Genomic DNA, 244,676 nt, shown 5'->3' on the forward strand with positions numbered 1-244,676 from the left:
CAGGGGGTGAGGCGCTGGGTGTGATAGAGGAGTGGACCAGGGTGACCCAGAGAGAGCGGCCCCTCTGACGGGGGGGGCGGGGGGGTGAGGGGAGGATGTGTTGAGTGGTGGCATCATGCTGGAGTTGGAGGTATGATCCGCCAGAGGATGATCCGTTGAACGATGGGGCAAAAAGTGAGGACAAGGGGGATCCTATCCTGATTCTGGGAGGGAGGTGGTGGGGAGGTGAGAGCAAAGGTCCAGCGGATGGTTGGACACAGTCGAGAGCCCTGTTAGCCACAGTGAATGGAAGGCATCGATTGAGGAGGGAAGAAGATATATCGGCTGTGCTGTTTTGGAAAGTGAGATCATCAGAACAGATGTGGTGGAGATGAAGGAACTGAGAGAATGGGATGGGGTCCGTACAGGATGCGGAGTGTGAAGAGCTGTAGTCAAAGTAATTGTGGGAGTTGGTGGACTTGTAATAAGTACTAATGGGCAGTCAATCACCAGAAATAGAGACAGGGAGATATAAGTTTATTTATTAGTGTCTCAAATAGGCTTACATTAACACTGCAATGAAGTTATTGTGAAACTCCCCTAGTCCCCACATTCTAGTGCCTGTTCGGGTATACTGAGGGAGAATTTAGCATGGCCAGTGCACCTTACCAGCATGTCTTTCAGACTGTGGGAGGAAACCCAGGCAGACATGGGGAGAATGTGCAAACTTCACACAGACCCAATCTGGGAATCGAACCCGGGTCCCTGGCACTGTGCCACCGTGCTGCCCTGTTGAGATCAAGATTGGAAAGAGGTGTGTCAGAGATGGGTCATGTGAAGTTGATAGAGGGGTGGAAATTAGAAGCAAACATTTTTCCAGGTCCAGGCGAGGGCACGAAGTGGCAGTGAAATAGTTGTGGATGTACTGATAATGGAGCTGTGGGAAGGGGCTGGAATAAGACTGGAACAAGGAATGCTCCAATAATCCATCAAGAGACAGGTATAACTGGAGCCCATGTGGGTGCCATCGCCATACCTTTTATTTGGAGAAAGTGAGACGAGTTACAGAAATTGTTGACTGAGAGAAGCGGTTCAGGAAGGCAGAGGAGAGTGGTGGTGGATGGGGATTGTTCAGACCTCTGTCTGAGAAAGAAGCAAAGAGTTTTGAGGCCATCCTGGTGGGGAATGGAGATGTAGAGGGATTGGTCATCCATGGTGAGGAGGAGGCGGTTTGGTCCGGGGAACTGGAAGTCATTGACATGGCGTAGGGCATCGGAGGAATCGTGGATGTAGGTGGGAAGAGACTGGATAAGAGGAGAGAGAATGGAGTCAAGAAGGGAGGAAATGAGTTCAGTGGGGCAGGAGCAGGCTGACACGGTGCGCCTGCAGAGACAGTCCTGTTTGTGGATTTTGGGAAGGAGGTAGAAGCAGGCTGGCTGGGATTGGGAGACAGAGAATGGAGGTTGTGGAGGGAAGATCTCCAGAGGAGATGAGGTCACTGACAGTCCTGGAAACAGTGGCTTGATGTTGGGTGGTCAGATCGTGGTCCAGGGGGAGATAGGGGGAAGCTTTTGAGAGTTGGCACTCAGCCTCCCTGAGCTGGAGGTCCGTACGCCAAAGAACAACAGCATTGCCCTTGCTGGTGGGTTTGACAACAAGGTCAGGGTTGGACCTAAGAGGGCAAAGTGCAGCAAGTTCAGAAGGAGACAAGTTAGAGTGGGTGAGAGAAACTGAGACGGTCAATGTCACGCTGACAGTTCTTCTTGAAAAGATCAAGTGCAGGTAAGAGGCCAGAGGGAGGAGTCCGGGTGGAGGGGGAGAGCTGGAGGTGGGTGAAAGGATCTGCTGAACTGGGGAGAGGACTCCTGCCTGATGAAGTTAGCACGGAGACGAAGGCAGTGGAAGAAGAGCTCAGCATGATGTCAAGCCCGGAATTCGTTGAGGTGGGGATGTAAGGGTGTAAAGCTGAGTACGGCACACTCTGCCGCAGAGAGGGGAAGGTCAGAGGGTATGATGAATACACGGCAAGGGCTGGGGTTAGGAGAGATGGGATCTGAGGGATGGGAGGAGATGGAGGGTCCTGGGTGGATGTTGGTAATGATGAGTTGTTGGAGCTTGTATCCTTTAACACCTAAAAGGAAGAGAGAAAGTTTCTTGTTGATGTGTCGGATGAGACAAAAAAATGAAGTGAAACTGGGGACCGGGACAGTTTTGAGAAAGAGAGAGTGGATGCTGATGGTGAGAGATATCGAGGGCCTGCACATGGAGATAGATGGCACTGAGTGTGGATCTCAGAACACAGCGAGAACAGCAGTCTGAGGAGTGTTGTATATCCTGTAGATGTCTGTAATCCTGGGTGGATTCGAAAGATATTAAGAAGTCTCACAACACCAGGTTAAAGTCGAATAAATTTATTTGATAGTAAATTCACAAGCTTTTGGGGTTTGCCCCTTTGTCAGGTGAGTGGAGAGTTCTGGTCTGTTTGAGACCAGAACTCTCCACTCACCTGTGGGTTTACTATCAAATAAACTTGTTGGACTTTAACCTGGTGTTGTGAGACTTCTTCTTGTGTTTACCCCAGTCCAACACCGGCATCTCCACATCATGGATTCAAAAGATACAGGGGGAACTTCGTTTGGAATCCATGTGGGGTGAGGCAGAGAAGGAGACAGTCGCTGAGGAGGTGAATAGGAGAGCATGGTGAGAGCACTCACTCGGAGGTTGGGTTGGACATAGTGGAGAAGCCATTTCTCTCACCCATCCCTCCCTCCCAGAACCAGGATAGGGTCCAACTTGTCCTCACTTTTCACATTGGAGAGACCAAACACAGACTGGGTGACCGCTTTACTGAACACCTTCAGACTGTCCACAAGCAGGACCCAGACCTTCCTGTCGCTTGCCACTTCAACACACCACCCTGTTCTCCTGTCCACATGTCCGTTCTTAGCCTTTTGCAATGTTCTAGTGAACCCCAACGCAAACTGGAGATACAGCACCTCATCTTCCAATTGGACACTCTACAGCTTTCCAGACTGAACATTGAGTTCAACAACTTCAGAACATGAACTCTCCCCTCCACTTTCACTCCATTTCCATTGATTTTATTTCATTCTATTTCATCTCATTCATCCATTTTATCATCATGTTATTTTTTGACTTCTCCATTCCAGCTTTCCTTCAAAGTAGGACTATTTCTATGGGTGGGAGTTAAGCAGAGTTGGTTTGATTGGACCCTGACAGTGGACACTCACTGCCAAACGTGTACATTTTTAAATTAGTCTTAACTGATTTGCTCATTGTTGCTATTAAATCAAGAGTTTTTAATCCGTGTATAAGAGTGGCACAGTGGTTAGCACTGCTGCTTCACAGCTTCAGGGACCCAGGTTTGATTCTGGCTTGATTTTGATTTGACTTATTATTATCACATGTATTAGTATACAGTGAAAAGTATTGTTCCTTGCATGCTATACATACAAAATGTACTGTTCATAGAGAAGGAAATGAGTGAGTGCAGAATGTAGTGTTACAGTCATAGCTAGGGTGTAGAGAAAGATCAACTTAATGCAAGGTAGGTCCAATCAAAAGTCTGATGGCAACAGGGAAGAAGCTGTTCTTCTGTTGGTTGGTATGTGACCTCAGACTTTTATATATTTTTCCCGATGGAAGAAGGTGGAAGAGAGAATGTCCAGGGTGCCTGGGATCCTTAATTATGCTGGCTGTTTTTCTGAGGCAGCGGGAAGTGTAGACAGAGTCAATGGATGGGAGGATGGTTTGCGTGATGGTTTGGGCTACGTTCAAACTTTGTAGTTCCTTGCGATCTTGGGCAGATGAGGAGTCCAACCAAACTATAATACAACCAGAAAGAATACTTTCTATGGTGCATCTGTAAAAGTTGGTGAAACATGCCAAATTTCCTTTACAGTCTGTGTGGAGTTTGCACATTCTCCCCATGCCTGCGTGGGTTTCCTTAGGGTGCTCCGGTTTTCTCTCACAGACATGCTGGTTAGGTGCATTGGCCATGCTAAATTCTCCCTCAGTGTACCTGAACAGACGTTGGTGTGGTGACTAGGGGATTTTCACAATAACTTCATTGCAGTCTTAATGAAAAATAGATCACACTAGCAATGGTAAGGAACGTAGGATATGGGACAAAGTACAGTTAAGTCTGCACAAACCTCAGCAGCTCTTGTTGCTATTGTTCCAGAGTGATAGTGTTGTACTTTTAGGATTTGGGGACAGTAACAGAATTGAAATCAGATGTCTCAGATTCCTCAGAGAGCTGCCAGTAAATGTTTGTTTTTGGAAATAGTTTTGGGTTGTGTGTGATTTTTGTTGAAGGAATGTATTCATGCTGGGACTTTTCGTTGGGAGGTGGTTTCATGAACTGATCTGTGATTAATTCATGGGTTACTTGGTAATGGACTCAATCTGAGACAGCCACTGGCCGGAAAGAAGAATTTCTATTCTGCAAGGAGAAATATCAGGGAAAGAATATGATGAAAGGAACGGAGCTTTGGTTTTTAATTCCAATCAACTAAAATGGTTCCCCAGCACTTGCAATGGGTTCACGCTTAAAGGGCCTGAGTTGTCTGATACTCTTCCTATCAGTGAGGGAAATGGAAACCTTGATTTCGATATGCTCGAGAATAGACGGCAGAAGATAACCTCACACGTACTTTGGTAACATCTTTTTTGAAAATTATTTCGCTTCTGCACAATTTGTCACGGAATTATTTCTCACTCAGCACCAACCTGGCCAAAAGGGTGCATTCTCTTTATGACTCTGTGTCAACCCTTCTATTAAGCTACCTGCGAAAGAGGTAACTGTGGCTGCTATGGGGTGGCTACTCCACTCAATTTCTCTTCCTGTACATAGAAATATCTGTTTGCTGCGTAATTCCCTGATGAGCAGCTTTGAGATTGGGAAGTCACATCTGGTTTCACATTTCTAGCCTCAAGTGGGGCACAAACCTCTGAAGTAGGCAAACAAAGATCCAATTGGTAAATTTTTCATATCTGTTTTGCTGAGTTCTTGAGTACTCCAGAGAACTCTTTGAAAGTAATGTTAGAAACCTAGAATGGAACTGGGGAAGGTGTGGGACAGTAATCCACAGAATTCAGTAGAAATGAGTAACATTTCTGAGTGCTGAGACACACAAGGCACTGCAGTTATGAAATGATTGTATTAGACTAGTAAGGCTGTGAAATATACTTCCTGGGTTAGTGGTGGAAGCAGAAACAAATGTCGCATTCTGGATTAGATTGGACAGGTAGATGAAGGGAAGTTGAATAGGGCAGGTCGATGTGATTATAACCATTGGCTCAAATAAAGGAGAAACTCCAACTCTGACTGGTTGGGTTGAACATCTATTTCCCAAATTGTAACTTTTCCATCTGTCATCTGTTAGGTCAACTTGTCTACTCATTGAATTCAACAGTCTGAGGTCCCCTTTGCAACTTCAGGGTAGATCCAGGGTTCTTCACCATCTGCTTCTGAGTTAATATTACAGTAAGATATCTCACAACATCAGGTTAAAGTCCAACAGGTTTATTTGCAATCACGAGCTTTTGGAGCACTGCTCCGAGTGATTCACCTGATGAAGGAGAAGTGCTCCAAAGACTCGTGATTCCAAATAAACCTGTTGGACTTTAACCTGGTGTTGTGAGATATCTCACTGCACCCACCCCAATCCAACGCCAGCATCTCCACCTCAGGGTTAATATTAGATTGCATTAACCATAAATTTAAGATCGAGTGAGCCATCTTGTATTACAAATTAGCTTGCTGGTAACTCATTCCATGTGTTTCTTTTATTTAGAGTATACATTGTGTGGTTTCTAGGTAGATTTACAAATTAATTAATTGTATATTCAATATCAGCATTGAGTTAAACAACTTATAAAAGGGCAGTAAGATCACAGATTAATAGAGGTTAATATTTGTTTATTTTCATTTATTCATGTCATAAGTAGGCTTATATTAACTTCATTGCAATGAAGTTACTGTGAAAATCTCCTAGTCGCCAGTGTTCAGGCACACTGAGGGAGAATTTAGCATGGCCAATGTACCCTAACCAGCACGTCTTTCGGACTGTGGGAGGAAACCAGAGCACCTGGAGCAAACCCACACAGACACGGGGAGAATGTGCAAACTCCACACAGACAGTCACCTAAGCCGTGAATCAAACTTGGGTCCCTGATGCTGTGAGGCAGCAGTACTAACCACCCCTAACTTTAAGCTACACTTCAAACTTATCTAGATCGGGTGAAGCTGTTCTCTTACTTGCTTCTTGCCAACAGACTGGGGCTCAATTGAAATTTGAACAGAACATGTGTGAGGAATTGAATGGTCTCCTCCTGTATGTGATATCATGCTCACTGAATGTGTGAGCTATTCATGACTTCCAACACGGATGACATTCAGTATATCATTGTCTTTTATTTAAAAATGGAAACTAATAAGGTTGTTTAGATGGCTGCCAATGGCCAGGAAACTTTTATAATTTCTGCACAGGCTCCCACAAGTCTCTGGAAAGTTTCTCAGTAAATGACCTTGGGCAGGAGTCCCCGTTGAACAGACATTCCTGGACAAAACCTAACAGTAAAACTTATTCCTGTTATTGTTGGTGAAGTCACTCGAGACTCAAAATATACAGGCCAGAAATTTACTGCAACACCCAGCTCGGAATCGGAGTGGGCGTGCCTTGCAGAGTGGAATTCTCCGTTGGCCCTGGGTGGGATTTTACGAGCCTCGCCCACGCGAGTTTACTCCGAGTTTCAATGCACCTGGCAGGCAGACTCAGTGGGGGAACTCAGTTGAACGTATCTCTGAGGAGAGAGTTTCTGTACTGTTCCCTGGCACTGCCACCTGGTAAAGCTGGGACAGAGCCAGAGGGCAGTTACTAGATGGAAACAGGGAGCTTGCGGAGTGGTGTTACATTCGGACAATGTTCTACTTTTACTTCTGTGTACAAGGGAGGCCTTGAAAAATGGCATCCAATCTTTAAAGAACAGAGTTGCTGGTAGGGGAGACTCGATCAGAGCCCAACCCACCAGCGTGATGTCATGGGACCCATCGCTTACCATTCTTTTCTACATAGTCAGTAATATGATGGAGTAAGCCATCAGTGGAACTAACAGCCTTATTGCTGCTTTCCCCACCCTCTGTGACATGGAAAAATTCTGCCCATGTCTTTTCCTGTTATGGATGAACTTCAGCTGTTTTTTCTTTGTGGACTCATCAGTTTCCCTCTGGTTTATAGCAATGAGACTTCCTGCTGACATATAACGTAATTTGGGCATTGTGAAATTTTGTGGTCTCATTGTCATTCACACCCAGTGTGAAAGGGAGAGTAAAATCCCAGCCTGGAACAGCCATACCTTCTAAAGTTTGGAGAAGGTCACAGTTTACAGGTCTCCCAGATGTTCTTTTTCAAAGTCCACTCGTGCAGAAACTTAACCCACTGATAAGGAGACTGTAAGTGACTCATTTGATGTCCTGCTGAACATCCTCTCTTTAAGGGAATCCTGTAATAATTATGACATAACGCACTAACTGTTGAAACCAACCAGCCTACACTTTCAGAGCAAAAACTGCCATCTTCAATCAGCTGGCAATGACTGTTTCTTTTTAGAATAATAAAACTTATGGATTAAGAAGTGTTCTGTGGCTTTTAATTGGTAGAAGTGTACTGTCTTCTTGAACTGTATCTTTTTCAAGCCTGTGTGTGATTGATGTAGTTTTAGACTTCCAGGGTGAAGGCGTGATTAAATAATCCTCTTTATCTAAGCCTACGAAAGCTTGCTGCTGATTATTCAAAATTAGCCACACACTCAGGGGTTGAGAAACACACACAAGCAGAAGGTTTACGGGCAGTAGGAAAGGGGAGAAGGTTTCAGTTTCTCTCTCATTTCTGTCTGTAACACTGGGCATAAATATTCATAGCAGTGGATCATGATAAGAAGGTGAGACAGAGATAAAGTATGATGGAACAAAAACATAACACAGGTCCCTTGGGCTGAATGGTCTCTTTCTGCACCGTGAATTCTATATACTCTTACCTGAAGATGCTTCTATAGTTGCTTTCGACCAGAACACAACCTGTGATGGCCCCCACTGCTTTGCTGGCAGGTTGTTGCAGACAGTACTGAACAGCTTGATAAAAATGGATGAAACATGACAGGGCAGGTCAGCAGTAACACAAAATAACATGTAATTCAATTTTGAAACCTGACTAATGTAAGATACCTGGATAATTTTCCACATGTCACCAGTACTGTGAAATGTGTTCTATCAGAGAACCATTCACATGTTGCGAAGTGAGACTTCACTGATCCAAGACTAAATGGCACTTCATACTTCCCCTATTCCACCGCTAAAAATATTTTTTGTTAGTCATTTATTCGATGTGACATTTTCAGACTGATGGTTTCTAAATATGAATCCCTTTCTCGTGTCGACATTTCGGATTCCTGGTCATACAACGAAGCTTTGAAAATGTCTAAAATATTTTGATTTGTTTTTTTTTAACTAATCAGCAGCTGAGGGTTTTAATTTCTTTTATATACAGTTTATCAATGATCAAATTCCGTTTTTAACAATCTCACTCGAGTCAAAGGATAGTTTTCAGAAACCACGTAAGAATCAGTTTTTTATTCTGCACCCTTCCAATTCAAATTACTGAACCAATTTTCAAAGGTCTTCTTTATTAATGTGCACTCTCTCAAATCAATATGAATGTACAATAAGATGTTGGTATCATAACCTAAGCTCTTAATAATTTAACTACAATGTGCTCGACCACAAACACATTTATGAAACCAAGGCTTTTTTCCCTCTCTCCCTAAATTACATTCTCATGTCTGTGTTTCAGTGAGACCTGAGTGTACATTCTGAATGAAATACAAGACAGCAAAGTGCCATGCTAGAATGGGTAATTTGGTACATTGACAAAAATTGGAATGTATAGAAACTGCTGACATTGAGAAAAATGAGGGCTGATAATGCTGGCTTAGTGATTTATTGTGACCAAATTAGTGGCACCATCCTGTGGAACTAAGCATGAAGCATGACCTTAACGCTATCTCAGTGACAAAGAGGAAACAGGATAAAAATTTCTATTGATCTGCTGATGGGTGCAAGCTGCAGAGTACGAAAGCAATGACTTCACTGAAGTTAGGTGATGAAAGAAGCACAGTAAGTGAATTGCCTTTGTGTTTTTTTAAAAAAAACTCCAAGGTCCAAAGAAAGCTTTGTTCCATTTTGTGAAGATTAGAAAGTTTTACAAGTATCTGAAAGATTCTAGTTCAAGCCCTGTATGTACTATCCCTGAATCTTTACTGGCAACACCAGGACCACATACATTGATACAGAGATTGCTGGAGACAAAATTTCAGTCTTTCAACAAGATTTTCCCATTTCGATGACTGCCTGTGACACTCACCCAGCTTTTGCTAGTTCAGTTGTTCCAAATTAAAATGCTACGTTTAAATGATGCTAATTAATTCCTTATGCTAGATGTGGAGAAAGAGAAGCAGAATTCATAACACCAATATTCCAGTAGTACTGTTTGCATTAGTGCAGAGAGAGAACTGCTGATAACTTTCAAGACTTTGGCATCAAGTGGAAGACCCAGGATAATACAGTTTTGCACAATGATGTCTTCACTTTACAAACAAGTTAAAGTGGTTTGCCTCTTCGAAAATGATATCAATCTCAGTCTAACAAACAAGTTCAGAAAGTCATTAAAAATGTAAAAACATTAGAAATAGGAGCAAAAGTAGGCCATTTGGCCCATCAAACCATCTTCATCATTCAATAAAATCATGAATGATCTGTTTGTGACTTTTAACTCCACTTTTCTTCTCAGAGAGAAGATCATCCTTCTCATCTCCATCTTAAATGGAAGGTCCCTTATTCAGAAACTGTGTCCCCTAATGTTAGATATTCCTAGCAGGAAAATCTTCCTCCCAGCATTGATCTTGTTTAGTCCCCTTAAAATTGGATATGGTTCAAGATGAAGATACAACAGGAAGTAGTCTTTGTGTCAATTAATTTTTTCTGCAGTGAGTTTCCAATCCAGGTGCTCAATGGGTGAGCTACAGCCCCACTGAGGGGGAAAGAATATTGGCAATTCACCTGTGCAATAGTGGCATAGTCTCGGTGTGAAGACTGTGGATCCAGTTAAAAGACAAGAAGATCATAAAATCCTACTGTGCAGAAGGAGGCCATTTGGCCCGTCGAGTCTGCATTGACCAAAATCCCATCCAGGCCCTATTCCCATAATCCCATGCATTTACCCTAGCTAGTCCCCCTGACACCAAGGGGCAATCTATCATGGTCAATCAACCTAACCCGCACATCTTTGCAGAGTGGGAGGAAAATGGAGCACCCGGAGGAAACCCACGCAGGGATGGGGAGAATGTGCAAACTCCACACAGACGGTGACCCGAGCCAGGAATTGAACTCAGGTCCCTGGTGCTGTGCGGCAACAGTGGAAGATGCATATCATAAAGAGAGAAACAGTAGAATTTAATGGTCCCCCTCTAGCCCCCAAAGTTAGTTTGGAAATGGAGGTCTTTTAATTGGGCGGGAGGGTGCCAGATGGGGATCCCACTGCCCTTCTGCCTCTGCCCAAATATTTCTGGGGTGGAGGATATGACTAACCTTCCTGCTCCAGCGTATATTCATATTCACATAAGGTGCTCTTCCCACAGCCACTGATATTCAGTCATCAGACAGGAAGCCAGAAAAGCCTATGCTGGTGTGTTTGCTTTGCAGACTCCTTGCGTTTGGGTTATCTCATTAAAATGTACTCAGGACCTGACCAAGGGATTAGCATCGGGGATGGAAAGGGGGGTACCAGGGGAGGAGGTTGCTGTAAGCCATTCCCTGCCCTTGTTACCAATCTCCCTCCCTCTGCGATCCTACCTCATGATCCACATCCCATCCTTCTCATCCAGGGCCTGGGGTCCCTTGGCAATCCCACGCCTCTCCCTGGGTGCATTACCTGTAGCTGCTGCAACGGACATCTGCTGGTTGGCAGCTCTGCCTTCAGGAGCCTCAATCTTAGGGAAGGTTAGCCTCTGTCCAAAAAGGAGGCAACACGGGACTCTCACCTGGTTTCCAGTCAGCTGACAATATCCCCATTCCCGTGTCAAATAGCAGCTATAGAATCACGGAATAGTTACTGCACAGGGGACCATTTAGCCTGTCATATCCTTGCTGTCAATTCTGTAAGAACTACTCAGCTTGTCCTACTCCCTGGCCTTTCACCAGCAGCTCTGCAAATCTTTCCTCTTCAGATCATCATTCAATTCCCTTTTGAAAGCCATAATTGAATCTGCTCTCACCGCACACTCAGGCAGTACATTCCAGATCTTAACCACTCACTGAATAAAAAAAGTTTTCAACATGTCACCGTTGTTTCTTTTGTCAGTGACCTTCAATCAGTTCTCAGGGGGTGAACCGATGGCACTGTGATTAGCACTGCTGCCTCATAGCGCCAGGGAGCTGGGTTTGATTCCCGGCTTGGGTCACTGTCTGTGCAGAGTTCTCTCCATGGCTGCATGCGTTTCCTCTGGGTGCTCCAGTTTCCTCCCACAATCTGAGAAATGTGTTGGTTAGGTTCATTGACCCTGCTAAATTCTCCCTCAGTGTAACCATACGGGCGGCAGAGTGTGGCAACTAGGAGATTTTCACAGTGACTTCATTGCAGTGTTAATGTAAGCTTACTTGTGACACTAATAAATAAATTAAAAATCTCTGCCAAAGGGTACAGTTTCTCTCTATCTACTTTGTTCAAATGCCTCATCATTTTAAAGACTTCTATTCAAATCTTCGCTAAACCTTCCTTTCTCCTGGGAGAGCAGTCCCATCTTCTCCAATCTATCCTTGTAACCAAAGTTCCTTACACCTGGAAACATTCTAGTGAATCTACACCCTGTCTAGAGCCTTCATATCCTTGCTCATGTACAGCCCAGAATTGGAAGCAATACTCCAACTGAGCCTGAGCCAGTGTCTTATAAAGGTTCATTGTAATGTCCATTTTTTCTGTACTCTGTGCCTCTATCTATAAATCCCATGATACGGAATACCTGATCAAGCATTTTCTCAACCTGTGCTGACACCTTCAATGATTTGTGCACACACACTGCAGGTCTCTGTGTTCTTACACCCCATTCCACTTTGGCAGAAGTAATAGTAGGAGGGATTACTATTTAAAGGGCGAAAAGCTGCAGCATGCTACGGTGCAGAGGGACCTGGGGGTCCTTGTGCATGAGTCGCAAAAACCCAGTTTGCAGGTGCAGCAGGTGATCAAGAAGACGAATGGGATGCTGGCCTTTATAGCGAGGGGGATTGAAAATAAAAGCAGGGAGGTCTTGCTGCAACTGTACAGGGCACAGGTGGGGCTGCAGCTGGAGTACTGTGTGCAGTTTTGGTCGCCGCACTTGCGCAAGGATATTTTGGCCTTGGAGGGAGTGCAGAGGAGGTTCACTAGGCTGATACCAGAGATGAGGGGGTTGGACTGTGAAGAGAGACTACATAGACTGGGTCTGTACTCGTTGGAGTTTAGAAGGATGAGGGGGGATCTTATAGAGACATATAAGATAATGAAAGGGATGGATAGGGTAGAGGTAGAGAGATTCTTCCCACTTAGAAAGGATAGCAGGACAAGAGGGCACAGCCTCAAGATAAGGGGGGTCAGCTTAGATTGGAGTTGAGGAGGAACTTCTTCACTCAAAGGGTGGTGAATCTCTGGAATTCTCTGCCCTTTGAAGTGGTGGAGGCTGCCTCGCTAAATATATTTAAGTCACGGGTAGATAGGTTTTTGACAGACAAGGGAATTAAGGGTTATGGGGAGAGAGCGGGAAAGTGGAACTGAGCCACTTCAGATCAGCCATGATCTTATTGAATGGCGGGGCAGGCTCGAAGGGCTAGGTGGCATACTCCTGCTCCTATTTCTTATGTTCTTATTTGGAATTGTACCCTTTATCTAGTGACTTCCCATGTTTTTCCTAACTTTCCACTTCTCTGCATTAAATTTCTTCTGCCACGTTTGCCTATTACACCTAACCTATACCTGTTGAAGTCTATCATCCCCTCCTCACAGTTTACAATACTTCCAGATTTTGAAATCGTGCTCTGAACATTCAAGTCATTCATTATTAACCCTAACGCATTACTCATTAATATAGATCAATAAAAGCAGGGGTCCTAATATTGACTCATGACAATTCCACAACATACCTTCCTCCAGTCCAGAAAACAACTGTTCACCACTATTGTGATTGGCTTCATTAATTTCTTATCCACTGTCACTGTCTCTTTTGTTCGTGGGCTAAATTGTTATCTGACGCCTATCGAAGCCCATGTACTCCATGACATCAAATGGATACTCTGATCAACTTTGTCCATTCTTAAGTTAGTTAAATATGATTTGCCCATAACAAATCCATTTCCTTAATCTACATTTGTCCAAGTGACTGTTGATTTTGCCATGGATTATCATTTCTAGAAGCTTTCCCACCGTTGAGGTGAAACTGGCTAGCCTGTAGTTGCTGGGGCTATCCTTACATCCTTTTTTGAACATGAGAATAACACTCGCAATTCTCCAGTCCTCTGGCACCACCTAGTATTTGAGGATTGAAAGATTGCAGCCAGTAACTCTGCAGTTGCTAACCTCTATATTCGTGGGTGCATCTCATCCAGTCCTGGAGATTTATCAATTTTAAATTCACCCTTTCTAATCCCTCCTCTTAATCAATTTTTAGCCAATCCCCTGTCTCAACTACCTTCTCCCTCATTATGAAGATGCAGGTAAAGGTTCGGGAATAGATTTGCCTTTTTGACTTTCCTTACATCAGAATGATGAATAGCAAATTTCAAAAAGATGGCAATGGAGATGGAAGTGTTTACGTTTAAACTAATTTTCTACCAGTTTATTAGCATAACCTCTGGTTGATGTTCTGAAGGGCTTAATAAGCAGTCAAGTGGTAGGGCAGGAAGATTGTGTATAACTCAAAATTAAAGGAATTTGGACAATGAACAGAGAGTATAAAAAAGATGGAAACTATCAGAATAATCAAATATTTAATAATCAAGGTCAATAATTTAGATTCCATACAAATATAGACATCATTTTAGATTTCAATCTGTACACACTGATGCTCCAACACACTAATAAAACCACAGCTCCACCTATTAGACCACCTTAAATCTGTAGCCTCAATAATGTACTGTACATGACAGGGAAAAAAAACATAATCTCAGCTCATCACTGACAATATGGCGGGATTTGTTAGTAAGCCTGTGTATTAATATATAATGTGTCACAGATATAAAACAACCTTAAACCAACTGTGATGTTCTTTTACCCCAAAGCCTTAAATTAGCATTTTCCAATCACTGTAGCAACGACATGCTAACATTTTATTTTTTGTACAAAGTTTCATTGATCTTACATTTAATATGCTAATTTCAGCAAGAGTTTTAAACTGGATAGAGTCTTGGTTTAATATTAACCAGCCAACTTGCCAATGGGTTGTCCTTTCTGAACTTACAGATCAGAGCAGAAGGTGAATACTTGACAACGAATTCCTAAAATTTCTATCCCTTTTAATACACGTCGGCTGAAAAATCTGCAAGGGAAGCATACCTTGGCTAAAGCACCGATTGTACATCGATTGAAGCCATTACTGACCCCACCAAATTTAAGAGCTTGGGGAGAGGTCCCCTGACTCGTGTCACACTACATCAACTTCGCCAAACTGCCCCTGTGAAGGGCAGCTGATGGGTTGTGCTTTGACTTCCCTGCAGATTCGAACCTGCAACTTTCTGCTTCTGTTGTCTGACCACCTCTTAGTCACATCTTCTTTCAGCCTTCGGAGAGTTTGCTGATAGGTTAAGGTGTCTTCTAGTACTTTCTGGAAACATTCTAAACATTCACTTTTTCATTGTGACACTCCCCTTAAATTTGATTTGTTCACAATTGTCTCCTAACAGCCTGATGAATTTCTATCTGAAGTTCAGGATAACTTTGCGAATAAAAAGGCTGGAAAATGGAGTGTTATTTGCACAAGAGCTGCAGGAAGGTCTTAAAACAATGCAGACCAATTTAAAACTAGTTTCCACTTGAAGACAGAATTGCTGCCACAAATTTCCTGCTGAAATATGAATTTGATCATGACTAAACTGCCTTGATACCCCACTCAAAATGACAGGTTGGGTTGAGATGGTAATGTGGCAGTACCACTGTGGTCCATTTTGGATTCATTTGTTGAATAATACTGGTACTCAAGAATGTGTAAAAATGACAACTCTGCACAGTTATCAGCACCAGAAAACCAAGCTGGAAAGCTACAACCTGAACCTAGGCAAATGGTAGAGTTATCACAGCTTCAGATCAATAAAACCTCCATTACATTGAAAAGATGCATGCTACTGTCTGTATAAAAATTCGTTTACACAAATAAAACACACTTAACCGTTTTACATTTTAACCATTAGTGATGATAGCAAAGAAAAATACAATTACATATTTACAAAGGAGAGCAACTAAAGCAATCACTGACATAAAAAGTGAGGTTATGTGCCAACCTCAAATCAGAGGCACCTTAAGGAGAATTTTTAGTTTTCAATACAGTTAGAAATTCAGAAATACATATAACTGAATATTAATAGTCATTGATTTAGGTGATAACACTTACATTTTGTTACTTTCCACTTTCTAGAATTGAATATTGAACTGAAATGTAAACCTAAAGTAATTGTGCATTGGCACACTTGTTAATTTACCATTTGTGGTTCAATTTCAGATTTGCTTTCTGTTTTTCCCAAATTTGATTTATTATTGTCACATGTATTACCATACAGTGAAAAGTATTGTTTCTTGCGTGCTGTAGACAAAGCATATCCTTCATCGAGAAGAAAAGGAGAGAGTGCAGAGTGTGGTGTTACAGTCATAGCTAGGGTGTAGAGAAAGATCAACTTAATGCAAGGCAAGTCCGTTCTAAAGTCTGACAGCAACAGAAAGGAGCTGTTCTTGAGTTGGTATGTGACCTCAGACTTTTGTATCTTTTTCCTGAAAGAAGAAGGTGGAAGAGAGAATGTCTGGGGTGCGTGGGGGGTCCTTAATTGTGCTGCCTGCTTTGCCGAGGCAACGGGAAGTGTAGACAGAGTCAACGGATGGGAGGCTGGTTTGCGTAATGGACTGGGCTACATTCACAACGTTTTTTTAGCTCCTTGTGGTCTTGGGCAGAGCAGGAGCCCATACCAAGCTGTGATACAACCAGAAAGAATGCTTTCTATGGTGCATCTGTAAAAATTGTTGAGAGTCATAGCTGACATGCCAAATTTTCTTAGTCTTCTGAGAAAGAAATTGTGCCAGCACTTTGTATGTCTCTGCTGGCTTCTAAACTCCATTCCTGAGGTTTCGGTGTACACTGCTCGGTTACTTAGCCACATCATCAGAATCAAGTGAGGGGGCTCTCAGACTGATTTGCTGTTCATCAATCTAGAGTGAAGGAATGGGGCTTTTCTTGCTAGCAGGAAGGTGAAAAACCATAGAATCCCTACAGTGCAGAAGGTGGCCAATCAGCCCATCGTGTTAGCACTGACTCTCCAAGAGATTGCCTTACCTAGGCCCATCCCTGCCTCAGCCCTTTCCGCATAATCCCTCATGGTAAAAGATGTTTAGATATTCTCCAGCCATCCAGCAGCCCTGGTAAACATGATGTGGGAAACACCACTCATTTAGAATGGAATTATAGAATCCCTACAATGCAGAAGGAGGCCATTCGGCCCATCAAGTCTGCACTGACTCTCTGACAGAGCATCGTATACAGGCTCAGTCCCTGCCCTATCCCCATAACTTCACATATTTACCTCACTAATCCCCCTGAACTGCACACCTTGGGACAGCAAGGGGCAATTTAGCACGGCCAATCCACCCAACCTGCACATCTTTGGACTCCTACCAATTAATGATGCTCTTGTGGTCCTAATTTCATAAATCACTTAAATATATATCTGAAACTTTTCATTCTATTTACCATCCCATTTTGTAGCACGTGTCCCTAGCTTGAGTTGTATGGAGATTGGCATCAAAATATTCAGAGATTACTGCAGGTGGCCGCTAAAACTGAGCAGTTGTTTGAACTGTAATCTTATTGAAAAACTGTTCACTTTGACTGCTCCCCTTGTGAAAAATTGTGTCCAAACTCTGTTGTCACCATTTCTGTGAATTGAAAAGGGCAATAAAGAGACAATGGAAATATATTTCGCAACAGGAAAGGCAGTTAGGAATGTAAAACTACTTTCTTGTTGAATATTCTTAATGTACAGCTGCTGCTGCTATGATGATTGTATGTTTTTTAGTTGCAGAGTGAAACATCTTGTGTGAAATACTTCCCACGTTTCAATAACTTAATAAGGAATTTTGCATTGTTCCAGGCAATGAGCAGAAATTTATAGAAAAATGGTCTTTCTGAAACCAAAATCTAATTTAAATTTGATACCTTCCCTTGACTGAAAATCAGCACAATATTCCCAACTGCTTAAAGAGTTTGTAAACAATTTTAGAAAAATCTTACAAATTACTCCTTGAAGTCAATGAAATAATTCTTGCATCTAAGGGGTTAAAAACTGTAACCAATAGCAAATAATTCACTGGGATCAAATACTGATGACTGACTGAAAATCAGTTCATAAATTGCAGGCACCTAAAAACTTGTCAAAGATGTTGCTGGAACCCGCCTTGTGGTTAGCACTCAGCTCCTTCCTGCCTGACCTATTATTTGATATTTGACCAGTTGGTTGTGAGACACTTGCTCTTTCCAGCTGAAATGTCACAGGGGCTTCATGTCAACTCCCTGACATATTGGCCTGACGTGAGCCTTTTACTTGTGTGCTACAAAGCAGAAAATGCAGGGCAACAGCTATGGTTCCGATACGGCACCATTTTCTCTGCGGGTGGGGGCGGACTGGATTAGGGGTTAATCAACCATGAGATTCCAAGATGAAATTACATTCTTGTTTTTATTTTTGTCATCTCGATTTAATCTACCCACATTCTCGTTTGCTCCCATCTCTACCTTCATATTCCAACACATTTCCCTTCAGATAAGGAACAGGGATGAGGTGGAAATGAGGAGGTATACGCTATCACTTTAATAAAAAAGGAATGGGAATCTGTTACGTGCTTGCTACGAGGCAGGGTGAACCCAATTGCACTGTTATAAAAACTTCACATCTGGCACTGAAGTGCCTAAATTCAGCATCAGCGTTCTGCAGTGCCAGTCAGCATCTGGTTTGTGACTCGGAGGGTCAGTGTGATTAGCTTAACTGCAATGTTTCCAGGCTACTTCTGGCAGCTTTTCTCTGCCACGAAGGCCAAAGTAGCAATTACTTCAAAAAGTCTTTGAGAACATATTAAATGGATTAGTTGCAATCGTGACACTCATTCAGGAACTGACCTTGCACAGTACATAAACATGTCATCCCCATTTCTCTCAGTACAGTTGTTTCACCTTTTCTTATCAGACAATAACTGATAAGAGGATGAGGTTGAGAGCCTTCGGGGACCAGATCCAACAGTTAACTCAGTACGTTCAACTGAGCAATGCTATCATCATGTAGTTCGGTGAGAGGCAATCTGACCTTCTCACATTGACCAGGAGTGACATTATTGTGCAGAGAAGAACCAGTCACATCATTTCTGCTCTGCACAACCTGTTTAAAGTTTGCAACTAAATGCTTGTCTTCAGTTCAGTTGACAAGAGAGAAGAGGGGGCTCAGTGAACCATGGCAGGGCTGCCATGAAATGACAGGAATCATTGGTATACATTTCAAATAGCTTTAGCGATCCTATTAAAGTGCTGCATCCCACTTTAAAACAGACATGTATAAAAAATCTTTGATAGATAGAGACTAAAATGGCTTATTGATTTTAAGCCTATGCAAAATTACTTAAATGTGTCACTCTTTTGCACTTAAAGTATAACTATTCAATAAAAATGAAGATCAAACATAAATAAGTAACAGATGATCTGTTTAACCAAAACACACTCAAAAGAGATTTTCAACTGAAGATCACAACTCAAATACAAGGTTTTTTATAATTGCCCTCATTTCAAGAGAAGTGATGTTTACTTAATACAGCCAACTGCAAAATAAAATAGACTTTACAAAGGTAATCTAAATGTTCTACGGAAGCCATTATGTTCTGGTCTCAAGGATCCAGTGGATGAACTAACGCGGAGAGAGTGGGATGAGGAGTGGGAACGCGGCCTGCTGTTCCCTGGAGTGTCTCTCAGGAAGCTGTATGAGGTATCCACTTCTGGCTGTAAGGGTGCAAAGTCCTGGCTGCCTGTCTTCTCGTGTGGTAAGACTATTTGAGACTGGCTTGGATATGGTTGATCTAAATGGGTCCCAATGGACTGCAGGAAGAGGAGAATTGGGGGGTTGTGGGGGGAGGGGGAAGGTGGTTAGAGGGTGGAGAAGAGGAGAAAACACACAAAAAATTAAATAATAATTGAATTCAGTAGCACAATTCAATACAATGAGAATGAATCTAAAAGCTTGCTGTCTGCTATGTAAATCTATCTTTCCCACTGCAGAAATTGAGAACAATACTGGCATATAAAGGTAAAATGACAAATCTAGTAAACAGGGAATTGATAGGAAATTTGATTTGATTTATTATTGTCACATATATTAACATACAGTGAAAAGTATTGTTTCTTGCGTGCTATACAGACAAAACATTCCATTCATAGAGAAGGAAAGGAGGGAGTGCAGAATGTTACAGTCTGGATGTATAGGATGTAGAGAAAGATCAACTTAATGCAAGGTAGGTCCATTCTAAAGTCTGACAGCAGCAGGGATGAAGCTGTTCTTGAGTTGGTTGGTATGTAACGTCAGACTTTTGCATCTTTTTCCCAAAGAAAGAAAGTGGAAGAGAGAATGTCTGGGGTGCGTGGGGTCCTTAATTATGCTGGCTGCTTTGCCGAGGCAGCAGGAAGTGTAGACAGCGTCAGCGGATGGGAGGCTGGTTTGTGTTATGGATTGGGCTACATTCACGACCCTTTTGTAGTTCCTTGTGGTCTTGGGTAGAGTAGAAACCATACCATGCTGTGATACAACCAGAAAGAATGCCCTCTATGATACATCTGTAAAAGTTGGTGAGAGTCATAGCTGACGTGTCAAATTTCCTTAGTCTTTTGAGAAAGTAGAGGCATTGGTGGGCTTTCTTAACTATAGTGTCAGCATGCGGAGACGAGGACAGGTCGTTGGTGATCTGGACACCTAAAAACTTGAAGATCTCAACCCTTCCAAGCAGAGCAAATTTCTAGAATGCTAAATAAGCTAATAACCCCTTATGATAAACACTACAATTTTCCAACACAAGTGGCGGAGTGCTACCGCTACTGGATTGGCGATCCAGAGACTAATGTTCTGGGTACATGGGTTCAAGTCCTGCAAAAGCAGTTGGTGGAAATGGAGTCTGTTCTGACCAGGTGAGAAGGGATGAATGCTACTCCACCAGGAAGGTTTTAAGTTTATTTTTCACAAAAATATGCCTTTTTCAAATCAGACTGTATTTAACTATTTAAGATGTGAGCGATCAGGAAACAAAGAGCAAATTTAGTAATCACTAAACCAGAGAAAAGTAATAAATGCGATATCATGCATTCAGCCCTCCTCAAGTAATTCAGACCCCCTCCTCACACAGGCATGCACGCATTTCATCAGCCTTTGAAAGGAGGCTGGGTTATTTTGAAGTCCAAATGATATGACTCGACACTGCAGCCGCAATAGCGGAGATTTCCACAGGGAAGCTGTCTGCCAGTATCCCTTGAGTAAATCTCTCTCTGTTATGCAGACTGTATTGCCTACCCTATCTATGCAGTCTCCCACATACGGAATTGGGTAGGAGACAGCTCTGGTCACTGCATTAACCTCGCAGTAGTCAATGCAGAGCCTTGTGGAGCTATTCATCTTGTGCATGACCAGAACTGGGGAACTCGTTACTGTTGCAAGGCTCCATTTATGGGTGCTCCAACCTTCCCTCATCTACATCATGTGGAGCTAAGGAGATGCCACTTGATTTATCTCTGCAGATATTTTTAAATGCAGTGAGCAACCGCATCACATCTCCTCGCCGTTGTGCATTTAGGTAGGTGAATATGGTGCCCAATTTTGCTTGAATTTCTGTGTTTGCGAGCCAATCCCCACAGCTCCATAATATTTCACCCACATCTCCCTCTACCTCATCCTCATCATTCCTCTCACTGTGGTTTTTTATGGTATTGAGCATCAATTAGATAATTTAGCTCCCCAGGCTTCTTTGCTACTCTGTACCGGTCTTTTAGGGGTTCATCCAATATTAGCAGGAGCACAAGCACATAGTCTCCTGGCTGAGAAGCTCAGATCCTGGCATTTGTATCTCTCTGTCAAAGCTCTTTGGGAAATTCTCCAGTGTTCTGAGCCACATCACAGGATCTTGTAAGATACTCACAAAACACTTATGTAGTCTAACATGGGTTTTTAAAATTTTATTAATGTCACAGGTAAGTTTACATTAACACTGCAATGAAATCACTGTGAAAATCCCCGAATTGCTACACGCCGGCACCTGCTCAGGTACACTGAGGGAGAATTTAATATGGCTAATGCACCCTAACCAGCCCGTCTTTCAGACTGTGGGAGGAGACCCATGTAGACACAGGAGAACATGTAGACTCCATGCAGACAGAGACCTGAGCCAGGAATTGAACCTGGGTCCCTGGTGCTGTGAGACTGCAGTGCTAACCACTGTGCCACCCCTCCTCCTGTCTGAGCTGGTACTGCTTCTCTCACCAGGACTGCCTTCAATGGACACAGTGGGATTTTTCTTTCTCAGCTTGAGCCATTTTGATTTAAACTCCCTTTGCTATTCCCTTTCCTGGAATTCTCTCTCCACTTTCTCTTTTAGCCTCCCTCTCTTTCTCCCGTTCCTCCAATTCCAGTTCCAATTTCTGCTGATTCAATCTTTATTTGCCTACTGCTAATTTGTCTGTTTCAGTTCCCTCAATTTCCACCTCTAAATGTTTCACTACCTGTGTAAAATTTCTGCTTTTCTGCCTCTCCAGGGAAAGTCTACACCTAAGTATCTAATTTTAATTCTTCCAAGGACACTGACCATAACTTCTTACTAGCTAGGGCACACAGACATTAATTCCAGTGGGTTCAATTCCAGCCTTGGGTGACTGTGTGGATTTCCTCCGCGTGCTTCGGTTTCTTCCCACATTCCAAAGATGTGCAGGTTAGGTGGTTTGGCCATGATTAAAATGCCCCTTGGCATCCCAAAACATAATCAGCAGGATTAGTGGGGTAAATAGGTGGGGCAGGGGTTTGGGGATAGAGCGGGGGAGTGGATGTAGACTTGTTGGGCCGAATGACCTTATTCTGCTCTGCAGGGATTCTAGGATCTTACCCTGTTCAATGAAAGCATTGATATTGAATGTGGACATTTTAGCACTTAGACCCAAGAAAACTTTTTGCTGTTTTTAAATTGTTTTTGAAAGAACAATTTTGTTTTCCCCATTCCAATCTTTTATCAGTCTGTGGGAACAATTCCGGGCAGGGTGTTAGGTATGAATTTCTTTGCAATCCTCTCATTACACCACCCTAACTGCAATATAAACAATGCCAAATTTCCACCAAAGTTATGCTGGTGCAGCAGGAAAATCTCTGAGCAAATGCACCATCCTATCCAATCAAAGGATTGGATAGGGTGGACAGTGAGAGCCTTTTTCCTCGGATGGTGACGGCTAACACGAGGGGACATAGCTTTAAATTAAGGGGTGGTAATTATAGGGCGGATGTCAGAGGTAGGTTCTTTACTCAGAGGATAGTAAGGTCGTGGAATGCCCTGCCTCCAGCAGTTGTGGACTCGCCACCTTTAGGGGCATTCAAATGGTCAGTGGATAGGCATATGGATAACATTGGAATAGTTTAGGTTAGAGGGTCATTAGATTGGTTCCACTGGTCGGCGCAACATCGAGGGCCGAAGGGCCTGTACTGCGCTGTTATGTTCTATGCACTGCAGTTTCAGGTTGTCCTTCATATTATTAAAGGTGTCTTTTTAAATAACACTTTGAATGGATACCTAAACCAGGTTTGTTCTGGGTTTTGCCAGTGAATGAAACAGCACCATTAGCAACAGTTAAAATAAAAATACTGGGCCTTAACCTGTATTGAACCATTTAAAAATGGATATAGAATTCCTGTATGCGAAAAATGAACCTTCCCACAACAGGAGACATCAAGGTAAAATGCTGGGAGGCATAATTCAGGGTAAAAAAGGAATGTTTCTCCATCTGTGGGAAGCATATATCCAAGGAGCATAATTTCTATTAACTTTGCAGGGAGGCATTCAGTACACATTACTGTTTCACAGCAAATTTGTGTTCAGACCACTGCGTCTGGGCAGACTGCCTTCAGTGTAATTGAAAATATTTTAATACAAGATTAATAAATAAAAAGGGTTTTAATTATATTTTCAGTATCATCTCTTTACATCTGTAAAATTATACCAAAGCCTCTTTACAAAGTTTGTTTCTCCTTACCAAAAGAATTATCTCCATTCCATTTGTAGGAGTTCAATACTTATTAGATTACAAAAATATTCCCTGGTCCTTTTCCAAGTCCTACAATTTGGTCTCTACAGAAACATTTTCTGTGGGCTCTGGAAAAATAAGTTCCACGACTTTTCTCCCACTACCCGAAATGAAAGATGGTAAGCCGAACAAAGGAAGTACAAACTTCAGAACATTGTCAAAGCTCCATATGTTGCAGCAGATATGCCTCACTATACATTTTTAGCTCTTTTGGCACGATTTCTTATTCTGACAAGATAGATGAGCTTGAAGTTGACATTATTATGTGTACTGAAAATCTGCCAGATTTGAACTAGAGAAAAAAAAGTTTTTCATGTAAATATGAGAGCAAATAATTCAAAAAATAAGTCACTTCTACACATACCTTATTTTCTTTTAGGCTCGTTTCTTGAATTGATTTAAATGGGACAACCATTCTAAATAATTCATTTCCCCACACTCTGGCACTAAAGTTAAAAAGTTCTTCAAAACTTCACTTTGCTTTCTTGAACATGTTCTCGAATGTTTTTTTTTATTAAACATTCTTTTTCACATCAAGAAAGAGAGGAGAAATTGGACCACTCACCATCACTGAAAAGGCATTCTTTGCATTAGTAAAAGGGTTGATTATATGCACATCCTAGCTCAAGTTAACTATTGTCAATTGTATTTTAATTGTCTTTTGAGACAGTTTTGCCCAGGTGCCTTCTGTTTAAAAGCACATTATTCCATACAATAATGAAATGCATGTTTTGTACATTTGTAGTAGACTGTATGAGCCTTCAGGACTGTATTACAAGTCAGACTTATCTATTCACTTCACCATGATAAATCCACACAGATGTTTAAAGCTAAATCATTTGATGATTCAGCCCAGCAGAATTCTTTATAATCATATATGCAACGTGATCCTTTCTGCCCCTCTGGGATTGTGACATGCTAAGTGGAGAGGCCATAACGATTTCTACAGACTGTACTGTCTACAATTGCTGGCAGTAATTATTCAGAGCAGCCATTCCTTCTTTCCACAAGCATTTCCACTGTCAGACACAACAATGTTACAGAATACCAGTTAACAATTCCCATCATGTCAGAGTGAGCAAGAGATGATTAAGATTTCATTTTAAACTTTATCAGCTACTAATTGCTGAACCTGATTTTTCACTAGGAACAAGATTGAAAACAAGTTTAAACTCCTTTGCACAGTTGACATGAACCAGAACCGTTGATTTAGTCTCCCTGCTTCTGAACATTTTCGCCATTTCTTGCATTGTAAGAAGTTAAAATAAAACTAGAGAGGTACAACTTGCAAAGTTCAAATAAAATTACAAGCTAACTAGGTGGAATTTACCTTGAAATGGTAAACATCCATACAAGGTTTCAAATCCTAAAATCTTGAACTTTTTATTTACTTCTTTTCTATAATTACTGATATACTTATGAGATACTTATCAGTCATTTTCAATATTTATATTGTCTGCTGCTCCTACACCCTTTTCACCAGAATTGGTGTAAAAATAGTTTATCTGTATAATTCGCTAAACTGGGCAGCTCTGGCTATGGGTTTAAAAGTCAATGATTACAAGTTTTGATGTAGAATGATAAAACATCCCAAATTACTAATAAGCAATTAAAAAAAGGCTATATATTTTAAAATTTTATGTTATAGCCACCTGTAATTTGTAATATTTAAACTATGTGAATTTCTTGAGATTGGCCTGTTTTATAGTTTTGATTTTAATCATAAATTGTGTTGTTATCTGACTAATTGCCACATCAACTTTGTGCTACATCACAGCAAAAAATTCTGTTACTCCAATTAGTCTAAATCAAAGTATTATGTCATTAAGCAACATTCTCATGTCAACTGATTATTGATACTACATGATATTCTGCTGACACAAATTAAAAACAATCCTTTAAAATCAAAAATACAACTGAGCTTTGCAACACTTTTAACAGTAATTATTTTAGGAGTGGATCACAAAAATGCAATTGTACAAAACATGAAAAAATATAGAATACTTTGTCTTTCATGCACTAATGTATTATAATTTGTCAATCTGATCATAGATTCAATAACAAAACCTGATATTTGCAAAAACTCCTGAGGTCACTTTTATAAAGCTTCTTCAAACGAATTTTTTTTCAGTTAATAAATAAATGATTTTAAGCTTTGACAAGAACTGACCTCGACTGACTATACAAATACTGTGACTACAAGAGCAGGTCAGAGGCTAGGAATTCTGCAGCGAATAATTCACTGCCTGGCTTCCCGAAGACTGCCCACCATCTTACAAGACAAGAGTCAGGAGTGTATTGGAATCTTTCCACTTGTCTGAATGATTGCCACTCCAGCAACACTCAACAAGTTTAACACCATCCAGGATAAAGTAGCCCCACTTGATTTGCACCCCATTCACAAACATTCATTCCCTTCACCACAGACACATTGTAGCAGCAATGCATACCATCTACAAAATGCACAGCAAGAATTCACCAAGGTTCCCTAGGTAGTACCTTCCAAACCCACAATCATTACCATCTAGAAGGACGGCAACAGATACCTGGGAACTGGAGGTTTTCCTCCTAGTTGCACACTATCCTAACTTGGAAATATATCATGGTTCTCTCACTGATGCCAGGTCTAAATCCTGGAACTCCCTCTCAAGCTGCACTGTGGAAGTACTTACACCACATGGGCTGCAGTGGCTCTAGAAGGCAACTCACCATCACCTTCTCAAGGGCAATGATGGATGGGCAACAAATGCTGGCCTCGCCAGTGACATCCACATCTCATGAAATACGGAAAAAAGATGATTGTAATAGAAATATAAACTATAAGACTTTAATCAATGCATGAACTAATTTAAAAGACATGTGATCTAACTAAATAATAATTTTGAAAAATACTGTACTTCATTCTTTGTTTCAAAACAAAGCAGAGTGTTACAAGTACAATTTACCAGATAGTAAGACTTATTTATTTGCTAAGTGGGGCAAAAGCATTGTAGTACCGAACAGAACATTATCTACTTTGCAGCAATGGATATTATCAAAGACCTCTAGGTCAGATATGACAAATAATCCTTCTGATTCCCTTTATATTACCCTAAACAGAAACTAAAATCAGGCTCTTAAAATATTCATTAAACACACTACTCCAAATTTTCACTTTTCAAATTACCAAGCAGAAAGATTACATTGAGAATGTACTGACACAATTTATTTAGGAATTGATACTAAAACTCCCTCAAGAACCCTAAATAATCATCAGAAGAGATTTTGGAGGCAAAATTCATCCTTGACATTGGCATGAAATCTGGCAATTTTCCATTTCACTTTACATGCGAGTCCATGTCCAAATGCAGCAAGATCTGAACAATATCCAGGCTTGGGCTGACAAGTGGCAAGTAACATTTGTGCCACACAAGTGTCAGGCAACGACCATCTCCAACAAGAGAGGATCTAACCAATCCTCCTTGATATTCAATGGCATTACCATCACTGTATCCCCACTATCAATGTCCTGGAGTGTTACCATTGACCAGAAACTGAATTGGGCTGGCCATATAAATACTGTGACTACGAATCCTATGGAGAGTAACTCACCTCCTGACTCCCTAAAGTCTGTTCACCACATACAAGGCACAAGTCAAGAATGCAATGGAATACTCTCCACTTGCCTGGATGAATGCAGTTCCAATAACACTCAAAAAGTTCAACACCATCCAGGACAAAGCAGTGTACTTGATTGCTACTCCATCCACAAACATTCACTCCCTCCACCACCAACAAACAGTGGCAGAAGTGTGTACCATCTACAAGATGCACGGCGGGAATTCACTAAGACTCCCATGGCATCACCTTCCAAATCCATGACTACTACCATCTAGAAGGACAAGAGTAACAGATACCTGGCAGTTCCCCTCCAAGTCACTCACCATCCTGATTTGGAAATATATTGCTGTTCCCTCACTGTCGCTGGTTCAAATTCATGGAACTCCACCCCCCCCCCCCCAACAGCACTGTGGCTATACCTATACGATGTGGAGATGGCGTTGGACTGGGGTAAACACAATAAGAAGTCTCACAACACTTTAAAGTCCAACAGGTAGCAAATGCCACTAGCTTTCAGAGTAGTGCTTTCTTACTGCTATACCTACACCTCAGGGACTACAACGATTCCAGAGGGCGGCTCACCACTACCATCGCAAGGACGTCTAGGGATGAGCAATAAATGCTTGTCTTGCCAGCGACACTCCACATTCCAAATGAAGCTTTAAAAAGTTACACCTGAATTTATTTCTTTTTCATTGTCTTAATTTAAAACAGACTGCAAAGACTGATCACCCATGTTCATCCTACTGGATCAACTTCATTTGTCTGGCTGAACTATGGTAGTCCCCAAACAAACCTCGTGCAGGCACATGAGATGGAAGTCTGTTTTAGTGTTCCCACACAGGAAAGACTTCTTAACGTTTGGGCATATAGTTCAGTTTTAGGTTTAGAAAAAAATTAACTTAATTAAAACACACACTAAGACACATTCAATGACATTTCACAGTGAACTAATGCAAATATATAACAGTAAGATTGTGTCAAATAGGAAGCTGAAATGAAAGATTTATTTAAAATCATATTTTGAATCAGTGAATCTTTGTGGGGAACTGCAGTGCAGCTTAGCTCTTACTATTTCTTTGTAAAACAGAAATTCTCTTTACATTATTAACCTTAGTGAAATACTGACTTAGCATGTTACTACCCAGGTCATTAAAATGTTATTAGATTTGTAAATCTTTTAAAAAGTCCTTTTCATGTAGATTTTAATATTCTGCTTTTTTATAGCTCATAGCTATCTGCAATTCACAGAACTACAAAATTCAAACAATCTTTTTAAAGCTCTGTGCCTTATTATTTTGAGTACTATAACATGAGCTCAGAGAAACTTGCTGTATTTTAAAATCTAAACTAACAAAAGAGAAATGCCTTTATTTACATAGGCTTCTAACTGTGTGGAATAAACCATCATTCCATTTTGTACCATAAATCTCTGTCCATAAATTTGCATTTCTGACACCTAATCTTTTTATTTAATGGCAAATTTTATAAAATTAAAATTATTAGTCAAATATTTAATTGAATTAAGGGAGTGGTTGAGCTATTTATCTTGCATAATAGAGCATTAGGCTGTGTCATGTAGGAAAGATACGTCTCCATTTGGTCCTGTTTAATTCTTAGATCATGTGCATTTTCTTTCACCGAAATATTTTTACTACTGCTTACTGAATAGACTTGATTCTGGGAGAAATTAATTTATTTCTAAAAGTTTGTATCATTTGGAATTGGTAATTATAATATCTATAGATTGGGACCCAGACAATCAGTCTAAATTGTTGAGTGGGTAATGCAAGTTTTGTACGTTACATAAACCCACAATTTGTTAAGTATGTCAATCTTTCTGATCTAACTCAATTATCTTGTTACTTAACAATGTGGTTTTATGATGCTTCTCATCGTGCCATTGGTTTAAAATTTCATTGTACACCTTACATATGCAAAATTATACCATTGCAATAGCTGTGTAAATCAAAGTTGTCTTTTTGACCAAACCTAAAGGCAGAATTGTGCAATTAAATAATTCAGTTACTGGGATATGTTTAACTCTATTCCATTATGAATGGCAGTACAATAATGTACAATATAAAGAATGTTGAGAATTTATTCATAGATTGTGTCATTTTAAGGATTGATAACTGATGTCCAAGTTTTAAAAAGTAAAAGAATGGAGAAATTGTTTACTTCTCACAGAAGCATATCTGTACTCTACTGAATATCACGTGATCATTTACCTCTGATATACGGAACATTGAAATGCTTTGTCCAATCATTTGGATGCAGGAACTTTGAAGAAAAGAAATAAGAGTAACAATAGTTGACATATACAGCGTGAAAACTGAGGTGTCTGCATGCAATAAGGCTGGATTCTGACACATCAGCTCTCTAACAGTGCTGTAGTCCACATGAACTTTGTGACAGGCCTCTGTCTCCTCAGCCACACTTGACTGGCTCTTACTGACACTCAGCTGTCAGCTAGCAACCCTTTACCATGGCCCTAACATGCTCTACAGCTTCACCCAATTAACTTGCTTTCACATGACATTGCAGCAAAGAGCTTCATAATAGGTGGTCAAGGTGCAAGGCGCCTGTCTGGCCTCTGACTGTTCACGCAGAGCAAGAAGTTTAACTACCTGACTTCTGCTTGCTAGTGACGAATAGTAAAGTATCGGCTGTATACAAATCACATCCTTTTTGTCCTCAGAAAGTCCAAGATGTTAGAGGACACTCTTATCTAATAAAGTACAATACCGAACAGTGGAACTGTCAAGTAAATCACATCACAATCGAGCTACATTTAAAATGTTTTAGGTGAATGTTACAAATATTTAGGAAAAACAAACTATTTTCCAGAATTCCAGATATTTTGTATCATCAATAAACTAACAGGGGGATTGATCACCTTAATCCTTTCATTAAGATCAGCATTAATTCATAAGCAATTAAATCTCTACCTCAAAATGATAATCAAGCTCATTCTCATCTCACTTTGGGCACCCGCCCACCCTGCTTAGTTGGGACTCACAAAGTGGCCCTTAGACCTGCAAAATCATTCACTGGACCCAGTGGGGTGTATTTGTAAACATTCTATAGCAACAGCTCAACTGCACTTGTATTAGTAAAGTATCTGAAGATCAGTTGTGGTTAAATGCTAATCAACTATTTGATTTGGTTTTTGAAGCCCAGTTGTTGATTAGAAATCAGAAGCACTGGACAATTATGAAGAAAATATTTATATAGTCACAATATCAGAAAGGATAATGTCTTGCAGCATTTATTTCCCCTTCTTGCAAAATATTCTTCCCTGCAGTACTGGAGCTGGTGTGAGAGACTGGGATTTCATGGATATTACCAAACTCACCAAGTATTCGTTCTTATTGGGTGACTCTAGGTGGTGAATATCAGTTGACTACTTGACTGTGACAAGCATCATTTTCCACTCCCATTTTCATCAGGTGGGATTAGCAACAGGAGTGGAAAATCCTGACACAGCCCCAAATTGTACTTCATGCTGATTACAGAATCCTACAGTGCAGAAAGAGGCCTTTCAGCCCATCAAGACTGCACCAGCAACAATCTCCCACAGACCCCATCTCTGTAACCCCACATATTTACCCTGCACGTTCTCCTGAAGCTAAGGGTTAATTTAGCATGGCCAATCAACCTTACCTGCACATCTTTGGACTGTGGGAGGAAACCCACACAGAAATGGGAAGAACATGCAAACTCCACACAGACAGTGACCCAAGGTCAGAATTGAATCCAGGCCCCTGGCACTGTGAGGCACCTTGTGCCACTGTACGGCCCATGTAACGATGTAAAGCAATTGACCGCACCCCACTCGTGACATAATAGGATTCCCAATGTTCAACATCAGGAACCCTGTTATAGTTAATCTGCATCTGATTATCAAGTCTCTAGTCCTGATAATCAATCCATAGCCTCCCTCCATTACATCATCCATTCACTCTGACATGATTCACCACAGGTCCTCCATAGCAAACACCTGGTGGGCAGAACACACCATAGGAGCTCAAGTGAGTACATCGCTAGGGGGTTAAGATCTTATCGGGCAGTGTCAGGGAGGGCAGTGCTGCACTGGGGGAGGGGTGGGGTGGAATTTCGGTTTTTATTTCTTTTTTGGGGGGTGGGATGAGGGGGCCTCTACAAGTACTTTACAAATGGTGGCCCGATCTTCATAAAAAGGAAGGACACGATCTCACCTGCTATTCACAACATGTTCCTATTGCAGTATTGTCAGAGCATTTGGTGGCCACCCAAATCTCCATTTGGTGCAGTGAGATGGGAAAATCCCACTGGAGTGAACAATGATGATTCTGATCTAAGTTGCTAGTGGGATGGGTGTAATGAGAGCCTGTCTTGCCAGCGTAACATTGTGGGACCTGCCCCTTTGGGGGATTTTTTTCTATCAGGCTAACAATATGGTGGACAAAGCCATTGTTGGGGTTGACGGCTTCAATGCTGCTTTTCCCACCCACTGCCACACTGCAGGTTATGGTCTCTTAGCTCAGTCGAAATTTAGATGTACACTTTTTAACTGTGGTCTTTGGATAGTGATCAGACATCAAAACTCTCCCTAGATAAGGCAATACTGAGGTTAATTGTACTGCTGTATCATTATGAAGCTCAGGTTATCCAATTCAGTCTAGACCAGCATCCAACCTTGGAAGCCCAATGTGCAAGATCCTATACAGTACCAGGCAATGCCTACATACAGAATGATTGGGGGATTTTTCTTTAAGACACTCATACATGTTTAAAAAAAACTTGCTTTAGAACATAGTCACTGAGAAGTAAGTTTGAAACTTCTGTAACATTTTTGGAGTTTTGGCTACAGCTGTAAACACAGTTTAAAGGAAGAGGCCATGAAGTTAAAAACTTGCAAAATTCTTCATCTCATGTAGAGATAACTGCATTGATATAAAATTTATTGTAATATAATTTGCATTTTTTAATAAATTTTTGCACTAATTAAGGGTTTTAATGGTAGCAATTGGATCACTTTTTTGTCTTGGGCACTGGTTGCCAGATTTAAGTAGTCCCAGGTTTGGGATATCACAGCTTAGGTGAAGCTTAAAACTGTCTCTGCTTTCCCTGGCAATGTGGCTTAAACCCAAACTCAGTTCAAAATTTCCCATCTTTAGGGTGCTGCTGTTAACTCGCACGGACCCACAAGCTCTAGATTCAAGAAGCTCAAATCAACATTGTTTTCACAGCTGTAACTGAGTCGCCTAATCAGCAGCACATTCGACAGGACAGGTTTTAGAAACTAGATACTAAAATTGCTTGTTGTCCACACAAGCGGAATCGTCCAGGTAAATGTAAATGAGCTGACGGAAATAGCTGGAATTAAGCAGTTCTCCCTTACCCCAAGTTAATATCCTAGCGACAAGAACCAGCAGCCTCATTTCCTGCCCTTTTGCAGAGTCACCATTTCCCCAGTGACAGCTTTCCACAGAGGGAGGTTGGGACGGGCCAAAGTCAATAGATGAGCTGCTCTGAACTGGCTGTGTGTGTGTTCCAATTGTGAACTGTGTGAGTGACGAGTGATTGGAACTAGCACAGGATGTCGACAACGATACCCAGAAGTTTTATTAAAAATAAGAAGTCCTTTTTTTGGTTGCCTTCTTTTGGCAAATATTCCATTTTTAAAGTAATGAACTGCAACAGAACATTTTGCAACGAGAGACCTTATTTTCTAAAGGCTTTAAGCTGATTACAACTTGGAAGTAAAATTTTCCAATTTCACCCCATGACCATCTGAAAATGGACTGCATCGCACTGCCGTCCAACTCGCAGTAATTTCTGAATTGCAAGTACTTGTTTACACTCTAGTTTCATGCAGCACTAATGCAATGGTACTGTGCCCTGTTAATATCAGAGAGGCACATGGCTTTATCCTCCCCCTCTTACTTTGATTAATTTGCAGTTTATCAGACTGAGACACTGTGCTCACAAAGATGAGATTGCTGTTTCTTTTTAGAAAGGAAGGGAGGAATAGGAGAGGTTTAGTGACCTGCCTGGAACAGAGTGTCACTACTGCAGGTTTGGCAGGCAGCCCATCTCTTCCTCCAGCTTTCACAGGAATGCTCAGCTTGATTTAATCAAGAACGGGCAAGAGACCAAGCGACCAAGACTGGGGCAGGTTCAACCCTGCGAATGCCACGGCAAAAAAAAACACAGCAGAGTGGAACAGAACCATGTTGTCGCAATTTGAATACCTTTAAGATGGATTGTAAAAATAAAAATGTGCCCATTACCGAAGAGAATATTTCCTTCTCTGGTTAGTCTCCCACTGAGCTATTCAAGCTTTAAAACCCACATTTAATTCTTGTTGACAAGCTCCTGAGGGAAAGTATTTGCATTTTGTCTACCTACATTCTGAGGCACTGTGTTTGCTTAGGACTTTTGCTTCTATATTTGCAAAATATTTACAAATGGGCACGAGCAACATTTACTTCCCAAGGGCATACCCCATTGCATTGTCATATACATATTCTGCATTTAGTCAAAAACCTGTGGAGTGGTACTGGTCACCAGTATTAAACACGTGAGTCAACATGGGAGTGAACATTACATTTTCCATAATTATTCAATTACATGCCCAGCGACATTCCCCTTTTATTCCAAATTAGTATTCCATGGTGGTGAACATCCTTCTGTGGATTGCTGATATTAAATATTGTCATCTGATGGAAAGTTATTTGTTTCATCGTACGCTCTGGGTGACTTCTGGACAATTACGTGCAGCACCATATTGCTCATGATTAACTTAAATGCCATATTAAACTAACCCTGATGCAGGGACAACACAAGGTGTCTTTGAAACTGTATCTCTTTAACCTCATTAGCTCTCGTACAAGATATGATCTTGTCCTTCTAGTAGTGAAACCTGTGGATTGTGGCCACCCATGGGACTTGTGCAACTGACTGTAATTTACAGATGGTTAATTTATTAAGCAACTCAGCTGCAGCACTAAGATTAACTTTCTAGAATCGAGACTCTTTAACATTATAAACATTTACTATTTTACTTGCATGTTGAGCTATATGGAACTGAACTAATGAGGATAAATGCTGGAACTCTGAGACCAACTCCAGATCAGTGGCTACCAATCCCCTCAAATACCATCCCTGCCTCCATTTGATGGGCTGCAGCAACACAGAGAAATAACTGGTAACATCGCAACAGGGACCTCCCCATTCTTATAGAACTTTAAGCTACCCCGCCCCCTGCAACTCACCATATGGCTCTACGAAATCCCCACTGAACATGAACCAAACTGCGTAACACCGATGAAATCTGAAGGAAAGCTTAGACAGAAATCCCTCCCTCCCAAATAAACTCATTGGGCTGATTATCCAGCTCGTCCTGCCAGCAGCCTCTTTTGGTCCTGTTGTCTGTGTATCCCTGTTGTGGGTTTCCCAGTGGGGGAAGGTGGGGGGGGGGGGGGGGGGGTGGTGGTGTGGTGGTGGTGGAATCAATGGGAAATCCGAATGACAATGGCAGGACCAGATGATTCCACTGCTGGGCAACGGCGGGCCACAGGTGGCTCAGAAAATCCCCCCAATATCCCTGACCCAGTATCCCAATGACAAGGCTTCAATCTTCCCTGGACAATAGAATACAGACTGGACACCTGATGTGCAAATTATACCTCAAAAACACCTCATCTGGCTATGACTATGGAAAGCCTGACCAAATAAGGAAGCACCTTTTCTGGGTAGCATCCTAGAGTTCGATTTGCTCACCAGCAGGTCATTGAACTGGTTAAGGAACTTGACATTAAATCTCTGATGATAGCTTCTGCTCCTAAATCCACACTAGAGAAGAAGTCTTCAAGAACCTCTTGTGGTAGCGAGGTCCACTTTCTAACTAGAAGATTCTAAAATTGATTCTTCTAGTAACTTCTGCCACTTATGGGCAGCATCCTGCTGTCACTCGTATTTACAGATGCAGGGAAAACTCTGGTAGACAGGCCTGGAATCTGGAATCGATACCCCTTACTCACTTGCCGTGTCTTCCCTGTCTGGTCTTGGCAAACTGTCAGCTCACAGAGGCAGACTGTCTGCTCCACACCAGGATTTCCAGGAGCAGAGTGTCCTGGCATGAAGGTCCCGTTTGGAATTGAATTCCATTGAGCCTTCCAGAAATGGATGTGATAGGCTTCTCCAGGCTGTGGACAGGCCCTTCATCACTGTCATTAACTTCCATTCAATAAGTTCCAAATTCTGAGAATCTAATTGCACTGGCAGAATGGAGGCAGTTATGGACTTCAGCCCACCATGAGACCTCACTGAAAAGTGCCTGATCAGCTCAGTGAACTTTGCATTGTTACTGAGCCAGTCTAAAGACAATTTGAAAGTCTTGGAAGAAGAAAGGAAATATCTGGCAGAGGTAAAAGTTGGAGTTTAATTAGACCCAAGAGGGTGGAGGGCTGACAACTATCAGCAGCAGATTACAAGCCTTTCATTTACTACTTAAATCTTCTGCCACCATAGAGACCAGGCTAGGCTCATGAAAGTGGATGCTGGAAGGAGATATTGTGAATATCATGCTACCGTTTAGGCTACAGTGCAAGGTCCTCTATTACTCTGCACTGAGTTCTGCTTGCTAGTCAAGATTGGTTGGGCACCCAAACTGATGGGAAATCTGCAATCAATGAGACCCTTATGTCCAATGAGAAGACAATCTTTACTCTGTTCCTGAGGGAAACTGTGAAAAGCACTGAAGACCCCAAATTTGGAGGGATATTTTATATTTCAGTGGCTATACTTAGAGGAATTGGAGCAAAAGGAAGAGTATCTCGCTACTCCAAACCCAAAGTGAAATGTCTGCTATGAAACACAGGCTATTCTAGCCAATTGTGTCATCCTCTTTTATAACATGAAAAGTCATCTGCATAATGTGAGTGTAATTTAACTACAAATCACAATGAATGTTGTAGTTTTGCAAAAATATCTCAGGTTTATTGCATTGCCTTTCATCCCATGGTTTTAATTGCCTCTAAGTTTCCTGCAGAATGTTGGTACAAGAATGTACTATCAGATCAAAAAAACTATATTACAGTTCATTATAGTTGTATATTTAACATCAAACGCAAAAAGAAACTAACATTGTGGCAACTCACTTAAAATTGCGATTTATTTTTTCAGATGACTAAACAGTTGCATCTCTTCTAAATTTAGATTTTAAAAAAATTAACCAAAATTTTGTGTTATTCACTTATTTGATGTGAGGTTGAGAGCATATGAAATTTAGTTCTCAATAGTCCTTTATAGAAAAAAAATCCACAATAAATATCAGGTTTTAACAGCCTATTCAGATCAGACTTGGTAAATTTGGCCCATAATCAAATACTTGTTTAATAGACATGTCATATTTTAGATTATTATATCCCATTTTGTTGTTTCAGCAATGTGGCAGATTACTCGCCTGAGCACAGGATACTTCATTTTTCAAATACACTGTAGACATTGTGGTACGGTGTGCATATTTTAAGGAGAGTGATCAGAAACTACTTACTGAGCGCAATTCACCCAAAAAATGACAAAGTGTCAGGTTCAGTCAGAAAACTGGCTGTTTCTCCCCAGACAAACAGGCAGGTTTTCTGACAGAATTTTCCCACACCTTGCCATTTTTTGAAGGGGTGTGTTTTGTGCTGTAATTGAGAGGGGCATGGCCTAAACACACCTACAAGCCTTGCTTCATAGCGGTCAGGAGGCTGTTTTAAAGGGCAGCCCAAACTGCCCTTGAATTTAAAGCCCGTCCTGTCCCCACCCCATGGACAGTAGTTAAGGCCTCACAGCGCCAGGGACCCGGGTTCAATTCTGGCCTTGGGTCACTGTCTCTGTGGAGTTTGCACATTCTCCCATTGTCTGCATGGGTTTCCTCTAGGTGATCTGGTTTCCTCCCAGAGTCCAAAAATAGACAGGGTTAGGTTGCTAAATTAACCTTTAGTGTCAGGGGGATTAGCAGGGTAAATATGTGGGATTACAGGGATGGGACCTGGGTGGTATTGTTGTCAGTGCAGGCTTGATTAGCTGAATGGCCTCCTTCTGCACTGTAGGGATTCTAATGGTGCTATGGACATTGAACCACCAATGTTCTCCACTATAACCTCCCCCCCACCTCCCACTTTCAATACTCATCATCAACCTGAACTCTCCAGGTTAAGTAGGATGCCTGGCCAGGTGAGGAATGTGACAGCTTGGAAGACAGCTGATCATTTTAATAGTATTCTTCCATCTTTTGGCGACTACGTGTTGACCTATATGATGCACTTCTTGTGAGTCTCGAAAGGAGTTGAACTCAGTCAGGCGAATTTGTCTCTATCTCTTCAGTGGAGGTCACTGCTGTAAGTCCTAGATTAGCTTCCATGCTTCTTTTCACTGGGTCCTGCTGCAGGCTTTACAGGGCAGTAATTTGATCATTTTTCAGCATGAAACTTCCAAAGATTTTAAACTGAATTTCTGGGATTATCCAGGATTTCCAAGTCGGACCAGCTGATCTCATACCCAATGATGGAAGTCACAAGATTTTCTTCCCTTCTTAGAAATGTTAGTAAAATAGAGATTGTACAATGTTGTACAAAGTACTGACCACAGTAAACTACCACACAGAATGTTTTACTCCCGGGGTTCATCAACTATACTTCCAGAATTAAATATGTCAATGTCAAAATGCACTTTGGTCAAAAGAAATCTCACCAGAAATGGTAACTGGCCCAGACAAGAATCGTATTGCAGTTGAGTAACGGTTTAAGATAGTCCCATGAGGAACATTATTTATACTATGAGAGCGCAGGGGGCCATAAAGTTCCAACTAGAAATATGTTAAAGGAACAAGTGCTCCCTGTGACAATGCCTGCTAATATGGTGATCTCATCAAGGTTCATCAAAGGATAATAAAGGAAGAATATTTGCATATCCTCAAAGTTATAAATGATATTTTTGCTTCAAATCCCAATGTTGCAATCACATCACCACAGTGAGGAAGGTTACTTATCCATCTTAGTTCATTTATCTATTAGATTATAAAGCTGCAATATATACAGGTTCTGAGGTCTGCACCTACACAGATGGACTTTAAAATTCTCATCGCTGTTTTCAAATCTCTCCTTGTCCTCGCCCCTCTCATAGTGTACATTATAATGCTTGGAGATGTGTTCCTCCAATTCTCTACATCCCCAATCACAATGTTCCAGCATTCAGACATGTCTTCAGCTGTTTATCCCCTAAGGTTTGGAATTCCCTCCCTAAACCACTACACTCTTTATCTTCTTTAAAACACTCCTTAAAACCAATCCAATATCACATTGTGGCTTGGTGCCAAATTTTGTTAATTTTTAAAATTTATTTCTTCATGGTACATGGGCGTCGTTGGCAGGGCAGCATTTATTGCCCTTCCCTAGTTGCCCCTGAACTGAGTATTTGCTAGGCCATTTCAGAGGGCAGTTGAGAGTCAACCACATTGCTGTGGGACTGGAATCACTTGTAGGCCAGACCAGGTAAGGATGGCAGCTTTCTTTCTCTAAAGGACATTACCGAACATGGGTTTTTCAACAATCGTCAATGGTTAAATGGTCATCAGTAGATTCTTATATTTTTTAATATTAAATTCAAATTCCACATCTGTTGTGGCTGGAATTGGACAGGCAATCTTGTAAAGGTGCTTTACATGTTCAGGGTGCTATAGGAATGAATCTTTAGTTGCTGTACATTGCAGAAATCTACCTTGTGTATTTATCACTCTGTATGAGGAACTTCATGGTGCCTATCCCAAGTTTGGTTTTTAGTAGTTTCAACCTCTGTCCTTTTGTAACATTTTCCCCTTTCTTTGATCAAGATCATAAAATAGAATAAATTTGTAAAAGCCTATAGCTACAAACAGAAAGCCGCTATGAAGCACAGCACAGCACATTTGGAAGTATTGGATATGAACAGCATGCTTCAAATTAATTTTCACACCATTAAATATTTATTATTTGCAGACTAATAGTATGAAATAGAATTTTCAATATACAAAAACGTTACATTGAAGTTGCCTCACAAGGCACAATTTTTACAAACATTCCTAATTCCCATTCAAATTCTAGTAGCTGTTTTCCTTTTATCTCCATACCTCCGTAAAGTTTACCCCAAGGAATTGTTTTAGCAACCATACTGACACCAGTGAACTGAAGACCTAAACTAACCAATTAAATTGTCCTGTTTTTACAACCAAGATAACAAAATCAGCTATTTCCTTCATCTAAAAATGCTAGTTTATCTATCGTTACAGTCTTCACACCTTAATTTTAATCCAATTAATATTTAATCTGCAACCAATCAACCTTGTTTTTATTTTCTGACTAATTTTAGGTTCGAAAATGTATACCTTGAACTTATTTCTAGGATTTATTGTGGAAACTTGCCCCGGTATGTCCTATCCACAAAAAAAAACAGAACATAGGTTTACGGTGAGAGAGGAGAGATACAAGAGTATTCAGAAGGGCAGTTTTTTCACACAGAGGGTGGTGAGTGTCTGGAACAAGCTGCCAGAGGCAGTAGTAGAGGTGGGTACAATTGTGTCTTTTAAAAAGCATTTAGACAGTTACATGGGTAAGATGGATATAGAGGGATATAGGCCAAATGTGGACAATTGGGACTAGCTTCTGGGTTTAAAAAAAGGCAACATGGACAAGTTGGGCCGAAGGGCCTGTTTCCATGCTGTAAACCTCTGACTCTATCAGTAATTATCGTAATTTCCCAAAGGAACTGTCAGTAATTTCTAGAGTCCACAGATGCGCAGAATAATGAGGAAGTCTGGATGTATCGTCAATAATTTTACACTTCTCCAGAAGATGAACTATTCGGGCACCCCAAATGGAAATCAATTGAATTGATGAGAATTTCTACTCCTTTTGCCAGTTTCACTCCAAACCTCTTTAAAAATTTACACCTTATTGAATGTGGTGCAATGGATTTTTAATGCTGTTCTAACTTCATATTTACTACTAAATACCTCACCAGCCCCGAAAAGTTGCTTTTATATTTGGGAAATGTCAAATTTCTTCATCATAATGAAAGATTGCTTGCTTAAAAAATTAACCTTTTATCTTTTTCAAAAGTTTATTTGTATTTTGTTTTGTCTTCTACTGTGTTAACCCAATCATAATCATTTGATTCAAATTTTCAGATAACGCAATAAAAAGGGAAGGGTATTAACTTGCTAGTTTGGTGTGTGAGAATACTTCAAGGTGACTGACTGCTCACCCTGCTTGATGCCATTACTGCTTCTACACACCTGGAGATGTCTTTGGCTTGACGATAGATTCAAACTGTTGTTAGACAAAGTGAAATCCACACTGCAGCGATTGCTAGACCTCTGTAGCACAGCTTTCTTTGAGATCAGTGGTGAGTATCGTTGCTTTGTCACTGAGTGCAAAATCTGGGCCAACGTTTACCCATCAGGTGTAAATTGTTATGGTTTGTACTGGACTGGTTAGGTTGGCATTAACAATAACCTGTAGAATCTCACTTCAGGTCAAAGCCAAAAATCACATTCCTGGTTACCCGGATGCAGAAATTTAAAAGCTCCAATTAAATGATCTTTAAAGTGGAAGACCATCTTACCGATACACAAATATATTTTTCCACTATTAGCATTAAAAAAGCCCAGCAGCAGGCCAAGTGCAAGCAATGTCACACTAGACCTGCTAATTCAATATGGTTTACTGATCTTACACTTAAAGTGTATTTAAGATTATTAGTTACAAGTAGGCTTACATTAACACTGCAATGAAGTTACTGTGAAAATTCCATAGTCACTACACTCTGGCACCTGTTCGGATTCACTGAAGGAGAATTTAACATGGCCAGTCCACCTAACCAGCACATCTTTCAGACTGTGGGAGGAAACTGGAGCACCTGGGGAAAACCCACACTGACATGGGGAGAATGTGCAGTCTCCACACAGCCAGTGAGCCAAGCTGAAAATCGAAATCGGGCCCTGGTACTATGAAGCAGTGCTTAAGATGCGCAATAAAAATTTTTACAACTTTTCACAACTGATTGTATTGTACCAGGATCTGCAGAAATTTTATGAAGCATTATCCAAACAGGCCCAATGCATGATGGCCAGATTACAAAAGGGTCCATAAATAAACAAACAATGTATCTGGTAATGGTAGCTGGGAGATAGTTGTCAAGCTTTCTGTTTGATCTGCAAACTACAATCTAGAAATGTAATTGTGGCTATTTTCCAGCACACAAGATGGAAGTTGAATAATGAGAACCAAACCCCGCATCCCCTCAATAGTGAGCCTTAATTCCATTGAACCCACAAGCTCTGGAGATTGGCAGGAAGTTGGTCTATTCATGATCGAGCAGTTGAGGGTAACGCGATCCTGAAGTGGATTCCTTAAACAAACATTTGGTGACTCATTTGCATGTGTAAAGGACTGGGGCTCCGTTTCAGGCGTAGGCATTATACATCTAATTTTTGTGCCTTTCACGAATATGGTGATCATCCGACTATGGGCTCATAAAAACATGTGCTTCCTGTCTGCTATACTGAAAGATTAAAAGGCCAGGAAACACTAGCTGTATGACTGAGTTTCATGCTGGTATATTTATTAACACACTACAGAACATTTAATTTTCTACAGAACATTTTTTGATAAGCAGGTACACTGCAATAGAAAATGACCACTCATACATGACATACGAAAATTAACATTTTTGTTTAACTTATCATAGCAGATATATTAGTGACAACCCATAAAAATATCTTGTTGAATGCCAAGTGTCAGCTATAAATACAAATACTTGCTTAGATTATGGCAAGCAATAGGCATTGTGCAGCTGCAGCTGATAACTTAGGGGTGACCTACCTGTAAAGCATTATGTGTGAAAACAGACACTTACTGGAACTAAGCCATTATTTTCACGCAGGCACGCAGTCTGAAGTTCTGATTTGAGAGCTGCAATGTGTTTTTGATGTGAAGTGATCTCTGTTTCCAGAGCAGTAACCCTGGAGCTAGCCAGCTGGTAAATGTCCATGAAAGTCTGGGTTAAATTCTAGCAAAACAGAGCAAACATAAAAGACAAAAGGTAATTATCAACAATGACTAAGCTTATACAGAAATATTTCACAAAGCATTTGATACAGCACATTTTTACTTTTTCATTGAAATGACAGGTTTGGAAAAACAATTCTATCGCTGGTCACAAGTCTTAAACAATACTGCTTCGCTAATACACTTCATATTGATTATATCACAGTTCTTATAAGCAAAATACTCTGTTTATTGAGGTGTGTGCTTATGGTGTTCAACACATAATGTAGCATAAAGTGTAGAAATGTCAAGTGTCAAGATCCTGTAACCTTTTGACAGAGCAACTGTTACAACCGACAACCTTATAATGAGACTGAAGTGCATAGTCTGTCCAACCATTTTAATATAGTGCCTTATCCTATCTGTGAGCCACATATCAAAATAATTTTTCCCAACATCACTTATGAAGCTTGGTAAATTATTAGTTTTAAAGTGGCATACAACTCTCAGAGCGAGTCTGACTGTACCACATCAGAAAAACAGGAAATAAAATTCTGTTTATGTGTATTATGGAGAAGTGCTGTCCCAACTGTATACTATTGATCAGGCAAGATAATAAAGTTAACTGCAGAAGCGAGTCGAAATGGTACTGTAGCGCTGGTAACTTTATATCCACTCATTACTATAATACAGCTGGGATTAATGGAGTTCTTCATAACAGGTAAACTATATTTCGCTCTTCTAAGAATTGTTTTCCCTTTGGAACTTATCTACTTCCCAAAGTGTAACAGCAAAAATTATTTTCCAAAGCTTGCTAAGTACAGAAGAGACTTTAACATACCCCCTGACTGTGCTAATTAGAGGTTGCTCCATGTTTGGTGCTTCTGCAATTGAAATCATGTACTATCACCCGAGGTAAAATTAATTCATAGTAAGTGTATGTTGAATAACCACACATTCGGCATACTTTTGGTATATACAGTTACAGTCATTAAAAGAGAGAATGTTTGTACAACTTTAAGCTGAGAACACAAGTGGATATAATGATTAAACCAGGGAACAGAAATTTCTCGAGTGCGAAATGTTATTTTGTCCAATATTAGTATAAGATTTGTACATTAAACCGTGAATGATGGAAAATGAAGCACTGCATTCAATCACAGAAAGGCAGTCTTTACAGCTGTTTTTGAAAGACAAAGAGGGGGAATTTTCCCCTCCCGCCCATCACAGGAATCACAGTGGGTTTGGGAGGGGGAGGGGTGGGGCGCGTCAGCAACCATGCAAAGATCTATTAACCTCGAGCACGATGTTGTGGTTTTGAGGCAAGCGTGGCCGGAGAATCCCGCCCAGAATGTATGACCAAATTAACAAATAGCTTGTGTCCAAGAACAAATTGTTTAACAGAATGATACGTCTAAACAATTTTGCATTCACTGATCAAATAGATTATAAATGCATGTAATAGAAAGTAATACTGTCCAAATGCAGATCTTAGTAAATAAACTAAGCAATGCCATAGTTGTTCCTCTACCACCTGCATTTTCCATAGTGCCCCCCACCTCCCCACTCCCTGTAATAGCTGCTTGGATGGTAACTGCAACCTTCCATGGCTTGCTTCTCACAGTAAAAAGTCTGACAACACCAGGTTTTAGTCCAACCTATTTATTTGATAATATACTCACAAGCTTTCGGGGTTAGCCCCTTCGTCAGGGGAATGGAGAGTTCTGGCCAGTCCAACGCCGGCATACCCACATCATTGCTTCTCACATGCATACATCATCAGTACTCAGTGACCAGACCAAACAATGTACCATCGTAGATTGAGACTCTCTCTGGAGTAAGTTACAGGACACTGAAAGAGTCCTGTAACTTACTCTGAAACAGTCCTGTCACTTACACTTGGCTCTGAAAGAGCCAAGCACTGAAACTCTTGTTGGAGCTTACCAACAAAATAAATTACAGAATGAAGAAGCTCAGAAGATCATTTGAGCCCTTGTGCCTGTTCTATCTCTTTCGTAAAATTATTGAAATAGTCCCTCTCCCAGCTTTGTGCCAGAGCCCTATAATTTCTTCCCCGTTCAAGTACTTATCCAATTCTCATGTGTTGCTACAGCTACCCTTACAGGCTGTGCATTCCAGAGCAAAACAACTCGCTGTGTAAGAATGCTCCCATCACATTACCCTTGCTTCTTTTGTCAATCAACTTCATTCTGCATCTTTAGATTACCAACCCTTCTGCCTCTGAAAACAGTGTCACCTAAACTCTCAAATTGTTTAATGATTTTGAACACCTCTTTTAAATCTCTCCCTAATCTCTCTACTCCAAGCATCAATTCTATTCTAGTAACATGCTTTTGCACCCTCCCTAAGGTGTTGGCATCCTTTCTAAAAAGCGATGCCCAGAATTTAATGTAATACTTCAGCTGGGGCCAAACGAGTATTTAATAACATAACTTAATTGTTTTTGTACTCTGTTCCTCCATTAACAAAGTCCAAAATTTCCACCATACTTTATAAGGAGGTGAGATGAGGTGAACTGGCCCTCCCCTTTCTACTTCCTTGGTTATTCAAAACAAAAGCTTAAGTTTCTTTTTCACAAGGATTTGCCTTTTCCAAATCTATTTAAATTTATTTAGCAATAAGAGAGAATCAAACAACGTTTTCTTGAATTAAAGAAAGAGCATATTTATTATTCACTAAACCCAAGAGACAAAATCACGAAGTCGCACACAAACACACACCGCACACAAACACACACCACACACATACACACACGCGTGTTAGAAATAAGAGATGTGGGCTTTGCTGGCAAGGCAATGAATCATTGTCCATCCCTAATTGCCCTTGAGAAGGTGATGGTGAGCTGTCTTCTTGAACCGCCATAGAACATGTAGTGTAGGTACACCCACCATGCTCTTAGGAATGGATTTCCAAGAATTTAACATAGTATCAGTGAAAGAACAGCCATAGATTTTCAAGTCAGAAATGGTAATTGACTTAGAGGAGAACCTCCAGGTGGTGATGTTTCCAAGTATCTGCTGCTCTTGTCCTTCTAAATGGTAGTGGTCATGGGTTTGGAAGGTGCTGTCTGAGGAGCCTTGGTGAGTTCCTGCAGTGCAGCTTGTAGATGATACACATTGCTGTTATTGCAGTAATGGTGGAAAGAGTGAATGTTTGTGGAAGGGCTATCAATCAAGTGAGGCTGCTTTGTTCTAGATGGTGTTGAGCTTTTTGTGTGTTGTTGGAGCTGCACTCATCCAGGCAAGAGGGAATTATTCCATCATACTCCAATTTGTGCCTTTGTGAACAGACTTTGGGAAGTGAAAGTGAGTTACTCTCCACAGAATTCCTAGCCCATGACCTGCTGTTGTAGCCCCAGTATTTACATGGCTAGCCCAGTTCAGTTTCTGGTCAATGGTAACTCCCAGGACATTGTTTGTAAGGGATTCAGCAACGGCAATGCCATTGAATGTCAAGGGGTGATGAGTCAATTCTCTCTTGTTGGAGATGGTGATTACCTGGCACTTGTGTTATGCAAATATTACTCCGTACTCTTGTTTGCTTTTTCACCTTCAGTTTAGAAGGTGTCTTTGCGTTTTTAAGTTGCTTATTCTGTCTCAGACCAAATTACAAAATTTCCAGTCAGTTAAAAGTTGAAAACTCATATTTTCAAGTATAAAAGGGCATAGCCTCATGACAATTCTTCCTTTTCAACTTGTTCTGTCACCTTCAGAGATTTCTGTACATAGACTCCCATGTCTCTCTGTTCTTGCATTGCTTTAACATCATACCATTCAGTTTACATTGCCACTCCCTGTTCTTCCTATCAAAAATATATCACTTTACACTTTTCTACGTTAAATTCTACTTGGCTGTCTTTGCCCATGTCCCCAGCCTGTTTATGTCTCCAAGTCTGTTCCAAAGCTTCTACTTATTTCCTGAGTTTTGTGTCATTTGTGGACTTTAAAATTATGCCAGTGTATCCAATCCAGGCCACAAACACCTCAAAAGCAATGCTGACCCCTGAGAAACACCACCATATACTTCCATCCAGACTCAAAATAGAATTGTTCACTGCTAGTCTCTGCTTTTTGTCCCCTAGTCAATTTTGTATCTATGCTATTGCTGTCCCTTTAATCCCACGAGCTTTAACATGTGTACATAGAAGCTCTAGCTTGCTCCGCTGCTGGAGGAGGGTTCATGCAATTATGCTGACAACTTAGGTTGGACCACATAGCTCAGAGGGTCAGTCATCAATCCCTCATTCTCAAGCAGCTGTGTCATATTTGATTGCTTCATAATGAAAACATAATTCACACTCCCCCACCATGCCAAAAGTCTTGCACAGAAAAGCCTGATTTACGTATGCAAGAGTGGACTCTTGTTTGTATGCTCACAGAGTAATTGACCTTCTTGTTTAGATTTGCCAAAGTCTGCTGTTGATAGGCACACAGATTGTTCACTGCGGTTGATTCTCTACACCATCTCATGGAAAACAGCAATGTGGAACTGCTACTACACAGATAACCATTGCTGCTGAATATTGCTGCACTGCCACTTAAATAGCGGTGAGTCAGGACATAAGGCATCACTCACTTCTTTAGCAGAGTTCTACAGGAAAGCAAATAATTCCCATAGATGATTTGAGATCTATGTAATCTAAAGATTGGGAGCAACAGTGACCTTCAGTGTCTCTGGTAGGTGAATTTTGATGGTCATCTACTCCTGCAGGTCTTTTTAGACCTCACTACACTCCTCACCACAGCTTTATTTCAAACTGGCTATGTAACTGATAATGAGAGAATGGAACCCATGTCTTGTTTAGTGTTCACAGTTTTCAAATCCCTCTGACCTCTCAGTCTACACTCTGCTCAAGGATACAGATAAAGCTGTATGTCCCTGTTTCGCAATTCAGTAATTTGGCTGGCAAGCATATGTTCGTTTCTTTGGCTACATAAATGGCAAAGAACTTGAGAGAGTGGGAGACAAACAAATATTGATACCAGATGATATGCACAAGGCACAGTTAGCTTGTACTGTAGAAGTTTCAAGCTCAAAGGAAGTCGCGCAAACGATTCCTGGGTGGTATCTGATGCGTGGTGGCTACTAATGGCTGTGGCTGTCTGGATATGAATACGGACTGGCTGGCTGATGAGGCCCCTCTATTGCTAGCTTGGTAGCTTAATTCAGCTGTTAACTGGATAAAGTCAATGCAGCAGCAAGGGTGTGCTTTGTACACTTTAATTTTACAGTGTGTTTTTGCACACCACGGAGCTGTAAATATTTCATAAAATATTCCTGTAAATACAAATAATATAATTGTAATTTGGCATCAGTAATCAATCGTTTGTGTTTGCTCTCATGTATTAAAAATAATTTTCTGTGTGAAGTAGAGTACCTTCTAAAATGAACCATTACTGGTAGACCACTAGCCAATGGCCACTGCACTCTGGTTCTCCAGTGGAAAACTTCAGTACAGTAGTTATCTTGTTCAAGGTTGCAATCATACTTCAAAATTTTTCCCTTATTTGTGATCAAAGACACTAGTTCTCACCTCGAGTAAAATGTACTCACTTTTTGATTGTCATTCCCAGATGAATAATTTTGCATGAGCTTTTTTATGATTGACCTTTAACAAGAATTTAACAAGATAAATTGGCCTTTTGACTTGTGCTGTTTAATTCATTTTTGGAAAGGAAGTGCATTCAGAGTCGAGATGACCATGGAAATTAGTGCTTTCCATTGACATTTCACCACTTTGTACTGGTTTTTGCTAAAATTATTGAAGGCAGTAATCTTTGGTCCACTAACTGTAAAAATGACATTTACAGCAAAATAATGTTATTTAAATCTGCTGTAATTGTTCTAATTCGCAATTGTTCAAATTAATTCATTTTTGAAACCTGATTACATTCACCTGTAGGTCCATTTTTTTGTAATACAATAAAGAGAATTATCAACATCAAAACCAGATAAGAAAAAAAAACTGTTAAAAGAAAGTAGAGGTTTTATTTATATTTGTTACAATGGTTTGCTCAGAGGTCAACATATTCACAGTTCCTCCTGGCTCCAGAGGGATGTTTTAAAGTAAGAAACATAGAAAGTGAGAAATTCAAGGAAGCACACATGCTGTCCTTTGAAACATTTGAAATTATTTCACAATTCAGAACAATAGATTTCTCTTTCAATTGTTACTCAATGCCACTTACGCAGTGCAGATGGGTAGACATTTTTACTTGCTAGGAATACTGTTTGACACAAGCATCAACTCTGTAACCAGGGACAAGGAATGGAGAGGAAAGGTGAACTAGTTTACATTCAATACAGATGGTAGCGAATATATGGAAGTAACTCCGTGGGGAGCGAGATGATATTCAAGAGCGAAAGGTAGAGTTTCCTTTCATGGAAGAAATGATATAAAAAGCATGTGTGCGGGCTGCGGTTAGGCATTATGCGGGCAACCAGTTGGGTTTGTGCGGGCAACCATTACAGTTTGAAAGGGCAATGATGAGTAAATTCATATTTGAAAAATTTCATCTAGTATGTCAAAATGTTCTGGAGGGGAGTGGGCATCTTAGTCATTCCACAAAACCAAGGCCTGCCTGATAGGAGTCTGTAAGTGGGTGTGAGGCCAGTCTGATGTGGATCTGTAAATGGGTGTGAGGCCAGTCTGATGCGGATCTGTAGATGGGTGTGAGGCCAGTCTGATGTGGATCTGCAAATGGGTGTGAGGCCAGTCTGACGTGGATCTGTTAATTGGTGAGCAGCATACTATCCTAAGACAGGTAGGAGAATGCAATTCTGGACCAATGCCCAGATGCAATTTTCAGACTCGAGTGCTCAAACATCACATCCTCTCCATTCATATCAGGCAGCAAGCAGGCTAATCAGTGGGTCTTAGAAACACAACTGGAAGCTGCTGGAAAAAAAAACTTAGGAATCTTCCTTGTTGCTTTATTGTGGGGGCCCAAGGGGAGCAGGCCCCAAAAAAAATTCCACTTCTTAGAATTAGCCTGCTGGCATGTGGTCACGTACTCAAGAACCCAGCAGCATCTTGACTTCAGAACGGTTAGGCATAATGCCAACAAATGGACGGCAGTGCCTCTCACCCTACTCCCCCACCCCGCAATGGTATACTTCAAATCAGCCACGTCATTCACAATAGTCTTTTCATTCCTATGCCTAGAAATACTGATGAGATGTTCAACAAATACTTTTGTTACTGAGTGGTGTTTATCTAATACGATCTGTGACTTGATAATAATACTATGTTCATTACAATGCAAAACAAGCTTTGACATTAAGAAGTTTTGATAAAAAGGAAGACCAGTGGCTATGAATGCAATCCTATAATTCCCAGATTATTAATTTTACAAGTGGCAATATGATTAAACAAAGTAGATATTTCGTACCCTTGATTATGTGATGGTTAAGGCAATTTCATGTCATTATTTAACACATTTTTGTGATTACCTATCTCTCCACTGGGATTATAGTTTTACGGTTGATTTTAAATGTTTTCAAATGTTCAACCAGTACTTTATTGAGATTTGGCTTTAATAGTAGTTGATCCTAATTGAAAATTGTTAATAGTTGATTAAACATACACAATTCAAATGTAGTGATCCTTGAGTAGTATGTTTTGTTAAACCAAGCACCCTGGTGTAATTGGTACAAGTTTGCAGGATATCATCATTTTTCAAACTAACATTAACTAACTTATACAGCTGTGTAAATTTCCTGTCTCAATGGACAATCAGAGAATTCTCAAAAAGCAAATAACCTGTTCATTAACTATTTAAAACATGCAGCATGTGATACGGTAATAATATGTATATCTTATTTTTTCTCTCCCAATATTTTTCTTGCCAATTTGGTGTTATAAAATTATATGGAATACACTATGTGCCACAGACACATTTATATTAAGGACCTTTGTTTCAGCATTCAGAAATATTATATTCCAGCTTGATAACAGTGGTAGTTTTCATATTCATGGCAGCATTTCCAGTAACTGCTTTTGCTTAAATTACCATGCAGAATAGGGCAAATCAGGGTCAGTTTATGTCAGCTACTTCAATCTGGGGAACTTCATCAGCCTTTGTTTCAAGGCATTATGCAAAGAAAACTGACATTAAGGGAGGTTTAACTGACAGCAAATGAAATCAATCAGCGAATCACTAAGCCATAATAAACAATCAACTCCCGAGTTTGAGATTAACTCTGTGCACTGTGGCGGACTCTAACCTGGAATGAAACAACCTCCAGCCCATCCTTCAGTCCCTTCGCTTCAAAGGTCTCCAGGTGCAACTTGGGTAGCTGCAGGGTGAAGTCATTTTTTGCTGTCACAGACCATGACAGTGAGATCTGATCTCTGACCTGAGGAAGAGAAAACAGCATCAATGGTAATTCCCCTTCAGACACATTAACTAGGATGAACTGGGTCCCCTTGAGCCTGCTGAGTGGACTTGCATTGATCGCTAGGCCTGAAATCCATGAATAAATTTAAGACTAATTGATTTTTTGTTGCAAATAAATCAGTAATTCAGAACAGCCACTGAGAATTTTAAAAAGATAGTGGAGTATTATCTGATTGAATTTTTTTTAAAGTTGCCAGGAGTCCTTCGCAAGTCACTAGAATACTTTCCTTAAAGCCTTGAGCAGTTAAATTCTTATGTCCAAGTCTACAACAAGCTTTTCAAAGCACTGTGGTTAAGCAGTCTCTAGGCTATGTCCTTGCATTTAAAAATCTTGCACAGTAAAACATTAAAAGACAAGTGCAAGTTATATACATGTAGTAGCTGGTTTTGATCTTGAAGCATAAAAGAAAGGAGCTGTTTGTATCACACTGCCACCCTGTGGAAAAGGACACTTTTTCTCTAAGTTATGGTATTAGACAAAGCAATGCTGGAGAAGTCTTACTAATGTTAAAACATTTTAGAAAGAGGCAGTAATATTAACTGTAAATGCACTGAAGTCACCATTTGTTGCTTTTCCCATTTCAAAACATAAATATGCAGACTAGAAATTGGATATAAATGAGACCTGGCTAATCTGTATGCAAAGTAATTGATTTAATAAAAACATCGTAATTTGCAGTTCAGAATTAGTCCAACATGGAAAGCAAGTACCTCTAAACAGGGGTAACAATTATTATTTTGAAAAAAGATTGAAACATACACTTTCCTGTGTATTTTACTGGAGATATTCAATAGCAGTGGGTGTTTTCTACTAAAATACAGATGAAAAATAGTCAATGGAAATCTAGTACTGTTGATGTTAGTGGCCAGTGAATAAGCTGGCATGAATTAGTGATGTTCACAGCTATTGCAGCACTTAGCTTTAACTCACATCAAAATTAATTTTGCTGTGTATTATTCAACAGATTCACAGACTTTTTATTCATCACTGTTTTTTAACAAAAATTCTTTAATGTTGCACTTCTAAGAACACATTTGTATTTTTCTTCTGCACTAAAAGCTTTAGGTACATTCAAGCTAATAAGATCCTTTCAAAAGAATTACCATTGCATTACACCATTATGTAGGATTATTAATTCTACTGTTAAATGTCAGCAGTAAAAAAAAGCAGAAAATCAGAAAAACGTGATAGATTATAATAGTTGTATGATTCCAGAGAAAGTGAGCGGTATTACAGACATCTTAGAGAAAGTGGACACCATTATATATTACAAATATGAGCATCTCAAATGTACAATTATCTTTGCATCATTTGAAAACGCAGTGTGAATGTGTACACAAAATGCAAGAATCTGTTAAAGGGAATTTTTCCAGCCAGAATTTACTGCTGAAAAAGCAATTTGAATCCAAGAAAATGCTGTGAGCTGTAGTATAAGAATATCAAGAATTCTGGTTGACCGTAAATTAGATGAACAAATTCACACAGTGCAGAACATATGCTGTGAGGTCTTACTATTCTTGCAGCATCAAAAAAATGGTAAGGATCTGTGAAGAAATGCAACTTTGCAGCGTATAATCGAGGTACTACAGATCTCACTATGCTCATTAACATATTATTATGTTTTGTGCTATGTGGGAGCATTGTCAGTGTGGTCCCTAGTTTTATTTTTATTTTTAAATCGGTGCATGTAGCTTATTCTGCACAACACTAATACTTTGGCGCAGTATAAAACCATGCCTCTTGGCAGTTATTGAAAACCTAAATTAAAACCGGATTGGTGAACTGATGGGTCAAAGACTTCCAATCGTCCTCTGAGTTCTTTCTTGTGTTCCTCACTTACATTACACATATGTAATTCTGGCATGACCAAAGAGAGATGTATTTAAATAAAAAGACAAACTAACAGTGTGTCACATGTGAACATGTTTTTTCCAAAACACGACACGAAATGTTGCTTCTAGCCTAATACCCGACACCAATAAATTTCAACAGCTGTTAACTTCTCTGTCCAACTGCTGATTTTAGGTACGTGAAAATTAGTATTCAATCTATTTCACTATCATATCATACTTCCTACCAAAAAAAAGCTTAAAATAATTCTACACTAAATATTTACATCCGAATAACAAAGCATAATGCTTTCTAGGTCACAAAAACATACAAATATGTGCTTATATGCTAGACTGTCTTAGAACATTCCACAAACCATCAAACCTGTTCCTTTAATTGTGACACCAGGTCATTTCACCATTGCCAAAAATGAAAAGTTTGCAATATTCCAGCATTCCTTTATTCCAAATAGCCATAAAATAGAGAATAACTTGTGTGTAATATTGGACATGATGCTTGTTCAAAAACTCTTGTTATCAAAAAATAACGCTTCTCAATAACAATGCAATAATATGAGAGAGTCAATGGAAAGCTCATAAATAATGACAAAATGGTTAGCTGCTGAAATTATATTTATTATTCAGCATTATACTTAATTTTAAAAAGTTATTTTGTAGAATTGTTTTTTAAATAATAAAATGTACAGGCATAAGTACATACTCAAATACTTGAATGAATAATTATTAATAAAAAACAGACGCAGTCAAAGGTTGGAAATTTTATTCGAAGTACCCCCCAGATTTTGTACAAAGAAATAACACTTTAAAAGAAGCATTGATTCTCTCGGATGCTGGAAGGTATGGAGGCTTGAGGTTTCTTTCCTTGCCAGGCTGTTCCCTGCACACAAATACATTTTCTGTAATCTAAAGTAATGGAGCAAGAACCTAAAGTGTCAATGTGGACCTTAAACTCAGTGTGGATTCCCAATCTTAAAGTAGCCCGAGTTTGAAGATGCAGGTTTTTATTGGGATTGTGATTCATTTAGCCTCAAGACAATGTGTTTTAATATACTTTCAAAATACGATGAACTAATTTAGGAGTTAATATTATACTAAACATTATATGGTAGAATTTTGATTTTGTTTCTCATTTTCTCCAGCTGTGATCAATTTTTAAATTACCAAGAGGAAGACATAGAAATTATATTCTAATAAAGAGGCTCCATTTTAAATATAATGTGCTAGTTAATTCAGATATCCGCACTGCAGAAACTGCTAGCACAAAAAATGAGCAGGAGTTCTTGAAATCTAACACAATGTGACTTCTCACAAGTTTTGTTCTCTAGCCCAGACTTTACAAAACTAGTTTACTAACAACCACCGATACTGAAACCTGTTTCACTTCTATTTCAAGTGTCTCATTTTCTGGTACAAAGGATGCCAGCTTGCAGATGTATCCCGTTGGGTCAGAATGGAAGAAAGGCTGCCAGCTAGATTGTGACAAATCTGAAATGTCAAATCAGAATTGAATAGGGTTCTCGTGATGCCCATTAGCCTCCTTGTTTTAATTATTGTAACTTTGGAGGCAATTTTGAATTTAACAGTGAAGGAGAATACTTTGGAAAGAGCACACTATATGTGTTACCTTCCTTTACCCTGATCATCTCTCTCTGTGCTTGTCTCATTGTAGGTTAGTATGCTATGCCCATTTTACACCTAAATAATAGGGGAGCACATATCAGTTTTTAATCCTTTCCTGTGACATCTGTGCAAATGGAAATTTTTCATGACAGTTTATATAAGAAAATATTGTAAACAGAATTAGAGTTGCTTTGGCGCCAGAGCTGGTGAATTTGTTATTGTGTTCCACAGCCCCTTTCAAATGCTTTCCTTCTGCTTTACCCAATGCACTGCTGGTAAAGATGTATTAAGGCGCTTCGTACTACAGGGCAATGAGGGCAGATGGTGGGGGTGGAAAAGATAGTTATTGCAATTTGCTGCTGCTGCTGACCATTACTTAACTGTGCAATTCTAAAATCCAATTTTGGAAAGTAAAGGAATCGTTGTCTAAAAAATAATTTCTGAGAAAATATTACAAAAAAGTCAGCATTTGCTTTTTTTCCATCATGCCTCCTTCTTATTCCAGAGCTTTAACTTTAGGAATCGGGATTTCATATTTCCCCTGTTATTCGAGTACCAGCAATTATCTTGGCTGAACAACTGTGTACAAGATAGAAATACTGTGATGCAATTTTTATGGAAATGGTTAGGTCTTAAGTGAACTAATTTTCCAGGCTTTGGGCTGGACACGAGGCGCTTGTGGATGTAGGAGAGCACATCCCTTAGGAGGCTTTCGGACCTGCATGCATACAAATTTTTTGCTGGTAACAATTATCACAAAAACGAACGTGTTCAACAAGGGTCTACTCATCTCTAGCTCTGTAGTAAATGTGTAATTAAATATTAAAATACTTCTGAAAAATCTTTCTTTAGCCTTTTTACAGAAATTCAGGCTGATAAAAGGAAAAACTCAAGTGAATTAAAGTGCTCAGATTTTATCAACATCAAACCACAAGTGATTTCTTTTGCCGTCTCCATCTCACAGCTACAGTCAATAGATCTAAATATTTTACTGCACCCTGGCCAATTTATTGTTTGATGTTTAAAAACTCACCAAAAATCAAAGAAAATTCATTAAATCAGAGCCCTCCAATGAGTTGCTATCATCTTTGAAAGTTGAGTTTAACTGCAATATTGATAATTCTCTTTTTTCTGTGACAACAGCCACTAGGGAAATGTTTGGTGTCAGAATACAAAAGAAGATTGCCAATAACAGCGGGGAACAATGTACATATGACACCAAAGACCAAACAGTGTGGTATTCTACACTGTCTTTCTGTCAATAATATCTGATTTACTACTCCTCTCTTGCTCTGCTTGCTGACCTCCTCCAAGCAAAGTAGATGTTATCCTTTTTCTCCTTTTCTACATTAAAGGATATATATTTGAACAGGCTTTGCATTAAAATGCATTTACTGGACAAAGTTGAGCTTTGCTGGGAAAAAAAAAGCATTCACAAAACTTACTAAAGACTTCACTTCTGCTAGCCTGAATAATTGTATTTATTTAGCATGTTAATGTAACTAATGCTATCAATAATGAACTGATGTGACTGGATATTTCAGTCACAAAATCCTTTTCGGGTCAGTGAATATTTACATTTCAAATCCAGAGAAAATGCCAGTCCGTACAATAGAAGCTGTTGCCAATGTCAGCAATTACAGCAAATACATTTCACTGCAGGATCTTCAATCAACAATTTTGAAGTACTTTTAAAGTCATTAAGTGAAAAGGTTGTTTTCTGAGTTTGAACTATTTTAGGTCAAAAATAAATATCGTCGGCATGATTGTATAATTTTACTAAATTTATATTAAGTATTTCGAATGATGTGACAATTCTGAAGGGACTGAAGCCACCTTCATATCATCACGACTATTAGAACACATTCTGTGCTTATACTATTGTGGGCTGAAGTCATTGGTTGGAATTCTCCAGTCTCAAATGCCACTCTGCCAGCAAGAATGGAGAATTCGGCGTTTGGCCAAATCTCCATTCACAGCAGCAGGACTGGAGAATTCCAGCCATAGAGTGGTCAGAGAATCTGACTCATTATATTCTTTAAAGCTGCTACTGTGAACAGGCCACACTGTGTAGAACCATGGAATATCATCGCAAGTGCAAGGAAAACCTTGGAACTCATTTGCAATTTTGTCATTTCTGTGTTATACACACTTTCTTCTTCACTGAAAAGATGAAAATGTTATCTTATGCCTAACTACATCTCTAGATTGATCACAAATTAACGAAAACCTTTACAACTGTTATGATGCATTATTTACTCTATTACAGGGCAACTATAAAAAAATTTACTTGATCAATTAACTTCAATTTGCAATAACATACATTAAAGTAAGAAAAGCATAGAAAATCGTGGAACATTTCTTAATTATAGCATTTTCCGACTATTATAAAAAGTGAATATTTTAATAATTCTGCAGTTTAGCCACTAAAGCCTTTTAAATGGTTTAGAGGCTGAAAATATTTTATTTTACAAACTAAACAGAACCTTTAACTGTAATAGAAGAACGTTGCTGAATATTCTAGGGTTAAATATAAAACTGCAAAACCTGTAACAGATAAATCCTATTGTGGAATATGATAAAAATAGGGATTATTTTAGGTGGTTGTTAATTGTCTGAGATGCTGTGATCTTTGCGCAATGTTAGTTTTAGCTTGGAAATCTCTGGATTGTGACCCGGTGATGATGAAGGAACAATACTCTAATATCCAAGTCAGGGTAGTGTGTGACTTGCAGTCAAACCAAAGGTGATCATGTTCCCATGATATTGCTATCCTTGGTGGTAAGGGTCATGGAACAGCAAAATGCTGATGGAATAAACTTGATATATAATCAAAACCAAAATCTAAAAAACTTTACATTTGCAAACAGGAGACTGATATCCCATTTACCACACTGGTTTTCCTGAAAACCAGGTCTAGGTGGACTAACCAGTGGTCCTTGAATTCAAAATGGCCACTGCAGGATGGCACTGGGAGATACAGAAGTGCACTTTACCAGTCCACAAATAACCTATGGCTCACAACTAACCATTCTTTCCTCCCATCATCTCTCCATCCTGATTGCTGCTTCCTTCCAGGATTGTATTTGCTGGAGATCAGAAGAATGAGGGGATCTCATAGAAATCTAAAAAATTCTAACAGGAGTAGACAGGTGTAGATGCAAGGAGAATGTTCCCGCTGGCAGGGCTGTTCAGAACAAGGGGTCACAGTCTGAGGATACAGGGTAGACCATTTAGGACAGAGAGGAGGAAACATTTCTTCACCCAGAGAGTGTTCGGTCTATGGAATTCACTACCACAGTAAGTAGTTGAGGCTATAACATTGTATGTTTTCAAGAAACAGTTAGAGGTAATGCTTGAGGCAAAGGGAATCAAAGGATATTTGAGGAAGGTGGGATCAGGCTATTGAATGATCAGCCATGATCATAATGAATGATGGAGCGGGCTCGAAAGGCCAAAAGGCCTTTACCTGCTCCTATTTTCTACACTCCTGTGCTTCAATCAGCTCCTCTTCCAATTATCAAGACACAGCAGCCCACAATTCAAATGGGTTTTGACCAACTTGCTGGTCTAATGCACATGAGTCCTGAAGCCCAGTATTGGGTACGCCTTGAGCCTACCTGTTCAGGTGCACTAGGCTGCATGGAATATTAAATGCAATCGTGCTATCACTTTTGAGTTTGTTACAGAATTCGTACACCAGTTCAGTTAGATTTTCTTTGTGCAATTATTTTTTTCCTCTTAGACCATTACTCTTGATGTTTCATCCTGGTAGTCTCCTCTGACTAAAAGACCCCAAATTATCACTTCTAAACTTAAGGTAATAATATATTTCAGAATATGGGAATCTCCACTGACACTGAAGATACTATTCTTCATTCAGCTCTCCATAGCAGCAAACAAAGCAATGCTCCTCAGCACATTTTCCTTTATTCTTACAGATCTCTTGAATGAGCCTTGGCAAAACCTACCTTCTGAAGAAAGCCAGAGGGCAAATGTTAGTCAAACTTGGGATTTAAATTCCAGGACTCTAGCTTCTAGGCAGCCTCTCAATTAATTCTAATTTTAAGATATTACATGACTTGACTGACTGATATATAATCAATTATTACTACAAATATATGGGGGTCCTTAAAAGGAGTTCTAATGAGGTATTCAGCTGATCAAGGTTTGAATTTACCAGCCACTATAATGGCATTTCCACCACTAAAGAGAGGGAGGAAAGAAAAATAAAGTAAATTACTCAAGCTAGGAGTGCTGTAATCCTCATGCTCCACATGGATTTAGCCTCAAAGTCTATACTACAAATGGGAACAGCTGCACATTTGCCCTGTAAGAATTCGCATGGAACAGCCCAAGGCCATGCTTATGATACCACATGGGAGTTCCTCCCACTCAACATATACACTGCTCAGCGATGTACCTACTTGGTACTACTTTGTTTACTAAGGCTTTACACAATTTAACACAAACAATTTAAAATTGGGCAAATGGCAGACATGATCATTATACTAATGCAGCTGCCTATTCGACAAATTACTAGAATAAAATTGACATTCCGTTATTAGAAATTCATCCTTATTTTTGCAAATGTGGCCATCATTGCTTCAACAAAAATTACTAGATTATTTAATCAAGCAAGTACATATTCCTTTATACTGCAACACAGCCTAGCTTCTGTTCTTTAACTAACAAGTTTCTAAACTTTATTTTTTACATAACAGGGAACTGTTCTTTTTCTCTGTTCTTCTAAATCAGTCTCGGTTAACTGACTTTCTCCCTATAATACCAAAAGCTATTCTTATTCCATAAAAGGTAACTGTAGAGCTATGCAAGTGTGAAGTATTACCATTTGTCTCTCTCTGGTTTACATGTAAGGGTTAATCCTGTGGTCCTGGGTGGCACAGTGGTCAGCACTACTGCCTCACGTTCATTTCCAACCTCGGGTCACTGACTGTGTGGAATCTGCACGTTCTCCCAGTGTTCGCATGGGTATCCTTCGGGTGCTCTGGTTTCCTCCCACAGTCCAAAGATGTGCAGGTTAGGTGATTGGTCACACTAAATAATTTCCCCCTAATTTCCCACATTGTGTAAATTAGGGGGATTAGGAGTTATGAGAATTGAGCAGGAAGAGAGTGTGGGCCTTGGTAAGATTGCTGCAGACTTGATGGGCTGCATGACCTTCTTATTAGGAATTCCACGATTCTGCTTCCATTAAACTCAGATAAAATTTTACAAGAGAAGACAATTATTTACAATTAAATAGAAATATGAAGCATCTTAAATTTCATTATAAATGGCTCAAGTTAATATTTGAAAACTGGAGTTTATAATGATGAGCTGGGCCATGCATTGTCTTAGAATATGATATTTCAATCATTTTTGTCCTGTTAAATTGCTAGATCCACAGCTTGTCAACTGTATGTGAAACGTCCGGGTAAATGAAAATGGTATTAAATTCTGGCAATAATGAATTGTTCCTCACTTCACCTCTGCATTAAGTAGCCTTATTTGTACTTCAGACAGGAATATTAAAGTACAACAACTTATTCCATTAATATAACTCCTTTCATGTTGAAAGAAGAGTCCTATAACAGTTTCTAGGAGTAGCTGACACAGTAACATCTTTAAGGGCTACAAATATTAATTCCCTCAGCATTTCAATATTTACAATTCAATTTGAATGCATTGTGGCAAAGGGCTGCAAATATTAACACCATCTTGCTGTATAACCAGTAGTAAAGACCAATGATGATATTTGTTTTATAAAAACAGTCTCTGCTCGACGGTTGAAACAACTATTCAAATAAAGCACTGACCAAAAAAAAACATTTTCCGTATGCAAACTATAGGAATGTAGTCATTCAGCCCACAGAACCTGCTCCTCATTCAATATGATCACGGCTGATCATACTCTTCAATTCCTTTTCCCCCACATCCCTCTGTGTGATTAGTATTTAGAAGTCTGCCAATCTCTGCTTTAAACATACTCAATAACTGAGCTTCCACAGCCCTCTGGGGTCGAGAATTTCAAAGATTCACAACTGTCTGACTAAAAACAAAATCTCAGACCTAAGTGGCTTCCCCTTTATCTTGAAATTGTAAAGTCCCCCACGGCAGGTTGGTTAGAAAAATTAAAGCACTTTGGATAGGAGTTAGGCAGAGCTTAAGGACTGGTTAACAGACAGAAAGTAGGAGCAAGCAGATCATTTTCACGTTGACAGGCTGTGACGAGTGGGGTACCACAAAAATCAGTATCCGTATCCCCTGGCTGTAATCTCCCCAACCAGGTGCAATCTAACAAAGGTTCGAAACATTTAAGGCAAAACTTTGCTACTCATATATTCAAATCCTCTTGCAATAAAGGCTAACATACCATTAGCCTTCGTAACTGCTTGCGGTACTTGCATGTTAGCTTTCAGTGACTTATTGACACCCAAGTCCCTTTGTACATCTACACTTTCTAATCTCTCACCATTTAAAAAATACTGTGCACATCTGTTCCTCCCTACCCCCACATTTTTCCACATTAAATTCCATCTGCCATGTTCTTGTCCACTCTGTTCAAATCCCCATGAAGCCGTTTTGCATCTTCCTCACAACACACATTCTCACTAGATTTGTGTCATTCACGAATTTGGAAATACTATGTTCGTTCTCACACCCAAGTCATTTATATAGTGAACAGCTGGGATGCAGATACTGATTCTTGCGGTACCCCACAAGTCACAGCCTGCCAATGTGAAAATGATCTGCCTGCTCCTACATTCTGGTTTCTCCCTGTTAACCAGTCCTTAAGCTCTGCCTAACTCCTGTCCAAAGTGCTTTCATTTTTCTAACCAACCTGCCGTGGGGGATTTTACTGAAAGCCTTCTGAAAATCAAAGTACACGACACTCACCAACTCCCCTTTGTCAATTCTGTTGGTGAGATCCTCAAAAACCTACGACAGGTTCATCAACCATAAATTTGCATTCAAAAATCCATGTTGAGTATGATCTATCAGATACTTTTTATCCAAGCGTCCTTTAATACATCTTTATCAGAGATTCCAGCATTTTCCCGACTACTGTTGCAAGATAGTCTGTAATTCCCCAGTTTCTCTTTCCCTCCCTTCCTAAATATTGGTGTGAAATGACAGTGCCTGAGGGGAATGCCCTGATTGTTTGTGTGGCAGTGATGGGGTTGCCCCGATACTTGAGAGGATTGGGGGGGGGGTCCTCAGTGCCCAGAGGAGGGGTTGGGGATTTTTAGCACATACCGGAGCATCCTGATCTCTGTGGATCTTGCTGGCTTTATCAGGGCCTGCCAGACTGACAAACCACACCCCCAGACTTTTTCTGTGCCCTGAGTGCTAGAAAATTTGGAGTGACAACTCGGCTGTGCTTCCAGAGAGATGCATGCCAGATTTCGGTCTGAACCTGACACACCGCCACATTTTGGAAAAATTTTCCCAATGTAAAATTCTATCAGATAGGTGGTCATTCCAAGGTTCTTTTACAACAAGGTTATTAATTAACCCTTTCTTGTTACATAATATTAGATCTAAAATAGTCTGTTCGCCAGTGGGTTCCTCAACTCACTGCTCTAGAAACTCGTCTTCCACGGCATTAGTGCTCATTAGATTTACCCAGTCAATATGAAGATTGGAGTCACCTGGGATTACTGTATTATCCGTACTACAAGTTTCTCTAATCTGATTAATACCACATCCCACACGACCACAACTATTTGGTGTTCTATAAACAACTCTTACCCTTGCAATTTCTTAGCTCTACCCAGATTCGACATTTTGTTCTTCCAATCTCCTCCCTTTCTAACGTACTGCTCCTATGCCTTATTAACAGCACAACACCAACCCATTTCTCTTTCTGCCTACCCTTCAATAAAGGCCAAACATCCTTGAATGTTCAGTTCCAATCTTCTTGTTAAGATATACCCAGTCACCTCGTACCAGTCCCACCTGCCTCACAACTGGTATTAATGCCTCAGAAATCTGATGCCCCCTCCCTCCAACACCAATTCTCCAGCCACATGTTCAATCCTCCAATTCCTATGCTAATTATCATATGACACTGGGAGCGATCATGAAATTGTCACTTTTGAGATCCTGCTTTTTAATTTCTTTCCTTCCCCACTCCCTAAAATCTACTTTCAGGACCTGATCCCTCTTCCTACCAATGACACTGGTACCAGTGTCAACCATGCCCTCGGTTGTTCACCCGACCCAGAAGAAAGCCCTGCAGCCATTCCACGACATTGGCACCAAGGAGCCAACATATCACCCTGGAGTCATGTTCCTAGCCACAGTCATGCCTATCTGATCCCCCGACTATGGAATCACTGGTGGCCTAACCAATGTTTTATACAACTGTAAAATAATTTGCCAAATTTTATACTCTATGCCCTGGCCGATGAAGGCAAGCATACCATCTGCTTTCTTCACCTGCACCAGTTTTTTATCGACGTGTTCAGCTGCACTATCTCCCTGTTCCTAGCTTCACCAGCACATGGCATAAGGAGTAGAACATAGAACATTCCAGCACAGTACAGGCCCTTCGGCTCTCGATGTTGCGCCGACCAGTGGAACCAATCTAATGACCCTCTAACCTAAACTACTCCAATGTTATCCATATGACTATCCACTGACCATTTGAACACCCTTAAAGTTGGCGAGTCCACAACTGCTGCAGGCAGGGCATTCCACGCCCTTACTACCCTCTGAGTAAAGAACCTACCTCTGACATCTGTCCTATAATTATCATCCCTTAATTTAAAGCTATGTCCCCTGGTGTTAGCCATCACCATCCGAGGAAAAAGGATCTCACTATCCACCCTATCTAAACCTCTGATCATCTTGTATGCCTCAATTAGGTCACCTCTCAACCTTCTTCTAACAAAAACAACCTCAAGTCCCTCAGCCTTTCCTCATAAGACCTTCCCACCATACCAGGCAACATCCTGGTAAACCTCCTCAGCACCCTTTCCAATGCCTCCACATCCTTCTTATAATGCGGCGACCAGAACTGTATGCAATACTCCAAGTGTGGCCGCACCAGAGTTTTGTACAGCTGCAGCATGACCTCACGGCTCCAAAATTCAATCCCTCTACCAATAAAAGCTAACACACCGTACACCGCCTTAACAACTTTATCAGCCTGGGTGCCAACTTTCAGGAATCTATGCACATGTACACCGAGATCTCTGCTCGTTGACACTACCAAGAGTCCTTCCATTAGCCCTATATTCTGCACCCCTGTTACTCTTACCAAAGTGAATCACCTCACACTTTTCCACATTAAACTCCATTTGCCACCTTTCAGCCCAGCCCTTCAGCTTATCTATGTCCCTCTGCAAACTGTAACATCCGTCCTCACTGTCTACAACTCCTCTGACTTTGGTGTCGTCAGCAAATTTACTAACCCATCCTTCTACACCCTCATCTAGGTCATTTATAAAAATGACAAACAGCAGTGGCCCCAAAACAGATCCCTGAGATTACCAGCCCTAAAGGTCCTGATTTGTAATCTTCTACCTAACTCCCTAAATTACGACTGCAGGACCTTGCTACTCTTTCTACTTCTGTCATTCATGCCAATGTGGACAATGACATCTGTCTGATTTCCCTCCCGTTTTAGGGTGCTTTGTACCCGATCAAAGATATCCAGGAACAGGGAAGCAAACTAACATCTTGAAGTCCCTTTCACAGCCACAGATGTGCCCATCTGTGCCCCTGACTATTGAATCCCCTACCACTATTGCTTTGCTACACTTCGCACGCCCCCCATCTGTGCAGCAGGCTAGTCATGGTGCCTTCGCTCTGGCCACTGCTAGTCTGGACCTTCCTCCTCATTAGTATCCAAAATGGCATAAAGCCATCAAGCAATTTTGCATGCTACAATACTTCTGCAAACCACATTGAAAAAAAGATTTATTTTACTACACAACATTTATGTACAGCAGCAATACCGTTTGCAGTAATGAGTTTCATACAATTTTATAACAAACATAGAAGAGGTCAACTACAACTACAAACAGTTAATCATAGAATCCCTGCGGTGCAGGAGGAGACCATTTGGCCCATTGAGTCTTCACAGACTCTCTGAAAGAACATCTTACCCAGGCCCTCTGCCTCGCAATATCCCCATGCATTTAGTATGGCTGATCAACCTAGCCTACAAATCCCTGGAGGCTAAGTGGTAATTTAGCTTGGCCAATCCCCCTAATCTGCACGTTTCTGGACTTAGAATTTACAAATGATTAAATCTCAGCGTAGAAGTTTGATATTTTTAAACAAAAACATGGATGATCAATGTCACTGAAAAATTAAACCCATTTTAGGAAGGCAAAGACTGAAAGGGAACATGGCAAATATCTTTCATATATCGAGTAGCAGAGATGATACAGACACAAGCTTGAATGGCGAACATTAAACTCAAGGACATAAATGCAAAATTAGCAGCCTGGACAAATTAAGTCAATTGACTCCAATTGAAAAGGTGAGTACACATTTGAGGTCAGAATAGGACTGAAATTATTTGGTTAAATAGAGTTTAAAAAAATGATCCAATACATTCTGGATGTTACAATACTTCTGCAAACCACATTGCATGTGGATCCTGGTCTACTGGGACCAGAAAATTGATGAGGCTGAATAATACAATTTGTAAGTTTAGGTAAATAGAGATTTGTTTAATTATCTTAGAAAGAGGGCAGGGCTTATAGATCCTCTCTCCATGAAATTAAAGAATTGGTTAAATAAGTCCATGATGGAGTAAATCTGTGGCCTGAGCTGATTTGCTAACTGGATGCAGGATCAGCCACTCCGTGTTACTGTCACTACATCATCAGGATTTGGCTGAGCTAGAACATGTAATCGCTATGGAGTTGAGATATTGAGGGCATTACAACAAGTTTACTCATCTTTAATCTTTATAAGTTGAAATAGAAAAACATTGTTAAATACGGTAGTAGCAAATTTTATCTTCATCCCCAAGACCGACTGCCATTAACTGCACCCAACTCTTGGCAACTGACCCCGATTATATTGGCAACATGTTTTATATTACTACCCTACATTTCCAGGCATTCCTTAAATACTTCAAGTAGTTTTAAAAATGTCTTTAGTGAGATGGGGGTTGTCTGAATGTTGTAAAATTGAACCAAGACATTGTGTACTGTCCAGCTGTTGTGTAAAAGCACAGCTTTGATCCATCAAGGTTTTTACAATCTCTCTGCACTTAAAACATCCCAAGTTTAATTTGACTAGGTCAGAGTGACATGAAGCGATGCAACTGATGACACACTGAACACTACAGCTGTTTGATGACAAACTGGTTTAAATATCGAACACCTGCACATCTTAAAATTGATTATCAGAAGAATGTCCACACAAAATTTTGCCATATCTCCAAAATTGTTGGCCCTGACATAATCTGGAGCGAAGTCGGTTGTTACTTTACCTCATTTGCCCTCGATCACCATGCTTCTATTTCACTCTGCTACATAAAATTAGTGTTGTAAATGTACACAAATAATGATATACTAAACTAGCTTGCCTTAATACTTGGAAATACAAAATTCAAGATAGATTTCCAATGCCAAAAGCATTTTCTCAAGCACGAAAAAAGTTGTTTTTATATATCTATTGTTTTATCCTCTGCCTCAATCTCTGTTAATTTGCAGCTGATTTCATCATCCATCCCGGCCGTTCTCTCTGGTTAACCAGAACACACTTAACCTTGGCATAATATTGAATTCTGACCTCAACTTTAAAACCTAACTATATCGATTATTAAAATGGCTCATTTCTGCCTCAAACGATGAAAATCTTATAACTCTGTCACTTCCAGAAATGGCTAATCAAACATTCTCCTTACCGACATCCAAACCTCCTTCCTTCATTAACTCTGTAGCATTTTTAACCCTCCACCTGATGCATACAAACCTCAATCACCCTCATTTTTAGTGGTTTTCAATGGCCCTCTTTCCTCAACATTTTAAATCCCACCCTAGCCGCACTCCACCCTACTTCTGTAAGCTCACCAATACTATAACCGTCCCCAAGAACCCTTCTCATCCAATCCTGGCCTTCTCATCATCCCATCTGATTATGGCCACCATTGATGGCGAAACATTCAGTTGCATTAGTCCTATTTCCTGAAATTGCTTCTTCAACCAGTTTCTCCCTCCTTCACTTTGACAAATATTTTCCTTTTTAGCCAGTCTTTCTACTTCAACTGGTAATCTGCCTCTGCATAATTCAATATTCATTCCCAATGCACATACGAGAAATGCTTTGAGATATTTCCTATGTTAAAGGCCTACAACCAAGTCAAACTTACGATGTAAGCTTTTGTTTTATTTTAAAGATCCCGGTGATAAGATCACTTTTTAGGTCAATGGGAGGTGATTTTTTAGGACTGGTTAATTTCAGAATGTGGGAAAAAAAAACAACTGAGTTTTGCATCGTCTCCTCAAAGTTCTGACATGTTTTGACTTTGAACTACCTTTCTTTCTGTATAACCACATAATTAGCCTCACCCACAGTTAGGTCGGTTTACACTTATTTGTGTGCAAGTAACAACTACTTCAGTCAGAAGCTGATGGCCAGCATTTCGAAGTCCCTGGTTGTGCTTTTTCAGGCAAAATTAACACCAACATTATTGATGGGACCAGTTCAACAGCTCTGGGAAAATGCCACAGAAGCAATGTGCACAGGAAGTTGTATCCCACCGGATTTGGGGTGGGTGGTTAATTTTACTAATTTACATATGCTCCATGTAGATTGAGCCTTGCACAGAGACTGTAATGAAGAGTGACCTGCTGAGGACTTATACGATTGAAGGGTTTTGCCAGCGAAAGCAAAATGGCTCCATATGCATGCATCTCTACTTTGTCAATTTTGCCTATGTCCGTCACACACACGTGAAACTGATCTGGTCAATTGTACCTGGAGGTCAACAAATAAGGAAGGCAATGCTTCTGTCTTTCTTTCTGTGATAACTTGTTCAATTCCTTAGTGGTACACTGAAGGCCTGACAAGCAATAACTGTTATCAAATAAAATTATTTTGGATTTCTGTATCATTCCAGGCTCAAAAGCTTATCCTTGGGGAAAGAAGAAGCAATGGCAATAAAGCATATACATGAGAGTCAGATGCCAATGACTACTTCAGTATTGTCTGGTGGTGAACTGTACACAGTATTACTATCATGGAAAAAAACACTTGCTTTAGTTTCACAGGAAGAGGACGAAGCAGCCCTGGACTGCTTAATTTCTGCCTTAAGGCTCTCCAGAGATGATAGCTAGCGTCATTTGGAAAAAAACTCACCCATTTAGTAGAATATAATGCATCACAAGAAAAATGGCAAGAAATAAAAGGAGGAAGAGCAAGTTAAAGGAGTCACTGATGAAGCTTTCACTTTTCAGTTCAAATGCAACTGGACCTTATCAGACTTCCAGAGGAAACACTTTCCTACACATCCCAAACTGATTTGAAATGTTGTCATTTGGGAATTGCCATTTGTCCATCTGATTACGTTTAATTATTTTACTTAGAAGGTTGTGAATCTTTGGAATTCTCCACTCTGAAGGGTTAGGAATGTTCCATTTTTGAATACATTCAGAGCTGGGAAAGATAGATTTTTGACCTTTTAGGAAATCAAGGGATATGTGGAGTAACAGGAAAGTGGAGTTTAAGTCCAAGATCAGCCAAGATCGTATTGATTGGTTGAGCAAGCTCGGGGAAGCTGCACGGTCTACTCCTGCTCCTATTTCTAATGTTCCTGTGTCAAGAAAAGGTTAGTATTTCACAAGTGCCTGGATTATTTTAGTTTACATAGAATGTGTTGAGCTCATTGAGGGTTCTGAACTCTCCATTCACCTGACAAAGAGGGAGTGCCCTCGAAAGCTTGTGAGTTTACTATCAAATAAATCGGTTGGACTAAAACCTGGTGTTATCAGACATTTTACTGTGTTTACCCCAGTCCAACGCCGGCATATCCACATCATACCCCACCTGGGCCAGTTGCTTTCCGTAGGTTGACTTTTGAGAAGGCTGCTCTGACATCGGCAGTGGTGACCTTGGATACACGTTCACCTGAGGCTTCCGGGATGGAGAGCATGCTGTCACTGATTTCTTGCTCAAAACGAACATAGAATGTGTTGAGCTCATTGAGGAAGAGTGCCCTGCAGCCGCTGATCTTACATGCCTTCATCTTGTAGCCTGTAATGTCTTGTAGATCTTGCCATAGTCAGCAGAGGTGAGTGTGGCTAGCCTGGGACTCTAGCTTGATCTGGTACTGTCTTTTGGCATCTTTGATGGATCTCCATAGATCATAACTGGCTTTCTTGTATAGGTTAGGGTCCTCTGACTTGAACACCTCAGACCTGGACTTCAGCAGGTAGCGGATATCCCAGTTCACCCATTTCTGGTTGGGAAGCGGGTGGATTTGCTCATTTGGCACACAGTCTTCTACACACTTACTGATGAAGTCAGTTACTGTAGTGGCGTACCCGTTCAGGCTGGTCACAGAGTTTTTAAATACTGACCAGTCCACTGACTCTAAGCAGTCCCGTAGGAGATCATCCGATTCCTCAGACTAATACAACTTTCTGTGACGGATTCTCCTGTTTCAATTTTTTCTTGTAAGCCAGGAGCAGGAGCACAGCCTTGTGGCCGAATTTACCATCCTGCAGCACCTGCAACCTTTCATAAAAGGTGATATCCACCCAGTGCAGAAACAACCCCAGCTCTCGCTCAAATATACCACATAAATTCAGCAGATCATGGTCCAAAATTTAATAGCTGATGTAAAATACATCAGGATAGGGATTGAAAAGTGAGAATGCATTTGGAAGAACTATTTGAAATTCAATTTCCAAACAAAGATTTGCTCTCAAAATTTAGCATGCAGTGAAAAATGAACCTTGTAGCTCAGTAAATGTGTTCAAAAAAAAAATCACCTTGCTTTTCCCAACTAAATTTTTGCCAGGTACTGACCAAATGGACATAAACACCACTAACCAAGTGGACATAAACACCACTGCTACTTGTTAGAGTCAACCCCCAGGGCCATCCATTACCCATACCAATCTGTCAACCTTACAGCCACATTGTACTCCAGAAGCATTATTCTGTGAGTGCAACAGCCACAGAATAATCTGAATTAAAATAAATGTTTCCACTCTTTTAAAGAAACTTCATTTGGTCAAGATGATTCTTAAGGCATCAAGGGACTTGGGGGAAAAAGTGGGAATATGGCATTGAGATTGAGGATCAGCCATGATCATATTGACTGGTGGAGCAAGCTTGAAGGGCCGAATGGCCTGCTGTTACTTTCAATGTCTACGTCTATCTATCTCAGACCTAAAATCATGAACTTTTACAGCATTGTGATGTGGTTGATGGGTAAATCGAATTTTACGATAATCCATTGATCTGATCAATGATAACTCAGCTATTAATTCAAGTAAAGAGAGGGAGGAAAGAGAAAGAGATTACATTTGCAACACCTTTTACTCTAACATGGTGTTCATTATCTTTTCTCTCAAGAGAAACTGTGTGGGAGAGTTTCTAATTTTTACATTTTGCCATTCATTTCCTTTAAGCTTTTTATTCATCTCGTAGATCAAATGAGACAGAGACCCTGCTAATATTTCAGCTTTTGTAAATTACATGTCCAGACTGTATTGGAAAACAACACCCAAGAAGATAGGACTTCTTTTTTAACTCGCACACCCTTCACTGAGTCAGATTAGCAGCTTATAACATTTCGGAAATGTAAGCACGGCTCCTAAATAACAGCCCAGAGCTTCCTTGGCGTTTCTGCCTCTATGTTGCCAGGACTTCATTGGATTGTGGTTGAAACTTCATTTGTACATATAAAATTGAGGGAAAATGTTTTCCATTGCTTGAATATTGTGAATTCTTCATCAGTGCAGTGTTCATCTTACTCAACAGTCTTTGCAATGTGCTTTAGAAATGTAGTACACAGTGAAAAGAAAAATCATGTGATGACTCTGGAGTCAAATCTAAATAAGCTCCTTAAAGTATTCAATTATTTGGCCCTTTGTCGTTCTTTATGAACCATCCGTATCAATGCACAGACAAGCATTGTTACAGAATGGAACGTTTTTCTACAACATAGCTAGCAGCAATATCAAGTACTCCTAATTCAGGCTTTACACAGACCTGTATTGTTCCAATAACAGGCTTAACCCAAACTCAGAACAGCACACCTTACTGCACAAGTGTGACATTTCTATTTCCCACACCATTTACCCTTATAGCTGTTCTGAGGCTAATTAGTTCCAAATTATGGGAAGTTTCATACGGTGGATTCACATCCATAAGCAATTGAGCACAGACTGCCCAAAATCACTTCCCTTAGGGAGCTGCATGGCCAAGAGAAAAAAAACCTTAATTTAGTGCTAATTGGCCTCAGAACAGACTTAAGGATATATGGTGTGGGAAACAAAGGCGTACTAGTAAAGCATGGGTGCTTTCTGAGTATAGGTTAAAGTCTGGAAGCTCTGTAGGTGGGCTATGCTGAATTTAAACCTAGGTACTAGGAATAAAAGAAATCTTAAAAAAAAGTCTCATGAAACAGTTCTGTGAAATGCACACAACACATGGTGTTTCTAATTACTTTTTATGTGAACTAAGTATTCCCTTCCCCATACAGGTAAGTTTACTTTGTGGACAGTAGATTTAGTAATAATTTCAAAATATATTTACACTACCTGCTTCATAGCTTCATTCACATCTCTCAGGTAACTAACCAAGTTTTCTCTGTCACTGTATGGAGGAAAAACAGATTTGGTTGAAATATGAAAGAAAGGAAAATTCTCAATTTGTAAGTAATTATTTCAGAATAATAAGTAGTTTATAACACAAATATCCTAATCTTGAAAAATGTTCTACTATTAAAGCTATAGAACTTTGTGCTGTAAGTGAAACTATTGCAATTATTGTGGTCCATCATAAAGCTAAATTTGGTATGGTTTACAAAGGATAAGAATGCAATATATTTAAAAATCAGGCATTTTCACAATTACAAAATTACAGCTTGAATAATTTCATTTTTCAAAAATGTTAAACAGTTAAAATGCCTGAAACTCTTAAAACAATATAGACTTGAATGTGCAGCGTGCCTCATATAAAATGTAAGTTTGCTAAGAATGAATTTCTATTGTTATTTTTGTTACTTCCACAAATGTGACAACATTCCCTGAGCAGCAATGAGAAGAATGGTCAGTTTATATCAGCCAGGACTACTGTTTTCATCAAATAGTTCCATAAAGTCTTTACTACCCACAGAAACTATTAGAACAAGCAATGGGGCTTAGTTTAAAGGATGGTAGCTCCCTCAGTATTGCACTGGAGTATCAGCCCACAATATCTGCTCAAGTTCTGAATGAAGTGTGAATCAGGGAATGCCTGCCCCAAGGGTGAGATACAAACATCTCAGCCATGTTGGCACTCCTTTTCACTCTACATTTTAAAGTCAGGACACAGCATAATGTGCTGAACTAATTTTAAACCCAAGTGGATGACTGACTGATTACAAAAATTTCAATTGTGAATAATGTCGAATAATTTAACAGCACCCCAGCTCTGTGGAAATTATTGATCGATCTAAACAATAGTGAGAGAATTGTATATATCAGGTATACACATCTTCAGATGGTTAAGATCCATTTGCCAGGAGGCTTAATTTTTTCAATTTCTGTAAGGCTGTTTTTATCCTGTTCTATTACATCTATCCTGAGTCGAAGCAGTGTTGACACAACAGAAAGTGCATTTATGTCAGCTGAAATGTGTTGTGTTAATAGAGCTATTTTACCCCTTCAAAAGATTTAGGAATGTATTTCAATTAAAAAAGGGTGGATTACTATTTTAAATGACAAAAGACAATTCACAGTTGAAACCTATAACTGAGGCCACAAATATACAATGACACTAAAATAGCTCTTAATTATGATTTATTTCTTGTGAAGGAATAGAAATGCAAATGAATAATAAGTGCTCCTTTAAATAACAAAATCCAGTGTTCAACTTACATTTGACAAGAGAGCTGTCGCACCCGAAACAGCCACCCCTAAAACCGTAAGATCAGACCAAGCAGTCAGTAGCTTGGTTAAATCGCTGGGAATGGGGGCAGAGATCATGCAGGGGAGGACAGGGACTGACATAATGGGGACAATCTTCCCAAAAAAATTCTAAGTGTCACAAAAGTTTGAAAATTGAAGTGCCAAGGTAGCAGGCTGGCAGTGCCCACCCCTGCCCCCTGACACCCTTAGGTCTTCCATGGTCTCCAGACCCAACAGCGAGAACATCAAATCTGGTCCCTGTTGGTGGGGACCATTTGTGATCCTCGCCGTTGAGGACCTCCACCTCCGAGGTTGGAAAGCTAAGGAAGCCCTGACCGATAACACCTTGGGCTCACTAATAAGATTTAAATGATCTGGGTGGCATGGTGGCACAGTGGTTAGCACTGCTGCCTCGCAGTCCCAGGGACCCGGGTTTGATTCCTGGCTTGGGTCACTGTCTGTTTGGAGTCTGCAAGTTCTCCCTGTGTCTGCATGGGTTTCCTCCGAATGCTCTGGTTTCCTCCTGAAAAATATGGTTAGGTACATTGGCCATACTAAGTTCTCCCTAAGTGTACTGCAGCAGGCGACGGTGCAGAGGGACCTCGGGGTCCTTGTGCATGAGTCGCAAAAACCCAGCTTGCAGGTGCAGCAGGTGGTCAGGAAGGCGAATGGGATGCTGGCCTTCATAGCGAGGGGGATTGAATATAAAAGTAGGGAGGTCTTGCTGCAGCTGTATAGGGCATTGGTGAGGCCGCAGCTGGAGTACTGTGTGCAGTTTTGGGCGCCGTACTTACGCAAGGATATTTTGGCCTTGGGGAGAGTGCAGAGGAGGTTTACTAGGCTGATACCAGAGTTGAGGGGGTTGAGCTATGAGGAGAGGCTGAATAAACTAGGCTTGTACTCGTTAGAGTTTAGAAGAATGAGGGGAGATCTCATTGAGACATATAAGATGATGAATGGGATGGATAGGATAGAGGTGGAGAGACTCTTCCTGCTCAGAAAGGACAGTAGGACTAGGGGGCACAGCCTCAAGATAATGGGGGGACGGTTTAGAACGGAGTTGAGGAGGAACTTCTTCACTCAAAGGGTGATGAATCTCTGGAATTCTCTGCCCGTTGAAGTGGTGGAGGCTACCTCGCTAAATATTTTTAAGACGCGGGTTGATGGGTTTTTGATAAGCGAGGGGATTAAGGGTTATGGGGAGAGGGCGGGAATGTGGAACTGAGCCACGACAGATCAGCCATGATCTTATTGAATGGCGGGGCAGGCTCGAAGGGCTAGATGGCCTACTCCTGCTCCTATTTCTTATGTTCTTATGTACCTGAACAGGTGTCAGAATGTGGCCTTATTAATGTAAGCCTAATGTGACACTAATTAATAAACTTTAAAAGTTGAAAATATTTAAATCAGTCTCACATCCTTCCCGAGCGCAAGGCTGATTATGTGGGCAAAAATTGCCTGAAAGGATCGTGAACAGCCCAATGCTGGGCATTATTCATATTTTTCACCTCCTGCTTATATTTCCCACACTGCTACATTACTTAACCCTATATGTGTGGGGACTGGGATGGCAATCCTGTTCCTTCGAGTCCCACGACAACTTAACACTTACTTTAGGGCTTGTCTGATTCTGTGGAGCTTATTGGACGAGCACAGTGTAGGCTCAGAGTTCCATTTAGGTTACAGGATTCCCAATTTCTGTATTATTAAAATGGTGCCTATTACCTGAAATAAGCAGGACACCAGTTATTGGGCCTTTTCAAAATGGAGCCAGACACATCATTCTTGTTAACATCAGCAATGCAACTGACTCCATTCAGAAGCTGTTTCCATCCCTGTTGATGCCAGGCAAAGGGATGGAAAACTGCCTCACTGTATTTTAACCAATGAAAGAACATTTTTACTGATGGAGTAAGGAGATGCATCAAAGCACCACTATAGCTAAATTATCGTCAATTGGTTCAATAAATAAGATTATCTTTAAAGTTTATATTTTTGTAAGTTTGTAGTTTCAGAAATCCCTTCAGAAGAGAGAATGATTGACCTTATAATTCTCAAAGGTAGATTCTACCATTTGTTTTTGAACTTTTCCCCAATTATTTTCTACTAAAAACCCTGAGTGCCTGAATTGATCCGAGTTTGTTTCAAGTGTGGCCCCAAAGCCCCATGCTCACTTTGCTGCCTTGCAGAGGGCATTTTCTGCATCTTGGATGCTCTCCTCAAGTTGACGCTTGTCCTGCTCCAGCTGGGCTAGGTTTTTGTTCAGCTGACGTAAAGATTGATCTTTTCTCCTTAGTTCCATGTTTGCTTCTGAGAGACTCTGAAACAGGCAAAATAACTTTGTTTTCATAACTTTAGTTCGTGCCAATGGCAAAAAATATAGCTGCTAACTTCAACTATTAACTAGTGCAGGAATCTACAGCTGCACATATCTATATGTAGAGATGGTAACTGCAATCTAGTTGGTAATTGCTCACATAGCAGAATTTATTTATAATTGGAGAGCCCATGGGATCATTGTTTTAATTTCACACATGGGAGAACATTCCTAGATAAAATGTAGGTCTTTAAAAGCCTCTCAAATGACAAGATGGCATCCTCATAATAGTAAGAAGCTTAAATATCTTGAACATTGAAATGCTTCTACATAATAAACAAAAGCAATTTAAAATATATACACACTTGGACACATTTCAACCGATATTTAGTAAGAAATGTCAAACCATGCATCCATGCCTTCCTGGACAAGGGCTTTATAAGCTGGGCGCATACCCCTAGTGCATAATCTGTACCTCAATTACTTGTCCAGTGATATTACCACTATGCCACCATCTCCCCTGACTACAATGAGCCCTCTCACTGTTCCTCAGTAGAAATTAATTACAATTCTGGTAACTTCAATTCAGGAATTAATACTCTGATCACTGAAATTTGAATTATTTAAATTTAATCTGTATGTTTACTAAAAGTAAATAAATGCCAGTTCACAAGTTCATGGTTTCTCAGGGCACCAAGGATTGGCATATGACCATAAAAGGCTTTATGAACATGAGAGAGAATGACTTGCGTTCCATTATGCTTTTCATGACCATCTCTCTCTCAAAGTGCTTTAATGACAATGAAGTATTTTTGAAGTGTAGTCACTACAGGAAATGTAAACAGATACATCACCAAGGGAAAATCAATGTTCATGCACAAACATTATCTTTGCATGCAATATATGATGATGGTATACTGTAAATTGTCCACAAAGTGAGTTATCTGTACAGCAAAGACTACCAGTGTACAGTACAGCAAGACAATGAGGTAATAGGTGACAAATATAGATTGATGGAACAGAACTTGGTCTTTATTACAGAGTAGATCATGAGGGGAACAACATCCCACACAATCCTATATTAAAGAGTATTTTTATTTTGGCACTAAAGAGCAAACTGTGCCAATGTGGCCACACATACCAGCTCACCATATCACTTTAATGATATAGTGGTCATTTTGTAAAAAAGGGAAATAAGATTTCCCTTGAGGGAGTATCGCACAGTAGGAGGACTAGAGTACTGTAGGGTTTGGTGCCTATATCAGCCACGTATCACAACAGGCTGTGGTTAGCACTGCTACCTCACAACTCTAGGAGCATTTGATTCCGGCCTTACGTCACTGTCTGTTTGGAGTTTGTGCTTTCTCCCCGTGTCTGGGTTTCCTCTGGGTGCTCCGGTTTCCTCCTCCAGTCCAAAAATGTCCAGGTTAGGTTGATTGGGCAGGTGAGAGGGCCTAGGTGAGTTACTCTGTCAGAGAGTCAGTGCAGACTCAATGGGCTGAATGGCCTCTTCTGCACCGTAGTGATTCTATTCTATGAGGAAGCTGTTAAAAAAAAATACTAGCCTAAGGTACCAGAGGGTTATCAATGCATATGAAACCTGCCCTTAAATTCAAATAGAAGAGCGAATAAAAGGGGAGAAACATTATGCTGTGGGGTCATTGGCAAGATTTCAGAGTCCATTATTAAAGATGAGAACGTGGAGTACTTGGAAGTGCATGATAAAGTAGGACTGAGTCAGCATGGTTTTGTCAAGGGGAGGTCATGTATGACAAATCCGTTAGAGTTCTTTGAGGAAGTAACAAGGAAATTTGCTAAAGGAGAGCCAGCAGACATGATTTATTTAGATTTTGACAAGGTGCCGCACAGGAGACTGTTAAATAAGTTAAGAGCCCACGGTGTTAGGGGAAGATCCTGGTATGGCTAGAGGATTGGTTGACTGGCAGAAGGCAGAGGAGATAAAGGGGTCTTTCTCAGGATGGCAGCTGGTGACTAGTGGTGTGCCTCAGGGGTCGGTGCTGGGACCACAACTTTTCACAATATACAATAACGATTTGGAAGAAGAAACTGAAGGCACTGTTGCTAAATTTGCAGATGATACAAAGGTATGTAGAAGGACAGGTAATATTGAGGAAGCAAGGGGACTGCAGAAGGACTTGGATAGGCTAGGAGGGTGGGCAAAGAAGTGGCAGATGGAATACAATGTGGAAAAGTGTGAGGTTATGCACTTTGGAAGGAGGAATGGAGGCATAGACTATTTTCTAAATAGGAAAATGCTTAGGAAATCAGAAAGGGACTTGGGAATCCTTGTTCAAGATTCTCTTAAGGTTAACTTGCAGGTTCAGTCGGCAGTTAGGAAGGCGAATGCAATGTTAGCATTCATGTCAAGAGGGCTAGAATACAAGAGCAGGGATGTACTTCTAAGGCTGTATAAGGCTCTGGTCAGACCCCATTTGGAGTGTTGTGAGCAATTTTGGGCCCCGTATCTCAGGAAGGATGTGCTGGCCTTGGAAAGGGTCCAGAGGAGGTTTACAAGAATGATCCCTGGAATGAAGAGCTTGTTGTATGAGGAATGGTTGAGGACTCTGGGTCTGTACTCATTGGAGTTTAGAAGAATAAGGGGGGCTCTTATTGAAAGTTACAGGATACTGCAGGCCTGGATAGAGTGGAAATGGAGGGGATGTTTCCATTAGTAGGGAAAACTAGAACCAGGGGGCACAATGTCAGGCTAAAGGGAAGAGATGAGGAGGAATTTCTTCAGCCAGGGAGTGGTGAATTTGTGGAACTTTTTGCCACAGAAGGCTGTGGAGGCTAAGTCATTGAGTGTTTTTAAAACAGAGATAGATAGATGCTTGATTAATAAGGGGATCATCATTAATATGGGGAAAAGACAGGAGAATGAGGATGAGAAAAATATCAACCATGATTGTATGGCGGAGCAGACCTGATGGGTCGAGTGGTCTAATTCTGCTCCTATGTCTTATGGTCTTATAGGGTGGATGGTATGGAGAGGATGTGGGAACAGAAATCAAACACTTTCAATTTGTACACCTGGATAGGGATTGTTAAATCCAAAAGAACATTTTTCAAACATTATGTCAACATGCCTTGTGATTGCAATGCAGAGAAAATGGTGTTTAGGTGCACGTATTTTGAAATTAAAGTAACTGCCTTCTGAAATAGTTGGTTAATTCAATGAAATGCATCCTAAAAATCACCATTTAATTCTTGGGCTATTCTGGCAACTTGATTTCTTCCACTGTCAGAGTGGGAAACACAATTTGGGGGATATTGCTGAAATTAGTCTCTTAGAGATATTCTTAGTATCATAGGCCGGAATTCTCAACTGATAAGGCCAGCGGGAGGGGCTGGAATATTCCAGATCTTAAATCTGTGTTTGCTTCACAAGCTTCTGTCACTTTACTATGATTTTAACAGAAGCAAATTTGCTGTTTGTTGTAAATAATTGTTTAATGCTGCCCCAATAATGAGTAAAATAGATAAACAGAACATTCACCTCTTTCCATTCTTATAATTCAATCACCGCCATCAAAAATAGAAAGAAGAGCATGCAGGAGAGCAGTTATGATTCTATTCCTGAATCAACCAAATTGTTCTTAAGTCAAAGCTTATATGTTTTGGCTTCTATCTAAACCATACAAACAAGGTAGGACTAGGGTGCTTGAAAAAATTACAAGCAAAAGCACTAAAGCTATAATATATTTTTAAAATGCCTACCATATGTGATCTAATTTCCATGAACCTATCAGATTCTCTTTTGTGTTACTTAGAGTGGATAAATTAGAATACAGCTCCAAGTGAAATCTCTATTAACTACACTGTAGCAACCGAAAAGGTTAATAGTGACCTCAAATCAGTAAGACTTCCAAACCTTGATACCCAATGTTTACTAATTCCTGAAGCCCTCAGTTTCCATATCAACTTTTGTTCCCTTGCTAGCACTACAATCCCATGGGAAACGCAACCCAAAATAACCACATTCACCAAATCACCCCCCAAAGAAACTGCAACAGGATTTCACTTAATGTCTACTTCAACACAAATTAGAATCAAAGTGACAATGAATTAACGAGTGAATGATATAATAACAAAATAACGAAAGGTAAATTACATTGTAAATAATCAATACAACAAAGAAACAAGTTATAGGATCAGAAGTACCAATGTTACCTCCTGTCCATATGTGGGACCATGTAGCTGTACAGTTTCACAAGATGCTGCTCATTATTCATGTAGGGGAGGACAGAAATTCTTGCAAAGGCTTTCACTGAATATTATCAGTATCAGCAAGGCATTTTATCAACCGTCTCTCCCTTGGACAAGATAGTCCTGATGGTATAGCTTTCCAGAAGTTCTTTCCAACCTACCAACCACAACATCCCAATTCATAGTTTAGCCACTTTGGGTCAAACACCTTGAGTTTTAGCATCACCAATCTATTCCCACTCCTCTGCAGGTTTTATACTTTTTTAGCCAGCACGCACAGTACCTTGAAAAGCTCCTGTCTCAGTTTTTGTCAAACAGAAAAATTGACTTCTTCATAGAATGATTTGCTTCACTGCACAAGATATCTGTGTGTTCCTCTTTCTGTTTGTCTGCTTTCTCTTCTCTTTGTGTCTGCATCTGTGTGCTGCTCACCTTCATCCTCCATCTCCTGTTTGTATCTCTTCTTTATGTCTGCCAAATACAAGGCTTCCTTCTTGTCTTCCTTTCTGTTGATATTCCTCCATGTCACGGATCACCAGATCACATGGACCAGTAATTCTTATTATCCAAAAAAATTACAACTGAACACTTTACATTGATGCAAATTTTATTCCATTGAGCTTTTAAAGAAATTACAAATGTGAGAGGCTGAATTGCCCCCTCCAGCTCCTGTTCCTACATTCCTTCCTACACAGCTTCTTGATCAAAGCTCATCACCACAGTCACACCAGGATAGAAGAAGTGTTGCAATAGCTAATATGAACAAATCTATTATTTCTGCTTTAGTAACCAAACTCACAGTTGCAGTTTCTTCAATGAAAGGCAAGATCACCCATTAAAAGTAGAAAAGAATCAAGAAGTGAAAAAGATTCATTGCAAAGTGGTAAATAATTAATTGTGCAATCAACACCTGTAGCTACACTTCAGCTTACTTATCCCATGCATGAGTTTCAAAAAGGTAAAGGTATACTTAGTCTGCTTTTCCCCCAACGGTAATTTCATTTATTTACATGTACAATACAGTAAGTCTTTTCTCCAAAGAAAGTAACTCTTGTATAACATAACATACAAATACAGTTAGCGAAGAGAGAGATATACAAGACATAATGAGGGACAGCTAAGGAACGCACCTTGATTTATTTATCTTTGTACATTTGCTTCAAAACATTCCTCTATTGTTCTTTAATTCAAATAATCTGCTATATTTGAATACTATTTTTGTCAATAATAAAGTATATGAGCTGGTAATATTCAAATGCTTCCTCAGAACAAACCTGTTCAGTTTGCCACATTTTCATTGTATTTAAAGCAGAGAACAAGGGGAGATTTTGCAAGGTACTCTACTGTTTGAAAATCATCTTTTACTCTGTTCAGAATTTTATCAGCTGGTATTGTTACCCAAATAATACTGTCCAAAAATGAGGAGGCTTGTCTCAATACTAATGCAATAATCATGGACCAGCTATAATGAGACTACAAATTAAAACACTAAAAAGTGATTAAATATTTGTGAATGAGTTAATCAGGCAACAAAAAAAAAATTTCATTAAAAATATTTTGCAGGAATTTTTGCAAGCTCTATCAAACCAGACTTCCCTTTTATCTTCACTAACTCTATTAGAAATGATGTCTGGAATTCTCTAGCCATTCATATCCCGCCGTCTCTACCAGCGAGGATGCAGAATTTGGCACTCAGCCAAATCTCTGTTCACTGCAGCGGGATCAGAGAATGCCACTGGTGTGGATGACTGGAGAATCCCACCCTATATTTCTTTTGTTGGTGAGTATATAACACACCTAAAACATTTTTGCCTGCACAGAATACTTTGGCATCAGTTTTCTATCACAATGTTGTCACTCCTTAAGTAAGTCCAATTGTTGCAATTATAAAGTCATAGTCATAGACTCAGATGTTTACAGCATGGAAACAGGCCCTTTGGCCCAACTTGTCCATGCTGCCCTTTTTTTTAAACCCCTAAGCCAGTCCCAATTGCCCGCATTTGGCCCAGATCCTTCTGTATCCATCTTACCCATGTAACTGTCTAAATGCTTTTTAAAAGATAAAATTGTACCCGCCTTTACTACTACCTCTGGCAGCTTGTTCCAGACACTCACCATCCTGTGTGTGAAAAAATTGCCCCTCTGGACCCTTATGTATCTCTCCCCTCTCACCTTAAACCAATGCCCTCTAGTTTTAGACTCCCCCACCTGTTAGATTTTGTTAAGTGTCCTTGTAGTTCCCATCAGTACTGTTTGTTGCCTGAATTTTATGCAAATTATTAAATCTTATGCAGCACAGCTTTCTGAGATACAGAATTCGATTTTTGCCTTTATCACCTAGTATCACGCATCACTGGAACGATGAGCAGACAGAAAAAAAAAGGTAACAAGAATCGCATGCCAGCTACAGACCTCCTTCCTGTTCCTTTAGTTAATTCCAATGGAAGGAAAATCAAACAAGTTATATTACCTGCACATGATGGCCCACGTCGGAATTTACTTCGACCTCTTCCAAGTGACAGCTAACACTTGGATGTAGAAAGAGAAAATGTTACTCTATGCAGTCAATTTATTTGCAGGTTGAAAAGGTGGCAGGCTGCAAAAGCAGAGCAAGCTCTCAGTGCGGAAATACTGCTGGAGCTGAAGCAACAGAGTCATTTCTTTATGTCACTTACGATTCCAGAAAGAATGCTGCAAACTGTGTTCATCAAGATGGAAAAGGAAACCATTCAAGGGCATAAAAACATTAACTGCTAAGTCAGAAAAATGTGCAGTTCAACATCACAGGGCGACATAAACTGTAATTTATCATGCTGCAACTCACTGCAAAATTGTTCAAAATGCTTCTTTAAATGTTTAAGACAATAGTAACAGACGCAGAGTTCTCAGCCTGCATCTACTGGGATCAAACTATAATCTTTCTTTATTACATCTAATATTTCCAGCACCTTCACTATTTTGTTTTTTATGTTACCAATGTCAATTTTGATTCAGACCTGACTCCAGACCTCATTACTGCCTTGGTTCAAACTCGGACATTGGAACGGAGTTCCACAGGGAAGATAAAAGATGACAGTATTCCACACATGTCCTTTCTCACATCGGGAAATGCCCTTTTAAGTCAGCAAATATTTCTGCTGCACATTTTTCAACGTTCTCCAAGATATTTGACATACAATGCAATTAGATAGCAAGTTACAATTGTTTTCAGGATACGTATTTGCTAAATATTTCAATATCCCCTTCAAAACTATTCCAATGTAATTTTTTGTGCTTTCAATTTCATTCCAAATGTATGGATAATTCTGATGGTGTCTGGTAGGAAAGAATGAGGGGGAAGAACAGTGAAGTGGGTGTGTTGCAATACAATAGGTATGTGTCAAGTGGGGACTTGGATACAAATATCAGGACACAAACTGAAGCAGCTGCAGAACTGGCTGCTGTTGTGGTCACACAATGGGCATGATGGCTTCTTCTACAGAAGGTATCTGGTAGTGCCAATCATTGCTCATGCATGCTCGTCATTGGTGTTGGAAGCCAAGGACTGGCTGGAATTCCTAATCAATGACTCAATCAGGAACAACAGTGATGTTCATTGCATCAATATGCCAAACGAACAGTTGCCAGAATTACCCATGGTCTAAGATTTCTCACAAATGACAGGAGATTTATTAGCTGAGTATTAAACCGTCTGTTTGCTATCAGTGTGCAGTGCTAAGGGATGCCAATTCGTAATTTTAAAGGGGAGGAACTTTTCAAGTCAATATTTTCTAATAATATTCTGCAATTAATATTTTTAATGTCTCTTTCTTCTTTCAAAGTTTGCCAACAGAATGAATAGCTCATGAAAACCAGAAGTCAACTCAATCAAAAATTCTAAATTGGGGCAAGGACAATTTTGATGGTATCAGGCAGGAACTTTCAAAAGTTAATTGGGGCGGTCTGTGGTAAGGCAAAGGGACGTCTGGTAAGTGAGAGGCTTTCAAAAGTGTGTTAACCAGGGTTCAGAATAAGCATGTTCCTTAGAGTGAAAGGCAAGGCTGGCAGGAGTAGGGAACCCTGGATGACCAGGGCCTTGATATCCCGAGTCAAGAAAGAGGCACATGACACGCACAGGCAGCTGGGATCAAATGAATCCCTTGAAGAGTATAGGGTGTATAGGAGTAGGTTTAAGAGAGAAATCAGGAGCGCAAAAAAAGGACACGAGATTGTTTTGGCACGTAAGGCAAAGGAGAATCCGAAGAGCTTCTAAAAATACATAAAGGGCAAAAAAGTAACAAGGGAGAGAGAAGAGCCTCTTAAGAATCAATAAGATCATCTATGTGCGGATCCACAAGGGATAGGTGAGATCCTAGATGAATATTTCTCATCAGTATTGTTGAGAAAAGCATGGATGATAGGGAACTTGGGGAAATAAATAGTGATGTCTTGAGGAATGTACATCTTACAGAGAAAGAGGTGCTGAAAGTTTTAAAGTGCATCAAGGTAGATAAATCCCCAGGACCTGATGAAGTGTATCCCAGGACATTGTGGGAGGCTAGGGAGGAAATTTCGGGTCCCCTAGCAGAGATATCTGAATCATCGATAGTCACAGGGTGAGGTATCTGAAGAGTGGAGGGTGCCAAATGTTCTGCCTTTGTTTAGAAAGGGTTGCAGAAAAAAGTCTGGGAACTACAGGCCAGTGAGCTTCACATCTGTGGTGGGTAAGTTGTTGGGAGGTATTCTGAGAGACAGGACCTACAGGCATTTAGAGACACAAGGACTGGTGAGGGACAGTCAGCATGGCTTTGTGAGTGGAAAATCATATCTCACAAATTTGACTGAGTTTTTTGAAGGGGTAACCAAGAAGGTAGATGAGGGCAGTGCAGTTGATATTGTCTACATGGACTTTAGCAAGGTCTTTGAAAGTTTCCGCACGGTAGGTTGTTGCATAAGGTTAAATCTCATGGGATCCAGGGCGAGGTATCTAAATGGATACAAAATTGGCTTCTTGACAGAAGCCAGAGGGTGGCTGTAGAGGGTTGTTTTCCAAACTAGAGGCCTGTGACCAGTGGTGTGTGTCAGGTCCACTGTTATTTGTCATTTATATTAATAATTTGGATGAGAATATAGGAGGCATGGTTAGTAAGTTTGCAGATGACACCACGATTGGTGGTGTAGTGGATAGTGAAGAAAGTTATCTCTGATTGCAGTGGGATCTTGATAATTGGGCCAGTGGGCTGACGAAAGGCAGATGGAGTATAATTTAGATAAATGCAAGGTTTGCATTTTGATAGACTGAACCAGGGCAGTACTTACTCAGTTAATGGTAGACCATTGGGGACAGTTACAAAACAAAGAGATCTAGGGGTACATGTTCATAGCTCCTTCAAAGTGGAGTCACAGGTGGACAGAGGGTGAAGAAGGTCAAAACGTTGAATACAGGAGTTGGGATGTCTTATTAAATTTGTACACGACATTGGTAAGGCCACACTTGGAGTACTGCGTATAGTTCTGGTCACCCTGTTATAGAAAGAATATTATTAAACTAGAAAGAGTGCAGAAAAGATTTACTAGGATCTACAGAGATTGATGGTTTGAGTTATAAGGAGAGGCTGGATAGACTGGGACTTTTTTCTGTGCAGCATGAAAGGCTGAGGGGTAATCTTATAGAGGTCTATAAAATAATGAGGGGCATAGATCAGCTAGATAGTCAATATCTTTTCCCAAAGGTAGAGGAGTTTAAAACTAGAGGGCATAGATTTAAGATGAGAGTGGAGAGATACAAAAGTGTCCAGAGGGGCATTTTTTTCACAGAGGGTAGTGAGTGTCTGGAACAAGCTGCCAGAGGTAGAGGTTGGTAAAATTTTGTCTTTTATAAAGCATTTAGACAGTTACATGGGTAAGATGGGTATAGAGGGATATGGGTCAAATGCAGGCAATTGGGATTAGCTTAGGCGTTTAAAAAAAGGACAGCATGGACAAGTTGGGCCAAAGGGCCTGTTTCCATGCTGAAAACCTCTATGACTATAATCAGTTTCAGAAATGTCATTTATTCAAAATATTATGTCTCTGCTAAGTTTCAAATACATCCGGGGAAGGGAAGCAAGGAATACTTGGCCAATGAATACTCAGACTATAAATTTACTTTAAAACAAATAGATGAGTAATTTCCCTCTTTGAAAAATTCCAAAGCTACTCATTGTGTGATCACAAACAAAAACGTCTTAAGTATGATCTTCCAAGTTCATCTTAACATTTCCTCTCATTCCTTTGGAAACTTGTCAAGGCAGTCTCCAATTAAGAGTTAGAAATCATTCAAAGAATAGCACTGCGTAATACAGAAGATAAACTATATTTAAAAAAAAACTGTTGAAGGCTGAAACTTTAATTTCTTACTCTTATCTTCCAACTCCTTAGAAAAAATAAGAAGGCCTAGTGTATAGCAAAGACACAGGAGAAAGGTCTAAAGTTGCTTAACTCAATTTTGAGTCTGAGGGCTGTAATGTGTCTAACTGGAAGATGAGATGCTGCTTCTTCAGTTTGCATTGGTCTTCACTGGAGCAATGCTGCAGGCCAAGGACTGATATGTGGGCATGAGAGCAAGATGCTGAGCTGAAATGGCAAGCAACAAGAAGATTGGAGTCATGCTTGTGAACTGAGCGAAGGTGTTCCACAAAGCAGTCACTCAGACTGCATTTAATGTCCCCAATGTAGTGCATACCACGTTGGGAGCAGTAAACACAGAGCAGATCTTTCCTTTAGTTCTCATAGTTTTCCCAGTATCTTTTCCCTAATTGTTTTAAATTCCTCCCAGCCTTTTACCTCTTGATTTTCAGGTTTTCTTTTGTGACTTCTGCAGTGTAGGCTGATGCAAAATATCTGTTCAATGCTTCCACCATTTCCTTGTTTCAAGTTATCAATTCTTCAATTTCACCCTCTTAAGTGCCAATGCTACTTTAGTCTTTTCCTTTTTAAATTCTTTCAGGAACTATTATGTTTTCTTATATTCCTAGCTAGCTTTCCCTTATTTGTCCCTTTGAAATAATTATATAGACATTCTTTGCCAATTTCTAAAATGTGTCCAATCAAATCTGATTTACCACTAATCTTTGCAGTATTTGGCACTATCTTCCTTTGTTACACATAGTGCATTCTTTTCTTAGAGTTCTTCTTTCTCAGTGGAATACATTTTTGCTAAGAGTTATTTTTAAATGAAGAAATCATTTCAGTTAATTTTTCAGTTTTAAATTGCTGGATTTCCTTAAACATCTGCCATTGTTTCTTTTTACCAATTTCCCCAGTTCACTTTGCCCTCATACTTCTGTAAATTGCTTTTATTTAAGTTTAAGACACTACTCTTAGACCCACATTTCTCACCTTCAAGCTGAATGCAAAATTCAATCATGGTTATACCTGGATACCTCGAGGCTCCTTTACCATAAGTCATTAACTTAATATTCATCGTACATTACCAAGTCCAAAATAGCCACAAATTGGTGCCAAAAACACAATTAACTCATCCTCCAGCCAACCTTTGTCAATCTGATTTGTCCAATGTATGTGTGGACTAAAACCTCCCACGGTTTTTGCCATATCTTTCTTTCTAGCCACCATTATTTCTTCCTGCATACTTCTCCATAGTAACTGCCCTACTAACTAACAGATATTTCTTATCCCTACCCAAATTGATTCTACATCTTGATCTTTAGAACCAAGGCCATCTCTCACTATTGTATTATCATCCTTAATTGACAGAGCTACCCTACCCACCTTATTCTTCTGAAAAATCACTTACTTTTGAATATTCAGGTCCTAGCCTTCGTCACCCTGCAGCCATGCCGCTATGAAGCTATTAGATCACACACATTAATTTCTATTTGGGCTGACAATTCATCTGTTTTATTACAAGTGCTATGGATAGTCAGATATTGACCCTTTAGTTCAGTCTTTTCTCACTAAAGTGAAAGATATTGCATTCTAATATCTGCTTTCGTTTATTAAATATCTTGATCTGATAACCTGTAGTGCACTTTTGGATTGCCTCCTACAAATGGTGAACAGTCAATCATATTTTTATAAAGGATAGCAACTTAAAATGAGCACAAATACAGGTAAAATATACACCCAACAAGATGCCAATCACTAACAATTTTGCATCACAGATTAAAGTTTGTTTTTAAGTACGAATTGCACCGTTCCATTGATAAATTGTTATTTGCTTTTCAAGTATCTAAGCTTCAACATTTTTAAATGAAGAAATCATTCCAGTTAATTTTTCAGTTTTATATTGCTGGATTCTTTATACCTTAAAATGAAATATCTGAGGGCTAAAAAAAAAATCGCTTTTAAAAACACTCCTGTCTGAATCGCAGCAATGTGCAAAATAAAGCTCTTTTAATTTCGTCCAACAATGTATGTCACAATTCCCCATCTGCATAAGAGCACTCTCTGGTGTATTAGTGTGACATTAGTCCCATGTTAGGAATTCTTGCAGCTTGTCTGCGTAACACAGCCAATTCAGTTTCAATCTACAGTCAGGGGAACCAGCTTCTTGGTTCTGTGGTATTTTTTTTTATCTCTGAAGCCAGGAGGATCTGGATAAGAGAGCATTCTGATTTTGCTGAAGTATATAGTCCAGGTTATCTGTAAAATAGGATTCCCAGGGTAGCAAGTTGCACTTGAATTCCAAAAAATGTGAGTAATGAACACCTAAAGCAATTCTGTAGGCTCTGCACGCATTGAGGCCATACCAGCAAGATTAAAATGGTGGCACTGCTTGGTGGATAACTTATAGCCATGTGCTTAACAAATCATGACCTTATTACTTCAGGCCACTACAGGTACACACTAATGCCCCTCAGGCCAGACAGATATCCTGGATTCATGCTGAAGCTGGTTTTGTTACACAGAAAACGTCACATAGTTTGCTCTTTTGTGGACTTTTGCTTATGAAGATGTAGCATTGCAAAAATTTGCCATCCTTTTATGTTATCTGAACACCTGAAATGACATTTGAACCAATACACTAGAAGCACAGCTGGCATCAGTGTTAATTTCAGGACTCAAGAGTCTAGAAATAATTCAACAATAAACAGAATCTCCAAGTCAGATTATTCTTCTTCTGGACAGTGGGAAGAACTCAAATTTAAATGGAGAATTAAAAAAAAGATTAGATTATTAGCATTGCATTGTGAAGCACTAAACTCATCTTCCCAAAATGGATAAAGTCATTTAGAAATCTTTCATATGGCAAATTTGTAACATTTGCATAACATGTTCATTAATCATACAAAGTTTCTTCCCCCCTGACTGTTATTATTGAGCACTAAAACTTTTCATAGTGACTGATAACATGCCTGTGCAAAACTGACAGCAACATTTAAAGACTTCCTCTACACACTAAGCCACATCATATGCTTTACACTGGCCTAATTAAACCCCTTGACAAACTTAACGATTCTGAAATTTTTAACCTTGTAACTGGAAGTTGCTGCCTACCTTCGTGTAATACAAAAATAATAGTAAGTTGTTGGATACCCACTAATTTCTAACAAGCGTGAGTTCATGGTCCTTCTCGAGTATGTGATGGCTTGATATCCAGTAAGCAGTGCAGGGGAGAACAGGATAAATCAAGTTTAATAACTCTGCTCCTAATTGTTCCCCCAATGCTCAACTCTAATTACTCAGAGAACTCTCTCGACTGTCACCTGATATTAAGTTGTTGGAAGCTGAGCGTGGAACAGTGAGATAATCAATAAACATTTAGTGGGCAAAGGGATGAAGATCCTGCCTTACAGTGGGAAACTGCAGCACCCAAAGCCCTTCTGCTCATGATAAAGCCTGTGGGATAGCCAGAGTGATTGCAAAGCAATAATCCAAAGCACTGTTTTAAGGTTCTGAGACCTTCAGGCAATTGTAAGTTAGAAAGGAAAAGGTGAACACGGTCATCCTAATTACAGCCCACTTTCACACATTTCACACATTAGCAAAGACAGGCCAATTAGGTGGAGAAAAAGATAAGGAAAGTTTTATTTGTATACTAATTAAACCCTGATGAAATTAAACTAAAAACGTACTGCCTGGTAATTGTGTGTCTGAGAGAGGTCAATATAGCTACACTTATCTGAACTGCACACAGTATTGGAATATCACAGCTTAATCCAAGAGAACACAATTGCTGCACCAAGAATCATAAAAAAATTATATAAGCTAATCATGTAAGTTGAGGGTGTTACAATTTTGCCTTATTTACAGTACTACAACCACAGCAGAGAATGCTTCCCATCGTAACAGGCCCAATTAGAAAAAGGAAAATTTTGTTCATAAATAGATATGTAAAATTCCACATATTATTCACGTAATTTAGTATTAACTTTGAAAACTGTGATCATCTGAACCATAATTTCAGTAATGTTTCAAAGCATTTTTTCCATGCAAAGACAGACTAATGTTAATCATGTTGCTGTAGATTTATCAAAACACACATAGGTCTGTCTAAATAGGTGACTTATCTACTTTTAAATCAGGCTGAACATTAGTGAGTTCAGGTTTGTTTTGTTTCAACCTTATTACATCACTTTCTAAACTGACATAAGCAGCCCTAAGGCACATTAGATACTGTAGCTTCCTACACGTATGACTTGATTACAGAAGTATAGCATTAAGTAATGAGACAGGGTGAAAGTTACAATTTTTTCAAAGTGTATTTAACCAACATAGGAAGTTTAGGTTCAGAAGTACTGTGCGCAGTTCTGGTCGCCTCACTATAGGAAAGACGTAGAAGCTATTGAAAGGGTACAGAGGAGATTTACAAGGATGTTGCCTGGACTGGGAGGCATGCCTTATGAAGTTAGGTTGAGGGAACTGGGTCTCTTTTCCCTGGAGAGACGTAGGTTGAGAGGCGACCTGATAGAGGTTTATAAAATGTTGAGAGGAATAGATAGGGTGGATTCTCAGAGGCTATTTCCCCGGGTTGAAATGGTCGCTACGAGAGGACACAGGTTTAAGGTGCGGGGAGGAAAGTACAGAAGTGATGTTAGGGGTAAGTTTTTCACTCAGAGGGTGGTGAGTGAATGGAATCGGCTGCCGTCAGTGGTGGTGGAGGCGAACTCGCTGGGGTCTTTTAAAAGACTTCTGGATGAGTATATGGGGTTTTATGGGATTGGGGGTTATAGATAGGTGTTGATGTGATCGGCGCAACTCGTGGGCCGAAGGGCCTGTTTGTGCTGTAGTGTTCTATGTTCTATGTTAAGACTGGATTACACAGGATTCTATCACATTGTTCTTCTTGATAGTACAACATTATTTTCTGCAGTAAATGTTCTTCCATCTCCAGTACCCAGGTTGGAATCATGCTCATAATAGCATGTATTTTTATGAGGGAAGAGATACAAAAGTATCCAGAGAGACAATTTTTTCACATGGAGGGTGATGAGTGTCTGGAACAAACTGCCAGAGGTAGTAGTAGAGGTGGGTACAATTTAACTTTCGAAAAGCATTTAGATAGTTACATGGGTGCGATGAGTATAGAGGGATATGGGCTAAATGTGGGCAATTGGGATTAGTTTAGGGGTTTTAAAAAAAAGGCAGCATGGACAAGTTGGGCTGAAGAGTCTGTTTCCATGCTGTAAACCTCAATGACCATGAGTCTAAGTTTTATGCAGTCTCAACCAAGCTTCTGATGTGGGGTTAGAATGTTACAGGGCGGCACAGTGGTTAGCACTGCTGCCTCGCAGTGCCACAGATCTGGGTTCAACTCCAGCCTTGGGTGACTATCTGTGTGGAGTTTGCACATTCTCCCCGTGTCTGCTTGGGTTTCCTCCTAGTGCTCCAGCTTCCTCCCACATTGCAAAGATGTGCAGGTTAGGTCGATTGGCCATGATAATTTGCCACTTAGGGTCAGGCAGATTACCAGGGTAAATATGTGAGGTTATGGGGATAGGTCTTGGGTGGAATTGTTGTTGATGACGGCATGATGGGCTGATTGGCTATGATTCTATGCCGTACTTCTTCACTCAAAGGGTCGTGAATCTCTGGAATTCTCTGCCCGTTGGAGGCTGCCTCACTAAATATATTTAAGTCACGGGTAGACAGGTTTTTGGTAGGCAAAAGAATTAAGGGTTATGGGGAGCTGGCGGGTAAGTGGAACTGATCCACTTCAGGTCAGCCATGATCTTATTGAATGGCGGGGCAGGCTCGAAGGGCTAGATGGCCTACTCCTGCTCCTATTTCTTATGTTCTTATACTGTAGTATAATTAATGCATTTCTCCTGGTTTGGCTAATGCTAAGTTGGAGGGTGTGCTTCTTGTTTCTGTTTATTCCTTTTGGGCACAAGTGGTTAGCACTACTGCCCCTCAGCGCCAGGGACTCGGATTTGATTCTCGGCTTGGTTGGCGGTCTGTGCGGTGTCTGCACGTTCTCCTAGTGTCTGCGTGGGTTTCCTCCAGGTGCTCCATTTTCCTCCCACAGTCCAAAGATGTGCAAGTTAGGCGGATCAACCATGCTAAATTGCCCCTGAGTGCCAGGGGGACTAGCTAGGGTAAATGCATGGAGTTATGCCAATAGGGCCTGGGTAGGATTGTGGTCGGTGCAGACTCGATTGGCCAAATGGCCTCCTTCTGCGTGATAGGATTCTGTGTGTGCAGAAACTAGCATGCTAACTCCTGCTGCTTTTATAATGCATTTTTACTGATGGTTTAACATCTCTTGTGCACAAACCAGATTTCAACAAGAACAATATAAATGTGCTGCTAGCAAGGCAGTGCAATAAGTTTTCTTGCGTCAGTGATGCTGTACACGAGCTGCCTTTCATAATTAACTGGTGCACAGTTTCATGAGAAATGTAAATGCTTGTTTGCAAACTGCTGGCTTTAACAATTATTGGTCTGTTGGAAAAGTGGTGGATGATTCTGGGTATGTTTCATACATTTGAAAGTACTGATCAATAGCTGTTGTGCAAAGAGTTGGAGGATTATGAGGAGCTATTTTTCCTGGAGTTCCCGCTAGGATATGCTGGCTTCACAATGCACATAATTTGAGCCAAATCAGTGTTAAAAAATGTCAATGTGTAAATTACATCCAGCGCAAATTGAGTTTCTATGATCTTTTGCCCTGGTTTTAAAAATATGCTGGAAAACAGCCCTGCCCACAAAGCTGGCCCTGCCTACGCTGAATTAATCACCATGGCAAATTTCCACTAATTATGCCCCTTTGCAAGCCAGCAAAGAGCCTCTTAAAATCTAGCATTTATTTTCTTTTCGGTACACAGGCACTTTATAAAAACTTCTCAATGAGTAAAAAAAAATATTTAATATGCTAACAAACTGATGAACGCACGATAACAAAATTAATAAATGATTAAATTTAAAAAAGCTGTGGTTACTTTCAGCTATTTAAAATGAGGTTATTCACAGGTGAATGAGTAGACATTCTAATTAAAAATGTTCATTTTTGCCTTGGAGCAGAAACTTGAGCAAAAATTTTCAATCGGAGAAAGTAGTGCAATTTTGAGCGATCAGATTTCTGATCATGCCCAAAGCAGAAACTCTACCACATTAGGTGTAAATAGCCTTTTATGCATTTCCCCAGGGCTGCCGATATTCTGCTAGATTTACAAGAGATCAAGAGATTCTATCTTCAGACATCTTGCACATCAACTTGTTGCGAAGGCTGAGCATTCGAATGGTAAGCGATAAAATTAAGTGCCTGCACTTTTAAAATACAACTGTAAATTCAGAATCTTTTCCTGGACTGTCACTCAGAATTATCTAAAGTATAGCAAGCCTTGTAAACTAGTAGAAGTGTTCTGATTCAGTACTACATGCATTTCAGAACATTGAAATTATCCCTGGCAGTGTCTCGGGTTTTATTATACTGTTTTGGGTTAAATAAATTTATTTTCTAGTGATTAAAGTGATTGACAAAGCCTATGGGTGCATGCTTCAGCATTATTGGCTAAATGCAATGAATGATATGCCACTGAATCAGACAGACAAGGAACATCTTGCTGAGTTAATCAATATTAGGCAGGCAGTAGCTGGGCACCACAGCTGGCCTTCTAGTCCCAGGGTAGAGAGAGAAATCAGACAAGGTTTCTTTTGTTCACCATCCAGCAGCCCCGCCTGGAAAATGCAGGTTTGCAACTGCCAATTGAGGACAAATTTGAGCTTAAATGTGCCATCAATTGCTGAATGGACGCCAGATAATCGCTGTCTGAGTGCACATATTAACAACAGACACTTTGCTGAAAAAATGGAAGATGCAGCTTGGCAAAATCATAGCAGAGTGTGAGTCAACATCCTCAGGAGGAGTGGGCTGGAGGAGGGTGAGGAGGGGGAAGTGCGTGCAATGAGGGGTGTGTAAGAGGTCTGAGGGGCCAGGCGCACAGAGGGGGGGGTTGTGCAGGAGAATATTGGGGCTGAAGAAGAGGGAGAAAAGTGCGACAGTAGGGAAAGAGAAGAGGCTTAAATGGAAAGAGAGCAAAAAAAGGTGAGGATAGATGGTTAATGGAGAGTGAGAGGAGATGAAAGATGAGAGGAGTAGAGGAGGGAATTTGTAAAAACACATTTTACATTTCTCAAATTATGCTCCTGAAATATCAACATTATTCAGTAACATGTAGATTAGAGTTTGTAAAAATGCTGTCCGACATATGAAAGATTATCAGGACGTGCACCCTGAGAAAACAGTGACATGACAATGCTGGCTGCTGCAAAATCAAAGAGGATATCCCACAGCGCACTGTTAAATCTCAAGATCATCTCCAGAGGAAACAAATCTATGTAGCTCTTCTTCAAAAGACTATCTTTGCATTTCACAGTGTTCTGGAGGATGTCCTGCTTCTTCATCCCTATCAACTTTCAAAAAGTCTTCTTAAGCAGATACTGCATGTAACCAACATAAGCTTTGTAAAGCAGTGGTATACAGGCAGAAACTAAAGCAGCATTAAGCACAACAGATGAAAAAGCATAACTCGTTAATTAATTAAGAAAAGCAAAATATTTACAAATCCCAATCTTTTGATTGCATTTTGCAGGAAAAGTGGTCTGAAAATACGACACGAGAGGGAAACATTAAGTGAATTAAACAGTTTCTTCTCTTAACTAAAACAAAATAGCTCAAATTCAGAGGATATACTGCCTTAGCCAAAAAGGTGCCAGCACCCTGAGTACAGAAGTCTAGCTTTCATATCCAGCATCTACTACTTTAGCTGGGGATGGGGGAGGCGATTGGGCATGTTTTACAGATCCACAGTTAACAGGGGCAATGGCATATTCAAAAGTGAAGCGGCCTGAGATTCCTGAAAACAGACGTGAGGGATTTACAAATTTGAGGGGATGGCCCAAACATACATTCTTTGGATTACATTCTTCTGGGATTACGAGTAGACGCTAATGTGCAAGAAGGTGGAAGAGTTATGTTGAACTGTCAAGCTGTCAAATCATTTAAATCCCCAATCTTTAAATTTTGAAATAAAAAAGTCGTCTCATTTGGAAAAAAAATGGTGCTCGCTATTTCAACTGCTTTTTGTTGATATAATCATGATAGGGTTTGTACTGCTTGACTGCTTCCACATCCTATTAATATCACAGTGGGATGCCTGCAAGTTTAGTTTGACTGACAGTTTCAAGTAATTATAAAGTGGGGCTATGAATACAAATACTTATTTTCATAAGGGCTTTAAATGTTTTGAATTGGCTTTTATCAATTAGTGGTTTTGTTTATTCCAGCAAAGGCTGTAATAGAACATCATTTCACCTCAGCATGGCTCCAGAGTTCTGCACCTGGTGCATAATGGGTAGGTTGGTATGGAAGGTGTAGGGGCATAGTTTGGCATGACTTTGACATAAGTTAGCAAATGTGTTATAAAGGACCATGGGAATGAGTGAGGGGATCATGGTTAGGTATGCCACCAGGTTTGCCTAGAGGCTTCGGGGTGGGTGAAAGGGCATACATTGGCATGGAGGGTGAGAGGGGTTTGGCATAGATGGGGCATGCAGTGCGTGTTGGGTGTGAGGGCGAGAGAGCCTTACTGCTTTATCATAACTAGTCTTGACAGGGTCGACGTGCTGAGGATGCTTCCTGATGAAAAATCCAATTCTAGCAGGCCACTATTTGAAAATAATGGGTCACCCATTGAGAACTGTGACGAGGAGGATGTTTTTCTCTCAAATAGTAGGGGATCCTTGGAAATCTTTTCATAAAGGGGGTGAAAGGTTTTCGGGGCCGAGCGGGAATGTGGAGTCAAATCAGCCACGATCTTAACGAATAGCAGAGTAGGCTCACAGGACTGAATGGCCTACTCCTAATTCTAATTCATATATGTGTATGCAAGTCTCAGAGCACCAAGGTGGGCATTCTGAACAGCACCTTGGTGCTCCGTAGTCCCTGTGGCTACATCGGCACTGATTCTGGGGCACTGAGGAGTTAGCAGCACCCCGCCTCCTCCAAAAAAGTAACTTGGAGCACAAAATAAGTCACCAAGAAGCAGCCCCCAATAATATTTTCAACAGTAGGCCCACGCTCACAATTTAGAGGAGGGATGTAGCTCTTACAGCGAGACTGCATTCCCAAATTGGATTTTTAAGTCCAGAACACTAGGCCATAGTGCCTGCTAAAATAAGTCAAAGGACTGATTGTCTGATGTCCTACGGGAGTTCTTAGTGAAAAAAGAGATAAAGGCAGAAGAAGACACTGTTTCCTGAAACTGCAAAGTTGAAATGATGTTTGTCTAAAGGGTGGTGGAAGATTCAGTGCTGGCAGCATCACCTTCAGTACCTGTATTCAGTGCTGTCAGGTTCAATATCCTCAGGAGCAGGGAAGGAAGTACAGGTCTCAATGAGGTTGAGGCAGATATATTTACATTGTCCTTCTCCTTAAATGCCCTACGCTGTGGCTTAATTATCTGAGAGATCAATTCTGACAACACAAAAGATACATATATCAACATGAACAGTCTTCAAGGGATGCAGTTTTTGAGCAAGAGCTGATGATCTCTCATAACACCCATCTCAACACTTCCTTGCCCCCATTTTCAGTAATTCTCTTCTCTCCATCTTTCAGCTTACAATCACCAGAGCAGATTGCAACACCTCTCTCACATTTCAAGCGTACTTACCTTTTTCTTTCCTCTCTGCAAACCATACGGTCGCACCATTCTCTTCTCACATACACCAGCTGCACAAGTCCCAACCCCTCTCACCACTCCTTTCTCACTTCTGTTTAAATTCATCACCTACTCTTCCCCACCTTGCTTTCTCCCTGGCTCTCAACGTTTGCACAACATGGACGAGCTCACACATCATTTAGCTTTTTCAGAGTTTTTTTGCTCCTGAAGATTATATACCTGCAGATTCCACAATTTTTCATAAATTAGTTTTCATTTTCAATATTCTAGACCATATGATAACAGAATGCTAACTTCTTCCTGAAGCAGTCTAATTGTGTCTTTTTTTAAAGAGTGAAATTAGCATATTTTGCACTTCTTCACTGCAAAGCTCTGTATAGAAAAAGCAATTGGCTGAGTAATGCGGACACCTCTGCATTTATAATGGAACAGGTACGCCACACATCTACAGTGGACTCTATTAAAGGCAGCAATCAACAAGAAAGTTAAAGTGAAGACAAGATGGCTCTGTGAAAGTGGTTAACTGCTTACCTTTACCGCCTCAGATAGGGTCTGGTCCTTTTCTGCTTCTTCATGGGAATGTAACTCCAGTTGCAATCCTAATTCCTGCATCTGCTGCGCCTGTTCATTTAACAGCAGCTGGGCCTGTTGCTCTCTCAGCAAAGCGTTATTCAGCTCTTCACAAATACTCCCAAACCTCTCAAATGGAATCATTTTCTGGGTCTACAAGCACAAATTTATGGAATTAGGCACCAACTCATTTAATCTTTCTTCAAAGACTATTTGGATTGTGTGACAAATGGCTACCACTAATAAACTATGACTGATTTTAAACCGACTGTTCTTCATTATTGATGGAGTTTCTAAAAATTCTGATTAATTTGCTGTTATTGAGTTTTTATTAATTAATCATTGCCATCCTGAACAGAGAATGTTAACAAATCTAGTGGTGGGGAGGGTGGGAGGGGGAGCCAAGGATGGGTGAGAAGGTGGTGGTGATTCAGAGCCAACTCATTCCAGGTATCCACAGGCATACATTTCCCACCAGGGCCATAAGAAAGTGATCAAGAGCACCTCCACCCTAAGCCAGGAATGCAGAAACCAACTATAACACCCTTACAGTGATCTCAGCCAACTCCCGAAAACAGAGAATGAACCTGCGACGTTCACAGAATCAGAGAATCGAGTCTGCACTGATTCTCCGAAAGAGTATTTCACCCAGGACCTCCCCTCCATCCTATCCCTATAACCCTACACATTTCCCATGGCCAATCCACAAACCTACACATTTTTGGACACTAAGGGGCAATTTGCCATTGCCAATCCACCTAACATGTACATCTTTGGAGTGAGGGAAGAAACCGGAGCACACAGAGGAAAGCCACGCAGACAGAGGGAGAATGTGCAAACTCCACGCAGTCACCCAAAGGCTGGAATCGAATATGGGTCCCTGGTGCTATGAGGCAGCAGTGCTAACCACTTTGCCACCATGATGCCCCTTCTTGGCCCAGAACATACATGATTGATACAATAATCATCATCATCAGGCAATGACATTTTCTGGTATGATCACTGTGGTTTATTTGTGGATCAGTACAGTACCAAGGACAGAATCCAATTTATCCTTAAATATTCTCAAAATATAGATTGTGCAAGATGCAAGTGAAGATAATATCCTTAAACAAGACCAAATATTCCATAAAGTTATCAAATTATATCAACAATTGGTACAGTAGTTTAGTGGTAATTTTACATGACATCTAATGTAGGAAGCAAAAATCAAATCCAACCATGGCAATTTGAGAATTTGAATTCCATTTCAACAATCTAGAAATTTAATAAAAGTAGCTACATAGCTGGCTGATTCTTAAAAAAAAACACAGGAAAGTGACCCTCCAGTGATCTGTTAGTTATCAAAAAACTTATTCACTAAATGCTGTCTCTGACTATTTTTGAACCCTCCTGAAATGGAATCTTCAAACCTGAAGATCTATTCTATTCACAAACCAGCAAAACAGAGGAAATGAGTATCAATGGATGCATGATTTGGTACTGTCACATTCACAGTATCATAATTTTTATGGTTAGTAAATCAGAAGAAAACATACCAAATGGATTATTACGATGGACCAAATGCTATCCTTATTTCAGAAATAAATGTACTGTTTTCCAAGATACTGTGCACAATTTTAACATACAGATTTGCATAACTACTTCAATGACTTCCTGTAGTAACCTTTTAAACTTTACTAAGTGACACTAAAATTAGCTTGTGTCTACTATTTAACAGACGTCTAAAATCTCTTTATAAAACTTAAAAATCAGAGCAGTGTGTAAAGCCAATAAACTTGTGTCATTCAGGATACATTCTAATGAAATAATTCTGTTAACTATTAACATTTTACCCGATCTATATTTTTTGTGACTTTAAACTTTTCCATTAAAACAAACTGTTTGTACTAATGACTGAGTCAGCACAAGTGGCACAAAGATGTCAATGCCATGGAAAAGAGACTTTTATATAACACAAACAATTTTAAGGGAGTGCAATGCTGGAAAGCTGGAGAACTGCCCAGAAATAAGATAGTTCCTATTTAACCTTGAGATTTCAAACAGCCCAATAACACACAAAGTGAAGAACTGTTCACCTTCATATTCTGCTTGAGGTCACTCAGCTGCTGTTCAAGGGTCTGAGATTTCCCACTTTCTATTTTCAGTTCACTCATGTAGTTTTTAAGTTGCGTAAGCTCCATACGCAATGAGCGACGTTCGACTTCTGCTGCGTGCAGCCTCTGAGTAAACTCAAGGATCTGTTTCTTCAAAATTTCCACACAATGCTGGTAAAGAACAAAGCATTAAAAACTCAGACATTTCACTAAATTGGTTTAAATAATTATAACAATATAAAACAAAATCTGGAAACACACAAAAGTGGGCTGAACTGTGTTAGTCCTGTACAACTGAAATAAATTACAGCCACCTTATCAATTGTAGTTGAGTTTTTAGGATACCGAAATTTATTAAGAAGTAGTGCCTGCTTACCAGTTAAATTGAGGTTCCTATAAACTGAACATTTTTATTATTGATAAACTTGCTTTCAATCCTGACCGATAATCATTTTAGTTTTTCACTGACATTCACACAATAAAAAAAATTATTTTGTAAGAAATGAGACGGATGTTACAGAGGAAGGGTTGTGTGTGTAGTTTAGGGTTGTTACTGAAGAGTAAAATTGGTGTGACCCCACAATCAAAAGTGGTATAGAGTATTGAAAACATTTACTGCTACAAAAAGATTATCTTACAAGACTGTTTAAAGCAAACCTTGGATTTATTATACTTGGGATTAAAATCTGTTACACTGCATTGAGATTGAGTTCTTTCACTTTGCGGTGCAAATCTACATATAATTTGGAGCCAAAACATATGCTGTTAATACATAGTTTGTTTTAAATTCAACATTTCTAAGATTCAATTACAGGAAAATGGGGTTAAAATAAATAGCTCACATGGAGGAGTGAGCATTGGCACATACACAACCAGCTAATATGCCTCCTTCTTTATAGGAATGTCCGTGAATGAATAAAAGCATGGGACAAACTGATTCCAACATTTTGTTTGCAGAACAAGCACAATTTCTCATTAAATTCCAGCATCCTAAGAACAAAATTTGTCAGGTAATTTGAAATGAGGCAATAGGACTGATGTAAGCATTTAAAATGTTGATGCCTGTGCATTATTTTAGCAAAGAATCCATCTGTTGGCATACTTCAGCTTTAACAAAATTAGTAGAAATGATCAATTTGGTAAATGGATTCACCAACTGTGAATTATTAGCATTACCTTTATAGGCATGGTAACCTGTAGTCCTTCCTTCCTTGCCTTGGTGTTGTCAGTGCACAGTCCACCAGCCAGTATTTGTACCAATGACTTTTGATGCCCATATCCGAATTGTCTATTACACCAGCGTGGAACATTTTCCATGTCCACACTTAGTCTGTCCATGAGTTTTGTAAAGGAACCCTTAGCTGCATTTTCCACTGAACGGATTGAAAGAAGGTGCTTTGGTTCTAAATAAAGAAATGAAAAAAATTACCCTGTGGAGTAATTTATTTTATTCAACCAAACTTATTTAGATATTCTCTTCAACTAATTATCGAAAAAAATAATTTATTTTACATGAAAACTATAACTCTACTAGATCTCACAATTCCTGAAATCATGATATTTACGTCTGGAGTTAAGCTGTAATTTACCTTTTTATTCTAAGGCAATTAAAATTTTACTACTAGCACAATTACTTATTTCCCCAATGGAGTTTGGTAATTATCCTTCTCATATGATGGTTTTATGGCCTCAGTACAACAAACATGTTCTACTCACTGCTAGTTTTGTCAGGTTTATAATTAATAAATGTGTTTTGTGTAGATAAATGAAATTATCACTTGTTAGTGTGTCCCATTTACCCTAGATTTCCAAATGGCTTCAAGGTTTAGGTAACGTCTTTTCCCCCTTTTTCAGATCTGCATTCCACAGAAAATCCTAATCCATCTGTTGCTATCCATACACTAAACTACAAACATAATTAAATTAAGATTTATACACATTCCATAGCACTGATGAAAAAAGGCAGGTTGTGAAACACAGTGCATAGGATGATCATATGAGAGTAAGACTGCCTCGCAACATATGAGGCTTGAAATGAACACCAGACTATTTGCCAAAAGCAAGTAATTAAAGCAGTAAACTCATCAAGTTTACTAATTACAGTATTCACTATTATAAGGTTGATAAAGCAAGGTGTGATTGTTTCTTGCAGTGACTGTGACAGCAAGATTACAAACTAAATTGGATAACGAAAATTATTTTGGTTAGTAAATGTGTATTCTTTCAATAATAAAATTATTCAAACTATATCGTTATTCCTTCACTATCATGAGGTCAAAATTGTGGAACTCCCTCCCGAACAGCACTATGGGTGCATTTACACCATGGATTGCAGCGATTCAAGAAGGCAGCTCACAACCATCTTCTCAAGGGCAATTAGGGATGGGCAACAAATGCTGGCCTTGCCAGTGATGCCCACATCCTATGAAGGAATAAATCAGAATCCCTACAGCGCAGAAGGAGGCCATTCGGCCCATCAAGGCTGCACCGACAACAATCTCACCCAAGTCCTGTCCCCGTAACCTAACATATTTACCCTGACGCCAAGGGCAAATTTAGCATGGCCTATTAACCTAACTCATACATCTTTGGACTTTGGGAGGAGACTGGAGTACCCGAGGAAACCCATGCAGACATGGGGAAAACGTGCAAACATGACACAGTCATCTCTGGCTGGAATGAACTCCGGATACCTGGCACTATGAGACAGCAGTGAAATAACTGTGCCACTGTTGCCACCTGTTACCAATGCAAACATTTCTAGTTAGTTTTAAAAAATAGAATGTGATTGAAATAAATTCATCTGTAATAGCAAGAAGTTACGCTTGTTCTGTTTCTGTAACTATTTGCGGAAACTGCACAATGTTTTACTAACAGGATCAGAAATCAATGCTTCCAGATTGCTCCAAAAGCAGGGAAAAGCCAATCCTGAACCAGCAATAAGCTGAGCAGTGGATATCAAATTGACTCTGGTGATGGAGGACAGGCTGACTTGTCCAAAAACGTAAATAGTTTTCATTTTTAAAAACATAATATATGACAGCTTTTCACAATGCACTGGTTAGATCTTCAAGACACCGAATTGCATGGTGCTCAAGTCACCTTGATTTTTAGTGCTCATATTCCATGAAAAAAAGAGAGTTTGATCAGGATTTTAGGAAAGTAAATATTCTTGCACTTCCTGATCATTAGCTGCAAGCGTATAGAAAGCACAAAATGATTTATATTAAATGTACCAATGCCCTTATCCAAAAAAGATTTCCAGCACTGTACAGTATCAAAGTCAAGCAACCCAGGTATTTGTGATACACTAGCTCCCACCTAATGGTCAATGATTGTAATACAGTTGGAACTGGGAACTGAATTTTTGTTTCTCGTAAGCCAACACTGAAATGGCATTGTCAGTTTGTTTTGCCTGGAAACAAAATTGCACTGGAATAGAATTTCCAAATTCCAACAATATATTTTGGCATTGTACTTCACTTTCAATGCAATAGTTGGGGCCAAGCTGTATAATAAAGGTCATGTTCAATTTAATTGAACTATTACATTACAATGGAAAAAGATATACTTGAAACAGCTGTCAAAACCCAGCCATACGTACTTATTTTCTAAACTCGACAACAATTCAACAGATCTTTCAACTCTTCCAATCACAGAATCAAAAATATAGTAGAATATAGATGAAAATGTTTTGTATATTTCTATATCCAAACACAAAAAAATGTTGCTGATATCATCCCAGAAAAAAAGTACATAGTGGTGTGTAAATTGATTTTGCTGAAATATCATTGCTTAACATGTTTCAGATTTCAGTACTTCAGTCCCAGTCAGTCATATTTTCAAGTCTGAACAATTAAGTTCTAAAACACTAGGAGATAATTTGATGATTTAGATATGCATTCTTGCACAATCATTAACGCAACTTAAGAGGACTTGAAATCATGTGGCCCATGATACCTTAAATTGATCATTAGAATGCATGCATTCTCTGCCTCTAGTCACATTTTGTCTGCTCTGGAATTTTACTGGAACGGGATATATTTATGCTGGTTTTAGGAACAGGAGGAGAAGAGAGAGAGGGAGTAAGAGAGAAGGGGTAAACATTAAGTGGCATTTATTATAGGTCCTCAGCAAAGTTCCTTTATGGTAATATTGCTTCTCTTTATTGAACAGGTTCCAATGATATATGCAAGTAATATTATATTGCATTTCATGGCACTTAAAACATGTAGAACTTGAAGTGAACCATCCCCTAAAGCTACAGATAACCACCACAGTAAACAATAAATAAGATACGAAAGGATGTGTGCTGATTCCTTTAGAGACAATTTGAATTGCTGAAATGTACTCAGCAAGGCATATCTGTATTCTTTCCAATGTATAGTTTATTTCTGTTCTTGCGAATTGCATTCCCATAGTTAGTGTGCGCTCCGATTCACAATACCTTTGTCAATTTAAATTATGGATTCTTTATGCAAGGGTTTCAGAGAAGCTATAAATGTTTCAGGCTAGTCATTTATTTTTAAACCCTGCATTGCATAAAATGTTATGGAAGTTCTATACAGGTTGCAAGAGATTCACAACAAATGAATCCACGGCTACTGTTGGTATTTATCTCAGCATGCTGAAGATTTATGAGGCACTAACAGTCATTATGAAGGATTCAATGGGTACCAACGCAATAGTAGCACACTTTAAATATTGTGGTGTTTGTATTCAAAACTCATGGTAAAACAGACATAGGCAACATCAGAATATTTTTTCATTCATAAATATGGTATCCCTGGCAAGCCTGGTATTTATTGCCCATCCCTAAATATGGGGGAGAAGGTGGTGATGAACTGGTCTTCTTGCTGCAGCCCATATGAGGAGAATAGTCGCAGAGTGCACTTGGGGAGGGTGTCCCAGAATTTTGACTTTGACATGAAGGATCAGCTGCATCGCTCCAAGACAGGACAATGGGTGTTTTGGAGGGGAACTTGTTGGCAGTGATGTTTCCATTTGCTGCTGTCCTTTCTGTTTTAGGTCAAAGAAATGGTGCATGATTTCAAATCTCACCATGGTATGTTGAAAATTTGAATTCAGTTTTAAAAGAAAAAGAGCTAGCATCAGTGAGATAAAAAAAGTGACCATGAAATAATCAGATTGCTGGAAAAACCCAACTGCTTGATAACAACCTTTAGCAAAGAAAACCTATCATCCTAGCCCAAACTGGCCTTCATGTGCTTGGCTCTCACTTGCCCCTCTGGTGCCTTAGCTAGCCATTATATTGTATTAAAATGTCACCTCAGGGCAACTAAAGTTAGGCAACCCTCAGCAGCTATTCCCAAATCCAAGAATATATATATTTTATAAAAAGTGATCATCAGGAATAAGGTGCAGGTTCATTTGTACAATAACCAAGTTAACTGCAGTCAGGAAGGATTCAGAAGGGATGAGGGAAATATAGGCCATCTGAGGCCCAGAATTTCTTTGGCACCCCTGCTCCTATTGTCTTTAATATGATAGGGCCTCTGCTTCTACTCTGTGTTAGAATGTAACTGGTACAAATTTGTATTGGATGTAATGTAACCAATAGTAATAAGCTATATGGGTCAGCTGACCCAGTAAACCATGGAACCAATTATAGAATGATGTGATGGTCAGTGACCAGCTGACTCACTATAAATAAGAACCGGTTAGGAATTGTGGTAAGCTTGGATTGGCCCACGGGGAGGCCCCACATTTGCTGTCTTTGATTTATAAGTTGGAATAAGTTTTGTTATATGTTTTTGCCTGCATTTGAAGAGTTCCTTCTGAGGAAACACTCAGTACACTACTGAAGTGTCACTGGGGTCCTGTGTTGATTCTGACAGCATATACTATTGAAGTTCTTCCTTCGCTTAGTTGGACCCCTCAGCAGCTGTTGAAAATAACTGGATTAAACTTGTTGCGGGGTAGGAACAGAGCAGCAAACAGAACCACTTGCTTTTACCTGCCTGTTTTCTGTCATGTAGAAAGAGTTAAAGCCCCCAATCAATCTTCTGGTGTTTTGCTATATAGACTGAAGAGTTTCAAAAACAGTAGTAGTGTGTGAAAATTTGCCTTGCAAACAGGTCTCTGTATAAAGACAAAAAATAGCAGGGATGCACAGTATGTTTTGGGAATAAAATTATAGTTGAATATTGTTTGTGAAGTGGTTTTCTGATAGAAAGTGGAAAGATATAGACAGTACTATTTGTGTAGTGGACAAGTGTAGTAGGTACAAGAGGATCTTCTTCTAGGAACCTTGGAAGAGGAAGGGTTCCCATTGGCAGCACTGGATCTGGCTGATAATAAACAGCAACCTGCAAAGATACAGAATACAGCCCATTGCCAGCTGCAAACTACTTTCCTGCCAACCTGCTACAGGAAGAAGAAATGTTTGAAGGAAACCTGCAGCCAGGGAGACTGTTACATCAATCACTGTTGACAAGACTTTTACACAACTCTGCAAATGTGCCCCAGATGAATGATCCAATGGTTATTTTCTCAGTAAAGTTGCCTGATGAGCAACATGTTCTGCCAAATCTGATTGCATCACCTCACTGCTCGGACACTAAAACATTCCTGAGGATATAAATCTTATCACTACATTGCAAATAACAATGCAACCATTTTTACTCATCAACCATCTCTTTATATATATGTACAATTAATATTTATTTCCATCTGTGCACCTACATGGCAACAATGCAGATTGTATTGCTTTACTCATGCTACTGTTCCTCAGTGCAAATTCCACAGTAGAATTAAATCTGGTGGCAGCTTGGTATTCTACAATGGGGACGTCAGATGCCCGGACATATCTCGCCTTTTGCAACTTCCAGAGTTTGGCTCATACACTTTGCCTGCCCACTGTATGCCACTTCAGTTCTCACAGTGAGCCAACTGCATCACATTAGCTGTGCATCAGCCTGGTGGACAGGTTTCATCCTGTGCTGCTGTGCTCTTTGGAATCACTACTTCTTCTCTCCACAAAGGAAGATGAAGCCCAACACCTAGATCCTTTCCAAGCAATCCCCTTGTCTCTCCAAGCAAGGAGTTACAGCCATGTGTAATTGGAGCCCCAGATTCAGGTAAGAATGAGGCTGATGGGAATAGAAGAGCTAAGGTTGGAGGTAGCTCATGTGGAACATAAACACTGGCATAAACCAGGTGAGTAGAAAGGCTCATTTCTCTGCAAAAGGATCTATGTAAATACTACATAATTTTTAAAGATTGTATACACAGGGCTCATAGGAGGAGATTTCATAGCTTCTGTTGTCTTATTCAGTATTGGCATGAGAATCCATTTCCATAACCTATCAACATGAGAAGTAGCACTTCCTCTGCTCACTGTCTCGCTCCCTGCTTATTCACGAGCACCTCCACATGAGGATTTCCTTTCTACATCACAGTTTGCTAACCTCCTTTGTCGAACCTTTCCAAACAAAGCAATGTGTTCATCAAGGGATTAGCTCAGACTCTATCCTGGGATCTTTGCATGCCTGCTGGTCCACACAACTAGAAGAAACACTAAGAGTTTCAGAAAGTGACATTTATGAGCTGCTATTCTACAAATTTCCTGCTTTCTTTTCATTCATCGTACTGTGTGTTGAGGAAAATGAGGCAGGGATATATGCTACCAATAAAATGAGCTGGTTTTGTCAAATTCAGCAAGGTTAATATGCCATTACACACAGTGCAGAAAAAAAGACCCAGGTATAGCGAGTTACATGTGCATGCATGCATGGTGGTGAAGGGATGGAGTCAGGCCATCATGGTGGCACAGTGGTTAGCACTGCTGCCTCACAGCATCAGGGACCAGGGTTCAATTCTGGCCTCGGGTCACTGTCTGTGTGGAGTTTGCACATTCTCCCCATATCTGCCTGGGTCTCCTTCGGGTGCTCTGGTTTCCATCCATAGTCCAAAGACAAGCTGATTAGGTGGATTGGCCATGTTAAATTGCTCCTTAATGTCTGGCAGATTAGCAAGGGTAAATACATGGGCTTACAGGGATAGAACCTGGGTGGGATTGGGGTCAGTGCAGGTTCAATGGGCTGAATGGTCTCCTTCTGCACTGTAGAGATTCTATGATATCCCCAAAAGCAGAGTTTCGGGATCATGGGAGCAATCAAGTGTCAAGGCTGGACCACCTCGATTAGGATGTGGAGATGACGGCGTTGGACTGGGGTAAATACAGTAAGAAGTCTCACAACACCAGGTTAAAGTCCAACAGGTTTATTTGTAACAGACGCCACAGCTTTCAGAACTGGCTGTTCCTTCCACCCACCTGATGAAGGAACAGCCAGTTCCAAAAGCTAGTGGCGTTTGCTACAAAGAAACCTGTTGGACTTCAACCTGGTGTTGTGAGATTTCTTACTTGTTTACCTTGGTTAAAACAGAGATAGATTGTTCCTTGATTGTTGTTGTTCATCCATCGTCATCAATGAGGACTTCAACACCATTAGTCATTTTGAGTCATTTTACATTTGGATGCAATGTGTCCAAAGATGACTGATCAGGCCAATTTGGGCACGGAATGTCCTGGCACATATTGGACAGACTTGTGTAGACACTGTAGTTGTTGCGCTGGTGGCTCTGGACTTGCACAGCTCACGCTTAAGTTGTGCTTCAGCAATGCACCTTGCTTCGTAAGCTTGACAGCCCTTGTGGATGAGGCAGTGCCAGATAGGGCGGTTTTGTGCCAGCATTTCCCAGGTGGTCGTTTCTATGTCAAGCAACTTCAAGAGGCCTTGAGTGTGTCTTTGTAACATTTCTTCTGCCCTCGATGCGAGCATTTTCCAGCAGAGAGTTCCCCAAAAAGGAGCTGCTTGGGTATTCGCTTGTCTGACATATGGATGACATGACCTGCCCACCGCGTCTGCGCTCTCATCAGCAGTGTGTGGACTGATGGTAGACTTGCTCTACAGAGAACTTCAGTATCTGTACTTTGTCTTGCCATCTGATGCGTAATATTCTGCAAGGACAAGTCATGTGGAAATGATTGAGCTGTCTTGCATGCCTTCGATACACAGTCCACACTTCACAGGCATACAGGAGGGTAGTGAGTACCATGGTGCTGTAGACCTTCAGTTTTGTTGCTGGGCTGATTCCTCGACGTTCCCATACAGTGGAGTGCATTCTACCAAAAGCAGAACTTGCCTTTGCTATTCTGCAGTTAACTTCTGTATCAATAGTCATTGCTTGGGAAAGGGTGCTGCCAAGATAAGTGAACTGGTCCACTGCCTGTAGTTTCTGTTCTTTGATTGTGATTATGGGTTCTTGTACAGTGCATGAGGAGCAGGCTGGTGCATGACTTCGGTCTTTTTAATGTTAATGTGAGTCCAAAGTTATCACAAGCTGTGGAAAATTTGTCCATACTGACTTGCATCTCTGGCTCTGAGCCAGTAAGAAGTCTGACAACACCAGGTTTACCCCAGTCTAATGCCGGCATCTCCACATCTGAGCCAGTATACAGGGCACAGTCATCAGCAAAGAGGAAGTCTCTCAGAACAGTCTCCATCACTTTGGTACTGGCTTGAAGTCTCCTCAGGTTGAAGAACTTCCTATCCACTCTGTACTTGAGGCTGATTCCAGCAACACCATCCTGGAAGGCATCATTCAGCATGGCAGTAAACATCATGCTGAACAGTGTGGGTGCGAGCACACAGCCCTGTTTGACGTCATTGGTGACTGGGAATGCCTCAGAGGATTCTCTGCCATCCAGTACTCTGGCCATCATGGAACTGGCTTACCATCTGAATGAATTTTGGGGGCAGCTGAACTTTGACATGATCCTCCACAGGCCTTGTTGGCTGACCATGTCGAAGCATTTCAGGAGGTCAACAAAGGTTGTGTAGAGCTCGTGATTCTGCTCCTGACACTTCTGAAGTTGGCACACAGCAAAAATCACATCAATAGTCCTGTGACCTTTGCAGAAGCCATACTGTGACTCTGGAAGCAGGCCCAGCTCCAGATGAGTGACCACACAATTTAGAGGACTCTTGCAAGGGTTTTTTCTGTAATGGACAGCAGCGAGATTCCTCGGTGGTTGTCACATATTTGCCGATTGCCCTTCCTCTTGTAGGGGTGTACGACGGAAGCATCTTTCAAGTTCCTGAGGAATGGATCCTTGTTTCCAAAAGGACTGGAACAACTCGGTGAGCTTCTCGATAAGTACAGGACCAGCAGCTTTGTAGATCTCTGCGGGTATGGCATCAGCCCCTGAGACTTTGCCACCAGATTTCTGGCTGACAGCTTTCACGACTTCGGTGGGTCATCCATGGTGCTGTTGATATTGACCTGTGGAATCCTGTCTATTGCCTCATCATTAATAGATGACGGTCAGTTAAGGATGGCTTCAAAGTGTTCAGCCCATCTCTGAAGGATCTGAGCCCTCTCTGTAATGAGAGCTGTACCATCTGTATTCAGGAGGGGGAACTCCCGAGAGATCGAGGTCCGTAGAGTGTATTGAGGGCCTCATGTCATTTCTGTCAGCGTATCCCTGTATTTCATCTGCCTTGGCGCTCAGCCAGGCATCCTGCATTTTACACAATTTATTCTGGACTGTCCTGCGAGCACTGGTAAAAGCATTTTTCTTGGCAACTGATGATGGGTCGTTCTGACAGATCCGATGAAGACGGCACTTTTCAACAAGTAGAGCCTGTATCTCCTCTTCATACTCATCGAACTAATCATGCTGCTTGCGGGTTGAGGGCCCGAGCATCTTCAGTGCAGATGAATGGACAGCATCCCTGAAGCATTCCCAGTCGTGCTCAGCGCCGCCTGCAAGATGTAGGTCAGCAAGCTTGACTTCTAAGTCTTCAGCCATTGCTGAAGCTATGTTGGGGTTCTTCGGCTTGGCCACATCGATTCTTTTCATAACCTTGCTTCCTTGTGGTCACCGCTTGGGTCTGATGTGGAGCCTTATTTTGGAGACACTGAGCCTATGATCTGTCCAGCAGTGAGCACCACACATGGCCTTAGTCACCCTGACATCCTGCCTGTCTTTTCTCCTGACAATGACATAGTCAATAAGATGCCAATGCTTACAGCGGGGGTGCATCCAGGAGGTCTTGTTACGGGTAGGCAGACAGAAGGTTGTGTTGGTGATGAGGAGGTCATGTGCTGCACAGGTCTTCATTAAGAGTTGGCCATTACTGTTACACTTGCCATTCCATGCTTCCCAATGACTCCCTGCCAGATTGCAGAGTCACAACCAACTCTTGCATTGAAATCGCCAAGCAAGTTCAGCTTGTCGATACTGATAGTAGGGCATCCAATTCTTAGTAGAACTTGTCTTTCATCTCGTCCGGGTTGTTCATTGTGGGGGCACAGGCGCTGATCAGGATGGCTTGACTTCTGTTCTGTAGCGGAAGCTATAATGTCATAAGCTGGTCGTTCACACCCTTGGTGTTTCTTGATTAATTAGGGGATCAGCGGTTATGGGGAAAAGACAGGAGAATGGGGATGAGAAAAATATCTGCCATAATTGAATGGCGGAGCAGACTTGATGGGCCAAGTGGCCTAACTGTGCTCCAATGTCTTGTGGTCTTATGGACTTCTTCAGAGTTAAAGAGAAGGAGAAAGGCAATTTTATACTGTGTAAGAGAGAGTCAAGCAGCTGGAGGAATAGAAGGTAAGTGATTGTTGGGAGCTAGGCGAGATCACAGACAGATCATGAGACAGAGGAAGGGCTAATGGTAGAAGATGGTGCGAGTGTTTGCATAAAGATATCAGATTGTGTTAATGGGAGGATAAGGTCAGTGCTCAGTGAAAACAAAACTAAAGAATATGTGACAGATGGACTGGTTTTGATGGTGGGTGGTGAGTTTGCATTGGAACAAAAAATATATTTTATAATAAAAGGGTCAGGATAGAGGAGAATGGTCCCAGTGTAAAGTTGTTGAATTTGTTGTTGAATCCTGGGAGCTATAACGTGCCTAACCAGAAGATGAGATGTTGTTCCTCCATTTTGCGTTTGGCTTCACTGGAACATTACAGCAGGCCAAAGACAGACACTTGGGCATGAGTAAGGTGCTGAATTGAAATGGGAAGGAAAGTCGGGGTTATGATTGTGGGCCAAGCAAAGGTGTTTAATAAGGCAGTCACACAGTCTGCATTTACTCTTCTCAATGTAAAGAAGATCACATAGGGAACAGCTAAAACTGAAAGAGATGCAAGTGAAAAGTTGCTTCACCTGAAAGAAGTGTTTGTGGCCTTGGACAGTGAGGAGCATGGAGGTAAAGGGGCAGGCTCTGCATCTTCTGCGATTGCAAAGGAAGGTGTTGTGGGAAGGGGACGAGTCATCGGGGTGAGTTAAGGAAAATGTCAGACATGTCAGAAGCACCATTTTCAAAGGTAGCATCACTGAAACAGATAACGGAGAATGTGATGGAATCCTGACAGGAGGCAGGGTGTGAAGGAGCTTTAATCAAGATAGCTGAGAGCTTGTAAAGGTTGGTGGTCAGTATATCACGTGAAATGTAGACCGAGGTGACAAGCAAGGGAAGTGTTTGAAATGGAACTGTAAGTTGCAAAATGAGGTAGCATACATCGTCTGTTTCTGTTCATAGTCTTTCTGAAGTAACATGTTGACTGATATGACTTTGTAGGAAACCCAAGTACAGCCTAGTCAAAAACACCAAAAAGCGAGCAGGCACTTAGTAATACAGATCTTAAATTCTGCTGAAAAGTGAGACATGTTGCTGAAGCTTTTCATCTTGCCTCATCAGGAAAAACACAAGAAAACTAAATTTCAATCAATTATTATCCTACAGGAGTAAAGAATGCCAACTGGATGATAAGTCATTCCAATTGGCTGAGATGTTGCCACAGGGAAAGCAATAGGGTCCCCAAAGCTTCTGGGTAATTCAGAATTGTATTAAGAACTGACTCAAAACACATCTGGAGGGAAATTAGCTGAAGATTCTGCATTCTGACTACTTTTTATAGACAGAGACAAGGATATGGATAGCCTGACATGCCATATACATGATTTCCTATAATCAATTAGATAAGAGACAAATTCATTTGCAGAATGCTGGATGATGATTCAGTGCTATATTCTATGTAAACTCTGCCTAAAATAACAACTGTTACCTTACATTTTTTTTTTCATGGGACTGGTAAGATCAGCATTGCCCATCCCCAAGTAGCCTTGAACTGAGACCATTTCAAAGAGCAGTTGAGAGTCAACCACATTGCTGTGGATCTGGAATCACACGTATGGTAGACTGGGTAATGACGGCAGATTTCCTTCCCTAAAGGACATTAGTGAACCAGATAGATTTTTACAACAATCGACTACAACAATCAGTTATTATAGTCACAATTGTGGAGACCAGCTTTATATTCCAGATTTATTTAGCTGCTGTGGTGTGATTTGAACCCATCTCGCAAAACATTAGCCTGGACCTCTGAATTACTAGACATCAGACTTTACCACAATGCCACCATCTTGCCAATTCACAATGAATTTTCACATTTCACTAACATCCATTCTATCTTTTCCTGCATCTACAGGACTGCCACACCCATCCAAGCCACATGCTATTTAGCTGCAAGTCCACCAGTTGGCAAGAGAAACAAAAGTCATTGACAAATGTACACAAAACATAGTTTGATTTTCATTATAAAAAAGGTTTCAAATTTCTCTATGCAAAGAATTGTGATTTTGTACACCACTGAAGCTTCAAGACAAACACAGTTCACTGACATTACACTATGTTTGGAGCTTGTTAAGGTATTTTCAAAACTGAAAAGTTCAGAATTACTCTTTTTTATAACATATAAAATTCTGAAAAATACAAGTTGTCAGATTGCTACCGTGAATGATTTAAAGCAGAAATCAGCCAATTGTGGATCCCCTATTAGTCAGTCTTCACTGAAGTAAAATTAAGTAATCTCCATTCATCAGCAATGAAGGAGGCAGTTGATAACTCTTGGTTTCATTAAATGCTAAGGGAACAAGTAGACACGTTTAATCAACATGCAAAAGCAGCTTATTGCTGAGGACATTCAAGGCAACTTGAAAGTATCACTTTACATTGCATTAAGTATGTTGAGCTTTATACACTGTCAGAGAAGTTGATTGCCAGAGAATACATGATCACATCAATGTACTGTAACTGAGCAGCAGTTAGCTGGCCCTTACCTGCATACTGACTGTAATCAGTCACATTATGCGTTATTTATTTTGCAATCAGCCTATTACACAGTACAATAAACGAATACCATTTGGAGGGCTGCAAGTGCTTGCTGCACCTTACTGAAAATTCTAGCTACTCCCAATCTTGACTAAAAATCTGCTAGTGGGATAGGTTATAGCTTGATCATAAAATACACAGTGTGCCTTTGGTGTGTTTGTGAAAGGCTGAGCTTTCAGTTAGGTTGAACATAAAAGTACATTTTTAATATCAAACAAACAGGTTAGGGGAAAGCACTGAATTTTTCCTACAGAGTGAACCATATGATTTACTTACGTGATTTAGTGATAACGTCCTGCAAATCAGCCATAGAATCAATTATTGCAGACAGAAGGTCCGAACTGGAAAACCAGTCCAAAGCCTGGGTAAAGTGGTTCTGCTCTCTTCTCTGTCCTGGTAAAAGTGTAACAAAGTAATGTGACAATACATGTAGTAACAGTAAACAGCACAGAACTGTACTAAACTATAAAACACCAATGCCAATATTTGTGTGGACTCCAGTAAAACAGGTTTAATTTCAATGTGGAACGTTTTTTGCCTTTAAATATCATCAGTTTTTAACGCACATTTTGAATGATAGGAATTGTGCATGTTTCCCTGGATGTGCTGCTAAATATTGTTCAGTCTTCAGCCTGTGACAACTTGCCTTTCTCAAGCAACCTGTTCGCAAAATAACTTTCAGCATCAAAAATTCAATTTCATTAGAGCAAATTACTAAAATTATAGAAGACGATTTAGTGAATCTGACCTCGACGAAGATGATAACATCCGCTTTCTGCTGCCCATAAACATTGAGCTATTGCAACAGTTGCAAAAATAGAATGAATTTGCAGTACAAAATGACCTACTTTGTGGAACTAAATTGAGCCAACAAGATAGCTTTAAGAAAAGGAATCAGTCACACTGATTTTCTAAGATTGGGATTATGGTTTGCTAACGTTTGGTGTTTCCATTAGTTATTCACTTGGATACAGATGTTGGGTTTACTCCCACTTGTGGTCTGAGCATCTTACTCTGTCCATACTGTCCAATATCAAACTAAATAAGCATATAAGCAGAGAGTTTGTGGGATGAATGAACCATGACAGCTGCCAGCAAATCAGCACAAAACTGCACGATGTGTAGCCACAAACCAGCTGAACATTTGAGGGAATGCAATCACTTACTATTGAGAAGGGTGCCAGGTTCAAGTAATGTAAATGTTGCTGTTGAGAGAACCATAGACCTTGGGGAAGATAGTTATGCATACAAAGCCTAACACTCTCTCATCCTGATTTGCTTTGGCTGTGGGATAAGATATTTACATGTTCCTTTTGGTAAAAGGAGTCATACCTAATGTTGTATATTTCACATATTTGAGATTCCTTAGAATAATGTAGAGGTGACACTAGTTTTAAAGAATGCAGGAGATTTATATTTTTATATAATGCTTTAAAATGTTGACTCCATATTTCAGTTCAGTTTTAATAGCCTTTGTGTCTGTTTACTTTTCTCTGAGTCCACACCCAGATTTAACCAATTAAACATGGAGCATTATTCCGTTACCAGACTTTCCTCATCAAAGCAACTGAACCATTGAACATTTACACCTATCGCGTTGATAAACTATGAATGGGAAGATGTTGCTAATATCGTCTGTCTCGGCCTGTAGCATAAAAGTTAAAGACCACAGCAACCTTGACAGCCACCAACCATGCTCTTCCCCAAGACTTAGGTTGTGACTGTGGCAGGCTAAATAGTGATGGCCTCCTTGATGAAGTGGAAGCATCGGAGGCATTGTTCCTTCAAGATGTTCATGTTCCCTGTAGAGTCACTTCGGGGAAAGCCTCCTGTGTAGTGCTCCCGACTTCAGCCTGGTGCTGTTTGCTCATTTGTTTCTTGCTGCTCCTCCTCCAGTCAATTACATATAATTGCAGTAAACTGTTTAGAAGGCAGCTCAGATCGTTTCAGCTCAGAATGACTCTTTTCACTGGGGCAGAAAAAGATCAGAAAATGCCGAACAATTGACCAGCAACCTCAAATGACAAACTATCAACTAACCTGTATGTAACAGAGAAGCATTTTGAGCTGTTGCAGTGTCCTTCCTGCTCAATAGTGCATGGGTTACTGGGCAAGTTGGTCACAAACCAGGCACTGGAAGTCCAATATCACAAGAGAGTCCTACAACAAGCAGACTCGAATTTTAATTATTCAGTGAGTTAACCAGTTCTCGTTTGTACTCTGAAAGCCTGCGAAGTAGCAATTTTAGTATGCAACTTGCCATATGGATGTGTTGAGATTAAAAAACGGGTATGTAGTGAGTAAAATTACAGGCCTGTGTGGGAAGTCACCTAGCCTGGTAGAGTGTCACTTTTCCCCAGCCAACTGCAGGAAAAGGATGTTTACCTAGGCACACTCCAAACCAAGGTTAAACTGTATCTTATTAACCGAGTTCAAGGGATCAAGATAATCCTAAAGAATTGGTATGGATGAATGAAATGTTTAAACTAACTTATCTTCCTTTCACAAACCACTTATTTCCTTGTGTGGCTAACACAGATCTACATCAGGCTCCCAGAGCATCAGTTAGAAAGTAACTTAGTTCTATTCACGTGGATGACAGCAATGTTTTAGATTTTCCTTTAAGAGAAATTTCTTTACAGACCAGTGAACAGTAAAACCCAAATCCAAGAAACAGTACTGCTTCAAAACATCAACCTAAAGAATGCTTATTGGATTCGCTCATTGACTTGTCACCCACATTCTACTGCAATATGGAGATCCTTTCAGTAAATGCTGGAAATACACAGGAAGCAGCCGTTTAGCCCATTATGCCAGCTTCCTGTAAATATTATCTGAATAGATTCACTCTCCTGCTCTTTCCCCCATAGTCCTGCAAATTCTCTATCTTTGATTTCCAAACCAATTCTTTGGAAGTTCCCATTAAGTCTTCACCCATCATCCTTTCAGGCAATGCATTCCAGATCATAACGAATCACTATTTTTCCTCGTCTCCACTGTGATCTGTTGTTGAATCCTAACATTTGTGCCCTTGATTACTTGCACTCCCAGTCATTGAAAACAGCTTCTCTGAATTTTTCACAATTTTGAACACATCTGTCAACTCCACCCTTTACATTCTCTATTCTAAGAATAACCACAGCTTCTCCAATCTCACCACATAAATAAAATCCCTAATTCCTGGCACCATTCTAGTAAGCACCTTTGTAAGGTCTTGTCAACCTTGCCAAAGTGTGGTTGTCCGAATATTCCGTCTGAGACGCAACCAGTGATTTATAAAGATTTAGTATACCTTCTTCGTTTTTGAGCTTCAAATCTCCATAATGAAGCCAAGCAACCATGTATTTTTACAACAAATAGATGCTTGGTATTACAGAACTTTATTGCTGAAGACATGCTCACAAAGCATTTCATCTTGCACTCATCAGCACATACAATAATACCAAATCTCAAAGGGAACAATAATCTTCAGGGAACAGCCATTCCCGATTCATCTCATTGCCTTGACCAAAGCTGATTTGGTTTAAATCTAAACATAAACGTGGCAGTTAGCTATTTCCTGGTCCATTCTCTATGGCAACATATCCACCAACTGAAGTCCACTTGCCAACACATCACCACCCTTTTCACATGCAGGATAAATTGCTGTTCCCTTTGAGATTTAGTATCGTTACAAACTCATCCTGATGAGTAAAAGCTTCGGCAGTATTTATCTTTTCTCAAGTGATGTTTTTATAACTGTTTTCTCATTGTCTTGTCACCTTCAAAGATATATGCAAACCTCAGATGCCCTCTGCCTGCACCAAATTTAATATCTCGTCATAATCAAGTGCCCTGTGGAAAAGGCAGTGGAAGCAGATTCAATAGTAATTTTCAAAACAAACTGGATAAATACTTGAGATAGGAAAATCTGTAATGTTTTAGGGAAATTAAAATGGGCTGAATGGTCTTCTGTGATCTATTACTTTGGTAAATTACCTACTGAAATTTCTAAAAGAACAGCACAATATTTTATTTCTGGGATTCTGTGAAGATAACAATGTCCATTTGAAGAATATGATGCCCGAACAAAGCAGATGACCTATTTCAGATTCCAGAATGGCTCTCAATAGCTGGTTCCCAAAGTCATCTAAATAATTTATATACATCAGATGTAAATGGCAAATTCCTTTTTAACACAACCATCAGAGGCGATGGACAATCACTGAGTTACTAGATGTGAAAGGCATGTTCCACATGCTTCCCCAGTAATGGATAGGACCCAATGTTAACTTCAATCCAAAGGGTTTCAAGTGAGTTAAAATCTTGCCCACAATGTTAATGGAAGCTGGACAAAAGTGGTACAGCTTTGACACAATCAACTGTTAGTGGTCAAAAGGTGAGGCGTCTGGGTCCTACGTAGTGTCACGTAACTGAAAATTTTAAGAGGACTTTGACATGAGTTCTCCTTTGACCTGTTGGCGTGGGTAGTGATATCACAATGTCATCCAGCAGCTTAAAATCTGCTGAGATAAACTCCAGACCTCCAACATCGCAAGAGTGGCTCAGGTTGCTGGGTTTCAGTCCACAGAAAAACCCAGAATACGCTACCAAAGTATTCTATACAAAACCCTTCAGTGGAGAAGGTGGATCATTTTTCATGGTTGGGGGTGTTCCAGTGTCTCTGACTGGAGACTGCGATGTGGCGCTCTGAGTTTCATGAAGTGATTCTCGAGGAATCCCAAAAATCATCATGCAGAAAAAAATATCAGAATTTCTCTCATCTAAATTTCCATGGCATTGTTGACAACAGGCAGAGGGGGTATCATTCACCAATTCACAACTCCTATGGGAAGATTCATTCTTTTTAAGAAATGTCAATTTTCCAAAAGAAAGGGGAGATTATTGGAAAGTTCATCTTTGTTGCACATGTGTAGTGAGGGTCAAGGTTTGACGCTTTATAAACACAAATGCAAACCAAAACAATAATTCAAACCAGTGTACTTGTTTTATAAAAATAATGCACTGTAAATATGCACATGGCACCCATCAATGACGGTTACATACAGCGCTGACAGAGGACAGAATGGTCATTTTATTTTTACTTATGCTTAATATCACCACCAGTTTTCGTAGTCAGTCAGAAGAAGGAACAAGAGATAGACAAGGGGTAAAAGTTTGTAGATTATAGTCCCTCACAGGAAACTTGCTGCTCATTAAATGGTTATATCATTCTGCACTAATCTAATAGTCAATAAATAACTAGAAAAATACAGGTAGAGATACACTTTGTAGCAATTAATTTATTCTGTAAAATATATTGCTCAATGTTGCTAGTTTCAGTTCTGTCAAAAATAGACTGTGTTGCAAAATATTGACATTTCTCATCTGTTCTCACTCTTTAAGTAAAAGTCAGCTGGGTGAAAGAGGGCGAGATTTACTCTCTTGTTGAAAGCTGCTCCAACCCTATATTCCAGTTTGTCTCTCTTAACTCTGGGTGGCTGCTCACTTACTGCTTCCTAGCCAAAAGTTATTTGATTAGTAATTCCCTGCTGCTTCTAGAACTCGCTTCCGAAACCACAATGCTACAACACATTACCTGACCAATATCACATTGTAGTTCTTGTTGTGCAGAATTAACTACTGCATTTCCTACATTACAACAGTGACGAAATTTCAAAATTACTTTATCGGTTGTAAAACACTCTGGGACAGCCTACAATTGAGAACTATTCTAGAAGTGAAAGCCTTATTTCCTTGCAAATCATTTTTGACTGTCTACTGCCCTAATATCAATCATTCCCACTGATCATTGCATTTTGCAGACATAGCAAACATATTCTTCCACAGACCAATACACTCATGAGTTATTCCTGCTTATAATATTAATGAAAGAGTTTTTAACAATAGCAGTTTTCTCTCAAGTAGCTCATATTGTCTTTCAGGACTTCCAACTATGGTTCTGTAGAAATGCATTAATATTTGCAAACTATTGTTCCAGTGAGGGAACTCTTGTCAAGGAATGCAATGGTGGATATTATTTGTGGAGTTCAATGACAAAAATCCTTACCCCTTATCCCCACACCCCCTCAACCCCCAGAATCCAACTGGTCTTCCCTGAAACTACCATGAATCTTTCAGAGGAACCCGCCACCTTTTATCTGCTACAGCTGAACAATGACAACTGACCTGACACAGGAGCAAATGAACAGTCACCCAGCCATCTGAAGTGAAGAAAGATAGCTGAAAACTGTTTTGGTGCATTTCTAAGTTTTAGTTAGTTTGTATTTGCCCTGATTCCAACAAATCCAAGGTGGCGCCAGAGTAAGCTGACTTCTTGCAAGCTGTGCCCAGCATATCTTTTCATTCTAAATTTTACTCTTGTCTTATGCTTCTAAAACTGCATTCTAACTCTTTTAAACTCTCTCCCTCCCAGCAATGACTGTAACACTACATTCTGCACTCTCTCATTTCCTTCTCTATGAACAGTATGTTTTGCCTGCATAGCGTGCAAGAAATGATACTTTTCACTGATTGTTAATGCATGTGACAATAATAAATCAAAGCAAATCAGTAAATATCTTTGAACAGAAAGGTGCCAGCTTTTCCATCAGCTGGTTAGTTTAGGTCATTAAAGCACTAACAGTGCTAACAATGCCAAGGTTGCAGGTTCAATCCCCGTACTGGCGAAAGTGTATGTTCCGAGAGAAATTGAACATCCCTTTGTCGGTTCGTAAGGAAAAAGCTTGGATGAGCTTCCCACACAATCTGCAGTAACTATTCAGCACTTGAAGCAGAGCGCACCACAGTTGAAACATTCTAACAGTGGAACATTTTTCCACTATGTGCCTCTTCAGGAGGGACATGGATTAACTCGAAATGAAGAATCTTCTTCTATGTTCCATTATTTGAAATCATCTTAAGCCCTCAAGGGAGAATGAAATTGATCAATTCTCAAGTTTTTCCATGGTGAACAACTGCACCACATAAATGAACAGGCATTTAGATTCATCCTGTAAATTCCTTACAATATTGATGGTCGAGACAAAACGAGTCATGAATTCCTTCCATGAGAAGCCAGCAAACAGCTGTGGATTCCTCAGCCAATGACCTTTGGGAACTGAGACAGCCACCAAACAAAATGGAAGCTGATCCATTGTGATCCAAAGAGAGTTTTAAAGAAATCAATGGTGTGCAACATTCAACAATCTCCAGTGCTGCATAAACAAACCTCAATCTGGAGGAATGAGGCAAAATTTGACAGTCATAAGTGCTGCAGAAGAACCACTACCATAAAGAATGAAGGGAAACCGACTATTCTATGCATTGACCAAAACTGCATACTATTCCTTACAGTAATCAAGAGTCCTTTGAGAAATGCTTCTCATGCCAGTTAGATCTCCACTCATTACAATTGTCCTTAGGCAATGGAGGAGAGAAGTTGGCCACATTTCCAATTCCAATTACTATCCAGTGACCCTTCCTGGAAAGATGTATGTCAGACCAGGACTGAATCATGCTTGGCTGCAATAAACTCTGCAATCAAACAGATTGCCAAAACTTAGCGTTTTGGCTGATGTATTGAAAAAAAAATCAAAAAGGCAATTTTAAAGTTACTGGCACCCATGGGACAGTAGCACCACACACCTCATTCTCAGATTGGGGTGGTGGGGGTGAGGTTAGAAATTAAAATTTGAAGATAGTACAACATGAAACAGAACCTGCACATGTGTACATACAGGCCAGGATTCTCCCAGCCCACTGCACTGCTGGAATAATGCAGCAAGCCGGGGGACATTAGCGGGACTCATGGCCAGCATCTGACCGATCATAAGTCTCGAAGGTTCTTTTTTCTGATATAATCAACCTTGGGGTTGTGCCCTTGGACAGTGCCAGTCTGGCATCTTGGCCCTGTCCATTGGGCATCCTGTCACTGGACAGTGCCACAGGGGCACTAGCCCTACTCAGGGAAGGGTGAGGGGAGGGGGAAACAGCGATCCAATGCACACTCTGCAATGAGAGAAAAAGGGAACGGGCATTCTGAGCTGGCCAGAGGAGCAGCCGGTGGGGAGGGGGGAAAATCGGTGGAGCCTGCAAAAGAAATCAGGGAGCCAGTGATTGGGGGGAGAGGAGGGTGTGGGGGCAATGCATGTGCACCAATCTCCCCACTGACAGATCAACGCATGTGCAGTAGACAGCTGAACATTACCCTGCCGGCCTCTCCAGTCAGATGAGGCTCTTCTCCCTTTCCCACTTTCCAGCATGAGGAACTGTGTGGTGCACAGTATCAGAGATTTATTCGGCTAAGTAAGCCCAAAAACAGGTGGGAAATTCTCCTGTTTTCCCAGCCATCAGGCACTTAGTTTTTTTTGGAGAATCCTGGCTTCAATCTTTAAAGAACAAGCCAATGATGCAGATCTTAATGTTCACCAACTGATATTAAAGAATAAATAAATTCTAATGATGACTTAACACATTTCAAGGTCAGGCTTGAGAAGAGGGTGGCACCAACTGGTAACAGTGAACACTGATATTGAACTGAGGGATTTCTTGTCAAATGTCAGGTTGTCAATTGGTAGTACCTAGCCAGATCAACAAGATTACCCAGCAGTGGCCAAAGTCTGCTGACTGAATAGATAATTAACTAAGGATTGGACTTCCCAATGGGGGAGACAGTTTTTCAGTATCCAGTTGATCCTGATGTGACATACTGATTTTCTGGATTCACGAGGGGTGACATTCCAAATATTGATAGTCACATTTCTATTAACTTTCTGATTTGAGAACACAATACAAGACAAGGATCAAAAGGAAACTTGAAAATGAAAGATGTGCAGCTAAAACATTTTGCGATAAATTTCAATCCAAAAATGACAGCCAGGCTAGTACTTACCTGAATGAATGATGTAGGATTTCACTTTGCCAGTGCAAATTGCAAGTCTTGGTTTGTTCTTAAAGCCCTCTGTCCAGGTAAATAGGGGTTTACATCCTAAACCGAATGCTCGAAGTCTATTGGCCGCTATAATTACAATAACGCTTTTTCGGAATATCTGAATCAATCCTTTTTGAGACCTTTTTTTCTTCAATTTGCTTGGGTTACTTTCCAAAGAAAGTACCTGGACGACTGTCCTGATTTCATTTTTGAAAAATTCACAGGTATGCATTTGCTCTTGAAGGAAGTCCTTCTGCATAGACAGTTCACAGGATTTACTGTATAATGGATATAATGCACCTGCCATCAGAGCACAAGCTGCCAGCAAAGCAACATGCTCCTTCTGTTTCTGAGACAATAGTTTCTTCGTAAGAGACAGTTCAAGGGTCACCTTGTCCTTGACTTTTGCCAGGCTAGATAATTTTTCTTTGGCTTCTTCTGCTCCAAGATGGCATGTCTGTGAAAAATTATGGAATTCAGCCGGTTGTAATTCTTAATTCTGTTTTAAATAATTCATTAATTCTTTTCATTATGAATTTATGGGAGTAACAAAGCAGCTTCTAGCCAGACTTTTAATTACGATGAGAAGCTTCCAACACTGAAATATCTGCACTTTTACTTATTTCTTTAAAAAGATAACAAAATGAGTGAGTCAGTTGTATTCTCAAGAGTTCCTTCATCTTTGTGGGGACCAAGAACACCTCCTGATTATCATCTCTGAATAGGAATACGAGCTATTTGAGCCCGAGAGCTTGAACATTCATATCAGAGCCAAGTGGATGACGCACAAGATCAGAGCATGCTGGAAAAACTCAGCAGGTCTTCCAACATTGAATAGGAGAGAGTCAAGGTTCTGGGGGCATTGATTCTGTTTCTCTCTTAGTCGATGCTGGCAGACCTGCTGAGTTTTTCCAGCATCCTCTGATCTTGTTTCGGATTCCAGCATCTACAGTATTTAGCTGGTTGACATAAGCTTATAGATGTCAAAAGCAAACAAAAACACCCAAATAACCAGGAAATGGTTGTTCACATCCTATCTACCTGAAAGATAATGCAGACTAAAAACATGATGTCCTGTCCAAAGGGAAAATAATACTTTGACCTTGACGTCCAGAAAAATTATATAATAGTTGTTGGTTTTTCCTGTATCATTAGTTTTCCATTAGCCTTTACATTTCCACTTGCTAACAATGGGAAGGGTTCGATGGAATAGACTGCCCACACAGTGGCTCAGTTAAAATAATTCTGCTAAGCTTTTGGAATCTTTGATATTTTAATTTTGAGGTTAAGTATTGTTGAAGTCAAATGCTGCACTCCTGGTTACATGCTTTTTTGCATCTGAACAAAGTCATCATATACTAATAAATGTGACAATAATAAATAAATCAAATCAAAATAAATTTAACTCAATTTAAGGCTAAAAGATACAATTAGGTAGTGTGGTATTTTGCAAGGTGGACAGGGGAACATGGTGGGAAATCACTGTCATGTCTGATAGAAGTTATCATTGAATCCTATAGTGCAGAAGGAGTCCATTCAGCCCATTGAGTCTGTACTGATCACAATCCCACCCAGGCCCAATCCTCATAACCCCATGCATTTACCCTAGCGAGTCCCCTTGAAACAAAGGACATTTTAGCATGGCCGATCCACCTAACCTGCACACTTTTGGACTGTTGTGAAATGAGGCAAATAGGCAACAGTTGTTCTTGGAACTTTACAGAAACTGTTTGAAGTATTGGAAACATCCAATTCTAAAAACAATAGCTAAAACTCATTGCATTCTGAAAGTTTTGATATAGACAATGGCAAACTGGAAACCATCTTTTCCTGGGCCATTAGCAGCACATTGATCGTGCAAGCACAAATACTGGCAATTCTTTTTCATATCCTTGGAATAGGTGAAACAGCTCGTTAATGCTCCGAAGGCGGATGTGAGGCAAATTGGTCAGGACACATGCTTTTAGATTTGTGCATTATGCACTGCTTGTGAGTGAAGAGAGTTTAAGTTGTGGTCCAGTAGTAAGATTGCCTCTGCAATTTCTCAGCAGAAACAGCAGTAATGCTTATTAGACAAGTAGAAATCACTTCACAATGACTGTAACACTATATTCTGCACCGTCTCCTTTCCTTCTCTATGAATGGTATGCTTTGTCTGTATAGCGCTTAAGAAACAATACTTTTCACTGTACACTAATATATGTGACAATAATAAATCAAATCATTTCAGTCTGTTTTAGATTCTCAGTTTTGTGCTTTCAAGAGTGCTGTCAACAAGTCTTTGACAAATTGGAAAGCAGGACTGGTTCACACCCTCCTTGAAAGGAACATTCTGTCCTGTTTAAGATGTTTCCAAAATGGCATGGGTGAGAAAGTCAAGAATTTACTGCGTCACAAAATAATGGCCACAATCTTGTATCATCCCAATAATGGATTTTCTTTTGGGTATTTAGATATCTGGCATGCCAACCTGAAGATCCTGAGCAAAAGTACTGAGAAATCTATACCAAACAAACAAAAAACTCCAGGTAAAGACTTAAAACTCTCTCTCCATTTACACAAGTCCTGAGAGCAGAGTGACAAGACTTTTGGAGCTGAGTATTAGGGGTCTTTGAAATGAATGCAGACGTACTGCTGGACTTGAGCTCACCAAAAATCATGTAGCTTATCAATAAGGTTTTGTTAAACTTCCAATTGCTTGTTTGGCTAAGAGCACATTTATTAGATTTTTGCACAGTGGAGCTTTCGTGTTGTTAAAATGGGAAAAAGCTCATTCTCAAGTGACAAATTTACCCATCTGGGTTCGATCATGCTAATGAATTGTCAACAGTGCCCTTAAATAATGCAAATCAGCTTGGTTCAGTTATTGGAATCTAAGGCCATTCATAAAGGATTGCTTTAGATTCTGAATCTCCAATGCAAGGTTACCTTGGGATTACTTCAATACCTCTTCCCGAAAAGACAAAATCATACTTATAATCATAGTGGAAGGGATAATGGAAGTGACCAATATGGAGCTTGGCTTTGAGGAAATTATCTGTAAACTAAAGCACATAGCCTCCTCAGTGTCCCTTGCTGTGCATATCACTATATCATGGTAATGCACCATACTCCATCACATATAATCCAAAGATACCTCTTTGGGTGAGGTACTACTGGGTTGCTGTGGAGGTGACTAGCAGGACTTTTTATTTCTACACTTTACTATATTACTGCCTATCATGGGATTTCCTATATTTATCTTTTATATGATAGGCTGTCAAAGAAATCTGATTAAATCACAAAACCTAGCTGAGAATAGTGGAAAAATTGCCCCAATTCCCTCTTTCAGTACTTGTGGTGGATGAAAGCAAAAATCCAAGAATATATTGTATAATTCCACCAGGCTCAGGTTGGAATTCCTGTTAGTCAGGAATGTAAGTATGAACAGATATTATTGTCAAAGGGAATGTGCAGGATTGTTGTGTGGAGGCATGTTGAGCAACAGTATTATTTTTCTCATTCTCATCTCTCAATTTAGGCTCCTGTATTTATGAGAACGTTGTACAGCACTGTTTGACAGTGTAATATAGCACTGGGATCCACTGGAACCAGTATACCTACTGGCACCATTACTTTTGCCGTCAGCGTTTGTGTGTTAGAAGCCATCATTGTATTGCACGACTGGAGAATATAACATCAAAAAAAATCCCTCAAAATCTGATATTGGATTCCTTGATTAATGACTTACATCTGGTTTGGCATGAACTGTGTGGGTGAAAGCATTTCTCAATTGATGCTGGTACTTTACGTTATTCAACAAAGTCAGTGTAGATTAGGAGTGGAATACTAATCAGTGCCAAGATCCTTGTACAATCCTGTGAAGTGCTAATTACTATGCCAAGGGGTGGCTTAATCATCTGCACATCAGCTGAGATTTTCAACGCCTATGATTTTTTATTAAATTGTTTTTAAATTATGAGTTGCTGGCAAGGTCACAGTTATTGCTCATCCCAAATTGCCCGAAGAAGGGAGTGGTAGACCTTAGAATCGTAGAATCCATACAGTGCAGAAAGAGGCCATTTGGCCCATTGAGTCTGCACCAATCACAATCCCACCTGCCCCTATCCCTGTATCCCCACATATTTACCCTGCTAGACCCTCCCTGACATTAAGTGGCAATTTAGCATGGCCAATCAACCTTCACATCTTTGGACTGCGGAAGGAAACTGGACCACCTGAAGGAAATCCATGCAGTGCCAAAGAGAATGTGCAAACTCCACACAAACAGTGACCCAAGCTGGGAATCAAACCCAGGTCTCTGGCGCTGTGAGGCAGCAGTGCTAACCACTGTCATCATGTTACCCCACCTTCTTGATAAGGTTCAAATGGAACACTGTCAGAGGGAAGGCAAGAATCAATATTGATGTGGGACTAGATTTCCATTAAGGCCAGACTGGGTAAGGACAGTAGGTTTTGTTTCCTGAAAGACATTAGTTAACCAATGAGGTTTTTAAATGCCTACTTGACTGCCTCACCTGAATGTATATTTGATCATGCATTGAAGGTGTTCACTCTGGGTACAGACCTCTAGTTTACTTGTCTAGTAACACCGATAAAAGGACACATATTGCTGAAGCCTTTTGTCTTGCACTCATCAGAACAATTCTTGCATTTGTCCTGGTGAACAGAAGATGAAAAGCTTCTACAATGTGCAGCAATGCTCAGGTTCTGTACTACTAAACGACTATTTGTCCAGTAACATAGCCACTATACTACCATTGCTTATAGTGCTGAACCAATTTTCAACTGGAGTTGGAAGAACTGTATGAGCCATTATAAATCCTGATAATCACTGTCCCTAATCTAGTTTAGAGTCAATATAGAAAGTTACTCCATTCCTATCTATCATCTACTGATGCTGTCTTTAAAGTGGATCCTATCTGCACCAAATTCATTGTGTGACAGACATGTTTACTGAAACAACAATAAACACTGGAAGGAGGGAAAGGAAGGACCTTCTATAGTTTGTAACAATATAACTTAAAGACAAAGGAAAAAATACCTCAGATGCTGCAAGTTAGAAAAGCAAGAAAGGAAAATAATGGAAATATACAGCAGGTCTGGCAGCATCTGTGGAGAGAGAGACAGAGTTAATGTTTCAGGTCACTGACCTTTCATCAGTTAATGAAACATTACCCGTTTCTTTCTCTCCATAGATGCTGCTAGGCCTGCTGACATAGGACAAATTGGATAAGTGTGGAGTTCTTCATCAATTTTGACTCCGTCCGTAAACACATAAGTGTACTTGTCAGAAACAAACTGAGCACACCTTAGGTAGCTGCTATTCAGCCCTACAGTCAGTCAATTCAGTTACATTGGTATTACCTGTGCCCTTGAATGAACCTCCCCAAGGAGTCCAGAGTAATGTTCCTCCAAGTCTATTTTCTGTTTTTTCCAGCTAGCCTCTCTCTCCTTCATCTGTTCAGTTAGTTTAGTGAAGGCAGCCTCTTGGCTTTGTTGCAGATGGTGTATAGTTTCATCCTTATTTCGGCAAATGCGTTCCCAGTATGATTCCTTCAAGTTCCAGAATTAGGACTGGATTAGAAACATTCATATAAACATGTACTGTTCAAGTCATAAATACGACTCTGATCCATAAACTTTTACATCTCACAGTTGACTGCCCATCATATCACGTATGACTGTTAAATTCCTCAAATTGCCATATCTAAACATGTGTGAACTATGAGGAATGACTTTTCTAGATGTAAACACTTAGATTTCTTAAGGCAAATACCAAAAGCATGCTTTACTTAATTTACACTGTCAAAATTGCCAGGAGCAATGAATATAAAAATAGTTATTCCTTGACAGTATTGTAATGTTTTACTGCAGTGTATTTTCAAAACTCATGCTTATAACCTAGAATATTATAAATTGCAGTGTATAAGTCAACCCAGTGTATAAGACAAGCCATTTATCCAGCCTCAAGAATCATGCTTTTGCATATGCTCAGCATACAAGTCAACTTCCTATCCAGTTACAACATTCTATACGTGCATTAGCTACTAGCCCCTCACATTTCATTCATCATTGCCTTATAACTGGGCACAAGGGATCAAGCAGGCAATGTGGGCTATGTTGTGAAGATGCACAGGAACTTAAGACAAACCCACTCTTTGCATTTTATGCTGATGACATTTCAAAATGGTAAATATACATGCTGGTGGTTCACTTCTGTACTAAGCATACGTACACCATGACCCCTGTTTTTGGTGGCATTTTGAGACTTCAATGTTCAACTTATACTATGTATAATGCACAATAGCAGAATATTTAGGAGACAACAACTACTTCAATGCATGGAAAGTTTGGTAATCAGGATATGAAACCTTTACTACTCAGTTTAGAGTTTTATTTTCCTGTTGAAACAATTTTGTAGGGAATTGAAGGCAACATACAATCAGAGGGATAAACTGCCACGTGTTCTTCATAAAAACAAAGAACGATAATAGATTAGCAAACTAAAATAATGGCAAATTCATTCAAGTATGCCCCATGAGAGAGTGAAATTCCTCTTTTCAAGAAAATGCAGCTCTACAATCAACAAATTGTGAACAAGTCTGCAGCAGCATAATTTAGAAACGTGGGATTGAGAATTTAGCATCTCATCACTAAATTACAGAAAAACTAAAAGTTCATACAAACATGATTTAATTTAAGGCACATTTAATTTGAGACAAAGCAGAGGAAGAAAACAGCATGGAGAACATTACCTACATCTCATCAGTGACAATTAAAAATAGAAGGAATTAGCACAACTCAAGCAGTCAGGCTCCAAGACCAGTCTATGGTCTGGTTTAATGAATGCACAACACAATAGTTATATATTCAAATACATAAATGTTTTAATTAGATTACAATTGTTACTGGGCAGCCAGCTTATAATATAACACTGGTCACTTCAGTGAAAAGCATGTCATTGGACCCTTTTCCATTGAGGGCTTCCACTATCCCATCCTGCATATTGTTGTGTTGGGTTAATAGTCAACAACGAACACAAAATGGATGGCAGTGAAATGAGGAATTGAAAAAAGAATCCTCTTCGTATTTAAATAGTGAAAAATTTCTACATCAGATCAGATGTGTTGGTGGTGGTCCAGTTGGTAACACTGACTGACACACCACTACAATACTGAGGGAATGCTGGACTGGTGGGAAGACCACATCTTCACAAAGTTTTTTTTCAAAGAAGAGCAGGAATCCCTGGTATCTTGGTCAATATGTGTCCCTTATCAACACCATAAAAACAGATTACCTTCTTCAACATGGAGGAGGACCAGTGAAAATACACTGACATTACTGAGGTGGGGGAGTTTACCTGCAGTATACCTGCAGGACTGGATGATGAGTGATCTTGTGTCTTATGTCAGATTAAAACCTTTGTTCCTGCACATGGAGATTAAATAGCCAATTGGAATCATTCCACATTATGTCAAGAAGCGGATGAAGGTACTGGATACAGCAAAGGCTATGGGTCCTGACAATATTTCAGCAATAGCACTGGCATCTACCCAGCAATGTGGAAAATTGCCTGGCATAATCTGAAGCACGAAAAGCAAGACAAACCCAACTTGGCCCCATCAGTCTATACTTGATCATCAGTAAAGTAATGGAAGGGGTTGCTTAGCAATGACCTGTCAACTGATGCTCAATTTGGGTTTTGCCAGGACCATTCAGCTCTTGACCTCATTGCAGCCTTGGTTCAAACAAGGACAAGAGAGCTGAATGCTAGAGGTGAGGGAAGAGTGACAGCCCTTGACGTCAAGGTCACATTTGACTCATTAGGACAAAGAACCCTAGCAAAACTGAAGTTAGTGGGAATCTGTGGGAAACCTCTCCACTGGTTGGAATCATAGCCAGCACAAAGGATGATGGTTGCGGTTGTTGAAGGTCGATCATCTCAGTTCCAGGACGTCACTACACGAGTTCCTCAGGGTAGAATCCTAGGCCCAACATCTTCAACTGCTTCATCAATCACTCCTTCCATTATAATGTAAGAAGTGATGACTGCACAATGTTCAACACTATTTGTGATTCCTCAGATACTGAAGCAGTCCATGTCCAGATACGTACAGCAAGACCTGGACAATATCCAGGCTTCGGCTGACAAGTGGCAAGTAACATTTATTCCACACAAGTATTAGGTAGTAAACATCTCCAACAAGAAAGAATCTAACCAATGCCCCTTGACATTCAATGGTGTTGCCATCACTGAATACCCCACTGACAATACCCTGGGGTGTGGCAATGCCGGCATTGGACTGGGGTGGGCACAGTAGGAAGTCTCACAATTTCAGATTTAAGCCAACAGGTTTGTTTGGAATCATGAGCTTTCGGAGCGCTGCTCCTTCCTCACGTGAGTCATGAGAGAAAGGAGCAACGCTCCGAAAGTTTGTGATTCCAAATAAACTGGTTAGACTTTAATCTGGTGTTGTGAGACTTTTTACAACATTCTGGGAGTTATGGTATTATGGTTACTATTGACTAGAAGCTAAACTAGCTGTCTAAATAATGTGGCTACAAAAAAATGGTCAGATGCTAGGAAACCTGCGGAGAGTAACTTACCTCCTGAATCACATCCACTATCTACATGGCACAAGCCAGGTATGCGACAGAATACCATTCAATTGGCACCACATCCACAAACATTCACTTCTTCAACCACTAACAACACATGGTGGCAGCGATGTGCATGATCCACAAGATGCAGTGCAGCAAGGCACCTTAGAAAGTATTTTTCAAACCCACAACCTCCACCTTCTGCATTCTAGAAGGACAAGGGCAGCAAGCACATGGCAACATTACCACATGCAGTCCCTTCCAAACCATCCTGACTTGGAGTATATCACTGTTCCTCTACTGTCACTGGCACTATAAGTATACCTGCACCACAGACTGTAACGTTTCAAGAAGGTAGTTCCCAACCATCTTCTGAAGGGCAATTAGGGATGCATAATAAATGCTGGCTCAGCCAGCGATTCCCACATTCCATGAATAAATTTTTAAAAATTAAAGACTGGCTCCTATATAAAGGAAGTTTGGAATGATTATCACATTTGTTGCTGTACGCAGTTGGTTACTGAGTTACCTACATTACAAGATGACGGCTGTAAAGTGCTTTGAGATATTCAATATTCACGATAGGCATCATGAAAATGCAAGGCATTCCTTTTGTCCCCCGCCATTGGTCCCACTGATTACACAAGGTTCCTGAGAGTGGTTAAATGCCAACTATTATGGTTTAGGCTAAAACGCCAAAGTGTTTTATAAAAGCTACCTGAATCATAAGTTTTGCATCTTGAATTTGGTTAGGATAAGCATGATAGGTTTCACTTCAGGTATAATTCAAGTGACCCACTAGGGAGCTTTTATCAAACAAAGTTTATTTAAGAATATAGTTAACATGTATAGTAGGAAAATCAGCAAGAACTTTTATCAATCACAAACAATCATGATAATGTATAACTCATAACAAAGATATCTATAATGTTCCAATCAAACCAATCCCATAAATAGACAAGACTCTTTCCACAGGTTTAACACAGCACAGATGAATTCTGACGTGACACCAGGATCGAGGCTGTAGGTTGAATTCTGCAGTCAAATGCTCTTGAGACTCAGAACAGTTTGAAGACAAGAAAACTTCCCAAAACACTAGAGACACTCTGCTCCTGCCCCCCAAAACAGCAGATGTTTTCCTTCAGGAAGCCAAAGCAGCCAAAGATCATCAGCAGAATTTCCAAATAAACCAGGGAGAGGGGGAAAACACTGCTCTTTAGTTGGCTGTCCCTTCTAAAACCGAAACTCAAAACCTGCAGCTCCAAACTGAAAACAGGAAAAAAAAACCTGCCCAAAAACACATGACTGTCCTCATAACAACAGGATAGTAAAACTAGTCCCAGAGCAAGGATCCACCCACCCCAGACATTTTCTCTTCCGCCTTCTTCTGTCAGGAAAAAGATCCAAAAGTCTGAGGTCACGTACCAACTGACTCAAGAACAGCTTCTTCCCTGCTGCTGTCAGATTTTTGACTGGACCTACCTTGTATTAAGTTGATCTTTCTCTACACCCTAGCTATAACTGTAACACTGCATTCTGCACTCTAGTTTCCTTCTCTATGAAAGGTATGCTTTGTCTATATAACGCACAAGAAACAATATTTTTCATTGTATATTGATACATATGACAATAATAAATCAAATCAAAAACAACCCCATTTAAGTCACTCATCACAGTCAGCCCTGAAACAATTACAAGATTGAAGCTGTGAGCTGCAGAAATCATTTTTTTAAACTTTTTTTTTAAAAAGTACACTGACGTCATACAACCTTACCACTCAAAATTAAAGTTATACATTACAAGTATTTGGAGCTTTGTGAAGGCAGCTGATGCCATTAATTATCTTGATTCATTTTGGATCATGGCCTTTTCAATATATTTTGTAACAAGTATTTAAGGCAGCCTACAAGGTAGAAATCAGCCCAGCAACATTAATAGCCAATATTTCTAGCAGCATGCAAGCCTCCAAAAGTGATTCCAAAGGCATGAAAGCATCTAAAGTTGATCAGGTGTGAATTGCTCTAGTAGTAGAAACAGATTACTTGGATGACTGCTATAGAAATGTTAAGCTCCCCAAGATGGAACAGTTTCCCTAAATGATTGGGTAATTCAGGCCTACAGAAATGCTAAATTCCACAAGAGGAAAGAATTCAAGGTATGTTGACAGCTGACTTTAGTTTGACATAACAAAAAGGGGAAGTAGTCCAATTCTGGCCTTGGGTGAGCGTCTGTGTGGAGTTTGCACATTCTCCACGTCTGTGAGAGTTTCATCTGGGTGCTCCGGTTTCCTCCCATATTCCAAAGATGTGCGGGTTAGGTGGATTGGCCTTGCTAAATTGCACCTTAGTGTATGGAAATATGTTGGTTAGGGGATTAGCAGGGTAAATACATGGGGCTACAGGGATAGGATCAGGGCAAGATCCTCCGTCGGAGAGTTGGTACAGACTTGATGGGCCAAATGGTCTCCTCCTGCATTGTCGGGATTCAATGAAAACGAACCCGTAATTGAGATTTCACCTATTCCCTACTGAAATGTGCTTGCGCAACAAACACTGGCAAAAGATAGAAACTTCCCAGTTTGTGTACCACACAGTGCAATACAGCAATCCAGTCAAACATCACAAAATCCACTTCCACAATCAACTTTTAAAGAAACTATACACCAAGTATTGAAAACAAATGACTGACAGTAAATTTGATATTCAATCTTGCAGTTCTGCTGACATCCATAAACCAGTGGAAGTCAGCTGGATTCTCATTCATTATCTCAGATTCCTTAATAATCAGAACAAAAAGATCCTGGCAGACTGTCAGGATTAAAATCTTGAAGTACACATTGTATTTCTATAGAATACAGGATATAAATTGGACCATGTATATGCCTGTTCAGCCAAGCGGTATACACAATAAATTACATTTGTGATAAGAGAGATTTGTTTAAAAAAATTCTCTCATGAAATTTACACCAACACCAATGTTTGTGTGCCATCATTTATATCCAGAAATTTAGTCATTTAGAGACTAGTTTCAATTCGCTTAAGACTGCCACATCATTATTAAAGGGCAGAAAGGCAACACGGCAAAGTAATCAGCACATCATACCACTTCTAGGATGTGGTTATTAAATTTAAAAACTTAAAAAAAAACTGAATTTTTCTTTTCTGTGAACACACCATAAATACACTGCCAATAACTACTTTGAAAAAGATACAAGGAAAATCTCACTAAATAACTAGTAAAGAGTTAAGTCTTTTGATTTGATAGCTTGCTGCATGTATTAATTTCAAAAGCAAATATCAACATGAAGGAAACCTTGCAAACACAACAGTGAAAGTACAACAATACTCGCGGGACTAGTTGTCAGTTGTAAAGTTTAAATTAGAAATCAATTTGCTTAGAAGCAGATAGCTTTACCCAATCACAGCACTTAAATTAAAGCCAGACTGAAGATCATGCAAGTAAACCCATCTTAGATTTGTTGCATACTTTTTGCTTTCTTTTTCTTGGCATTTCGTTCTATCTGCTAGTAAGCTTAACCGTCACTGCGCATTACAATCACTCATCTGAATTATTATATCTTCTAGTATTAACTCCTTAACATTTCATGAATTTCTATCAAAATCAGGGGAAATAACTTTGTTGGTAGTTAACTACATTCATTGATTAATTAAAAATACAGTAATAATAATGAACTTGAAATATCAATTCCACTTTCCTGTATATGTTGCAATACACTGAGCAAATTAGATATGACAGTAAAGAGCATACTTCAAAAGTATTATCTATCGGTCTGAGCCTGATCCAGAAATTTAGATTGCTGTGTTATGTTAAAAAGGCAATATAAAAACACATATTCTATTCTAGGAATTAATAAATTTGAATCACAATTAATAAATTCAGCCAGTTAGGTGAAAGACATTTACATGTAGTTTGAATAAATTAAATGGAAAAATGTAATTAGCCAATTTGAACAGCATGAATGTAATTAGCTTGAAATAGAAAATGTTCACCAAGGTACAACACCACAGCACAAAGGAAGTAAAACATTCAAAGTGAGATAACATTATATATACAAGTGCCTGACCAAGCTAAAAGGATTCATAGAATCCTACAGTGCAGAATGAGGCCATTCGGCCCATTGAGTCTGCACCAACTACAATCCCAACCAGGCCCTATCCCCACAACCCCATGCATTTCCCCTGGCTAATCCCCCTCACACTAAGGGAAATTTAGCATGGCCAACGCACCCAACCCACACATCTTTGGACTGTGAGAGAAAACCCACACAGACATGGGGAGAATGTGCAAACTCCAACCAGAGACAGCGACCCAAGCCAGGAATCGAACCCAGGTCCCTGGCGCTGTGAGGCAGCAGTGCTCAACACTGCCACCGTGCCACCTCGATTAACATGGAGAACAAAAAAATTTTGTGGATACACTTAAGCACAAAGTGTAACCAAGGGATGATAAATATACAGTTCAGAATTGATTTTTAATTTTGTGGGAGTAGGAACATTTTGAAGGGAGCAGATATTTCAGACAAACTGGTCACTAATAGTTGTGAATGCACCAAGTGTGGTTAATAAGATTAATAAATGATAGGCACAGGTTGGCAAATGGAAAGGTGATATTATTGCTACAAGAGAGAGCTGTTTCAATGAAGGGAAGGACTGGGCATTAAATCTTCCAACTGATGTGGTGCACATGGATTTCAAAAGACATTTGATACAGTGCCATTCAACAAACTTGTGAGCAAAATTCTAGTTCATGGAATAAAAGGGAAAGTAGGCAATTGAATAACAAATTGGCTGAATGACAGGAAAGAGAGAGCAGTGATAAATGGTTGTTTTTCAGATTGGAGGAAGGCTTGAGTTGGAGGTTTGCAGGATTCAGTGCTGGGATTCTTCTTCTTCCTGATATATATTAATGACTTAGACTGTGGTGTTCAGGGCATGTTTTCAAAATTTGCAGATGATAGAGAGAACGCAAACATTGTCAACTGTTATGAAGATAATCTTGAACTTCAAAAGGACAAAGATTTACTGGTGCATTGGACAGTCAAGTAACAAATGAGGGTCAATGCAGAGACATACGAGGTGACTGATTTTGGCAGGAAGGAACTCGAAGGAGATGCAGGAATGAAGGAACCTCAGTGTACAAGTACATAAGTCATTGAAAATGGCAAGACATGTTGAGAGAGCAGTTAATGAAGCACAAAGTATCTTAGACTTTATTAATGGGTGCATTGAATATAAGAGTAGGGAGGTTATAATGAACTTGTGCAAGAAACTAGTTAGGCGCGTCTGGAGATCGTGTCCAGTTCTGGGTGCCATATTTGAGGAAGTATGTGAAGGATTGGCGAGAGTACAGAGGAGATTCACAAGAATGACTCCAAGGATAAAGAGCTGTAGCTATGAGAATAGATTGGAGAGGTTAGGATTGTTTACCTTGGAGAAAAGAAGGCCAAGCAGAGACTTAATAGAAATATTCAGAATCCTCAGGGATAGTAGAAACAGGATAGATAGTGGGAAACTGTTCTCCCCAAGGGAAATATAGAAAATAAGTGCAGGGGGAGACCATTTGACCCTCCAAGCCTGCATCACAATTCAATATGATCATGGTCGATCATGCATTTTCAGTATCCCACTCCCACTTTCCATACCCTTTGATCCCTTTAACCAATGTGTTAACTGCAGTAAGACATCCTTACTTTGCTACGCAAATCCTCTTGCTATGAAGGCCAGCATGCCATTAGCTTTCCTCACTGTCGGCTGTACCTACATGTCAACCTTCAGCAACTGCTTCACCATGACACCCAGGTCACATTGCACTTCCCCTTTTCCTAAACTCCCACCATTCAAAGAATAATCTTCCTTCCTGTTTTTGCCACCAAAGTGGACAACCACACATTAAGAACTAGAGGACACAGAAGAAAATTGTCAAAAGAAGTAGAAATGATGCAAGGAAAATGTTTGTCACTAAAAGACTGATTGGAATTTGGAACAAACTTCGTGAGAGGGTGGCGGATGTAGGTTTGATAGAGGTATTCAAAAGGGAATTGGATTGCTATCAAAAAGAAAGAATGTGCAAATTACAGGTGAGACAAGGGTGTGGGTACAGGTAGAATAGTCTTTCAGAAAACCAGTGCAGACCAGACAGGATGAATGAGCTCCTTCTGCAGTTTGAAAGTTCTGTGATTAATTGCTATTGTAGCCCAAGAAAATGTGATTTGGCCTTTTTAGTTTTTTTGATTGACTGTGGCTACAAACAGTCAGCAAAATCAGAGTACAATTTTGCCAATTTAGGAGCATGAAATTTGAGCCCATCAAGTGAAATCTGACAGCGCAACACATCTGTGAAAGATACCAAAATCTACAAATATTTATATTAGGCAATATTTATTTTGAGGTAACAAAAATGATTGACAAGGGAAGGGCCATAGATGTTATGAGAACATAAGAACATAAGAAATAGGAGCAGGAGTAGGCCATCCAGCCCTTCGAGCCTGCCCCGCCATTCAATAAGATCATGGCTGATCTGTCGTGGCTCAGTTCCACATTCCCGCCCTCTCCCCATAACCCTTAATCCCCTCACTTATCAAAAACCCATCAACCCGCGTCTTAAAAATATTTAGTGAGGCAGCCTCCACCACCTCAACGGGCAGAGAATTCCAGAGATTCACCACCCTTTGAGTGAAGAAGTTCCTCCTCAAATCCGTTCTAAACCGACCCCCCTTTATCTTGAGGCTGTGCCCCCTAGTCCTACTGTCCTTTCTGAGCAGGAAGAGCCTCTCCACCTCTATCCTATCCATCCCATTCATCATCTTATATGTCTCAATGAGATCTCCCCTCATTCTTCTAAACTCTAACGAGTACAAGCCTAGTTTATTCAGCCTCTCCTCATAGCTCAACCCCTTCAACTCCGGTATCAATCTACATGGACTTTAGTAAAACATTTGACAAGGTCTCTCATGGCAGGCTGATGCAAAGGTTAAAGCACATGGGATCAAGGGTGAACCAACTAGATGGATTCAGAACTGGCTTGGCCATAGAAGACAGAGGGTAGCGATGGAAGGATGTTTTTCTGAATGGAAGTCTGTAACTAGTGGCGTCCCACAGGGATCAATGCTAGGACCTCTGTTGTTTGTAATATATATAAATGACTTGGGAGAAAACGTAACTGGCCTGATTAACAAGTTTGCAGATAATACTAAGATTTTTGGAGTTGCAGATAGTGATGAAGATTGCCAGAGAATACAGCAGGATGTAGATAGGCTGGAAAATTGGGCTGAGAGCAGATGGAATTTAATCCAGACAAAGCAAGATGATGCATTCTGGTAGGTCCAATTCAGCTGGAAGCTATAAAATAAACAGCAGAACCATCAGGAGCATATGAGAGATCGGAGAGTACAGGTTCACAGATCCTTAAAGGTGGCAGCACAGGTGTAAAAGGTGGTGAAGAAAGCATACAGCATGCTTTTCTTCAATGGTGAGGGCATCCAGCATAAAAATTGGCAAATTATGTTACAGTTATATAAAACGTTGGTTAGGATAGACACATGACAGGTGGGGAATAGAAGGTTACAGGTGATTGATCTAGATAGGACAACATGATCGGCTCAGGCTTGATGGGCTGAAGGGCCTGTTCCTGTGCTGTACTATTTCTTGTTTAGTTAAAGTCAGATACAGAATGGATGAGATAGTAAGTAAATTCCTTTCTTCAACACACCTAAGGAGTACTCTAGTTGAGTTCACATGGCATCCTATCTCCTACAATAGACATCTTTAAATATTGATTGTGGCCAATTGCTCGAACTTTCTTACAATTGATCCACATCCACTGAAAGCAGAATTGCAAGTGCTCAAACGAACCACACATAGGACCTTCTCACTAGAGACAAGAGTCAGTCCATGTTTGAATTAAATTCATGTCCCAGAGATGAAAGGCCAACACAGCAATCCCATCTACCATCCAGGTTATCTCAACCCATTAATGTTTGCAACTATGCAGCAGCCGACTCATGCTGTGCATTATCCACAGTACCAGTCTCCAAGACTAGTCTGTCGCACTAGCTCCAATTAATTATGCAAATCCTCTGGATCACACACAGATCCCTACTCCTCCTTGCCTTATCTTATTCTTCAGGCATGATTGTAAATGATGGCAGCTTGTAGATTGCAAGGCAGGCATCAAATACACTGCAGGAAAATATAAATATTACTTATGACCTATATCCTCAAAATGCTAAGAATGGACGCCAGCGTGTACTTCTATTTATATAAATTACTTTGCAGGTGTACAAGAAATGCAGTGTTGCTTTATTGCTGAAAATGAATAAACACTTGAAATTTTCTTCTTGGTAAAACTTAGATTAGTTTATTTTCTTCTAATTAGGTCCCCATGGCTAATTCTCTGTAGTCGAATTAGTAAATCTGGAATAAAGTATATAACAACATTCAGATTTGTTTGTGAGACCAATGGTGCCTAGAGAATTCACTCAGACTTCAGTTGCATTTGCATGCCCTCAGAAATGGCATCAAACTGTGTCTGAGACAAATTATAATTAATGTTTCTGAATTATTAAATAGGAATTTCCTTTTGAAATAAGTTGACTGTCAAGCTTTTTTTTTAAATCAAGCTGTGATGCAGACAAATGTCATTGGATTTGGTTAAATGATAACTTCAAGAAACGTACCTTTTCCCTGGCCCTGCTAAGATCTGAAGTGAGGATGTCAACGTTCTCTTGCAGAATGGTGCACAGTTCGGGCCAGGAGAATTTCGCCAGCATGCCATTTGGTTGCTTCATGACTACACAGCCTGCTATTAGTCGCTGATACAAACTGTGAAGGAAGGTCAGTTTTTCCTGCGAGAGAAATACCCGTGCATTAGAAATGATCCAAAAGTGCTGCCAGCAAAAGAGAAGCCATCAATATAATAAAAACGTCAAATTAAAGTATTGAACTTTCCTTCCAGTAAATATTTGGTGTTATCATCATGCATAGAGGATGACAGAAACAAGTGAACCTGACATGAGAACAAACCAGCCATCAGAAATTCTGTCTGCAGAATGCAAGTGCACAACAATTTGTATTTCCATCAGTGTTCTCTATAATTTACTACCACAAAGAAGTTATTGCCTAATACCACTGCAAATTTTCAGTCACCCTGCCCAGAGCAAGTAATCAGACCAATGATCAGGGCATTTTCATTGAATAAATCAATAAGCAGTATTTGGACAGTTCAAAAAATATACATTTTCTGTGTAAGAAACTCATATACAGATAGTAGGCTTTTTTGCAAACTGCTACTAAAAATATCCAGGGTTAAACTATAATGTCTATATTTGTTAGAAATCCTCAGGTTCAATATAACCATTAACTTTACTACCACCTAACAAACTACAAAGGGTCATAATAATAAGACTGAAAACTTCTATATTGAATTAATAGTTGACATCAAATTCTGTCCAATCTTGCAGTTTGGCAATATTTAGCATTAGTAATGTTTGACCAGCACATGGTGACTCGGAGAACAAATGTTAAAAACTGTAAACCAAATAAAAAATACACTATGCTAAAGAAATCTAAGACTGAATGTCTTACTGAAAAGAAATGGCTGTTAAAGCATGCATGTGTGCAACATGGTTTGTGCTCAGAAGACTTTCACAAACTACTGAAGCTCCACTTGCAACCTTTATCTCTGAATCTGTATTATCTGAATCCCAATAAACAATCTGTAACTTTTTGGACTCTGAAATGACAGTGTGACCAGAACTACTTTACAATGTCCTTCGCCCCTCAGTGTTTAACCTTTTAACTCTGGGTTTCTTGCACTGCCTTGGAAATCTCATGTAATAACAAATTAAGATTTGAAAGAGTATTAGTTTAGTCCACTAACGTTAATTTCACTGGAAGTTTAGAACTGACTTGAAAACATTAATACAATACTTATTTTCAAATTGAAGTTTGCCTGTTCTACAGATTTCTTGTAGAAATACTAGTTTAGCATTCCCTTTCTCCACAAATTTCTGTCAGAGAAGAAATGAAGTAAAATCACGTGAGTGAATACACATCTTGGGATCAGAAATAAAACAAGAAGATTCATAATCTGAAAGCTTGATTGAAGAAAGGAAAGGAAAAGGAAGGAAAATACATTTGGAAGCTCTTGAAGACTTAAGAGTACACTTTAGAAAATATAATCCAGCATAAATTAGTGAGCATCATTAGCTATGAATCTAACATTTTCCCTCCTTTGGAATTACGCTCAGTCACCATGCATGTGCTTAAAGAGTGCTGTGCTTTCATGCTGCTAATTGATAGATTCTATCCATTGTCACTTTAATGACCTCTTCCTTCGGCTATTCATCTTTCCACTTTCATTCTGATTGGGCTCACAATCAAAATGTCATAACCTATCTTTTCTTTCTAAAGACACTGGCAGGCCAGCTACATACTTGTTCTGGTTGCAGTTTGAGTGGAAGTTCATTAACCACTCTGTTTCTCTCTCTTCAAATGCCAAATCATCTGAGCTTTTCCAATGTTTTGCTTTTATTTTGGATTTCCATCTTCCACAGTATTTCATTTTTATGCATTTCCAGCATTTTCTAATCTGATTTCCAGCATTTGCAGTTTGTTACTTTTAGTTTACACACTATTGTTGGTGCATTTTAGCTTAATCCCAATTTTGGAATTCATCACTTTCAATCCAAAAATCAGATGCTCATTCCATAATGAATAATACTCTTTTTCAAATGAAACTTACTTTCATCTTACTATAGGGTGCAAAATTCACCCAGGAACTAACGAGTTCTATCTTGAGAAAATATAGCCAGAATTACATTCTTCATTACCACCAAGGGATTACCACTCAATGCACACAGAGACAACTTAAGTGACTTCTACAAAAAAACTTCTGCATTTATGATCATCGTTATTGAAATAAATGTTAAAATGTACATCAATAATTTAATGTCTGAGTTACTTATAGAATGTAGCATCAAGAATAATCTATCTTACAAGTGCGCATCATCTCAATTTCAGATGGATAAAGCCCTCATTAATATCAACTTATGCTTGCTTGTGAAATGCACGGGGTATCACATTAATTTTTGGCACTGTATTTCTATTCCTAGTATTCCATATTTGACTTTAATTAGCCAGTTGAGCTGGACAATTAAATATGATATGTCTTCCAGAAAAAAATCATTTAAGTCTCAATGGCTGCACTATTACAAATGCCAATATTCATTAAGTAGGCACTCTTTTCTCTCTCTCTCTTCTCTCCCCCACCACCCCCCAACCTCCTTCAGTACATCTGTCAAGTAGTGATTTGTTCTGAAGACCTTAACTTCTGGCTCCAAAATTTGTACACAATTTTTGATCCAAATTAATATTCAATTGCATTTATTGTGAAGGGATAGCATTATAATGCTTTGTTGCTAGGCCAGAAGTGTTACAGTATGCTGATGGCCTGGATTACAATAAACAGCGAGTAGTCTCAATGAACTATATTTAATATCATTGTGGAGTCAAATGTTGCCTGAGCAGACTTTCACAATAAGCACAGTGCAAACTGTTATTTACCCATAACCAAAAATAGGAATAACTCAGTCTTAAAAGTAGACCTGCATAAGTAAACAATTGGTGGATTTTTTATTTAAAAAAGATATATGCACATACATACAAGAAAGAAACTGCAAGTTCCAAACATTTATGATCAATCAATACAAATATTTAACATAAAGAACAATAATAATTGCACAGCTACCTCAGAAAGATCCTCAGCTCAACGTGAAGATGAACGTATAATATTCTTATGCACCTTTTGGTGGGCATGGAAAAACTGCATAAACATTGGCATTGACAGAAAAGTAGTTCCAGATTTTGAAGCCAAATACTCCTTTAAAAATGTTTCTAACTGTCACTTCAGGTGGCAGTCAAAACCATCAAATGATCATTTTTCAGCATCACACCTGGCAGAAAAGAGGCAGTGGTACATTGTATATACTGGGAAAATGAATTATCAGCTTGTCCACGTCTATGGTAAGACCACCCTCTTCTTCTTCAGGACCTATCACATGGAGCCCAAACTGGCATTTTTAAAATAAAGTTTGCAAAGAAATGGATCATCCCATTGAAAAAAAAAGTGGACAGAAAATCCAGAGTAAAACAATAAACATTTGGAAAAGGAAGACTTAATATTGCATCAGAAGGCAGAGGAATAGGACTGATCGGAAAGCTCTTTAAGAAAGGTCCGTAGATGTGACCGCACGAGAGAGGGTGCAGGAGAGATTCACCAGGATGCTGCCCGGGCTGGAGCGTTTCAGCTATGAAGGGAAGCTGGTTAGGCTGGGATTGTTTTCCTTAGTGCAGAGAAGGCTAAGGGGGTACCCGACTGAGGTGTACAAAAATATGAAGACTATAGATAGAGGAGATAGAATGAGACTGAGCCTCATGTTTCCAAATTTGCTACAGAGGGTTGAGGCTCACCAAAGTAGTCAGGAGACAAATCATGATTCATGTCTGTTGCTGTCTGATTTAGCACTGGTCTTCCTGTGATAAGCACAACTGACATTTCCATGGAAACAGGTTGAACGGAACTGCATGAAGAGAGACCTGTCATTGGTTTTGGCTGATAGCACACCAGACAGGGAAGTTATACCACTCCACAAGGATTAGGAAACCCCTGAAAGACCTTATTATTTAAATTCATGCACTAAATGTTTAATTATCTTGGCCTGTATAAATGAGGTATTGATGTATGTATAAAAGGACTTAGAGGGGAAGGTCCATTCAAGAATCAATCTGCAGAGTGACCCCAGGAACCACATCACCCAGGGAACCAATCAGGGAGCAGAGTGGGTGGCCTCGTAATGAGCGGTCTTCTGTACTCAGTCATCCCAGGAGCTGATTGTAGCCATAAAGCTGCAAGCCTTTGTATGGTTTTACCCGTAAATAAACAAGTTATGTCTTCGCTAAACTGGTGAATGAGCATCTTTGCAGCAAATAAACCCAATTTGAGATTTGTCCTTTTTAAAAAAAGGTGACAAAGAAAATGTTGATATCTTAATATGTAGTGTGGAATGGTTTTGAGATGGCTTTGAATTTATAATAGAGGTTGAACGGGAACTAAGTATGATATCTACTTTATCTAATCAAAACACGTTTCCCTTTTCTATGTTACACAGCACGAAAGACTATTGCATATGTTGTCATATGTTGGGTTCTTGCGCTGACCAAGCCAAATGCAAATGCTGGAAATAATATAAATGTTCTATTGCAAGATTTCTTGCCCATTTATGTTATCAAACTACCGGTTTCCTTGCCTTAATTAGTGTTTGATGTTCCAATCACTAAGTTTTTTTTCCCATTAGACTAATGTTTAAGTTAAAGAAAGAATGGGCCTCATTTGCCAGTGACCACATTTCAGATTTTCTGAAAGCAATATCAAAATGTTACATAAATCTGTGAAGAGAAATTATAGCCAGTAGCCCCATGAGCATTATTTGTTTCACTGTGTGGTAGAAATCTGGGTGGAGGGTAGGGTTTGATGGTTCCTACTTCTTAGGGCAGAACTTATTGGTCACTCCACATTGACCTGAGCACTGACCTGCTTTCCGGTGTCAGCCTCGTTCTATGTGCACCAAGTGAGATTCCCATTTTCGTGAAGCAGCCCACAATGAAAGCAAGGAAATTCTAGTGGTACTGCAGTGGAAGGACTGTCCAAGCAAAACCAGAGGTGGGTAATCACAGAAGGGGGCAATGAGACACCAGTCGGTCTCCAAGATACCTTTCAGAAGCACCTACTAAGAAAGCTAATGCACATACACAGTCCCCACTAAATCACTACAAAAATAGAATGGATAGGGACAGTAAATATACTAATAGGAAGATAAAACACTGGGCAATTTGCTTTCCTCCTGCAGTAAATACCAGCACAACACATACAGAGGTATGTAAACCTATGCTGCAATAACCAAATGTTCACGTTACATGACAAGGACAGACAGCATCATCTCCGTACACTGTAATATCTGTAGTTTTAAACATATAAATCCTAAATATAAGATAATGAGGTCCATAGTTTCCTTTAAAGCTAACCGCTATTCCTTTAGCCCTACAAATGCAGTTTATCACAGAACGTTTATAGTGCAGAAGGAGACCATTCCATCCATTGAGTCTGCACTAGCAGGCTCAATGCTATCTTACTGCATCAATTTATAGTTGTTTTTCCATTCATCAGTATCTTAAGTCTGGCCACAGTGCCAATCCTAAACTATTATGACACACGTCGATGTTACATAATTAAACATCTTTATTGTATAGTGTTTTACTCTCAGTTCTGCAAAAATCAAAGATGCATTTTCTAATTAACCAGAGCTATTAATCACCAATTTAGTGTTGCAGTACTGCTCAAGAAACTTCACAGACTATACCTTTTGACAATGAACAACGGTTTACTCTATATTTCATTTCTGATCTGTATATTCATGTATGAAGATGCAATTCGCAATACAGACTGTCCATGACTCTGGAAACCATGGGGCAGCCCTTTCCCATTGTGCAACATGTCCCTCTAGTTTTGACTCCCCTACTTTTGGGAAAGGTTTTTGACTAGCTACCTTGTGTGTGCCCCTCATTATTTTATAGGCCCCTATAAGTTCACTCCTCAGCCTCCTACGCTCCAGGGAAAACATCCCAGTCTATCCAGCCTCTCTCTATAATTCAAACCATCAAGTCCCGGTAGCATCCTAATAAATCATTTTTGCACTCTTTCTAGTTTAATAATATCCTTTCTATAATAGGGTACAGTACACAATATTCCACATGTGACCTTGCTTATATCTTGTACAACTTCAGTAAGGTGTCCCAACTCCTGTACTCAATGTTTCTGACCAATGAAATTAAGCATGTCGAATGCCTTCTTCACCACTCTATCCACATGTGACTCCACTTCCAAGGAGTTATGAACCTGTACTCCTAAATCTTTGTTCTTTAACTCTCCTAATGCCCTACCATTAACTGAGTCGGTCCTGCTCCGATTCGATCTACCAAATGCATCACCTTGCATTTATCTAAATTAACCTCCATCTGCCGTTCATCGGCCCACTGGCCCAATTGATCAAGATTCCTTGGTAATCCTAGATAATCTTCTTCACTGTCCACCAAGCCATCAATCTTGGTGTCATCTGCAAACTTACTAACATGTCTCTTATATTAATGATTTAGATGGGAGGTTAAGTAACAACTGACCCTGAGGCACACCACTGGTCTCAGGTCTCCAGTTTGAAAAACAACCCTCTACAACCACCCTCTGGCTTCTGTTGTCAAGTCAATTTTGTATTCAATTGTCTTCCTCACCCGGGTTCATGTGAGATTTAATTGTATGCAACAACCTACCATGCGGTACCTTATCAAAGGCCTTGTTAAATTCCATGTAAACAATGTCAATTGCATTGCCCTATCTATCTTCTTGGTTCCCCCTTCAAAAAACTCAATCAAATTCATGAGACACGATTTTTCACTCACACAGCCATGCTGACTGTCCCTAATCAGTCTGTGCCTCTCTAAATGCTTATAGATTCTATCTCTCAGAATACCTCCTAACAACTTACCCACTATAGACATTAGGCTCACTGGTCTGTAGTTCCCAGGCTTTTCCCTGCAGACCTTCTTAAACAAAGGCACAACATGTAGCACAGTGGTTAGCACTGCTGCTTCACAGCTCCAAGGACCTGGATTCAATTCCCAGCTTGGGTCACTGTCCGTATGGATTTTGCACATTCTCTTGGTGGCTGCATGAGTTTTCTCCGGGTGCTTCGGTTTCCTCCCACAGTCCAAAGATGTGCGGATTGGGTTGATTGACCATGCTAAAATCGCCCCTTAGTGTCCTGAAATGCGTAGGTTAAAAGGATTAGTGAGTAAAATATGTAGGGATATGGGGGTAGGGTCTGGGTGGGATTGTGGTCGGTGCAGACTCGATGGGCCAAATGGTCTCTTTCTGCACTGCAGGGTTTCTATGATTTCTATGATTTGCTACCTTCCAATCTGCAGGCACCTTACCTGTGGCTGTCGATAATTTGAATATCTCTGCTAGGGGACCCACAATTTCCTCCCTAGCCCCCCACAAAGTCCTGGGATACATTTCATCAGGACATAGAGTCATAGAGGTTTACAGCATGGAAACAGGCCCTTCAGCCCAACTTGTCCATGCCGCTTTTTTTTAAAATCCCTAAGCTAATCCCAATTGCCCACATTCGGCCCATATCCCTCTATACCCATTGTACCCATGTAACTATCTAAATGCTTTTTAAAAGACAAAATTGTACCTGCCTCTACTACTTCCTCTGGCAGCTTATTCCAGACACTCACCACCCTCTGTGTAAAAACATTTCCCCTCTGGATACTTTTGTATCTCTCTCCTCTTACCTTAAACCTATGCTCTCTAGTTTTAGACTCCACTACCTTTGGGAAAAGATATTGACTATCTAGCTGATCTGTGCCCTTCATTATTTTATAGACCTCTGTAAGATTACCCCTCAGTCTCCTACGCTCCAGAGAAACAAATCCCAGTCTATCCAGCCTCTCCTTATAACTCAATCCATCAAGTCCCGGTAGTATCCTAGTAAATCTTATCTGCACTCTTCCTAGTTTAATAATATCCTTTCTATAATAGAGTGACCAGAATTGCACACAGTATTCCAAGTGTGGCCTTACCAATGTCTTGTACAACTTCAACAAGACATTCCAACCCCTGTAATCAATGTTCTGACCAATGAAATCAAGCATGCTGAATGCCTTCCTCACCATCTGTGACTCTACTTTCAAGGAGCTATGAACATCTACCCCTAGATCTCTTTGTTCCATAACTCTCCCCAACGCCCTACCATTAACTGAGTAAGTCGTGCCCTGTTTCAATCTCCAAAATGCATCACCTCACATTTGTCTAAATTAAACTCCATCTGTCATTCGTAAGCCCACTGGCCCAATTGATCAAGATCCCATTGCAATTGGAGATAACTTTCTTCACTATCCACTACGCCACCGATCTTAGTGTCATCTGCAAACTTACTAACCATGCCTCCTACATTCTCATCCAAATCATTAATACAAATGACAAATAACAGTGAGCCCAGTACTGATCCTGGAGGCATATTGCTGGTCACAGGCCTCCAGTTTGAAAAATAATTCTCTACAACCACCTTCTGGCTTCTGTCGAGGAGCCAATTTTGTATCCATTTAGATACCTCACCCTTGATCCCGTGAGATTTAACTGGAAATCAACTGTTATACTGGAAATCAACTGTTACATGTGTTGATGTTTTTCTCTTTTACTCCGCAGGTGCGTCAGCCCACCTTGTTGTCTAATGAGGGACATGCACATGGTGGGTCGTGCGTGGGCTGCTCTTGGATGTTTTGAGAGTAGCCTAGTACTACACGCTGTTTGTGTATGCTTAAAACTGGACCAGCAGATGGGCACCACAACAGCTCAGTGACTATCACTGTTAGCTGTGCAGATACATGGATTTGGGCCAGTGTCTGTGGGAGTTTGCGCATTCTCCCTGTGGTTGCGTGGGTTTCCTCTGGGTGCTCCGGTTTCCTCCCACACCCCAAAGATGTGCTCTTAGGCTGATTGGTGTAACAAATTGTCCCTAAATTATTCTCCCCTTAATCTGGTTTCCTATGGGGGTACCATAAGCATAGACATGGGTCAAGAGTGGAGGAGGAAAAACACATTGTTAAGATGGCGGCGTGGGCTCGTTGGGCCGAAGGGCCCGTTTCCCATGCTGTGTTGTTCTTTGTTATGCAACAACCTACCAAGCAGTACCTTGTCAAAGGCCTTGCTAAAGTCCATTTAGACAACATCAACTGCACTGCCCTCATCTATCTTCTTGGTTACCCTTTCATAAAACTCAATCAAATTTGTGAGACATTATTTTCCACTCACAAAGCCATGCTAATTGCCCTTAATCAGTACTTGCGTCTCTAAATACCTGTAGATCCTGTCTCTCAAAATACCTTCCAACAATTTACCCACCACAGATGTGAGGCTCACTGGCCTGTAGTTCCCAGGCTTTTCCCTGCAGCCCTTTCTAAACAAAAGCACAACATTTGCCACTCTCCAACCTTCAAGCATCTTACCCGTGACTATTGATGTTTCAAGTATCTCGGCTAGGGGCCTGCAATTTCCTCCCTAGCCTCCCACAATGTCCTGGGATACGCTTCATCAGGTCCTGGGGATTTATCTACCTTGACGCACTTTAAGATTCCCAGCACTTCCTTCTCTGTAATATGTACATTCCTCAAAACATCACTACTTATTTCCCCAAGTTCCCTAACATCCATGCTTTTCTCAACTGTAAACACTGATGAGAAATATTCATTTAGGATTTCACCCACCTCTTGTGGATCCGCACATAGGTAACCTTGTTGATCCTTAAGAGGCCCTACTCTCTCCCTTGTTACTCTTTTGCCCTTTACATATTTGTAGAAGCTCTTTGGATTCTCCTTTGTCTTATCTGCCAAAACAATCTCATGTCCCCTTTTTGCCCTTCTGATTTCCCTCTTAACTCTACTTCTACACCCGCTATACTCTTCAAGCGATTCACTTGATCCCAGCTGCCTATGCATGTCATGTGCCTCTTTCTTCTTCTTGACCAGGGCCTCAATATCCCGAGTCATCCAGGGTTCCCTAGACTTGCTCTTCACTCTAAGAGGAATGTGTTTACCCTGAATCATGGTTAACATACTTTTGAAAGCCTCTCAGTTACCAGACATCCCTTTGCCTTCTCACAGACTCCCCCAATTAACTTTTGAAAGTTCCTGCTTGATATCATCAAAATTGGCCTTGCCCCAATTTAGAATTTTAACTCTTAGACCAGACCTAGGTCCTGGAGACTTATTAACCTGATGCGCTTTAAGACTTCCAGCACTTCCTTCTCTGTGATATGTAACCTCCTCAAGACATCACTATTTATTTCCCAAAGTTACCTAACATCCACATCTTTCCCAACAGTAAATACCAATTGAAAAATATTCATTTAGGATGTCACCCATCTTTTGTGGATCTGCAAATAGTTGACCTTATTGATCTCGTTCTCATTGAATGGTGGAGCAAACTCGATGGGCTGAATAGCCTATTTCTGCTCCTACATCTTGTAGTCTTAAACGATTGGATATAGAAAAAAAAGTTTCAATGGCTGAAAAAAGAAACTTGTGAAAGATTCTAATTGTAATTCTGTCATTTTGAAAGGGAATTGCTCATTTGGAGAGCTGGTGCTGACACAATGGGCCAAATGGCCTCCTTCTGCACTGTATCAATTCTGTAATTCTGAAACAGACTGATATGCATTTCTGGTAATCTAGCCATTGTTCAGCTATGTTTCCTACATGACAACAATGACTACACTATCTCAAAGTACTTCAGTTTGTTTATTAGTTTAGGTTTACATTAACACTGCAATGAAGTTACTGCAAAAATCCTCTAGTCACATTCCGTTGCCTGTTCAGGTATATTAAGGGAGACTTTAGCATGGCCAATGCACTTAACTAGCACTTCTTTGAGATGTTGTACAGCCAATAGGTGGTCACAATAAGTGTTCTATCAGTACAAGTTCTTTTTTTCTTTTAGAATTTCAAAAAGTAGCCATTTCTAAAACATAGTTTTTTTGTTTAATATTTATTCATTGAATTTAAATTTCACCGGCTGTCATGGCATGATTTGAACTCAAGACCCCAGAGCAATAGTCTGGGCTTCTGGATTACAAGTACAGTCATATTACCAATACCGACCACCTCCCCATGTTATCAACCACTCCACTTTTGGTTCAATATATGCGACAAAATTCTCCCCAGTTTTATATTTATTGTAAAACTCAGCATTTATTGTTCTCAAAAACATTAAACTTTAAGTGGTGACAACATTCACAAGTATTAATCAGAAAATATTAAGGCAGATGTTTAAGTGCACTTTATATCCACAAAATCCAGATTAAGAGTATTTTTAGCCACATTTCATTATAAAATTATGTTTTTCAAATGTAGGTCTGTTTTGCAAGATGTTTTTGGTGGCTAAACTTCATATCCATGTGGTAATGTTACTAAAGGTGTTAATTTTCCATTAACTCTGCAGACATTTTAATTACCACTCAATTTCAGAGCAACTTACCTGAGCAAAGAGTTCCCCAGCTTGCAGGAAAAAATATTGTTTGCAATTAGTGCTTAAAAAATTAATGATTACTTTAAATATGTGATGAATGTATTAATGTGTCTTTTTTAATCATGACAAAAAAGTATAGGAGTAATTAAAGACAAAATAAAAAGTTTCAAATAACACCAGGACCTCCAAGAGCAAAACTAAAGGTGTTTAAACATCACCTGAATTTTCCTGTGAGTGAAATGACTGTGTAAATAATACTTAGTGTACTAAGTGAGGGCAATATTATTCTTTTGTTTATGACAGGTCTTTGGGGACATTCATGATGATATCCACAATGAAATATTAATGACTGCAACATAATGACAACAAGTTTATCAAGTGATAATCAACAGCGCATTATGGCAAGTTACTGACCTCCTGACTTCCCAACACTTGTCCACTATCTACAAGGTGCAAGCCAGGAGTGTGATGCAATAGTCTCCACTTCCCTGGATGAGTGCAGCTTTAACAACAGCCAAGAAATTCAATACCATCCAGGACAAAGAAGCCACTTGATTGACACCCCAGCCACAAACATGTACTCCCTCTACCACCAGTATAGTGGCAGACATGTGTAGCGTCTATGAGTTGCACGGCAGCAACTCACCAAAACCCACAAATGCTACGAAGTGCCTTTATATGCCCTGTTTGTGATCAGAACTCCCCACTCACCTGACAAAGAGGCACAGCCCCAAAAGCTAGTCGTGTTTGCAACCAAATAAACCTGTTCGACTTTAACCTCGTGTTGTGAGACTTCTGCTGTGTTTGCTCCAGTCCAACGCTGGCATCTCCACATCATGACCACCATTTAGAAGGCCAAGGTTAGCAGATACATGAGAACACCACCACCTGGAAGCTCCCCCAAGTTTCTCACCATCCTGATTTGGAAGTACATCACTAATCCTTCACTGTCACCGAGTCAATATTCTGGAACTCCTTCCCTAATAGCACTGTGGATGTACCTACACCACATAGACTACAGTGCTTCAAGAAGACAGCTCACCACCATCTTCTCAAGGGTAATTATGGTTGGGCAACAAATGCAAGCCAATTTTTTTTTAACTATTCACAAACTATCAGAAAATTTAAATTTTCACATATCCATTCTTGTGAATGTTAAGTGTTTTATGATGAACAGACCTCAGATCAGGTCAGTTACCTATACAGTAACAAAAACTAAAGACTAATCATTACATAAGTGAATGTGTATAACGTACTTGTCAGAAATCCTAAATTAAGCTATGGTGTGAAAGCTGTCATATACATGGGCCACATACAATGGTGCTGAACATAGCAAAGCAATTACAAATGTTTAGTTAAGAGATTATCTTGCAATTCATCACAATACCTCTGTATCCTTTTGATGAGATCGTGCAAGTTTTTGAATTTCATTTCTAGCTTCAGCAACAACGTTTTTCTCCCTCTCAAAGTTGTGTTTCATATTTTGTAGCTCCATGTTCAGTGTGTCAATCAGTGCATCTTTTTCAGAACATTCACTGCGCCAATTGTTTATCTTTTTATTTGCCGCTGTCAGGTCTTCACGAACTTTCTGAAGAACAAGGATTCATATTAATTCAAATCAGAGATCCTCCTGTCACCTTTAATGCTTGATGAAAAATCTTCAACATATTATCAAATTTATGTTGCTTTTCCAGCATTTAATCTCCTTTAGCGTGGAGGAAACAAAATCAGTGCTCTAATTCAAATGTCAGGGGGAAGAGCATTGAGGGAAGTGATGGCAATTTCTTAATGCTGATGAAATTCTGAGGCCACCTCAAGTGGAAATTTTGTACATAACCTAACGACAGGCTATTCAATTACCAGTACCTGCAGCTCATTAACTCTGCTGGAAGAAACCAAAGCCATTTTCCATGACATTAACTTCAGTTCACAAGAATGCTTTCCTAAATGCAGGGCATGTAAGTAACTCAAAGAAAAGAATGCACGTCCTTGGTAAAGCTGGAAGCAGATAAGAGGATTTGGAATCCCAAGCTGCTTTTAATGCCGCCTAAAAATGAAATCTCACCATGAAACAAGATCTATGAAAAATTATATATGGCTGCAAAATGACTTCTGATGGATCTGGCAATCATCCTAGAAATGCTGGATGCTTTAAATAACCCACAATATTTTGAGAATTGCATGATAAAAGGACACAAAACTACAAAAAATATAAAATTTTTCAACATTTATCCTAACATTTAGCTACAAAAATTATGCAAGACAGTTGAGTGTCTACAAAGAGGGGTTAGCCCAAAATTAATTATAATTATTCTCCATTAAGAGCCAAGTCAAATAGCCTATTGGATTGGAATCAAGAGACTGGTTGTAGGTGGTAATCTGAATCGAGTGCTAGCCATCTAAACTAACCAATCCTTTCTTGTTTCTTTACTATAATTATTACCACTCTGTCTTTTATTCCAGGACATCTTTGTAACTTAATTGCTGCTGCCCTCCACCCTATCCCTTCTTCCTTCCCCTTCCACCCTGTAAAACCCATCACATTTCTACCTTCCTTCAATTCTGAAGAGTCACATTTGACTTGAAACATTAACTCCCTCCGCAGATACTGCCTGGATTGCTGAATGTTTCCAGCTCTTGCTGTTTTTATTAGCAATTTGATCAAGTCCATGACTTTTTGGTGAAGTCTTCGGTACAATTCATCCCAAGACAGAGAATTACTTATTGGTCTTGGATCAAAACTTTTAAGGTTAATAGTGTGAATTGCACCAGTTGAAGCGCAATCTTGTTTGTGTCCCTGTGGAATCTGTTGGTACTCAGCACCTTAATTGTGAACCTGTCGAGGATACATCCATAGCTATCATCAGAGACTGCAGTGCTGGCTGTATTCCCAAATACATCTGACTTTCTGCTTACACAAGATCAAAGTTGCCATTGCAGCTGAAGGGAAATAAACTGATGCATATTTATCACGTAGAAACTCACCTCCAAAACCACATGCAAAATGAAATGAAGCATAATTGTTTAAAGATAACATTGGTAATATGCAAATATTTTGCAAAACAGAAATCATACTTTCTAAATAAAGGTAGCTGGCTAGACACAGATGCCAAAAACCTCCGACCTTATCGGTAGCTGGGATTCTTCGGTGCAGCTGCAGTCGATGGAGTTTCAGATAAGTGCCAAATTCTCTGTGGCAGTAGGGAGAGTACAGATGAAATTGAAGAATCCCGTCCTTAGGGATAGGCTCAACAATTAAATAAAATACATTTATTTTAAATACTAAACAGCTATTTAGCAGATCAATTAAACTCCTACCTCATGATTTTCATTTTGTGACCAGATTAACTCTTTGTAAGCCTCACATTGTTCATTTATCTTCTCATACAAATCCCTCATTTTGTTAAGCTGAAACAAACACAAAAATAAATGAGTAAGTTTCACAGCTAAGTTCACCAGAATTTATTTTTTAAATCCACACCTAGTTTCATTTAGATAGGATCATGCCAAATTAATACTTTTGTATTTGCCTACAAGATGATCATTGGATACACTCACAAAATTCTCAGGTTTCTGTTTTGTCCATCATGGGTTTTAATATTCTCACTTCCATAATTATCAAACCTGAAAGAAAATCTACCAATCATTTACAATGAATTGTTGAGATCAGAAAAAAAGAACCTTGTCAAAACAAATTAGTTTTCCAGCGAGTGAAATTTGTCCTTTAGTTATGTTTCTGAATTGATCTTGTTGTGAAATCTTCCCTGAAGATGGGTTACCTTTATGCTGATATTAACTTAGGGACTAGAATTGTTCACATTTCTGCCAGCTGCTGGATTGCAACTGTCTGGATCAGATTTGAGCAGTATAAATTCATTATTGTATTTATATCTCCTTTCATTGAGACCTCCTACTTTAACTAAGTCCCATTATTCAATTCACACTTTGATCAAATTGCTAAGTTTACATTTCTGACTCAAAGCGGTCCCAATATGAAACAACTATTCAGAAAATAAACCTTGACTTCTCCCCTCCTTTTGTGAAACAGTATGCAAGTTTAAACGGCAAGTGGAATCAAACTGATGTGGCAGCAAATCTGCTGTTTGCACTTTTGTGCCTTCAAATTGGTCCCAGTACAGACCTGGTCCCTGCAGTGGTTTACTTCAGGCCAAAACTGATTCAGATCTCATTTATAATACAAAGCCACGCTCAAAAAAAAGGCTTGGTACTTCTGCAGTTTTGCCTCCTGCTAGTAAAATTGCCCCACATATCCTATAACTCAGTATCACAAGGAGGGGAAAAAAACAACCTAAACACATGACTTCCAGCAGCCTGAGTTTGTCAAATCATCACTCGATCTGTAGGCCAATGGAAGCCACTTCACCATTTATTACCATTGAGCTCCTGGAACTGGTGGCTGAAAACAACACAAATATATTCCACTTTTTTCAAAAAGAAAACCTTGAAATTGCATTTCCATTTACAAACATTCTCAGAAAACGCAAAGTCAATATACCTGCTGCTGCTACTGTGAACCCCCACACCCTTCCCACCAAAGGGACTGGATTTCTTCGTCTGAGGCAGGGACTGGGAGGCGGGGTGAGTTTCAGTTAACAAACCTGCCTCTGTCGCCAGCCTTCCAGGAAGAAGGATTTTCCAGGAGTTTGGGCTTTAATGACGCTAGAGATGGGTCTGCCAACTAATTAATGGCCAAGGGGCAGAAATGGAGGCACGACACCAGGGACACACACTACTTTCTGCCCCAAATTGACAATCAACTGTGGCTGACAATTGTAAGTTTTCAAAATATAGATTTCCCACTTTCGGAGGACAGCCAGAGACCTGAAACTTGGGATAGACTAGTCTCATTACTCAGTACCATCGTGAAGATCTTGGAGGTGCAAAAGTGCGAACAGCAGTTTTGCTGCCACATCGGTTTGATTCCACTTGCTGTATAAACTCATAGGACTTATAGTCAACCTTAATGCCAGATCCAGACAACAGTAGATCTTTGTCCACCTCAGTCTAAATTGGACAACTTACCAGGGATGGACTCTCAGTGAGCCTGCAGTGATACAAATTGCCTTGTTTACAGAAACCAGCCGATTCAGAGGCCTACTCCCTGCCATTTTCCAAGGACAGGGAAAGAGTGAAATTGAGACAGGATTTCCAGCTGTGGTGCTTGGTGGCCATTTTTTTGCCATCCACCTCCATTCCATCCCAACATGGGAGAGGAAAATTCTGGCCAACGTATTTGCCAATAAAATTCATTGTGATATTGGTCACTGTAAACATGAATCGCTTTCATATCTGTTACTGAATTTGCATACGTTTCTACTGCTTTGAGTGTTTTTGTACTTACTTTGTTTCCACCCCACAAGACATTTTAACTTGGCCTTATTTGGAAAAGTAATTTATTTTCTCAGTGTTGTTTTCCAACAGAATAAAACCACTTAGGTTTCTGTTCATCAAATTCCATTACATGATGTTTTAACAGTTTAAAACAGGTAATGTCATTTAATCAAAGATAACTGCTTAAGTGGGGAAAATAGACTTCAAAAAAAAGTGAATATTAATTGGAAATGAAGAAGGCAAGTGAATGAAAAGCTGAAATGAAGCCACATTGAAGGTTGGACTTCGTAAGATGTAAAAATGAGTGAACAGCAGATAAAGCATTGTTGGGTAGCAACTTTTTCTGTAAGAAGTCAAATGGTTCAACATGCAGTGAAATCCAATAAAGCTTACAGATAATTAACCCTGTAATCTTTTCAAGAAATTAACAGATGCAAGTAAGTTAAAACTTTGAACAATTCAAAAATAAAAAAAAAAATTCAAAGTAAACCAGTTCAGTGAAGTTTAACATGCTGATTTGAAAAGTAAGATTCTTCAGGGAGCTTTAAGCAAGAATATAGTGGTGAACAACACATATTTTTGAATTTGCTGAAAACATCAATACCGGCAGATAACCTTCCACATTACTATAGGAAGCAATGTTTCATCACAGTCAGTCCAGTTAAAAAGCATTGAAATGCAAGATCCGAAGTTCGAGTATATTTTGTCTATCTTTAATTAGCTAAATGACACATGGTCAGTTTCCTGCATGCACATATCTCAGACAGTTAATACACACGTTTTCTCCAAGAAAAACATCATTTTGAAACGAAATCGGAAAATAAGATCATAGTAGCCTTTCTTAAGAACAATATTTCTTTTAAGGCGAGCAGCAGTTGGGCAGTGTACCGTTCACAATTCTGACCAACTGTTCCAGGCCCAAGGGCTCCTCCATGCCCAAGGCTGCTGCTTAAATCATACACCACAAAGACTTTTATTTTTCTTGCCTACCGCCCTGCTGCTTTCATTAGTTCAATAATCATTAAGTACATTCTAATGGGAAAGACATTATGATGGTAGCCAATTAGTTATCAGGATTGCGTTAAACTCCCAATACCTCAAAAATTCAGGGTGCTTGTTATATTTGTCAAGAAGAGCTAGGAACTGTATTCTTATGTGCACGTATACACAAGTATTCAGGATGCCACATCACTCAATACTGCACTACAATCTGTACACTGAACTATATTTGACATTAACTGCAGTAATTGTGCCTAAAAATTTAGAATCATAGAATCCTACAGTGTAGAAGGAGGCCATTCAACCCATCAAGTCTGCACCGACCACAATCCCACTCCGGCTCTATTCCTCTAACCTCAAGTATATACCTTGGCTAGTCCCCCTGACAATAAGGGGCAACTTAGCATGGTCAATCAACCTAACTCGTGAATCTTTGGAGTGTGGGAGGAAACCAGAGCACTTGGAGGAAACCCATGCAGACACAGGGAGAGCATGCAGACTCCACACACACAGTTACCCAAGCTGGGAATCGAACCTGGGACCCAGGCGCTGTGAGGCAGCAGTGCTAACTACTGTGCCACCATGCCACCCCAAACTTCGAAGAACCACAAGACACAATAGTTCTAAGATTTGCTTGACCTGTTACTTTGATATCAGAAGTTCTGTTTCTGAATGAACACAGCAGTATAACACCCAATTCTGTCTAATGCAAGAAACTGAAGTTATATCAAAGTCAATTGCTGTTTAAAAAAAGGGTGAAAAATGTAAAATATCATGATAAAAGATGTACCGTTAATAGGATACAAACATAAGGAGGGAGAGAAGGCCATTCAGCCACTTTTAGCTAGGTTGGATCAGTCCCCCACATTGCTCCGGTTATCGGAGCATTTTACCGATGGCAGGACTGACTTCCAACAGCATGGATTTGGTGCAGAAGCTGTACTTTTTCACTTCAACAGGGTACTGCGGTCAGGGAGGGCAACTTTGAGATCAAGTCAAAAGAGTTTCCCCTCCATAGTTATAAATATTAATAAGTTTATTCAGGTTACCTCATGCAGGCTGCAGAGTCCCTACATTCCTCAGCAGTAACGATCACTCTTGGTGGGGCATTGCCAAGTTGCTAGCCTCTGCTTGGCCCGCAGCTCTTGGAGGCAGCTGGCCAACCTGCAGAGTGCAGCAAACTTGGCCGTAGCTTGTTCATGATCTATCACCAATAAAACGGAGGTCCCGCTCCCCTCCCAGCACATTTGAGACCTGGATTCAAGCTGGACATTGGGTCCCCACTCAGAAAGGTGAAACTCTGCCCTTGATTTTCTTAGCAAAATGCAATACCTCAGTCTTATTTGTGCTCCAATTCATTTGTCAATAATCGGTCTATTTTGCTGATTAATTTGTTGTAATGTTTTTTATTTCTCCACATATTCTCCTTTATCAAGCTGTCCTCCTCTCTCCATGTACTTAGTGTGCCTCTGCCTTCCTTCAATTTTTCCCTTATGTCTTTATTCATCCATTTAGTAGCAACAACTAAAATAATATTGTATGGTCCATGATGCAAACACACCCATCCAATCCCTTCTTCAAGGAAAGAACCTTATATCAGATACATTCCCATCCAATCCTTTAATATGGTTTCACCCCATTTCATAATTGTGGGTGTCCTCACCCATTCGTTGGCATAATAAAACAGTTCAATCCTATAAATAACTTTGAAGCTTATTTTATTCATACATGGGATGTGGGCGCTGCTGGCTAGGCCAACATTTATTGCCCTTCCTTACTTAGAACATAGAACATAGAACATTACAGCGCAGAACAGGCCCTTCGGCCCACGATGTTGCGCCGACCAGTTACAAAAACAATGACCCACTAGCCTATACCAATCCCTTTTCGTCCATAAACCTATCCAGAGATCTCTTAAACGCCCCCAAACTAGACGCATTTACAACCGCAGCAGGCAGGGCATTCCAATCCCTCACCACCCGCTGGGTAAAGAACCTACCCCTGACATCCGTCCTGTAGCTACCCCCCCTTAATTTAAAGCCATGCCCCCTCGTGCTAGCTTTCTCCATCCGAGGAAAAAGGCTATCACTATCCACCCTATCTAAACCTCTAATCATCTTATATGTTTCAATAAGATCCCCTCTTAGCCGCCTTCTTTCCAACGAAAACAACCCTAAATCCCTCAGTCTCTCCTCATAGGACCTCCCCACCATACCAGGCAACATCCTAGTAAACCTCCTCTGCACCCTCTCCAACGCCTCCACATCCTTCTTGTAATGCGGGGACCAGAACTGCACACAGTACTCTAAGTGCGGCCGCACTAGAGTAGTGTACAGTTGCAACATTACACTGCGACTCCTAAATTCAATCCCCCTACCAATAAACGCCAAGACACCATACGCCTTCTTAACAACCTTATCTACTTGATTCCCAACTTTCAGGGATCTATGTACACACACACCTAGATCCCTCTGTTCATCCACACTATTCAAAGTCCTCCCGTTAGCCCTATACTCGACACATCTGTTGCTCCTACCAAAGTGAATTACCTCACACTTCTCCGCATTAAATTCCATCCGCCACCTCTCGGCCCAGCTCTGCAACCTATCTAAGTCTCCCTGCAGACTATGACACCCTTCCTCACAATCTACCACACCTCCAATTTTGGTGTCATCAGCAAATTTACTAATCCACCCAACTATACCCTCATCCAGATCATTAATAAAAATTACAAACAACAGTGGCCCCAAAACAGATCCCTGAGGCACACCACTCGTAACTGTACTCCATGATGAATATTTACCATCCACCACCACCCTCTGTCTCCTATCTGATAGCCAATTCCTGATCCAACTTCCTAGATTACCCACAATCCCATACATCTGCATTTTCTGCAGAAGCCTACCATGGTGAACCTTATCGAACGCCTTACTAAAATCCATGTATACCACGTCAACTGCCTTGCCCCCATCCACCTCTTTGGTCACCTTCTCAAAAAACTCAATAAGGTTAGTAAGGCACGACCTACCCGCTACAAAACCATGCTGACTATTTCTAATCAATTCATTACACTCCAAATAACTATAAATCCTATCCCTAATAATTTTTTCTAAAACCTTGCCCACAACAGAAGTAAGACTCACCGGTCTATAATTCCCGGCAAAGTCTCTGTTCCCCTTCTTAAACAATGGGACAACATTCGCTATCCTCCAATCCTCCGGGACTACACCAGAGACCAATGACGACCTGAAGATCTGAGCCAGAGGCTCTGCAATCACCTCTCTAGCCTCCCAGAGAATCCTAGGGTAGATCCCATCCGGACCAGGGGACTTATCTATTTTCAGCCCCTCAAGAATTTCCAGCACATCCCCTTTATCAACCGTAATACTGTCTATTTTACACCCCTGCAACCCAATGTCCTCCTCAGCTATATTCATGTCCCCCTGCGTGAACACCGAAGAGAAATATTGGTTCAATACTTCTCCAATCTCCTCCGGTTCCACACACAACTTCCCCCTGCTGTCTGTAACTGGCCCTAATCTTGCCCTGACCAACCTTCTGTTCTTGACATACCTATAGAACGCCTTAGGATTCTCCTTAATCCTATCAGCCAAAGTCTTCTCATGTCCTCTTTTAGCCCTTCTCAACTCACTCTTCAACTCCCTCCTAGCCAATCTAAAGCTTTCTAGTGCACTATCTGAGCCCTCCAATCTCATCCGAACATAAGCCTCCTTTTTCTTTTTAACCATCGACTCAACTCTTTTAGTGCACCACGGTTCCCTAGATCTACCAAATCCACCATGCCTGACAGGGACATACCTATCAAGGACTCGCAGTAGCTGCTCCTTGAAAAAACTCCACATTTCAGACGTTCCCAGTCCCTGTAATCCCCTAATCCAATCCATGCTTCCTAACTCACTCCTGATAGCCTCATAATCGCCCTTACCCCAGCTAAAATTGCTGACCCGAGGTTCATGCCTATCTCTTCCCATTACTAAGGTGAACGTAACCGAATTGTGGTCACTATCACCAAAATGCACACCAACTTCCAAGTCTAGCACCTGGTCTGGCTCATTTCCCAGCACCAAATCCAATATAGCCTCACCTCTAGTTGGCCTGTCTACATACTGAGACAAAAAACCTTCCTGCACGCTCTGTACAAACACTGACCCCTCTAGCGAGCTAGAACTATAGCAACTCCAATCAATATTCGTAAAGTTAAAGTCCCCCATAACAATTACCCTATTACTTTCACTCCTAACCAGGATTGTCTCCGCAATCCTTTCCTCAACCTCTCTAGAACTTTTAGGAGGTCTATAAAAGACTCCCAACAGGGTGACCTCTCCTCTCCTATTTCTAATCTCCGCCCATACTACCTCAACTGACAAGTCCTCATCAAACTTTCTCTCCGACACTGTGATACAGTCCTTGACTAGCAATGCTACCCCACCCCCCCTTCTACCTTCTTCTCTACTCCGACTAAAGCATTTGTACCCCGGAACCTGCAACATCCATTCCTGACCCTGCTCTATCCAAGTCTCAGAAATGGCCACAACATCAAAGTCCCAGGTACTGATCCACGCTGCAAGTTCATCCACTTTATTGCGAATACTCCTCGCATTAAAGTACACGCATTTCAAACCCTGCTCCGCCCCACCCCCACTATGCCGTGCCTTGCATTCCCCAACTATGCCCCCCCTCACTTTCACCCCCTTTCCTCACTATCCCTCCCCCCCTCCGAATCAGTTTAAACCTTCCTGCATCGCTTTTGCAAATTTACCCCCCAGGATATAGATTCCCCTCTGGTTCAGGTGTAGACCATCCCTCTTATAGAGGTCCCACCTTCCCCAGAATGAGCCCCAATTGCTCAAGTACCTGAACCCCTCCCTCCTGCACCATCCCCTCAGCCACGAGTTCAAACTTTCCCTCTCCCTATTCCTCTCTAAACTATCCCGTGGCACAGGCAAGAGTCCAGATATAACTACTCTTTCTGACTTCGCCTTGAGTTTCCACCCCAACTCCATAAATCTTTGCTTAATATCCCCTTCCCTTAATCTCCCTATGTCATGTGTCCCCACATGAACTATAACTTGGGGTTGATCTCCCTCTCCCCTAAGAGTCCTGAATACTCTGTCCGATACATCCTGGACCCCAGCCCCTGGTAGGCAACACACCAGCCCAGAGTCCCTACCCTTACCTCCAACTCTCCTATCCGTCCCCATAACTGTGGAGTCCCCAATCACGAGGCCCAATCTCTTACCCCTAACCACCTGAGGCTTGCCAATAGGCTCACCCCCAGAGACCTGCTCCCTTTGGCTATCCCCAGTTGATTTCTCCTCAACTGTAGCCTCCAGGACCGAAAACCTATTTTGGAGGGGAACAGCCCCAGGGGATTGTCCCCCCAACTGCTTTTTGCCCCTCTTCCTGGCAGTGACCCAAGACTTATTCCTAGGAGTGACTATCTCCTTATAACTCCTTTCTATGTCCTGCTCCACTTCCCGAATTATACGGAGCTCCTCTAATTCCCCTTCCAGCTCCTTTACATGCTCCTCCAGAAACTGCAATCTAACACACTTCCCACAAGTAAAATCACCTGAAACACTGTGGGAGTCCCTCACTACATACATCCCACAGGAGATGCAGCTTACAGCCTGAACTGCCATCCCTGAATCAATTACCAGCAGAAAAGTAAAAATATAAAAAAAAACTTCCCTCACACTTGCCCTTGATAAGGTGGTAGTTAGCTGCCTTCTTGGACTGCGTAAAAAGTCTGACCACACCAGGTTTAAGTCCAACCGATTTATTTGATAGTAAACTCACAAGCTTTCGGGGTTTGTCCCTTCGTCAGGTGAATGGAGAGTTCTGGCCTCAGACAGAGCATACAAAGCACAGACAGTTATAAACAAAGGGACAAACATAAGAACATAAGAAATAGGAGCAGGAGTAGGCCATCTAGCCCCTCGAGCCTGCCCCGCCATTCAATAAGATCATGGCTGATCTGTCGTGGCTCAGTTCCACATTCCCGCCCTCTCCCCATAACCCTTAATCCCCTTGCCTATCAAAAACCTATCAACCCGCGTCTTAAAAATATTGAGCGAGGCAGCCTCCACCACTTCAGCGGGCAGAGAATTCCAGAGATTCACCACCCTTTGAGTGAAGAAGTTCCTCCTCAACTCCGTTCTAAACCGCCCCCCCTTTACCCTGAGGCTGTGCCCTCTAGTCCTACTGTACTTTCTGAGCGGGAAGAGCCTCTCCAGCTCTATCCTATCCATCCCATTCAACATCTTATACGTCTCAATGAGATCTCCCCTCATTCTTCTAAACTCTAACGAGTACAAGCCTAGTTTATTCAGCCTCTCCTCATAGTTCAACCCCCTCAACTCCGGAATCAGCCTAGTAAACCTCCTCTGCAAACCCCGTAAGCTTGTGAGTTTACTATCAAATAAATCGGTTGGACTTAAACTTGGTGTTGTCAGACTTTTTACTGTGTTTACCCCAGTCCAACACCGGCATATCCACTTCTTGAACTGCTGCAGTCCATGTGGTTCAGGATACCCAAAGTACTGTTAGGGAGCATGCTCCAATTACTGCCTTTCCTCGAAGCCATTTCCCTATTTGCATCTCTTTAGATTTTGGATTTGCAATCCCAGATCTAGGACAAACTTACTGAAACATCAATCAATGTCATCAATCAAATGATGATGTTAATATGAGAAATTCCAGGGTCAATAGTAAAATATAGTTCATTAATCAAATGCAGGTACTTAAACCCACTAATGAAAATATACATAGATAGCTAACCAAATAAGACTAACACAGCAATATAAAATGGTATTGTTTCCCCAAGGCAGTACTCCTTAGGCATATTTCAACAGATTTACTTTGAACAATGACCCTGGGCTAATTTAGAGTGGGCAGCAGGCTAACTGTCTCATTAATACCAAATATCGCCTACTCTTCACACCTACTTACTTTGTCCACCCACAAAACATCATGCTTAAATGAGCATTTCACAAAGGAGGTCAGGCCAACAATATTTGTTATTCACTCACAAGTGCACCTATTTATAAATCTGAAATTGTTTGAAGTATTTATTTGCTTTCTATCAGAGATGCTTTTTAAAAATGTCACCTAAGCTTCCTTTTCTTGGATCGGTTGCATTCATATTCTTATTTTTGAAAATTTATACTGCAAAATTCTGTAGCTATATGCGTCATAAGAAAAATGCTAAATAAAATTTGAAAGTTTCCCAAATAGTTTGGTCAAAAGAAGTGGAATGACTTGCTAAAAATGAGCAAAGGCAGAAGATAATGATTGATGACTTCAACAATCCCAAAATGAAAAATATTTTACAAGGAAGAACTCTGTCAACATTGTTCACAACTGTCTTCTGAACGTGCATCATGAAACTCCACCAAAGAGCAAGTTGTCTTCTAAACTTGCTCCTTCCAACTGAGAAGTAGAAGCAAGTGAATTGTTAAGCATCAACATTCAATCTGACTGGGAATAAGTGCAGACATTGAACCAAACCTTAGTATACAACTTAACACAAGATACATTCTTGGGCACAGGAGCAAAGTTTAGCAATACTGACTTGAGGGTAAATTGGTCTAGAATAAACGGACACCCTTTTAAATCAAGAATAAACTTTATGGCAAGGCTGAACAGAAAAAAATTCAGATGAAAGAATAGGACAATTAAAACAGGAAACTTGCATAGCTTCCAGAGAGATAACCGCAGGGCACAGAACAGAACTACAAATAATCGGGTTTTTAAGAAATTGGGCAGTCAAGAGAGAATTGGAGAGGAATATACAGCAACAAAAAAACTACATCCCTTCAATACTTCCAAAATAAAGACAATTATAGGAGGAAATTGAAACCAGAAGGGATTCACATGGTTTAAAGTGAAAATTTACAGGAAACAGTAAACATGTTAAATGGCTTGAAGGATTTTTCACCAGGCAAAACTCTAAAAATATTTAACGCAAACATCAGTTTAGGTTGAAATTCCCTTGGAAGGATGGATATCTCAGCTGGGATAAATGATATGTGAAATGATGAATAATGGAGAACTCCCCATGAACTGAAACCAGGTGAATGCAATTCCTATATTCATGGACAATTACAAGTCTATTGACCTTTCAGAAGAATTAGGAAACTAATGGAACCTGTTACGATCCAGCTGATGTTACTAATCGACAGTAAGGTCCCCGAGTAGAACTCAGCTTGATAGATCCTAACTTTTTTTTTTGTTCAGAGATACAGATGAACAGAGTCACAGGACTGCCAATGAACATTTAGTAATATTTACTAAATTAGATTAACTACAATTTACTATTCCTTCGCCTCAGCCATGTACAGTTTTTTAAGGATAAAAAGTTTACTCTAAAGTTCTCAAGAAGTACACTGTCCGTGTACCACACTCTGAAACCAAGTGACAGATGCCGCTCAAAACAACTTCTATGAATTTCTCATCAAATCTCCCCCAGGTGTCTGTTATACTGTGACCGAACTGGCCTCACTAGAATGCTGACTTCTATAAGATTTTCCCAACTCCACTCTTGAAAAACACTTTGGAATATTCTCCCACACAAGGCTGTCTTCTCAGATGCGCTCATCAAGGTTTTGACCTTTCAGTATTCATCTACCCTGGATCAACATACATTCAGGCTTCTACACAATTTGTCAGGTACCTAGCCATGTCAACAGACCACCACTACTTCACTGGCCATATTAAGCTGACATTAACCTTCGGATTACTTTAGATGTCTGGCTTCTTGCTAGCCAGCTATGCTAGGTCTATACCCTGAAGCTCTATTTTAGCTAAAGTTTCTCTCTGCTCCTTTAACTTCAGTGAGCAATACTTCATTCAGATATTGGTTCATTGTCCCCTTGACTTAAGTCTGCCTGGAACTCTTCTTTTCATTCCCTTGATTCTGGAATGTCCTGTTCTTTAGATTCTGGAGCTTGCCTTCTGCATGTTTGGATCAAGGCTGCAGTGAGGTCAGGAATGAGTGGCTCTGGCAGAATCCAAACTGAGCATCAGTGAGCAGGTTATTGCTGAGTACGTATCACTTAATAGCACTGTCGACACCAACCTCCATCCATCACTGTGCTGATGACTGAGAGTAGACTAGGCCGGTAATTGTCTGGATGAATTTGTCCTGTTATTTGTATGTGGGCATTGGACAATTTTCCACATTGCTGGACTGGTGCTTGTGCACAGGATCAGCTCGGCTAAAGGTGCAGCTAATTCTGAAGCACAAGTCTTCAGTACTATTGCTGGAATGTTGTCAGGGCTCATAGCATTTGCAGGATCTGGTGCCTTCAACCATTTATTGATATCATGTGTAATGAATTGAATTGGCTAAAGACTGATATCTGAGATGCTGGATATCTCAGGAGGAAGTTGAGATGGATCATCCATTCCAACTGAAGACTATAGCGAAATACTACAATCTTTATCGTTTTTACTGTTGTGCTGAGTTCTCCCATCATCAAGGATGGGATATTTGTGGAACCTCCTCCTCCTCAGTTTGGGTTCTGCCAGAGCCACTCACTCCTGACCTCACTGCAGCCTTGATCCAAACATGGAAAAAAAGAGCTGAACTCCAGAAGTGAGGTGAGAGTCACAGACCTGGACATCAAGACTGCATTTAACTGAGTGCAGCAACAAGGAGACCTAGAAAATCTGAAATCAATGGCAATCAGGGGGAAACGTTCCACTGGCACAAAGGAAGATGGTTGTGGTTGTTGGATGTCAGTCATCTCAGCTTTCAGACATCATTGCAGGAGTTCCTCAGGGTAGTGTCCCAGGCCCAATCATTTCTAGTCACTTCATCTGTGAACTTCCCACACCAAAAGGTCAGAAGCGGTGATGTTTGTGGATGATTGCATAGTGTTCAGCACCATTCATGATTCCTCAGATAGTGAAGCCATCTTTGTCCATGTACATCAAGATCTGGATAACATTCAAGTTTTCACCAATAAATGGCAAGTAATATTCACTTCACACAAGTGGCAGGCAATAACCATCTTCCCTTGACATTCAATGGCATTCCCACCACCAAATCACCCACTATCAATATCTTGGGGGTGGGGAAGGTACCAATGACCAGAAATTGAACTGAGTCAGCCATTTAATACTGTGGCTACAAGACCAGGTCAGAAGCTTGGAATTATGTGGAGAGTAACTCACGTGTTAACTCTCCAGGGTTTGTCCACCATTAGCAAGGCACAGATTAGGAGTGTGGCGGAATGCTCCCCACTTGCCTGGCAAAGTGCAGCTCCAACAACATTGAAGAAGTGAAACACCATTCAGGACCAAGCAGCCTGCTTCATTGGCACACCTTCTATAAACATTCATTCCTTCCCTACTGACTCTCATTTGCAGCAGTGTGTGCCATCTATAAGATGCACTGCAACAACTCATCAAGCCTCCTTCAACAGCCCCTTCCAAAGCAGTAATCTTAATCACCTATATATACAAGGGTGTAGACACACGGGAATCTGCCTCCAAGCCACACAGATCCTTCACTGTTGCTGGGTCAAAATCATGAAACTGCTTCCCTAACAATACTGTGGATATACCTACACCACACGGATTGCAGGGCTTCAAAAAGAAAGCTCACTACCATCATCTCAAGGGGCAGTTAGGAACAGGCAATAAATGGGGGCCGATCCAGTGACACCCACATCCTGTGAAAGGTAGATTTTAAATTTTCACTGACAAGCAGCAAACCTAGAGATCCACAACTAAATTAATAACAGAGGCAGTTCCAGGTTAAATCATTGGAAACTCCTGAGGAAAAAAAAAATCAATTTTAACCTCCAAATCCACGTGTTTCCCAACTGGAAACCATAGATGAACTGGGATATCCCTTGCCTGAAGTCTAGGTCTGAAGCATTTAAGTCAGGCGGCCCTAACCAATACATGAAAGCCAGATATGATCTATGGAGATCCAAAGATGCAAAAAGACAGTACTGGACCAAGCTAGAATCCCAGGCTAGACACACAGACACCTAACGACTATGGAAAGGTCTGCAAGACATAACAGGCTACAAAATGAAGGCAGATAAAAATCATCGGCTCCAATGCACCCTTCCCCGATGAGCTCAACACATACTATGCAAGAAGTCAAAGACAGCACTGCCTCCATCCCAGAAGAACCTGTATCCAAGGTCACCACTGCCAATGTCTGAGCAGCCTTCTCAAAAGTCAACCCATGGAAGGCAACTGGCCCAGATGGGGTACCCAGATGAGCTCTCAGGTCCTGCACGGACCAGCTGGCGGAGGTATTCGCAGACATCTTTAACCTGTCTTTAGACCAATCTGAGGTCCCTAACTGCTTCAAGATGATGACCATCATTCCAGTACCAAAGAAAAGCCAGGCACAGTGTGCCTGCATGACTAGTATCTGGTGGCTCTGACATCCATCATTATGAAGTGCTTCTAAAGGTTAGTCATGGCACAAATCAATTCCTGCCTCTCAAACTGCCTGAATTACCACAACAGGTGCCATCTTTGTGGCCCTACGCTCAATGCTGGAGCATTTAGATAACAGGCCTCTATTCATGGACTACAGCTCAGCCTTTAACACCGTTATTCCTATGAGATTCATCTCCAAACTTTGTGGCCTGGGGCTCAACTCCTCTCTTTACAACTAGATCCTAGACTTCCTAACCCACAGACTGCAGTCAATAAGTATAGGCAACAACACCAGAAGTAATGGTGTTAAAGGCTGAGCTGTGGTCTATGAATAAGAACCTGACATCGGTATCCTTGCCATAGTCGGCGGGAGTCTGTGTGGCTAGCCTGGGATTCTAGCTTGGTCCGTCTTCTTGAACAACACCTCCTTCACGACCATCCTCAACAGCGATGCTCTGCAAGGCATGTTCTCAGTCCTTTACTATACTCCTTATACACCTTTGACTGTGTGGGAAAATTCCCCTCCAATTCGATTTTCAAGTTTGCTGTTGACCCCATCATTGTTTGAGGTTGGACCTCAAACAATGACAAGACACAGTAGAGGAATGAGATAGAGAATCTGGTGAACTAGCACAACGACAATAATCTCTCCCTCATCGGTCATTGTCATCGAATTCAGGAAGCGTAAAAGAGAACATGTCCGTCAATGGGGATGAAACAGAAATGGTCAAGAGCTTAAGTGTTTTGGTGTCCAGATCATCAACCTGTCCTGATCTGATCTCTCCATGCAGATGTTATGGTTAACTAAGTCCACCAATGCCTCTACTTTCTCACGGCATGGTAGCACAGCGGTTAGCACTGCTGCTTCACAGCTCCAGGGTCCTCGGTTCAATGCCTGGCTCGGGTCACTGTCTGTGTGGGAGACAGAGGGGAACCGGTGGATGTGGTGTTTCTCAATTTTCAAAAGGCGTTTGATAAGGTGCCGCACAAAAGGTTGCTTCAGAAGGTTAGGGGGCATGGAGTTGGGGGTAAGGTGTTAGCGTGGATAGAGGATTGGTTGTCTAATAGGAGGCAGAAAGTTGGCATCAATGGGTGCTATTCTGATTGGCGGTTGGTGACTAGTGGAGTGCCGCAGGGATCGGTGCTGGGGCCTCAGCTATTTACCATTTATATAGATGATCTGGAGGAGGGGGCTGAGTGTACAGGGTAACTAAATTTGCTGATGACAGGAAGATGAGTGGAAAAGCAAATTGTGCAGAAGGTGTGGAAAGTCTGCAGAGGGATCTGGATAGACTGAGCGAGTGGGCGAGGACCTGGCAGATGGAGTACAATGTTAGCAAGTGTGAGGTTATCCACTTTGGCAGAAATAATAGTAACAGGGATTACTATTTAAAGGGTGAAAAGCTGCAGCATGCTACGGTGCAGAGGGACCTCGGGGTCCTTGTGCATGAGTCACAAAAACCCAGTCTGCAGGTGCAGCAGGTGATCAAGAAGGCGAATGGAATGCTGGCCTTTATAGCGAGGGGGATAGAATATAAAAGCAGAGAGGTCTTGCTGCAACCGTACAGGGCACTGGTGAGGCCGCAGCTGGAGTACTGTGTGCAGTTTTGGTCGCCGCACTTGTGCAAGGATATTTTGGCCTTGGAGGGAGTGCAGAGGAAGTTCACTAGGCTGATTCCGGAGATGAGGGGGTTAGACTATGAAGAGAGACTGAATAGACTGGGTCTGTACTCGCTGGAGTTTAGAAGAATGAGGGGGGATCTTATAGAGACGTATAAGATAATGAAAGGGATGGATAGGGTAGAGGTAGAGAGATTCTTCCCGCTCAGAAAGGACAGCAGGACTAGAGGGCACAGCCTCAAGATAAGGGGGGGTGCAGTTTAGAACGGAGTTGAGGAGGAACTTCTTCACTCAAAGGGTGGTGAATCTCTGGAATTCTCTGCCCGTTGAAGTGGTGGAGGCTACCTCACTAAATATATTTAAGTCACGGGTAGATAGGTTTTTGACAGACAAGGGAATTAAGGGCTATGGGGAGAAAGCGGAAAAGTGGAACTGATCCACTTCAGATCAGCCATGATCTTATTGAATGGCAGGGCAGGCTCGAAGGGCTAGATGGCCTACTCCTGCTCCTATTTCTTATGTTCTTATGTGTGGAGTTTGCACATTCTCCTCACGTCTGCGTGGGTTTCCTCCGGGTACTCTGGTTTCTTCCCACAGTCCAAAGATGTGCGGGTTAGATTAACTGGCCATGTTAAGAAATTGCCTCTTGGTGTCCAGGGATGTGTAGGTTAGAGGGATTAGTGGGTATAGTATATAGGGATATGGGGTAGGGCCTGGGTGGGATTGTGTTCAGTGCAGACTTGATGGGCCAAAGGGCCTCTTTCTGCACTGTAGGATTCTATGATTCTACGGTTCTATGATGATTCAAAATTTGGCTACAATTCTCGCCAACTTTTACAGATACACCACACAGAAAGCATTCTTTCTGGTTGTATCATAGCTTGGTATGGCTCCTGCTCTGTCTAAGACCGCAGTGTGAATGAAGCCCAGTATATCACTCAAACCAGCCTACCATTCATTGGCACTGTCAACATTTCCCATTACCTTGGAAAGCAGCCAGCATAATCAAGAATCCCAAGCACCCTGGACATACTCTCTTCGACCATCTTCCATTGGAAAAAGTATACAAAAAGTCTGAGATCACGTACCAACCAACTCAAAACCAGCTTCTTCCCTACTGCCAGTCTTTTGAATGGATCTACCTCGTAATTAAGTTAATCTTTCTCTACACCCTTGCTATGACTGTTACACCACATCCTGCATTCTCTCCTTTTCTTCCATATGAACAGTTGCATAGCACGCAAGAAACAATGCTTTCCACTGCATCCTAACACACATGACAATAATAAATCAAGTCAAAACCAGAGTAGATTAATTAAGCTTCCACTGTATTAAGATATTCAAGGAACAGACTCCCAATGTACAATCTATCAAAGTTGCAAACTTCTCATTTTTTCCCCACTCATGATAGTTATACACTATATACACTGTATCTTGCTGCTGACCAGAAAGGCATCAGGAATTGTTGCACATTGCCGGGTCAAAATGGGGCACACCCTTCTCAACAGCGGCCACTGAGCAAAAGCTTCTGATGTCTTTCAGTCAGCAAGTGATTACATTTGTACCCAACCCCTGGGCAATGACCTAGAGTTTGAAAGAGTTTAAAATCAAGAACTGAACATGGACTGGCACATGCCTCCAACCCGTTCGGCTCCGGGTTAAAAGGCACCCAGCGGCTTTGAAAGAACAACGGCTGCATTTACAGGAGTTAGACCCCAGACACAGACCACAAATTAACTGGTCTCAATCCATAATAAATCAAACCATGAAAATAAACAAAATAAATGGGTTATTAAAATTTTTTGAATGCTATTTTTCCCATCAGCATTTCAAGATTTTGTGCAGGGAGATGCTACACAGCCTGGATAGCTCCTTTGGTAAATAATGGGACTTTCAATTCCAGGGTCATTGATTGAATCCAACATGTAATGAATTTTGTTTCAAATATTTAAGAGCAATTTATCAGGCAAGGTTTTCTGTTCAGTTATCCAGTTTGCATCAGTCCGAAGAGGAGGAGAAAATTTTACAAAATTATGGCAGGCTGGCATTCAGCAAGGAGAATGATCAGAAACATGAGTCACAATAACTTCGACCAAGATAAAATACAGAAATAGACCATCCAAGCCCAAAAGGTCAACAACGGTATTTATGCTGCAAACAAGCCTCCTCCCACCTGACATCATCGAGCCCCATCAGCTTATCCTTCTGGTCCTTTCTCCAATATATGTTCATCTAACTTCTGCTTAAATGTATCTGTGCTATTCACCTCAACCACTCCCTCTGGTACCAAGTTTCTCATTCTCACCACTCTCTGGGTAAAAAAGTTCTTCCTGAATTTCTATTGTTACTAATAAATCCAATCTTATATTCATGACCTTTGATCCAATGAGAAAAGGATGGTAGAGAAACAAAAGGAATTTAAGGAGGCAGCTCCAGAGTAAGGGCATAGCTGTCAAGCGTGTAGCAATGGAACTGACGGATGCACAGGAGACCAGATGCAGAGGAATGCAGAATTCTTGCTGTGCTTCAAAGCTAGAAAATGTGGAGATTAGGAGAATTTTAAATTTGGTCGTTTAAGAGACTCAAAAACATAATATGACCGACAGAGATACAGTGGAAAGAAACAGCGCTGTCAGGAAAGTTGTTACTTATTGGCACAGATAGAACTTAATTACAAAATGCTCTGTCACCACCAGAACATTTAATTTGTGACGTTCATATTAGACACAAGTCATTCACTTTTACATTGTTATGACAATACAATGAAAAGGACTTTATTGTTCACCTTCTTTTTGGATGTACATTGGTGAATGTAACCTCAGCATGAGCCTTGACAGTTAGTACGCTGAACCCTATGTTCTGAGTTCATCACATTTTGAATTTTATTCCTGCGAGACTCATCTCCAAACTTTGTGGCTTGGGCAAATTGTACCATAAGTAATATTCCTTGTTGGGCTTTTTCTCATACATGCCAGAAAATCACCTCAAAGGCATGACCTGCCACTGTTTAAAAGGTGCAACAGTGCATTTGTGGAGAAAGGAATGCCATATTGTTGCAATACATTAAATATGCATGGCACGAACAGTTACTTGCCTCCTGCCCACTACTCACAACAGTCCAATTCTACACAAGAGTAGCACAGGTGCCTCAGTCTGAGAGGATTTCAAGACCAAGGTTGAGGAGCGTGAGTGGCTGATCGAACACAAACCGAAAAGGAGAAATCCATAGAATCCCCACAGCACTAAAGGAGGCCATTCAGCCCATCAAGTCTGCACTGACTCCAAAACAGCATCTTATCCAGGTCTATCCCCTGCCCTATTCCTGTAACCCCACACATTTACCATGGTTATTCTGCCTAAGGTAGTGCACTAGAAAGCTTTAGATTGGCTAGGAGGGAGTTGAAGAGTGAATTAAGAAGGGCTAAAAGAGGACATGAGAAGACTTTGGCTGATAGGATTAAGGAGAATCCTAAGGCGTTCTATAGGTATGTTAAGAACAGAAGGTTGGTTAGGGCAAGATTAGGGCCAGTTACAGACAGCAGAGGGAAGTTGTGTGTGGAACCGGAAGAGATTGGTGAGGCATTGAACCAATATTTCTCTTCGGTGTTCACGCAGGGGGACATGAATGTAGCTGAGGAGAACACTGGGTTGCAGGGGTGTAAACTAGACAGTATTGCAGTTGATAAGGGGGATGTGCTGGATATTCTTGAGGGTTTGAAAATAGATAAGTCCCCTGGTCCGGACAGGATTTACCCTAGGATTCTCTGGGAGGCAAGAGAGGTGATTGCAGAGCCTCTGGCTCTGATCTTCAGGTCGTCGTTGGTCTCAGGTATAGTACCGGAAGATTGGAGGATAGCAAATGTTGTCCCGTTGTTTAAGAAGGGGAACAGAGACTTCCCCGGGAATTATAGACCGGTGAGTCTTACTTCTGTTGTGGGCAAGGTTTTAGAAAAAATTATTAGGGATAGGATTTATAGTTATTTGGAGAGTAATGAATTGATTGGAGATAGCCAGCATGGTTTTGTAGCGGGTAGGTCGTGCCTTACTAACCTTATTGAGTTTTTTGAGAAAGTGACCAAAGAGGTGGATGGGGGAAAGGCAGTTGACGTGGTATACATGGATTTTAGTTAGGCGTTTGATAAGGTTCACCATGGTAGGCTTCTGCAGAAAATGCGGATGTATAGGATTGAGGGTAATCTAGGAAATTGGATCAGGAATTGGCTAGCAGATAGGAGACAGAGGGTGGTGGTTGATGGTAAATATTCGTCATGGAGTTCAGTTATGAGTGGTGTGCCTCAGGGATCTGTTTTGGGCCACTGCTGTTTGTAATTTTTATTAATGATCTGGATGAGGGCGTAGTTGGGTGGATTAGTAAATTTGCTGATGACACCAAAGTCGGAGGTGTGGTAGATTGTGAGAAAGGGTGTCGTAGTTTGCAGGGTGACTTAGACAGGTTGCAGAGCTGGGCCGAGAGGTGGCGGATGGAGTTTAATGTGGAGAAGTGTGAGGTAATTCACTTTGGTAGGAATAACAGATGTGTCGAGTATAGGGCTAACGGGAGGACTCTAAATAGTGTGGATGAACAGAGGGATCTAGGTGTATGTGTACATAGATCCCTGAAAGTAGGGAATCAAGTAGATAAGGTTGTTAAGAAGGCATACGGTGTCTTGGCATTTATTGGTAGGGGGATTGAATTTAGGAGTCGCAGCGTCATGATGCAACTGTACACAACTCTGGTGCGGCCGCACTTGGAGTATTGTGTGCAGTTCTGGTCCCCACATTATAGGAAGGATGTGGAGGCTTTGGCGAGGGTGCAGAGGAGGTTTACCAGGATGTTGCCTGGTATGGAGGGGAGGTCCTATGAGGAGAGACTGAGGGATTTGGGGTTGTTTTCGCTAGAAAGAAGGCGGCTAAGAGGGGATCTTATTGAAACATATAAGATGATTAGAGGTTTAGATAGGGTGGATAGTGATAGCCTTTTTCCTCGGATGGAGAAAGCTAGCACGAGGGGGCATGGCTTTAAATTAAGGGGGGGTAGTTATAGGATGGATGTCAGGGGTAGGTTCTTTACCCAGAGGGTGGTGAGGGATTGGAATGCCCTGCCTGCTGCAGTTGTAAATGCGTCTAGTTTGGGGGCGTTTAAGAGATCCGTGGATAGGTTTATGGATGAAAAGGGATTGGTTTAGGTTAGAGGGTCATTGTTTTTTAACTGGTCGGCGCAACATCGTGGGCCGAAGGGCCTGTTCTGCGCTGTAATGTTCTATGTTCTAACCTAGACAACTTTGGATACAAAGGGGCAATTTACTATGGTCAATCCACCTAACCTGCACATCTTGGACTGTGGGAAGAAACTGGAGCACACGGAGGAAACCTGCGCAGACATGTCTGTGTGGAGACTGCACAGTCACCAAGGCCAGAATTGAACTCAGGTCCCTGGTCTGTGCTGCCATGCAATTTATAACTGAAGAGCTACATCTCAGCTATGAACAATCTCCATTTTACTTTTCAAAGAGCAATGCTTTACAAACATCAAAGTCTCTGTTGTAGAATGTATTTGCAAACATGTCGTCTAAGGCGCAGATCACTACAACCTGTATATGCGCTGTACCCAAACAGAGAATCAAAACAACAAAGAGAGTAGAAAGCCCAGTGGAATTTTCAGCAGAATTTTCCATGGCAAAAGCATGAAGCCAAATATTTTAGCAATGATGAACTCTCAGACTACGAGCGTAAAGTCCTTGTTCTTCAATGTCTCTTTCTCCTTGAACAGGCTTGGAGATTGCTATTTTTAGGAGCTTCACTAATTTCACTGCTACCAGTTTTTCAATGCTGCAGATCATGTTGAGATGATGTCAACTTGCAGGGACAAGAATGGCCACGTTATTGTTTCACTCTTAGATAACACATTAGTACTTTTCTGCTGCCAGCCATCGATAATTGCATATGTGAAAAAGCAAACAGGAATTTGGTACCAAACAGGCACTTAGATAATACAGCATATCAAAGGGGGAGAACTGTGGTGGCACACAAGAGTGAGATAAACAGATCACATATAGAGATGTAAGAATTGTCTGGACTTCAATTGTGCTGTGTCCAGAGAGTATCCTTAGTATGGTATTGATTACATTATCACCAGCTGCCAGAAGTTATGATTTGCTTGGTGATTTCACAGGAGCTGGAAAATATGTCACTGAAGCTAAAAGAAAACCCAACTAATACAACTGGTACAGGAGCAGTTTGGGGCATTGAGTTCAATGGAAAGTAACAATGGGAAGGGATACAATGGGTGGCCCAACCAACTTCACTCATTCTACACAACACTCAAAAGTTAAAATTATTCCCGTTGGATAATGCAAAAACTGTAATCAAAGGTATTCAAAAAGCTGTTTTCTTTTTAAAAAGAAAGTGCATCTGTTGCAATAATAGCTAATACCAGTACTTTTTAAAAATCCAACTGTGATGAGTCAGTCCCTGCTTTACTGTGACACAATGGTGGGGTCAGTCACATGCTGTACTTGGACGTCGAGTGGCAGATCATCAGTTAGACGCCACAGCTTGCGATTTATTTTCTCTGACAGTTCATTCTTCTTTCTGTCAAACTATTCCCTTCTGCTTTCACTAGAGCCACCCTCCGAGTCTCCTCTCTGCTTACTCTGGCACTGTTTCACAACTAAGAACATTCCTGAGCCAAAGCCTGCTGTGTCAATCCCTCTGCACTGCTGGGGATCATGTGACATTTATCTTCATTGGTAACAATTCACCGTGGGTTACATGTTCCTCGTTACTTTGAAGCTTCTTGTTTTGGCCTTGGCAGAATTTTCATAAAGTATTCGCTATACTATTACATGCTCCTGATGCAGATGGATCAAAAGGTTTTTAGAGAAATTAGAAATGAATTATTTTCTTAGTTATCAAAAGTTTGCAATACCCTCTGAAATTCTCACATGAACAGAAACAACTTAATTTTACCCCTTGAAACACAGGAACAAGTGCAATATTTGAGCTGCTCGATTCACTGTCACGTAAAGGCATTGGGTCACTTTACATGCTAATGTGGTAACTGTCATTTTACAATACGTATTTCAAAAGAATGTGCATCATCAATATTCTATTCTTAAACATGCACTTACAATCACGTATGCAACCTGTTGAGCAAATGGACAATGAAGCATTAAATATTTCTTCTGCCTCCACTCCACAAAATAAGCATTAGAATCCAGTGAGATGATCTTAAAAGGTCTAAATTGATGGTGTGTTCCTGTAATAATGTTTGCTTTTCCAGGATTAAACACTAAAGCCACATTTTATGTTGTTTCCTCAGACACCATAGGTATCTGCAAAGCTGTCAATCCTGGACTCCCCGTGGTCACTGAAATCTCCCATGACCTTTGTAATGAGTGGGTAGCACATACTGCTGCAGGCCAAGGGCTGTATCTTAGGCACCAAACAGTGCAAGTGTTACCTCATTAGATGTGTCTTCTAGCCTGCTCTGGTAATCTGTCAAGGTATGTCTCAAATTCTCAAGGACGACAGAGGGGCTTAAGGGTTTTTCTTTGTCCTTGCGACTGCCTAAAGGAAGAAATGGTAAGACAATAAAGCTTTTAAATATTGTATTATAATACCACAGCTAGAAAATAGATACTATGCCTAAAACCACTAAATTTCACAAGCAACCTACAGAATGAGTCAATATCAGTCTCTATCAGTACACTTATAGATTTACTGAACAGGGAGATATTGCATGCTTAATGAGGTCTGAAGTTATGGAGAGCTTACGGTATAACAAGAATTGCACAATAAGCAAAACAGAAATAGTCTAATGTTTAAATTGTCATGTTTTCAATACACTAATCTAGAATCTATGCATTTTCTCATTTCCACCTTTCAGTTATTCACCAAAAAAATGTAAAGTTTCTATGTTAACGTCACTCTGAAACTACTAGAAATGATATAACTCTAATTAGATTCATATAATTTGCATCAATAGGATCAGATATGTATTATATCACATCACTGATTAGCAATGTTAAAACTTTGCATTGTTAATGTTTAGAATTAACCTGATGAGCAACAGTTACTTTTCAGGAATGGGGCACCAAAAAATTGTTTTGACTGTGCAACGGTCAGAGGAAGTTACGACTTTGTGTGATTTTGGCATAAACCAAATTTTTAATCAAATACTTGCTCTTTTCCGGGTCACGTAATATTGAGGAAATTTATGTAAACAATGTGGCACATGAACAAATTTGGAAAAAAATGTCAAAGGCAACTCTTCTCCCCCACCTTGTATTTTTAAAATGCTTTTAACAAAGTAAAATATCCAGAGCGTAAGCATGTGCAGCTTTTCAAACAAAATTTGACACAAGGCTCATAAAGAGATACTATGGCCAATAGCTAAGTTTTAAGGAAGAACCTTAAAGGAGGAAAAAAACATAGGGAGGCCAGAGAGTTTTAGGGAGCACATTCAGGAAGTAGCAGCTGAAAATACAACCACCAAGAGTGACGCAATTAAAAATCGGGGATGCACGAGATGGCAGAATTGGTGAAGCAATTTTAAGGCAGGAGGAGACTACAGAGATAGGAAGGGACAAAGCCAAGGAAATATGGCTGAAAATTTTAAAAATCAGAGCAGCTTGCAGTGTGTTGGAATAATCAAATTTAGAGAGTTAACAAAGGCATGGGTGATGGTTTCAGCATCAGATATGCTGAGACAGCCCAACTGTAACACTATGTTTCAGTCTTGGGAATAGAATGTTTTAGTGATGCAGTGGAAACATGGTCAGAGTTCTCATCTCAGCATCAAATACAACACCCATGTTGCGACAGTTCTATTTCGCTTCAGAAAATTGCCAGGGAGTGGGGTTGGAGACAGCAGCTAGAGAATGGAGTTTGTGGTGGGGACTAAAAACAATGATTCTGGTCTTCCCAATACTTTGATTAATGAACTTTGATCTCCCAAATATGCATGGGGGAAACGCACAGATATCATTTCAGGAAGTAGTTTTCAAATCTCTTCAGTAAACTATCTCAGTTGAGATTTCAGAATGAAATCACTGTTTCTTTCGAGTTTTATTCATTCAACTAGAACTTCCTTCCTAGCTGCACTGTGTGTGCCTACACGTCAGGAACTACAGTGGCTTAGGAAGGCAGCTCACCACCACTTTTTCAAGGGCAACCAGGGATGGGCAATAAATCCTGGCCTAGCCAGTGAAGCCCCATCCCATGGATGTATTTTTAAAAAATTCTGAATACACCTCCTCGTAAAATTCACTACTCTTGACTTCATTCAGCACCAGTCATTTTAGAAACATAGAAAAACTACAGCACAAACAGGCCCTTCGGCTCACAAGTTGCGCCGAATATGTCCCTACCTACTGGGCATACCTATAACCCTCTATCCTGCTAAGTTTCATGTACTTATCCAAAAGTCTCTTAAAAGACCATATCGAATCCGCCTCCACCTCCGCTGCCGGCAGCTGATTCCACGCACCCACCACCCTCTGAGTGAAAAACTTACCGCTGACTTCTCCTCTTACCTACTCCCCAGCACCCTAAGCCCGTATCTTCTTGTGGCAACCATTTCAGCAGCGGGAAAAAGCCTCTGAGAATCCACTCGATCAATACCTCTCATCATCTTATACACCTCTATCAGGTCACCCCTCATCCTTCATCTCTCAAGAAGCAAAGACCAAGCTCTCTCAACCTATCCTCATAAGGCATGCCACACAATCCAGGCAACAATTTTAGTAATTTTGGAAATTTCCTTCAAGTTTGTTCCAAATCCCATCTCAATTAAAAGCCAGAGGAAATACAGATAGCAAGTTTAAAACAAAAAGGCTCAAGTAGGTTGTTAATGCAGAGATTTCCAATCTGTAGATTGCAACCCCCAGTGGGGTCACAGGATGAGATTTTCAGGTTGAGAGTTCAGAGGCAGACTGATTTCCAACAGGCTGCAAGATGCTTTTAAATCCTCATTCTCTTTTTTGTTGATGGGTGGGGCTAATGGATTGATCACTGAGACCCCATAGCTGCTGCTGCAAAAAAGCAGATGGTCATTTGACTTTTAAAGAAACCTCTTCATCAACTGTCCCCAAGCTCAAGACCCATTCCACTATCAGGTCCAGAACTAAAGTCCATCCCCTTCCATCCCACCACCACACCCCCACCCCTGTCAACTATTCTCGTACCACCCCATATTTTCACTATGGTGTCACATTAAATCTGAGCCATTAAGATGGAGCTACGTTGGGAAAAAATTTGGAAAGCACTATGTTAACAGTTAAATTGCACATGTCACCAAGCAAAACAAAAATCCATAATTCTTATGCCTATATTAAAGTATGCATATATCTGCAAAAATCTGAAATGGGTATCTAGGTCCAATTCTGCCACCTGCACCAGAGGGACAAAAGTTAATTGGCGTGAACAAACTCCAAATGTACAAGAAAATCATTCTTCTGAAACCCTTCCTCAGTCTACACAACCATCTGTTTGATGAATTAAAGGCCTGGATTTTGCTGCAGAAGTTATCAGGCTATCAGCACTCATTATTGAAAAGTGAGCTGACCATAAGTCAATGACCATAAGGGTAGTTAAATGCAGTAATCAGAAAGTTGTCAGAGTTGCCTTATGTCTTCAGCTGTTTATCGATATCTCACCAAGAGACTCACCATTGGAATGGATGAAAGGGAGAAAGGTTGTGCAACTTGCATGGTAAATTGCCATGAAACTAAAAAGTTAGGTCCATTCCACTGAATGTGAATTTTAAAATGACATAATCCAGTGAAATCCAAGCCAATTCCTAATGGAGCTGCAAATATGGTTTCACAGTCATAAGCCAGTAGTTCTAGGAACAGCAATAATAGTGAGACACTACTGGGATTTGTGGAGGAAGAGAAAGAGGACATACAATTCTTTCTTGTTTTTAATTGTCAAAATTAGAGAATTAAACTTACTCTGCTATTTAAAAAAAAGCTATCTCAAAAGGCTAGATGACAATTAAAATCTCAGAGATAGTGGGCATTTCAATTAAAATATCGTGGAGCTGGTTAGGTGCATTGACCCGAACAGACACCACAGTGTGGCGACTAGAGGAATTTCACAGTAACTTCTTTGCAGTGTTATGTAAGCCTTACTTGTGACTAATAAATAAACTTTACTTTTGGTATTCAACTTCACAGAATTAAAGTTATAAATAAAAGACTTGACTAAATAAACTAAATTAGGGATAACAAAATAAGAATAATCTATAAATATAGTGGGACCTAATTTTAAAAAAAGACTTACCTTCATTGAGCATCCAAAGACAGGATACCACCAGGGTTGAAACCAAGGTTAAAAGTACAAAACAAATCAGGAAGGAATGAGCTGAAGACAATAGCAAGAGGAAAAGAATGAAGAGATAAATTCCACAATAGAGAGATCGTAAGGAAAAATTGTGTTGGAGTGCAATGAATCTTGCTTTAAAAAAAAACACCATGTATTTTTGCATCTTGAAAGGAGGAAATATATACTTGGAGTGCAAAATATAGGAGCACTAGACATTGCACTGTTTACAATATTTTGTTACCTCCAAATTGTTTTTAATCAAATATGTCTTCAATTATTGACAGGAGCACCGACCATAATAAAGACAACAAATGTGACAGAACATAGTAAAAGGCCAAAGGGAAAAGTGGAATTTCCCATCAGATAAGTTTTTTTCCATGTCTAAGAGAGATGCCAGATATAGGTGAGTGATAGTGTATTAGACAAACCTGGGTTTTTTTGGATTTCAGATTGACAAAGTGGTAATTGGCCTGAAAGATGAAACCAAGTCATCTAGAGGTCTTTCAACAGTAAGGTGAGAGATCTCCCATCAAAAATTAAAATTCATTCTAATGTTTTATGTCCTTCCATGGACTCAGCCCTATCCTATGACAGTAATATCCTTCAGTTCTACTGCACCTGGTCTCTCCAATCCTTAAGCATGTCCCCTCACTCCACCAGCAGCATCTGTACCTTCAGCTGCCTAGACCCCACACTCCATGAAAACACAATTTTCACGTCTTCTCTCTTTCTTTCAGACTTTTCTCCATATTCATTTCTTTGGTCAAGCTTCTGGCCATCTGCCCTAATCATCCGTTTTTCTAAGTTAAAGATCCCAAATGATTTGATTTATTATTGTCACATGTATTAGCGTAAGTGAAAAGTTTTGTTTCTTACGTGCAATACAAAGCATACCGTTCATAGAGAAGGAAACAAGAGAGTGCAGAATGTAGTGTTACAGTCATAGTTAGGGTGTAGAGAAAGATCAACTTAATGCAAGGTAGGTCCATTCAAAATTTGACAGCAGCAGGGAAGAAGCTGTTCTTGAGACGTGACCTCAGGCTTTTGTATCTTCTTCCCGAGAGAAAGTGGAAGAGAGAGAACGTCTGGGACGCGTGAAGTCCTTAATTATGCTGGCCGCTTTGCCGAGGCAGCAGTAAGTGTATACAGAGTCAATAGATGGGAGGCTGGTTTGTGTGATAGATTGGGCTACATTCACGGCCTTTTGCAGTTCCTTGCAGTCTTGGGCAGAGCAGGAGCCATACTAAGCTGTGATACAACCAGAAATAATACTTTCTATGATGCATCTACAAAAGTTGGTGAGAGTCATAGCTGACACGCCAAATTTCCTTTGGCCTCTGAGAAAGTAGAGATGTTGGTGGGCTTTCTTAATTATAGTGTTGGTATTGGGGAGGGACCAGGACAGGTTTTTGGTGACTTTGACTCAAAAAATTGAAGCTCTTGACCCTTTCTACTTCATCCCTGTCGATGTAGACAGGAGCATGTTCTTCTTTACGCTTCCTAAGGTTGATGATAATCTTCTTCGTTTTGTTGACATTGAGGAAGAGATTATTGTCACCAAATCAGTTCACCAGATTCTCTCCCTCTTTCCTGTACTCTGTCTCATTAGAATACAACCCAGGATGGTGGTGTCCACAAACTTGAAAATCAAAATGGTGTCAGCCTTGGATAATTGGTAGCAACTCCTCTCTGCACAATGTTCCAGATTCAAGCCCAATGAATGCCAGAACCTCAGCTCAAAAACCACGGCTGACACTCCAGGGCAGGACTGAGGGAGTGCTGCATCAAAGGTCCTGTCATTCAGATATGGCATTAAACCAAGGCCCCGTGTGCCTGTTTGCATAGATGTAAAAGATTCCAAGGAACAATTTTGAAGGGCAGGCGAGTTATTCCCAAGTCCTGGCCAATATTCATTCTTCATTCAATATAATAAGAAAAATCTGGTCTCTATCATATGACTGGTTGTGGGATTGTGCAGGGTGTAAATTAGCAGGCATGTGTCCCATATTGTTACAGTGACTACATTTCTATTGAGTGTAAATCACTTTGCAATATTGGGTGGTCATGAAAAGCACTAATGTAATTTTTTTTTCAAGTAATTGCAGCTTGCGCATTTTGTGGATGTGATAAACACAGTAGAACGTAAATTCATTCTTCCTTAAATCCAATGACTCTATTCAGAATGTTTACAGCTTTAAAGATGCAAGCTGTTTTCTTGGGTTTCAGGCTAGCAAGATTGAGCTTTGGCAAAAGGGAAATGGTGATGGATATAGACGACGCTTTCCCGTATAGTGCAACCTCTTTCCTGTCAGCATTTACAGTAATCTTGCAGAGAACATTAGGAATGACCTTGCAACAATGAAAAGTATCATTAATTATTACTAAGAGGAAGGGATATGACTGATGCCTGAAATGATAGGGACAACTTTATCAGTAATTACAAACTTCATCTTAAACCTTAAATGGATAGGGTGCAAAAATTATTTTCAAATGTATTAACATATAGCTTAATTTGACATACAAATAACAGAGAAAAAAATAATTAAATTGAAGACTAGTTGAACACAATATTTACTTATTAAGCTGAGTTGCCAAATAAGAGGTCACAGTGACTTCATATCATCAAGCATTCATAAATGTAGCTGCTGTCCTGGGCTTCACTGCATGGGCTGTATTTTTTTAAAAAAGAACTGCTTGGCACTTTGAACAAACATTCCAACCTTCTAATAAAGAAGAATGCATAACATTCTAGTCTAATTCGTTCATTCCTCTTGAACAGAGAATCCATAGCTTTGAAGCACAAAGATGGGGTAGGCGATGATTCAGTGGTACTATTGCTGGACTATTAATCCAGAAATTCAGCTAATGATCTGGGGACCCGGGTTCAAATCCTGCCATGGTAGATGGTGAAATTTGAATTCAATAAAAAATATCTGGAATTAAGAATCTACAGGTGATCATGAAACCATTGTCGGTTGTCGGAAAAACTCATCTGGTTCACTAATGTCCTTTAGGGAAGGAAATCTGCCGTCCTTACCTGGTCTGGACTACATGTGACTCCAGTGCCTTAGTAATGTGGTTGACTCCCAACTACCCTTGTGCAACTAAGAATGGGCAATATATGCTGGCCAGCCAGCAACACCCATGTCCCATGAATGAATAAAAGAAAAGTCTGTTGAAAGAACCAAAGGTGTACACAAGTGGCATGTATAAACATGAGTCCACTAGAAAATGGTTCCTAAAAGATGGGAAGACCTGGCTGTACAGCAGTCCTCAATCTGTGTCCTTTGTTGGCATCCATACTTATCCTCGTGATATCTAAACAGAGTTAGATGGCTATGAATAAAGAAAAGTACAGCACATGAACAGACTCTTTGGCTGATCATGATGCCCTAATTAAAGAAAAATCCTTCTGCCCTTACTTGGTTCAAATCCCTTTAGACCCTTCCTATTTACATATCTATTCAAATGCCCCTTAAATGTTGCTAATGTGCCTGATTCTATCACCTCCTCTGGCAGCGCATTCCAGGTTAAAAAAAAACCTCACCCCTCAGATCTCCCGTAAACTTTCTCCCTCTCACCTTGAACATGTGTCGCCTTGTAATAACACTTCCATCCTGGGAAAAAGCCTCTGACTATCCACCCTATTTAGGCCTCTCATAATTTTGTAGCCCTCTATCAGGTCTCCCCTCAGCCTCCATCTTTCCAGTGGAAATAATCCTAGTTTATTCAACCTCTCCTCATAGCCAACACCCTCAAGACCAGGCAACATCCTGGTGAAACCTCTGCACTCTCTCCAAAGCTTCCACGCCCTTCTGGTAGCGTTGTGACCAGAACTGCACGCAATACTCTAAATGTGACCTTACCAAGGTTATATAGCTGCGACATGATTTCCTAACTCCTGTACTCACTGCCGCGGCTGATGAAGGCAAGCATACCATATGCCTTCTTAATCACTTTGCCACCTGTGTTGTCCCTTTTAGGGAACTGTGGGCCTGTACGCCTAGATCCCTCTGTAAGTTAATGTTCCTAACGGTTTTGCCATTTACAGTATAATTCACCTAAATTTGATCCTCCAAATGCATCACCTTGCATTTGTCTGGATTAAACTCCAGCTGCCATTTCTGTGCCCAAGTCTCCAATCTATATCCTGTTGTATCCTCTGACAATCCTCGGCACTATTAGCAATTTCACCAATTTTCGTGTCACCAGCAAATTTATTAATCAGATGCCTCATATTTTTCTCCAGATCATTTATATATAGTACAAACAACAGAGATCCCAGCACTGATCCCTGTGGAACACTATTAGCTACAGACCTCCAATCTGTAAAGCCCCCTTCCACTCTGTCTCCTATAACCAAGATGTGGGTATGCCGGCGTTGGACTGGCGTAAACACAGTAAAAAGTCTGACAACACCAGGTTTTAGTCCAACCTATTTATTTGATAATATACTCACAAGCTTTCGAGGGAAGAGGGTGTCCCTCGAAAGCTTGTGAGTATATTATCAAATAAATAGGTTGGACTAAAACCTGGTGTTGTCAGACTTTTTCCTATAACCAAGTCAGTTCTGTATCCATCTAGTTCCTCCACCCCGAATCCCACGTGATTTTAGTTTTTGCATCAGTCTGCCATGTGGAACCTTATCAAACACCTTACTAAAATCCATATAAGCCACATTCACAGCCCTTCCCTCATCAATTATCTTTGTCACTTCTTCAAGAAACTCAGTCAAGCTGGTGATATATGACCTTCCCTGTACAAACCATGCTGCCTGTCACTAACTAGTCCTTTTTTCTTCCAAATGTGCATATATTCTGACTCTCTGTATCTTCGCCAAAAGCTTCCACACCACTGATGTCAGACTCACTGGCCTGTAACTTCCTTTCTTAAACACGGGAACAACATTGAGTATTCTCCAGTCCTCTGGAACCTCACCTGTGGTCAAAGAGGATACGAAGATATCTGTTAAGGTCCAGCTATTTCTCCCCTTGCCTCTCACGGTAACCTCGGACAGATCCCATCTGGCTCCGGGGACTTGTCTACCTTAATGCAATTTAGGATACTCAACACTTCCTCCTATTCTCTCGAGCGTTCACATACTTATTCCTCGCCTCAACATAAGAACATAAGAACATAAGAAATAGGAGCAGGAGTAGGCCATCCAGCCCTTCGAGCCTGCCCCGCCATTCAATAAGATCATGGCTGATCTGTCGCTGCTCAGTTCTACTTTCCCGCCCTCTCCCCATAACCCTTAATCCCCTCTCCTATCAAAAACCCATCAACCCGCTTCTTAAAAATATTTAGCGAGGCAGCCTCCACCACTTCAACGGGCAGAGAATTCCAGAGATTCACCACCCTTTGAGTGAAGAAGTTCCTCCTCAACTCCGTTCTAAACCGCCCCCCTTTTATCTTGAGGCTGTGCCCCCTAGTCCTATTGTCTTTTTTGAGCGGGAAGAGTCTTTCCACCTCTATCCTATCCATCCCATTCATCATCTTATACGTCTCAATGAGATCTCCTCTCATTCTTCTAAACTCTAACGAGTACAAGCCCAGTTTATTCAGCCTCTCCTCATAGCTCAATAGACATCCGTCATGTCCTTCTCCTTGGTGAACACTGATACAAAGTACTCATTAAAGATCCCGCCCACTCCCTGTGGCTCCATGCATGCCTTCCCTCCATTGTCCTTTGGTGGGCCCACTCATTCTCTTGTTACTAATAGATGCACAAAAAGCTTTGAGATTCTGCTTGACTTTGTTTTTCTTCAGTGTTCACTAAGGAGAGAGGCCATGTTTTTGAGGATGAGTGTGTGATACAGTCTGATAGGATGGAGGAGGCAGCTGTTCTGAGGGAGGATGTATTAGCAATTTTGAAAAACCTATGGGTCAATAAGTACCCTGGGCCAGATGGGATACAAGCTAAGATACTTTGGGAGGCGAGGGATGAGATTGCAGAGCCTTTTGCTTTGATTTTGGTCCTCACTGTCCATGGGGATTGTGCCAGAGGACTGGAGAGTAGCGAATATTGTTCTTCTCTTCAAGAAAAAAACAGTAATGACCCTGGTAATTATAGGCCAGTTAGTCTTACTTCAGTGGTCGGTAAGTTAATGGAAAAGATCCTGAGGGATAGGATTTATGACCATTTGGAAAGATGCAGCCTAATCTGGGATAGTCAGCACGGGTCCATGAGGGGCAAGTTTTGCCTCACAAATTTGATTAATTCTTTGAGGAGGTAACTAAGTGTGTAGGTGAAAATAGAGCAGTTGATGTCATATACATGGATTTCAGTAAGGTGTTTGATAAGGTTCCACATGGTAGGCTCATGAAGAAAGTAAGGAGGTGTGGGATAGAAGGAAATTTGGCCAATTGGATAAGTAACTGGCTGTCTCATAGAAGACAGAGGGTGGTGGTGGAGGGAAAATTTTCAGACTGGAGGCCAGTTATCAACGGTGTACCACAGGGATCAGTGCTGAGTCCTCTGCTATTTGTGATTTTTATCAATGACTTGAAAAAGGGGGCTGGAGGGTGGGTTAGTAAATTTGTTGAAGACACCAAGATTGGTGGAGTAGTGAATGAGGTGGAGAGCTCTTGTAGGCTGCAAAGAGACATTGTTAGGATGCAGAGCTGGGCAGAAAAGTGGCAGATGGAGTTTAACCCTGATAAAAGGGCTAGATGGCCTACTCCTGCTCCTATTTCTTATGTTCTTATGTAAGTGCAGTGATTCATTTTGGTAGGACAAACTTGAATGCGGATTACAGGGTCAACAGCAGGGTTCTGAAGAAATTGGAGGTCCACAGATCTCTGAAGCTTGCCACTCAAGTAGATAGAGCTTTGAAGAAGGCTTATAGTGTGTTAGCATTTATTAACAGGGGACTTGAGTTTTAAGAGCTGTGGGATTAAGCTGCAACTATACAGGATCTTGGTGAGACCACATTTGGAATATTGTGTGCAGTTCTCGTCACCTCACTATAAGGATGTGGAAGCATTGGAGAGAGTGCAGAGGAGATTTACCAGGATGCTGCCTGGTCTGGGGGTAGGTCTATGAGGAAAGGTTGAGGGAGCTGGGACTTTTCCCTTTCGAGCGGATGAGGATGAGAGGTGACTTAATAGAAATTTATAAGATCATGAGGGGGATAGATAGAGTGGACATGCAGAGACTATTTTCTCAGGTGGATGCAGCTGTTACTAGGGACATAACTATAAAGTTCATGGTGGGAGATATAGGAGGGATGTCCGAGGTAGGCTCTTTACTTAGAGAGTGGTTGGGGTGTGGAATGCACTGCCTGCTGTGATAGTGGAGTCAGACACTTTAGGAACTTTCAAGCAGCTATTGGATAGGCACATGGAGCACACCAGGATGACAGGGAGTGGGATAGCTTGATCTTGGGTTCAGACATAGCTTGGCACAACATTGTCAGTCAAAGGGCTTGTACTGTGCTGTACTTTCGATGTTCTATGTTTGCTAAAGACATTTTATGGCCCTTTTTAGCCCTCCTAATTCCACATTTAACTCCACATCCTACTTTCACTATACTCAAGAGCTTTGTCAGTTTTTAGATGCCTAGACCTATTGTACGCTTCCTTTTTTCCTTTTTGACTAAGCTTACAGTTTCCTTTGTCATCCATGGTTCCTGAATCCTGCCATTTCTAGCCTTCATTTTTGCAGGGACATGCCGGTCCTGCACTTCAATCAACCGGCCTTTAAAAGCATCCTACATGCCAGACATGGATTTAGCCTCAAAAAGCCGCTCCCAATCCACATTCCCCAGTTCCTGTCTAATTTGGATGTAATTGGCCTTCTCTTAATTAACCACCCTCACTGGAGGGCCACTCTTGTCCTTATCCATGACTACCCAAAATCTTATGCAATTATGCTCTCTAGGCCCAAAATGCTCCCCACTGAAACATCGATCACCTGGCCCAGCTCATTCCCCAATACCAAGTCTAGCATGTTGACTCCCTAGTAGAATTGTCAACATACTGTATCAAAAAGTCAGAAGCCATTTGGTCATCTCATCTGTGTCTTCTTTAAACCCCATCACAGGTAGTTATCGAGGAGAAAACATGGCTGACTGCCACTTGCATAGTTATAAACCAGCTGCTGATTAAAAAGAACAATTGATGTTTCATAGCTTCTTGGTGAATAAAAATACTTCAGAGCTTAATTAGTGATTTAGTTTGACTCAAATTGAGTTTTCTCAAATGATTGCTCATCACTAGTAACAGGTCCTTGCAATAACATCAGGAAGACACATGGTTACGTGTAATATAATAGTGTAGCCTATTTTTAACACATGGCTGCTTAATTTAAATTTGTTGATTGGTGTGGTGCAGTGGTTATGTTACTGGACTAGTTAGTATTCCAGAATCCAGAACTTAAATACATTTCTACTCTGTTATGTTATTAGCATTTAATTCAAAGTTTAAATCATTCGAATCATTAGCAGACAAAATGGCAAAGTCGATGCATTAATTGCTGCATTAGCAGATTTAAGAAATGTGTATAATTATTCTGTTATCACTGTCATATTAGTAATGTAACCCAACAATAAAGTGTTACCTCCAAATGATAGGAATATGCTGGTTTCAGCAAATTACAGAGTTTCGATCAAAAGAAGAGAATGGCTTCAAAAATAAAAAGGACTTGGTCTTTAAGAATCAGCAATAAAAGTTGTAACATTAGAAGTTCTTTATTTGGTGATACCAAAATCACTATTATCACAGATATTTACCCAAAATAACATATACTGCAGATAATTTTACAAAAGAAAGTTATAGTTCACCTTCAGGTGGCTGGCCTCCCTGAAGAAGGATTCACCTTGACTTCATGTTTGAGGCAGTGCAAGCAATGAGGAAGGCGAAAAGCCAAGGTTAAATGACAAAACATCACACTTCTGCACCTAGCCCCGGAGATATAATTAAAGTGGAGCTCCTAATCAGTAGGCCACCCAACCACCTTATGCTAGATTTATAATATTTTTTTAATTACATATTCCAGGGTTTGTATTTTACTGATGAATGTAACAGTCTTTTCCCAAAACATCCCTTTAATAACTGCGTCAACATAAAGAATGTTGATTTAAACAAACTCTCTGGAAATGTGGCAGAGACAGAAATTCTATTCGATTCTTCACTGTTGAATATCTTTTCTCTATAGCAGTGTCTTACTATCTCCTCTGATTCAACTCCTCCGTGTGGAATAAAAGTACGCTCTTTGCTACAAAAATGCTCACTATAACTAAGCACATGCAATAACCGTTTAAAACGTCTGTTTAATGCAATATAGGTTACTTTCAACAGAATCTTTAGACCATAAATTCAAAAAACACAAGCTCCACTAAACCATGGCTTATCTACTGAAATGTAAATATTAACCAATACGCTAAAAGAATGTTACACATGACCCATTGTGGAAAACTTTTCTAATGCCCCACTTACAGCATTCACTTCTATTCTTTTAAGTGTTGAGGTAACAGCACTCATTGTCGTCCTAAATAACCTTCCTGAATTGGCAACTACTAAGTTGCTTGAGATGCTGCAGTATTTTGGCTCGAGTTACATAAAAAACATCTGGTTCCTTTCCATGTATTTTACTTAGAAATCTGCGAGGGCCTCTGTTCCCTGCAGGAATTATAAGCCAGCAAGCTCACTCTTTACTGCCTGTCAAGCTGACCCTGGCACTTGTAAATCAAGCTTTGGCTCTACAGCACCAGGCCTACATTCTATCACCTTTTCTCAGCCTGCCTGGCCACTGCACTGCTGTGAGGACCACTCTTATCTTGTCATCAGATCATCGCATGTTGAGAAGAGGGATTACAGCGGCATCTGCAGAATTCCCACAATGCAATGGCTCTTGGAACACTGACAGCTGCATCTGTCATTTCAGAGCATCAACTAACCTGACGTCCGTGGGCCTGACACAGCAAAATTGTCCAAAAGGAGCTCCAGCTCTCTCATGCTGCCCCCGTATGTCTCTTCCAGGAAAGCCTGCCGCTTCTTTGCCTTGTGAGAGGATAATTAAAATATTACTGCAATAAATATGCTCCTACACAAGGATGGAATAGTATTTACAGATTAAAACACCACGAAAAACATTCATGTTCAGAAGGATTTATCAGGAAAATAAATTATCTAATTGGCAAGATCTCATTTGGTCATGGTAACAAAACAAAAAATATGTAGGTATGCATATTCTTTGAAAATCTACATAGTGTAACCATTAAAATATTGAAACATTTATTACAAATGCAGCCCAAAGGAGTTCTATATGATTATCTTTAGTTACAATGAATGGAAGAGTGTGGACATTTAACTTCAACATCAAGTAGTCACATCAGCAGCTGAAAATACCTGGGGAAATATTTACTTACACGATAAGCAAAATAAGTAAATCTACTGTCCTGGTACAATATTTCAAAAGAACTAATTTACTAACACCTCACCAAAAAATACGTAACTCTAAGTTAACAGTGGCCATTATAAAGACTCTGTAAAGCGTTTCCCAGCTGGAAGCACAGGTAAGCAAGTGGCAGACAGTTTTGAGGCTCCATTCCAATAGAAGGCAGGGATCTTACTGGGCAGGTGACCTTTGTAAATATTCTCCTCCCACAGCAAGTAATTCTGCTTGTTGCTCCAAGAGTCAGGGGATGAAGACTTGAACAGATATGGCAGAAAGCTGATTTTGTCATTCACTGCCAGATCTTGCTTGGATCAAGAAGTACATGTACTTCATTTAATAGTTTCAATCTTCCCAATAGATAATTCCTGACTTCATCCCCCTCCTGCCAAGTGGTCCAAATATTTTAATTATGTTACGATGATGTGTTGTATAAAATACTAACTAATGCCATCAACAAGACAAACATGTGCATTGAGCAATGGACACCGACTTCCAGCAGTTACTATATTGCATTTGCAAAGGACACAAGCAGCTTTTATGGAGGCAAAGAGTCCATGAAGCTCTCAGGGAGAAGTCACATGATCTAGCTCTTGGGTGTTTAAAAAAAATACTAGATTTCTGTATAGTCAGAAAGACGGTACAGGGGCAATAGCTCTACCCAATCTCTCTTTTGAAATCTTTCTCAGCAGTTTGCGTTTTCAAAAACCCACCAGAAGACTTCATTGCTACAAAGTAAGAGTTCTTAAGGGAGAGTTCCAAATCAGCACCTCTGACCACTAGTGAGAAACCCCCAAGAACCAGCAACCACTATGGAGCAGGACCCATCAACTGTGAACAAACATCTGAACGCTTCATGCATTGTTTTCTACTCTGACTTTTCTTGTTACTTGCCCAAGTTTTTAATATCTGATACTCTGCAGTGTTTTACTTCATTCTCACATGCTTGGGGGGATTATACATGTGTTAGTGCATTAATGGATAGTTGGGCTTATTTGTACATTTTAAACCTATTGTTAACAAGATCTGCATCTTTTCTCAAGTGGGTTTTAACAACAGAACTAACTCTTTATTTGTTGACTTAAGGAACCTGGCTGGCTTATTTCTTGCACTGATCTATACACAGTTCAACATACTTAAATTGGTTTTAAATTCAAACTCTGCCATAACCAACTCAGGGTGGAACAAAAGGGGGAATCAGTTCACTCCTCAGCCTGGTAGTAACAATATATTTTCATTCCTTTCTCTTTTTCTGATTGCCATATATTGATCCAGTTCAGTTATATAGTTTAGTATTGTTATAGTTTAGTTAAGGAGGACATACATACAAATATCAACTTGTTATTTTCTGCAGAGTAGCTAGCTGAGTAAGCTCTGGTGAGTTTCTAACATTTTTTGTTTTATAGAAGTATAAAAGTAAATGATAACACCTGACCTTACCAGGATTGAAAGCAAACCAATGCTTGCCAGAAATTCTGTGTGGCTAGCTAAATCTCAAAACAAAACTTCTATATTTGACAATAGGGTGCTGTTTAAAATTTTGAACCAACAAGGAATCATGCCAGATTAGTTAAACTTTAGTTAATTTACTATCTGCAATTGGTAGAAACTGTACAGACTCAAGCGAACCTAAATAGCACTACAGTACAACACTACTCATATCTTTCCAGCACTTCTAATAAATGCTGCCATCATTATCTTGCAAGTAAAACAGATTACTGTACCAAAAGGGTGGATACTGCACAGCTCCATGTTTTGCAAAATTCATTCTTACTTTTGTTAGTTCATCCTGAAGATTTTCAAAACTTTCTTCATGTCTTTGCAAGTGTTTGGAAAGGTCAGCAATCATATTATTCTTTTCTTCAATTTCTGCTGTCAGCTGTGTTTTTGTTACAGTGCACTCCTTCTGTAAGCTTAAGAACATGGCAGGTTAAGTTGTTAATATTTGTAAGTTTAAAGCCAATGTTTAAAAGTTGTACATCTGTAATTTTAACAAGTTACCACATTTGCTTAATTGCTAGCTTGCGTAAATATCAATGAATCACATTTCTGACACCATCCTTGAAATGTAATTCAAAGAAACATCTGCACATTATAGGATATAATTATTTATATTAATTCTTACCTCTGTAACTGATTAGTAATTTCTCTAGCTTTTGATTTCTCCCTTTCATATGAGAGCTCTACATCTTTGAATTGCTGCTTGATCAAGTCCGAATTTAATACTGCATCTGCACGGCTTGACTTTTCCACTTGCAACATATTTTCAAGATCACGGATGCGCAACTATATACAAGAAAATATTAAAAATGGTTCAAAAATTGGACCAATCATAAGAACATAAGAAATAGGAGCAGGAGTAGGCCATCTAGCCCTTCGAGTCTGCCCCGCCATTCAATAAGATCATGGCTGATCTGTCGTGGCTCAGTTCCACATTCCCGCCCTCTCCCCATAACCCTTAATCCCCTCTCTTATTAAAAACCCATCAACCCGCGTCTTAAAAATATTTAGCGAGGCAGCCTCCACCACTTCAACGGGCAGAGAATTCCAGAGATTCACCACCCTTTGAGTGAAGAAGTTCCTCCTCAACTCCGTTCTAAACCGCCCCCCCCTTTATGTTGAGGCTGTGCCCCCTAGTCCTACTATCCTTTCGGATACAGACAGTAGTAATAAATCATTTGATCAAGTCTCAGAAATTCTAGCTTTTGATGTGCAGGTGGTACAATCATACCCCAAGAAACATAGCATTTTGCAAATCATGGATTATAATCATTTATATAAACTCTTATCTCGAAAACAGAAAATAAAATTGTTGCAGTGACTTTATAAGAGGTGAGAATTTCCTGCATATGTAAAAGAGACACAGGAGATCAAACTGGCCTCTACTAAAATGGGTTCATAGTCTTATCATGCAGAGGTTGATCCCCTTTTGAGAAGCCATGCTGAATCCCCAAACAGGAATACCTTGCTTTGCAATCTGTTAAGAGTGTTTGGGAAGGTGTGAACTATTTTTCATTAATGTTTAGAAATTCATTAATAGAATTACCTGACACTCACTTTGAGTGAAGTTATTTATTTAACCAATTGGGAACTTTAGCTAAGCAAGTAACATTTCAATTGAAGTAAGATACTACTGAAATGCTATTCAAATAAATATAAGGTCCATTCATTCCCAAAAAAAGACTTTAGTCACTGTCAAAACAATATACAACAAAGCCATACAAAAGTTTTGGTTTTGGAAAACCTTTGGAGTTCTTCTGTCAATTCCGTTGTCTGTAAGCTCTTTCTGATTTTGACACCATTTGTTAGATAAATGGAGATTCTCTTAAGAGATATTTTAACCTGCCGGGGAGATGCTCTTGCTCTTTATAGGTGCTGAGACGTGGCAGTCCTTCAGTTGAACTACTGCAGGCAGGCAGTTGAGTTCCTCTTTATAATTGTGATGACCTATCAATTTCCTATACCAAAGTTGGTCTGATGTTGTCAACAACAGCAAATTCAAATTTGATAGATTACTGAGTATCTTCTTTAAACTCATAGGCTGTCAAAATTCAAAAGCCTGTTTACCAAGGCAACCCTAATGCTTGGTCCTTGTTACAAATGTTGCAATCGGTGGTACCTGTAGGGATATGAATTTTAAATATCCAAGCGCTGAACACAAAACCAGCTTTAAAAGAGATCATACTTCAGAAACTCAACTTCACAACAATAGTGAATTCCACCATGTCCAATATTATTTCTACTTAAGATCACAGACCAATAGATCAAAACCTTTTGATGGCTCGTTTCCTAGTTTAACTTGGTATGAAATTTTTAAAAATTGTTAATATTTGCCAAATAAATGGATGATCAATACTGGCTTGGTAAGAATTGTAGATTCACAAAGAGCCCATGCTGCTAGCAGAGATCAATTTCAAACCTGCTGTATTTTTAAAATTTGTAGCACATGCTACCTATCAAAAATTGTCCAATAATAAATTATATTGTGATAAATTAAATACAAATTAGATTTGGCTAGCCCTACAATCCAAAATTATATCTACCATACATTTCAATAGGCACAAATGATCCATTGACAGCTGATTACTGTCACTAATACTAACCAAGCAGATCGGTACTTTTGGAGGAAACATATTTGTGATGTTAGGTATGGCTTTTCAATTTTGCCTCCAGTCACCTAAGTGTGTGAACTAATGCTAGGCATCACATTGATTAAGAACATAAGAAATAGGAGCAGGAGTAGGCCATCTAGCCCTTCGAGCCTGCCCCGCCATTCAATAACATCATGGCTGATCTGAAGTGGATCAGTTCCACTTTCCCGCCTGCTCCCCATAACCCTTAATTCCCTTGTCTATCAGGAATCTATCTTCCCGTAACTTAAACATATTCAATGAGGTAGCCTCCACCACTTCAATGGGCAGAGAATTCCAGAGATTCACCCCCCCCCCAACCTTATTTTGAGGTTGTGCCCTCTAGTTCTGGTTTCCTTTCTAATGGAAAGAATCTCTCTACCTCTAGCTTATCTAGCCCCTTCATTATCTTGTAAGTCTCTAGAAGATCCCCCCTCAACCTTCTAAACTCCAACGAGTACAGGCCCAATCTACTCAATCTCTCCTCATAAGCTAACCCCCTCATCTCCGGAATCAGCCTGGTGAACTTCTCTTTACTCCCTCCAAGGCCAGTATATCCTTTTGCAAATAAGGGGACCAAAACTGCATACAGTACTCCAGTTGCGGCCTCACCAGTGCCTTGTACAGTTGCAGCAAGACCTCCCTGCTTTTATATTCTATCCCCCTCGCGACAAAGGCCAACATTCCATTCACCTTCTTGATCACCTGCAGACTGGGATTTTGCGATTCGTGCACAAGGACCCCCAGGTCCTCTGCACAGTAGCATGCTGCAACTTTTCACCATTTAATAATTTACATAATATTCCATCCTACTATTAAATAATATTCCATCAAAATTTTCACCATATTAAATAATATTTCATCCTACTATTATTTCTTCCAAAGTGGATAACCTCAATGAAAGGTGGAGGCCTATTCAATGTGCCATAATATAGATCTTGGAGTGCATTACAAATCTAAGAAATGAGGTTCAAATGACATGACCCACAAAATTGTCAGTTATGTGAACTCTATCACACCCTTGAAATAATCATCCAAAGTGCTCAATATGCAGCAGTGTTGTGGAAACTGATTGTCCATAGGAATAGCTAATGGTGACACATACATAAATTTTAGTAGGAAACACTTTACACACTATATAAATGTTTCACAAAATACGTGCACTGAACATTCACCACACTGGGTCTACTATTATAACTAAGTGTTCAAAATCAACAGACTGCACAGGACCTCAATGTATTATCCCACTCTTGCGAGAAAAATCTGTCACTAGGCGATGGCCCAGTGATATTATCACTAGACTATTAATTCAGAAACTCAACGAATATTCTGGGGACCCAGGTTCGAATCCCGCCATAGCAGATGGTGAAATTTGAATTCAGTAAAAATCTGGAATTAAAAGTCTAATGATGACCACAAAACCATTCCCAATTGTAGAACACAGAACATAACAGCACAGTACAGACCCTTCAGCCCTCGATGCTGCACCGACCTGTGAAACCAATCTAAAGCCCATCGAACCTACACTATTCCAATATCATCCATATGTTTATCCAATGACCATGTAATGTTGGCGAATCCACTACTGTCGCAGGGCATTCCACGCTCTTACTACTCTCTGAGTAAAGAGCCTACCTCTGACATCTGTCCTATATCTATAACCCCTCAATTTAAAGCTATGTCCCCTCGTGCTAGCCATTTCCATCCGAGGAAAAAGGCTCTCACTGCCCACCCTATCTAATCTGCTGATCATCTTAAATGCCTCTAATAAGTCACCTCTTAACCTTCTCTCTAACGAAAACAGCTTTAAGTCCCTCAGCCTTCCCTCTTAAGACCTTCCCACCATACCAGGCAACATCCTGGTAAACCTCCTCTGCACCCTTTCCAATGCTTCCACATCCTTCCTATAATGCGATGACCAGAACTGTACGCAATACTCCAAGTGCAGCTGCACCAGAGTTTTGTACAGCTGTAACATGACCTCATGGCTCCTAAACGCAATCCCTCTACCAATAAAAGCTAACACACCGTATACCTTCTTAACAACTCTATCAACCTGGGTGCCAACTTTCAGGGGTCTATGCACATGGACTCCGAGATCTCTCTGCTCACCCACACAACCAAGTATCTTACCATCAGCCCAGTACTCTGTATTCCTGTTACACCTTCCAAAGTGAATCATAAGAACATAAGAACATAAGAAATAGGAGCAGGAGTAGGCCATCTAGCCCTTCGAGCCTGCCCCGCCATTCAATAAGATCATGGCTGATCTGTCGTGGCTCAGTTCCACTTTCCCGCCCTCTCCCCATAACCCTTAATCCCCTCTCTTATCAAGAACCCATCAACCTGCTTCTTAAAAATATTTAGCGAGGCAGCCTCCACCACTTCAACGCACACTTTTCCACATTAAACTCCATTTGCCACGTATCAGCCCAGCTCTGCAGCTTATCTATGTCCCTCTGTAACTTGCAACATCTTTTCACACTGTCCACAAGTCCACCGACTTTAGTGTCATCCACAAATTTACTAACCTATCCTTCTATGCCCTCATCCAGGTCATTTATAAAAATGACAAACAGCAGTGGCCCCAAAACAGATCCTTGCAGTATACCATTAGTAACTGAACTCCAGGATGAACATTTCCTATCAACCACCACCCTCTGTCTTCTTACAGCTAGCCAATTTCTGATCCAAACCGCTAAATCACCCTCAATCCCATGCCTCTATCTTCTGCAATAGATTGTCGTAAAAACCCATCTGGTTCACTAATGTCCTTTAGGGCAGGAAATCTGCCATCCTGACCTAGTCTGGCATACATGTGACTCCAGAGCCACAGCAATGTGGTTGATTCTCAATTGCCCTCCAAGGGCAACTAGGGAAGGGCAATAAATGCTGGCCAGCCAGCGACCGCCTTGTTCCACGAATGAATAAAATAAAATGTTAAGGGTCCCCATAATAGATTCTGGCAGAGGCTGAAATCCGTATTCTTATTTTGTGAACAATCCAATATATCCTTCGCCTTCTGAATAAAAGGAGATTAAAAGCAACTTCATTAAAGCAATGTTCAGATGTTTATTTGTACCTTGGCACTGTGACCCTCATGACGGTTGGTATATGACCAAATACCGTTAAGTGCCAAAACCAAAAGACAGTGGTGTGCTTTGGCTTATGTTTTTCCAAATATTTTTGGGCCTAAACGTGGCCTATATATGAAATTTCTGTATTATTAACTTTCAAACAGCTGTCCTAAATACTCAAAAATAGTTTGTGAAGATATTTCAAAAGAAACATTTTATGAATCAAAAGAAACAATAAGTTTTTTTAAATGTAAAGGCTTGTACCAGCTGCATAAACTATTTGCTCCTAAATCTTAAACGAGGAATAAAAGATAATTTTACCTGAATAACTTCAGAGTTAAATTTTGATTCCAGATGTGCAGCTCTTTCTGCCTCAATGTTTTCTTCCAATGTCTTCATTCTTTGTTGTGCTACCTGCAATTGTCAGATTTATTAATTCAGTGGTTTCAAGCTATTATTAAAATACATAAATAATTCTACCTTTCTCCCCTCCACCTTCTTCTCAATGTTGTGCTCCCTGTGGAGGAGCTGTACACCAAAATAACCATATTTACTGAATGACCCCAAATGAAGAAATTACCAACAGGATTCCACTTTTTGCAGCTTTTACTTTAACATGAATCAGAACAAGTGTGAATTAAACAGAAATTAATAGGAAAACGACGCACAAGCTTCACTTCAAATATTCACTTCAAATAATGCTTCTCATTAGCTGGCCCAGGGCTGAAGTCTCTGGGCCTGCTAACCTCTCTCTCCTCACCCCCACCCCCTCCCGCACTCCCTCCTCACTCCTGCCAACAGTGTTTCACTCCAGTGGGGCTTAGAACAGCTCCCCACTAACAGGGAGCTGGTGGTCCAATTCCACTGGAGTGAAGTGGGGATCGGGGGCAACTGGGGTGCAACCTTGGCATTGCCAGCTTGGCACTGCCATCCTGGCCCCCTAGTACTGTCCAAGGGGCAAAGTGGCAATGCCCAGGGCACCTTGGCACTGCCCACCATGGAAGGAGGGTGGTGGTTGCACAGCCAGCAATGTGGGGTCACAAGGCTGGCCAGCGATCAGGTGGTGGTATTGCGGGGCTACTGTGCATGCACCAATCTCCACTCTGACAGATCGGCACATGCGCAGTGGCCCACTCAGCGTTATGCTGCCAGCCTCTCCAATGGGAATAGGCTCTGCCCACAGAACTTTAATGAGATTCATATGACTTTGCTCTGCAGTGCATGGAGAGTGGGAGATTCATTTTGAAAATCCTGCTGAAAAAAACCAGCGGGATTCACTCCAGTTTTTACGCACATTTGGCACTTGGAATTGTTTTGGTAGAATCCCTATGTTTTTAAGCATAAGTTTGAATGCTAAAAGAGATAGCCACCTACCTCCAGCTCCTTCTTCAGTCGCTCCTCTCGTTCGTTACTATACTCAAGTTCATTTGCTTGTCGTCGCAATGCATCTGTGAGATCGTTGCGCTCAGTTTCTAGCTCATTTAATCGTTTTTGCAGCTCAACAAATGTTTGTTCCTGGCCCTTTATGAAAATAAGATTAATCAGAGTCAGCAATTTAAAATGGTAATTTCCACTAATTGAATGAATAGCGATTTTCTTCAAAGCTCATATCATAAACCTGAGGTAAAACAGACATATATTATAATTGGATTTTAGACTTGTGTTAATTTATTTAACATGCTCACCCAATTATCACTATTAAATATGTTTGTGATGCATGTAGTTCAGCACTCCATTTTGAAGAGGTCAACATTTAGGAGGCTCAAAGATTCAATATAAAAAATGTTCAAATCAGCTGTGTTCACTAGTTGACCGTGTACAAAGAACAAAGATAATTACAGCACAGGAACAGGCCCTTTTGGCCCTCCAAGCCTGTACCAACCATGCTGCCTGACTTAACTAAAATCCCTACCTTTCTGGGAACCATATCCCTCTATTCCTCTATTGTCAAGACACACCTTAAAAGTCAGTACCATATCAGCTTCAACTGCCTCGCCCAGCAACGAGTTCCAGGCAACGAGTGTAAAAAAATCTGCCTTGTATATCTCCTTTAAACCTGTACCCCCTAGTAATTGACTTTTCCACGCTGGGGAAAAGCTTCTGAATATTCATTCTGTCCGTGCCTCTCATAATCTTGTAGACATTCTTGTGTACATAAATGGCAGACTAAAAGTTACAGCTGGAAATGAAAATCTGGGAATTTGAGCATTGAAGAGATGCCATAGTTGCAGCAAGGATAACAAGGAAGAAATAAATTGAGGGTGGGAAGTAAAATTGTCAGTTCATGTAATTTTTGTGTGACTTTTTTTATGCACTGTGAACTGCAGTCTTCATACATCTTAAACTTCCTCAACCAAGCTTCTGTTCCTTTGGCTTTCCCTTTGATACCTTGTCTAGGAAATAATGTTCAGGGTTTATACATTGTATTGATCCTGCTCTATAATCAACCATCACAGGCTACGTGAATGTGTTGTTCATCTCACCGTACTGCCAATAAAGCAATTGGCCTTTGCTTGGCACTTTTAACAAAACAGGACCATAAATTATCACTATGATGAAAGTACACAGACAACCATTTCATGTGGCTTTTTTTATCTTTACTATGCCTTCTATTCCTGTCTAGGGTCACTACCTGTGTGGAGTTTGCATGTATCCCCGGGTCTGTGTGGGTTTCCTTTGGGTGCTCCGATTTCCTCCCACAATCCAAAGACATGCAAGTTAGGTGCATTGGCCATGCTAAATTGCCCCTTAGTGTCAGGAGGACTCGCTAGGGTGAATGAATGAGGTTATGAGGATAGGGCCTGGGTGGGATTGTGGTTGGTGTGGATCCGATGGGTCAAATGGCCTCCTTCTGCACTGTAGGGATTCTATGTTTCTGCCCATTAGACAGATCTTGTATATTAATGACACTGAGAATTATTAAAAAGACAAGAGTCAATGGAATACCTGCACTGACTCTTGCATCAGCAATTGCATTGTCTTATTTTTAAAGCCATTGTATGCATGAAAAGGAAACTAAAATAAGTTAAGGAATTAGTAAAATATATATGATGTTTGTTATAGAGGTGAATTCATGCAGCCTTGGTGACTATTTATTAGTACAAGAGCTATCAGACTGGTCTGGACTCCAATATACAGGTATCTGAGCTAGGTATATGAAGTGGCAACAGATTTTCCGTAAAAAAATACTGGTACTAGCCTTCTTTTGGTGTTAAGATTAGGCCATTCACTGTGCAAAATACCACTGGAACCAACTGTACAGAAATAGCACTTATTTTAAGAGGTCCTTCTGCCAATGCACATTCATTTTGTACTGAATATACATCTCTACAGACAAGCACTACAAAATTTCTGGTTAGCATTTAAGCTACAATCATTTGATTTGTACTTAAGATTTTTTGTTCGTAATGCTTTGCAGTAGTCTACATTAGATGATTTTACTCCAACTGCAAAACCTTACAGCCCCTTTTGATGCAATCTGCTTATACAGAATTGTGAAAAGTACAGGGTAAAGGACTCTACCCGCAGGAAAGCCATTAGTGGCTTGGCAACAGCCACATAATAGCCATGTATAACTATCCTTGATTTCCTGTCATTAAAGTAATTTTCAATATAATTCACCTCATCTCCCTTTTTCCTCATCTTCACCAGTACGCCTTATTCGATAAAAGGTACTAGATGAAGTGGCCACTGAAACAGATGCTGTTTTTCCATCTAACTCAGTTCACATTGAATTCCACAAAATAGCTGCAACATGTCCTAATGTTGTAAATGCATACTGTTGTTTATCAATCACATATTTGGTAAATGATATATAGCTCAAGGAGAACTGCAAATCACAGGGTTCCTCTGCCTATTATTTCAATTAATACTCATTTTATCCCAAATTTGTTATCTCCATATTTACTCCCAGGCCAGTCCAAAGACAAATTCCCTATTGCAATCAACAGAATCATTTGCTCCTCATATTCAGCAATATTCACTGAAGCAAGATCAAGTCAATAAGATTGTAAGTAAGGAAAATGGGGTGCTTCACTTTGTTATTTAAGGATATTAAAAAATCAAATGTTTTTATTCTCTTCTTTCAAATAAGCAATAGAAGGGCACTTCCCAACTTTGCTTTACCTTTGAATAATGTTATTTGCTCTCGTCCAGAAAGGCAGACAATGAAGGATAAAACTATAGCCTACATTTAAAACTTTCAAAAGCTTTTATTTACAGAAATACACAATAGAAATATGCACCTTAATTCACGCCCTGTTCCTAATTATAGGAGCAGACGTGGATCCACAATTAGTGACCATCACCTGTAGATTCTGAAACACAATTTGTATAAAATTAACATTAAGTTCTTAAAAGGATTCCCAATTCCTGCTCAATTTTTAGCAGAATGCTCCTGTGCAGCTATCAACAATTTATGCACAAAGCCAAATATAGCCACATCGTAAAACACCATAGTTACTTCATATTATTTTACAATATTTCACAATGCAAATTTACTGTCTAGTATTAGAGCTAATGTAAAAATACAATTAAATGATTACATGACTGAATATTTTAAAATTACAATGTACAGTTGACTAAAGAGCAAGTCAATGGTCAATAACAAATGACAGATTATTTCAAAGCAAAGTAATGTCACAATGACTTCACACTGCTCAGGATCCAGATCTAAATTGCTTATATAACAATTGCATCCCCTGTTAAGTGACTATAATTGTTGAATTACAGATGCACCAGATATACTCCTCCATAAATTAAGACCATAAGACATAGGAGCAGAACGAGGCCACTCAGCCCATCAAGTCTGCTCCACCATTCCATCATAAGAACATAAGAAACAGGAGCAGGAGTAGGCCATCTAGCCCTTCGAGCCTGCCCCGCCATTCAATAAGATCATGGCTGATCTGAAGTGGCTCAGTTCCACTTTCCCACCTTCTCCCCATAACCCTTAATCCCCTTGCCTACCAAAAACCTATCTACTCGCGTCTTAAATATATTTAGTGAGGTAGCCTCCACCACTTCAATGGGCAGAGAATTCCAGAGATTCACCACCCTTTGGGTGAAGAAGTTCCTCCTCAACTCCGTTCTAAACTGCACCCCCCCTTATCTTGAGGCTGTGCCCTCTAGTCCTGCTATCCTTTCTGAGCGGGAAGAACCTCTCCACCTCTACCCTATCCATCCCTTTCATCATCTTGTATGTCTCAATGAGATCTCCCCTCATTCTTCTAAACTCTAACGAGTACAAGCCTAGTTTATTCAGCCTCTCCTCATAGCTCAACCCCCTCAACTCTGGTATCAGCCTAGTGAACCTCCTCTGCACTCCCTCCAAGGCCAAAATATCCTTGCGCAAGTGCGGCGACCAAAACTGCACACAGTACTCCAGCTGCAGCCTCACCAGTACCCTGTACAGTTGCAGCAAGACCTCCCTATTTTATATTCAATCCCCCTCGCTATGAAGGCCAGCATCCCATTCGCCTTCCTGACCACCTGCTGCACCTGCAGGCTGGGTTTTTGAGACTCATGCACAAGGACCCCCAGGTCCCTCTGCACCATAGCATGCTGCAGCTTTGCCATGTAAGTAGTAGTCCTTCCAACCATTATTCCTTCCAAAGTGGACAACCTCACACTTGCCAACATTATATTCCATCTGCCAGTTCCTCGCCCATTCGCTCAGCCTATCTAGATCGCTCTGCAGACTTTCCACACCCACCGCACAATTTGCCGTTCCACCAATCTTTGTGTCATCAGCAAATTTCGACACCTTACACTCGGTTCCCTCCTCCAGATCATCTATATAAGTGGTAAATAGCTAAGGCCCCAGCACCGATCCCTGGGGCACTCCACTAGTCACCAACCACCAATCCGAATAGCACCCATCATGGTTGAATTTTTTCTCATCCCCATTCTCCTGCCTTTTCTCCATAACTCCTGATCCCCTTATTAATCAAGAACCTTTCTATCTCTGTCTTAAGGTCTCAATGACCTAGCTTCCACAGCCTTCTGCAGCAAAGAGTTCCACAGATTCACCATTCTCCGGTTGAAGAAATCCCTCATCATCTCTGATTTAAAGGATCATCCCTTTAGCCTGAGGTTGTACCCTCTGATTCTAGTCCTTCCTATTAGTGGAAACATCCCCTCCATGTCCACTCTATCTAGACCTCGCAGTATCTTAAAGCCTTCTAAATGTTGACCTCTTCAAAATGGAGTGCTGAACCAGATTCATCACAAACATATTTAATAGTGATAATTGGGTAAGCATGTTAAATACATTAACACAACTTACAGTATCCTGTAAGTTTCAGTAAGATCCCGCCCTCATCCTTCTAAACTCCAATGAGTACAGACCCAGAGTCCTCAACCGTGCCTCATACGACAAGCTCTTCATTCCAGGGATCATTCTTGTGAACCTATTCTGGATCTTTTCCAAGGCCAGCATATCCTTCCTTACACATGGGGCCCCAAATCTGCTCACAATACTCCAAATTTACCTTGCATAGCTGCCTTTCACCTGTCCAAATATCAACTGGAACCCCACAACCATACAGAAAAGACCTAATGGTTCAAATCATCAAGCGTTGCAATTGTTGTAGTTAGTGTCCCTATGGATAAAGAAAGCAAAGCAGAAAGAGAGTGAGGGATCTCAGGATAACAAAATAAAACCATGAACACAATGTGCCATGGTGCACACCCTCTTCCACAAGATAAGAGAGACTGAATACACAATATGCAAAATCCCTTATGGGGTAACATGCAACCAAGTCATCAGACAGAGACCACCAAGCAATGAAAGGATAAATCAGAAAAAGGACCTTAATGAGTAACCTCAGCTGGTAGGGAATTGAACCCATGCTGTTGTCATTGCTGTCCAGCCAACTGAGCTAAACTGACCTCCATTCACAAATAAACATACCTGTAGGCAACAGTCCTTACAGATATTTAATTCATAAAATTCCAGTAATATTACACAAGGCACAATCCACTGTTGCTGTAAGGGAGGTATTTCACAGGGTTTCTCTCTCTCATTCAACTGTGGAAATTCAAGACTTTAGTCGAAAAACCTGCTTCCTGAAACAACCAGACACTTCTCTCAGGTGACAGAAGACTTCTCACTTCACTGCTTCACAGTTCTGACCCCGCACAGAGCACTCTTGTCCGGAGATCTTACACAGCCACGCCCAACACAGTCGGTTTCTCCTCTTTCACATTTTACCATTGTCTTTATCCTTCTTTGAAATGTGCCCTTCCTACAATACAAAATCTTTTATTATCCCCTAATGGCCACCACTTTTGGGTAAAATAAAATTTAATAACTTTGACCATGATTTTCTCAATATCAGCAAAAACCAATGTCAGTCGGGAGAAGTGGTGTTAAAGCCATCAATGGCATTCATGTGGGACTTTGGGGGAAAATAAACACAAGGTCACAGGTTCCACAACATATCACTGACTGGTGGCCTCTGATTCACCTGCCCCTGCCTCCTGGATTCTAAAGACCAACACAGCTCACAGCAAACAAACCAGTTTGCCCAGATACACCCATTAACCACACCATCCCCCTCCCCTTCCCGGTACCACCCCTTCTTCCAGGCATTAATCAGGCATCCTGCTTGCAACCACCTGACACTACATTGGCAATGCCAGCATTACATGGGCACAACACTGCCCCCACCCTCAAGGATGCTTCTAGTGTAAGAGCCGAATACTTATAATAATAATTTATAAAAAGGTTCCCGACATTGAACATCAGAAACTGCAGCCCATTACTGATGGGAGAAGAGGACGGTTGTGTCAAGCTTTCACATCACTGTGAAACACAGCTTTGGCCTTCTTGTGATACTTTCCATTCACGTTGCCAAATCCGCCCAATGTGAACGGAGTGGAAAATCACAGCCTTTACCTTATTTATGACCCTGTACCAGCCATAAACCCTTTTCCACTTTCCTTTGAAATTTCATAACTAAGCACAACAAATCTCTTATCTCCTCATGCAAAATTAGTACCTATATCTTTCTTATTAATCTGAAGAACACCCAACTCAGTTCTATTCACACCTAACTCTGACATCCTTAATTTTGTAAACATTCAGTTCCCTTGCCTCACTAAGTTAGTCACACACATCACATAATCTCGCTTTATACAGTAGAACCTCGATTTTTTTAAACGTTCTTCACATAGACTTCAGGAAGACAGCCTGGCGATAAAGGACAGGACATAAATTTCAATGAGCAACAGTGTGGAGTATTGCAATGGGAATGACAGGAGCCTATTAGAAAGGCCTTGGTGCTCATTTTCACAATGTTTTTAAGATAACAGGCAAATCAATAAGGCGACTGATAAAAGCATGTGGGTTAGTAGAGTTTGTGAACAAGTGGCATAGAATATAAAAGTGAAGTGATCATGTTAGGACTTCAAAAATCACTAGCTAGGCTTCAGACAGAGAATTGTGGACAAATAGGAGGAATCCCAGGGTCTTTGTGCTGGGACTGCAGATATATGTATGTATCAATTTGAACTTAAACACAGCACTATCAAAACTTCCAATGACACAAAAGGCAGACTTGGGATTCAGTGCAAGGGATTGTCAAAGACTTCAATAGGGCACAGACAGGCTAAGACAATGGGTAAAAAGATGGCAGATCTAATTTAATGCAGAGAAGGGCACACTTACATATTTTGATGGAAAACGGTAGTATAAAATTGTATTCAGAATAAAAGTAATGATAAAAGGGGAGTCACTGGACACTGGAAGATGGCAATTGTCCAGCTGGGAGCTTGCTGGAAGCAAAATTGATTGCCTGTGATGTTTCCTATACTGGAACACTGATTGTATTTCTAAAGTAGTTCATTGGCTGTAAACCACTTTGGGGCATCTGGCAGTCATGAAAGGCACTTTAGAAATACAAATATTTTTCTTGGTGTCAGCTTAGCTCAGTGGGAATACTCACCTCCAAATTTGAAGCAGAAAGTTGCAAGCCTTGCTGCAGGATTTGAGCACTAAATCAGAGAGCAATGCTTCATTGAGGGAATGTCAGAGGTGATATCTTTTGGAGATGTTAAATCTAGACTCCGTCTGTCTGCTTGGGTACATGTACAGCAGTACTGGTGCTGGGATGCTTTCCCCTTGAAGACTACTACCAAATAGAGTGACTGGGCATTTTACTGGTGTCTGAGACTTTGTAGTGTACATCTTGCTGCCACTGAAGACATGCTTCTATTTCCAACAGAGATGCTTCAGGGAACTAGTTAACACTCACTCAGTCAGTGACATAGCTAGGAGACCAAGTCAAAAAGTTACCCATCCACATCAGAAAGTTACTTTTAAATTTGTATATTTCGCCACGCAGAGAAAATTGCATTCCCTTTGCATTTGATTTCTTGTAACAATAAAGAGCATTGAGCAGTGTATCACATATACACGGAAGTGGGTAAAAGCATTTGGTGGAGCCAGGGGTCAAGACAGAGAAAAGAAAAAAAAAGTAAAGATGAAAATACAGAAGGAGCATCCATCTGGCAAATCTATTCTTTAAATGAATGTTTTGACATGTATTAGGTTCAGTGAATTTATCATTCCCCTTAGATCATTGCTTAGATTAGAGTAGAGCCTTTACTTTGGAATTTTACAAAACATTTTTTGCTTATTTAGCATCCGCTTACACTACCTACTTCATAACATGGAAAACATTTTGACAATCACTCAAGTAGAATTCAACGTACTGCCCTACTTCGTGGTTCACTTACACACACACACACACACACACACACACACACACACACCTTTCAGACTGCTTTACAGAAAATGGCCAGGAGAGGTCATTATCTGTATTAGGAAATGTTTTACAACAGCAACTTAATGTACAACATTGTAGCTCTCTCAAAGTATTTGCTTCTGTGTTGTTGTACTGGTTTATTCCTACCGATTCTTTTCTTTTTAAAGAAATTAAGGCTGCACAGAAAATATGAAATTGTGAAGCTTAGCAGTCAAAATCCATTGTTAACTTTAAATCCTGTTTGTTTTCCTCAAAACATTTCTCATTGAGATACAATTATATAAACTACATTCATGTAGCTCTAGGTACATGGGATTACATCTTCAAGAGCAGACAGGTCAATTTTGCTTGCTCAAAGAGCTAATACCAATTATTGTTGAATTATAACAAATGTATCTGGTTAAGTTTTACCAATTAAAACTTATACAGTCAAATCTTACTCAAGACACAGGAACATTTGACAATGCAGATGTAACAGGCAAAATAACTTCAAAATAAGGCTGGCACCTCAGTGCCAGTGAATGATCTTCAGGCAGTCTTCAAAAGGAGTGGTAAACCTTGGTGACATGGCGGGGATACATGTACTGCTGTACATGTACCCAAGCAGACAGGTGGAGTCTAGATTTAACATCTCCAAAAGAGGTAGCAACAAAACAATGCTACATTTAAAATAATGTTGCAATTGCAACAGATGCAATATTTTAACTCTTGATTTTAAATTTGTTCTCATACCCATAGCAGTTATTGAACCAAACTAGAGAACATACTCAAGTCTACGCAGGATTTAACCTGCCCTTCCTGGCAAGCCAGCTGCAGGAGAGATGATATTACTTCAAATCAACTTCAAAGTTGCAACTTGCAAGTGAACAGAGCTCATAATGATGGGTGATTCCTATTAAAGCAGTGAGAATTCTTTGCCAAGTCATTCAAATTCTAAACATTAATCATTCTTGATGAGGAAAACATTCATTTACTTAATAGGCAGGCTACCCAACAATATAATACAAAAGCTAAATACTGCATATCTAAAATTAAAAAACAAGTGTTGTAAAAACTCAGTGGGTCTGACAACATCTGTGGATAGAGAAACTGAGTGAATGCTTCAAATCAAATACAACTGTTTTGGAACTGAAAGGAATAGCCATAAAATGGGTTTTATAGGGTGGTGTTTCAACAAAAAAAAAGTTTAAGGGTAAAAGGCAGGAGAGATTAAACAAACGAGATGTGATAAATAACGCAACGGTCCAGAGAACGTGTAAGTGGCAGAATAACAGACAGCTGCCTTAAAGGAAAAACAAGGTGATACAGACTGGCTCTTGAATAAAAACAATTTTAAAAAAAATCAAAAGAGGGCAGAATTCATGGTCTGAAATTATTCACGTCTATTGGCAACAATTATTGACTTCAATTATGGTCATCTATCAGCAACGTGGAAAATTGCCTGGACATGTCCAGCACACAAAAAGCAGCACAAATCCAACCCGGTAATTACCATCCCATCAGTTCACTCTAGATCATCAGTAACGTGATGGAAGGGGTCATCAAGAACGCTATCAACCAGCACTTACTCATCGATATTCAGCATGAGTTTCACCAACACCGGCCCTTATTAGAGTTAGTTCAAACGCGGACAAAAAGGCTGAACTCCAGAGGTGAGGTGAGAGTGACTGCCCTTGATGACAAGCCTGCATTTGACATGAGTAAGGCATCAAGGTACTCTAGCAAAACTATAGACAATGGGAATCAGAAGAAAACATTCCGCTGGTTGAAGTGGCATGAAGGAAGATGGTTGTAGTGGTTGGAAGTCAATCATTTCAGTTCCAGGACATCACTGAAGGAGTTCCTCAGGGTAGTATCCTAGGCTCAAACATCTTCAGCTGCTTCATCAATGACCTTCCTTCCATCAGACGGTAATAAGTGGGAATGTTCACTGATGACTGCACAACGTTCAGCATCGTTTGCAACTCCTCAAATACCAAAGCAGTCCATGTCAAAATGCAGCAAGAGCTGGATAACATCCAGGCTTGAGCTGAAAAGCAGCAAGTAACATTTGCATCACGCGAGGACCAGGCAATGAACATCTCCAACAAGCGAGGATCTAACCATCTTCCCTTGATATTCAACGGCATTACCATCACTGTATTCCGAATCTGTGGGACTCTTTACCACAGAAGGTTGTGGAGGCCAGGTCTTTGAGTGTCTTTAAGACAGAGATAGATAGGTTCTTGATTAATAAAGGGACCAGGCGTTATAGGGGAAAAGGCAGGAGAATGGGGATGAGATAAATATCAGCCATGATTGAGTGGCAGAGCAGACTCGATGGGCTGAGTGGCCTAATTTTGCTCCTATGTCTTATGGAGTTACCTACCATTTATTAGGAACTGAACCGAACCAGCCTAATAAATGCTTTGGTTATAAACACGGATGAAAGGCTTGGAATCCTGTGCTGAGCACCTCACATCCCGACTCTCCAAAGCCTGTCCACCATCTATAAGGCACAAGTCAGGGAATGTGAATGGAATACTCTCCATTTGTCCGGATGGGTGCAGCTCCAACAAGAAGCTCAACGCCATCTGAGAAAAAAAGCAGCCTGTTTGTGGAATGGGTGCCATTGACTCCCACCACCACTGTCAAACAATGGCAGCAGTGAACTGTGACAATACTGTGCCATTAAATGTTTTTTAAAATCATGTTCTCTGCAGTTTTTCCAAGCAGACTTGGCCTTTCTGTTTTGATGCTGTGCTGTCTGTAACCAGTATCTTTTATTGTTGCTGAAGCAGGATAATTGAAGCAATGTTTATTTCTGATCTGAACTAATGCTGTGTCCTAGAATTATTATGACACTGTTGAATTGCTGGTGGCAAATGATTGACAGGTCAGGTGATGTCTGGAAGATAGTTCTTTTCCCAGGCTTTAGTTTCAATTTGGTTCAGCAGCTGTTTGGACTTGAGACTGAATGCATTGTTTCTTCTTTTGCTCCCTGGTATTGGGAATCTTGCCGTTTATGGGTTGCTAGCTAGAGGCAAGCAATGTCTCTATCTTTTTCTTTTGAGATGTACTGAAGATGCCAAGATTGGGAGGTCTCAGTTGTAATCCAACATTCCAAAAGGACCAATTCACAGCAGCTGTTAAAAAGCTGCAAAATCCAGCATCACGTGAGCATACTTGCTTTTTGTTCCAAGCCTAGAAAGGGGTGTATGTTTGTTAGTGTTGTTTGATTTGGCACAATACAGTTAGCTGTTAAGATTAAAATGAGCGCAGGATTGCTACAGTGCAAAAGGATGCTATTCAGCCCATCAAGTCTGTACCGACTCTGCAATAGAGCATCTTACCCAGGCCCTATCACTGTAACTCCACATATTTACCCCCTAACCTATACATCTTGGGATACGAGGTGACAATTTAGCATGGCCAATCCACCTAACTTGCACAATTTTGGACTATGGGAAGAAACACATGCAAACATGGAGAGAACATGCAGACTCCAAACAGACCCAAGGCTGAAATCAAACCCAGGTCCCTGATGCTGTGAGGCACAGTGCTAACCACTGTGCTGTACAACATCATGGTTTTTGTTTTTTGTAGTTGGTAAAAGTTATGCTTAAATAAATGTGTTTGATAAAAACTTCCTAGTGGATCACTTGAATCATACCTGGAGTGAAACATCTTATGCTCACCTATGCCAAAATCAAAGTGCAAAATGTGTGGTCTAAGCTGACTTTGTAAGACATCTTGGAGTTTCTGACCTGGATCATCAGTACTATCTACCTGATACATTGCAGAACCTCAACAAGGTTCCTTTTGCAGCATCTTCCAAACCCACAAACTCTACCATTGGAAAGAACGGGACAGCAGATGCATGGAAAAACCATCGCCTGCAAGTCACTCTCTCAGTTACTCACCATCCTGACTTGGAAATATAATTGCAATTCCTTCACTATGCTGGGTCAAAATCCTGGAACTGTGTCAATAACAGCACTGGGGAGTGTACCTACACCACATGGGCTGTAGCAGCTCACCATCATCTTTTCAAGGGCAATAAATGTGGCCTAGCCAGCAACACCCACTGAGTTTTTCAAAAAATTACACAAAGTGCTTCTCACCCAACAACCCTGGCATACCAAGGATAAAATAGATACAAATACGAGCTCAAAAAAGGTAGAAATCTATATTTGATGAGTCTTGAATTTTTTTTCAAGAAGTCCTTCATTTATTTGCTAACTATATACTTCAGCTTGAAAACAATTGTAGTATAGTTGCAAATCTGGAGAGAGTAGAATTTTGTTGGCACAATAATTTAATGTTCTAAGCTACAAGCAATACTATAAACCCTTCATAAACAGATTTACAGGGCTGAATTGTAGACAGAAGCATCTTTCTTCCCTTTGCCACTGTTCACCATCTCCTCACTACAATAATTATTGCGTCTCACCAATATTGTCTTGACCGAGAGTACTTATTTCTTACAATTTTCTCTTGCAGGAAAAGGAGTAACAAGGAGGAAAATGTGAATTTGGAGCAAAAAGAATTTTTCAGCCAAGAAGAAGAATATATACAAAGTTAAATGTTAGAGGGAAAGCCAAACAGATCAATGCATGCCAGTTACACTAGTTAGAGATGGTTCTTGCTCCCAGGTACAATGGTAAGCCTTCATTCCTTTTTGTCCCTACTGTTATCGGTTGACTGAAGTCTCGCTTCCATACACCTCACCACCTTTTGGTGTTATCAGAATGGAAGGAGATGAATACAGTAGAGATGAAGATTTATCTACTGAACTGTTTCATGCTTGACGGGTTTCATTCAGGAGATGCTGCTTCTTTTAATGGTGAGGAATATATTGGGTCCCTAGTAAAGTTGCAAATCCGGAGAGAGTAGAAAAGTCTTGTTGGCAGAATAATTTGATGCTCAGAGCAGTCTGCCCAGGCTAACAAAGTGTTTCTGCTGACGGGCTTCAAATCCACCTGCTGCTGGCATGAGAAGTCACGGTTGTGAACAAATAAACACCATATAAAGAAAAAGGGCCTATTCCACATCATAATTGTTAGTCTCAGAATACCTCCAATGTAGGAAGTAAAAAGTTTTGATAAATTAGGTTCAAACCAAAAGATTTTGTGGGGATGTACCTTTGTTCCTATTCCTCCAGTATAGATTTATTTACACATCTTTTGAAAAATTGTACAGAAGCAAAAGGGATAATCAGTAATGCTGAATTTGCACAGTACACCTAGTTGTCTGGAAATAAATTAGCCAAGATTGGAGACTTTTTCAGAATCTTTTACATTGTGATCTTAGAAGTCCAATGTGATCAAGCTTTTGCCCATGGATTCCACCTTACCATCAAGGCACAAAACAAGGCTCCTAGAGAGCAAAACTGGCCAATGTTATTTGTAATCTATGGTACAAGCAAGATGAGTCACCTCCCTGCAAAGCTCAGTTATCTGCAGATACTGGGTAGAAATCAGTGTAATGATGACATTGGCAACAAACATTGTGGCCTTGATTTTGAGATTGTAAGGATAAGAAATTGTTCACATTCATTGTCATTACTCCATGGAACTGACAGAAACTTACAGCATCCTTGCTTAATGTTGTAAGAGGTAAATACCACCGAAAAGGGCTCTTCAGCCCATCATATCTATACCAAAGACAAACCACCAAGTTATTCTAATCCCATTCTCTAGCACTTAGTTCACAGCCTTGTATGTCTTAGCATCACAAGTGCACATCTAAATACTTAAATGTTAGAATGGTCTTGCCTTCTTCAGCCAGGAAGTTAGACTCCCACCACCCTTTGGATCAAGGAATCTTTCCTCACATCCCTCTAAACATCCTGCTACTTACTTTAAATCTATGCCCCAAGTCATTGATCCCTTAAGGGCAAAGGTTTCTTCCTGTCTACTCCACCAATGCCCCACATCTTTCTCAGTATCCTGTACTTCAAGGAAAACAACCCCAATCTACCCAATCTCTTCAGCCCAGACAACATCCTGGTAAGTCTCCTCTGTGTCCTTTTCAATGCTATCAAATGCCTCCTATAATATGGATTCAAGAACTGCACACAATACTGACTATGCAAGCACAGTTAAACATAGAACCCAAGAAAGAAATCGTCAGTAATTCCTCACTCCATTTGGTGCATTGGATGTTGAAATCCTCACAGATGGCAATCCCAAGAACTCATCTGAATTGGCATGAACTTCCACACCTACGCTACCATCTGTAATGAATGGGATGGGAGGACTGTGCAATGCATTTAGCCCCACTGTTCTGCAAGTCACATCATTAATTTGAAGTTTAATTCATTCACCGAATGGCCAAGTACTTACCTTCACCACTGCCGGATGTAGAGTGAAAGAAAGACTTTAACCAGACTTATTGAAATAAGATCAGAATGATCTGTTTTCTAACAAATCACTTGTTTGAAACAAGTTGCAAGAATTAGTTAACACACAACTGCCATCTGGAAGTATAACTGGATTACTGTCTGTGCAGAGTCTACAGGTTCTCCCTGTCTGCGTGGATATCTTCTGGGTGCTCCAGTTTTCTCCCACAGTCCAAATGAGTTTAGCATTGGCCACGCTAAGTTCTTCCTCAGTGTACCTTAACAGGTGCCAGAGTGTGGGTATTTTCACAGCAACTTCATTGCAGTGTTAATGCAAGCCTACTTGTGACACTAATAAACAAACTATCCCCTTCAAAAATTCCAGTACGTACAGGACAAAAAGACGGCTCTGTAGAGACAGTAAATTGAAGAGTACACTTTGAAAAACGGATAACGTTTGAAAGTTTTCAGTGCTCTCTATCTGGAGTTCCCTCATATGCTGATAGATCACGAAGCTCCAGAGGAGAGAATGGCCAGATCAATCCTTCTTGTCTCAGCCTCTCACATTTTCCAAAAACAGAAGTTCCACTCAGATGAGGATTCCTAGCTGGATAAACCACTATTCCAAGAAAGGCAAGGAGAATGTGAACTGTGCAGCTTCTCACCTTTTTGAATTCAGTGGGACTAAATTACAAAGTTATAGAGAGATGCAGTTACCGTAGTCGAATGAGGCCTTAAATAGTGTACAAAGTCAAATTACTGATGAACCATCTCTCTGGCCTAACCATTGTTTTTTTGTGAAATGTCACCTTTCGTTGTGATTAAAAAAGAATCAGATTTAAATTTATAATTTTTCTGCTTCTATCTTAATTGCATGTTTATTTCCTTGACACAAGCTACTCTCCTGCAAGGGACTTCAACAGAAATTCTACCTTTACAAATCATTTGACACAACAAGCAAGTACCTGGGTGTCAAACCCAACCCAAAAGCTGCTTGGTTTCAACCTCCTGAGGAAGGAGTGGTCCACTCAAGTTCAGGACTAGCTGTGGCTCTTGCTTGGCCAACAGATGGGCACCAGTTCCAACTATGCATCACATCATGGAAGCGTATCCAATCCACAGACCTAGCAGAGGATTATCTGCACTCAATGCAGCAGGACTAGAGGAAACTGCTTGGCTTAGGGACTTTGCATTTGCTAAATAACTGCTTCACAATTCCCGATTTGCTGCCTGTGAGAATTCTTCACTGTTTGGCTACATAAACCCATTTCATAACAGTACAGCTGTTGGAAGCCTCAAAAGCTGAACTCAGAATGAAATTGCCAATTGAGAAAGGTGAATTCCACACCAGATGTACTAGCTTTCTTGAAAGTCTGTGGCAAGTGCCCTTATTTCACCACTGACAATGCAATCTGAACCGATATGCTTTGCTCCACAATCATTACAGGACAAGAATAATTCAAATACAATGCTGCAGTTTCACAAAACAACAGGGACAGTTATGGGCATGTCTTAGACCTAATAAGTTGGGATGCACTGTAATATGGACGAAGTGTGCAGGTTAGGCTCAATCTATTTGGAGTTTGCCCTAGAAAGGCATAAAATATATAAATTAGTGTTAAGGGGTCCTATCTGCACAAGGTTGTCTCCTGAACTGTGTGTATTATCCATACTCATTTCATTACCAATTGCAATTTGTGCAATACATGTTAGTCAAGAGAAGATCAGTTGCTGCCTGTCAAAACACTTAATTTATTACTTAACTGAGATTTAAAATTTCAATGAAATTCCTAGAACAAATCAGTAAAATTGTTACCCTCAGGCAACCTGCTGATCGATTGAATATTTTACTGATTCAGAACCCTCAGCATCATTCTGTAACACACTAAGTGGCTGTGCAATCACAGCTACATTAATTCAGCAAACTTGACCTTGCCAGATTATAAGTGGAGCATGGGGCTACAATAATTACCTGTCTACTTTTGCACCGAGTCTGTGTGGAGCAGGGCCGAAGTCCCAACAAGTTATGGCGAGGCGTAACTAATGGTGTTAGTCACTGAACTAGAATTTCTGCACTATAATACAGTAGGTACACAAATAACAAAGAACCAAGACACGCGTTTCCAGCAAAATCAGGTTTATTTGTCTTAAACACAAAGAAAAAATTCCTTTTAGAAAACAGCTCATTTTGAATTCACAATATTGTCTGTTTACAATTTTACTGGAAACATATATAGAATCACTACAGTGCAGAAGGAAGTGATTTGGCCCATCAAGTCTGCACAGACCACAATCCCAAACAGGCCCTATCCCCTTAGCTCCACCTATTTATCCTGCTACAACCCCTGACATTAAAATGGACAATTCAGCATGGCCAATCAACCTAACCTGCACATCTTTGAACTATGGGAGGAAATCAGAGCACCCAGAGAAAACCCATGTAGACATGAGGAGAACATGCAAACTCCACACAGACTGCCACCCAAAGCCAGAATTGAACCCTGGTCCCTGGCACTCTGAAGCAGCAGTGCTAACCACTATGCCACCCCATTCAGTTTCTAATCAGAGAACATGCATACTCCACACAGACAATGACCCAAGCTGGGAATTGAACCCAGGTCCCTAGCGCTGTGAGGCAGCAGTGCCACTGTGCCACCATGCTCCTCTTGCAAGATCAAAATAATTCTTCCAGAGTGGCATGGGAGTACAATATCCAACAGCTGCAGCAGAATTTACAGGATTATTGGGGGAGGGCCTGTCGACATCAAGCCAGCAGCCAGAAGCATTATTTAGGGAACTTCCTAAACACCTTCCAGCTAATCAGAAACTGAATAGTTTAAAACAAGCTGGGGTTGTACTCTGTCAAAGTCCATACAATTATTTTACAATGAGACTAACAGTTAAGAGGATTCATGTTCTTGAACGACTTGACAAATGGAGTCAGCTCAGCCTTATTCAATGGGGACTCAAAAGGACCTTTTGATTGATGAACCTTGTAACCTACCACTGAGGGATAGGGACATGATATCATAAAAAATGTCTGTTATGCAATCCAGTTTGAGTTTCACTTCTGCCTTTGAGAAGAAACGCACAACTCTGCTGCTCATGTCTTCAAGAGTTCTAACTATATATATAGCTGTTATTATGTGCTTAGATAATAAATGAAGCTACAATGTGTTTATCCAATCTCTTAGGAGTAATTGGTGCCTTTTTGTCTGTATAACAACTCAAGTGCTGCAAAAGCCATTCTAAAGCATAGGAGCAGTGCATAGAAGAGATAGTGATCAGCTACATTCTTTTATCAGTGAAATGAACAGGTTTTTACTTTAACATCCATGCCATTTGTCAAGAGGGGGAGCCAAACATTTTGATATAGTATATGGAAATCCCTCAACAGGTTTAAAGGTTCTAGAGTAGGCAGATGCCTTTAAATGCAACAGAATATTGCTAATGTAGCTTGATTTTACAGGCACCTCAACCATTCCTCCTTTGCCTCGAGAACCCAGAAGATCTTTGATCCTTAAAAAGTGATTAAGGACTTTAGTCAAGGGAAAACCAAAAGGAAAACCCCTTTTTCTAAAGGACAAAGATGCTGCACTTGTACACAGAGATTAAGTACATATACACACACCTTTCTCTATTCAGCATCAGTAATGAAGCATTGACAGCATAGGCAAAAAAAAAACAATCACAGAAATCCTACAATACAGAGGTAATTTGGCCCATCAAGTCCACACTGACCACAATCCCACCCAGGCCCTACCCCCATATCCCTACATATTTACCTGTTAATCCCACTAACCTATGCATCTCAGGATACTAAGGGGCTATCTTAGCATGGCCAATCAACCTAATCCACACATCTTTGGACTATGGGAGGAAACTGGAGGACCCGGAGGAAACCCAAGCAGACATGAGGAGAATGTGCAAACTCCACACAGATAGTGACCCAAGCTAGGAATCAAACCCAGGTCCCTGGAGCTGTGAAGCACCAGTGCTAACCACTGTGCTACCGTGCTGCCAAGAAGTTTGGCAAGAGAAAGCACACCATCAACGAATGCATGGTGACTATTTGGACTATGGAATTTGCAATTGTGTAATGGGCAGAGATTTTGGGCTTGGGGCATTGAAAGGGGTTTTCACTCAGCTCAGTTACTTTAACCTGTTTGAGAAACATTAAGTCATTACTGTAGATTGTCCAGGATCCTGATAATTTACAGCTGAACTCACATACACAAACAATTTTGGAAAGTAATACTAGTTACTATTTAGTACCTGCAGGATAGCATCAATTCGACTCCTCTCAGCAATCAGGAACTCATTTTCTGTATGACTGGCCTGAATGATTTTGTCCTTATCCTCTTGTTCACTTTGGAATCGCTGTTGATCATCTTCCCTTGCTTGTTTAGAAATTTGTAGAGCTTTATCTAATTCCTTCACTTTCAGCAGAAGTTCTGAATGTTGCACTGTCAACACAATACCAAAAACAAACAAACTTTCAGTGGCTGCCTAAACATTAGTTGCAGTTTTGATTTACAAAATGTTTTGTGTTACTGCTTTCAAAAATATTCCACATAAATCATATATAATAGCCATGCACATACTACAGATTGCACCCCCACCCACTACTGTCATACAGCAAATTCACTGAAGCAATGTGACGGACCTAGACTGAAAAGAGGTTTCATTATCAAAGGGCCAAATTTAATGCATGCGACAGGGGCCTTGTCTGTCGGTCTGAGTGTTACTTTGGAGCAACTCCATTAGCATCATGTGCCTCTCCAGAACTTGTAGCCAGTACAGAAATCCCAGGAAAGACTGGTGTTTGGAGAGCTGCCAGAGGTCAATAAACGTCCAGCGCAGGCAGTGCTAGCAGGAGTGGTGGATAGCCGCTATGCACACAAGCAAAAGGTTTAAGATGGCTGAGAGTACCAGGCCACAAGTGAATGGTGGCAGGATGGGAGTTTTTCCTCAGTAGATAGAACATAGAACACTACAGCACAAACAGGCCCTTCGGCCCACGAGTTGTGCCAATCACATCAACACCTACCAACCTACAGACCTATCTATAACCCTCAATCTCATTAAACCCCATATACTCATCCAGAAGTTTTTTAAAAGACCCCAGCGAGTTCGCCTCCACCACCACTGACGGCAGCCGATTCCATTCACTCACCACCCTCTGAGTGAAAAACTTACCCCTAATATCATTCTGAACCTCCCTCCCCGCACCTTAAATCTGTGTCCTCTCGTAGCGACCATTTCAACCTGGGGAAATAGCCTCTGAGAGTCCACCCTATCTATTCCTCAACATTTTGTAAACTTCTATCAGGTCGCCTCTCAACCTTCGTCTCTCCAGGGAAAAGAGTCCCAGCTCCCTCAACCTAACTTCATAAGGCATGCCTCCCAGTCCAGGCAACATCCTTGTAAATCTCCTCTGTACCCTCTCAATAGCTTCTACATCTTTCCTCCTGTCTGATGCCAAGTCCCTAAATCAGGCACTGAGTGAACAAGGGGGCATGCCCATGCCCAGGAGGCCACAAACATACATGACGGGAAGCAGTAGAGGTGGAGTCACTGGTCTGAATTCTCCCAGAAAAATTCTAAGTATCAAATTTGCAGGAAAACTGGAGTAATTCACACTGTTTCTTTCAGTGGGAGTTCACAATAGAATCTCCCACTCTGTGCAATGCAGAGGTCACCAGCTTGAATCTCACTAGATATCAGGGGACTGGGCCTATTCCTGCTGAAAAGGCTGAAATCAGTGGGCCTCTGCACACCTCTCATTTGCTGGCTAGCTTGGGACCTCCATTGCTACTCCCCCTTTCCCTCCATGGTCCAATTCAGCCCCCCAACAATTCCCAGGCTGTCCTGGGCCACCCTGATCTCAAGCCACCTCCCCCACCCACCCCACCCACCCCACCCCCCCTGACTGCCCCCAGGCCCCACCGAAATAGACCCCACTCATAAGCCCTGTCCCCAGTAGGCCGCACCCACTTGGCATTGCCTCAAGCCCAGTGGACAGTGTCAGAGTGCCTATGCCCAGGGGCACCATCCAACCCCTTTGGTGAGTCCTGACTGACCCCTTCACTCCAGCAGGGTCGTCTCAATAGTTTCCCAAAAGTGGGAACCTACTGTAAATCCTACTAGATTGAAACTCTGATGGGGTGGGAGCGGCTAGCGGGCCTACAGCATTCAGTCCCCGGCCTGCTAATTACATTTAAAATATATTAACACATTGAAATAACTTTTGATCTTCACACCAGTTTCCAGCGCAGATCATAGCACCAGAAATCCAGCACTGCGAGATGTACTTGTGGTGGGATCGCATGCACGAATCCTGTGCATGCCCGGCCACACGATTCTCCCACTCCACTAGAAAGTTAGTGCAGCAGGGTGGGAGAATTGTCTCCACTGAATATACTCAAGGTCGATTTTGACAGATTTTTGATGAAGGGAATTAAAGGTTAATGGGACATAGGCAGGAAAGTGATCTAATCCTGCTACCATTTCTGATGATCTTGTGAACACCTTAAAATATTTAATTATTTTAATCACAGCACTGGCTTTCTCTTCCATTTTCATTTAAACCATTTGGTGAGTGTAATGACCTCAATCAGGCCATTGAAGTTGGCCTATTGGAGTATGAACTCCCTGATTAAGGATCCAATTGATGATCCAATCAGGTAGTCTTTGCCAGATACTTAACTGGAGTGTCAGTTCCTCTGACACCCCCCAGAGGCAGACTGCTCACACTCTGTACTGCTGAGTTTGTAAACAAAGGGATTTTGGAGAAGGGACTTCTGCCTCTAATGACTTATTACAGTAAGGTTGAGAGGCTTCAGATATTCTAGGTCCCATGCAAAAAACTAAAGGGTCATGAATGTAGCCCAGTCCATCACTCAAACCAACCTCTCATCCATTAACTCTGTCTACACTTCCTACTGCCTCAAAGCAGCCAGCATAATTAAGGATCCCCCCCCCCCCTCAACTTTGCATTAAGTTGGTCTATCATAGCTGTGACTGTAACACTAAATTCTGTATGGTCTCAATTCTTTCCTTATAGTATGCTTTATCCGAATAGCACGCAAGAAACAATAGTTTTCAGGTGACAATAATCAAAATGTGAAGTTGCCTTGTTGTTACACCATGCACCCTTTGGATACTGTCCCTGGAGAGGAGCAAGCAGTGCCCATGGACACCTGAGGCCATTGAGCACCGCAGGGACTGGGCATCTAACCCTTTTAAATCCCATTTTAGTTTAAAGTCTAATTTGGTGATTTTTGTTTTGGGGAGTTTCCCTTTAAGGATTGCTCCTCAGTTTATTAAACTTAGTTTAAGTGTTTGACTTAAAAAAAAAGTTGGATAATGATGTGAACTAGAAAGTGTGCACTAAATATCTTAAATACATGCATGCTATTTTTAACTCCATGCAATCTGACTGGAAGAGAAAAATGGTAATCAAAAGCTAGAGAAGGAATTGTTTAAGCGATTTGACTGGTCAGTTTCTTTGTGCTACCTCATTCATGAATGGGATTTCTGGTTATCGATTTTGTTTTTTTCAAAAAACAACTGGTTTTGATTCCTTCATATTTAAACATTCAACTATATTGTAATGTAATGTGAAATGCAACACTTTTCTTGTAATTTACAAGTTATTGGTTTTACAATATCAATACAAATTAATACGTGAAAATGACAATTTACCAGTTTGTTATAATTTCCATCTGGAAACATTGATTTTTTTGTACCTTTCATTTGTGCATGTACTTTGTGAATAGAGTCTATTCTGTCTTCTGAAGTGCATCTCACAACACTGGCTTCCTTCTTGGCCACAGCTAACTCATACTCCAGGGTCTGTCGCAGTGCCTCTCCTTTCTCCAGTTGTGCCCGTAGCCTAGCAACATGGCTATCAAATGTTGAACGCTGTGAAAATAAAAAGGCACAAACAGGTTAAATGCACTTACAAAATCAAAAGTGCAATTTCTCCTACAGCTTTTTATTTGACAATGCTGGACATCGGTGTTGCCCAGAGAAGCAGTTGCATAGCATCAAATAAACTTAATTCCAGAGCAGAATAGAATAATGTAAATGAGTGAAATATTAACATCTCCTATAGTGGCACAAGAAAAACTAAACTATTTCCTATTCCAACTTCCTACACTTCATGTACAATACATACTTTGCACAGTTGGGAGAGCTATCCCACAGACTAATCAAACAGCCTGACATAGCAATACTCACAGAATTAATGAGCCAGACACGACCAATCCTGCTTATGTGCTGTCCCACTGCCAGGACAGACCCCACAGAGGTGGCAGCAGTACAAGTGGTATACAGTCAGGGGTGAATTGCCCTGCGACAGCATCAACTCTGGACCCCATGAAGTTTTATGACATTGAGTCAAACACAGACATGGAAATCTCCTAATTACTACGCAATTTTCCACCCCCCATGTTGTGTGGCATTACCAATGTACTACCAAAAGAACAAATGCTGGAAAATCCCAACTGATCTGGCAACATGTGTAAGGAGAAAAGAACTGACGTTGAGTCCAGATGACCCTTTGTCAAAGACAAAGGCATAGAGTGGGAGATACCTATATTGCAGGGGAGGGAATGAAAGACGAGTCATAGCCATTGGAACAAGGGGGAAAAACTTAATAGGTATCCACAGAGAGAATAAAGGATGTGAGGGGCCAAATGGCAGAGAAGTTGTAACAGATAAAGATATGGAGAGGAGGGAGAGAAATGGGACAGAGTAGAATGTAGAAAAGGGGAAGAAAATGTAAGAGGGATGAAGTAGGAGGAAAAAGGAAAAAAAAAATAAAAGAAATAAAAAGTGGAGAACAGTAAAAAAATAAATAAAATACAATGAAAACGAAAAGGGGTCGAGGTGGGGTAGAGCAAATCATCTGAATTTGTTGAATTAGATGTTGAGACCAGAAGGCTGTAAAAAGTGTCTAGCTAGAAGATGAGATGCTGTTCTTCCAGTTTGCATTGAGCTTCCCTGGAACACTGCAGCAAGCCAAGGACAGACATATGGGCATGGAAGCAGGATCGTGCGTTAAAATGGCAACCAACCAGAAAGTCAGGGTCCTGATCACTGAGCACTTTCAGTCTGTGTGCGCAAAGCGATTGCCCAGTCTACGCTTGGTCTTGCTGATATAGGAGACCACATTGGGTCCAGCAAATGCATTACACCAAATTGAAAGAGGTGCAAGTGAAACCTGGAATGAATGTTTTGGACCTTGGATGGCAAGCATAGAAGAGGTAAAGGTTTAGGTGTTACACCTTCTGCAATTGCATGGGAAGGTGCCATGAGTGGCAGCAGAGGTGTTGGGTATAGTGGAGAAATGGACTAGGTTATCCCGGAGGAATGGTCTCTGCAGAACACTGACAGAGGGAGTGAAGGGAAGATTATTTGATGATGGCATCATGCTGGAGTTGGCAAAAATGGAGAAGGATTATGCCTTGCATGTGGAGGCTGGTGGGGTGAAATGTGAGAACAAGGGGGACTCTATCCTTGTTGTGAAATGGAGGGGAGGAAGTGAAAGTCATGGCGCAGGAGATGGGCTGTATGCTGTTGAGGACCCTGTCAGCAACTGTAGATGGGAATCCATGGTTGAGGAAGAAGGAGCACATATTAGAAGCACCACTTTGGAAAATGGCATCATCAGAACAAATGCAATGAGGTGAAGGAGCTGAGAGAAAGGGTTGGAGTCCTTACAGCATGCGGGGTGTGTCCAGATAGCTGTGGGAGTCAGTGGGCTCGTAGTGGACGTTGGTAGATGGTCTATTGCCGGAAATGGAGACAAAGGTAAGGGAAGGGTCTGAGATGGGCCAGATGAAGGCAATAGAGGGGTGGAAACTGGAAGTGAAGTTGATGAATTTTGAAAGATCTGGATGAAAGCATGAAGCAGCACCAAAACAGTCAATGAACTGGTAAAGGAGTTGTGGAAGGGAATCTGGGTAGACCTGGAACAAAAAAAATGTTCCACATACTCCATAAAAGGACAAGCATAGCTAGGACTCATGCAGGTAGCCATTGCAACTCCTTTCATTCAGAGAAAGTGGAATGAATTAAAAGGAGAAGTTGTTGAGATAGAATGAGTTCAGCCAGGCAGAGGAGTGGTGGTGGATGGGAATTGTTCAGGCCTCTTTTTAAGAAAGAAGCGAAGAGCTGGTTTTTTAACCAATGTACTAAATGGGATTGATTTTAACAGAGCTTGCAACTCAACAGTGGGTATCCATGGGGTGTTGTGGGCTGTCAGTTGTAGAATTGTACCTTATGGCCCAGCATATCCCTCCACTTTTTTGCCATTACCATCAAGACAGGGCATTAACCCCAAGTCAAAGAAGGCTACAGGAAGGCATGCCAGGAGCAGCACCAAGCACACCTGAAAATAAAATATTAACTTGCTGGACCTGCAACATAGGATCACTTGCAAGGCAAATAGTGGAAGAAGCATACAATACTCTGACTTAAGTGATCCCACAACCAACAGATTAAATCCAAACTCTGTAGTCTTCCAGCCACAAATAGTGGTGGACAATTAAACAACTAACTGGAGGAAGAGGTTCCACAAATATTTCAGCCTCAATGATGGTGAGTGGATGGGTAAGTGGAACGGAGTCCACAAAAATATCAGCCATGACCTTATTGAATGGCGGAGCAGGCTCAAGGGGCTGGTTCTTGCATTATGTTCTAAAAGACTCCAGAAATACTGTAGCAAGCAAGTCACCTCGTCATTCCCCTAAGCCTGTCCACCATCCACAATATAAAAGGAATGTAATGAAACACTCTCCACTTGCCTGGATGAATGCTACTCCAATCAAACTTCCTGAGTGTGATATCAGACAAAACACCCTACCCACAAAAATTCACTCTCTCCATCATAAATCAGAGGCAACTACGTGTATCTACTAGATGCATTGACAGCACCTTCAAAATCCACAATCTCTATCATCTAGAGAAGGACAGCAGACATTTGGGAACACCACCAACTGGAAGTTTCCCCCCAAGCTACACACCATGACTTGGATCTAGTGCTGTTCCTTCACTGTCACTGGGTCAAAGTCCTGGAACACTTACAAACACCACATGGACTGCAGTGATTCAGCTCACCATCACTTCCTCAAAGGCAATTAGGGGATGGGCATCAAATTGCTAGCCTAGCCAATGATGCCCACATCCAACAAAAATTTAAAAGATTGCTCCACTTTTGACATCCCAGATGTCTACAGATCAAACACACAAATATTAAATCATTAAGAGAAAAGACTGAACATTGAAAAAAAAAGGGTAAATTTCTAATGGTCAAGTGATGATCCTTGTAGAATGCACACTACATTTCAGGTTGTATGTTGGTTGTTTAAATTGAAATTAAGTTAAACAAAAATTAAAAGATCAGATTATCAGACCATAACACCAAATTGCTTATTCTGAAGACAATGTTTCTTCAAAGGAGGAAATATGTTCATGAAATTTAACATCTGGATCCATCCCAACCTACACCTTCCATGAATTTTCACTAGTCTGAAATTGCCACATACTGCACTGTATTAAGCCCAGGTTAATCATCTTTATTCCTTCTCACCATAGATCCTTGAAGTCCTCACATACAAATTATACAATGAGTCTGTAGCTTTTCGTCCCTCTAACTACTCATTGGACTTTAGCATCCAGTGCATCTGTCACTCCATTTTGTGCCAAGCATGTCAGCTCTACACATTCCAACTTCAGTTCTAACTTCCTCTCCCCCTTCAAAAGTCCTCCCAAAACCCATTTCTTTAACTGTGATCATCTCACAATCATCCAAGAAATAGGAGCAGGGGTACATTATATGGCTTCTCGAGCCTGCTCTGCCATTTGTTCAATGCAATTATAGCTGATCACGAGTCTTCATTCCACTTTCTCACATGCCCCCTAACTTCCCTTCACTCAGAGGCCAAAAATCTGTTTATTTCAGCCTTAAATATATTTAATGATGCAACATTGTAGCCCAGAGGATTGTCAGAATTTCAAAGACACAACTCAGAGTGAAGAAATCTCTCCATCTCAGTCCTGAGTGATCAGCCTGAGACTGTGTCACTGGGATCTATGTTCTGCAATTGGACCTTTATTGTCCACCCTATCAAACCTCCAGAATTTTGAATGTTTCAACAAGATCACTCATTCTTTTAAACTCCAGAGATATTAGGTCCACTTTACTCAGCCTCTCATAGAGCAGCTCCCTCATCCCAGAGATCAATCTAGTGAATGTTCACTGTACCACCTCCAAAGCAGGCATGTCCTTCCTTAATTCTGGAGACCATAACTGTACAGCATTCCCAGTGTGGTCCCAAAGCCCTGTACATTGTAGCAAAGCTTCCATGGTCCTGTACTCCAATCCCTTGTAATAGGGGTCAACCTCATTCCACAAGGTTTCAGCACTCATGCCTTTCCTCTTCCATACTGTAGGAATACAAAATATTATTGACCACTGCTATGAGGCAATCCTGAGATGATATCTGATCTTCAAAAATAGAAGATCTGCAAAGTTCACACAGCCAGATGCCAATATAACTGGCGAGTTCAACATGGAGAAATATGCATAAAATTACAATTTTGCTGAACTCACCATTGTCTGCATGGTGCAATAAAGGCACTAATTTCATGCAAAACAGACATGCCTATAAATAATTCTGCAAGCTTACCTCTTCATTAAATTTGCTGGTAAGTTCTAACTTCTCTTTTTCCAATTTGTTCAGTTTCCACCTGAGATCTGTAGAACTGTAGTCACCATCCCCAGGTTGCAATTGTTTCATTTGATTCTGGAGTTGATTAATGGTACTCTGCAATCTAAGTAAAGATTTTTTAAAAAAAATTGATATAGCATATTCCATGATCTTAAGACATCTGAAAATGCTTCCTACCTAATAAAGAATCTCAAGTTGTAACACAGGTAACATAGCTTTCAGTTTGTATACAGCAAAAGGTCCCAAAACCAGCAATGAGATAAACGAGTAGATAGCTCATATCTGTGCTGAGGCTAGTTGAGGGGGACAGTGGGCTGGACAGAGTGGGCCTCCCTTGTTTCTCTTCCATTAGCCCCTTGGGATCATTTACATCCACCCATCATAGGGCAGACAAGCTTCGCTTTAACACAATCACTGTAGTGCTGAAAGAGACCATACAGCCCATTGAGTGAGCATCTTACCCATGCCCTCCACCCCCCCCCCCTCTCCCCACAACACTTGTTAAAGTCCAAGATTGTCAACATGAATTGAAAAACTGAATACTTGAAGTCACAATCATGATGATTGAAAAGGGAATTGTCATTCCTGGAGTGTTTTCCAAACATGAAAATAAAAAAATTACAGAAAACAAAATTATGCCCAATTATTTCCCAGATATAAATGATTCACTGTTTGATCATATCATAGAATCCCTACAATGCAGAAGGCAGCCATTTATCCCATCAAGTCTGTACTAACCACAATCCCATCCAGGCCTTTACCACGCACTTACCCTGCTAATCCCCCTGACACTAGAGTCAATTTAGCATGATCATCCTAACCCTGCACATCTTTATAGAATCAGAATCCTACAGTGCAGAAAGAGGCCCTTTGGCCCATCAAGTCTGCACTGAACACAATCCCACTCAGGCCCTACCCCCATATCTCTACATATTTTACCCACAAATCCCTCTGACTTACGCATCCCTGGACACGAAGGGACAATTTTTTAGCCTGGTCAATCAATCTAACGTGCACATCTTTGGACTGTGGGAGGAAACCAGAGCATCCAGAGAAAACCCAGGCAGACAAAGTGCAAACTCCACACAACCGAGGCCAGAATTGAACATGGGAGCCTGACGTTGAGACAGCAGTGCCAGCATTAACTAATTCCATGAATTACTACAGCTAGCTTACCTCACTATTTCAGTGGCAGTAGAACTTTGCTTTTGTTGACAAGACAGCCTCGAGGCGACGTTCCTTGGATTTGTGGTCTTCAGTTGAACAATTTGGGAGCGGTTATCAGTCCCTTCCAGGGAACGACGCAGAGGATCCTCCAAATCTACAGCAGCCATAATTTCCTTGCCTCTACATGTTTTGAAACCTTAAAGTAAACAGCAACAAAAGTCAATAACGAACATGATATACAATGTGGAGAACCCGTAGATAGGTGAATGACGACCTTACATTGTTTTTCTAGTAAAAATAATGGTTCCTAGTCTAGTTATAAAGTTTGCTCTCGGTAAAATAGAAGCCATTCTATCCGAAATATGAACCATCCAGTCCCTACACCTGTCCACTGTTATTGTGAACGGGACAGGTAAAAGGATTAAAAAGACAGAACGTGACACACACACACTTACTGCTCACTTCTCGCCCGCCAATGAGTTCGCCCCGGCCTTCCGACCATTTCGTGCTGGAGAACACGGAAAAAGTCGTGTTTGTAACCAGGGGCATCGGGCTGTGTGCTGAATCGAGAACACTGTCAGGAAGTAGAGTAATTGAGACCTAAAAGTACAAAACTGATGTGTGTTATTGTAAGTGGGAGCAGGAGCAGGAGCAGGGACAGGGCAGCAGCCAGTGCGGGTGCATTTACTGTTGCGTTTGACAGTCGAGCATTGTGAACACACTGCCTGTACAAGGCTGCAAACACAGTAAAAAGTCTGACACCACCAGGTTTTAGTCCAACCTATTTATTTGATAATATACTCGCAAGCTTTCGGGGTTAGTCCCTTCGTCAGGTGAATGGAGAGTTCACCTGACGAAGGGGCTAACCCCGAAAGCTTGCGAGTATATTATCAAATAAATAGGTTGGACTAAAACCTGGTGGTGTCAGACTTTTTACTGTGTTTACGCCAGTCCAACGCCGGCATACCCACATCAAGGCTGCAAAGCCAGCAGCTCCCGGACTGCATTGTTAAAATACCCAGCACCCAGCCATGGAGTCAACACTGCCAGGGGCTCAACAGCTAGCCAGGTAGGAGCAAGGAGGCAGAAGGGCACTGGGGTAACCCACTGGGGGAAGGGGGAGACCATGGGGATGAGAGTGAGCACAAGGTGCCGAACGGGTGGGACAGAGACATCGATCACAGCTGCTGTTTAAAATTACCCCACCTTTAGGAGCATTTCACACGAGAAACCCAATCCCCCCATCTTTTTTTATTTATACAACGTCCGTGGGCTGGTGAATTAAAATGGGGCTGGGGTACACAGGTCCAAGAGACAGGACAGTTCCAGCATCAGTCATTACTGCTCTAGAGTGCTCTATTCAAGCCTCACAGCAACTCAACATTTCCAATTACATCAAACTGGAATAAAAACATTGTGGTCAGCACAGTGGATAGCACTGCTGCCTCATCACCAGGGACCTGGGTTTGATTCCCAGCTTGGGTTACGGTTTTGTGGAGTCTGCACGTTCTCCCTGTAACTGTGCGAGTTTCCTCCGGGTGGTCCAGTTTCTTCCCATAGTCCAAAAATGTACAGATTAGGTGGACGATGCTAAATTGCCTCTTAGCGTCATGGGGACTAGCTGGGGTAAATGCATGGAGTTAGGGTGATAGGACCTGGGTGGGATTGTGATCAGTGCAGACTTGAAGGGCCGAATGGCCTCCTTCTGCACCATAGGGATTTTATGTATCATTTTCATGAAAAAGTTAGTATTGGCAATTCTCCTTCTGATGTCTCCAAATTATATACCCAAAACCTCAGCAATGTTGCTAACTCTTACATGTCCTCTGAAAAAGCCAAGAAAGTCATTCAAGTTGTATCAAACCACAAGGTAGAACAGATAATAGCAGACATCAAACTAGAAATCAGACATAACAAAATGTTATGATCTCAGTAGAAATTCCACTCCAGAATCGTGAGGGTTCCTTCATTTCTCCTGGGACCAAACCAAGGTGTGCCATAGCTCTCAGGAGTTCACTTTGATTCTCCTCAGTGTTACCACTCTTCTCAAAAGGTATGAGAATTGTTGAAGACCTTCCACTAGCATACAGCTTGGTGATACTTCACAAATGTGGACTCCACAGCTCAAGCAGAGCCTCACTGCATTCTCACCGACTTCAAAACAGGAAAATGTCTTGGTTTCTGATAGGCCAGTAACGAGGGTTACAGTCCTTGCCACATTCTCTCTTCGTTGGTCTCAAAGCTGCATTGGACTCAAATATCTAGTACCTGTTTTTCTGAAAAAAAAATTAAAAACAAACTCTCCAAGCAATCAATCCTTACCACAACATGGCAGGATGTCCCAGATAGAGATGTGAACTAATCATCTCACCTCCCAAACATTCATTCTGTTCTGGGAAACCATAGGAATAATTTAAAACTCTGCCTGAATCAGCTCTCTGACTCCATCACAGGGTTTAGGGAGGAGTACCCATTGTTTAATGTTTTCAATCTTCCAGCAGAAACAAGTTTGCAAACAATTCAACTCACTCAACATACTATGAAGAAATAGCTGAACACATTGGATACAGCAAAGACAATGCACTCCAACAACATCCTGGCTGTACAGTTGATGTCTTGTGCTTCAGATCTACCTGTATCTCCAGCCAGTCTGATACAGTGCAGCTACAAGAATAGCATCTAACTGACAATGTTAAAAAAGCACAAATAGTCTGGTCAATTCCCATCCCAGTCTATGCTTCAAAGTAATGGAGCTGTCATTGACAGTGCTACCAAGCAGCACTTCTTGCAACTGACCTATTTCGTGATGCACAGTTGGGTTCCACCACCACAAACCACTCAGCTCCTGACCTCATTACAACCTTAAGGTAAACATAAACAAAAAGAACTAAAGTCTCAAGATGAGACAAGAGTGACTGCCCTTGGCAGTATTTGAGAGTATAGCATCAAGATGTGCTCAGAATTGAAGTCTTAGGCCCAATCTTCTTCAGCTGCTTTTTCAATGGCTTTCCTGTAGCCAGCTCCCCAAGTAGAGTTTAATGGGGTCATAGGTCACAAGTAACATTCATGCTACTCAAGTGCCAGTTAATCACTATCTCTAATCAGAGAATCAACAACTTGCCCTTGATATTTAAATAACATTACCAGTATCAAACCCTCCAATATCCACATCCAGTGGTAACTAATGATCAGAAACATAATTGGATCAAGGAGGATGAGGTACTCAGAATGGGGAAAAGCTGCAAGGTTCAAAGGGACGGGGAACAGGACGGGAGCTGCAGTATCCTGGACTAGGATTAGAGATATAGCCTGGGGTTTGGGACAGATAACGAATGGGAATAAACTGTAGGGGCAAAGGGAGGGGGAAAACAGGACAGGAAATACAGTACCACGGGAGAGTGGAGATATAGACTGGGGTTTGGGGGAAGATGCCCGAGCAGAGTGGCCCACAATATGAGATTGGGACCCAGAAATGTGGAGGGGGAAGCGGAGAGTCATAGAGTCCAGTGGGGTATTGGCACCCAGGAGCAGTGTGCCCAGGGGAGGGGGCAGTGGTGTTTGTGCCCGGGGACCACAATCGGTGCTGCACCAGGTGGGCACCCTCACAACGCCCCCCAGCTCGGACCGTACAGCAAAGATAACAAGCGGCTCGGTACTCCGAGCTTCCCACCTTCTCGCTGAGCTGGGACCTCTGTTTAAATGTCCCGCGCGGAGCTTCCACCCGGTGAACCCGGTACCTGGAGCGGGGCGCGGCCTCAGTTTAAAAGCTAACTGCCACCTTACCCGCGCGCCACTTCCGCCCCGCACACGCGGGGACTTCCGGTCATAAAGTACGGAGAGCCTCAGCCGATTGGTGAAAAGCGGTGGCGACGTAGGCATTAGAGGGCACGTGACAATTGGGAGCGGAGGGGCGGGGCCGGTTGCCGAGTAACGGGGAAGGAACCTGCGCGTGCGCAGTGAGAACTACCAACTGTCAACGGCTGGAATGGCTCGCGGGCTGGGAGAGCGGGAATGAGATAGAGGGAAAGATAGATAGAGGGAGAGTGAGATAGAGAGAGAGAGTGATAGAGGGAGAGAGACGGTGACAGAGGAAGAGAGCATGGAGAGGGAGACAGAGTGACAGAGAGAGAGAATGAGATAGAGAGAAAGATAGAGGGAGAGTGAGATAGAGAGATAGATAGAGAGTGATAGGGAGAGAGAGTGACAGAGGAAGAGAGACATGGAGAGGGAGACAGAGTGACAGAGACAGAGACAGAGTGAGAATGAGATAGAGAGAGACAGAGTGATAGGGAGAGGCAGTGATTGATAGAGAGAGGGAAAGAGAGAGTGTGATAGGAAAAAGAGTATTTCTGACTTTCTCTCTATCAATCACTCTTTTTCCTATCACACTCTCTCTTTCCCTCTCTCTATCAATCACTGCCTCTCCCTATCACTCTGTCTCTCTCTATCTCATTCTCACTCTGTCTCTATTTCTGACTTTCTCTCTATCAATCAGAGTGATAGGAAGAGAGAGAGTGATAGATTGATAAGAGAGTGATGGGGAGGGAGAGAGACAGAGAGTGATAGGGTGAGAGAAAGAGCACTATGGAGAGAGGTAGGGAAAGAGACAGGGAGATAGATAGAGAGATAAATAGATAGATACAGAGAGTGATAGGGTGAGAGATAGCATTATACTCAGAGAGAGAGATAGAGGTAGGGAAAGAGAAAGGATGAGATAGGGAGAAGAGGTGAGAGAGAGAGGGAGAGGAGGGTAGAGAAAGTGATAGGAAGAGATGTCTACTTTAGCAAGGCCTTTGACAAGGTACCATATGGTAGGTTGTTGCATAATGTTAAATCTCACGTGATCCAGGGTGAGGTAGCCAATTGGATGTAAAATTGGCTTGATGACAGAAGCCAAAGGATGGTTATAGAAGGTTGTTTTTCAAACTGGCCTTTCACCAATGGTGTGCCTTAGTGGTCAGTGCTGGTTTCACTGTTATTTGTCATTTATATTAATGATTTGGATGAGAATTTAGGAAGCATGGTTAGTAAGTTTGCAGATGACACCATGATTGGTGGCATAGTGAATAGTGAAGAAGATTAGCTAGGATTGCAACAGGGTGTTGATCAATTGGGCCAGTGGGGTCAATTTATGGCAGATGGAGTTTAACTTAATAAATGCGAGGTGATACATTTTGGTAGATCGAACTAAGGCAGGACTTACTTAATGGTAGGATGTTGGAGAGAGTTATAGAACAAAGAGATCTAAGGGTACAGGTTCATAGCTCCTTGAAACTGGAATCACAGGTGGACAGAGTGGCAAAGAAGGCTTTCGGCATGCTTGGCTTAATTAGTCAGGATGTGGATATGCCAGCATTGGACTGGGGTAAACACAGTAAAAAGTCTGACAACACCAGGTTTCAGTCCAACTGATTTATTTGATAGTAAACTCACTATCATAGATGAACTGAAACCTGGTGTTGTCAGACTTTTTACTTAATTAGTCAGAACATTGAATACAGGAGTTGGGATGATTTGTTGAAGTTGTACAAGACATTAGTCAGGCCACACTTGGAATACTGTGTACAGTTCTGCTCACCCTATTATAGAAAGGATGTTAAACTAGAAAGTGCAGAAAAGATTTACTAGGATGCCACGAGGACTTAATGATTTCAGTTATAAGCAGAGGCTGGATAGACTGAGACATTTTCCCCTGGAACATAGGAGGCTGAGAGGTGATCTTATAGAGGTCTATAAAATAATGAGGGGCATAGATCAGCTGGATAGTCAATATCTTTTTCCAAAGGTAGGGGAATCTAAAGCAAGAAGACATAGGTTTAAAATGAGAGGGGAGAGATACAAAAGGATCCATTGAGGCAATTTTTTTCACACAGAGGCTGATGAGTGTCTGGAACAAGCTTCCAGCGATATTAATAGAGGCGGTTACAATTTTGTCTTTTAAAAAACATTTAGACAGTTACATGGATAAGATGGCTATTGAGAGTTATGGGCCAAATGCGGGCAATTGGAACTAGTTTAATGGTTAAAAGGGGTGGCATGGACAAGTTGGGCCACCGAGCCTGTTTTCATGCTGTAAACCTGTGAGAGGAGGAAAAAGATAGAACTAATGAGCCTCGCTCAAGCGAGACCAGAAATTCCATTGTTGGAACCTCACCCACTCTGATCCCTTGGTTCGCAAGGTGGTAGAGGTCCGGCCATAGAGTGAGAAAAACAGGAACATGTCAATGTTTAATCAGTTACATTGTTAAAGAAACTGATCATGTGTCTTTGAAAACATATAAATAGGGGATGGCAGCAACACTGACCAAATTCTTTAAACCCTTAGCAAGGAAATGCATTTTTTCACTTTATCAGCTGCCTCGAATTCTGTTACACATCATAGACAAGGATGGCTGGTCCGAAGTGAAGATTTGAAACTAAGGTACATTTTGCAATTGAAGACTGCAATCGGGGTTATTTTGGAGAGGAATGGCTGAAACCCAAGTTTAGAGTATCAGGGTATGATGTTCTGACCTAGTTCTGTGAAACTGAAGCTTATGACCAATGAAGTGGGCATATGTACATGGCCTTCAACTTTTACCAAAGAAAAAGCGAGCTATGTTACTTCACAAAGGATTTTGATTTATTATTGTCACATGTACTAACATACAGTGAAAAGCGCTATATAGACAAAACATACCATTCACAGCGAAGGAAAGGAGAGAGTGCAGAATGTAGTGTTACAGTCATAGATAGGGTGTAGAGAAAGGTCAACTTATGCAAGGTTGGTCTTTTCAAAAGTCTAATGACAGCAGGGAAGAAGCTGTTCTTGAATCGATTGGTATGTGACCGCAGACTTTTGTATGTTTTTCCCGATGGAAGAAGATGGAAGAGAGAATATCCAGGGTGCATGAGCTCCTTATTACGATGGCTGCTTTTCCAGGCAACAGGAAATGTAGACAGAGTCAATGGTTGGGAGGCTGGTTGCATTATGGTCTGGACTTCATTCAGGACCCTTTGTAGTTTCTTGCAGTCTTGGGCTGAGGAGGAGCCATACCAAGCTGTGATACAACCAGAAAGAATACTTTCTTTGGTGCATCTGTTAAAGTTGGTGAGAGCCATAGTTGACATGCCAAATTTCCTTAGTCTTTTGAGAAAGTAGAGCTGTTGGTGGGCTCTCTTAACAATAGCAGGATCAGATGCAGAGTATTTTCAGAGCTATAGGCTCATAATTTGGACACTGGTGAAATTTTGATAACATTTGTGGATAACATTTATGGGATGATCTGGTAAATGCGTATGAAACATGGCGAGACCTTGATACATTTGGATGGATAGTTAATTGGATGTGTCATGGAATATAATAGGTTACATACAAGATTGCAGAAATTCTATTTGGAGATCCCACATTCAGCGCTTGTTTTCAAATTGTTGGATTGTGCTAAAGTACCAAACATGGATAGATAGGCTCCAGGTTTTGACTGGAGTTGGATTCTTAGGAAGAGATACATTTCTGGAACAAATTTCTGAAGCTTAAATAAAAACAGGCAGCATTCATTTCAAGCCAATTTAATGTCACTAATGGGATCTTCTGCAGTACCCCAGAAGATAGAGAATTCAATATTGGCAGTGTTTTCAAACTGTTTCGATATGGGGTGCAAGTATCAATATCAAATATGGGATTTATTAATGGTTATTCGTATTGTAAGGTGAGATGTGAAAAATGAAAAAATTGTTTGTTTTTGATTAATTTGAAAGATTTTTCTTGGGTTTTCAAAGAAAAGGGAATCTGTCAATGTCTTACCAATTACATTGTTAATGTTTGTTAATGTCAATTACATTGTTAAGGTCTTGACAGAGTAGCTCCCGAGTGCCCCACCCAGCCAGAAATTTGTAAAGTGTAACCCCCGGACTGCACAGCTCCAGAGAGTTGCCCCCGCCCCATAGAAGGGGAAAATCCAGGAGGCAAGCCTGGAGGGTTGTAGATGATTCACAATGTTCATTTTTAATAAGAACATAAGAAATAGGAGCAGGAGTAGGCCATCTAGCCCTTGGAGCCTGCCCCGCCATTCAGTAAGATCATGGCTGATCTGTCGTGGCTCAGTTCCACATTCCCGCCCTCTCCCCATAACCCTTAATCCCCTCTCTTATCAAAAACCCATCAACCTGCGTCTTAAAAATATTTAGCAAGGTAGCCTCCACCACTTCAACGGGCAGAGAATTCCAGAGATTCACCACCCTTTGAGTGAAGAAGTTCTTCCTCAACTCCGTTCTAAACCGCCCCCCCTTTATCTTGAGGCTGTGCCCCCTAGTCCTACTGTCCTTTCTGAGCAGGAAGAGTCTCTCCACCTCTATCCTATCCATCCCATTCATCATCTTATATGTCTCAATGAGATCTCCCCTCATTCTTCTAAACTCTAACAAGTACAAGCCTAGTTTATTCAGCCTCTCCTCATAACTCAACCCCCTCAACTCCGGCATCAGCCTAGTAAACCTCCTCTGCACTCCCTCCAAGGCCAAAATATCCTTGCGTAAGTACGGCGCCCAAAACTGCACACAGTACTCCAGCTGCGGCCTCACCAATGCCCTATACAGCCGCAGCAAGACCTCCCTACTTTTATATTCAATCCCCCTCGCTATGAAGGCCAGCATCCCATTCGCCTTCCTGACCACCTGCTGCACCTGCAAGCTGGGTTTTTGCGACTCATGCACAAGGACCCCGAGGTCCCTCTGCATCGTCGCCTGCTGCAGTTTTTCTCCACGTAAGTAATAATCCTTCCTACCATTATTCCTACCAAAGTGGACCACCTCGCACTTGCCAACATTAAATTCCATTTGCCAGTTCCTGGCCCATTCGCCCAGCCTATCTAGATCCTTCTGTAGACTCTCCACACCCTCCGCGCAATTTGCCGTTCCACCAATCTTGGTGTCATCAGCAAATTTCGACACCATAAGCTCGGTTCCCTCCTCCAGATCATCTATATAAATGGTAAATAGCTGAGGCCCCAGCACCGACCCCTGGGGCACTCCACTAGTCACCAACCGCCAATCCGAATAGCACCCATTGACCCCCACTCTCTGCCTCCTATTTGACAACCAGTCCTCTATCCACGCTAACACCCTACCCCCAACTCCATGTCCCCTGACCTTCTGCAATAACCTCTTGTGAGGTACCTTGTCAAACGCCTTCTGAAAATTAAGAAAGACCACATCCACCGGCTCTCCTCTATCCACCGCCCTAGACACATCCTCATAGAACTCCAGTAAATTTGTCAGACACGACTTCCCCTTAACGAAACCGTGCTGCTCTATCAAGCAATTCCCCTCAAGATGCCAATGTAATAGAGTTTTTTGTTAGTGTATCAAGGAGACTATATTATTGTGTTAATGTTAGTTGGTGTTTTATAATTTATCATTGTAGACTGTTTGTAGCCCAGACGGTGTACCCCTCGGATAGAAGTAACCCTCAGACAAAGTGACCCAGGTTAAAGGCAAGCAAATTTGGCAGGCGAAAATCCAGAGAGTGAAACCTTGGTGGGTTGCAGATAAATCACAATGGTTATTTCACTGTAACAGATGTTTGTTATTGTATTAAGCGGGGTATATCACTTGCTGTATCATGTTTATATAAGTTTGTGGTTTATTATTTCATGGTGTGACCCCCGGAAGGTGCAGCCCTTGAAAGTGCAGTCCTGAGAGCAGAGCCCAGGAGGTGAAACTCTTGGAAGAGAAAAATACGGAGGGCAAAGTCCTGGAAAATTGTAGATAACTTATAATGAATCCCTTTCTTACTGTAAGGGAGTTGTTTGTTATTGGTTAAAGGATGATGTGTTAGCTGTCAGTTTTGTATACATTAATGTTATAGCTTGCTGTGAGTTGTTTGCAACCTTGGAAGGCCTGTTGTGGATAACTCGCAATGTATACTAGCTGTTTGTTATTGTGCTATGTTGTTTGTGCGATTGTATTAAAATGGCATGTTTATTGTTGATACTGTGTTATGTCGGGTGTTATCTCTATAATTTATTATTGTGAGATGGTATTGTATTCTGGTTTGTAATTTGAAAGTGTAATGTATTTTGTATTTGCAAACTGTTTGATAAATAAAAGGATTGATTACTGGCAAAAAAAATTACATTGTTAAAAGGTTTGTAAATAATTAATGTCAATTACATTGATAAGGGAAATAGTGATGGATATTTGAATACATATAAACAGGGGCTAGCTGGGAGATGGTGTGGGTAAGGAGACTTGACATTGGATAAAGTCAATAAACTCTTAGTAAAGAAAGGTTCTGTGTCTTAGTTTTGACTTCAGCAACTGGTGTGAATCCTGTTAAATAAAAAGAGGGGCAAATAGAGAGAGCGAGGATCAGTACTGAGGGAATGACACATGGTTTTGGAGGGTTAGTACTAAGAAAGTGCTACATTATTAGAAGGTTAGTACTGATGGAGTGCTACTCTATGAGAACTTCAATACTGAGAGAGCACAGCCTTATGAAGAGTCAGTGTTAAGGGAGTACTGATTTGTGGGTCAGCACTGACAGAGCACTGCACCTTTGGAGGGTCAGTCCTGAGGAAGTGCTGCACTGTTAGGTGCCCACTTACAGATGAAACAGTAAATCAAGGTCCCTTCACCCTCTCAGCTGGACTTTCTGACTCAGATGAGAGACAAAGTCATTGTTGACACATTGAAAATATAGCAATACCAGAATCATTTCTCTACAATTACAGGTGAACAGTAAGTTTGTAGATTGTAAACAGTAAGTTTGGCCATTGGGAGTTTCTAATAATAGTAATGATTTTTTGATCCTTGAGGAGGCTCCAAAAATTAATTGAACTTTTGGGTAAGTCCTCTCTAATAGATTTGGAACCAAAATACTGTGAATGTCAGAAATCTTAAATAAAAACAGAAAGTGCCGGAAATACCCAGTTAGTCAGCCTGCATCTGTGGAGAAAGAAACAGAGTTAGTGTTCCAGGTCAATAATCTTTCATTATAACTCCGATTTGCAGGGTAATGGTGCAGGAACCGGGGATTTTCTCTCTGTAAATGCTGCCAGACATATAGGCTGTGCTTTCAAAGGTTTGAAATTATTTTTTAAAATGTGTGAATGGATTGACTAATGTACCCCAATCTAATTAGAGATTTGCTTCAAATATTCAAAACAGTAATTTTCAGACATTTAAAATCAGGTTAATCACAAGTGGTGGATTGACTCCGGGATTTAAAATGTTTAATTTTCCTGATAAATGTAGCTTAAACTTTATTAATCAAATCACATCAAATTACCTACCATTCTTAAAAATCAAGAGACTATTTTGGAAAAACACATTTTTAAAAAATGCATTTTAACATGTTGCCCATTGCACTTTTCATTGCAGGTTTTAAATGAAACAATATACAAATAAGTAGAAATTTATGGGGAGCTGGAACACTTTTTACAACAGGTGCATTCTGCACCAGGATCAGCAATTGCACCCAGAGCAGAAACTCCAAATCTTCGGTGAAATTTATATTGCCTGACTTTGGGAACATTTTAAAAATTGTTTAAATGGAATTGGTGTGGTTACTGTTGTAAGGTGGTGGTCATAGTTTAGTAGGTCCTAATAAGGCATTTATAGACTTAGATAAGAACAAAGAACAATACGGCACAGGAACAGGCCCTTCGGCCCTCCAAGCCTGCGCCGCTCATGCGCCCAACTAGACCATTGTATCCCTCTATTCCCAGTCTGTTCATGTGGCTATCCAGATAAGTCTTAAATGATCCCAGCATGTCCGCCTCAACCACCTTACTTGGCAGTGCATTCCAGGCCCCCACCACCCTCTGCGTAAAATACGTCCCCCTGACATCTGTGTTGAACCTTGCCCCTCCCCTCACCTTGAACTTGTGACCCCTTGTGTTTGTCACCTCCGACCTGGTAAAAAAGCTTCCTACTGTTCACCCTATCAATGCCCTTCATAATTTTATACACCTCTACTAGGTCGCCCCTCATCCTCCGTCTTTCCAGGGAGAACAACCCCAGTTTACCCAATCTCTCCTCGTAGCTAAGACCCTCCATACCAGGCAACATCCTGGTAAACCTTTTCTGTACTTTCTCAAAGCCTCCACGTCCTTCTGGTAGCGTGGCGACCAGAACTGGATGCAGTATTCCAAATGTGGCCTAACCAACGTTCTATATAGCTGCAACATCATATGCCAACTTTTATACTCTATATGCCCCATCCATTAAAGACAAGTATGCCACATGCCTTCTTCACCACCCTCTCCAACTGTGCTGCCACCTTTAAGGATCTGTGGACTTGCACACCCAGGTCCGTCTGTGTGTCTATACTCCTGATGGTTCTGCCATTTATTGTATAGCTCCCCCCCACATTAAATCTACCGAAATGCATCACTTCGCGTTTATCTGGATTAAATTCCATTCGCCATTTCTCCTCCCAATTTTCCAGCCTATCTATATCCTGCTGTATTTTCTGACAATGTTCATCACTCCAGCAATCTTTGTGTTGTCAGCAAACTTACTGATCACACCAGCTACATCTCCCTCCAAATCATTTATATATATCACAAACAGCAGAGGTCCCAGTACAGAGCCCTGCGGAACACCACTAGTCACAGACCTCCAACCAGAAAAAGACCCCTCCACTGCTACCCTCTGTCTTCTATGGCCAAGTCGGTTCTCCACCCATCTAGCTAGCTCACCTTTTACCCCGTGAGATTTAACCTTTTGCACCAGCCTGCCATGAGGGACCTTGTGAAACGCTTTACTAAAATCCATATGGACGACATCCGCGGCCCTTCCCTCGTCAATCGTTTTTGTCACCTCCTCAAAAAACTCAACCAAATTTGTGAGGCATGACCTCCCTCATACAAAACCATGCTGTCAATTGCTAATCAGATTATTCAGTTCTGAATGTGCATATATCCTATCTCTAAGAATCTTCTCCAACAATTTCCCAATGGACGTCAAGCTCACCGGCTATAATTACCCGGGTTATCCTTGCAACTCTTCTTAAATAACGGTACCACATTTGCTATCCTCCAATCCTCCAGGACCTCGCCTGTATCTAGTGAAGAGACAAAGATCAGTTCAACAGTAAATATTTAAAAACTACTAGACACTATATACATAGATACAGTGACGGTCCAAGCTAAGTGCTGTCTCCAAGCTTGCTTCCACACATGGCTCCGTTCAATATATCACTGAACCTAGGTGTGGGTTATGTGCTCTCTTATATCATTGTGTGGACGCAACACAGTCCCACATTTACCCTTCATGTGCTAGACCCTTGTATGACAGTTATCATGAAACAGGCACATCCAAGTATAATAGAAATATAATAGAAGTATAATAGAAACAGGAAACAGACGATGAAGTAACCCTGAATAAAGGATAAGGCCATATACCAAATGCTTTGCACCAAAGTCCAGCAAATATATTGCAAAGTTGAACTAATCTACTTTGAGTCCAAGTGATTGCACACAAGTGATCGGGCTTCATCATGTCTTATGACTAACTGTAGTGTGTAGCTGTAAAAATATGTGATAAATATTTAGCAGGTACCTCTGATCAACAACTGGTCTGAATTGCTGACAATTGGCCCCCATAAGGTATTTGATTTGTAAGTTCGAGAGCCTTATTTGCTACTTGTAAGTCAGATCTAAGTCTTGAAATTTAACTTGTCTCTGGAGTCTGAGCTTTTCTGAAAACTGGACAACAAGTCCTGTACTGTGTCAGTTCAACATTCAACTGGAGCAAGCTATCATTGATACACTATTGCCACTGGTGGTGGGAGGGGGGAGGGGGGGTGGTGGGGGGGAGAGGGGGGTTGGTTGGGGGAGGGGGGTGGTGGGGGGCAGGGAAGGGGGGTGGGGTGGGGTGGGGGTGGTGGGGGGGAGGGGGGTGGTGGGAGGGGGGAGGGGGGATTGGGGTTAGGGGGCAGGGGGGAGGGGGCGGCGGCTCGGTGGGAGGCGGGGCGGGGGCGGGGGGCAGGGGAGAGGGGGGAGTGGGAGGGGGGCAGGGGAGATGGGGGGCAGGAGGGAGGAGGGGAGGGAAGCGGGGGGCTGCAGGGGAGAGGGGGGAGGACGGGAGGGAAGAGGGGAGGGGTGGGGGGGGGGGGTTGTAGGAGCAGTAAGATCTCTAGGGTGCAGGGTGACTAGGAACCCAGAAAAGAAAGCTTTATAGGTCAAGGAATAGCCAAGAAGAAATTGCTATCAGGAAGGTCGGGCCAGAAACCTCCACTAACCATGAAGGAGGAGGAAGACAAAACCTTTCTAACTCACCAGAGTTGAAGAAGTTACAAACAGCAAATGTACTAAGTTCTGCATCAGCTTGACCCAGTAATAATGTAGGTTACTCCAGTTAAGTTCATGTGAGGTTAGATACCATTCCATTTCATTAAGTCAAATATCATAAGCACAAATAAGTTACTTTAATCACACAAATCTTCATTAACACCATATAAATTAACTAATTTCTTTGGTTAGTTCTGGCCATAGAAGTTGCAGGTGAGGAAATAGGAAGGATCAATAAATAAATATGCATCCTGACAGCCAGTTTAAATTCACGGCATGTTTCAACAATTAACATATACAAATTTCTGTGGGGATGTTAATATTTTATCCACATTGTACTGTATTAATCTTTTCTGGCACATCTGATGCCGAGCAATGTAAAGGATACCAATTTTCCACGCTGCTGCTGTTTATAAATGTAAATAATATAGCTGCATGACAGCTGGTGTCAAAGAATTACAACATCCCTCATGACTCTTGGTAATAATTGATAGACTTTCTGAAGGTAAGGAGGGAGAATTTACAAAACTCTCTGTGGTTAATAATTCAAAAATATTCCACACCTCAATCCAGAAACAAGACTGCAGAGGCTGTCTAAAATACTGATAATCTGGATGGAAGAAAAAAGGTGAAGAATGGGTGTTCAAATATCAAAAATGGATAATTCTTCAGGCCAAAGATAAAACTTTGGATGATACATCAGTCAGGAATTAGAGATTTCTGTAATGTGATTAACCAGCACCAGAGGTTGAGTTTGATTCCTGGCTTGGGTCACTGTCCGCATGGAGTTTGCATATTCTCCCCGTGTATGCATGTGTTTCCTCCGGGTGCTCCGGTTTCCTGCCACAGTCCAAAGATGTGCGGGTTAGGTGGATTGGCCATGCTAAATTGCCCCTTTGGGGGACTAGCTAGGGTAAATGCATCGTTTTGTGGGGATAGGGCCTGGGAGAGATTGTATTGTTGTGGACTCAATGGGCCGAATGGCCTTCTTCTGCACTGTAGGATTCTATGATTCTAAACAGAATGTAATTCGATTATATTTGCATTATACTGGAAAAAGGGTATTCAAGAGTTACAAGTAGGCATAACCTGTGTTCCCGATGGTGCTAAAACTGTACAACAAATAATACATTTTGAGAAAACACTTAATGGAACCTTTGTTTTTAGAAATATGCCAGACTTAAAAGAAAAGATTAGAAATGACAGTGAAAATATCAATCCAAGAAATAAAGAATTTAAAATGTCCCCATTTGATCTTTTGAGTGCAATACCAACAATTATTGTATAAATTTCCACAAATTAAAGTGCAGCTGCTTCACAAAGTATGTATTATTTTACCACTCTGCATAATCATTTCAGAACATACACTTTATTCTGAACCCAATTTAGAAAAACAACATTTGAAGGGGTAAAACATATAAACCATTGAATTAATATCTGATATATTTTCACGGTGGCACAGTGGTTAGCACTGCTGCTTCACAGCTCCAGGGACCTGGGTTCGATTCCCGACCTGAGTCGCTGTCTGTGTGGAGTTTGCACATTCTTCTCATGTCTGCATGGGTTTCCTCTGTATGCCCCGGT

At 40.7% G+C, this 244,676-nt stretch overlaps 1 protein-coding gene across 3 annotated transcripts; it reads right to left on the reverse strand.

Annotated features, from left to right (window-relative positions):
- Positions 1-14,057: 14,057 nt before the first annotated feature.
- ccdc171 (coiled-coil domain containing 171) lies at positions 14,058-232,617 on the reverse strand. Of its 3 annotated transcripts, XM_080188306.1 has the most exons (26): positions 232,490-232,617; positions 228,829-229,015; positions 227,611-227,755; positions 222,664-222,838; positions 219,188-219,378; positions 200,191-200,341; positions 199,142-199,230; positions 193,739-193,899; positions 193,388-193,526; positions 191,117-191,219; positions 177,352-177,458; positions 153,807-153,896; positions 151,876-152,076; positions 139,027-139,194; positions 127,095-127,283; positions 121,689-122,184; positions 113,093-113,209; positions 99,780-100,006; positions 98,586-98,774; positions 96,469-96,660; positions 74,460-74,605; positions 70,936-70,990; positions 50,547-50,678; positions 42,169-42,321; positions 29,472-29,523; positions 14,058-19,397 (listed from the first exon to the last, which is right to left on the reverse strand). In XM_080188306.1, exons 2-26 carry the CDS (start codon positions 228,984-228,986, stop codon positions 19,162-19,164), a joined length of 4,062 nt encoding a protein of 1,353 aa, XP_080044432.1. In that variant the 5' UTR covers positions 228,987-229,015; positions 232,490-232,617; the 3' UTR covers positions 14,058-19,161. The 3 variants fall into 3 exon arrangements, with proteins under 3 accessions (XP_080044432.1, XP_080044433.1, XP_080044434.1); XM_080188307.1 differs by lacking the exon at positions 29,472-29,523 and having other exon boundaries at positions 14,058-19,416; XM_080188308.1 differs by lacking the exons at positions 14,058-19,397; positions 29,472-29,523; positions 42,169-42,321; ... (1 more) ...; positions 70,936-70,990; positions 74,460-74,605 and adding an exon at positions 85,338-85,423.
- Between the last annotated feature and the right edge of the window lie 12,059 nt (positions 232,618-244,676).

The sequence above is a fragment of the Carcharhinus amblyrhynchos genome, chromosome 5 (assembly GCF_965287045.1).
Source record: "Carcharhinus amblyrhynchos chromosome 5, sCarAmb.v2.hapA, whole genome shotgun sequence".
NCBI classification, from domain to species: Eukaryota; Metazoa; Chordata; class Chondrichthyes; order Carcharhiniformes; family Carcharhinidae; genus Carcharhinus; species Carcharhinus amblyrhynchos.

Bases quoted from the DNA above. Each gene is read 5' to 3' on its own strand.
- ccdc171 (XM_080188306.1), bottom strand. From the start codon at position 228,986: ATGGCTGCTGTAGATTTGGAGGATCCTCTGCGTCGTTCCCTGGAAGGG. The intron at 113,210-121,688 runs GTAAGTACTAGC...CACTTTTACCAG, and splicing joins ATCCTACATCATTCATTCAG to GACAGAGAAGAGAGCAGAAC. The intron at 29,524-42,168 runs GTAAGTGTCTGT...TTTTCTTCAAAG, and splicing joins AAAATAATGGCTTAGTTCCA to TTCCTGCATCCAAATGATTG.